General features: G+C 41.8%; 4 protein-coding genes and 2 long non-coding RNA genes across 9 annotated transcripts; 3 read left to right on the forward strand and 3 right to left on the reverse strand.

Annotated features, from left to right (window-relative positions):
• Nucleotides 1-8,988: 8,988 nt before the first annotated feature.
• On the reverse strand, nucleotides 8,989-32,059 carry pdhb (pyruvate dehydrogenase E1 subunit beta). The gene is made up of 10 exons (XM_072280473.1): nucleotides 31,952-32,059; nucleotides 31,809-31,868; nucleotides 22,814-22,921; nucleotides 22,666-22,728; nucleotides 22,545-22,580; nucleotides 17,070-17,355; nucleotides 16,423-16,533; nucleotides 13,982-14,073; nucleotides 11,197-11,338; nucleotides 8,989-11,054 (listed from the first exon to the last, which is right to left on the reverse strand). Exons 1-10 carry the CDS (start codon nucleotides 31,985-31,987, stop codon nucleotides 10,909-10,911), a joined length of 1,080 nt encoding a protein of 359 aa, XP_072136574.1. The 5' UTR covers nucleotides 31,988-32,059; the 3' UTR covers nucleotides 8,989-10,908.
• Nucleotides 32,060-39,687: 7,628 nt separating this feature from the next.
• Nucleotides 39,688-43,128, forward strand: kctd6a (potassium channel tetramerization domain containing 6a). Its single transcript, XM_072280475.1, has 2 exons — nucleotides 39,688-39,822; nucleotides 41,001-43,128. Exons 1-2 carry the CDS (start codon nucleotides 39,796-39,798, stop codon nucleotides 41,685-41,687), a joined length of 714 nt encoding a protein of 237 aa, XP_072136576.1. The 5' UTR covers nucleotides 39,688-39,795; the 3' UTR covers nucleotides 41,688-43,128.
• LOC140211064 (peroxisomal acyl-coenzyme A oxidase 2-like) lies at nucleotides 43,102-81,924 on the reverse strand. The gene is made up of 14 exons (XM_072280474.1): nucleotides 81,702-81,924; nucleotides 78,228-78,390; nucleotides 67,413-67,567; nucleotides 65,297-65,404; nucleotides 64,471-64,590; nucleotides 63,080-63,195; nucleotides 60,520-60,692; nucleotides 58,830-58,995; nucleotides 57,481-57,671; nucleotides 53,415-53,576; nucleotides 52,085-52,190; nucleotides 48,619-48,836; nucleotides 44,617-44,749; nucleotides 43,102-43,417 (listed from the first exon to the last, which is right to left on the reverse strand). The coding sequence occupies exons 1-14, from the start codon at nucleotides 81,835-81,837 to the stop codon at nucleotides 43,355-43,357; spliced, it is 2,010 nt and encodes a 669-aa protein (XP_072136575.1). The 5' UTR covers nucleotides 81,838-81,924; the 3' UTR covers nucleotides 43,102-43,354.
• Nucleotides 81,925-84,111: 2,187 nt separating this feature from the next.
• On the reverse strand, nucleotides 84,112-239,085 carry LOC140211067 (protein FAM107B-like). 4 transcript variants are annotated; one of them, XM_072280476.1, is made up of 5 exons: nucleotides 238,986-239,085; nucleotides 161,341-161,404; nucleotides 110,545-110,719; nucleotides 90,872-91,028; nucleotides 84,112-86,186 (listed from the first exon to the last, which is right to left on the reverse strand). In XM_072280476.1, the coding sequence occupies exons 1-5, from the start codon at nucleotides 239,007-239,009 to the stop codon at nucleotides 86,070-86,072; spliced, it is 537 nt and encodes a 178-aa protein (XP_072136577.1). In that variant the 5' UTR covers nucleotides 239,010-239,085; the 3' UTR covers nucleotides 84,112-86,069. The 4 variants fall into 4 exon arrangements, with proteins under 4 accessions (XP_072136577.1, XP_072136580.1, XP_072136578.1 ...); XM_072280479.1 differs by lacking the exon at nucleotides 161,341-161,404 and having other exon boundaries at nucleotides 238,986-239,056; XM_072280477.1 differs by lacking the exons at nucleotides 161,341-161,404; nucleotides 238,986-239,085 and adding an exon at nucleotides 134,592-134,816.
• Nucleotides 134,913-148,824, forward strand: LOC140211068 (uncharacterized). The gene is made up of 3 exons (XR_011889377.1): nucleotides 134,913-135,066; nucleotides 142,165-142,249; nucleotides 148,119-148,824. It is a non-coding gene; the product is annotated as an uncharacterized lncRNA (long non-coding RNA).
• A 35,605-nt stretch (nucleotides 239,086-274,690) lies between the features above and the next one.
• On the forward strand, nucleotides 274,691-279,649 carry LOC140210854 (uncharacterized). Its single transcript, XR_011889310.1, has 3 exons — nucleotides 274,691-274,730; nucleotides 275,711-275,805; nucleotides 279,531-279,649. It is a non-coding gene; the product is annotated as an uncharacterized lncRNA (long non-coding RNA).
• The last annotated feature ends 8,709 nt before the right edge of the window (nucleotides 279,650-288,358 follow it).

Here is a 288,358-nt window from a genome sequence, read left to right on the forward strand (position 1 = left end):
CGCCAGAAAATAAGTCCAGGACCAGCCTATTGGCTCGGGGCATCTGACCCTCCAAGGGAGGAGTTGTAAAGTTTGATGGCCACAGGCAGGAATGACTTCCTATGACGCTCTGTGTTGCATCTCGGTGGAATGAGTCTCTGGCTGAATGTACTCCTGTGCCCAACCAGTCCATTATGTAGTGGATGGGAGACATTGTCCAAGATGGCATGCAACTTCGACAGCATCCTCTTTTCAGACACCACCGTGAGAGAGTCCAGTTCCATCCCCACAACATCACTGGCCTTACGAATGAGCTTGTTGATTCTGTTGGCATCTGCTACCCTCAGCCTGCTACCCCAGCACACAACGGCAAACATGATCACACTGGCCACCACAGACTCATAGAACATACTCAGCATCGTCCGACAGATGTTAAAGGACCTCAGTCTCCTCAGGAAATAGAGACGGCTCTGACCCTTCTTGTAGACAGCCACAGTGTTCTTTGACCAGTCCAGTTTATTGTCAATTCGTATCCCCAGGTATTTGTAATCCTCCACCATGTCCACACTGACCCCCTGGATGGAAACAGGGGTCACCGGTGCCTTAGCCCTTCTCAGGTCTACCACCAGCTCCTTAGTCTTTTTCACATTAAGCTGCAGATAATCCTGCTCACACCATGTGACAAAGTTTCCTACCGTAGCCCTGTACTCAGCCTCATCTCCCTTGCTGATGCATCCAACTATGGCAGAGTCATCAGAAAACTTCTGAAGATGACAAGACTCTGTGCAGTAGTTGAAGTCCGAGGTGTAAATGGTGAAGAGAAAGGGAGACAAGACAGTCCCCTGTGGAGCCCCAGTGCTGCTGATCACTCTGTCGGACACACAGTGTTGCAAGCACACGTACTGTGGCCTGCCAGTTAGGTAATCAAGAATCCATGACACCAGGAAAGCATCCACCTGCATCGCTGTCAGCTTCTCCCCCAGCAGAACAGGGCAGATGGTGTTGAATGCACTGGAGAAATCCTGGCTTTCAGGTCCCTCTGTATTGCCCTCAGCTCCTCCCTATTTCCATCTCTAAACACCCTCTTTTTAGCGTTCAGGATGTCCTTAATGTCCTTTGTCACCCATGGCTTGTAATTTGAATAACAAAGGACAGTTCTTGTCGGAACTTTGCAGTCCACACAGAAGTTGATGTAATCAGTGATGCATTCTGTGAGTCCATCAATATCCTCTCCATGTGGCTCACAGAGTGCCTGCCAGTTTGTCACCTCAAAACAACCCTGGAGCGCCTCATAAGCCTCCTCCGACCATTTCCTCACTGTCCTCAAGGTTGCAGGTTTACTCTTCACCAGAGGCACGTAGCAGGGTTTTAGATGCACCAGGTTGTGAAATGACCTTCCCAATGGGGGGAGGGGAGAGGAGCTGTATGCATCCTTAATGTTAGCATACATCAAATCCAGAGTCCTCTCCCCTCTGGTTGTACAGCTCACATACTGCGTGAAGTTGGGCAGTGTTCTAGCCATGGTAACCTGGTTGAAGTCACCCGAGATGGTAATGAGGGCACTCGGGTGCTGGGTTCGTAATCTGGCTATGACAGTGTAAATGATGTTACACACCGACGTCGGGTTGGCAGAGGGAGGTATGTACACAACAACCTCAATTGCGTGTGAGATTTCTCTTGGCAAATAATATGGCTGGAGTCCAACAGCAAAAAGTTCACTATCCGGGCTACAAACACGTTCCTTGATTGTAATATGCCCAGGATTGCACCATCTGTTATTTACCAGAACAGCAAGCCCCCCTCCTTTACGCTTACCGCTCTCAGCGCAATTACGGTCAGCTCGCACGGTCTGGAAGCCCTCTATGGAACCGCTTTGATCGGGTATGTCCTCGTGCAGCCACATCTCAGTGAAGCACATGACACTGCTCTCCCGGAATGTTCTCTGACTCCTGACAAGCGCCGTCAGTTCATCTATTTTATTACCCAGCGATCTCACATTGCCCATAATGAGAGAGGGGAGACACGGCTTATAACTTCTCTTCTCCATAAGCCTCTGATTTAGGGAGCTTATTGCCACTTGACCTTGACCTTAGCTCAGTTGTTTTAACTGGCACAAGATCCTGGATTTAATCCTATTCTTAGTATTGAAACCATCATCTAGGTATTTTTGTCCATGAAAAATGAAAACTGGAGCAAAAAGAGTTTCTGGCTGATGAAAACAGTAAATTTTATTGGGGGAGAAAAAAAGATGAGACTGAAATTAAATGCGTCCATCTCCATGAAAGATGCAAGAAAAACTTTCAGAATTAATGCAGAACAGATCCACGATAAAAGGCCTCAAAAAAAAATTGGCAATAGTAAGCTGAAAGCATCAGGGTCCAAAGACCGCCCTCCCAAAATTTTGAGGAAGCTGGCTGGAGGGGCAAGTGCCTCAACGATGATCGTCCAGTTGCACTTACAACATTCTCTGTGATGAAGTGTTTTGCAAGGTTAGTGATGAAACATTACAAACTACTGCCTGAGAAATGACTTTAATCCGCTCCAATTTGCCTACTGTTACAACAGGGCAACAGCAGAAGCCACTTCATTGGCTCTTCACTCAAGCCAGGAACATCTGGCCATTGAAGATGCATACATCAGGATGCTCTTCATTGACTACATCTTGGCATTCAATACCATCATCCCCTCAAATTCTTCAAGACTTTGGCCTCAAAACCTCCTTGTGGAATTGGATCCTCAATTTCCTCACTTGCAGACACCAGGCAGTTTGGATTGGCAGATTCTTCCCCACAATCTCCATTCGCACAAGAATATCACAAGACTGTGTGCTTAGCCCCCTGCTCTACTTGCTTTATATTTATGACTGTGAGGCTAAGCACAGCTCCAATGCCATTAAGTTTGCTGACAACACTACTGTTGTTGGCTGAATTAAAGGTGGTGAGGAATCAGCATATAGGATGAAGATTGAAAATCTAGCTCAGTGGTGCCTCAAAAACAATTTCTCATTCAATGTCAGCAAGACCAAGGAGCTGATTATTGGCTTCAGGAGGAATAAACCAGAAACTTGGATGGCTCAGGGGCAGAAATGGTTACTTCAAGTGCCAGGCTTTAGATGTTTCAGAAAGGACAAGAAGGGAGGCAAAGGAGGTGGGGGCGTGGCACTATTGATCAGAGATGGTGTCACGGCTGCAGAAAAGGAGGAAGACATGGAGGGATTGTCTACGGGGTCTCTGTGGGTGGAAGTTAGGAACAGGAAGGGGTCAATAACTCTACTGGGTGTTTTTTATAGGCCACCCAATGGTAACCGGGACATCAAGGAGCAGATAGGGAGACAGTTTCTGGAAAGGTGTAATAATAAGCAGGGTTGTTGTGGGTGATTTTAATTTCCCAAATATCGATTGGCATCTCCCTAGAGTGAGGGGTTTAGGTGGGGTGGAGTTTGTTAGGAAAGTTTCTTGACACAATATGTAGATAAGCCTACAAGAGGAGAGGCTGTACTTGATCTGGTATTGGGAAATGAACCTGGTTAGGTGTCAGGTCTCTCAGTGGGAGAGCATTCTGGAGATAGTGATTAAAATTCTATCTCCTTTACCATAGCATTGGACAGGGATAGGACAGACAAGTTAGGGAAGTGTTTAATTAGAGTAAGAGGAAATATGAAGTTATCAGGCAGGAACTTGGAAGCATAAATTGGGAACAGATGTTTTCAGGGAAATGTACGGAAGAAATGTGGCAAATGTTCAGGGGATATTTGAGTGGCGTCCTGCATAGGTACATTCCAATGAGACGGAAAGGATGGTAGGGTACAGGAACTGTGGTGTACAAAGGCTGTTGTAAATCTAGTCAAGAAGAAAAGAAGAGCTTACGAAAGGTTCAAAAAAACTAGGTAATGATAGAGATCTATTAGTTATAAGGCTAGCAGGAAGGAGCTAAGAAAGAAATTAGGAGAGCCAGAAGGGGCCTTGAGAAGGCCTTGGCGGATAGGATTAAGGAAAACCCCAAGGCATTCCACAAGTATGTGAAGAACAAGAGCATAAGACCTGAGAGAATAGAACCAATTAAGTGTGACAGTGGAAGTGTGTACGGAACCGGACGAGATAGCAGAGGTACTTAATGAGTACTTTGCTTCAGTATTCACTATGGAAAAGGATCTTGGTGATTGTAGGGATGACTTACAGTGGACTGAAAAGCTTGAGCATGTAGATGTTAAGAAAGAGGATGTGCTGGAGCTTTTGGAAAGCATTAAGTTGGATAAGTCACCGGGACTGGACAAGATGTACCCCAGGCTATTATGGGAGGAGAGGGAGGAGATTGCTGAGCCTCTGGCAATGTTCTTTGCATCATCAATGGGGATGGAAGAGGTTCTGAAGGATTGGAGGGTTGCATTTGTTGTTCCCTTATTCAAGAAAGGGAGTATAGACCAGTGAGTCTTACTTCAGTGGTTGCTAAGTTGATGGAGAAGATCCTGACAGGCAGGAATTATGAACATTTGGAGAGGCATAATATGATTAGCAATAGTCAGCATGGCTTTGTCAAAGGCAGGTCTTGCCTTACGAGCCTGATTGAATTTTTTGAGGATGTGTCTAAACACATTGATGAAGGTAGAGCAGTAGATGTAGTGTATATGGATTTCAGCAAGGCATTTGACAAGGTACCCCATGTAAGGCTTATTGAGAAAGTAAGGAGGCATGGAATCCAAGGGGACATTGCTTTGTGGATCCAGAACTGGCTTGCCCACAGAAGGTGAAGAGTGTTGTAGATGGGTCATATTCTGCATGGAAGTCGATCACCAGTGGTGTGCCTCAGGGATCTGTTCTGGGACCCCTACTCTTCATGATTTTTATAAATGACCTGGATGAGGAAGTGGAGGGATGGGTTAGTAATGACACAAAGGTGGGAGGTGTTGTGGATAGTGTGGAGGGCTGTCAGAGGTTACAGCGGGACATTGATAGAATGCAAAACTGGGCTGAGAAGTGGCAGATGGAGTTCAATTCAGGTAAGTGTGAGGTAGTTCATTTTGATAGATCAAATATGATGACAGAATATAATATTCATGGTAAGGCTCTTGGCAGTGTGGAGGAGCAAGGGGGATCTTGGTGTCCATAGGACTCTCAAAGCTGTTGCGCAGGTTGACTCTGGTTACGAAATCATACGGTGCATTGACCTTCATCATTTGTGGGACTGAGTTTAAGGGCTGAGAGGTAATGTTGCAGCTATATAGGACCCTGGTCAGACCCCACTTTGAGTACTGTGCTCAGTTCTGGTCGCCTCACTATAGGAAGGATGTGGAAACCATAGAAAGGGTACAGAGGAGATTTACAAGGATGTTACCTGGATTGGGGAACGTGCCTTATGATAAAAGGTTGCATGAACTCAGCCTTTTTTCCTTGGAGTGACGGAGGATGAGAGGTGACCTGATAGAGGTGTATAAGATGATGAGAGGCATTGATCATGTGGATAGTCAGAGGCTTTTTCCCAGGGCTGAAATGGCTAGCATGAGAGGGCAGTTTTAACATGATTGGAAGTAGGTACAGAGGAGATGTCAGGGGTAAGCTTTTTATGCAGAGAGTGGTGAGTGCGTAGAATGGCCTGCCGGCGACAGTGGAGGTGGATACGATAGGGTCTTTTAAGAGACTCCTGGACAGGTACATGGAGCTCAGAAAAACAGAGGGCTATGGGTAACCCTAGGTAATTTCTAAGGTAAGGACTTGTTCGGCACAGCTTTGTGGGCCAAAGGGTCTGTATTGTGCTGTAGGTTTTCTACGTTTCTAAACCAGAGGTCCATGAGCCAGTCCTCATTAGGGTATTAGTAGAGGCTAGAATCAAGAACTTCACAACTTCCTTGGTGTTATCATTTCAGAGGATCTGCCCTGGGTACAGTATGAACTGCCATTACAAAGAAGGCATGGCAGCACCTCTACTTTCTTGGAAATTAGCGAAGATTCAGCACGTCATCTAAAACCTTGAACAGCTTCTAGAAATGTGTGGTGGAGAGTATATTGACTGGTTTTACCACTGCCTAATATGGAAACACCAATGCTCTTGAACAGAAAAACCTTCAAAAATTTATTGGATTCTAGACAATGGGGTGATCCGTTGGGGCACCCTTTGAGAGAAGGGTAGTGCAGTCTGATGTGACCAGAATGAACATTAAATTTTCCTGAATACTATTGGTATTACTTTGCTTTGGAAATTGAAGAAGAAAACCTGTTTATTAAAGAAGAACAACGCGTAGCAAGGCAAATATAGCTCCTCCTCATTTAATGAAGGACACTTTTGATGGCATCATTTCTGGTTGATCTGCCACCCTTGTGCCTTTCGTTATCATTCTGGAGACATGCAGTCCTTTCATCCATCGTCTCTTCATCTCTTCTGCTGTTTATTCTGTGTTTCTGATCTTGGAGACGTGCATTTCTCTGCTCCTTTGTCTCTTCCTCTCCTTCTGTGTCTGTTTTTGTCATTCTGGAGACGTGTAGCCCTTTCATCCCCCCCCCCCCCCCCGTCTCTTCATCTCTTCTGCTGATTGTTCTTTGTCTCTGATCCTGGAGATGTACATGCCTCTCCTCCTCTGTCTCTTCTTCTCTCATCTTTTTTGTCCTGACTGTTTGATCCTGGAGTCGTACGGCCCTGTCCCCATCTGATTCTTGTTCTCTCCCTCTCCTTGCCGCTTCCCGACGACGTTTGGCATCATCTCTTGACCATAATGTCCCCCTTCTCTTTCCACGCAGCATAATTAGACTGACCATATCTTTTTTTACCCTAATGCTGGATAGAAGATACGAAGCACTAACACCAAAGCCACCAGGATGCTGATTATTCTTGGTGATGTGGTTGGCGCTCTCCTAAATGGACGTGATATAGTAACTGCTGTCCTTTGACTACAGCAAAGGGTTTGATGGATGTCTCGAAGTATGTCATTACAATAAGATTTAATTATCTCTTAATGTGCAGGTCCCAATCCTGCACATGCTGATGGTGATTAGCAGAAAGTGACCGCTCGAAACAGAGCTGCCCTGCCCTTTTGCTCCAGTTGGTGTCGCAGCTGTGAGCATCATGTGTCGCTTCTGGGGCTGGCCGTGCGCATGTGTTGTGGTGTCGTGTTGCAGTTTCCATCATGGCTGACATCAGCTCTCAGGTGAAAGTGGGGCTGTTGATTTTGGCGAGTGAGTAATTTTATACGAACATATAACCCTGAACTTTGCCTGCATTCTGTAAGTTAGCGCATTGTAATTCAATTTAGCCAAAAATTGTGCTGCTGTAATGCACCGTTTGCACTAATTGGAGGTCACAAACAAACAGAGCATGAGAGTTTTAGTAGTATATAGATAGGTGGCCCAGTCCACCATGGGTAAAGTCCTGTCTCTACGTGCCCCCCACCCCCCCCCCCAACCATAGAGCACATCTACGTGGAGCACTGTTGCAGGAAAGCAGCATCCATCACCAAGCACCCACTCACCCACTCCAACCAGGACATACTATCAGCAAGGTGATAGACCCACACCACCAGGCTCAGGAGCATTTTATACCCCTCAGCAATCAGACTTTTGAATCTGAGGGAATAACTTCATTTATTCCATCACTGACCTGTTCCCACCTTCAAGGATTCTTCATCTCAAGTTCTCAATATTTATTGCTTATTTATTTATTATTTTTCTTTATTATATATAATACACACTTTGATAATTTACTTTGAACTTTTGATGCAGTATTATCTTTCAAAATTGCTGAGGTTTTAGAATGATTCTGACAAATTACAAATCTAATCGTAGCAGGTTTGAAGGAGTCACTTTACAGTGTGGAACTTACAGGGAAATATTGTGGTGTTGACCAAGGATTGGTTAACAGAATAAAGGTGATTTTTTTGAGACTCAGTGATACTAATTGGTGGGGTATCACATCAGCTATATCAATGTTTTGAGCTTGGGATCAAGCAATATATCAAGGTTTGCTGGGTATACCCTGGCTCCTTTAAACATGTACATTTCACTCACCCATTTTTTTTAGAAAAAATCTTTATTAAATTGGGTTTCATTTGTTTCTACATAACAGAATAGGTGAAGACACACCAACTAGATTATGTAGAAACAAATGATATCATCCAATTTAATTAAGATTTTTTCTAAAAAAAAATGATGGGCGAGTGAAATGTACATGTTTAAAGGATCCAGGGTGTTCTTGTACACAAATCATTGGAAGTTATATGCAGGGGCAGCAAGCAATTAGGAAGGCAAATTGCACACTTTTTTAAAAAAAAAAATGTGGTTACAAGGGCAAAGATGACATTATAATTATATAGGTTCCAGTATGGACCACATAAGGAATATCATGCACCGGTTCAGATTTCAACCTTTTGGCAAAGGAAGGAAGGCACCAAAAGAAAAAACAGTAAATTGGTTCCTGGGATTGGCAGGGGAAACAGGAGTTACAAACAGACTTGTAACTCTGGGGTTTAATGGAATGAGGGTAACCTCATTGAAACATACAAAATTCTTACAGAGCTTGACAAGCTCAGTGCAGAGATGATGCTCATCTTGGCTGGATCATGTAGAAACAGAAGACACAATCAAAATAGGTCTATTGTACAGGATTGAAATTTCTTCACACAGAAGAATGGTCTTTGGAATTCTCTTCAAAAGAGTTGTTGAGGCCCAATTGCAGCATATGAAACAAAGATTAATGTTTAGCTACTGAGAGAATTAATGGATGTGGGGTTAGTATTGAAAATAGCCTATGCTAAACTTTGTCATGACTTTATGAAGAATGGAAGGAGTTAAGTGTCCTACTCTTGACTTATGTTCTTTTGATATACCCATGGCAATATTGATTTCCATTTAGTGAAAGTGATCTAGTGCTGCTTTAATTATCAAATTTAGTAACACAACACAATCTACAGAAATCACACTATCAAGTAATTCCTCTCTGTTAACCCTGAACAAGCTCAAATTCAAAGTAATTTAAGGTTTTATCTTATACTAAATTAGTAACTAGATAAAGAAATAATCCAACTACTTAAAAAAAATTACAGCAAATTTAATTTACATAAGTATAATAGAGACAGTTCATCCTGCTTCTAGGCAAAAGTCAAAATTCCAGACTGAATTTTTAAATCTAGTTCCTCCAAACACAAGGAACTGTGATCAAAAAAGTCTTCACGGTAACATTCATACTTGTAGTTGCTAAACAGGTTTTTTGAGGGATATCTACTTATTCTTGTTAAAGAAACAGTATTTGTTTAGATCTTTTAATTTTAATGTAGTTATATACATTGCAAAAAAAGTTACAAAATGATATAATTGTAATTGATGAATGTGCAATTCAAACAACATGGCTATTTTGGAAGAGGTCAATTTTTAAAACCAGAAGTGTTTTTCAATACATATTCATCTTCTTCATGTGCCTTGTGCGTTGCACGCTTGGGCGATCATGGCTCTCCACATCGAACGAATCCTCGCAGCGTCAACGATATCTCGTACACTTAGATCTGTTAGTTCTTTCACAGTGTCCATATATTTTCTTCTTTGCCTTCCTCTACCGCATTTCCCAGGCATACGGCCTTGTAATGTAAGGCATTCTATTTCTCCCTTTCTGATGACATGGCCCAGGAATTTAAGTTTCCTTTCATCTCATGTTCTCATTAAAGATCTTTTTGTATGGGCAAGTTGGAGTACTGTCTCATTAGTTATCCATCTCTATATGATATTTTCAATATTCTTATAAGAAACCACATTTCTGTTGCTTCTAAGTTCCCTTGGAGTTCTGGTGTTATAGTCCATGTTTCAGAAGCATACAGCAAGATTGACCAGATGTAACATTTTAGAAGCCTAAGTCTTGTTGTCATAGAAATATGTCTGTTGGTAAAAATGGGTTTCATTTTTTGGAAGTTGGTTTTGGCAATGGCAATTCTTCTTTTTATCTCTACTTTACTTCTAGCATCTTGTGATATAAAACTACCAAGATAATTAAAGCTGGTCTTTTGTTCAATCTTTTGGTTACCAATGTACAATTGGCAGTTGGGAGTATCCTGCTGTTTTGCTATTACCATACATTTAGTGTTTTTCTTTTACAGTTGATGGTTAGACCAAAATCTGCACTTGTACTACTTTGTCCAGGAGGATTTGTAGGTCTTTTGCAGCACTTGCTATTAGGGTGGTATCGTCTGCATATCTTATATTGTTGATGTTAACACCTCCAATTTTTATCCCATCCAGGTCTATTTCTCTGAGAATCATTTTACTAACTCCTCTTTGAATTTTAGAATTCAAAAATAGTCCAAAAGGAACATGCTGTAACAGTTTTATAAACTATGTGCTGAATTACAGAAAAATTATTTTTTTTAAAGGAGTGGAACCTGCCAATATATCAGGATGTATGAAGACAATGTTACAGTTAAATGAAGCTAGTGATTTGTTTTCATCAATATACTATTACATACGAACTTCAAGGCTTATGTGTCAATCTGGTTACTAACAGACAGATGCAAAATATGGCTTAAAACAGATTTGTAACTTTATAGTGTTTAACAACCAGTAAACAGTGTTGGGAATACACAAAAATGTAACCGAGGCAAAAATATATTACCATTATAATAGTTTTCTCTCTCCTTCATAATTTGATTATAATTCAACTTTTGAGGTCACTTAACATCTGGAGGGTGGTATGCATTGCTTCAAAATAGACAGTTCTCTCCCCCCATAATATTTCAAATATACATCAACTGAGAAAGAAATTACCACTCAATAAAAGCCCTCACATTAATATGTACCTTTTAACTTGCGGATGAACCTGAAGATTTTTCTAAAATTTCAACTGTTTTGTTGGCACCAAACATTTTGTACATTCCTTCCTAGCTGCAGGATGACATACACACTATTAAACTTGTTCAATGATGAAATAGAGATGGCAGACTTGGAAAAAGAAACACAGATGCAATTACACATGGAGTATCTTCTTGACTGTAAAAATTATATCCTTAACCTGAGGTACACTGTTATCTTCCAAGATCTTCGCATAAGGCATAGGGAGGTCTGCACCAGTAACTCGTACAACTGGGGCATCCAGGTAATTAAATGCTGGGCCTAAAATGAAATAATTGTTTAGTAATTCAAAAGGACTGCAAAAAAAAATCTATAAATTTAAGTAACTAGTTAAAGTGTCCTTATAATAAATTTATTATTCCATATTCAGTAAATGAAAACTACTAAATCCTGTTTACTTTACCTTCCATAATTCTGGCACAGATTTCAGCACCTACTCCAAATTGTGGCCAGCCAGCCTCAACTGTTACCAAATAATTGGTTTTCATCACGCTAGCTTCAATAGTTTCAATATCCATGGGTCTGATGGTACGCATATTAATTACCTGAAATGGTGCAAATTCCTTCATTAGTACTTTTTAGGAAAAACTGTCAGTATGCAAATACCTTTGGACCACATTACAATTTTACATTACTATTCATGGGTGAAAGGATTACACTGACAAGCATTTTGTGCTTTACACAAGATCCCACAAGCTTAAGGAAACAGAATTTTCTAACGCAGCTGGCTAAAAATTACTGTCAATATAAATGATTTGAATGTATAATATAGACGAATCTTAAAACTATTTAAAGTAAATTTGTGTCTGTATCAGTGAGCAAGATCCAAAACAACAATTTCTAGTGTTTAATGAATTAGCTAAATAATTTCTTGTGAAATGCCTCAATTACATGGCTGAATTTACAACAACGAGGCTTTCAAATAATTGACATCTCTTACCATCCATGTAAAATACAGCAACTTAAAAGCTAACAAGTATTAATAGCAACAGGTTGAACAGTTTGAATGAGGTGTTCATTAATAAGATGCTCCAGCACTGAACTATAAACTGTTGACATTACAGTGCACATCACCTGTATTTGCCTGAAACAATGTTGGCATTATACCACAAACTTCATAATCTGGGGGATTTTCCACACACAAATGCATGAAGGTGAAGTTGTAGTCAGTTGCTTGCAATGGAGGTGAATGGCAACAATCTAAAATTCTTGAATAAATCAAGTATTAGGTTTTGGTTTATTTTTAAAATGTTAAGACTTGCAATTTCATTAGATATACAACTCCAGCTTAATTGTGGGTTGAGGGAGGGGGTTTCATGACTTAGCTAGTTACCAGAACTTTCTCCCCACTTCTATGTAGGTCAGCAAGCAGAAAAGTTAGAAGCGAACAAAAGGCTTGGTGCAGTTAGGATACGGTGAGCAGAGTTTTAGATAAGTGAGTTTACAGAGCAATGAAGCAGCCCAACAATTAGTTCACTCCCGGAATAATCTTGCAGACAGACATGAACAAGGGCATCAGCAGCAGAGCAGTGGAGGTAAGGGTGAAATGCTATAAAGCAGCGGTCCCCAACCACCGGGCCGCGAGGAAACGATACGAGTCAGCTGCCTCATTCCGTCACGCACTGTTGAACTTGAACATAGGGTTCCCAACTGTCCCGTATTTGCCGGGACATGCCGTATATTGGGCTAAATCGGTTTGTCCCATATTTCCCCAGCTAAGGTAGAGCGTTCCTATGAAACCTTTTGTGCCGAAATGGCGTGAAGCGAAGAAGCAATTACCATTAATTTATATGGGAAAAATTTTTTTGAGTGTTCCCAGACCCAAAGAATAACCTACCAAATAACACAAACATATAGTAAAAGCAGGAATGATATGATAAATACACAGCCTATATAAAGTAGAAATAATGTATGTACAGTGTAGTCAGGAAGATTAAGCCAAAACTGATTTGTGGGAAAAAAAATCGTCACGCATGCGCACACAGGTGCCTGCGCAAGGCTTCATTGTCATAATAGTCTTTCCTGGGGTAAACACAAGTGTCCCGGGATTTGACTGCTACTTTTGTCCCTTCTTTGGGAGTGAGAAAGTTGGCAACACTAACTGTGAAAGACATGCTGAGGTGAGTTTAACCCTACTTGAACACCACCACCATCTCCCCCCCACTGGTCAGCCGGTCTGCAAGAATATTGTCAATATTAAACTGGTCCGCGGTGCAAAAAAGGTTGGAGACCCCTGCTATAAAGAACTGAAACATTGTGGCCAAAGGCTAAACTCGGGGATCAAGCAGTGAACAGTCACCCTGGAGAGGAATGGAATCAGCAGCTATGGAAAGAAATGGATAATAGGGATCAAAGACTAAGGACCTGGCCTTCCCATTATTTAACTGCAGAAGGGTTCTGTTGATCTAGTACTGAATGCCAGTCAAACCATCATCTGGTCATTAAGACACAATGGAGGAGCAAAGAAGAGTGATCAGATACAAAGCTGTATTCCATCAGTACTCATCTAGAAAGTGACAGCATATTTTCAGATGGAGCTGAGGGGAAGGATACAGATAAAAAGCGTGCTTAGCATATTAGAAGAATTCAACAGGTCAAGCGACATTTATGGAAATGAACAAACAGTCCATGTTTCGGGTTGAGACCCTTCTTCAGGATTGGAAAGGAAGGTGGAAGACGCCGGAATAAAAAGAATGGGCGGAGGGGAAGAAGGACTAGCTGGAAGGTGATAGGTGAAGCCAGGTAGGTAGGAAAGATAAAGGGCTGGAGAGGAGAGTGGACCATGGGAAAAAGGGAAGGAGGGGCACCAGAGGGAGGTGATAGGCAGGTAAGAGGGGGTAAGAGGCCAGAATGGGGAATAGAAGAGAGAAGGAGGAGGGAAAAAATGTTTTGCTGAAAGAAGAAATCGACATTCATGCCATCAGTTTGCCGGCCACATAAATGGAATATGAGGTGTTGCTCTTCCACCCTGAGAGTGGCCTCATCATGGCAAAAAAGGCTATGAACCAACATGTCGGAACGGGAATGGGGATAGGAATTAAATTGGTTGGTCACCAGGAAAATCCACTTTTGGTGAATGCAGTGGAAGTGCTTGTCAGAGTGGTCTGCAGAATCTCATGAGCTTATGCTTAAAATGCTTATTTTTTTCATTTCACCTTTCATATACTAGTCACTTTTCAGTCACCTACCTCACAATCAATACCTTCCTTTGCAAGAGCAACAGCTGCATCCATGCAATTGCCTACACTTTTGGAGTGTGAAACCAAGGTGATATTGGTTCCTGCAAGAAAAAGTATATTTTAATTACACACAGAACTGTACAAAATTAACCCAGGTTTCAAAAAAAAAAACAACGGATGTTTCTCAAAACACTGAAGATGCTGGAAATCCAGAGCAACACACACAAAATGCTGGAGGCATTCAGCAGGTCAAGCGGCATCTACGGAAATGAACAGTCAATGTTTTGGGCGGAGAGCCTGCATTGGGATGCCTTTCATGTAAGGGTAGAGTCAGTGATTTAAGGGTCAAGGGAAAATAAACAAGAGAAGTGGTATTTGTCACAGGACAAGCAATTTAGTCAGTCATTTCAGAATTCTGTTCAGAAAATGTGCTGAGTTTTATGTTCCTGGTTGCTACTTGTAATTAATATTTACAATTAATATTCTGAAAAGCACAACTTTATAATCCATTGCACTATTCTCCCTCCCAATGTGCCACATAGTGGTTAAATGAATACCACAGAACTCTCAAATTAAAGCACCTATCTTCAAAGATTTACTTTTCCTCTCCCTGTGCTTCCATAAGTAAGGAGAACAGGGAAATCTTATGCAGTTTAGAAAATTCCACAGACCTCAAAATATTTCCATGACAAGGTCTGGCTAATCTGGCCTAGATGTAGAGGGTTACCTTGCTGGCCTGAAGCAACCCAAACTACTGTTCTGGACAAAAGCAGGATCTTTGGTTCCTCCCCAAACTTTGCCAACAATAAAAGCCACAATTAAATTTTTAATATTTAAATGTCTCTTACAACCAGAGACATTGCAACTGAAGTGTTTAATTTTTAATATTTAAATCAACTAAAAAAAAAACTTCTCTTTTGCCTCCTATTGCTCTCCATCAGGTCCAGCAGCAAGGTAAATAGAGTGCGGGAATAAGACAAATCTCTCAATATGGGACATCCATCAGCATTAGATAATATCATCTAACCCAATGAGTTAGTTGATCTGTAACCTTAGTTTATTTCCTCTTCTATTTAGTATCTGATTGCGATGAAGACACAGCATTTCCCCCAGTACTTCATCTTAAATCAACTTCAATTTTCCACAAGTGTGCTTATGTCTTCCTACATCAAGTTACATTCTTGACCAGCCTGAAGAAGGGTCTCAGTCTGAAATGTCGACTGTTTACTCTCTTCCTGAGATGTTGCCAGGCCTGCTGAGTTCCTTTAGCATTTTGTGTGTTGCTTCAGATTTCCAGCATCTGCAGATTTTCTCATGTTAGTTATTATTTGCCAGTTTAGTAACTGCAACTTGTGTTCATTTGTTACTAGCACCTAATTCTGAATCATTTGTCTTGAACAGTATGCCTTTACAAAATTAAACCAATACTCATTACTAACAGGTCTCGTGCATGATCTTTTATAAAGTGCATAGCCACCTCAACTGTGATGATTCAATTTTTAAAGCCATAATAATCCTGAATCTTTTGAATTAGTTTTCATACCTAACATCATTTGATTGAACTGACATGGTTATAGATATTAAATAATAGTGAATGCTGCGTTCCCGGTACATGGTTTAACAATACATAAGAATGCTAAAAGAAGATTAGGATCTATGTCAAAGGCCTCAGGTCATAAGAGTAGGCGTCCTGTGCATTCAGATCTGATTTGAGCAGGTGTTCCCCACCTTTTTTTTTATGCCATGACCAATACCATTAAGGAAGGGCGTCCAGAGTCTCCAGGTTGGGAAGCCTTAGATTAGAGGCTTCTTTGATTGTAGAGCAAATATCAATTAACCCCAGTTGTAGGTTATTTGATAGATCCCTGTCAAACCTTAGCATAATTCACACTATCATATGCTGTTATCTCATACTTCCAATATGTAGCATGTGTGAACCAGGCAAGCCAATAAAAAATGTTGCCATTTCCAAATCACAAATTTTTCCATAACCTTGCTCCTAGTGATACTACTGACATTTTTTAGGCATGTCTATACCGAATAGCAGTGTTGTTCACTGTAAGCACATATGTAGAGGATTGATCACCAATCAACCAGATTGAATTAAAACCTCCATAAAATGCACGTTTGAAGCATATGTTTGCAATATTGCTCACTGAGTACGTCTCACTGCAGGTGCAACAAAGTGCAGAATTGGATTCACCAGTTCCATACAAGTGAACTACCTTGTACTTCACAAGAAAGCAACTTCAAACAATCATACAAGCTTATACAAGCTGAAACTGGAAAAACTAATTTTAAAAAATTACTTAAGTCAAGAATTACACCAGAAACATTTAGAAATCAGACAAAAATCTAACAACATGATTACAAAACTTGACAATTGAAATGTTTTCCAAAATACAGAACTACATTTAATAAAGCAAACATAAACTGCATCTTTGTTTTACCTGCTTTCTCAACTTTTGCCTTTCCTATTGGGATAAGAAAGTCTTTCGACTGAGCTTCCTCGGAAACTTCAAAGGGCACACCATACATCAATTCATTTTCCAGAAACACAACTGCAAGATAACAAATGGTCAATGGACTTTACAAGTCGAAAGTTTTACATATACATTATTGGTAAAGAAATGGGCGAAGTCTATTAAATAAAAGTTTGAAAAGATCCAGTTTATAAAGTTGATATCCTTGTAGCCGAAAGACAAAAGTTGACGCTCTTGGACTACAAGAACAAAGTAATTCCTTCTCCAGTAAACTGTTCTGTATTTCTAATAATCTCCATCAACAATCACAATTAAAGACCAATGAGTCACTATTCAATCACAACTGGTATTTTACTGGGCAAAAGTTTATGCAATTTCCTTAAGATAATCCCATGAAAAAGCTGCCCCAAAACCCTTCTGCTTTAATACTTATAATGTCTGTACCTGAAGTTTCCCAAAAAAAAAAGCAACAAAATCATTTGTGGCTTTAAACGCACCCTTTGTTCATAAAGGGTAGAATAACATTGGGTAGTTCATCCATGTGAACAGCTGTCAGAGGATTAATGCAATGAACTATCTACCACCTTCTCAAAGAAATATTTTAAAGCACTAACCAGGATTATCATCTCGAACAGCAGATTTCAACAGGCCTTTTGCATCTTCAGCACTCCAAGGACTAATGACTTTCAGCCCAGGACAGTGGCTGTACCATGCTGCAAAGCACTGTGAATGCTGAGCAGCCACTCCTGCAGAAGGACCATTCGGACCCCTGAAGACGACAGGAACAGGTATAGCCCCTCCAGACATGTAGTATGTTTTGGCAGCAGAATTTACAACTTGGTCGATTGCTTGCATCGAGAAGTTGAAGGTCATGAATTCACAGATGGGCCTCAAGCCAGCCTGGGGAATTAATAAGCATTAAATAACTTTGTTTTTTCAAGGTCATGGACATAATAAAACACAGTCACATGTGCAGTACTTTGATATGAAATTTTCATCCTGCATTCTAATAATCATTATCATTTCATACACCGAGTTCTTCGCGCCACTGTTTATGAAGTACATCAATCTACTCTTTGGAATAAAGCTTTAACTTTATTGTTACAGGGGTAAAGAGTTGAGGCATGGCAATAATAGAACTTTCTTAACAAGGGTATTTGTAGTTTTAAACAAAGAGTCAGATTCTACTGGGAACTGTTAGCAGCTACATGGACAGCAAGATTTCTTCCAGTAAAAAGGCGTCACTTCTGATGAAGGGTCTCAGCCCAAAGTGTTGATGACTGCTGCGTGCCTCCAGCATTTTGAGTGTGTTGAAACTCAAAACCCAAATATCCAGAAGGTCATTCACAGTAGTTTTCTGACTAGGTTCTACCATTGGACATTTGGAGTTGAACAGCAAAGCCAGATGTTCTATGCTACCTTAGCTCAAACAGATTGAACCTACCATAGAGAACTGTCCTCCACTGATATTAGGAGAACCATTAAAGGATTCAGACAGATAGCTGTATTCTCATTAATTTTTGAATTCAGTATCCAGGTTCTCGCAACTAAATTTTAATAGTATGAACATTTAAAACGTTTGGGCAGCAAGGTAGCACAAGGCTTTACAGTACAGGAAAACCCCAAGGTGTTCTACAAGTATGTGAAGAGCAAGAGGATAAGACATCAGAGAATCAAGTGTGACAGTGGAAATGTGTGTATGGAGCCAGATGAGATAGCAGAGGTGCTGAATGAATACTTTGCTTCAATATTCACTATGGAAAAGGATCTTGGCAATTGCAGGGATGACTTACAGCGGACTGAAAAGCTTGAGCATGTAGATATTAAGAAAGAGGATGTGCCGGAGCTTTTGGAAAGCATCAAGTTGGATAAGTCACCGGGACCAGACAAGATGTACCCCAGGCTACTGTGGGAGGCGAGGGAGGAGATTGCTGAGCCTCTGGTGATGATCTTTACATCAACAATGGAGATGGGAGACATTCCAGAGGATTGGAGGGTTGCAGATGTTGTTCCCTTATTCAAGAAAGGGAGCAGGGATAGCCCAGGAAATTATAGGCCAGTGAGTCTTACTTCAGTGGTTGGTAAGTTGATGGAGAAGATCAAGAGAAGCAGGATTTATGAACATTAGGAGAGGCATAATGTGATTAGGAATAGTCAGCATGGTTTGTCAAAGGCAGGTCGTGCCTTACCAGCCTGATTGAATTTTTTGAGGATGTGACTAAACACATTGATGAAGGTAGAGCAGTAGATGTAGGGTATATGGATTTCAGCAAGGCATTTGATAAGGTACCCCATGCAAGGCTTATTGAGAAAGTAAGGAGGCATGGGATCCAAGGGGACATTGCTTTGTGGATCCAGAACTGCTTGCCCACAGAAGGCAAAGAGTGGTTGTAGACGGGTCATATTCTGCATGGAGGCTGATCACCAGTGGTGTGCCTCAGGGATCTGTTCTGGGACCCTTACTCTTCGTGATCTTTATAAATGACCTGGATGAGGAAGTGGAGGGTTGGGTTAGTAAATTTGCTGATGACACAAAGGTTGGGGGTGTTGTGGATAGTAAGAAGGGCTATCAGAGGTTACAGTGGGACATTGATAGGATGCAAAACTGGGTTGAAAAGTGGCAGATGGAGTTCAACCCAAATAAGTGTGAGGTGGTTCATTTTGGTAGGTCAAATATGATTGCAGGATATAGTATTAATGGTAAGACTCTCGGCAGTGTGGAGGATCAGAGGGATCTTGGGGTCCAAGTCCATAGGACACTCAAAGCTGCTACACAGGTTGACTCTGTGGTTAAGAGGGCATACGGTGCATTAGCCTTCATCAATTGTGGGATTGAGTTTCAGAGCCTGGTCAGACCCCACTTGGAGTACTGTGCTCAATTCTGGTCGCCTCACTACAGGAAGGAAGTGGAACCATAGAAAGGGTACAGGGGAGATTTACAAGGATGTAGGTACAGAGGAGATGTCAGGGGTAAGTTTTTTTTTTTATAAACGCAGAGAGTGGTGAGTGTGTGGAATGGGCTGCCAGCGGCAGCAGTGGAGGCAGAAACGAAAGGGTCTTTTAAGAGACTCCTGGATGGATACATACAACTTAGAAAAATAGAGGGCTATGGGTAACCCTAGGTAATTTCTAAGGTAAGGATATGCTCGGCACAGCTTTGTGGGTCGAAGGGCCTGTATTGAACTGTATGTTTTTCAGTGTTCCTGTTTTAAACCCAGGTTCAATTCCTGCTGCTGCCTGTAAGGAGTTTGTATGTTCTCCCTGTGACCACATGATTTGCTCTGGGTGTTCCGGCTTCCACCCACAGTCTAAAGACATACCGGTCGGTAACAATAGCTCACTGTAAATTGTCCCGATTAGGCTAGGATTAAATCAGGGGATTGCTGGGCAGTGTGGCTCAAAGGGCCAGAAGGGCCTATTTGCACAGTATCTCAATAAACAAACAAACAAATAGAGTCCTGATGAAAAGCTTCGACCTGAAAGGTCGACTATACTCTTTTCCATGGGTGCTGCCTGGCCTGTTGAGTTCCTCCAGCATTTTGTGTGTGTTTGTTGGTTGAATAAATAAAAAGATTCAAGGTTCTGACAACCATCCATGTTCAGATCTCATTTAAGCTGGCGGTCAAGGTATATTTCAGCAACTTTTAGATTGGAGATCACTCTGCACACCACCCCCACTCCCCAAACCATGAGTACAGAATGCCTATGTAGAGTCGCGTCACCAAGGCTATGACTATTTTCCGCAAGCATCTATTGGATTGTGCAAATTAGTCAAATTCCAACTTAGTCTAGAGATGAGAGTTGAGCATGGGTAGCTCAACACTAACTGCAAAAATCTGAGCCAGGACTATGACAACTTCAATGAACGTGTGAACATTGAGATTCTAAACTGAGGAAAGGCCAATTTTGATGGTATTATAAAGGATCTGGCAAGTATGGATTGGTACAGACTGCTTTCTGGCAAAAGTTTACTTGGTAGGCGGGAAGCCTTCAAAAGTGAAATTTTGAGAGTACAAAACTTGTATGTGCCTGTCAGAATAAAGGTAAAAATAACAGCTTTAGGGAACTCTGGTTTTCAAGGGATACTGAGACTCTGGTTAAAGAAAAAAAGTGTATAGCAGGTATAGACAGGTAGGAACAAACGAGGTACTTATGGAGTATAAGAAATGCAAGACAATATTTAAGAAAGAAATCAGGAAGGTTAAAAGAAGCCATGAGGTTGCCCTAGCAGAAAAAGTGAAGAAGAATCCTAAGGGATTCTACAGGTATGAAAAGGTTTGCAAGGAACAAAACTGGACCTCTGGAAGATCAGAATGGTAGTCTATGTGTGGAGCCAAAAGAGACGGGAGTGAGATATAAAATGGATTTTTTGCATCTGTATTTACTCGGGAGACAAACAAGAGTGTCTATAGTAGTGAAGCAAAGCGGCATCAACTTCATGGATCCTACACAGATTGCAGAGGAGGAGGTGTTTGCTGTCTTGAAGCAAATTAGGTTGGATAAATCCCCAGGACCCAATAATGTGTTCCCTCGGACCCTGTGGGAGGCAAGTGCTTCGGTCCCTGGCAGAGATACTTAAATCATCCTCAGCGACAAGTGAGGTACATGGGGACTGGAGGATAGCTAATGTTGTTCCGCTGCTAACAAAGGCTCTAAAAATAAACCAGGAAATTATAGGCCAGTGAGCCTGACATCAGTAGTGGGAAAGTTATTGGAATGGACTAGACATTTTGGAGTATTTGGATAGACATGGACTGATTAGGGACAGTCATCATGGTTTTGTGCGTGGTAGGTTGTGCCTAAACAACCTTGTTGAGTTTTTCAAGGAAGTTACTAGGAAAGTTGATGAAGACAAGGCAGTGGATGTTATCTACTCGGACTGCAGAAAAGCATTTGACAAAGTTCCGCATGGGAGGTTGGTTAAGAACGTTCAGTCATTCTGCATTCAAGTTGAGGTAGTAAACTGGATTAGATATTGGTTTTGTGGGAGAAGCCAGAGAGTGGTAGTGGATAGATGTCTCCCTGAATGGAGGCCTGAGACTAATGTTGCAAGAATCAGTGCTGGATCCGTTGTTTTTTGTCATCTAGATTACTGATCTGGATGATAATGTGGTTAACTGGATCAGCAAATTTGCGGATGACAAGAAGACTGGGAGTGTAGTGGAAGCAAGGAAGGCTATCAGAGCTTGCAGAGGGATCTGGACCAGCTGGAAAAGTGAGCTGAAAAATGGCAGATGGAATTTAATGCAGACGAGTGCGAGCAGGGTAGGTCTTACACAGTGAAAGGTAAGGCACTGAGGAATGTGCTAGAACAAAGGGATCTGGGAATATAGGTACGTAGTTCATTGAAAGTGGCATCACGGACAGATAGAGTCCAAAATAAAAATTTTGGCATACTGGCATTCATAAATCAATGGATTAAGTACAGGATGTTATGTTACAGTTGTATAAGATGATGGTGAAGCTTAATTTTGAGTATGTGTGCACTTTTGGTTACCTGCCTACAGAAAAGATGTAAACAAGGTTGAAAGTGTGCAGAGAAAATTTGCAAGGATGTTGCTGGGTCTGGAGGACCTGAGTTATAAGGAAAGATTGAATAGGTTAGGACTGCGTTCCTTAGACCATAGAAGATTGAGAGATTTGATAGAGGTATACAAAATTGAGGGGTATAGATAGGGTAAATGCAAACAGGCTTTTTCCACTTAGGTTGGGTGGAACTACAAGTAGAGGTCATGAGTTAAAGGTGAAAGATGAAAAGTTTAAAGGGAACATGAGGGGAAACTTCTTCACTCAGAGGGTGGTGAGTGTGTGGAATAAGCTGCCAGCACAAGTCATCCATGTGAGCTCGATTTCAAAGTTTAAGAGAGGTTTGGATAGATACATGGACGATAGGGTTGGGAAAGGCTGTGGTCCTTGTGCGGGTTGATGGGAGTAGGCAGTCTAAATAGTTTGTCATGGACTAGGTGGGCCGAAGAGCCTGCTTCTGAGCTGTATATTTCTATGACTGCCAATTTCTATTAAGTGATTTGTGGTCGTGTAATTATAAGAATCTGATGCAAGTTATATACAAAAATTCTGAAGTTACGTACCATGGCAGCACCAACTGCAATTCCTGCAAAGCCCATCTGAAAGAAAGGTTTAACAATTTTAGGCATCACAAGTTATTAAATGAAAATTTGACATTGACTACAGCTTCATAGTGAAACATACCTCTGAGATTGGAGTGTCTATGATTCTCTTATCTCCCCATTTCTTCCAAAGTCCACGACTCACCTGTAGCAATGTAATCACCAAATATTTACAGCTAGTTTCTGGGATTACCATACACACAAACTTTTAGACGTGAAGTGCAGCTCACCTTGTAAGCACCATCATACTGCGCTACCTCTTCTCCCATGAGAAATACTGATTCATCTCTCTCGATTTCTTCATCCAAGGCCTGGCTCAGAGCATCTCGAATAGTCAACTGGAGACGATAAGTTTTCAGAGCAATCAATATATACTGTTAGATAACAGGATTATTTCAAATTAAAATTTAATATTTAAAATATTTGTCATGAACAGGCAGAACAGCAACCTAAAGATGTAGCCTTATTATAGTCACATGTACTGAGATACTGAAAAAACATTGTTTGCATACCTTACCGACAGATCATTCTATAAATAAGCACACTGAGGATGCACAAAAGGGAGGAACAGACGTAGAATATAATGTTGCTGTTACACAGAAAGTAGTTACATAAAGAGTAACCGCCATCATAGATACAGAAAAAACATTGTTTGCATACCTTACCGACAGATCATTCTATAAGTAAGCACACTGAGGATGCACGAAAGGGAAATACAGACGTAAAATATAATGTTGCTGTTACAAAGTAGTTACATAAAGAGTAACTGCCATCATAGTGTACAATGGGAGATTAAAACTTCATCTTTATCATAGTTGGTTCAAGAGTCTTGTAACAGCAGGATAGAAGCAGTCCCTAATCTTTCTGCTATATATTCTTAAGTTTTTCTATCTACTGCCTGATGGAAGGAAGGAGACGAGAGAATGGCTGCGATGGGTGGAAGTTTTTTTTTTTACTATGCTTGTCGCTTTAAGAAGTCAGAGAGATGATCAAAGTTTCTGTGATATACTAGGCTGAATTCTCAACTCCCTGCAGTTTCTAGCGGTCTTGAGCATAGCAGTTATCATGCCAAACTGTTATGCGTCTGGGAGTGCACTTCCTATGGTTCATATGTTAAAATAGGTGAGGGTCATCAGGGACAAGCTGGATTTCCTTAGTCATCTGAAGTAGAGGCACTAGTGTCCTTCCTCTCCGGTCATTGCATTTTTTATGGCTGGTATAGAACAATTTGTAGGCAATACTCACACCAGTAACTTGACACACTCAACCATTTACGTGCACACAATGTAGCTCTTGACAGATTCCTACACTGTTTCAGGTGCGATCTTTCAGCCAGTATGATAAACAGAAGTCCTCTCAGGTATGCACATAAGTTCCCATGGGAGAGCAGGAAGTTACCCTGCGTGTCATGGTCAATACTTATACTTAATCAAAAGTACTAGGTCATTACCATATTGTCATTTGTGGAGGTTGTGTTGCACATATTGCTACCCTGCTTCCCATGGTACAACAGAACTTTATCAATTATAATCTGCTTTGGGAATATCACAAGCTAATACAATGTGCTTTTATACAGCAAACATATAAGACAGGGAAAACAGCACAACTTTGTCATACTGGCTGCCAGTAATAAGGAAATATACACAGCGCCATTGAGTATGTTCATGGTCTTCTGCTGCTGTAGTGCATCCACTTTAAGATTTGACGTGTGGTGCATTCAGGGATGCTCTGCTGTACACCACTATTGCAACACACGGTTATTCGAGTTAATATCACCTTCCTGTCAGCTTGAACCATTGTACTCTGACCTCTCTCATTGAAAAGGTATTTTCATACACAGAACTGCCATTAACAGATTTTCTTTTTATTTCTCACTCCATTCTCTGTATACTCTAGAGATTCTTGCGTGAAAAAATCCCAGATGATCTGCATTTTCTGAGATACTCAAACCACCCCATCTGGCACCAACAATCATTCCACAGTCAGTCACTCAGATCACATTTCTTCCCTATTCTGATGTTTGGTCTGAACAACAACTGAATCTCTTGACTATGCCTGCATGCTTTTATGCATTGAGTTGCTGCCACATGATTGGATGATTAGATATCTGCATGAATCAGCAGGTGCACAGGTGCACCTAATAAAGTGGCCACTGTGTGTACATTTGTTGCCCCAAAACTGCTGAAAATTTTCAATTGGAAATTCAATTGAAAATATTCACATTATTTTCCACTCATTCACTCTCCATCCCTTATAGGCAGTGTGTCGTAACAAGATATTTACAAACTCCAAGAAGAATTTTGTTCAGGGAGCATATAGAAAATCAGGGTTTCCCACAGGAGATGTAAACATAGGCAACAGAAAACTCCAGACAATCCTTTTTTTTCCAGACTTTACAGCAATGCATGCCAGAAAGTAGAGAAAATAATGATGACAAATTAGTTATTATACAACTTCTTCAGACATATCACTCATATAGAAAGAAACAAAACAAGAATTATGACGAGAAATTCTGCTGGAAATCCAAAGCAACACACACAAGATGCTGGAATAACTCAGTATGTCAGGCATTGTCTACGGAAATTAATAAACGGTCGACATTCTGGGCTTTGACCCTTCGTTAGGACTGAAAAGGAATGGGGAAGACACCAAAATAAAAAGGTGGGGTGGAGGGGGGGAGGAAGGAGGATAGCTAGAAGGTGTAGGTGAAGCTAGGTGGGTGGGAAAAGTAAAAGGCTGGAGAGGGGAGAGTGGACCATAGGAGGAGCTCCAAGGGAAGAAGAGGTAAAAGGCCAGAAAGGGAAAAGGGAATAGAAGAGGGGAGGGAATTTTTTTTTACTGGGAGGAGAAATCCATATTCATGCCATCAGGTTGGAGGCCACCCAGATGGAATATAAGGTGTTGCTCCTCTCCCCTGAAGATGGCATCATCAGGATGGATATGTTGGAACAGGAATGGGAATAGGAATTCAAATGTTTGACCACTGAAAAGTTCTGCTTTTGGCAGATGGAGCTTGATGAAGTGGTCCCCAAATTTGCAACTGGTCTCACCAATATAGAGCAGGCCACTTTGGGAGCACCAGATACAATAGATGACCCAGCAGGTCGCAGATGAAGTGTTGCCTCATCTTTAATGACTCTCTGGGGCCTTAAATGGAAGTGAGAGGAGGTGAAAAGGGTCGGTGTAGCACTTTGACTACTTGCAGTGATAACACCACAAAACTATAAGATATAGGAGCAGAATTAGGCCATTTGGCCCATCGAGTCTGCTCTGTCATTTCATCATGGCTGGTCCAATTTTGCTTTCAGTCCCAGTCTTCCCTGTATCTTTCATGTCCTGACCAATCAAGAATCTACCAACTTCTCCTTTATATATAAAGACTTGGCTTCCACAGCTGCCTGTGGCAAAAAATTCTACAGATGCACCACTCTCTATGACAACCTCCACTCTAAAAGGACAGCCCTCTATTCTGAGGCTGTGTCCTCTAGTCTTAAGACTCTCCCATCACAGGTAACATCCTCTTCACATCCACTCTATCAAGGCCTTTCACCATCCAATAGGTTTTACTGAGAACTCCCTTGATTCTCCTGAATTCCAGTGAATACAGGCCTGGAGCCATCAAACACTCTTCATATGACAAGCCATTCAATCCTGGAATAATTTTTGTGAACCTCCTTGGTCCCCTCTCTAGTTTCAGTACATCCTTTCTAAGATAAGGGATGCAAACTTGCTCACAATACTCCAAGTGAAGCCTCACCAGCGCTTTATAAAAACTCAACATTACATCCTTGCTTTTATATTCTAGTCCTCTTGAAATGAATGCTAACATTGCATTTGCCTTCCTCACCACAGACTCAACCTGTAAATTAACTTCTAGGGAATCCTGCACAAGGACTCCCAAGTCCCTCTGCGCCGCAGTTTTTTTTTGTACTGTCTCTCCATTTAGAAAATAGTCAACTCTTTCACTTCTTGTACCAAAGTACATGACCATGCACATCCCAACACTGTATTCCATCTGCCACTTCTTTGTCCATTCTCCTCATCTGTCAAGTCCTCTGTAGCCCCTCTACTTCCTCAAAACCACCTGCCACCCACCTTCATCTTGTCTACAAATTTTTCAACAAAACCATCAATTCCATCATCCAAATCATTCACACATAACGTAAAAAAGTGGTCCCAACACAGACCCCGCACCCCCCGTGGAACAGCACTGATCAGCGGCAGCCAACCAGAAAAGGCTCCCTTAATTTCCACTTTTGCCTCTTGCCAATCAGCCACTGCCTTATCCATGCAAAGATCTTTCCAGTAATACCATGGGGTCATAGCTTGTTAAGCAGCCTCATGTGTGGCACCTTAAAGCCTTCTGAAAATCCAAGTACACAACATCCACCGATTATCGTCTATCCTGCTTGTTATTTCTTCAATTCCGCCATCTGATTCCTAAATGGACATTGGATCTTTGGACACTACCTCATTTTTATTTAATGTACAGTATTTCCGTTTTTGCATCTTTTTTGATCTATTCAATATAGGTAATTGATTTACTTATTTATTTTTTTTCTCTCTGCTAGATTATGTATTGCATTGAACTGCTGCTGCTAAATTAACAAATTTCATGTCACATGCCGGTGATAATAAACCCGATTCTGAATTCCAACAGATTCATCAAGCAAGATTTTCCCATGTGGAAACACTGCTGACTATGCCTATTTTACCAAGTGCCTCCAAGTACCCGAGTCCTCATCCTTAATAATCGACTCCAACATCTTTCCAACCACTGAGGTCAGACTAACTGGCCTATAATTTCCTTTCCTGAAGTGTGGAGTGATGTTTGCAATTTTATAGTCTTCTGGAACCATTAGTGGAACCATTCTGGAATCTAGTGATTCTTGAACGATTATTACTAATGGCTCTACAATTTCTTCAACCACTTCCTTCAGAACTGTGGGTGTACACCATCTGGTCCAGGTGACTCATCCACCTTCAGACCTTTCAGTTTACCAAGAACTTTCTCCCTAGTAGAGCAGTTCGTGGTTGAGCCCACTAGGGGATCATCTATTCTGGACTGGGTGTTGTGTGATGATCTGGAATTGATTAGAGAGCTTAAGGTAAAAGAACCCCTTGGGGCAAGTGATTATAATATGATCCAATTCACCCTGAAATTTGAGATGGAGAAGCTAAAATCAGATGTATCAATATTACAGTGGAGTACAGGGAACTACGGAGGCCTCTGACATCTGGAACTTCCACCGTACTGATAGTGTCTTCCACAGTGAAGACTGAAGCAAAATACTCATTCAATCCGTCTGCCATTTCCCTGTCCCCCATTACTACCTCTCCAGCATCGTTTTCCAGCACTCCCCTATCCACCCTCGCTTCTCTTTTACACTTTAAGTATCTGAAGAAACTTTTGGTATCCTCTTTAATATTATTGGGTAGCTTTGGTATTCCATCTTTACCTTAATTACTTTTTTAGTTGTCTTCTGTTAGTTTTTTTTAAAAAACTTCCCAAATCTCTAACTTCCCAGTAATTTTTGCTCTATTCATATGCCCTTTCTTTGGCTTTTATTTCTCTGTAAAGTGGTTAAGGCGTCAGTCTAGTGATCTGAAGGTCACTAGCTCGAGCCTCAGCCGAGGCAACGTGTTGTGTCCTTGAGCAAGGCACTTAACCACACATTGCTCTGCAACGACACCGGTGCCAAGCTATATTGGCCCTAGTGCCCTTCTCTTGAACAACATCGGTGGCGTGGAGAGGGGAGACTTGCAGCATGGCAACTGCTGCTGGTCTTCCATACAACCTTGCCCAGGCCTGCACCCTGGAAACCTTCCAAGGCACAAATCCATGGTCTCACGAGACTAATGGACGCCTATAATATTACTTCCCTTGCCTTGAAAATACTTCTTTCTCTCTGGGGTGTATATATCCTGTGCCTTCCAAATGGCTTCAAGAAATTCCAGCCATTGCTACTCTGTCTTCATCCCTGCCAGTGTTCTTTTCCAATCAATTCTGGACAACTCCTCTCTCATGCCTCTGTAATTCCCTTTACTCCACTGTAATACTGATACATCTGACTTTAGCTTCTTCTTCTCAAATTTCAGGGTGAATTCATTCACATTATGATCACTGGTCCCCAAGTGTTCTTTTCCCTTAAGCTCTCTAATCAATTCTGGATCAATGAACAACACCCAATCCAGAATAGCTGATCCTCCAGTGGGTTCAGCCACAATCTGCTCTAAAAAGTCATCTCATGGAATTCTGTAACATTGCCCTTTTGACATGCGTTTTCTATCTCCTGTTGTAATTAGTAGGCCACATCTTACTACTGTTTGAGCATCTGTATACAACTCCCACCATGGTCTTTTTACCCTTGCAGTTCCAAGATCGATCCACAATGATTCAAGACAGTGCCGGGACGGAGATTAGTGGAGAGGGACAAATGAACAATGGAATCACAGAGAGATCATAAATAAATAAAGGCATCCGTTAGTCTTGCGAGACCATGGATCTGCACATGGAAAGCTTCACTCTCCAGGGCACAGGCCTGGGCAAGGTTGTATGGAAGACCAGCAGTTGCCCGTGCTGCAAGTCTCCCCTCTCCACGACACCGATGTTGTCCAAGGGAAGGGCATTAGGACCCATACAGCTTGGCACCAGTGTCATCGCAGAGCAATGTGTGATTAAGTGCCTTGCTCAAGGACACAACACGTTCCCTTGGCTGCGGCTCGAACTCACGACTTTCAGGTCGCCAGTCCAATGCCTTAACCACTTGGCCAAGATCAATCCCTGTGAAAAGCATAGAGTGGCGCGTGAGGTAAACATGCATTTGGTGGCAGGATCCCTTTGGACACAGCAGAAGTTGCAAAGGATAATGTGTTGAATACGGAGGCTCATGGTATGGTAGGCAAAGACAAGAGAAACTATCACTGTTAAGGCAGAAGGAAGATGGGGTGAGTGCAGATGTCCAAGAAATGGAGGAAATGCAGGGAAGAGCAGCAGCAATGGTGGAGGAAGGGAAATCCCGTACTTTGGAGAAGGACCTCTCCGTCATCTGGAAAGGAAAGCCGCACCCTGGGAACAGATGCACTGGAGACGTAGGAACCGAGAAAAGGGAATAGCACTTTTACCAGAGGCAGGTCTTCAGAAAGGCGCCAAAAAAAGGCCAGCAATATTGTGAAGGATTCCACTCACCCTGCTCATGGACTGTTTGTCCCATTCCCATCAGGGAAGTGGCTGCACAGCATCCACACCACCACTTCTCCAAGCTGTTAGGCTGATCAACACCTCATCAGGACTCCTCTCCACATCCCCTCAGAAGCCTTCACACACACCCTCCCCCACACACTACCATTTCAAGCTTACACTCCACACCTCATATCTATACCGACACAGTCACTGCCCTGTGTTTTCATATGCCCTGCTGATGCATAGAAGTGTTCCTCTTGCAAAGTCACCTTATGTAGATACTTCTGCAGCTAGCGTCACTTTATGTACAGTCAGTGTACAATCAGTCATGTATATAATCTATGATTATACAGACACACTCAAACGGCTACTTGTACATAGTGTTTTACAGGACTGTTTTTATACTTATACAGATTGTGCTTTTTCCAGTTTAATTTTATTGTGTTCTTTATACTTATTGTTTTTTTTATGCTACATCGAATCGGGGGTAAAAATCATTTTATTTTCCTTTCCACTCCTGTACTTAAGAATGACAATAAATAATCTTCAATTCGGAAGACAAGATCACATTTAACATTCCGTGCAAAGCTACGAGATATCACTGCGCCCTGAGGTACTTATCTTATCTGAAGATGTTTCCAAAACATGACTAGTCCACCAAGCAGAGACTTCCCTATCGCAAGCCCTATTGCTACTTTTGGTTTTAAATCAGCCACAACCTTTCGCAGACTGATCATGCTGACTCGCTAGTTTGGAGAGCGGGAATACAGCGAATTTACGGCTACCCCTGTGAGCCCGAGCTTGCAGAACAGAACAGAACAGAACAGAACCCAGGCAACACACAACTAAGTTGCTGGTGAACGCAGCAGGCCAGGCAGCATCTGTAGGAAGAGGTGCAGTCGACGTTTCAGGCCGAGACCCTTCGTCCGGACTAACTGAAAGAAGAGTGAGTAAGAGATTTGGAAGTGGGAGGGGGAGGGGGAGATCAAAAATGATAGGAGAAGACAAGAGGGGGAGGGATGGAGCCAAGAGCTGGACAGGTGATTGGCAAAAAGGATACGAGAGGATCATGGGACAGGAGGTCTGGGAAGAAAGACGGGGGGGGGGGGGGGGGGGGGACCCAGAGGATGGGCAAGGGGTATATTCAGAGGGACAGAGGGAGAAAAAGGAGAGTGAGAGAAAGAATGTGTGTATAAAAATAAGTTACAGATGGGGTACGAGGGGGAAGGGGGGCATTAGTGGAAGTTAGAGAAGTCGATGTTCATGCCATCAGGTTGGAGGCTACCCAGACGGAATAGAAGGTGTTGTTCCTCCAACCTGAGTGTGGCTTCATCTTTACAGTAGAGGAGGCCGTGGATAGGCATGTCAGAATGGGAATGGGATGTGGAATTAAAATGTGTGGCCACTGGGAGATCCTGCTTTCTCTGGCGGACAGAGCGTAGATGCTCAGCAAAGCGATCTCCCAGTCTGCGTTGGCTCTCGCCGATATATAAAAGGCCACATCGGGAGCACCGGACGCAGTATATCACCCCAGTCGACTCACAGGTGAAGTGTTGCCTCACCTGGAAGGACTGTTTGGGGCCCTGAATGGTGGTAAGGGAGGAAGTGTAAGGGCATGTGTAGCACTTGTTCCGCTTACAAGGATAAGTGCCAGGAGGGAGATCAGTGGGGAGGGATGGGGGAGACGAATGGACAAGGGAGTTGCGTAGGGAGCGATCCCTGCGGAAAGCGGGGAGGGGAGGGAAAGATGTGCTTAGTGGTGGGATCCCGTTGGAGGTGGCGGAAGTTATGGAGAATAATATGTTAGACCCGGAGGCTGGTGGGATGGTAGGTGAGGACCAGGGGAACCCTATTCCTAGTGGGGTGGCGGGAGGATGGAGTGAGAGCAAATGTGCGTGAAATGGGGGAGATGCGTTTAAGAGCAGAGTTGATAGTGGAGGAAGGGAAGCCCCTTTCTTTAAAAAAGGAAGACATCTCCCTCGTCCTAGAATGAAAAGCCTCATCCCATGAACAGAACCCAGCCGAAGGTGACCCCACTGTACCTGAGCGGCCGCGGGCGCCGTCCGATGAAACTCCCTCCGTGTCCGCAGACCAAGGTTGCTCTGTGTGAACAATGACAACTCTGCGTTACTGCACAAGCCACAACCACTTTTCGTTCGCAACGTCAAAAGAATTTCGATCGCACCTTCCCACCGCGTAACAGAAACCTCAACGCCGCCATTTCTCGATGCGCCCTCAGAAGGCTGTCTGATGCCGAAACCCAGCCAATCAGCTGGTACGACACTATCTATGACTCATCATGCTTCTGTTTCGACTAATGCGAGCTGCGCGTACACTGTAGTTACATACTCAGCTTTCATTGGTGGGTGAGGCAAGCTCTCCCCGCCCATCGCTTGCGACGTCACCCACCAAAGGAGGAGGTGCAAAGTTTGTTTAAAGACGCTTATCCCAAGAGTTTCCTTTCCCTCCCCCACTCTCTCTGCATTCCGCAGGGATCGCTCCCTACACAACTCCCTTGTCCATTCGTCCCCCCCCATCCCTCCCCACTGATCTCCCTCCTGGCACCTATCTGTGTAAGCGGAACAAGTGCTACACATACCCTTACACTTCCTCCCTTACCACCATTCAGGGCCCCAAACAGTCCTTCCAGGTGAGGCAACACTTCACCTGTGAGTCGACTGGGGTGATATACTGCGTCCGGTGCTCCCGACATGGCCTTTTATATATTGGCGAGACCCGACGCAGACTGGGAGACCGCTTTGCTGAACATCTACGCTCTGTTCGCCAGAGAAAGCAGGATCTCCCAGTGGCCACACATTTTAATTCCACATCCCATTCCCATTCTGACATGTCTATCCACGGCCTCCTCTACTGTAAAGATGAAGCCACACTCAGGTTGGAGGAACAACACCTTATATTCCGTCTGGGTAGCCTCCAACCTGATGGCATGAACATCGACTTCTCTAACTTCCGCTAGGCCCCACCTCCCCCTCGTATCCCATCTGTTACTCATTTTTATGCACACATTCTTTCTCTCACTCTCCTTTTTCTCCCTCTGTCCCTCTGAATATACCTCTTGCCCATCCTCTGGGTCCCCCCCCCTTGTCTTTCTTCCCGGACCTCCTGTCCCATGATCCTCTCGTATCCCCTTTTGCCTATCACCTGTCCAGCTCTTGGCTCCATCCCTCCCCCTCCTGTCTTCTCCTATCATTTTGGATCTCCCCCTCCCCCTCCAACTTTCAAATCCCTTACTCACTTTTCCTTCAGTTAGTCCTGACGAAGGGTCTCGGCCTGAAACGTTGACTGTACTTCTTCCTACAGATGCTGCTTGGCCTGCTGCGTTCACCAGCAACTTTGATGTGTGTTGCTTGAATTTCCAGCATCTGCAGAATTCCTGTTGTTTGCGTATCCCAAGAGTTTGTTGGTTCATCAATATGTTGATCAATAAGGAAAATTATTATGATATGTTAACTATTTTTACAGATGGATCAGAAGATAATTTAACTGGGAATGTTGGTATGGCACTTTTTGAGGCTGAATTACGGGTAACAATAAAGAAACGTCTTTCTAATCATTTTTCAATGTATTCTGCAGAATTGGTTCTCATCATTTTGGGATTACAGTGCGTGGAGGAAATTTGTCCTTGCAAAGTTGTTAGTTGTTCTGATTCATTTTTGGTTTTGATGAGCCTTAAAACAGACCCTTCCAGCAGTAGGTCGGATTTACTATGGGCATCCTTCAAACTTTATATCATATTCAAAGTATTGATTTACATGTGGTCTTCTTATGAATCCCTGCACATAGAGGTGTTGAGGGGAATGAGGGGGTTGATTGTATAGCCGAAAAATCTTTAAAATTCAACTGTGGATCGAGTCCTTCCACTTAGCAAATCAGAAGCTAAGGGGTTGGTAGGGTTAAGAATTAAGGGATTACGGCAATACTTGTGGGATAACGGGCATTAGGGGAGACAGTTTAAAGAATAGAGTTTATGGGAGAAGGGAGTCAAACAAGAAGGGAAGGATTATATTGACTCGATTTAGAATTGGGCATAGTATGCTTAATTTTTCCTTATATCTTGTTAGAAAACCGTCATTCTGGGTTGTATAGGTTTTGTCATCATTATGAAACAGTTGAACATATACTATTACAGTGTGAAAGAAATCAAATTCAGGCTTCGTTACAATCTTTCGGGTTGATAGTTTTCACTTAAAAACTTTAAGTTGCAGGAGTGACTTTAATTCACAGTATTGTCTTTCACAACTTACAATTTATAGGGCTTTTTTGGGGTAATTTGGTTTTCATTTGATTAGGAACTAGTAAGGGTATTTTTATTTCCCAACTCTCTACACCACACTCCAGTCCAGTTGGAGGCCGTAATACACCTTTAAGTTCGACTGCCAACTGCCATTAAAATTCAGAAAACGAAGAAGGTCCGTTAGCTTAACATGTGTCACAAGGGAAACATTAGAAGTTATTCTCACAGATCTGATGGGAACGGTAGCGCGCGCACACACACACACACACACACACACACACAATGCTGCAGTCATTCAGCAGGTCACACAGCTTCTATGGAATAGAACAAACAGTTGACATTTCAGGTCGAGGACCTTCTACAGGACTGGAACGGAACGGGCCACAAGTGAGGGATCTCTAGCAGTTATGTAAAAGTAGTTCACAGACCACAGTAAATTGACCCTACTTGAATGGCTGAATGGGGGAATCTGGGCAGAATAAGGCAGGGGTGTAAGGTGAGAGGTAAAAGATTTAAAGGGAATCTGGGGACAAGTGTGGTGGAATTTGGGGAGAATAAAGTAGGATGTGTAGAAGATTAAGGTGGATCTGAGGGGTAATTTTTTTCACGGGGGTTATGGGTTTGTGAAATGAGCTGTCAGATAATAGTATACAATGGATATCGTAAAAAAACGTTTGGACAGGTACATAGATAGAAAAAGTTTAGAGCAGTGGTTGACAAATGTCTTTGGGTTACTGCCCCCTTGACTACCAGAACACATCTCTTTTTCCGGCCTTTACATAAAAACTATAATGATTTTGATTTACGAAGCACAGTGAAAGAAAATAGGAACTACAAATTCAAGGCAGTGGCAAGTAATTGCGAAAAAAAAATTCAAATCTATTTAAAGCTATGGATAAAAATGTTTCTTTAATTACACTAAGAACAATTTTCATCAACAATTTTAGAGTGTGCATTAGTAATCCACCCGTTCAATACTTTATTGCTTTCTCGCCTTTCAATGAGATGGATGTGCTTGGTGCAGTGAGATCAGCTTCTCAACGTCATGATGAACGTCACTCAGAAGGAGTCTCCGATCCCCACATCAGTCTGTTTCGATGCTTTGAGAGAAACTGAGGACAGCACTGAAACTGCACTCCACTAAATATGATTTTGGAAAGGCAGTAAGAACATCTTGACCTAATTTCACAGTGTGGGATAGCATCAGAGATTTCTTTCAGTAACCAAGTCTTGACACAAATTTTTGAACCTTGTCTTCAGCTCAAAGTCATTTTGTAGCAAGATCAGTTTTTCCTCCAGCCTTCCTGTTAATTCTTCATTACAAGCATTCAGGAATTGAGTTAATCCCCAATCTGGAATTTGAATCGAGAGAAGATCCGGAAATCTCTCTGACACGATATACTTGAAGGTCAATATCTGGTATTCTTTCTTTCTCTTCCAACTCAGAGAGGCTCAGAAACTGGAAAAGTTAGAGACGGCCAGTGTTGCACTAAGTAGGGTTAACTTGGACAGAAATGTGGAGAGAACTGATTTGACTTTGATATGATTCATATAATTTCCTTGCAATTGAAGATTGATTTTCATAAGACTATAAGATATAGGAGCAGAATTAGGCCATTTGGCCCATCAAGACTGTTCTGCCATTTGATCATTGCTGATCCATTTCCCTCTCTGCCCCAGTCTCCAGCCTTCTCCCCAGGGCCCTTCATGGCCTGACTAATCAAGAACCTATCAACCACTGCCTTAAATATACTCAATAACTTGGCCTCCACATCCACCTATGGTGACAAATTCCACAGACTCACCATTCTCTGGCTAAAGAAATTCCTTCTTAAAGAGTGGTAAATCTGTGGATTTCATTAAACTTTGTGAATAATTCTGACAAATAAGTAAGTCATGAATAATATTCTTGAGTTGCTTACTGAATGAAGTATTCGAGTTTTCAAATAATTTTATCACAATTTCAGGAAGTGCACGTTTCAGGCAGTTTCTTTTTGAGAGCTACCTGACATATAGGTCCAATAGCAATCATTCAAACTGTTCATCATTCTCAATACAAAGCTCTCTAAATCGTAGAGAACTGAGAGCATTGACTTGATTTTATTTACACTGCAATAACAGTATTTAATGATTTGTGTGGCCTTCCACCTAAGTTTTTTTTTTGCAACAAGATGTTGTCTGTGAATTACACAGTGAGTGGTAAATATGTTAGGTATAGCTTTTTTCAACAAAATGGTAACTCCACAGTGATGTCCTGTCATTGATGGTATCCCATCTGGTGACCAAGCATGAATGTCCTTCTCTTTGATAAATTGCTCAATTGGTTCTGCCTTTGTATTTGTTTCTAGACCCCTTGCAAATAACAGCTCTTGAACCATGCTTTCATCTTCCGTGAAACAAACGTAAACAAGAAGCAAAGTTTCATTGTCTGGCAAAGTTGACTTATCCAACCGCAGAGCAAATTCTGTTGTCCTAAGTATGTTGCACAATGTGTCTTCCACATTCTTAGATAATTCATCTATTCATCTTTGAACAGAGTTGTCATTGAGCAGAATCACTTTAATTATTTGGTCTGGAGACTTACGCAAAACTGTACTCTAAGCCTCCCTTAGTGCTGGCAAAATAAGATCTTTTCCAGTTGTGTGGGGCTTTCCAGATTTAGCAATGAGCCATGAAATGTTGTATGAAGCATGCAAACCATCACTTTTGTTGTGAAGTGCTGCATGTATTTTGAAGTGTTTTCTTCTTAGAAAATTCTCACAAAGTGACTGAAAATAAGCCAAGCTCTTGTTTACTTTATCAGAGTGTACTCTCTTCAAATGTTCAAGGTGCCTGGATGGTCTCATTGCCACAATTGAAAGAAAAACTTTTTCAAACAACAGACATATTGGCTGCTTGGTGCAAGTATAAAGCCATATTTCAGATACTCCACACTATACCATTTACACTTTTTTTGTTTTTCTGCTTCTGCTAATTTTGTTATGGATTAACGACCATGGTCGATCACCTATTGTTTAAGTCCAAACTCAAGCCCTGCAATCAATAAAAAGGAAAGCGAGGGCATCATCGTAGCTCAGGCAAAACCTGACTCTCTGACTGAAGGTACATAAAGTGGGTCAGTGATGAGCTAAAGGAGTATGGCCAACACCCATTCAAAAGGCAGATTCTGAACTTTACTTCATGGAAGGCCATAACCTAATTCACAGGAAATGTACCACTGCGTAACTAGAGTATGGGAATCGTAGGAGCTAACATTGTACCACAGTAGTAAATGGCGATAATGTGCAGACCAAGCCCGGAAATAACACCATTTCTTCAGTCCAGATTTCAGAAGTGTCACACAGCTTTTCAACAACTATAATGCACTTTGAGTAAAAGCTAAGAAAACAGGGGGTTAGCAAGAGATGAGGCGATTATGTGATCATTATCAATTTTGAGGCACTGAGGATCAAGTGCTTGTAAAGAAGTAATTGACTTCTAAAATTAAGCCTATATTTCCTCAGCTGCCCCCTTTCTACTAAGCACCCCCACCACCCTCTTTTTGTCCCCTTAGAAACTCTCACCACCCCCAGGGAGACAATATCACCCACTTAGGGATGCACTGGTTTAGAGAGTTATGGCCAATCACAAGCAAATTGGATTAGCTTAGTCACAGGGACAATTGAATTGAATTTATTTCTTATATCCTTCACATACATAAGGAGTAAAAATCTTTACGTTATGTCTCCATCTAAATATGCAATGTGCAATCATAGTAATTTCTAATAATTTATAATAAATAGAACAGTCAATGTAAATAATATAGAGTACACTCAAATCAGCGTGAGTTCATCAGTCTGATAGCCTGGTGGAAGAAGCTGTCCTGGAGCCTGTTGGTCCCAGCTTTTATGCTGCGGTACCGCTTCCCAGATGGTAGCAGCTGGAATAGATTGTGGTTGGGATGGCTTGGGTTCCCAATGATCCTTTGGGCCCTTTTTACACACCTGTCCTTGTAAATGTCCTGAATCATGCGAAGTTCACAACTACAGATTCGCTGGACTGTCCGCACCACCCTCTGCAGAATCCTGCGATTAAGGGAGGTACAGTTCCCATACCAGGCAGTGATGCAGCCAGTCAGGATGCTCTCAATTGTGCCCCTCTAGAAAGTTCTTAGGATCTGGGGGCCCATACTAAACTTTCTCAACCATCTGAGGTGAAAGAGGCGCTGTTGTGCCTTTTTCACCACACAGCTGGTGTGTACAGACCACGTGAGGTCCTCGGTGATGTGGATGCCGAGGAACTTAAAGCTGTTCACCCTCTCAACCCCAGATCCATTGATGCCAATAGGGGTTAGCCCGTCTCCATTCCTCCTGTAATCCACAACCAGCTCCTTCGTTTTTGAGGGAGAGGTTGTTTCCTTGACACCTCTGTGTCAGAGAGATGACTTCTTCCTTGCAGGCCACCTCATTATTGTTTGAGATTAGGCCAATCAATGTAGTGTCGTCGGCAAATTTAATTAGCAGATTGGAGCTGCGGGTGGCAACACAGTCATGGGTATACAGGGAGTAAAGGGGTATATATAAAGGAGTGTATAACTGTATAACTTTGTGAATCAGTGAAAATGGGGGGTACAAGTTTAGTGCATATGTCAAATGTCCTGACGAAGGGTTCCGGCCCAAAATGTCGACCGATCTTTTCCACAGATGCTGCCTGACCTGCTGAGTTCCTCCAGCATATTGTGAGTGTTCCTCTGTAAGTTGTGCCTGTTTTCTTGTATAGTCCCAGGTTGCCTGACTTGAATGCCACAGATCTAGCCCTCAGCAGACTATGAACCTCCTGGTTCATCCATGGCTATTGGTTCGGGTACGTTTAAGTATATTTTCGTAATGATATGCTAAGGGCTGAAAGGTTGCTATGGATGGTTTCGAGTATAGAACTGAGGTTTCAGTCAGATCAGCCATGATCTTATTAAATGGCTGAGGAGGCCAGAGGAGAACAGTTGTCTATATCTGCTCCAAATTTGAATTCCTGTGTGTGTGCTGAATTCCGATTACTCTCTCTAAACACTGCTCCCTATCTCCCATCTCCACCTCCTTCTCACTTGCCATGGGTTCTCTTGTGCAGTGACGTCTTGAAACTAACCTGTTTAACCTGATAAGAGATCCTCCTTTGTCTTGGGTATGATTCCACTCATCAGAGAATTTCCCCTACCGATTCATCATTTTACCAAGGCTCCTTAATACCCTTCTTGATCAGATGCTGTCTTGGTGTCAAGGGCAGTCACTCTCACCATCTCTGATTTCAGCTTTTAAATACATTTGTACCAGACGAGATGCTGCTTGACTTGCTGAGTTCCTCAAGCATTTTGTGTGTGTTGTTCAATACAGTTTTTCTACTATCTGTAGAATCTCTTGTGTTTAAACTTATATTTGTCTATTTTGTTGGTTGCTGAAATTTCATGCGAGACGTACACAGCAGACCAGCAGGGTCTGCGCAGAGAGAAACATGGTTAAGGTTTCTCGTCAATGACTTTTCATTAAATCATACTCTGCGGAACACTTCCCACCCGAGGATAATTTATTTTTGCCTTTATGAATGATGGTGGTACTCTGTTCAAATGGTCACAGCTGTTGTTAATGATTGGGCCGGTGCTGCCTAGAGCGCATGCTCCACTGCCTGCCGTTCCAGGCAGACTCAAAACGCGACGACGGTATCGCGGAGCGGCTGTCGGTACCGCTTCTGCCGAGGGACGGACCAGCTTCTCCGGGGGCTGCGATTGAAAGTTTCGCGTCCAGATGGATAATGGAGACTGGGGCCAGATGGTGAGTAGGGTTGTGGAGGGATTGGAGCTACGCCCCGGGCCGCAGTGAGCCCGCAGGCGGCGCTGGGGCTTCAGGCGGAGCTGCTGCGTGGCGGCCGGCTGGCCGGACGTGGGGGACACAGTGCGATTTGCCCCTGGCACTGATCGCTGACCCGTGTGGTTGCGGGCGCTGATAACTGCTGAGCGGGCAGTCATGCCGCGGATACCACAGTCTTTTTGCTAACGTTAAGATATTTGGAGAGAGTCGAGATTGTAAACCATTTGTTGCTTTTATTTGTCTCAGCTACATGTAATTAGCAACCCGTCTATGTAACGCTGCGAAGTTTCTGTTTTGGTTAATGCAAGATTAATTTTGTTCTACATCTTGTTTATCTCGGCAACACACAAGTATCAATTCTACCATGAAACGTAAGGAGGGAAGCTTCTATTTTTGTTCGCCGTAAAATGAATTTTGTTTGACTTTGTATGCTAGTATTAATGTAGCTTTTGGGTCTATTTGGCATTTTTCCCGTCCCTTTAAGGCACTTTGATCAAATCAATGAAAGAAATGGGCCACATGATTTAGTTACCAGAATATGTTTTCTTTTCGTACTCTTTATTGCATTTTTTTAATTCAATCTATGCTGGTTAAGCAAAAATACAGCACATTGCATTGTAGGCGTTAATGTGCACTAAGTCTGATGTCAGATGAGCCTGTCAATGTGAAATACTGCTAAAGTGGTATTTAATCACGTCAAGGGGGAAAAACAAACTTTTCCCCCAAATTCTCTAGTACTGTTAGAGCTGGAGTAAATGTTTCAATGTTATGCGCTCTATGGTTAGGTCTTTAATACTAGTTGTTTTTGTGTGAAGGGAGTTGTATAATAGCACAATGAATTGTGAATGAAATATTTGCACGTTAAGTGAAATATATTTTGCATAATTCGGTAAAAATATGGAATCACTAACTGGGTAATTATTTTTACAGTGGATCATTATGGCCTGTAATGTACTACCATGGCTTTTGTAGTGTTCAAAAGGGAACTGGATATGTACCTGTAGGGAAAGAAGCTCTATGGAGAACTGAAACCAGCTGTATTGCTATTATATGTATTCATTTGTCTGAGATTTTCCCTTCCAAGTTCAAACAATTCTCTGACTCTATCATGTTCTAGTTTTGTTTTTTTTTTCTTTTTTCAGATGGGTGACCCAGTCACTCTTAATGTTGGAGGACATCTGTATTCAACATCAATTTCTACTCTCACGAGGTACCCAGACTCCATGTTGGGTGTAATGTTCAGGGGAGATTTCCCCACTGCCAAAGACTCCCAAGGAAATTATTTCATTGATAGAGATGGACCTCTCTTCAGATACATCTTGAACTTTCTAAGGACAGCAGATCTGACACTACCTCATGGCTTTAAAGAAATTGATCTCCTTAGAAAAGAGGCTGATTTTTATCAGATAGAACCTTTAATTCATTGTCTAAATGACCCTAAGCCCCTTTATTCATTAGATACCTTTGAGGAGGTGGTGGAACTGTCTAGCACACGCAAACTTTCCAAATATTCCAATCCAGTAGCTGTTATAATAACACAATTGACAATCACAACGAAAGTGCATGCTCTCCTTGAGGGTATCTCAAACTATTTCACAAAATGGAACAAACACATGATGGATACCAGAGATTTTCAGGTGTCCTTCACATTTGGACCCTGTGATTATCACCAGGAGGTGTCTCTTCGTGTTCATCTGATGGAATACATTGCAAAGCAGGGCTTTACTATTAGAATGACGAGGGTACATCATATGAGTGAGAGAGCAAATGAGAACACTGTAGAACACAACTGGACTTTCTGCAGACTAGCCCGGAAAACTGATGAATGAGCATCTTCACAGTACCAAATGCTAGCTACCCCATGACAGCATTGGATGGCTGTATACATAAACATTTATTTGAATATCCAGGTAACCATGTTCTGCAGCTCAGTAATATTTTGTACATATCCATATTCCTGTGCATACTGTAATCAAATTCTGTTCAAATGGAGTGTAAGATGCATATTCCTTTAGTATTGAAATTTTGATTAACATTTTAAACCACTTGTTGGTTTTGTTTTCTAATACTGATGTACTTTTCTGTTGGTTCTCCTTATGAAATAAATAGTTTAATAAAGTATGGTTCTTTGCTGTTCTATAAATAATATCTGCAAGTCCAAAATATTTTGAGGTAGTCTGTGAAAGTATGGGTGCAGATGAATATGATGATAACGTTCTTGTGGCTCTTTCAGTGCATGTGAACCCATTTCAGTGGTTTAGATTTTGAATGAGTCATTGCACTGATGCTTCATTGTTTATAATGTTCTTTGCAAAATTCTTCAATTTACAGATGTGCATTCATCTCTACAGGTATTTGCAAATTAGTTTTAAGCAAAAAGTTGAGCCTTTAAATGTTCCAGCAGGTTCGTGTATCATATAGTAATTTCAATGGGAAGAGCTAGGATTTTGGATGAACATAGTAGTTCTAATCAGTATTGCTTATACACTACATGAATCTTGAACCTTTGCATGAATCACTTGATAATTTGTAGTTAAATTTCAATATAAACATGTCTTTAGGCCACAGGAAATATGTCATCTTTGTTTTACATCCATATTCAGTGCCATTTTAAATATTATCTACTTCTAAACGTCCATGATAGTTGTGTACATGAAGTAGTGTTACTAATAATATACATAATCAGATCCATCCCAGACTACAAACCAATTTCATTATTTAGAACTGAATGAAATCCCATTCATAGCATAATCCAGGGGTTCCCAACCTGGGGTCTGTGGACTCCCTCAGTTGATGGTAGGGCTCCACAGCATAGAGGTTGGGAACCTTTGGCATAATCTCATCAAACCTGTGTTGAACTTTGTGCAGCTGGCAAACAGAATTTTCACTTAACTTTTGCTTTAATGTCTGAAATTTAAGAATAACATTGCTAACTGCAATTGGCTGTGTAGGATTTCAAATTATTAATGTTTGATCTTGCTGGTCTTAGTCTTATGGTGGTTTCATGCAACAGCAACCAGCTTTCCAGGAAAGTCAGCAGTATATTTTGATCTATTTGAATATTCAATGTGAAATTTTGAATATTAATATTCTAAATTTAACACTTGTGGACCTTTCAAATCCGTAACTACAGGGGAAGGGGATCAATGTAAACATTTGATATCTAATGACTTTTTTTTGAAATAAACTGTTTAAACCATTATTTTATTGATTCATTTGATTCATTTAATGAAAAGACTAGAACGTCTGAAACATTTGAATATTTTAAACAAAGGCATCATTTTAAGAAAATATACTTAGTTTTAAGCAATTTATTGAAAATAATACAATTCTCATTTTATTTTACTTAAGCATATTGGAAATTGTCAATTCAATTAAACTTCAGTCAATACCCTCATAAAGCTGTTAACATTTAAAGTGAATAACTTGTATCTGATATCTATGCTGTTAAGTTTTAATAGGCAAATGTACATAAGTACAAATTCAAATAAATGCATTACAACTTGGACTGTGCTGCCTGAAAGTGAGGCTTCATGTATTTCTCATATGCAAGATTCACCTGTTGAAACAAAAATAACAGTAAAATTATGTAATTAATGATAATGAATAAATCACTCATTCAGATTTTGATTGCTTTAATCAATCAGTTAATTATTATGGCTGACCTCCTGCCAGATTACCTTCCCAGCCCTTATGAATTTGAATAACAAACATTTCAAGCATTTATAAAAGCATACCATGGCCTGTACAGCTCAATACACTGACCTTTCACAGGAATTAACAAGAATGTTATCCCCAAGAAAACGTCATAACAACCTGAGATCGCGGAGGAATTGATGGCCATATTGCACTGTTCCACCAAGATCTAATCCCTGATCTTGTACTACCTTCCCTCATTTGACATTCTCCCACTAGTGGAAACATTTTGCAAAATCTAGGTATGTCTCTTGCCTGTGAAATTCATATCTCAGTACATGGATTACACTACTGATATCCCATTTAAGTATAGGAACTGACCAGCATGCTTTGCTGTCAAGCTTCATTTCAGACTTAGTTATATCGATATCATTAACCATGGGAAACAATTACATTTATTTGCAGCTCCAGCAAAGGTTAGAAACTCATGAAGGATAATACAAATTGATACTTCAAAAATGGGAAAGATATCCAAGTACAAACTAGGTTTAGCAAAGCAATGAATTGCTTGACTGCAAGTTACTGCACCTCAGTTGTACAAAGTGCAATAACACAAAAGTCAAAAATTTGGAATAGGAAATTTAGTATAAGTCCACCTTGTGAAAGGTTGGACTCCCAAGCTTCAATCACTGTTTGACCCCAGTATTTAATTCTTGAAAAGGATTAATATAATTAATACATTTGATTTAATATGCATTATTTCAGTAAGGGCATATAGTACATCTCTTGATCTTTTTCGTAATATATAAACAAAGTAAAACAGGTGAAATTTACTGCTTTTATCTCAAAGAAATAAATACTTCTGAAATTTGAAACTATTCTTGTATATGTTAATGAAATGTTCACAAACAAAGAGGTGATTATTAACATCAATGCAGAGTTCCATTTTAGAAAGCTTAAAGATCCAGAAGGAATGAGAGGAAGGGATGCAGATTCCTCTTTTTGCAGTAATTCTTATCAGACAATGATTTTGCCACAATTGATGCAGAAAAAATAAACTCCCAAGTGGGACCATCCAATGAACAATGGGTCACAAAACAACAAATCTGATACAGGTAATACCTTTGCATTTGATGGGGCTCTCTGAGCCCATTCAAAGAGGCGTTGATAAGCATGACCATCGTAACTACCAATGGCAGAATTCAGTTGTTGGTCAGGGTAATCAAATGCATCCACTATTGAGACAGCATCTTTCCTAAAACCATAACATTAACATATTATTAACAGCTTTTACTAAGACTCAGAAAATGTAGCAACATAGATGGCAATTCAAAGTAACGAAACATACCACAAGAGATTCACTGGAGCATTGCCAAACAAAAGTCAATATTGAGGAACAAGACAATTTTTGGACTTTGTCCAAAACTTGATCAACATGTAGCTTTTAAGGTACAGAAAAGGGGCAGAGAGTTTTGTGGGAGCATTGAAATTTGGGGTTTGGACCACTGGCAGCTTATATGGCATATCGAAAGGCTAGATTCTGCAATGCCTCAATCAATCACACACAATTGACTAAAACATTGGTGGTCATATTCAAATTCTTCAATGAATACTAATTCAGAATGATGACAAGTCAAATGATATTTCTCACAACAGTGAGAGTTATCAACAGAGTTTACACACCACTGAAATATGGAACATCTGCTAAACTTGTTAAAAATCAGCAGAGCAGCCTCAGGGAGATACGTTATCTTCCACATAAGACCATAAGATATAGGAGCAGAAGTAGACCATTTGGCCCATGAGTCTGCTCTGCCATTCAATTGTAGGCTGATCCAATTCTTCCAGTCATCCCCACTCCCCTGCCTTCTCCTCATACCCTTTGATGCCCTGGCTAATCAAGAACCTATTTATCTCTGCCTTAATTGCACCCAATGACTTGGCCTCCACAGCCGCTTGTGGCAACAAATTCCACAGATTTACCACCCTCTGACTAAAGTAATTTCTCTGCATCTCTGTTCTAAATAGGTGTCCTTCAATCTTGAAGTCGTGTCCTCGTGTCCTAGACTCCCCTACCATGGGAAATAACTTTGCCATATCTAATCTGTTCAGGCTTTTTAACATTCAGAATGTTTCTATGAGATCCCCCCCTCATTCTCCTGAACTCCAGAGCTGCCAGATGTTTCTCATACAGTAACCCTTTCATTCCTGGAATCATTCTTGTGAATCTTCTCTGAACCTTCTGCAATGTCAGTATATCCTTTCTAACATAAGAAGCCCAAAACTGCACACAAAACTCCAAGTGTGGTCTCACGAGTGCCTTATAAAGCCTCAACATCACATCCCTGCTCTTATATTCTATACCTCTAGAAATGAATGCCAACATTGCATTCACCTTCTTCACAACCAACTCAATCTGGAGGTTAACCTTTAGGGTATCCTGCACAAGGACTCCCAAGTCCTTTTGCATCTCTGCATTTTGAATTCTCTTCCCATCTAAATAATAGTCTGCCCATTTATTTCTTCCACCAAAGTGCATGGCCATACACTTTTCAACATTGTATTTCATTTGCCACTTCTTTGCCCATTCCCCTAAACTATCTAAATCTCTGTACAGGCTCTGTTTCCTCAACACTACGTGCTCCTCCACCTATCTTTGTATCATCAGCAAATTTATCCACAAATCCATTAATCCCGTTGTCCATATCATTGACATACATCGTAAAAAGCAGCTGTCTCAACACCTACCCCCTTTGGAACTCACTGGTAACTGGCAGCCAGTCAGAATAGGATCCTTTTATTCCCACTCTTTGTTTTCTGCCGATTAGCCAATGCTCCACCCATGCTAGTAACTTCCCTGTAATTTCATGGGCTCTTATCTCGCTAAGCAGCCTCATATGCAGCACCTTGTCAAAGGCCTTCGGAAAATCCAAGTACACAACATCTACTGCATCTCTTTTGTCTACCCTGCTTGTAATTTCCTCAAAAAATTGCAGTAGGTTGTCAGGCAGGGTTTTGCTTTCAGGAAACCATGCTGGCTTTGGCCTATCTTGTCATGTGCCTCTAGGTACTCTGTAATCTCATCCCCAACAATTGATTCCAACAACTTCCCAACCACTGATGTCAGGCTAACAGGTCTATAGTTTACTTTCTTCTGCCTCCCACCCTTCTTAAATAGCGGAGTAACACTTGCAATTTTCCAGTCATCTGGTACAATGCCAGAGTCTACCGATTCTTGAAAGATCACCGTTAATGCCTCTGCAATCTCTCCAGCTACTTCCTTCAGAACCCAAGGGTGCATTCCATCAGGTCCAGATTTATCTACCCTCAGACCATTAAGCTTCCTGAGCACCTTCTCAGTCGTAATTTTCACTGCATATACTTCACTTCCCTGACACTCTTGAATGCTGGTATACTGCAGATGTCTTCCACTGTGAAGACTGACGCAAAATATGCATTCAGTTCCTCTGCCATCTCTGTGTCTCTCATTATAATACAGGTTTCCCCCACTATCCGAAAGTAGAGCGTTCCTATGAAACCTTTCGAAAGCCAAAATGGCGTAAAGCGAAGAAGCAATTACCATTAATTTATATGGGAAAAATTTTTGAGCGTTTCCAGACCCAAAAAATAACCTACCAAATCATACCAAATAACACATAAAACCTGAAATAACACTAACGCATAGTAAAAGCAGGAATGATATGATAAATACACAGCCTATATAAAGTAGAAATAATGTATGTACAGTGTAGTTTCATTTACCAGAATTGGGAAGACAGCGAGCACACTGGAAGGTTCACGCATTTTTCTATCATACAGTTCTTTGTAAGTACTCAAAACATCCTGCAAACCTGCCCTAAACCTACGTGCCCTTTCAAAATTAAATTCATACTTTTCTGCAATCATAGCAGCACTGTCAATCGTAGCGAAAATCTCACGCAGTTCAAAGCTATGGCGGCTTGATGCTGAGTGTAGTTCCTAGGGACGGAGCTTGGCGGTGCCACTCTCACTGCTCGGGGTGCGCGCTGCCTCTAATGGCTCGCTGCAAAACAAACGCTGAACATTATTTTCGCTTTTTGCCACTCTCGCTGCTCGGGGTGCGCGCTGCCTCTATAATGGCTTGCTGTAAAAGAAATGCTGAACGCTATTTTCATTTTTTTCGTAAAAGCGAAAATCCTTTTCAGATTTCTTTCGGTTAGTGAAAACAGGTCTTTCATAAAAGCGAAGTGGCGTAAAGCAAACTTTCGTAAAGTGGGGGACACCTGTATCTCCATCGTCATTTCTACTGGTCCTATATCTACCCTCAACTCTCTTTTACCCTTTAAATACTTAAAAAAGTGTTTAGTATCTTCTCTGATATTAGTAGCCAGCTTACTTTCATATTTCATCTTTTCCTTCCTAATGACACCTCAACAAGAAAGTCAGAAGTTGCATTTGGCAATACACATGAAAAGTCATCTGTAGCTGAAATCATTAGCTTTTACATAAATTTTATTGGAATGGACTTTTCAAATGAATAGGATAGTTACTTTAGCACCACAGCTTAGTACATTTTGGAACTGCTGTTGGATAATTGGCAAGTTCAGCGATACATTGGGAGATTACATTTGCTGTCACCTTACTCACATTTTGCTTCTGCATTTGTACACTGTTGTAAAATCAAAAGATAAGCTGAATTTCAGAATGCAATTGGGCCTATTAATCTGTGGGTAAGATTCCAAATAATGTTGGATTTGACCAAGTGGCTTTAATGGGCTGTCTCAAAATTTCAGGAAATGAACTGTTTCTGCATATTACATCAACCTTAATAAGTTGTTATTTTTCTTATCTTCTGTCCTATTATCTTTGTGGAGCTAAACATGACCAAAAGCACAAACAGAAACATGAATTTGCTCAGCATGATAATACTCAATGCAAAGATGGACCTTATTATGTCCTGAAAAATAAATTCCGCTGCTGCTGCTTATTCAAAAATAGCTTGTAGTTTCTGATTGGAAACCCAGTGCTGTGGTTAGTGATTTTCACTTCCACAGTTACAAAAACAAAAAAATGACAACATAAACTAATTGACATATTCAAATAATTTTTTCTTATTCTGCATTTATGTATGTACAAATAAATTACCGGAGGAGAGCTAGAAGATCCAATTGAGAAGAACTCAATAAATCTAGTTGCTTTCCAGTCATATAACCATCGTATAGGAAATCCCCAGCATTGGCCAGAATGCCAGTCAATGCATAAAGATCACATAACCTCTTGATCACTTGCTGGATTTCAGGCTCCAGCTTCAGCTTCTCCACTGCGTCGACAAAGTTCTTCACAACTACAAACTGACAGTGAGCCTGTAAAATTAAAGGGGGCTTCATAATGAAACAGAAACATTGAACCCAAGAAACAAAATCAGAACATTCACGTATCTGACTAGAGTATTTTCCCCAAATGTCATCCATTTTCATAGAGGGTGGAGCAGGCTTGAGAGGTTTCTGCTGCTCCTGTTCACATTCTAACATTCACTCAACAACACAGCTCTGCTAAGACTTTCCAGTCTGGGATTCTGGGTGGGTTGCATGTGGTGGTAGTGAGTGAATTTTGAAAACACGGTGTTTTAATTATTTGTCAAAAATATCAATAAGAGATATTTTGGGCCTAGTCTTAAATAAAGATGGGAACTGGTCCTAATTTTAAAAAAATCATTGTTTACTCTCAGTGACTGACATGGAAACCTGGGCAATATTTCTCATGTGTGTTCTTTATTGGTATGTGGTATTATGAATCCAACGGAGATGCAGCTGAGGGACGTCACCAAGGGTTTCCATAGCAATCAGCTTCATAACAAGGAAATTAATCCTTTGCACAATGACGAGTCACTTGACTTCCACACAACATTCGAGATCACTGTTGAGATCAGCTGTCGTGTTCAGCTGAAAGTTCAGCAGGATCATCAGCATTCCGAGTGGTGCACATTGCAGTCACAGCTGCAGGTGTGTAGGTGGTAAATGTTAGGCCAGATGATCCAGCCTATTTTCCTGCTCCAGTCTATGAATTTCTTCTCAGTTCCCTCTTAACACTCATAGCACAATCCTGTAGCCATCAGAACTGCTGCTTTAAAGTTCCATTTACCCAATTAGAATGGCTCCAGCAGCTGTGCTATGTCTTTTTTTGTGTGAAATGTGGGAATTCTAGGAGATTTTTGTTTCATTCAGGAAAATGAAAAAATGATGGATCGGAGCTACAGGGAGGTAGTCACCCCTAACTTGCAGGAGGCAGGTATCTGGGCGACTGTCAGGAGAGGGAAAAGAAATGGGCAGCCTGTGCAGAGCACCCCTGTGGCCATTCTTCTCAATAATAAGATAAGAAAGATGGAGGGGCAGGTAGTGTTGAGAAAACAGGAAGGCCGCATAGGACTTAGAAGTCATGGGACTTAGATTGCCGATTGCGTTGCCTCTGATCTAGGCCGGCATTTACGTGCTGGGCGGCACGTAATCAATTAGCTTGTTTATTTCGGCTTTTTTCTTAAAAACGTGCTGGATGCATTCTGGCTACCGCTGTACCACTGCATCCTTCACGGCCCGGTGGTTTGGGACCACTGTTATAATTGACTTATCACTATATTCATGCGAAGAAAATATGTGCTGTGTGTTTAATATTAAATTCGTTAGATAAACCCCTTTAGAAATGAAATTGAGTGCATTAGCCACTTACAAGTGACTTATCACCTATATTCCAGTCGTGATTAATTCTCCCCCCCCCCCCCCCCCCCCGTCCACTGGTCCACAAGAATATTGTCAATATTAAACCGGTCCGCGGTACAAAAAAGGTTGGGGACCCCCTGGCCCAGACTAGCAAGGATACAATGCTGATGCTTTATAAGGCACTGGTGAGGGCTCACTTGGAGTATTGTGAGCAGTTTTAGGTCCTTTATCTAAGAAGAGGGTTCAGAGGAGGTTCACGAGAATGATTCCGGGAATGAAAGGCTTCTTGTATGAGGAGTGTTTGATGGTTCTGAGTCTATACTCACCGGAATTTAGAAAAATGAGGGAGAACCTCATAGAAACTTATCAAATGTTGAAAGGCCTAGATAGCATGGATGTGGAGTTGATATTTCCTATACTGGGGGTGTCTAGGACTACAGGACACAGCCTGGAAATAGAGAAGCAAGCATTTAGTAGGGAAATGAGAAGGAATTTCTTTTGCCAGAGAATGGTGAACCTGGGGAATTCATTGTCACAGGCGGCTGTGGAAGCCAGGTCATTTGGTGTATTTAAGGCAGAGATTGAAAAGTTCTTGATTAGTCAGGGTGCATGGAGAAGTCAGGAAAATGTTGTTGAAAGGAAAAATAGATCAGCCATAATAAAATGATGGTGCAGACACAATGGGCTGAGTGGCCTAATTCTGTTCCTATATCTTATGGTCTTATTCAATCCTGTACTCTAGTATTAGATTTATCACATTTGCCTTGTGATCATGTTTCCCCCTCCATATTCTCCAGTCTCCTTTCTAATCCTAAAATTGTGCAGATTGATAGATGAAGTGGCCTCTATTATAGCACCTTGTGTTTAGTTAGTGACAGAATCAGGAGAGCATTCATGGGATGTGGGGAAAATAAAATGGATAAATATTTTTTGGAAAAAAGATGCTTGATAGTTGGTATGGACTTGGGGTGTTGTATTTCTTTGACTCCACGACTAACAACATAATCAAAAATGAAATAAAAAAGAAACACTGATGTTATGAGTGGTATTGATAGTAGGCTTTTTCCAGTGAGATTGGGTGAGCCTAGAACTAAAGGTCATGGTTTAAGGTTGAAAGGTGAAATGTTTAAGGGGACCATGAGGGGGAACTTCTTCACTTAGAGGGTGGTGAGAGTATGGAACGAGCTACCAGCTGAAGTGGTAGATTTGGGTTTAATTTCAACATCAAGAGAAATTTAGATAGGTACACGGATGGGAGTGATATGGAGCACTGTGGTCTTGGTGCAGGTCAATGGGACTAGGTAGATCAATAGCCTGGCACAGACTAGATGGGCTGAATGGCATGATTCTGTGCTGTAGTGTTCAATGACTCCAATATAATGTCTGAAAAACATGATAGACTCTGACGCCATATCAGGCAAAATGTTACTGACTGCACTTGTACTTCAACTGAACCTGTTAGCTGCAACTGAACTATTCCATATAGGATCTGCTTGTATTAACACGCAGTATCACCTGGAACCTCAAATGCTGCATGAACCTAACTGTCTGTTTCACTATTACTAGCTGAACAAATCATTGTAGCAGACTTTTAGTTGCAAAAACTACGATTTTGATATATTTGTTGTTATTTTTTCCCTTTTTCAGTGAAATCAATGGTAAATAATGATCATCAATTACCTGGATGTAGTCGTCCATCATAAATGCAAGTACATTTGATAATATAGAACAGGGGCTCCCCACCTGGGATCCACAGTCCCCTTGGTTAATGGTAGGGGACCCTGACATAAAAAAGGTTGGGAACTCCTGATATACAGGAAATAAAATATTTGATAGCTAAGGATAGATCAATGCTTTTGACAAGAACAAAGGAATGAGAATGAGATCCAGTAACTTACAACTGCAGTCCTTGCAAGCTGCACAGAAGTGGTATTCCAGGCAACATACTGCTCATTTCCAGACTGAAGAAGAGACTGCAATTTGTCCCCAGAACCCTTAATCAGTCTGTAGAAATACAATGACACATACAAAGCAGCTTACTTTTGATAAAAAAAAGCTTACTTTTGATAAAAAATGGCTCTGCAATGTGATAATTGTGTTATTAAAGCAAAATGATTATTGTGCATTACTAGCTAATCTATCCACAGCTGCAGACAATCCTATTTCCAGTATTTTCTGTTTTTATTTACTATTTCCTATCACCTATAAACTTTACCAGTATATATAAATTTTATAACTTTGTGATAATAGTAGACCATTAACTAAATGGACATGGAGCTTTCAGGACATGATAGAGAGTAAGGTGGCATAGTAGTGTAACACTTAGAAGATCAGGGTTCAATTCCTGTCAATGTCTGTAAGGATTTGTACACTCTCCCTGTGACCCTGTGGTTCCCTCCAGGTGCTCCAGTTTCCTCCCACATTCCAAAGATATACGGGTTAGGATTAGTACATTGTGGGCGTGCTATGTTGGTAGCGGAAGCATGGTGATATTTGCAGGCTGCCCCCAGCATATCTTTGGACTGTGTTGGTCTTTGACACAAATGACATATTTCACTCAATGCTTTGATGTACATGTGACAAATAAAGCTAATCTTTAATTTGATGGCTAGATTTGATCATGAACAACATACGTTTGGGTAATGGCTTTTACATTTAATTGGGAATATAGTCCACAGGTCATTAAGTTTTTTCAGCAAACAGTAAAGAAATTTATTAAGTCATCTCAAATGATCTATTGAGTGTTATATTAAGTGTACACTATCATTGCTCATTACTGCTTTCAACATCCACAGGTACAAAATGATGCCCAATACCATTGTGTACAAAAAATATTTTCTGTTAAACACTATACCATCATTTTCTTCTTGCATATTGACTCGGATTGAGGACTTAGTGGACTCATGTTCTTGGGTTGCTTATCTCTGCAAACAACCAAATCGCTCTTCCATTTAAGTTCTATACATTCATACTTTGTCCACTTAAACGTCACCATTATGTCCCATCATGTGCTGTAGTGTTTTGTTCAACATTATTTATCAACCTCCAGTTATTTTCAACTTCTCCAATGTTAACAATGGTCATAGGTCAGTTTCCAGAGTCCAAATTCATTCATAAAGTGCTAAAACTACCATTATTCTTTGCAACCATTTTCTTACCTACTCACTCTTGGTGTATTTCACTAATGGGCCATCTGAATTTTAAATTTAGAAATGTGTTTTTACTGACCTTTGTGCTCTGTGCTTGTAGGCTTCTGTGTATACCAATGGCTTAAAGAAATCAGTTTTCTCCTTTGCAGTACAATGGAGAGAGACATGTTCAGACAGGTAAGAGACAGAATGGGGTAAAGGTTGACCATGATCCACTCTAGCAAGGCACTTTATTAGAAACCTAAAATGCAGATAATAAAAATCACATTAGTTCTAATGAATCAAAATAGAACTTGCATTCAAAGGTAACTTTTGAAGTCATATTTGACAAATTTGACTATATTTGGAACATACACTTTTTCCACAGAACTGACATGGGATCAATTTGACCCTGCTACAGTACATACTAGATTTCAGTTTGAAAACAAGCCAGCTTTTGAAATAAGGATCTTGTTATTTCTGCACCAACTTCTGCATGCTGCTTTATGGCTGAGAGTTTGGATACTCCTACTTGCAGTATAATAGATGCTTTTGTTTATCTGAAATCATCAAAATTCTAAGACCCAAGTCTATCATAGGGCTGCTATGGAGGTTCATCATAATCCAGTCTACATGTGAAAAGAGATATTGTGAGTGTGCATAGTTTGTTGACCATGATGAGATATGAAAACCAGGTTAGATATGAAAAGGTGACATGTATTTCCATTATTAAGCCTGTTTATTAAAACCACTGAGCTAGTTTGAAAATCATAAATACTACTCTTCCACTCTTCTCATGCAACAATGCTTTATGGCTGTAACTTAGAAACTAATGTCCATGTAAAGGTTTAAATTAGTGATAATTACATATAACTACTAAATAACTTTGTTCTTCCATACTCTCATCTAAATTTGTGCCTCAGATTTAAAAGTCTGATCTCCAAAATGGCAGGGAAGCAAGCTTCAGTAAAAGCCTTGACTTAAAAGCTTATCAGCAGAAAAATTAGGCTGAGCTTGCAAAATCAGATCTTGGGAAGGACAACATGGTGCCATTTCAAGGCAAAAACTAGCAATTTGATGAAATGGGTGTCATATGGGTGACTTTAACTTCCCTAATATTGATTGGCACCTGATTAGTTCCAAGGGTTTAGATGGGGCAGAGTTTGTTAAGTGTGTCCAGGACAGATTCCTGTCACAGTATGTGGACAGGCCGACCAGAGGGAATGCCATATTAGATCTAGTACTAGGTAATGAACTGGGTCAGGTCACAGATCTCTCAGTGGGTGAGCATCTAGGGGACAGTGACCACTGCTCCCTGGCCTTTAGCATTATCATGGAAAAGGACAGAATCAGAGAGCACAGGAACATTTTTAACTGGGGAAAGGCAAATTATGAGGCTATAAGGCTAGAACTTGCGGGTGTGAATTGGGATGATGTTTTTGCAGGGAAATATACTATGGACATGTGGTCGATGTTTAGAGATCTCTTGCGGGATGTTGGGGATAAATTTGTCCCGGTGAGGAAGATAAAGAATGGTAGGGTGAAGGAACCATGGGTGACAAGTGAGGTGGAAAATCTAGTCTGGTGGAAGAAGGCAGCATACATGAGGTTTAGGAAGCAAGGATCAGATGGGTCTATTGAGGAATATAGGGAAGCAAGAAAGGAGCTTAAGAAGGGGCTGAGAAGAGCAAGAAGGGGGCATGAGAAGGCCTTGGCAAGTAGGGTAAAGGAAAACCCCAAGGCATTCTTCAATTATGTGAAGAAAAAAAGGGTGACAGGAGTGAAGGTAGGACCGATTAGAGATAAAGGTGGGAAGATGTGCCTGGAGGCTGTGGAAGTGCGCGAGGTCCTCAATAAATACTTCTCTTCGGTATTCACCAATGAGAGGGAACTTGATGACAGTGAGGACAATATGAGTGAGGTTGATGTTCTGGAGCATGTTGATATTAAGGAAGAGGAAGTGCTGGAGTTGTTAAAATACATTAGGACAGATAAGTCCCCGGGGCCTGACAGAATATTCCCCAGGCCGCTCCACGAGGCAAGAGAAGAGATTGCTGAGCCTCTGGCTAGGATCTTTATGTCCTCGTTGTCCACGGGAATGGTACCGGAGGATTGGAGGGAGGCGAATGTTGTCCCCTTGTTCAAAAAAGGTAGTAGGGATAGTCCAGGTAATTATAGACCAGTGAGCCTTATGTCTGTGGTGGGAAAGCTGTTGGAAAAGATTCTTAGAGATAGGATCTATAGGCATTTAGAGAATCATGGTCTGATCAGGGACAGTCAGCATGGCTTTGTGAAGGGCAGATCGTGTCTAACAAGCCTGATAGAGTTCTTTGAGGAGGTGACCAGGCATATAGATAAGGGTAGTGCAGTGGATGTGATCTATATGGATTTTAGTAAGGCATTTGACAAGGTTCCACACGGTAGGCTTATTCAGAAAGTTAGAAGGCATGGGATCCAGGGAAGTTTGGCCAGGTGGATTCAGAATTGGCTTGCCTGCAGAAGGCAGAGGGTGGTGGTGGAGGGAGTACATTCAGATTGGAGGATTGTGACTAGTGGTGTCCCACAAGGATCTGTTCTGGGACCTCTACTTTTCGTGATTTTTATTAACGACCTGGATGTGGGGGTAGAAGGGTGGGTTGGCAAGTCTGCAGACGACACAAAGGTTGGTGGTGTTGTAGATAGTGTAGAGGACTGTCAAAGATTGTAGAGAGACATTGATAGGATGCAGAAGTGGGCTGAGAAGTGGCAGATGGAGTTCAACCCAGAGAAGTGTGAGGTGATACACTTTGGAAGGACAAACTCCAAGGCAGAGTACAAAGTAAATGGCAGGATACCTAGTAGTGTGGAGGAGCAGAGGGATCTCGGGGTACATGTCCACAGATCCGTGAAAGTTGCCTCACAGGTGGATAGGGTAGTTGAGAAAGCTTATGGGGTGTTAGCTTTCATAAGTCGAGGGATAGAGTTTAAGTCGCAATGTAATGATGCAGCTCTATAAAACTCTGGTTAGGCCACACTTGGAGTACTGTGTCCAGTTCTGGTCACCTCACTATAGCTAGGATCTGGAAGCATTGGAAAGGGTACAGAGGAGATTTACCAGGATGCTGCCTGGTTTAGAAAGTATGCATTATGATCAGAGATTAAGGGAGCTAGGGCTTTACTCTTTGGAGAGAAGGAGGATGAGAGGAGACATGATAGAGGTGTACAAGATAATAAGAGGAAAAGATAGAGTGGATAGCCAGTGCCTCTTCCCCAGGGCACCACTGCTCAATACAAGAGGACATGTAAGGTAAGGGGTGGGAAGTTCAAGGGGGATATTAGAGGAAGGTTTTTTACTCAGAGAGTGGTTGGTGCGTGGAATGCACTGCCTGAGTCAGTGATGGAGGCAGATACACTAGTGAAGTTTAAGAGACTACTAGACAGGTATATGGAGGAATTTAAGGTGGGGGCTTATATGGGAGGCAGGGTTTGAGGGTTGGCACAATATTGTGGGCCGAAGGGCCTGTACTGTGCTGTACTATTCTATATATTATATGTGCAGGATCACCTGGCCTACATCTCAGGAAATGAGGTAGGTTTATTCCTACAAGTGGAGGTATGTGATCTAAGTCACTTCATGTATAAAAATAACTAACTTTAACAGCTGTGATTGTACAAATATTTAACATACTTTATTAAATATTAAACTCCTCCCTTAATCACAGGACTCTGCAGAGAATGGTGTGGACAGCCCAGCGCATTTGTAGTTGTGAACTTCCCGTGATTCAGGACATTTACAATGACAGGTGTGTAAAAAGGGTCCGTAGGATCACTGGGGACCCGAGTCACCCCAATCACAATCTATTCCAGCTGCTACCATCCGAGAAATGATACCACCAGCATAAAAGCCAGGACCAACAGGCTCTGGGACAGCTTCTTCCACCAGGCCATCAGACAGGTTAACTCACACTGATTTGAGTGTACTCTATGTTACATTGACTGCTTTATTTATTATAATTTTTTTTATAATTTACTATGATTGCACATTTAGACGGAGACGTAACGTGAAGATTTTTACTCCTCGTGTATGTGAAGGATGTAAGAAGTAAAGTCAATTCATCAGTCATAGACACAGCTTGAAAGTAAATTTGAAACAGACTTTATGCTACAATAGTTAGATCCCAGCTTACCGTGCAGTCTGTAGAAGCATCACAGTGTTTTCTCCTTCATATGTACAGGAGGCCACCACCCAAGTGTACAGCAAGGGTAAACCACTGAGCATGGAATACCCATGGCCACCACAAGCTCGGCGACATGTTTCAACTCCAGTACTACAGGCCTCTGACATCAGAGCCTTCAGGCCTGCAGACAAGGCATGTAACTGTAAAATATGAGAAACATCTGTGCTCATGAATTCAACATTTTAAAATATCCAACAGTAATTCATTTTCTTTAGGGGGTTTTTCATTGGTCAATGTTTACTGTCAGGAAATCAACTACTCCAGTGCAGGGATACTAGCTAATTTGTGAAATGCAAGGTCCTAGACACAACAAGATTAATGATTATATAATTCATTTTAAAACGCAAATGATAAAGGGATAGATGTTGGTCAATCTCCAATTCTGTAATAACATTTACTTCGTTCCCTATTTTAGTCTATCTACATACTGATGTAGCTTGTTATTCCTTTAACCCAGCCAGAAGGAAATAAAGACAATTCAAATTCACAAATACTTCAGTATTCTCATAGGTAGTCTCGTACTCTCCACGTTACATAAACTGTTCATATAAAATTCTGCTTCCCATCTCCTTTCCCTGTTTCAACCCCAGAAAGTATTACCAAATTCTAAACAGAAGCCTTGTCTATCCCATGCATCTTCTAATCATAGTATACCATATTCCAATTAACCCCCTTGGATCTTGCTGACCAGTTGTTCAAACTTTCAACATTACTTCTACAGTAGATTATCACTAACTTTTTATTCCACATCTTAATATTTCTCGTTTAGGTGCTTCATTCCAGTGATACACGGTTGCTATATTTCGTTATCCATGACAGCAGTAGATGGTCTCAATAAATCCCACACCCAATGTTCAATCTCTTGGCATGTTATTTCCTGACCTCAAACACTTTTCCCAGTGCCTATGCACCCTGACGAAGGGTCTCGGCCTGAAACGTCGACTGCACCTCTTCCTAGAGATGCTGCCTGGCCTGCTGCGTTCACCAGCAATTTTTATGTGTGTTGCTTAACAAATATGGAATGTCTTACCTCCTCTTAATATATAGGATAATTATTATTTGTTTGTAGTTATAATACACTGTACTGGTATTGTACATCACACAGCAGACAGCATTCACTCAAATGCATGATAAGTAGCAGCATTGGAAATTTAGAAAGATATAGGTAATCCCAGGCATTATTTGTACTTTTCTTTCAATTCCATGATTTTGCACATATAACTGGAAGCTATCTTAAGTGTTCACTAATGGTTGGTTAACAGTGTTAGATCATCATCTCATACTAAAGTTTACCTTACCTCAGGTACAGATGAGGTATTTCTCTTGGTTTTGATCTGTAACTTCACTTGGTTGCAAAAGGCTTCAATAGACAAACACATGAAATGAAAGGCAAAAGTTGTGGCAAGCTGGGGAAGTAGTTTCTGTTGTTGGGTCTGGTGGTCTAGAATTTTAGCCTCTTTTTCACTAAAGGAGACAGAATTTCAAAAATAGTTAAAGCTGATTGTTAAAACACATCAAATCTATTCATGCATCTTTTTTTGACCGTCTTATATTTGGTACAACTTTTCATTTAAAAAATTGTTTTGTGAGAAGTGGAAGGATTACTTTGCAACAAATGAGTTAATAAATAAATAAGAGATAGCAGGTGCAGGTCATTTAACCTATTGTGCTTGCTTTGCCATTCAACAATTTTTTTGCTGATCTTTCACCCATGTTTCTGATCTATAAAACTTCTATTGACTCTATCTTGAATATACTGAGTGACTGTTCCTTTACAGCCCCGTTCAGTAGGGATTTCCGAAGATTTGTTACCCTCTGAATGAAGAAATTTCCTCTCATCTATGTCCTAAATGGCCAGCCTGTTATTTTGAAATTATGACCTGTGGTTTTAGACATCCCAGCCAGGAGAAAATTAATTCTGCATCTACTAAGTGAATAACCTCATATTTTCCATATTATATTCCATCTGACATGTCCTTGTGCATTAATTTAATCTGGTTATATTCCACTGAAGCCTGCCGGCAGCTTCTTCGCAGATCACACAGCCACCTAGTTTGTAGTACAAGTAAACTTGGATACCCATTTGATCCGCTCATTCAATCACAGTATGAAGCTTGTGAACAGTTGGGATCCATCACCAGATGACGTGATATTCTTCTAGTCACAGTCTCACCACATACAGTATAACCAAAAGGAAATGAAAATACTTTACAATGAAAATAAGGCTTGACTGCAACGTACAACAAAAATATGTTAGTGGAGGCATCGAATATAATCAAAACAGTCTGTACTATTATTGGGTAAGAATTTGCCTAGAATTATGTTTATCCTATTTAACACTTGATTATGGATTGTATTGGCTTTTAAACAGTACAAAGAAAGGGAAACTAACACAAATTCTGGGTATGAGGAATTTATGGGAGGAAAAGTTACCGAAATTGCATTTTTTAAAAAGAGTATTTATTTTATGTCATGATTGAAGTTATGCATGTATTTCCATTGAAACTGGTAAGACCAAAATAGAGAGATTCACAATAGGTGTGTAATTGAGTAACAATTCACATCCATTTAATGGGCAATAGATTGGAAGGATTAGGCTAGCAAAATAACTTATAAACAAAGTTTAACTGTGACATCAGAGTAATTGAATACATCTCAGGAAGGGAAAGGGATCAAAATAAATTACGAGATAGCATGCCCCATTAGCCAAAGGTAGAACTTGTTCGAGTTTCTGATTCATTCTTCTATTCTTAAAACTGCTCATTTTATAATGAGATTATCACAATGAACTAATTTAGCTTTCTCATGCATTTCAATCAAAAAAGATTTTATATCAAAAATTAGCTTTCTACATTTATACCACATTTTAGCTTGGAAAATAAAACCTGCCGTAAATATGAAAACAAATTAAAGAACAATTACTAACAACAAATTCATTCAGTTATCACTACTTTAGTAAGTGGCACTGAACTCATTCTTCAGACGTACCCAGGCTTTAATTCTGACTGACGTCTCACCACAGAATATCGAATAGCGATAACACAGGCTTTAGTAAGAGCAGGTACCACTTCTCTAGATAGCATTTGCACTCGAGTAAACACCATACTGATGTAATTGATTCTGTCAGATCCTTGATTAACGTAACTGCCATCTGAAGTTACCTGGAAACAGCAATGAAAAACCTGCATTTGCAATTCAGTGAAGTGTAAAAGGAGCTGCTAGGAACATTAACTAGGGAATATCCCACTGATAGATAAAACATTTGTGTTACTTACATTCTACAATTCAGGACTGACACAGAGTCCTATAATAGAAGTGAAACTTGTTGTATTTGCATATTCAGCAGAAAATGCAATGTTACCATCTATACAAATCCAAAATAATATCCAAAACCTTATCCTATCTTTCACTTTTCAAAAGAAACTAAATGACACCAATTCTTTTAAGATATTCAACAACATTACAATGGCAGAGTCTCATTCCATCAAACTGTTGAGATGCACCACTAGATAGACACTCAAAATAGGTCAGCCCTGTTGCAAGAGGAAGATTAAATGTTACAAAGACACATGAACAGAGACTTTAACTTTAGCAAGTTCTAGAGATTTCTGCAGGTCTTTTGCTGTTACCCTTAGGTTCTATTTCACCCTCTTCAGCATTGCATGTTGTGCTTATGATCTTTGCAAGACGACCAATCATTGGGAGAGTAGGAACAATACCGAATTTCCTCCATTTGTAGACAATTTCTCTTCCTGTGGACTGATGAACACTCAGGTCTTTAGAAACGCTTTTGTAACCTTTCCAGATTCATGTATTTCTACAATTATTCTAAGGTCCTCTGAAAGTTGTTCTGATCAAGGCATGGTGCACATAAAGTTCTTTCTCGAGAAGAGCAGGCTCTGTCAGTAACCTGACTTTGTGTCTTTTTTAATAGGGCAGGGCAGCTCTACAACCCACACCTTCAATCTCAACTCACTGACTGGAACACCTGACTTCAAATAGCTTTTGTAGACGGCATTGCCCCAGAGTTTCACATACTTGTTTGAACCTAGACACTGATTGTTTAAATGGTGTACTCAGTAATGATGAGTACAATTATTTGTGTGTTACCAGTTTAGGCAAATTGCGTTTTTACTATCATTGTGATTTAGATGAAGATCAGACTACATTTTATGGGTAATTAATACAGAAAACCAGCTAACTGCAAGTGTCCACAATCTTGTTCTTGCAACTGTATCGATGCAGCTATAAAGAAGGCAAGACTGTGGCTATATTTTATTTGGAGTTTGAGGAGATTTTGTATGCTTCCTAAAACACTTGTGAATTTCTACAGATGTACCGTGGAGAGCATCCTAACTGGTCTGGTATATGGGGGTGGGGGGGGGGGGGGGGGAGGTGGAGTTACTGCACAGGATCGGAGTAACCTGCAGAGAGTTGTAAGATTAGTCGGCTCCATCATGGGCACTAGCCTCCATTGCATCCAAGACATCTTCAAGGAGAGATGCCTCAAAAGGCAGTGTCCATTCATTAAGGACCCCCACCACCCAGGACATGTCCTCTTTTCACTGTTACCATCAGGAAGGAGGTACAGAAGGCTGAAACACACACTCAATGATTCAGGAACAGCTTCTTCCCCTCTACCATCTGATTTCTGAATGGACATTGAACTCACGAACACTACCCCACTACTACTTTATTTCTGTTTTAGTACTATTTAACTATTTTTAATATATTTACACTTCATTTTTTTTTCTGTATTATCATGTACTGCATTGTACTGCCGCTGCAAAGTTAACAAATTTCACAACATATGCCAGTGATATTAAACCTGAGATTGAATCTGTACAAAGAAGGCATGGACCCTAAAAGTTAAACAGTATCCTAATTTGGGTATGTTTTGCCTGTCATTAAATTCTCTCATTCAAGATCCTTGAAATCCCTCCCTGTGGGAGTACCTTCACCATATACACTGTAGTACTTCAAGATGTTAGCCCACCACCACCACTGGGATGTGCATTACCTGCTGGCCTTACTAGTGACATCCAAATCCAAACCGGATTTCTTGAAAACCCAAGGACTGGCTATGCAGTTCAATTAAATCTGGAAGTTTTCTGCTGTCAGTTTCTCTTTCTACTAGTCTGTGTTCCTTTTCGCGCCTTGTGACGCATCGGGCAGCATTTTACCTGTTTCTGTAGCGTTTAACTGGTTCCTGTTTCTGTAGTGTTTGACTGTTTTTTTTACGAGGTCAAGTTGCTCGCTTGACACACAACCCAGCACAATGAGCCAGCCGGATTTGAACCTGGGACCATTTGCCTTGAAGTCCGGTGCTGATGCCACTACACCACCGGCTGGCTTATGTTTACTTTTATGAAACTTTAAATTGTAGATTATACTTTCAGCTTTCTCGGAAACACTGATCTGCAGAGTGGTCTAGGTGTTTGCAGGCATACATTACACAGTGTTATCGGTTAGAATGATAACCAATAGTGTATTTTATATACAGAGATTTGTGAATGATTACAGTTAAGAATTATAAATAATGATTTACCCAACTATATCTGCTTAGCATATTTTCCTTGGGAACATGAACATTTTGGATCATCAAATATCCATTGTCAATCTGTTCAAAGGCCATTTTTGGACCAATATCTCCAACTTTGATACCTGAAACCACATAAGAAACATTAGCAATACATTATGTTCATAAACAGAAGCTACGTTAACCACAGAATGTCAAAAAATACCCAAATAACTGCCTTGACAATTTGATAATTAGCGAAAGTTATAATCGTTTAGGAAACATGGTCATTAGGAACACAAACGGCTCAAAGCAAAGTAATTTCACAGAAGGTTTTGCTAGAGTGCAGAGAGATATGGGAGATGACCTGTGTGTCAGTGAGCATCATTTGAGGGAGTCAGTGAACACTCTCTGATGAACAAGCATAATTTTATTTAAATAAAACAGCAAGTACAGATGTATTAATTTACTTTTTGCCATGTAGGTTAATAAGCAATAATCAGAAGTTTGTACAAAAATTATTTAATTAATATCAGATTGGAGGCCTGTGACTAGTGGTGTGCCTCAAGGATCTGTGCTGGGACTATTGCTGTTTGTTGTCTATATCAATGATCTAGATAATAATGTGGTAAATTAGGTCAGCAAGTTTGTTGATGACACTAAGATTGGAGGCATTGTGGACAGCGAGGAAGGCTTTCAAAGCTTGCAGAGGGACCTGGACCAACTGTAAAAATGGGCCAGAAAATGGCAGATGGAATTTAATGCAGGCAAGTGTGAGGTGTTGCAATTTGGAAGGACAAAGCAAGGTCGGACATGCACAGTAACGGTAGGGCACTGAGGAGTGTGGAGGAACAAAAAGATCAGGGAATTCAGATACATAACTTTGTTTGCACCTTGGGATTTGTTACTGTGTGCACAGTAGTGGGTCTGCAATTGGATCCCTGCTCCAGCGGCTTGACATTGATATATTGTGAACTTGCAGAATGGCCATATTATTGAAATTTTCCTGACTTTTAGATACTAACTTTGTAAGGAAATTAAGGTCATCACAGGTCAATTATCCCCTAATCCTCGGACAGGATTGATGAATATACAAAGAATGGAGTATGGCTGAGGACGTAAGCTCACAAGAGTTCCAGGAAGAGCTCAGTACTAGAGAACAGCATTCTAATATTTAGCAGATCACATGCTCTGGCTTAGGGCATACCTATGTTGTGTAATGAATGTCTAAGTAGCCAGCAGTTATGTGTAACTGCCACCTTGGCTTCAGAAGATGTGTCTTACTGCGTCTACCTCTTCCTGCATGTATCAGCACAACAATGACAACAGTACTTTATTATCGTGCACTTCTCCAGAATCAAGAAAACTTTACTGTGCTAAAAAAAATCTTCACATCATCAGGAAAATGCTTTATACATTACCTGGCAAAGCGGAATGATCTACCAGGCTGCGGATCTGTACAATAAAGGCATGCATTCCATGGCACACTCCCTTAGTATACAACTGAGCCAGGACGACAGCATGAGTCGCTGACCTACCCACTGGAAGTAAGAAACAAATTATATGAAGGTTTTCCTAATAATTTTAAAAGAGTATCTAATATTTATCCTTGAACAAGATGACTAATTTATGCCTTCCACTATTAGCGTCCCATTATGTTCACAAATATGATGGATTTGCACATTAATTGCCCAATAACTTCACCACAGAATGTTAGTTAATTGTGGGTATAGGTATCCTGTTATCAATGTGGTAATGTTGGGCAACCTCTCTGGCCCAGAAGAAAACAGGTTAAATGGTTTAATTTCATTCCTTCACTAAGTCAATTATTACTAACGGGTTTGAAAAAATGTTATTACTTTCTCTCTTTCTGTCTAATCTTAATTTTCCCTCAGATCTGCACTGAACTAGAATCTGATTTAGCCTCTTGTTCTGCTGTTTCCTTCTTTGCTTAATCATTCATTATTACTTGAAGAGATGCTTTGTTGGCCCTGGCCACATGTGCCTCAATCTCCTTCAATGGCACAGTAATAGGCCAGTATCTTCAGCTGAAGCCCACAGTAAAAAAAAACCCAAATGACAGCAGGTTCATCGAGAAACCCCTCTCCAAGCTTGAAAGCTGTAAGTTTGCCTGAAATTTATAAATTAAATTACTGTACATTAAAAATTATATTAATTTTGAGTTACTTTAGCAGAAGGCAGAAGCAAATAACATAATACTAGTGTATGAATATTTTAGAGGCTTACAGTCACCAGGCCACCACTTTATTGAGGATATTTTGGGTGTGTTCAGCAGAAAATCCTGGCAGGAAGTGTCAAAGGTCGCTGTTGTTTCTAGACCTCGAAGATTTGAGCCTGAAGTAAACAGGAACATTCAAATAGTGAATATAAATGTTGAGTGAATACAGATGGAAGCAAAAGATTGATTAGCCCTTTTCAGCTGTTGTTATGTATTTGCACAGACTGCACATCTTATTACAACATTAGCTACTTTGCACTGTCGAATTCTATTAATAACACACTATATTATGTTCTGCAAGAGGCTCTGATTAATCCAAACATCCTAAACCAAAAAGCTATGCTGACACAACTGAAACAGAATGAGTATCCAACTTCCTCAATGAATATGTTAACCAGCCAAATATCAATGACTGATACACAATGCCTTTAACTGAACTTGTAAATGGTTTTAAACATAGAAACATAGAAAATAGGTGCAGGAGTAGGCCCTTCGGCCCTTCGAGCCTGCACCACCATTCAGTATGATCATGGCTGATCATCCAACTCAGAACCCTGTACCAGCCTTCCCCCCTCATACCCCTTGATCCCTTTAGCCACAAGGGCCATATCTAACTCTCTCTTAAATATAGCCAATGAACTGGCCTCAATTGTTTCCTGTGGCAGAGAATTCCACAGATTCACCACTCTCTGTGTGAAGAAGTTTTTCCTAATCTTGGTCCTAAAAGGCTTCCCCTTTATCCTCAAACTGTGACCCCCTCGTTCTGGACTTCCCCAACATCGGGAACAATCTTCCTGCATCTAGCCTGTCCAATCCCTTTAGGATTTTATATGTTTCAATAAGATCCCCCCTCAATCTTCTAAATTCCAACGAGTATAAGCCTAGTCGATCCAGTCTTTCATCATATGAAAGTCCTGCCATCCCAGGAATCAATCTGGTGAACCTTCTTTGTACTCCCTCTATGGCAAGGATGTCTTTTCTCAGATTAGGGGGCCAAAACTGCACACAATACTCCAGGTGTGGTCTCACCAAGGCCTTGTACAACTGCAGTAGTACCTCCCTGCTCCTGTACTTGAATTCTCTTGCTATGAATGCCAGCATACCATTCGCCTTTTTCACCGCCTGCTGTATCTGCATGCCCACTTTCAACGACTGGTGTATAATGACACCCAGGTCTCGTTGCACCTCCCCTTTTCCTAATCGGCCACCAGATAATAATCTGTTTTCCTCTTTTTGCCACCAAAGTGGATAACCTCACATTTATCCACATTAATTTGCATCTGCCATGAATTTGTCCACTCACCTAACCTATCCAAGTCACCCTGCATCCTCTTAGCATCCTCCTCACAGCTAACACTGCTGCCCAGCTTTGTGTCATCTGCAAACTTGGAGATGCTGCAATTAATTCCCTCGTCTAAATCATTAATATATATTGTAAACAACTGGGGTCCCAGCACTGAGCCTTGCGGTACCCCACTAGTCACTGCCTGCCATTCTGAAAAGGTCCCGTTTATTCCCACTCTTTGCTTCCTGTCTGCCAACCAATTCTTTATCCACATCAATACCTTACCCCCAATACCGTGTGCTTTAAGTTTGCACACTAATCTCCTGTGTGGGACCTTGTCAAAAGCCTTTTGAAATTCCAAATATACCACATCCACTGGTTCTCCCCTATCCACTCTACTAGTTGCATCCTCAAAAAATTCTATGAGATTCGTCAGACATGATTTTCCTTTCACAAATCCATGCTGACTTTGTCCGATGATTTCACCGCTTTCCAAATGCGCTGTTATCACATCTTTGATAACTGATTCTAGCATTTTCCCCACCACCGATGCCAGGCTAACTCTAGCATTTTCCCCACCACTGATGTCAGTTTTCAAAGCATAATAGTCACTTTTCAAAAACCCTTCTAAAAAGATGAATTGATTTGGATGCAAAAACTATGGAGATTTCAATACAATATGATCTGCTTGCATTAGAAAATTATAATACTTCACATAACAGCTTTTTAAAATGGTATATTTAATACTGACATGTCTTGAAGCTGGATTTCATCATGGAAAATATAAAACAATTGAAACAATGCTAGAAAATTACTAGAAAAACAAAATGTTGATTTACCATGTCCTAACTCTGTTTGAGCATAAGCTCCAATAATCTGGTAATTCTTAGCAAGCGGAATCCACTTAGCGATCTGTGCATCAGTCCCCAGTCTAATAATGGTTGGTATAAACACACCACTGTGGATTCCAAAAGCCAGATTGCTTCCTAATGTCCTAAAGCCAGGTAGAAGCACAAATATATTCACTGATAAGAATGCTGAATTTTAATGTTTCTTTTTAGTGAAAAACCAAATTCATCACACATTATATACTGACATTACTATTTGCCATTATAGGCATCCGTTAGTTTCATCAGACCATGGATTTGCCCCTTGGAAGATTTCCAGGGCACAGGCCTGGGCAAGGTTGTATGCAGGGCCGGACTTTAGGCAGGACTAGGCTGGGCTGCAGCCCAGGGGCCAGAGCTGCAGAGGGGCCCAAAATAGGTAGCTATCATCATGGTGGACAAAAAAAAAATACGAGAGTGGAGCACAGAAAAGAAAAAGAAACGAGAAAAAGAGGACCGTGAGAAAGAAGCATTAAAAAAGACATTGAAATTGACAGAATTTTTAAAACCTGTTCTTGATGACGCAGCAGTACATCGCTCTTGTCACAGTCTGAGACCAGTGGACAAATGGAGACTTGTTCAACAGCTAGCGCTAGCACCAGCGTTAGCACAGGACCACCGTCCTTGCCACAATCAGCAGCTAACGTTGAAGAGGCAGAGAGCATGACTTTGGGATTCCCAACTACAGAGGCCTCCAAACAACCAAGTCCGGCCACCATTAATGTTAATGTTACCGCTACTGAGGATCCTTACAGCCCTGATCCTGCTCGCTGGGGAAAGGAAATGTTAGATGATTCAGTTCGAGCATACTGGGCTAAGAAAGGGCCGGAGACCTGCCAGAATAAGGATGTGGATATCAAAGCTTCGGAACGAGTATACTAACAGCAGAGAAGTTTTTTTCCCTCCAAATTTCACTTCAAACACAAGCTCGTAAATGGGCAATGTCTCTTATATTCCCCTTCCACTGGCTGTGTGTTTTGTTCTGCATGCCACATCTTCAATGATGGTAACTGTCAGTCCATCTTTGAAACTGGCTTTAACGACTGGAAACATGCCGCTGAGCACATAGGATTGCATGAAAATAGAAGACACTGCAGGAAAACGATACTAACCTACGTTACACTAGCGTCTGATAGCGGAAGAATAGATACAGAACTGCAAAAACAGTTCGAGTCAGAGTGTGTCTACTGGACCGACGTATTAAGAAGAGTGGTGGCGGTTGTGAAGTTTTTGGTCAAGAGGGGATTGGCTATCCGAGACTCCAGTGACATACTTGGCAGGCCTGATAATGGCAACTACATGGGCATTCTACAGGTAATAAGTGAGTTTGACCCATTTTTGAAGGCGCACATACAGAAATTTGGAAATGCAGGATCAGGCACCCCTTCATATCTTTCACCTAAAACATGTGAGGAGTTTATTGAGCTCATGAGCCATCGAGTTCTGTCAGAGATCGTCAGTGAAGTCAAAATGGCCAAATACTTTTCGATTAGCATCGATTCAAGCACAAATGTTGCACACGTAGATCAGCTCACATTCATTTTACGTTATGTGTCAACTGATGAAAACATTCAGGAACGATTCTTACGATTTCTACTCATTGAGAGCCACACAGGGGAGGCTTTATGTGAGTCTGTGCTCAAAGTTTCAGGAGCGATGAATATTGACATAAGCAACTGCAGGGGGCAGTGCTATGACAATGCTGCAAATATGTCCGGTGCATACAAAGGCTTACAATCCCACATCAAGGAAATCAATTCACTTGCTGAGTGGGTTCCATGTTCAACACACACATTGAATCTCGTTGGAATCAACAATGTCAACTGTTGTGTTGAAACAGCTGATTTTTCCAGCTTCGTACAGAATGTGTTCAACTTCTGCTCCAAGTCAACTTCTAGGTGGAAGGTGGTGACTGCAGGACTTCAACCTAATGCGAACAAGCGCATTGAAACTCTGAAGTTTCTCTCTAATACTACAGGGGCTGCACATGCAGAAGCCACACAGGCATTGTGCGGAAATTATGCCAATATTCAAGATTTGTGAAGGAGCATTGCAGATGACATTAATCAGAATGTGGCAACTAGAAATGAAGTGCGGTCACTATACAAAAAAATGGACAAGCTTGAGATAGCTTTTCTGAGCAAATTGTGGCATTGTATTCTTCAGCGCTTTGAAACTGCAAGTGTTGCATTGCAAGCTGTAAGTCTAGTCCTGTGTATGTGGATTTGGTGAGATCACTACAGGGATACATAGCAAGCTTGCATGATCGATTTGATATTTTTGAGACCCAAGCTAAAACAATGTCTCCAACAGTCTCACAAGTGTACAAAGAAGACACCCAACGACAAAGAAAACGTAAAGCCTGTCTGGGTGAATCCACAACAGCTGATGTTGGCTTGTCAGCCAGAGAAAAATTCTCAGCTACTGTTTTTTTGGTCGTGGTGGATGGATTACTTGCAGAAATTGATTGCAGATTTGCATCATATAATGACCTTAACAACACATTTGGTATCCTAAACAATATCCCTTCTCTCTCTGTACAAGATCTGTGCGAGAGAGCATCTGAACTCTAAAGCAGATATTCAGCTGACCTGGAGTTAGACTTTGTGGAGGAGATTGTCCATTTCAGGGAATTTGTAAGTGACAAAGATATTTCATCCACAACAGAGCTTTTATGCTTCCTCAGAGAAAAAACTTGCAGGTCATCTTCCCAAATGTAAGCATTGCTTTGAGACTTTACCTGACTCTCCCTGTCACAAATGCAAGTGAGCGATCCTTCTCCAAGCTCAAGCAAGTGAAAAATAGGCTCAGATCCACAATGGGACAGGACAAACTGAATCATCTTACTCTGATGTCACTTGAAAGTGATCTTGTTCAGAAACTGGATTTTAGTGATCTGATCAAGGACTTTGCTGCAAAGTAATCCAGAAGAACTAGGCTTTAATTTTGAAAAACTTCGTAACTATCTAGGCTTGTGTGTCAGTGCTGTTCCTGTTTTTGTGGCAATAGGCTAATAGTTGACTGTTTACAAACCTAGCAAGTAATAAGTGGTCTTTACTCTGCAAGCCACACAGCACAGCAATAGGTTATTATGTGCTAGATCTCATTTTTCAAAAAGATTGTTGGAGTATTGTCAAGTTTCCTAGTTTGCCATAGTGCCATCTCTCTTGGCCTTTTGGTCTCTCATTTCCATTTTACTTTCTCAGAACACACAGTTGAGAAAAATACTTAGGTAAAAATGCTTTGGCATTGTTTGAGAAATAAGGCCTATGGTATGTGCAGCAATAGCTAAATAATGATTTAAGATTGGATTCATCATACTTCGTCTCTCTCATAACTTTACTAAGCCAACTAAGCCTAGATCAATTTTTGAGTGCTTTAAATGCTGTCCTTCAAACTAAGAATCTGCATTACTTTCTGTCCTCCCTCTTAAGGCCTGTAAGTTTATAGCCTACGTATTGTACTAAACCAATGTCTTGGTCCACAGCTTTGATATTTAGACCAGTACGACCTTTGCTCTTGTTCTTGCCTTTTTTTTGCTTGGTACAGCAGGTATCGGCAGGGGCCCATCAGGGCCTTCAGCCCAGGGGCCCCGGCCCACTAAATCTGGCCCTGGTTGTATGGAAGACCAGCAGTTGCCCATGCTGCAAGTCTTCCCTCTCCACGCCACCGATGTTGTCCAAGGGAAGGGCATTAGGACCCATACAGCTTGGCAACAGTGTCATTGCAGAGCAATGTGTGGTCAAGTGCCTTGCTCAAGGACACACATGCCGCCTCAGCCAAGGCTCAAACTAGCAACCTTCAAATCACTAGACGAACGCCTTAACCACTTGGCCACGCCATTTGCCATTAGCTTGTGCTTTATTATATACACATACAGTAGCTTATTGATATTTACATATTGGCAGTTCCCTCTGATGTCTGGATATACAGTACAGTAGCTGTTTTTACCATTGGTTGTTACCTCAAATTATAGGCTTGCCTTGAAATTTCTGCATAAAAGTGTATCCTTCTGCTTCTAAAACTCAACATTAGCAGAAAATAAAACATTTCAAATGCAGAATTAAGAAGTAATCAATGATGAGAACAGACCAGATTCATATTAAAAATAACTTGGAAGGTTAATGCCAAAAGCAATTAAGACAGCCATTATAGAATTAAGATACTTGGTTTGATATAGTATACTGGCAGATCACTTAGTAGGATTCTTCCCAAGTCAGATCATTACAGAATTAAGCTCTACCCTTGGCATTTTAGTCCGATAGATTGATTCCTTAGTGCAATTCTGGCTCCTGCACCATAAGGTATGTCATTTTTCAAATGAGACAATCATAGTCCCACCAGATCTCTTGGATGAATGTAAACATCTGTATAGATCACTGTCCCTGCTTCAGATTTGTTTTACTGTGAATAACAGATTTCACATTTAGTTTTGTATCTGTTTGTTTTCTGATTACTCACTGGTCCTTCAGCTCACTCACTTTGCATCTCAAAACTGAATAGAATGCTGGATTCTGATCTTCCCTTCTCTTGATTGTATCATTACATGAGTGTTAATTTGATTACTTTCCATGGATTCTTAAAGGTAGCAGAACAATTCAATAAAGTAATTTAAAATGCAGGCATTATACATTTCTATATTTGCCAAGGAGGTTATGTTAGAACTAATTTAGCTTCAGGTTCAACACCATGTACAATTCTGATCAAATTATGTGGATGCACTGGAGAAGGATTGGAGAGTAGGTAGTTGACATTTACAAGGCCAAATGCAGTGCATAAAATTGAGGGTAAATAGGACTAACATTTCCCTTGTGTCAAAAACTGATGGATGTTCTGGGAGATATATTAGAGGAGAGATGAGGAATAAAGAGGTAGAAAGGAGGAAAAGCTGAGGGTGGAGCCCTGACCTTCACTTTTAGCTGGGAGACACAAATTAAGTTTCCAATTTTTTTTATACCAAAGACATTTCTTTATATATGAAATACGTAGAATATTACATTTTAATTCTTGTGAGTAAAAACTTAAAATATAAATTAAAACAATATATTAATAAATAAAAACAATTAATTAAAAGTTCAAAAAAAGTATTTCTTTTCTGCAGACACATCCTGTATCTCATGCATTGCCTAAAAAACAGGTTGAGAATAGAGTTGGTGGGCATTTTGCCTAAAAAACAGGGTGAGGATAAGAGTTGGTGGGCATTTTGCAGCAAAGACTGGGTGATCATTTTGCCAAGCACCTTCTCTCAGACTCAAAGGTGACTCACAACTCCATATTGCCTGCAAATTTAATTCTCCATCTAACACTCACTTTGACATATCTGTCTGAGACCTCGTTGGTCTCTGAGGCCCAATACAACGCTCAGGATCAACATGTTACCTACCATCTTCTGGAATCAAGATGGAATTCTCCAATGTGCTTTTCCTTTCTGTCTCTATTAGAACTGAATATTTCTGGCAGACATTCATCTGTGACTTTCACTCAATATTTTCTTTCCAATATGGAAAACTGGCCTCTGGGCACATTCCACAGCTCTGCTATTATGAACACACCAGACTGAGAGGCATAATGCACTTCAAGCTGCCACATTTACCCATCTAGTCTCACTGTTTCTGATATATTCCCTTTATTCTATGCATTCCCCTTCCTACCCTTTATTCTGTGCATTCCCCTTCCTATTTCTTTCTACTGGAAATTATTTTCTCTTTCTCAATTTTGACAAGCATTTCAGGCCCGCAATGTTCACTGTTTCTCTTTCCTCACATGCTACTTGACATGCTGCGAGCTTCCAGCATTTTTGGCTCTTATTTCAGACTTTTGGTATCTGCAGTTTTTGAAATTTGAATTATTGCAGAAATGGTAGTTTATTTGCCTTGGTAGGAAGAAAGAATAAAAACAGGATTTTGTTTAAATGGAGAACCTAAAGAAATCTGTTATGCAGATAGAATTGCGTGCCGCTGTGTATGAATCAAAGTTAGATGAAAGTCCCGGAAGACCACATCTGCACCAGGTGTGTCGAGTTGCAGCTCCTGAGAAACTGCATTAGGGAACCGGAACTGCAACTCAATGACCTTCGTCTGGTCAGGGAGAGTGAGGAGGTGACAGAGGGGAGCTATAGGCAGGTAGTCACCCCGGGACCACAGGAGACAGAGAAGTGGGTAACAGTCAGGAGAGGGAAGGGCAAGAAGCAGGTGCTAGAGAGTACCCCAGTGGCTGTCCCTCCCTTAATAATAAGTACTCCTGTTTGAGTACTGTTGGGGGGGATGGCCTACCTGGGGGAAGCAACAGTGGTCACGCCTCTGGCACAGAGTCTCACCCTGTGGCTCAGAAGGGTAGGAAAAGGAAGAGGATGGCAGCAGTGATAGGGGACTCTATAGTTTGGGGGTCAGATAGGCGATTCTGTGGACGCAGGAAAGAAACGCAGATGGTAGTCTGCCTCCCAGGTGCCAGGGTCCAGGATGTTTCTGATCGCGTCCATGATATCTTGAAGTGGGAAGGAGAACAGCCAGAGGTCATGGTACATATTGGTACCAATGACATAGATAGAAAAAGGGAGGAGGTCCTGAAAACAGATCACAGGGAGTTAGGAAAGAAGTTGAGAAGCAGGACCTCAAAAGGTAGTAATCTCGGGATTACTGCCTGTGCCACGTGACAGTGAGTATAGGAATAGAATGAGGTGGAGGATGAATGCATGGCTGAGGGTTTGGAGTAGGGGGCAGGGATTCAGATTTCTGGATCATTGGGACCTCTTCTGGGGCAGGTGTGACCTGTACAAAAAGGACAGTTACACTTGAATCCGAAGGGGACCAATATCCTGGCAGGGAGGTTTGCTAAGGCTATTGGGGAGAGTTTAAACTAGAATTGCTGGGGGGTGGGAACTGAACTGAAGAGATAGAGGAAGAGGCCGTTGGCTCACAAATAGAGAAAGCTTGGAGACAGTGTGAAAGGGAGGATAGGCGGGTGATAGAGAAGGAACGCGCTCAGACTGATGGTTTGAGATGTGTCTATTTTAATGCGAAGAGTATTATGAATAAAGTGGATGAGCTTAGAGTGTGGATCAGCACTTGGAGCTATGATGTTGTGGCCATTACAGAGACTAGGTTGGTACAGGAGCAGGAATGGCTACTTCAAGTGCTAGGCTTTAGATGTTTCAGAAAGGATAGGGAGGGAGGCAAAAGAGGTGGGGGCATGGCACTGTTGATCAGAGATAGTGTCACGGTTTAGAAAAGGAGGAAGTCATGGAGAGGTTGTCTACAAAGTCTCCGAGGGTGGAAGTTAGGAATAGTAAGGGGTCAATAACTCCGGATATTTTTTTTATAGACCATCCAATAGTTACAGGGACATCAAGGAGCAGATGGGAGACAGATTCTGGAAAGGAGTAATAATAACAGGGTTGTTGTGGTGGGAGGTTTTAATTTTCCAAATATTGATAGGCATCTCCCTAGAGTGAGGGGTTTAGATGGGGTAGAGTTTGTTAGGTGTGTTCAGGAAGGTTTCTTGACACAATATGTAGATAAGCCTACAAGAGGAGAGGCTGTATTTGATCTGGTATTGGGAAATGAACCTGGTCAGGTGTCAGGTCTCTCAGTGGGAGAGCATTTTGGAAATAGTGATCACAATTCTACATCCTTTACCACAGCATTGGAGAGGGATAGGAACAGACAAGATAGGGGAAACGTTTAATTGGAGTAAGGGGAAATATAAGGCTATCAGGCAGGAACTTGGGAGCATAAATTGGAAACAGAGGTTCACAGGGAAATGTACGGAAGAAATATGGCAAATGTTCAGGGAATATTTGTGTGGGGTTCTGAGTATGTATGTTCCAATAAGACATGGAAAGGATGGTAGGGTATAAGATCCATGGTGTACAAAGGCTGTTGTAAATCTAGTCAGGAAGAAAAGAAGTTACGAAAGGTTCAAAAAACTAGGTAATGATAGGAATCTAGAAAATTAAGGCTAGCAGGAAGGAGCTTAAGAATGAAATTAGGAGAGCCAGAAAGGGCCATGAGAAGGCCTTGGCGGACAGGAATAAGGAAAACCCCAAGGCATTCTACAAGTATGCAAGAGGATAAGACGTGAGAGAATAGGACCAATCAAGTGCGACAGTGGAAAAGTATGTACGGAACCGGAGGAAATAGTGGAGGTACTAATGAATACTTTGCTTCAGTACTCACTATGGAAAAGGATCTTGGCGATTGTAGGGATGACTTGCCGTGGACTGAAAAGTTTGAGCATGTAGATATTAAGGAAGAGGATGTGCTGGAGTTTTTGGAAAGCATCAAGATGGCTAAGTCACCAGGACCGGATGGGATGTACCCCAGGCTACTATGGGAAGTGAAGGAGGAGATTGCTGAGCCTCTGGCAATGATCTTTGCATCATCAATGAGAACAGGAGAGGTTCCGGATGATTGGAGGGTTGCAGATGTTGTTCCCTTATTTAAGAAAGGGAGTAGGGATAGCCCAGGAAATTATAGGCTAGTGAGTCTTACTTCAGTGGTTGGTAAGCTGATGAAGAAGATCCTGAGAGGCAGGATTTATGAACATTTGGAGAGGCATAATATGATTAGGAATAGTCAGCATAGTTTTGTCAAAAGCAGGTTGTGCCTTTCGAGCCTGATTGAATTTTTTGAGGATGTGACAAAACATATTGATGAAGGTAGAGCCCTAGATGTAGTGTACATGGATTTTAGCAAGGCATTTGATAAGGTACACCATGCAAGGTTTATTAAGAAAGTAAGGAGGCATGGGATCCAAGGGGACATTTCTTTGTGGATCCAGAACTGGCTTGCCCACAGAAGGCAAACAGTGGTTGTAGATGGGTTATATTCTGCATGGAGGCCGGTGACCAGTGTGTGTCTCAGGGTTCTATTCTGGGACCCCTAATCCTTGTGATTTTTAAAAATGACCTGGATGAGGAAATGGAAGGATGGGTTAGTAAATTTGCTGATGACACAAAGGTTGGGGGTGTTGTGGACAGTGTGGAGGGCTGTCAAAGGTTACAATGGGACATTGATAGGATGCAAAACTGGGCTGAGAAGTGGCAGATGGAGTTCAACTCAGATAAGTGTGAGGTGGTTCATTCTGGTAGGTCAAATATGATGGCAGAATATAGCATTGATTAGATTAGATTAGATTCAACTTTATTGTCATTTTGCCGAGTACAGATACAAAGCCAATGAAATGCATTTAGCACCTGACCAGAAATGCAAAGAATAGTGTTATTTACAAAATAACTGTGAATAAAAAATGTGCTACAGCACACAAATATAAAAGTACAGAGACAGTACAATACGGATGCAATACTGCTTAGCACTGTGATCAGAGGTTCAGCAGTATCACAGCCTCAGGGAAGAAGCTCTTCCTGTGCCTGCTGGTGCGGGAGCTGGTGCTGGTAGCACCTACCGGATGGGAGGAGAGTAAAAAGTCCATGGTTAGGGTGAGATGCATCCCTGATAATGCTTTTCGCCCTGCCCAGGCAGCATTTATGGTAGATGTTCTCAATGGAGAGCAATTGGGTGCCAATAATCCACTGGGCAGTTTTCACCACACGCTGGAGTGCTTTGCGGTCTGATACGGGACAATTGCCATATCACACTGAGATGTAGTTGGTGAGTATGCTCTCAATGGTACAGCGGTAAAAGTAAATGGTAAGACTCTTGGCAGTGTGGAGGATCAGAGGGATCTTGGGGTCTGAGCCCATCAGACACTCAAAGCTGCTACATTGGTTGACTCTGTGGTTAAGAAGGCATATGGTGCATTGGCCTTCATCAATCGTGGGATTGAGTTTAAGAGCCAAGAGGTAATGTTGCTGCTCTATAGGACCCTGGTCAGATCCCACTTGGAGTACTGTGCGCAATTCTGATCGCCTCACTACAGGAAGGACGTGAAAACCATAGAAAGGGTGCAGAGAAGATTTACAAGGACGTTGCCTGGATTGGGGAGCATGCCTTATGAGAACAGGTTGAGTGAACTTGGCCTTTTCTCCTTTGAGTGACGGAGGATGAGAGGCGACCTAGTAGAGGTATACAAGATAATGAGAGGCATTGATCGTGTGGATAGTCAGAGGCTTTTCCCTAGGGCTGAAATGGCTAGCACGAGAGGTCACAGTTTTAAGGTGCTTGGAAGTAGGTACAGAGGAGATGTCGGGGTAAGTTTTTTTCTGCAGAGAGTGGTGAGTGCGTGGAATGGGTTGCTGGTGGTGGTGGTGGAGGCGGAAACAATAGGTTATTTTAAGAGACTCCTGGATGGCTACATGGAGCTTAGAAAAATAGAGGGCTATGGGTAAAGCCTAGGTAGTTCTAAGGTAGGGACATGTTCGGCACAGCTTTGTGGGCCGTAGGGCCTGCATTGTGCTGTAGGTTTTCTATGTTTCTAATTAGGAAAACAAATTGAATGCTGCGTTTTGGTGGAAGTAGATTGGAATGCAACACTGGAAAAGTCTTGCTTTTACTATACAGGTGAGAACACACCTGGAGCACCAGGTACAATTCCTTTGAATAATTTGATGAACCATATGTAGAGAAAGTTTGGAGAAGAATGAATCTCTTTCCACAGTTACTACCTGAACTGTTGCACGTGTTCAGCATTTGTTTTTTTATGTCAGACTTCCAGCACTTGCCATTTTTTTACCTAAACGTCTCTTACTCCAGAGTTGGAGTCAGCCGAGTATGAGAGGATGTAGTGGTGGAGGAAGAAAAAAACAACTTCTTCAAAAGATCTCCTGAAGAAAACAAAAGAGTAGAACCAAAATGCATTAAAAAAAATTACCTGACAGCAAACTGGATTTCTGGCCCATCATCTGTCCAGTCTAATTCTTTAATCTTCCGATGCAGGTGTATAGATGCTTTTACAGCAGCCTCATATCGCTCAGTAGGTGTCAAGAAATACTGATTTTCTTGACTGAAAATAGGATCATTATTAATGATTCTCTCTAATAAAACAAAGAAAAAATTCTGGATTTAAAATGCAATATTTTATTTCATTTGAAGTTTCTTTTTGAATTTAGATTAAATTTTGTACAAGTAGCTTTTGTAGTGCAAGTAGAACTCACTTTATAGAAAACAGACATCAGAGTTTCAGCTTTACAATAAAGACATCTGCATAGTAAGTGATCATGATTGTAGATTACAGGAAGTGAAGTGGAAATGTAAACTACAATGGATGAATGTTATGATCTTCATGGTTGTGAAAGTCAGAAGTTTGAGGGGTGCTTTCAGAGTAGCTTAGTTAGTAACTGATACGTGTTCTGAATTGTACGGGTGGGCTGGAGGCACTGTAAGTCCCAAAGCTCTGGTCTTCAGCATTATAGAGTGGATGTTGCCTGCCCCCGGAACCTATGCAGTATCCAATATTCCCAAGCGTTTGTTCGCTTCACATGCCATGAGATGAATTGTCTGAAAACTGACTTCACTGATGGCACAGAATCAAGAGAAACTAAGGATTATCAATTTGGCAATTCTGGCTAAGTGTTTCAGCCTAGACTTTGTACTTGCATGCCGGGCTCCGCCATTATTGAGGATGGGTTTGTTCTGAGATTTTTCATCTCCCATAACCTGCTCAATTGTCCACCACTATCTCCATCTAAATGTAGCAGGATTGCGGGAATTTGACCTGATCTGCAAAGTCCAATAGACAAAGCTGAATAATCTCCGTTGAGCAATATATGTGACCCATAACCAGAGGTATACATTTTTCTTAACTGGTCTGTGAAATAGTCTAGTGAGCTAGTCAGTTCAGGGCCAATAAATGCTGGTATAGTTTGCATTGCCCAAATACGTACAAAAGTTGAGGTGTTTACTTATGATGTAATGTTCGATTTTATTTGCAATTTCTCAGAAAAAGAAGCAACCCGTGTCTGGAAGCAGCAAGATCTGGAGAACATTCAGACACAACAAAGTGTTTTCCAGGTGAATTTTAACTCATTTTCTTTTTCCACAGATGCTGCCTGACCTGCTGAGTATTTCCAGCCTTTCTAATGACCGAAATAGATTCTTTTCAAATCCATCTCCAATGGGTGAAAGCTTATTCTGAAAAAATGAACCCTACTTCAACATGCAAATACCAGGGGAAAAAATCCTCTCAATATCTACTCTGTCAATTCCCACTTTTCAATTTTCTAAACACAAAATAGCATAGGCCCCGTTTTGATCAATGTTTCCGATGCTAACTCCTTCTTCTGATGCATTGATCTAATGAACCCACTTTGCACTGTCTTCACTCAGGTATGTTATTCTTTAAACATGGATCTGAAAGTTAAACATAGTAGTCCAGATGACATTTCACCAACGCTCTGTAAAACTGCATCAACATTCCCTACTTTTACACTCATGCCTTTTGTAGTAAATGCAGACATTCCATTAGCCTTCCGAATTACTTGCTGAATCAGCATACTGACTTTGTACTTCATTCATTGAGCTCACTTTTTCAAACTAAAAATATTTCTTCATTCTTACTTCCAAATGTTCCCACTTTATACTAGGTATTAACATTTTGTTCACTTATTTTACTTATACATTCAAGAATCTCAACACCGTACAGGATGGGGCAGCTCACTTAGTGTGCACCATATCAACTCCTTCACTCACCCCACCACTGAGGCATTGTAGAAGTGTTTTGTACCCTCTCTATGGTTCCTTAAGGTTGTTATAGCTGGGGGTGGTATTGGGAACAAGCTCCCACTACCCATTACATGCTTCCAATTGCGTGTGCCTCAAAAAACCTCTGACAACCAAGTCCAGATCCTGGGTATCACGTGTGGCTTATCTACTAAGCCCGGTAGAACTGTGTCTACTGACAGGAAAAGGGGCAAAGGCAGGCTACTGGTGCCTTAAAACCCATCGCTTCGGGCAGGTGGGACTCACCAGCCATAGTTGGCTGCTCATCTAGGGGAAGGAAAACACTGATTTCAAACCTATACCCACTCATGGGGAAGGCTTCAGGAGTAAACCATGAGGGAAAAATCCAGAGCTGGAGTCCCTAAGGCAGTCGTACATTGAGTTCAATGTTGACCGGCAACTCCTGCGACACTGCTAGTGCCAAACTGTATCAGTCTCTGCAGTTCCTTTGAGTTCTTCAGACGTGTGGAGAGGGGAGCTTGTTGCGTGGGCAACAGCTTGCTCTCTATATCGTACTGTCTGGGTTTGCGTATCTGGACAGCTAGGATGCAATATCCATTGTCAACTCTGACCGACAGAGGCCCTCACTCACTCAGTAATTCACCAAAATTCCTTCGACAACACATTCCAAACTCAAACTATTACCAGCTGGACAAGGGAGCAAAGGCATGGGAACGCCACAGCCTGGAGTTGTCCTCCAAGCCACGCACCATCCTAACTTGGAAATGCAAGTGACTTCCTTCACCATTAAGGATTGGCAATTAAATGTTGGCTCAGCCTCCACTGATAAACAAATTTAAAAAATCCTCTGGGATCTCTAGTTTCCAGAAAATTTTGGTAGATTATTATCTACGCACCTATGATCTTTGTGGCCTCCTCTGCTCAAAGGAAAAATATTACAAACTTCATGTTACTGCTATCAGGCAGGAGGTACATGAGCCTTAGGATCCACACTCAATGTTTTAGGAAGTTTTCTCCCCGTCAGATTTCTGAAGAATCTATGAACACTGCCTCATTATTCATCTTTTGCACTATTTTTTCCTGTAATTAAAGTAATTTTTTTGATGTCTTATTCAGTACTGTTGCTACAAATTTCACATTACGTTAATAATAAGCCTGATTCTGATTTTGCTCAGAAGGAATTTTTGGAATTTACTACACTAGAGGGCGTAAGTTTCTCATTTGCTCATTAAATGGCGCATATGTCACCATCTACTATCCCGAGCTTCGTTTTTTGCATGCATTCACAGTAGAACAAAGAAATACCATAGAATCAATGAAAGCTATCAATGACAAACCACCAACACACGAGGAAATCTGCAAATGCTGGAATTTCAAGCAACACACATAAGAGTTGCTGGTGAACACAGCAGGCCAGGCAGCATCTCTAGGAAGAGGTACAGTCGACGTTTCAGGCCGAGACCCTTCAATGACAAACCACCAATGCACAAAAGATATTTCGGGCATCACGTTACGAAGAGAGGCCTGGAAAATGGATGTTGTCATTGAATGACCGAACAGCCTGGTTTGCTGAGGTGTGTTTTCTTTACAGGATTTATGTTTGGCTGTCAACCTCCAACCCGGGAAGTAATTGACGACGGGCGAGTGCTGGTCGGGCGGCACTCACCCACAGATCTCCGAATGCGCGTACGGTCTGCGCCCCCATCCAGAACATTCACCAGCTTCTCCACGTCGAGTGAGGAGGCTTTCCGCTCGCTATCAATGTCCGGATTGACAGCTCCGAACACCGACTCGTTCCACATGCCGACTGCACCCTGAACACTCTCCAGGCCCTAGGAGACTTTGCGGAGTCCGTCTCCCATCAGACGCAGCCCTCCGACCAACTAACCAACCAGTGGCCGAGCGCTCCGTCTTATTACCATGCCTATTGGCTGGTTCCACTGTCAATCAATTGTCAATTCTCTTCCAGTAAGGAAGTTTTCTAGGATTTTTGAGCAGGCTGTAAACTATTTTGTTATTCGCTGTGCACGAAGTATTACTTTCGAGGGAAGTCACGTTCCCATAACAAATTTAGATATTTTTATTTTAAAATTATATGGATTTCACAAAATAACTATTCCTGAAAGTGGTTAGAGTGAATGTTTGCGCACAGCATACTGTTGTCCTGTCCAGTGAAAGTTTGCTAGCTCTCATCGAAGGTGAATAGTCCAGTAGGTTTATCGGGAAGATTGGTGGCAGTTTGTAAATATTTACTTTTACAACACACTGCCTAATTTTGCCGGTTATTGCTAGTTTTGTCTTATTATTTCAGATTTCCACAAACTATCCACGTTCAGGCGAGGTATGAAGCGGCAGCGCCAGATGTGAGCAACACACATCAAAGTTGGTGAGACTCTTCCTTCAGGTAGTCCTGACGAAGGGTCTCGGCCTGAAACGTCGACTGTACCTCTTCCTAGAGATGCTGCCTGGCCTGCTGCGTTCACCAGCAACTTTGATGTGTGTTGCTTGAATTTCCAGCATCTGCAGAATTCCTCTTGTTAGCGCCAAATGTGAACTATTTTCACACTATTATGTTTATTTTATCATACTTTCTTACTATACAGCATACTTCTTTATCTGTGGAATGTGTGTTTCCCATCAGCGGATACAACCTGTTCCATTCCCTGTCTGTACATTGCGATGGAGTCATAACGTAGAGATTTTTAATCCCTCACATTGTGAGACGGATGTAAGATCTAAATAAATAAATTAAAATTAAAATTCGCTTATTTCACTCGCTTGCATACCCGGCAACTATTGAAAAGTTCAAAGAACTTATTAGAAAAACAAGACTTTCATCGGTATTTACAGATGCAACAGTATGTTAATAGGACGGTTAAAAATGTAACCAGGGCAAGTACATGTCTGATAGAGCTATTTAGAAAAGCATATAATTTAGACAACGGTAGTAGAATCGTTTCAAGCGTGTATAAGGGTTTGTCAAATCTTAAAACATTCGACTTCATACATTAAAACAAAATGGGAGAAGGAAGGAGGGATAATAATATCTGAGGAAGACTGGACAATAATATGGAGGTATCAATGGAAGTGTACCAGTTCACAGAAATAGAGGGAGTTCGGGTGGAAAAACTTGATAAGATATTTTATTACACCCTCTCAGAAATCCCATTATGATAGTAACCTCCCTGTTTGCTGGAAAAATTGTGGAAGTCAAAATGCAAACCATTATCACATTTTCTGGGAATGTCCCGTTATCAAAGACTGTTGGAATGGGATTCATAATGCCCTACTAGACATCTTTAAATGTGAAATGCCCTTAGAGAGTAAGACCATATATTTTAGGTATATACCTCAAGAATGGTTGAAAAGAGATAAATATTTAATGAATATACTACTGGTGGCCCTTACCAGGAAATGGTTATCACAGGAGAGCCCAACGTTAAATGTATGGATGGAAATTACGATGGACATTTACAAAATAGAAAAGATTGTTAATCATAAGTTGGAACAATTTGATTCATACTGGGAAAAATAGTTTAACTACATAACACCTCATAGGCCTGATTTTATTCTCACAAGTCAATGAATATGTTGTAAAAAAAAGATCACCCCCTACTTTGTACATATATACCTCAGATAAATATTATGTGGAGATTTGTGACAAATATGATTACATGATATATATGTACAGTATCTGAAATACATCTTATGGAAATGTTTGTTTGATGATGAAATTCAATTTTAAAAAATTACAAAAAAAGTTCAAAGAACAACAATTCAGCCTGCGTCTTGCTTTTAGACAAGAGCTAATTTTCTACGTTAACAGTGCTTACAACAATGAATTCCGCAGTATTAGGTTACCCAAGTTGGGCCATTGGCAGAATTGTCGTTAATTATAGGTCTTCCTTGGCTACTTTGAATTTTGCAATGTAATTTACATTAACACCACTAATGTTAATAAAAGATGACTGGTATGTAAATAATGTATGCAAACAGTGTACTTGAGCTGCAAAATGCAAAACCAAAGCATTCAATTTTTGAAGCACGAGAAATTTCCACATGGTAAAATAAGCAGTTTTTAATTTCAAAGCTGTTACAATTACACAAACCTATAGATGGCAACAATCCAACTGAATACAAAATCTCCTCCTGTTATCAATGATGAAACAGTGATTACCTCTTATCACAGATTCACAGACTGGAGCTTGAATTTTATGTACATGTAGAAAAGCAACAATTTCCCAAATGATGAGTAGAAGTGAAAGAAAATAAACTTTCAGAATGTGCATTCCAACACTAAATCTAATCAGAGGTGTAAATTGATTTTACTGTGGTGATAGGTGTAACTTATGTAACCGTAAACATTTTCTCAGTAACATTTCAAAAGCATCATTTACAAAACATACAGACAGCTGTTGTCACTACAAACAATATGATTTGTCATTCTAGCAGCTGCATTGCAATTTTTCTTTGCAATTCTGGTCACAAAATATCAGAGACTCTTTCTTTCCAGTACTAGGTGAATTGAATACATGGCAAACAAAATTAAGAGAGTGACAATCTTTTCAAATGAAGTTAAAAGCTTTCAGAATTACATTCATAATCAAGCAGTCTCCAACACCTGGACATTACTAAGTATAAAATAAATCAGCATTTTGAAGTGTAAGTGACAGAATGAACATTAAAGATATTGATTGTGAATTGATTTTGTTTACACAGCATTTATCTTTAAAGTAGTAGTCATTGCATTTCTTGTACTACACAAAATTCTTCTCTATGCTGCCCACACATTCTGTAAGGCTAATTATTGTGATTTTCTAAGGCTCTGGTACAGATAACTTTTCAAAATATATCTGCTTTTAGTAGTAGGTTCATAAGCGCTTAATAGAATTATTCTAGAATGAAATGTGCTGTCAGCAAGACAGAACAAAGTTTTAAAGGTTTTGGTCAGTTGTTCCTTGGTTTACTGTAGAAGTTTTAATTGTGTTTACCCTATTAATTTCTTTATCCCATAGTATTATATCAGAAAAAAAACACACCAAGATTCTCAATACAGGAGTTATCTACACATCTATTACTATAGGTAGATAATAAATGTATTGAAAATTGTGATATATTTTCTGGATTGTTAGGTATTGTGCAATCTAAATTTAATTCCTAAAAAAATATCAACAGTCAACAATTCCAAATCTTCCCAGCAGATTCTGGCTATTTCAGCTGTTGACTGTATACATACATAATCAGACAATCCATAAAATACCAACAGCCACCACTTATCTTACTGTTAAGATTTGTAGATTAAAATTAACAATATCCATGTAGCATTTACAACAATCTTCAATTAGCAACATTTTAATTCAAATACAGCTGTAACAAAAAAAAATGCATAGCAGTTAAACGTTTGACCAAATATCAACACAAGCAAAAGGAAGGCTCTTCCTCTGAGATAAAAGGCAAATATCACATGACAATAATTGTCACCATCAAATCTCACCCATCAAAGGGAACATTCGACTCTAAGTTCATTTCATTAAAAAGAGTCACTGCTGCTGCACGTCAGTTGATGTTACAAGCAGAGAACCTTTTTACGCAAAATACCATGAAACACCTTCTTTATGCTTTGAATCATTACATGGAATGCATGAAAGAATAGCGAGCTTGATGTTCCATCTTAGAGGTAAGAAATTTAAGGTATGTTGATAGGTCACTTTGTCATTACAATTCATTGTCCAGATTCACTGGATTCTTGTTATGTTTCTTTTTATTCAAACTGGCATATTCACATTAAGTAGCACTTTCACGTTCTCACCTACTGATCAGGTTTGGTGAGCCCTACAAAACAAACATTCTTAATGTCTGGAAAAGATTGGCCATCCATTCCGAGCAGAATAAAACAGTTTTCATTTTCCTCATAAGAAAGACAAGAACATTAAATGAACTCTATAATGATGGCATAGCAAATCAGTCAAGTATAACTGGTGCCGAGCATTATCAACCAGTAAAAGGCCATTCATTGAGAAAGGAACTCTCTATACTAGCCAGCCTTCTTCTCAGTACTGAAAGTGGATGTTCTCCGCAAGTTTTCTTTGACTTTGATGAATTCAGGAGCATTTTCTTGTTCTTCTCCACTCCTCTCCTGTTCCCTTTCCAACTGAAAGATACAATTTCACCATTTAGTAAATGCAAAAGTTTTCTACAATAGTTTCCACACTTGAACGTGTTAGCTTAACCATAACATGTTGCCTAAGTTGCATAGGGAAGAACAAAGGTTGCCTATTGATTAATGATGATGTCAATATTAAAATCAAGTAGCAATTGGAATATGGCAAAGATAAGATTGTTACAGCCTTAGTGACATATTGTCCTGTTGCTTTGGGGAATATTGAAAATTTGGGACCACAATCCACTTCTACCTCCCCCAGAATCTGAATTCTTAGTGATGTTTACTCTTTACCTGGTGGTAGAAGTGGAAAACGTTGGATTAATTTTTAGATTATTTTAGAATAAAGTTTCCTAATGTTTAATCACACTTCTAAATTCATGTTTTTTAGGCAATGCCCAACATTTCAGGAAGTTTCTCAGTGACTTCATTTTTCCAAAATGTTTTATCAGTTCTTCTTGTTTCTGCAGGTATGCTTATGACAAGTTTGAAACACAAGATGGAAGAGCACCATAGGAAACTGTACAAATAACTTCATTATATCTAGCTCTGATTTACAGTTTTCTCAAGAAATGGAAGTGTTACTTTAACTTCGTATGATACTAGACTCACAGTATGCTGCTATCTTACAATGCTCTCTAGAAGACTCACCAAGATACTTTACTGTAGGAAAAAATAAACAAATTCATATACTAAACACAAGAGATTCTGCAGATGCTGGAAATCCAGAGCAACACACACAAGGCTGGAGGAACTCAGGATGGTCAGGCATCATCTATGGAAGTGAATAAACAGTCGACGTTTTAGGCCGAAAATGGAAAGGAAGGGGAAGAGTACGAAGGTGGGGGGTGGGGAAGAGGGGAAATAGTGCACGCTAGGAGGTGATTGGTGAAGCCAGGTGGGTGGGAGAGGGGGAATGAAGTAAGAAGCTGGGAGATGATAGATGGAAAAGGTAAACGTCTAGAAGGAATCTGATAGGAGAGGGTGGAATATGGGAGAAATTCATAAAGTATCTTTTTCATCTTTGAGATATAAAACATATGTATTAAAGGACCTTAACAGAAAACTTACAAGACACTTCCACCACAATCCTTGGACATGACTTGTCCTGTTAATAGGCTTGACTTAGAGTGAGGACCACAGTGACACACAGCTGGGTAAGAGTAACCCTGGAACCAACATGGGTTCCTTTTTAGTAATGTCAAAGAATTAGCATTCCTTCTCATGTTGAGAAGTGAATAAAATTGCAGAGGTTCAAAATCCAAATTAAGAACAGAATGAATTTCTAAGAGATTAGATGTGACAGAATTCGTTGAATTTGTCCAGGAACATTTTCTGAAGCAATGGCTCAACTAGAGAAAGGATTATACTCAATCTCTTCTTGAGGAAATGAAGCCATGCAAGTGGCTGATCCATCAGTGGGAGAGTGTTTTGGGACCATAGACCATTGTACTTTTAATTTCAATAGCGTTTTGGCCCATAAGTTAAAGGCCTGAATTGAGGAAAGGCTACTTCGGATGGCATTAGACAGAAACCTGCAAAGATTGATTGGGACAGGCTTTTCAGGTAAAAGGACATGTGGCAAGAGGACATGTACCTTTGCAGGTAAAAGGAGGCATTTAAAGGTGAGATATAAAGAATTCAGGACCAGCATCTTCCTGTTAGATCGAAGAGCAAGGCTAGCAGAATTGGAAAACCATAGTTGATTAGGTATATTAAAGTCCTTCAGGAGAAAGGAAGCACATGTCAGAAATAGGCAGTCAAGATCTATCAAATCCCATAAAGAGTATAAGGGATGTAAGACTACACTTAAGAAGGAAATTAGGGGGACTAAAAGAGACCATGAGATATCCCTGGTAGTTCAAATACAGTAGGAGAATGCTACTAGATTCTATAATTATATTAAGAATAAAATGGTACTAGAAAGACGGTGTGGAGCAATGAAAAATTGGTGAAGTAGGCCTTAAATGAACACCATGTATGTATTTATTGTGGGGAGGGGACATGGAAACTAAAGAGTTCGAGGGAGGTGAATGCTGAAGCATATTAACATTAAGGAGGGGGCGTTAATGGTCATAAAGCAGGAAAGATTGATGGGGACAGTGGATAGTGTCTTCATGGACTACAACAAGGCCTTTGACAAGGTTTCCAGATGATAAGATGGTCCAGAAGGGCTGAATACATCGGGACCAGGGTAAGATAGCAAAACTGATATAAAATTGGCTTAAGGTGGTAGTGGTGGTGAGGGTGGGGTTACTTTTCCAATGAGGGACCTGCAATCATGGCATACCACAGAGATTAGTGCTGTATCCTTTATAATTCATTGTAAATTAATAATTTGAACAGAATGTCAGACACATGATTACTAAATTTGTGGATAACACCAATTTTTTGGGTATAGTGGACATTGAAGAAGATTGTTCTAGGTAACTTCAGGACCTAGATAAGCTAGGAAAGCAGACAAGGGAATGGTTGATGGAATTTCATTCAGATAAGTGCAAAATTATGTAGTTTGGAAACTTAACTCAGAGCAGGGCATACACAGTGATGGCAGGGTGTTGGGGAAATTCTATTGAATAGTGGGACCTTGGGGTTCAAGTACATGGTTCCCTGAAAGTGACAACACAAGTTGACAAGGTGTTAGAGGCTACATATGGTATGCTTGTCTTCATTGGCTGATTATAGAATTTGGGGCATCAAGTTACAGCTGTAGAAGTCTTTGGTTAGGCCACTCTTAGAATAGTGTGCACAGTTTTGGGCACCATACTATAGGAAAGATGTGATTAGGCTAGAAAAAAGATTTTGGATTGGTAACAACATCTCCTCCATAATCTCCATCAGTACAGGTGCACCACAAGTCCATGTGCTTAGCAGCCTGCTGTAGTTGATATATACTTATGACTGTGAGGCCAAGGACAGCTCCAATGCTGTACTTAAATTTGCTGATGACACCACTGTCGTTGGCCAATTCAGAGATGGTGATGAATCAGCAGAAAGGAGGGAGATTGTAAAACTGGCTGAATGGTGTCAAAACAACAACCCTCTACTCAATGTCAGCTGGACCAAGGAGATGATTACTGACTACAGGAGGAGGAAACTGGATATCCATGAGCCAGTCCTCATCAGGGGATCAGAGGTGGAGAGGGTCAGCAACTTTAAATCCCGCAGCGTTATCTTTCAGAGGATCTGTCCTGAATCCAGCATGCAAGTGCCTTTACAAAGAAAGCATAGCAATGTCTCTGCGTTTTATTTTGGAAATCTGCAAACATTTGGCATGTCTTTGAAGCTTCAAAAAACTCCTATAGATGTGCAGTAGAGAGTATACTGACCAGTTGTATCACAGCCTGGAATGGAAACATCAATGCCCATGAATGGAAAAGCTGAAAAATGTAGTGGATATGGCCCAGTCCATCACAGGTAAAGACACCCCCTCCCCCCACCATTAAGCACATCTACGAGCAGCATCCATCATCTTGGCCACGCTCTCCTCACACTGCCGCAATTTGGAAGGAGCTACTGAAGCCTCAAGTTTCACGCCATCAGTTTCAGGAACAGTTAATACTCTACAACTGTCAGGCTCTTGAGCCAGAATGGATAACTTTACTCCCTCAACTGATTCCACAATCTATGGACGCATTTTTAAAGACTGTACAACTCTTGCTCTCAATATTTTGCCCCTCAGCATTTGCAGCCAGTCAGAGGTGGGTTGCTGAGTCTTCACTGCATGCCCCTCTGTTGGGCAAATCTTTCAACCTCCTTATCACAGGGAGGAATAAAGCCTTTTTAAATCACCCTTACTTGAGTGTAGGTGCTTGGCAAAGTGGTACTGTATCCGGTGCTCCCAGTGTAGCCTCCTGTACATCAGTGAGACCCGACGTTGATTGAGAGACCGCTTCGCCGAGCACCTATGCTCTGTCCACTAAGAAAAAGCGGAATCTCCCGGTGTCCACCCATTTTTATTCCACTTCCTATTTTGACATGCCAGTTCATGGCCACCTCTACTGCTGCAATGAGGCCACACCCAGGTTGCAGGAGAAACACCTTATATTTCATCTGGGTAGCCTCCAACCTGATGGCAAGATCATTGATTTCTTGAACTTCTGGTAATGACCCTCTCCCCTCAGCGTTCCCCAACCCTATTTTCTTCTCTTTCCTCATCTCATTCCCTGCCCATCACTTCCCTCTGGTGCTCTGCTTCCTGCGCTTCCTTTCATGGCCTTCTGTCATCTCCTTCTCCATCTCTTTCACCAATCGACTTCCCAGCTCTTTATTTCACCACTCCAGGTCTCACCTATCACTGACTACAGTACCTTGTATTTCTTCCTCCCCTTCCCCCACCTTCTTACTCTGACTTCTTGTCTTCTTTTCTCCAGTTCTGATGAATGGTCTCGGCCTGAAATGTCGACTGTTTACTCTTTTCCGTAGATGCTGCCTGGTCCGCCGTGTTCTTCCAGCATTTTGTCTGTTAACTGCCATATTAGATGCTTTGGGATAAGTTCAAGGTAAAACTTACTTTACCCACAGTGTATGCAAGCAGGAAAGATTAATTGGTCCCTTGCTCCCATTATGTCCTCCAATAAAATTATGATGCACCTCAGCATCACTTTCCTTCAATGTCCTTATTACTCTTGATTCCCTTAACATCTAAAAAGTAATTTTTTTTTGGCATTTCAAACCTGTTCCAGCCTTTGATGTCTCTTCTGGAGTTGAAGTTCAAATGGAGATTTAATTTTCTGTGCCTCTTCTTCCTCCTTCCGTTGCCGAATGAGCTGATCTCGCCGCCTGTATTCCAGCACTCGTTGTAGCTCTGGTTTGTTTTCAGAACCCAAACCTCTACAAGAGAAGTAAAATGTTTTAACTCAATGATCTTCTGTGACTTGCACGTGGAAAACTAAAGCCAATTTTCCCCACTGTAGGAGGGACAAGTATGGGGATTTGGAGTTGATAACTCTTCAGTAAATTTCAGAGTACACAACTGCATACATGAATTGTGAGTCACTGAATAATGATTCCCAAACAAAGAGATACCCTTGTATGAAATGCGTAACAGAGAGAGCAAAGTTAACGGCTTAAAAATTCCAGTTGTTAATTGTCATTGTTTGGCATTATTACTATGCAAAGTTGAAAAAACTTCTACCACATACACATTCTTACAAGGAAACCTGGGTGTGGCCAGCAGTGATATCCTTTCACTGCAGAGTAAAATGCCATCATATTTCTGAAAGGTCTATGATTATTGATTATTCATTTTTTTGCACTTTATCTATTTTGTAATACAGTGGATTCTGGTTAACTGGGCTGTTGGTTAATTGGGGCCGCCACTACGTGGGCCAACTCTGAAAGAACAAAAACGAATCAAGAAAATAGCTGGGATTCCCTTTATTTATTTGGGATACTATGCCGCTTAATTGGGGCAGGAGATTATTGCTGAACAGTTTCTAACTAACGTCAGTCACATGTACTTGCATGGCCGTTCGACAACACCGCGCTTTGAGCAAACAGTTTTTAAGTAGGGTTAGTTGCTTGTGTTTGTGTTCAAAAGAAGTGATTTTTGTAACTGAAAATTAGCAAGAAATAAACAGCAAGACAATTCAGAACTGTTTTGCTCACTGCAGTTTCAAGCATTCAGGCATGGAGATGCCAGAAATGGCTGGGAGCGAAAATGAAATATTTCATGACTTCAACAAGTTAGAAACTATAAAGATTTTGACAGCATCAACAATCATCTTGAATGTTACAATGATGAGGAAGATTTGGAGGATACAATTGGTGACAACATTGTATGAAGGCTGTCCACTAGGTGTGGGCACTGATTTTATTCATTCACAGTCAAAAGAACGTGACACCATCGATAAGTAGTCGGAACAAATACAAAGTTTCATAGTACTGCAATAATATTGGTAGTATTCTAATTAGTTCTGTATTTCATTTAAATACATAATTTGTTCCTCAGTTTGTCTTTTTTTAAAAAACCTTTTTAACTATTTCCATGAAACCTCAGGTGTTCCAATGAACAAGAATCTATTGTATAGAGTAATTTTATGTCTTTGGCCCCGTACTGCTGCTACAAGCAACAATTTTCTAATGACAAGACCAAGATAACAAACCAGATTCTAATTCTGTTACTGTCTTCTCAGATGCATTCAACATACAGCCAATGATTTCACCATTCCTAGTGTAAAAACTGAAAATAATTATACCTTATGCAACAAACTTTATGAATTTTTAAGCGTATAATACTTACATAATCAACACCAAACCATCTCCTTGGCCCTGAAAATTGAAGCTTTCTGAGTATGATGTGACATTTCCTCAGGATAATATTTGAAGTTTTTGTTCTTTAGGCTGCAGGCCTGTCGCCAGCTGCCCTGTTCTGTGGTTGAGGGGGTAGTGTAACAAACATCACGTAATGTGTTTTCACTATATTACGGACATTCCGTGTCCAAGATGTACTGTGGGTATGACAAGTACGGCAGTGGGTGCTTGCTGGTTATACTAGTGTGAACCTCAATTGAAATAATTAGAAGGAACATACTCACTTTACTGTGACTTTGTCAATGCCCAAACCTGCTGGTGCAGTTGTTAGGACATGGCATTTGAAGAGGAGTTTACTATCCTTGACAAGTGCATGGTCATAGAGTATCACTGCATCAGAGGAGCTTGACTCCCGGCAGAATCTGTTCTCTTTGCATTCTTCCATTTTCCAGACTTGTTAGATTCACTTGCAGTCTACCTGCTGGTCACAGCACTTCACCTTTTATGACCTGCAGGCTTTTAATGGAGAAGCTGGATTTAAAAGGTGGCAGCTATTCACAACACTGGTCTTTTTCCAACAGATGAACAGAGCTGTTAGCTCAGACTACATCCATTACGATTAACCAGCTGAACGAAGCTCATAAGCTCCTTCCATTGTACATAATAAATCCTGGTTAATCATGGACATTGCACACTTGTTGGTGGCGAGGTTCATTAGTTCTTAACGTGTATGATCTTTCTTTGGTCTAGTCTACCCATAGTACTACAGCTCCCATATCAGCATTTTGCCTTGAATTGTGGCAAAGAAACTGAAGCAAATGGAAATGTACAAATTCACATACCATACAAACTTTGCTTCTTTGGCACTGCTTCAAGAAACTAGAACTTCTGAAGCTTTTATTACTTCTGGTGGAGATACTGTAAGTATGTTTTACCTCAACTATTTCTCTTTTTATTTCTTGATAAATGTGATACACAGTTTGGAGACTATTGCTTGGTTTGTCACTATGGTGAGCTGTAGTCATAGTCATAGTCATAGTCATACTTTATTGATCCCGGGGGAAATTGGTTTTCGTTACAGTTCAACATAAATAATAAATAGTAATAGAACCATAAATAGTTAAATAGTAATATGTAAATTATGCCAGTAAATTATGAAATAAGTCCAGGACCAGCCTATTGGCTCAGGGTGTCTGACCCTCCAAGGGAAGAGTTGTAAAGTTTGATGGCCACAGGCTGGAATGACTTCCTATGACGCTCTGTGTTGCATCTCGGTGGAATGAGTCTCTGGCTGAATGTACTCCTGTGCCCACCCAGTACATTATGTAGTGGATGGGAGACATTGACCAAGATGGCATGCAACTTAGACAGCCCCCTCTTTTCAGATACCACCGTGACAGAGTCCAGTTCCATACCCACAACATCACTGGCCTTACAGATGAGTTTGTTGATTCTGTTGGTGTCTGCTGCCCTCAGCCTGCTGCCCCAGCACACAACAGTATAACCTTCAGCAGAGTTGTTAACATACTTGAAATGACTATTTCATTGAGCTTGACGATGCACGAGTTGTATGAAACACCCCATTTTAATGATCAGCCTCTCTATTATTCAGCATTTATTAACCACCCAATTGATTGACTGAAAAAGAGAAACATACTCTGCTATAAAATCACAGTGCCAACATGCTCAACCATCTCTTTGCTCAATAAACTGAAAAGAAAGCTGGATCTGTTACCATGATCTTGAATATTAACTGTTATCTGGTGTTTTATTACTGACCAGTCACAGTGGCTGGCAGTGATTGGGGCTGAGCTCGACTTTGTATTCAGTGAGTGGCGACATGCCTTTGGAGCAGTACCACGCTGGATCTGGGTCAAAGGCGACATTCCAGGCCACTGAACCAAAGCAGATCAAAACATTTTAATGTATTTTTAAAAAAATCCTACTATTATAAAAATAAGTCATCCCACATCAGGCACAAAATAGATTGTGAAATGCATCATTTTTTTTGTGTGTGACAAGCCTTGCTGGATTTGCCTTGTTCAGCAGATGGCAGCAACATTCAGTTTGTTGCCAAACCACAGCCTCAGTCCCAGGTTCTCAACACCAGCTCACTCTGCGTCTGTGCCTTGAGAAACAATAATAATGCCTCCATTGCCCTTCCCATTTGTGTCAGGATAATTGCATTTTTAAAAAACTGCACCTCACAAAAGGTCCATTTCTATATCAGTATCTGTGGTCTGGGTAGCTTTCGACCTGATGGCATAAATATTGATTTATCTAATTTCCAGTAATTTCTCCCCCTTCTCTTTTCTGGCCCATTCTGGCTCCCTTCATACTCTTCCTTTCACCTGCCCATAACCTCCCTCTGTTGCCTCTCCTTCTTCCCTGTCTCTCACAGTCCACTGTCCTCTACTATCAGATTCCTTCTTCAGCCTTTTATCTCTACTACCTGTTACCTTTCAGCTTCTTACTTCATTCCCCCTCCCCCACTCACCTTCCCCCCCCCCCACTTGGTTCATTACTTGCCACCTTGTATTCCCTCCTCTCCCCCCAAACTTCTTATTCTAGCTTCTTTCCCCTCTTCAGTCCTGATGAAGGGTCTTGGGCTAAAATTACTTACTGCCCATTACACCGCTGGTACTTAGGGCAGCAAGGACAGTCTTCCATCCCTGTCCGTTCATACAGTCGCTCAAAGGTATGGAAGGATTCTTCATTGCTCTTTCAGTAACAATTTTGTTTTGACCAGTCAGGGTTTGACTAGCCTCTAGCCTTTGACCTCTCCAGGTCATCGAGGCATGCAAGCCTCAAAACCTCAAGACAAGGTTGATACAAAATGTGATTGTTTATTACTCTCCACAGATGCACGCCGAGTTGCTCCAGTGTTTTGTGTGCATTTCTCAAGACTTCCCGCATCTGCAGAATCTCTTGCATTTATTGTGTGTGCTCAATATCAGAAGAAGGCAGTTTTCCTTGAGATAAGGGCCATTTTCTCATCTCGGGAGCCACTCCTCAGTGAACACAGGCATTGATGATGATATTTAACATTGCCTTTCGTGTGCCAGCACAACTTTTGACCAACTGAGGAGAGGCGAAACATGCTGTCCTCTTTAAAAGTTAAAGACAATAACCGAATAAACCAGTAAAGGAACATATGAGAAAGAAACTCCCATTGACAGACATTAAGCATAGGAGAAGCAGAAAAGAGGAAGATTAAAACAATTTGATGTACAGAGAGGAATAAAAGTTTAAAATGGAGAAATGGAAAGCAGTTTGATATCTAGAACTGTCCATGAGCGGTGTGACAAGTGAAAACGTACAGTACAATCTAAACCGGCTCAGCAAAAATTACACCATGCGCTTGAACAACAGGAATTGCTATTACAAAAACAGCTTGAACATTGTGAAGAATTATACATATGCCATTTGTACCAAAATGCTCCACAGAGGTATAATCAGAATAATGAATAGGAAAGCAAAACAGGGGTTAAGAGCTTGATCAGACTGTGGGTTGGAAATGGGGTGGAGACGCCATTGCTGGAGGTGCTCTGATAATGGTCAACTCAGTGGTCGCACCAAATGAGGGTAGTCCCACAACACAAGTAGCAAAAGAGAGGCCTTGGTGTGGCAGGGAGTGCTGGATGCAGTTGTAAATCACGGTGAAGGTTAGGATTAGGAAATCCTATAAAGTAAATTGGGAAAATCTGTGGTTTACAACAGGGGTCTCCAACCTTTTTTGCACTGCGGACCAGCTTAATATTGACGATATTCTTGCGGACCGGCCGACAGCGGGGGTGGGTGGGGGGGTGGGTTCAAGTTCAACAGTAGGTGTGACGGAATGAGGAAAAGTGCAGCTGACTCATACCGTTTCATATAGCCAAATCATATCGTTTCTTCACGGCCCGGTAGCACATGCTTTGCGGCCCGGTGGTTGGGGACCACTGGTTTACAAAACAGTGATTAACAGGAGATATTGGAGATGTGGTCTGATTTCCAGGATTTCCTGCTTTTGTTATTTCTACTTATACTTAGTTCCATGGGAAGGACACATCTCTAGCTCATAACCGCTCAACAAGGGGAAAGTAGTTTCCGGGCTATCTTCAAGGAGCAATGCCTCAAAGAGGCAGCGTACACCATTAAGGGCGTCCATACCCAGGTCATGTCTTGTTCTCATTACTAGTATCAGGAAGGAGGTACAGAAGCCTGAAGGCGCACACTCAATGGTTCAAGAACAGCTTCTTCCCCTCTGCCATCTGATTTCTGAATGGACTTTGAACCCATGAACACTACCTCACCACTTTTTTTAATATCTATTTTTGTACTACTTATTTAGCTATTTAATATATGCCAGTGATATTAAACCTGATTCTGATCATTAAGTCCTGACGAAGGGTCTCGGCCCGAAATGTCAACTGTACCTCTTCCTAGAGATGCCGCCTGGCCTGCTGCGTTCACCAGCAACTTTTATGTGTGTTGCCCTGATCATTAAGGATAGCACCGAGACTACAACAGGAGTTTAAGGAGATTTGGTATGTCACCAAAGACACAAATTTCTATAGATGTACAGTGGATTAGATTTTGACTGGTTATATCACTGCCGGGTATGGAGCCTCCAATACACGGAGTCACAAAAAGTTGAGGTAGGTTACAGACTCAGCCAGCTTCATCGCAGGCACAAGCCTCCCCACCAGAGGGCATCAAGAAGTGGAGACTCAAGAAGGTGGCATCCATCACTAGTGACTCTCAGCATCCAGAGCCTGCTCTCTCTCTTCATCAATAACATTAGGCAGGAGGTACAGGAGCCTGAAGACCCACACTTGTTGATTTAAGGAATAGCTTCTTCCCTTCCGGCATCAGATTTTGAATGGTCTATATCAGCTTGTTCTTAAAAAAAAAGCAGTATTTACTTATTTTTGTAATTCATCAATTTTTATATCTTTGCACTGTACTGCTGCCAGAAACAACAAATTTCATGTCCTATGTTGGTAATAATATATCTGATTCTGACTGGAATCACATTATAATTGGCAGGAGTGCATCACCTCCCCAAGTACCTACTTCTTTCCCTTGCCTGCACCTCTTACCCCACAGACACTCTCCAGGTCCCATGTCACCCTCAGCCATCTCTGAACTGCAGGTCATCCTCGATCCTTTGGACAGCCTCAGACTAGAGAAGATTTGCAGCCACAATTATTGAGAAAGTGAAGGATATGATGAAATAAAGGCACCAATGATTTTACGACTCTTTAGAAACTTTAAAAAACATTTTTCAGTTCATTATTTGAAAGTAAACAAGAAGAACAATATAGTATATCATTGTATTTTGATGTAAGAATTCAAAGAATTGGAAGATGTAGCTTTGACCATGGAATACAAGGGGTGATTGATAAGTTTGTGGCTTAAGGTAGAAGGAGTCAATTTTAGAAAACCTAGCACATTTATGTTTCAACACAGCCCCTCTTTAAGTGAGTTATACAGCTCTCGTCACATACACTTGCAGTTCAACTCTTTGAGTGATTGTACAGAAAGTTTGAAGTTAATAACTCATCTCTTTCTACCTTAGGCCACAAACTTATCAATCACCCTTGGAATGTTATTCTCTGAGCATCCATGGCCATTTCCGTTTTGTGATCCTAATTGGATAGGAATGCCCAAAGAATCTCTTTGCTTCCTAATGTAACAATGACACAAACTTTCAGTCGGTGGCAAGGATTAAAGCCTCAACATATAAACAGTTGTAATCATACAAGCACTATCTCATTAATGCATTGAATATGAAGACAACATAGCATAGATATCAATGTTGATTGGGATAGTGGAATAGGATTGAAGTGAGAGTTTCTTACCCAGACCATTGCGATTAGAACTAGACAAAAGCAATGATACAATAGGATTGACTTCTGTTTAAAGTAATTACCAATAGCAACAAAATGCACAAACAATGAGGAATAAAAATATTGATAAAAGATGCAAAATGTTAATTGCACATTTATACACCCAGCAGCCACTTACTAAGGTACACTTGCTCATTATTATACAGTAAATAACTAATCATCCAATCATGTTGCAGCAACTCAATGCATAAAAGCATCCAGATATGGTCAAGAGGTTCATTTATTGTACAGACCAAACATCAGAATGGGGAGGTAATCTGATCTCAACTACTGTGATCATGGTGCCAGACGGGGTGGGTTAGTATCTCAGAAACTGCTGAGATCCTGGGATTTTCATGCACAACAACCTTTAGAGTTTATAGAAAATGGTGTGAAAAAATAAAAACATCCAACGAGTGGAAGTTCTGTGGACAAAAATGCCTTGTTAATGAGAGGTCAGAGGAGAATGGCCAGGGAGCTCAAGCTGAGAGGAAGGGGACAGTAACTCAGATAACCACTTGTTACAACAGCGGTATGCAGGAGAGCATCTCTGTATGCACAACACATTGAAACTTGAAGTAACACACATCAAAGTTGCTGGTGAACGCAGCAGGCCAGGCAGCATCTCTAGGAAGAGGTACAGTCGACGTTTCGGGCCGAGACCCTTCATCAGTAGATGGGCTGTAATAGCGAAAGACCACAAACAGATACTCAGTGGTCACTTTATTAGGTATATGAGGTTCCTGATAATATTGTCACTGAGTGTATAACTGAGGGGTGCAGTATTGCTTTGCACTGTCAATGGAAAAACTAATTTAAATTGTTCCTTATTGTGTTAGGAAAGGCAGATTCCCATAACTGCAGCAAGAGTGCCCTGAAAACTGAGGACTTCCATCAATAATTTGAGTTTAATCATCAAAGTAGACGTAAATTATTACAATGCAGATAGTTAGCTGTCAACATTAACTATGATTATCATTGCTTATCAGTTTAATCTTTGCTTAGCTCCCATACTTTCGGTCAGTTTTCATCCAATGTACATAAAACATTGAATGGAGAAGAAACTAGTTCAATTTCCTCCTCTGGTCAAAGCATGGAAATTAAATGCAAGAGCCTTTTGTAACTGTATCCGAGGCTAACAAACTCAGAACGAACCAAGCAAAATGTGCGGAAAGTTTCTGGTCACCGTGCAAACCATTTCATAGCTGATGTCTGAGTAATTCAAAAGTTTTTCTTAATCTGAAAATTTATTTTATTTGGCAGGATTTTTCTTCTGCTTTCTTACCATTGCAGCCAATGATTGTTCTTGATGTGATTTGTGACTCATTAAGCTATTGAATGGGGAAACCAAACAGCAGCTATGCCAGCCACAGTCATGTGGTGTTCACTAATTATCGGCCCAATTTTTAAATTGCAGTTGAGCACTTAACTCCTCATAATCAATGCAGTGTTAACGACACCTCCTGAGAAGCTACAGGTAGTTGTGACAGAGGTGGAAGGGGGCAGAAACAAAGACACCATACAGATCTGCCTTTTAGAGACAGGAGTAGATGAAAACAAAATCAGAGCTTTGCAGAAAGTATGAAAATAAAATATATTAACATGCTCAGGAAAAACAGGGCTGTGAGGGCATCTCCCTCCCTTTACACTATCTGTGCAGTGAGGGGGTTCTGAATCTTTTTCATTTGGCAATCCTTGTTAATGCACTGTCCATATCAAGAAAAAAACACTTTTGACAGGTTTCCATAGCAGCATCTGATACTAACATTTAACTGGTGATACCAGCATACCAGACATTCCACTATGTTTCCAAAGCACAGTGACCTGTACGTTCTCCAAGGCTAGTTTTTCCTGATGGCTTGTGCTTTGTTACAGAACCTGTCTGTTCCCCCCACCTACAGAAAGTTCTAATGCATCCTGCTGGTTTGAAATTCAGCAACAGTTTACAAACCCCGGTGTAGCACGCAGTTGATTTGAAGCCCAAAATCTCATTAACACCCCCATGAACAAAATATCGGGCCTGGTCCTTACCTGAGCTGCTCCAGTCAAGCACATCACAATAGCCAGTCACCAAGCATCTCTGTAATCAAGGAAAGACCCTTTATTTTAGTTCCCCCTGGTGTCAATCTCCACTAATGAGATACCCAGTTGGAGATGGAGCTTCCCTTTTCCCCATCTCTGTTCACCTTTTCTTATGTCTGCTGATTCAGTCCCACCACTGAATTGACTGTTTGTGCTAAAAGCACAACTGTAGTGGGAGATTGTCCATGTAATGCTTGTAATGACCCCAATAGCCTGGAATATGTGACACCCGTATGCTCAGTCCTCAGCATGTGCGTTTGTAATAAAACTGCACCCCAGCACGAATTTGGTATAAGCTCCACCTGAACCACATTCCTTTTAATTTTGTCCCAAATGATATTATGGAAATACAAAGATTTTCCTTCTTAGACCATAAGGCAAAGGAGCGGAAGTCGGTCATTTGGCCCATCGAGTCTGCTCCGCTATTTTATCATGAGCTGATCCATTCTCCCATTTAGTCCCACTCCCCCGCCTTCTCACTATAACCTTTGATGCCCTGGCTACTCAGATACCTATCAATCTCTGCCTTAAATACACCCAATGACTTGACCTCCACTGCTGCCCGTGGCAGCAAATTCTATAGATTCACCACCCTCTGACTAAAAAAATTTCTTCGCATCTCTGTTCTGAATGGGCACCCTTCAATCCTTAAGTCATGCCCTCTCGTACTAGACTCCCCCACCATGGGAAACAATTTTGCCACATCCACTCTGTCCATGCCTTTCCATATTCGAAATGTTTCTATGAGGTCCCCCTCATTCTTCTAAACTCCAAGGAATACAGTCCAAGAGTGGACAAATGTTCCTCATATGTTAACCCTCTCATTCCCGGAATCATTCTAGTGCATCTTCTCTGAACCCTCTCCAACGTCAGCACATCCTTTCTTAAATAAGGAGCCCCAAACTGCCCACAGGTCTCCAAGTGAGGTCTCACCAGCACCTTATAGAGCCTCAACATCACATCCCTGCTCCTATACTCTATTCCTCTAGAAATGAATGCCAACATTGCATTCGTCTTCTTCACCACCGACTCAACCTGGAGGTTAACCTTAAGGGTATCCTGCACGAGGATTCCCAACTCCTGTTGCATCTCAGAACTTTGAATTCTCTCCCCACTTAAATAATAGTCTGCCCATTTATTTTTGCTGCCAAAGTGCATAACCATACACTTTCCAACATTGTATTTCATTTGCCACTTCTTTGCCCATTCTACCAATCTATCCATGTCTCTCTGCAGACTCCCTGTTTCCTCAGCACTACCGGCCCCTCCACCTATCTTTGTATCATCAGCAAACTTAGCCACAAAGCCATCTATTCCATAATCCAAATTGTTGATGTACAGTGTAAAAAGAAGCGGCCCCAACACAGACCCCTGTGGAACACCACTGGTAACTGGCAGCCAACCAGAATAGGATCCCTTTATTCCCACTCTCTGTTTCCTGCCAATCAGCCAATGCTCTATCCATGTATGTAACTTTCCCGTAATTCCATGGGCTCTTATCTTGTTAAGCAGCCTCACGTGTGGCACTTTGTTAAAGGCCTTCTGAAAATCCAAATATACAACATCCACTGCATCTCCCTTGTCTAGCTGACTTGTAATTTCCTCAAAAAATTGCAATAGGTTTGTCAGGTAGGATTTTCCTTTAAGGAAACCATGCTGAGTTCTGCCTATCTTGTCATATGCCTCCAGGTACTCCGTAACCTCATCCTTGACAATCGACTCCAACAACTTCTCAACCACCGATGTCAAGCTAACAGGTCTATAATTTCTTTTTTGCTTCCTTGTCCCCTTCTTAAATAGCGGAGTGACATTTGCAATCTTCTAGTCCTCCAGAACCATGCCAGAATCTATTAACTTTTGAAAGGTCATTGCTAATGCCTCCGCAATCTCCACAGCTAATTCCTTCAGAACACAACGGTGCATTCCATCTGTTCCGGGAGATTTATCTACCCTTAGACTATTCAGCTTCCTGAGTACTTTCTTCGTCGTAATTGTGACTGCACACACTTCTCTTCCCTGCCACCCTTGAGCTTCCGGTATACTGCTGATGTCTTCCTCAGTGAACACTGATGCAAAATACCCGTTCAGTTCCTCTGCCATCTCCTTATCTCCCATTACAATTTCTCCTGTATCATTTTCTATCGGTCCTATATCTACTCTCACTTGTCTTTTACTCTTTATATACTTGAAAAAGCTTTTAGTATCCTCTTTGATATTATTTGCTAGCTATAATTCACTTTTTCCCTCTTAATAACCTTCTTGGTTTCCTTTTGTAAGCTTTTAAAAACTTCCCAATCCTCTGTCTTCCCACTAATTTAACTTCGGCTTTGACTTTTCTTGTCAGCCATGGTTGTATCCTTTTTCCATTCGAAAGTTCCTTCTTTTTTGGAATATATCTGTCTTGCACCTTCCTCACTTCTCACATAAACTCCAGCTGCTCTGTCGTCCTTCCCGCTAGTGTCCCTTTCCAGTCAACTTTGGCCAGTTCCTCTCTCATGCCACTGTAATTTCTTTTACTCCACTGAAATACCGACACATCGGATTTTGGCTCCTCTTTCTCAAATTTCACAGTGGACTCAATCATGTTATGATCACTGTCTCCTAAGGGTTCCTTCACCTCAATCTCTCTAATCACCTCTAGTTCATTACACAATACCCAATCCAGTACTGTCAATCCCCTAGTGGGCTCAACAACAAGCTGTTCTAAAAAGCCATCTCACAGACATTCTACAAATTCCCTCTCTTGAGATCCAGTGCCAACCTGATTCTTGACACGGGTAGTGCATCAGCAAGCCTTTCCAACTACTGTACATTTTGTGTCCCATAGACTTCACTAACGGGGGCTGCTGCAATTCTGCCCTGTCTCGGTTAATCAGAGGAACAAACACCAAAAGATAAAAGGAATAGGGTCATCTGCATTTAAGAAACACACTGCCAGCAAAAGAAACATCCAAACTTATTTCAAAAATAGGAGGAAACAACCCTTGGGAACTCAACTTAAAAAAAACTTAGCGTGTTCAATCTATAGATTACTTTATAATCTATAAATTACTTAGCCCCTGCATTCCTCTGATACCTCATGCTCCCCTAACCCCGCCCTCCCTGAACATCCCAACCCCCCTCTCCCTCCTGAGACCTCCCACTCTTCACCCTCCTCTGACCCCAGCCCCAACCCTTGCTGTGTCTTCACCATCCCCTCTAACCTTCCCCTCTCTGAGGCAGAATGTTCTGTCCTTAGCAAGGGCCTCAATTTTGTCCCCCTCCGTCCACACCTCAGTGAGTTCCGTGCCCGCCATGACGCTGAACTCTTCTTCCGTCGCCTACATCTCCGAGCCTGCTTCTTTGGCAAGGATTCCCCTCCCCCTACTGATGACCCCTTCTCCTGTCTTCAACCCTCCTCCTCCTCCTGGACACCCCGCCCGGGCTTTCTACCTGCACTCGATCTCTTCATCTCCAACTGTCGCCAAGATATCAACCGTCTCAGCTTCACCACTCCCCTCTCCTGTTCCAGCCTCGCTCCCTCTAAACGCACTGCCCTCCACTCTCTCCGCACTAATCTCAACCTCACTATCAAACCACTGAGGCCAAAAGGCAGCTCTCTGACACCTCCTCTTACTTACCCCTGGAACAGGACCCCACCAAAAAACATCAAACCACTCTCTCCCGCACCATCACCGCCCTTATCAACCGGAGACCTTCCATCCTCAGCCACTAAACTCATTATTCCCACACCCCGCACTGCTTGGTTTTACCTCCTCCCCAAGATACACAAGCCTGGCTGTCCCAGTAGACCCATAGTTTCTGCCTGCTCCTGTCCCACCGAACTTGTATCCGCCTACCTGGACTCCATTTTGTCACCCATAGTTCAGTCCCTCCCTACCTACATCCGGGACACATCCCATGCCCTCCACCTCTTCAATAACTTCCAGTTCCCCGGTCCCGACGGCTTCATTTTCACTATGGATGTCCAATCCTTATACACCTCTATTCTCCATCAAGAAGGCCTCAAAGCCCTCTGCCACTTTCTGGATAATACACCTCACCAGTTCCCCACCACCACTACCCTCCTCCGGTTGGCGGAACTGGTTCTCACACTTAATAACTTCTCTTTTGGCTGTTCCCACTTTCTTCAGACTAAGGGTGTAGCTATGGGAACTCGCATGGGTCCCAGCTATGCCTGCCTCTTCGTTGGTTATGTGGAACAGTCTGTGCTCCATACCTATTCTGGTACTGCTCCCCAACTTTTCCTTCGGTACATTGACGACTACATTGGTGCTGCTTCCTGCACCCATGCTGAGCTCGTCAATTTCACCGACTTTACTTCAAACTTCCACCCAGCCCTCAACTTCCCTTGGTCTATCTCTGACACTTCTCTCCCCTTTCTCGATCTCTCGGTCTCCATCTCTGGAGACAGACTGCCCACGGACATCTTCTACAAGCCCACTGACTCTCATAACTACCTCGACTATATCTCTTCCCACCCCGCCACATGCAAAAATGCCATTCCCTATTCCCAGTTCCTCCGTCTCTGCCGCATCTGCTTCCAGGATGAGGCTTTCCGTTCCAGGACATCTCAAATGTCCTCTTTCTTTAAGGATCGTGGTTTCCCTTCTGCTGTCATCAATGATGCCCTCACCCGCATCTCCTCCATTTCCCGCACTTCAGCCCTCACCCCATCCTCCCACCACCACAACAGGGACAGAGTTCCCCTTGTCCTCACCTACCACCCCACCAGCCTCCGGATCCAGCACATTATCCTCCGCAACTTCTGCCACCTTCAACAGGACCCTGCCGCTAAGCACATCTTTCCCTCTCCACCCCTCTCCGCTTTCCACAGGGATCGGTCCCTCTGTGACTCCCTTATCCACATGTCCCTCCCCATGGATCTCCCACCCGGCACTTATCCCTGTAAGCGTAAGTGCTACACCTGTCCCTACACCTCCTCTCTTGCCGCCATTCAGGGCCCCAAAGAGTCCTTCCAGGTGAGGCAACACTTCACTTGTGAGTCTGTTGAGGTCATCTATTGCATCCGGTACTCCCGGTGCGGCCTCCTGTACATCGGTGAAACCCGACACAGATTGGGGGACTGCTTCGTCGAGCACCTCCGCTCCGTCCGCCACAACAGACAGGATCTCCCAGTAGCCACCCACTTTAACTCTGCTTCACATTCCCATTCAGATATGTCCATACATGGTCTCCTCCTCTGCCATGATGAGGCTAAACTCAGGTTGGAGGAGCAACACCTCATATACCCTCTAGATAGTCTCCAGCCCCTTGGTATGAACATAGAATTCTCCAACTTCCAGTAATTCCCTCCCCCTCCCTTCCCCTATCCCTATTTCACTCTGCCCCCTCCCCCAGCTGCCTATCTCCTCCCTCATGGTTCCGCCTCCTTCTACTACCCATTGTGTTTTCCCGTATTCTTTCTTCACCTTTCCTGCCTATCACCTCCCTGCCTCCCCTCCCCTTTATCTTTCCCCTTACTGGTTTTTCACCTGGAACCTACTAGCCTTCTCCTTCCCACCCTCCCCCCACCTTCTTTATAGGGCCGCTGTCCCTTCCCTCTTCAGTCCTGACGAAGGGTTCCAGCCCGAAACGTCGACTCATCATTTCCACGGATGCTGCCCGACCTGCTGAGTTCCTCCAGCGTGTTGTGAGTGTTGCTTTGACCCCAGCATCTGCAGATTATTTTATGTTTATAAATTACTTTGACTCTGGTTTCTCATTAATGTTTAAGAAATGGACATTCTTATCTTCACTTGCCTTTGAAGTGAACGACCACTTGTGGTTTGTAAGAGGATATGTAGTCTCTATGCAACCAGCCCATAGATTACAATCCTGAGCACTAAGTACTAAAATGGAAGTTATTTATTTTGGATCTTAATGGGTTTGGCTCACGATGAACTAGTGCCTTAAGTCAGACGAGATTTGATAGCAACTCAGACATACAGTATAAGCATACTGCTATTACACTTGTCTCATAAAAATGTACATCTCTGGAGATGGATGGCAGGTTTTTTTCTTATCTCCCAGGATTTTAACAACAACATAGTCTAGACATTACTGCAGTGATGAACTCCACATGGATCACCTCATTTTATAAACACCAACATCTCTAGCTTTTGTTTCAATACACAAATCAGGCTTTGTGTTATTATCCAGCAAGTTCAGTGGTCTGAACAAAATGGAAACAAATTTGAATATCCAGCGAATTGAAAATAAATACAAAGAAATATCCTGATTTATACTGCATGATTTAAAAAAAAGAGACTAATGATTTGAGAACTGTAGAAACTTGCATGGGATATTGAGTCGATTCAGCAGGTTCCCTCATTCAATGTAGTTATGGCTGATCTTCTATTTTGATACCACATTCCTACTCTCCACCCACATTTCCTGGGGCATTTTGTATCAAGAAATCTACCATTTAAAAATACATCTTCCAAAAGATCTTTACTCAAGGTACTCAGCCTTCACTACTTTCCATCAGAATCAGGTTTAATATCTCCGGCGTATATCGTGAAATGTGTTGTTTTTGTGGCAGCAGTACAAGGTAGTGAGATAGTGTTCATGGGTTCAATGTCCATTCAGAAATTGGATACAGAGGGGAAGAAGCTGTTCCAGAGTCATTGAGTGCGTCTCTTCAGGCTTCTGTACCTCCTTCCTGATGGTCGCAATGATAACAGGGCAAGTCCTGGGTGGTGGGGGTCCTTAACGATGGATGCGGTATCGCTCCTTGAAGATGTCCTGGATACTTCGGAGGCTATTGCCCATGATGGAGCTGTTTTTAGTGAACCTCTGCCATTACAAAGCCAGTCACGTGGATGGAAGGCAGCTGTGATGTGGTGGTGTGGAGAAAAGGGAAACTAGCAAAGGGCAAATGTTTATCCTAATATAATCTGTCACAATCAGTTCCCAGCTCCAGATTCCAGGGTCTGGGATCTGATCAAGCAGGCCTTGTCATTATCTCTTGTTCTCGGAATGAGGGTTCACATCGCATCTTTACAGGCTGCATCCAACTGAGAAGTTGGTGTACTGACCATCATACATGTTCAGACACTTCTATGCGTTAGACACCACTTCCACACAAAGCTCAGAAGCACGTCAGCAGGCTTCAATATCAATACATCAAGAATGATTTCCTAATGAAGTTGTATTGCAGACTACATACAAGCACTATCCACATGAAATTTGCAGGCAGTAATGCCCTGGCTATACACTAATCATGACCATTGTAGATGCCAGATAAGGTGTGTGGGTTAACTTGAAGTTTACTCTCTTTGGTATTTGCCATTTCTCCTGAAGAAGTGTTTTGAAATCATCCACTGAAGCATGAGATTTAGAGGCTTAGTGAAAATTGGACCCAGCATTGGAATGAACTATTGCTTTTGGAGAATCCTACTACCAAGGATCTGAAATTTTGGAGCTTAGAGTAGCGCACAAGTTAATTTAACTTTCTCAGAATTACTGTGCCTTTGCAGTGGGTAAAGCACGGCTGTAGAATTGGCAATAGTCCTTTTCTGTACATGATCTCCCATATCTGATTGCATAGTGTCCCTTATAACATTGCTAAGGGAAAGCAAATTTCATGTAAAATTAATAATGGCCATTTGTTGTCCAAGAGAATGCAATGCCTTAAAAGGAGCAGACAGTGACATCACTCCCAATTGGCTCTGAACCCTGCACCCTATGACATTCAGGAGGAGCAGTGTGGAGACTGCAGCTGAGGATAAAGTAGGAACTTGACTCCCCCTTGTCAGTACCAGTCTCCTCCCAATGCTAGACCCTGGGACCAAGGTCCACACTGTGTAGTCTCTCACTGGCATTGGCTGTTACAGGTAGGACGGACTGAAAGGTCCTTTGAATTACCAACCCTTGCTCTGCTCATCCTCCCAAGTTTTATTTTTCCTGCATTCAGGCATACATCTCAGGATGTCAGGGAAGTCAGATGCTGAACAGTAGATTGGTTTTGAGGGCGTCGGGACAGGAATAGTGTTCAATTTCCTTTTTTCAATGTAAGGAAATGCTTGTCCTCAGAGATGAACACAGGAACAAAAAATTTAGCTTTTATTATTCTTCCTGACTGGCCTTGAGTGTTAAAATTTAATAGCTGACGGTCATAAATGGATAACCATTGGGGCCTATATAAGGTTTGTTTTTTTTCCCTCACCCAACTAATACGATTCCATACAATGACAAGCAAGAGATTGTTCAGCCATTGGAACGTTGCTGCTCTGAGATCTCCTTTAATACAGAGGGGCTTGCAGTGACCCTGACCATAAATACTGGGACACGTTATCAACTCTCCTCTTGCCGTGATGTCTCCATTACTAATACCCGCTTTGGTTTGTAAAAAAAAAACAGAACGAAAATGAATCAGTTTATACATCTTGAGGGATTTAGAAATTACAGGAACAGGAGTGGTTGATTCAACCGTTTGAACCTGTTCCAACTGATCAGGGATTTAACTGATTTTTATCCTAGTTCCACCTACCCGCCTTGGCTCCATGTTCTTTTGTGTCCTTATCCAGCAAAAAAAAGTGAGGACAGATTTAAACATCTCAAGAATGGAACTTTTTTCTGTGCAGTCAGAAATTCTGCACAGATCTGCTGGCATCTTAGTTTAAATATAAGGATATTTTGGACTCTCAGTTGGAGGTAGATACCCTAAGCAATTTGGACATGCTTTGCTGACCGTTGTCTGGCTCCCCTCAACCTTTTGTGGAGTTGGATCGTGTGGAGATTCCTTTGTAGGGATGTTCGCCAAGTCTGGAGGTTAGGTGGCAAACATTTCGTCACCATTCGAGGTAACATCGTCAGTACGCAGTTCCCTAGTGTTCATGTTGGTGAATCTCTGCTCAGATCCTCTTTCAGCCTGGACTTGATACGGGATACACAAGCCCATTGATCTCCATCAGTATTGGAGGAAAAGAATTAAAATGGTCATTTATTACTGTTTATAGTTTAATTTTTTGTGTTTTACTTATGTTAAAATTTATTAACAAATATTTTAAGTGTTCCTAAATTTTACAGGGACTTGGGTGGGGCTTTGCCAGCTGGTAAAGCGTCCAGATGTTTTGTAGGGTGAGCCCTGCTGGCCCATCAATTCATTCATTCATTGTATCACTTGAAGCCCTGTCACTGCCCAAGACCCTATCCTATGATTTCACCACCTTCAGGAGGAAAATAATTGGCTTCCCAGATTCAGTCAATGGTGAAAACGCGGAAGCAGGTTCTATAGTTGGTGAGGTATGCCAGTAAAGTCTGGTTCAATAGTGCAGTTGCCATCTGTGAAAGGGAGTAAATATTTCCACCATTTCTTGTGTAAAAAAAAAACATATCTTAAGTTCTGTAGAGTAGCAGACCTACTGTACATGAATGTTTTCACTGGGAATATTTTAAGTAAAGTTTGTTAGCTGATGCGGTAGATCAGGCTCCAACAGATCAAAAATGTCTAAAAGGAAATTGAACTCAGACAAGGAAGACAGCATCAATGATTTAGGATGCTCCACTGATTCACACACTTAAAAAGTAGCAGGTGGGTATAAAAAGATACTAATGTTATACAAAGCCATAGTTCAACCACATCGGCACTAGAACTGCAGCTAGTGTCATGTCTCTTATCCTAAATTCCCAGACTGAATTTAGCTTTTCTTCTTTATAACGTCTGTGCTGAGAATCCCAATTCATATGAATGCGTCTTCTGGCCCAGTGCCAGGTGTGGCTGGTTGCAGAGGTCTGTTCAGGCTCCACACGACTCCACTGATGGATTGAATGAGAGTTGTACCAGAATCTGTAGCTCAACTAATCTTGGACTTGCAGCAAGACTGTAAATCCACAAAGAACTCACTTTGCATGTGGCTGAATGCCAGCTCAATTGAGCCTAATATATCTTTTCTAGGCTGCAGTTCCAATATCTCACTTCGGTATTTTTAATCTTTGCTATTATTTGCATTGTACAGAATGGAAATACATATCATAATGCAGGAATAAGAGAGCAAATCTAAGAAAAATTTAAAATTCAACCAATAAATTCTTTGTCCCATACGTGCATATGATAACGTTGGACTGACCACTTAAGTATGTATGATTTAAAACAGAGTGCAGTTACAAGATAATGTGAAGCTTAGTGTCCTCACCGCTTCTGGTTCATAAGCAGCTCTCTGTGCAGCTCTTGGTGACTTCTGGAGGCTTTGACTGGATTCAAGAGCTTCTTGGGCCTGATGAGGTCAGGGTTGTTATCAAAATAATCAGGCTCTGCCATGAGACATCTGATCTCGGAGGGATCACTGTGCCTTTCAGAGTACATGGAGGCTGGAGAGGAGAAGGTTATTGTCATATTGTCAGTTCAAACTTCCAAACATCATGCATAAAATTAATATTTACCAGACATGGTTTGCTGTGCAAACAAATGATAATTCCAGTCCTCCTTTCCAGCACAATAGTTTGCAGAAAAATTAAGCCACGTTTACTTACAATCGGAAGGCGCTGGTGAAATAATGCCAATTAGAAACATAAGGTGCAAAGGCTCTGTGCTTCTATAGAAGTGGTAGTTTGCGCCAATACATCCTCCCATTGTGGATAGACAGATTGCATTCTGTCATTTATCTCAAGGCAAAGATGAAGTCTGGTGGCTAGTTTTTCTAGCCACCAGACTAACGTAGCCTATTGAGGAATAACGTTCTACATCGGGGTTCCCAGCTGGGAATCCACGGACCCCCGGTTAATGGTAGCGGTCTATGGCTTTAAAAAGGTTAGGAGCCCCTGCTCTGCACATTCTCAGAAAGGTACCTTGGCGATACATTTATGCTAATAATCAGAAAGACCAAAAGGCTATATGAAATCTGGAGACGATGCAAAAAAATTTTTAAAAAACATATATATAGTTCTGCATTGGTGCAACATCTGGACTTGTATGACCTTTACTGTTTTTTGTTGCCTAGAAACGTCTGTACATTCCAAATGAATTCCTTTGCACTTTGTTTCATTGTGTGTACACTTGTATCAAATATTTTAATGCCCAGTAGACAACTAAGGAGTGATTCAACAGCAGATGTTAGGAAACGTCTAATGAAAAATCTATCAATTCTGACAGCTCACATTTTTGCTCAATTGTGCAGGGATTTTCTTTAATTACAAATCAACATCATATAGATTTCATTTTTTTTTTAACTTGAGGTTTTGTGACTGAGCTGTTGTAGTCAGATCCACAGATTTTTTTAATCCCGGGCTTTTTTTAATCCCAGTGATCTCTTTGAGTCCTGACTGCCATTCACTCTGGCCCTACTCTTCCAAGACAGTCCGCCTCAGGGACAGGAATTAAAAGCTGTCATATACAGTACTGTATACAGCATGAGTCTACTTTCACTCTTTCATAGCTTGATTCTGCTGGGTCAAGTGGGTGATTAAAAAAATCAGGACTATATTTTTCACTGGGATATCAAAATACATTTCTTGTACATAATTACTGTAAACTGTTGAATAATTATTCAAGTTCCAACTTTGTCAATCACTCCATTGGATCGAGAGTGAGCTTGTCTCTTCAGTAAACCGTGCACTAAATCCAGATTTATGGTGGATTTAGTATTGTGGTTGTGTAATACTAAAAGCACTTGATTTGGGTGTCAGAAGTGAAAAAAAAGAATGACAACTTCTTTTTTGATTAATATGCAATTAGAGTCACACAACACAGAAACAGGCCATTTGCTCAACTCATCCATGCCGCAAAATTTCTTTCTGAGCTAGTGCCATTTGTCTGCATTTGGCCCTCATCCTTCCAAACCTTTCCAATCTCACTCAAAGCCAAATGTCTTTTATGTACAGTAATTGTACCCACCTCAACCACTTCCTCTGGCAGCTCAATGCACACATCCACCAATTCTGTGTGAAAAACTTGCCCAACAAGACCCTTTAAATCAGAGTTCTCCAACTTTTTTAAAGCCATGGACCCCTACCATTAACCAAGCAGTTCATGGACCCCAGTTTGGGAACCCCTGCTTTAAAGCTTTCTCCTCTCATATTAAACCTATGCCTTCTAGTTTTAAATTCTCCTTACCCTGGGAAAAATACTGCAACAATCATCTATGTCAGGATGCTGTACATCGACTATAGCTCAGCAATCAACACCATCATTCCCATAATCCTGATTGCACAGTTACAGAACCTGGGCCTCTGTACCTCCCTCTGTAATTGGATCCTCATCTTCCTAACCGGAAGACCACAATCTGTGTGGATTGGTGAATCTCCTCACTGACAATCAACACTGGCACACCTCAGGGGTGTATGCTTAGTCCACTGCCCTACTCTCTAAATACTCATGACTGTGTGGCTAGGCATAGCTCAAAAACCATCTATAAATTTGCCAATGATACAACCATTGTTGGTAGAATCTCAGGTGGTGACAAGAGAGCGTACAGGAGTGAGATATTCCAGTTAGTGGAGTGGTGTCACAGCAACAACCTGGCACTCAACGTCAGTAAGATGAAAGAGCTAATTGTGGACTTCAGGAAGGGTAAGATGAAGGAACACATACCAATCCTCATGGAGGGATCAGAAGTGGAGAGAGTGAGCAGTCTCAAGTTCCTGCGTGTGCGCAGCCCTCTGGTGAGAAATGATATTGTATCTGTTAAATAGGGGCCGTGGACAATTCTGATGTGATGGAGAATGGACGTGAAAGCACAGAGGAACATCTGGAGAAATTTCTGAAACGCCCGTTCGCTGCTGTCGTTACTGTGTGGTCGGGAATCTTTCGGCGGGTAGGCCTCAAAATCCCTGGCCTTGTCTGCTTTTGGTGACTGAGAAGGAGGTTGAATCATTCAGACAGAGATGGCGCTCAGTACTTGGTGTTGGAGAGCTGATCAGAGCTCGAGGTTTTCGGATGACTCAGAGTCGGATTGTGGTCAGCGTGGCAGGGAGAGTTTTTCTTCCTTCTCCCATCTGCGTGAGATGTGGGACATTTGAGAAACTTTGAACTTTACTGTGCTCATGGACTTCTTCATCAAGTTATGGTATTGTTACACTGTTTGTAACTATATGTTATAATTATGTGGTTTTGTCAGTTTTTTCAGTCTTGGTTTGCCCTGTGTTTTGTGATATCACACCAGAGGATAAAGGATATATTGTATCATTTCTAAATGCATGTATTTCTAAATGACAATAAAAGAGGACTACGTGTCTTCATAATCATCATTATCTCTGGGCATCTAACCTGGTCCCAACATATCGATGCAGTTATAAAGAAGTCAAGACAGTAGCTATACTTTATTAGTAGTTTGAAGAGATTTGGTACGTCAACAAATACACTCAAAAACTTTTATAGATGGAGTGGAGAGCATTCTGACAGGCTGCATCACTGTCTGGTATTGGGGGTGGTGGCTACTGCACAGGACCGAAAGAAGCTGCAGAGGGTTGTAAATTTAGTCTGCTCCATCCTGGGTACTAGCCTACAAACTACCCAGAACATCTTCAGGGAGTGGTGTCTCAGAAAGCCAGAATCCATTATTAAGGACCTCCAGCACCCAGGGATGCCCTTTTCTCACTGTTACAATCAGGTAGGAGGTACAGAAGCCTGAAGGCACACACTCAGTGATTCAGGAACAGCCTCTTCCCCTCTGCCATCCGATTCCTAAATGGACATTGAACCCTTAGACACTACCTCACTTTTCAAAAAAAAATATAGTATTTCTGTTTTTTGCATGATTTTTAACCTATTCAATATAAGTATACTGAATAAGATTTACTTATTTGTTATCATTTTTTACTCTTCTATATTATGTATGGCATTGAACTGCTGCTGCTTAGTCAAAAAATTTCACATCACATGCCGGTGATAATAAACCTGATTCTGACAAGCTACTTTATCTCTGCCCTTCATTATTGTTAAAACTTCTATAAAGGACACTCCTCAGCTTCCTCTGCTCCAGGGGAGAGTTTCTACCTGTCCAGTATTTCCTTCCAGTCCTACCAACATTCGTCTTGTAAATCTTTTCAGTATCCTTTTCCAGTTTAATTACATCTTTGCTATACAATGGCAATGTACACAATTCCAAGTACATTCTCACCAACACCTGTAACATAACATCTCATCTCTTGTATTCATTGTCCTGTCCGACAAAGACAAGTTTGCTATAAGTCTTCTTTATCACCTTAACTACCTGTCAGGACCCATGTATTTCTCTCCCACCCCACAACGTCCACAAATACACTTAGTCAGGCCCTGGGTATGGATCTTTATGTACGTCAACACTGCTGGTACCTGCTCTTTTGTAATAGTGACCTGTTTCAGGAAATCAAAGTTCCCTTTCTTCAAATTCCCTAGGTCCATGGCAAATGCAGACAAGATATATTCATTTAATACCTCTCCTGTTTTCTGTGATTCCACACATTGACAGCAATGCGGTAGGGAAATTCTAGGCAGTTTCTAGAGTAGGTTACATGGTCGGCACAACATTGTGGGCCGAAGGGCCTGTAATGTGCTGTAGATATCTATGCTCTAAATTTGTCATTCATTCGTTACGTGCCAAGTTATATGATGTGGGTGATCATGGTCTTTCCAGTACCATGATTGTTCTTGGCAAACTTTTCTACAAAAGTGATCAAAAATGATCATTGAAAATTGATCATTAAGAGGACCAATACTCCCTGGTTTTTCAATATCAAATTCTTAAGATAAAGAGGAAAAACACTCTGTATTATCTGCCAATGATATCTCATGTTCCCTTTTTGCCCTCTGGATTTCCTTTTTAAGTGAACTGTTACATCTCCTAAACCTCTCAAGGGATTTGCCTGATCCCAACTGCCTATACCTGAAGTGCCTCCCTTTTTCCTGACAACATCAATATCCCTCCTCGTCAACCAGGGATTAGTTTGGTCATCCATCTGCAGCCATAGTAAATCAATGAATCAGTGAATTACATTGAATACATTTGCCTGGTTTCTATTAGATGGAATAAACTTCCTTGCTATTGAATATTTACATGTTAAACTCATTGAGAGAAGCATCTTTAATTAAATTACACCTTGCCTGCTGAAGTGTCCCTTGGAGGTTTGAAAATCTGGCTCTTGAATTATTATTTTAAAGTAAGTTCTTCCAGTGGACATAATAAACAGAAACTATATCATCAATATTTAGTCAGCTATTAAACGTTTAAAACTTGTGTTATCCCAAAACGGCCCAGAGCTTGCAATGTATGTTGCTTGGAATTTCATAACATATTATTGCTGATCAGTCTCCTAAATGTGTGCCCTAAAGCTCACTTTGTGCTTTAACTCTTTTGTGAGTTGAATATGATCATCAATGGATGACATGATGTGCCAGGGCAAGTAGACAAAAAAGTAATTTGCTATTGTAAACAAGGGAAACTATATAACCACGGAAGAGAAAATTTAAAACCAAATGTTAATCTACTGCACAATTGCGATTCCAGGCTTGTACAAATGAACAATATTCTGACAAAGAGGACCCACAATTTCACTGGAGTATGGTGGAAGATGGTGATTGTCATCCTGTCTTCCATGTTTATCGTTTTGTTCAAAGAACACTGCAGAAATCAGTTCACAAAGGAAGTACTTAGAGTTTTAAGAGAAAAATCACATTTCTTCACAGGGTAGGGGGCAGGGAGAATGATAATTTTAACTCATACTTTTCTAACTGTCTTTAAAAAAACTCATAAAAGTCACACACTTGTATGTGCAGATAGAAAAAAATGGTTTGTTCCACTGTACAGAGCACCTCCTTTAATTAACTTCAATTTATCTGATTTTATTAAACATTTACTTCAAAATAGGTTCTAATTCTTCAATTAGAATATAAGGAGTTCTTCTTGAAGCTTGTTTGAATATTAGCAAGAGTTTATTTAAGGTACTCACTCAAAGACTGCAGTATTAAAGAGGCAACAACAAGAAATGTGAAACAAAAACAGAAAATGCTGCAGAAACACAGCATGTCAGAGAACATCTACGAAAAGAGAAAGATTTAAACTACCTCAATCACTACTGGGAATGAAAGGGAACAGGTTAGCTTTAAATCACAGAGATGTGGGAGTGATAGGCAGGACAAAGGAAATGTCTATAATTGCCCAGATTTGCCATTGTGATAAACCGTACAGGTTAAGTCAGTGGGGTCCTGGGGACAGTGAGAATGAGGCAATATCACAACTGGATGATCTATAGCAAAAATTTTAGCTCTGATATGAACAGGGAAAATGTACTAACTGGAGAACCTGAAGTTATAGGATCTGGAAAGCTCTCTCAGTCCCAGGAAAACCAGGTTATGACTTGGAAAAGTTAGTGAATTGCCTCCCCAAGGAGCCATTGACAGGAAGACCTCTACGTTTTGTCTCCTTGGAACCATGGTCTTGTCCTTTCACATACATTTCCTTAGTACTATCTCCCCTTGCCCCTCCTTCTCTGAAAATTAAAACTTACCCACTTCCTTTCCCTATTCTGACCTGAAATGTTAACTTTGATTCTCAGTCCACAGATACTGTTGAGATTTTCCGGAATTATCACCGAGACGTGCTCAATTATTTATTTTGTATGTTATGGAGAGGGCAAGTCGCACAAGCTCCTGGCAGGAAAAGGAAGCAGGTTTGTTTCGTGCTTGAATCTGGTCAGTGTGTTACCATGGTAATGTTAACTCATGCACCCTGACAGAGGAACGCTTGAACAAGGATGAGAAGTGAGGGCGACCCACTGAGGTTGGGTGGGAGTACAACCAGAGGTCATGGGTTAAGGGTGAAAGGTGAAATGTTTGAGAGGAACATGAAGGAAAACTCCTTCACTGAGAGTGTGGAATGAGCTGCCAGTGTAAGCAGTGCATGTGAATTTGATTTCAATATTTAAGAGAAGTTTAGTTAGGTACATGGATGGTAGGGGTATGGAAGGCACTGGTCCCGGTGTAGGTCAATGGGAGCAGGCAGTTTAAATGGCCTGGCATGGACTAGATGGGCCAAAGGACCCATTTTGGTGCCGTACTTTTCTGTGACTCTAGTGGATGAGAACTAAATCCTATTGTCTGAAAGAAACAGTTTCTCACCAGCACAGTGTGAACGAAGGGTGGGGGGTGGGGGCGTGGAAATGTTCTGGTAAGGGTCAATCTGAAAACTCTTGGTGAGGCCAGAAGTACTCCTATTGATTTTGCCACACAAAGCGACCTGAAAATTGAAGTTAGAGGGGCTGAACAGCTTCCAAGTTTCTGTACACTAAACTACATCTGGTGTGTAGTCATAGTGCTCCAATGCCCAGACCAACTCTTCGCCGCAGACCGGATTTAAATCAGAGTTTGGTTTGCATTTGTCAGTTAGGACTCCACCAGCTTTCCAAGGAATCAGTAACTGCACCAGAATTTTTAACAGCACACCTGATTAGTTTCTACTGGTATCTCCCTAGCTCCCTCTCACAATTAGCCTTTGGAGTCTGGTGATAAACACACGAGCTCTAACTTTTAAAAATTAAATGCGTGCTGCTTGCAGTCAAAGGTTATTTACTTTATGGTCAGGGGGCAACCAGTACTACCAATGTAAAGCCTAATTAATACTTTATTAACATTGACTTCTCTAACTTCCGCTAATGCCCCACCTCCCCCCCATACCCCATCCGTTATTTATTTATATACACACATTCTTTCTCTCTCTCTCCTTTTTCTCCCTCTGTCCCTCTCACTATACCCCTTGCCCATCCTCTGGGTTTTCCCCCCCTCCCCCTTTTCCTTCTCCCTGGGCCTCCTGTCCCATGATCCTCTCATATCCCTTTTGCCAATCACCTGCCCAGCTCTTGGCTCCATCCCTCCCCCTCCTGTCTTCTCCTATCATTTTGGATCTCCCCCTCCCCGTCCAACTTTCAAATCTCTTACTAGCTCTTCCTTCAGTTAGTCCTGACGAAGGGTCTCGGCCTGAAACGTCGACTGTACCTCCTCCTAGAGATGCTGCCTGGCCTGCTGCGTTCACCAGCAACTTTGATGTGTGTTGCTTAATAATTTATTACCTCGGCAGTTTCTGTAGATTTTTATAATTCAGAATTGCTAATATCTGCAGATGTTTTTGATTGGCAATTTACATGCCAGACACACACAGTCTAAATGCTGTATCTGAACAGAAGGTTTGTGTGGGTTTCAAGGCAAATTATATTAAACAATAGATAGTGAAAACAGCACAAAATGAGTAACTTGCACAGTTCTTAATAAACTGAAATTGCAACAGCTACCATTCACAACACAGAACAATATTTTACTCAATGAATTTCTTTTGTAATTTGAGTTTCTGGTTTTAGACTAATTGTTAATTCTGGCAAGCAGACATCCAGATGGAAATCTGCATTTACAGCCGAGCATTGGTTTTGATCTAATGACAAACAGTGGAATCAATAAATGTGTTATTTAATCAGATTTGGGAACCCAGTCAAATGGAGAAAAAACAAGCAGTTTTTATATAGTTATTGTATTCATCCACCTCAAAAACTAAAGTGTTAGATTTTTCATTTCTTGTAGTTTCAGTGCTTTGACATGATCTTCAGTACGGCCGCAGAAATCTATGGTACTTTGTATCTCTTGGAAGTCAACAGTTCAAAGTCCAAATTAATTCTCCATTTCATAATCGCTACAACTAAGTTTACTCTGTTAATTGCCTTCCCTGCCCACTTCATGCTCGATGCTCTGCCTTACTGTTCTCAATGAATGTGCTGCTCACTGTACCGGAATTGCTGTCCTTTGGATTAATGAATGTAGTCCTGTCATACAATGCAACAGTGAATCATGTCATGATATTGTAATAAATATTCACTCAAAACAAAATATGACTAGAGGCGAGACAGGATCTGTTGCTTTCCCTGCCTTTATGATAAATAAACTCTTCCTGGGCTTCCAGCCAGATTCTGGTATTGATTTTAACCAACGTTTCCATGACAAACTCTGCCATCTTCATCAGGGATGACGCCTTGGCATGTCTAGTCCGGTGGTACATACACCCCCATCATCCATCCCTCCTAATTGCTTAGTGGTCATCCAATCAGGTTTCTGCTGACCCACCTTGTTTACAGCAAATTCCAGTTCCTACTTAGAGTGAGAGCTTAGTAACACTCACAACACACCGGCGGAACTCAGCAGGTCGGGAAGCATCCGTGGAAACGATGAGTCAACGTTTCGGGCCGGAACCCTTCGTCAGGACTGTAGAGGGAAGGGGCAGAGGCCCTGTAAAGAAGGTGGGGGAAGGGTGGGAAGGAGAAGGCTGGTAGATTCCAGGTGAAAAACCAGTAAGGGGAAAGATAAAGGGGTGGGGGAGGGGAGGCAGGGAGGTGATAGGCAGGAAAGGTGAAGAAAGAATAGGGGAAAACACAATAGGTAGTAGAAGGAGGCGGAACCATGAGGGAGGTGATAGGCAGCTGGGGGAGGGGGCAAAGTGACATAGGGATAGAGGAAGGGAGGGGGAGGGAATTACTGGAAGTTGGAGAATTCTATGTTCATACCAAGGGGCTGGAGACTACCTAGATGGTATATGAGGTGTTGCTCCTCCAACCTGAGTTTAGCCTCATCATGGCAGAGGAGGAGACCATGTATGGACATATCAGAATGGGAATGGGAAGCAGAGTTGAAGTGGGTGGCCACTGAGAGATCCTGTCTGTTGTGGCGGACGGAGCAGGGGTGCTTAGAGGATCCTGGTGCTCCTTACAGAAACTGTGGAAATACAGGGAAGACAGGCGGTAGTGACAGGTTCCTCTGCGTTGTTAGGTTTTTCCGGCAGCCCTTGATTTCCTTCACCTTGTAACTATTCTGTAGCACCATCGTAAGGAAGCTCAAATCACAGCTTATGCAGCTCAAAGATGACCTGGGACTCAGGACAGCTGGTATTTACAGGATTCCCTGTGAATGTGGAGCAGAGTATATTGGCCAGATGGGATGCACAATGGAAACCCGCATCAAGGAGCACAGAAGGTCTATCCATTTGGGTTACCCAGAGAAATCGGCAGTAGCAGAGCGTTGCAGTGGCAATGCCCGAAGGATTGACTTTAATGAAACAAAACTACTGTGCCGCACCAATGGCTTCTGGGGCACCCGGTGAAGGGAGCAATTGAAATAAAAGTAGAGAAAAGGAATTGCAACAAAGATAAAGGTCTCGCTCTAAGTAAGAACAGGAATTTGATTGTAAACAAGGTGGGGCAGCAGGAACCTGACTGGTTGAGGACTAACCAAACAGGAGTGATGGACTATGGGCGGGGGGGGGGTGGAGTTTAAATACCACCAGACTACACATGCCCAGGCATCATCCCTGATGAAGATGGCAGATTTTCTCATCGAAGCATAGGTTAAAAATTGATACCTGTACCTGGCTGGAAGCCCGAGTTCATGACTGGAGGCCTTTGATACATTAATAATGAGCACAATTCACTTAATTTCACAGCTATGCATTTCATTCTTAAAATTATTTCTAGTATTAAGATAGTAAATTTAGTATTAAAGCACGAATATAATTAAACAAATAAAACATAGGTAAATCTACAATCAACGGATGTCATGTGCAGTGTTTGGGTAGTTACCAATAGATGAGGATGTCTATGCAGTCTGCACCCACTTGCGATAAGAGCTGCTTTGTCATGAGCAGCCCGTTCTCAATCATGGCAGAGCATGGACCCTGAATTAGATAGGCAAGGCTGGAGTATCCATGCATTATCTTCAACCCACCTCAGTTCTTCCTGAGATTTATCAACTCAGATGCCAACCACTACATATATCAAAGGCAATAAGGATGCTCAAGAATGTGTCGCAGAACAAGCTGTACTTCTAACCAAGTTGTTCTAATACAGCAATGGAAATTTTCATAGACATGTATTGATCACATTTAGCAAAGAAAAAATAATTTCTGACTGATCTTCCCACTCTCAATCATCAAACATGTGATGGAAGGCATCCTCAAAATCTCTTATCAAGTGACACTTCCTCTCTAAGCACTGTAACTAATGCTCTGTTCAGTTTCCAGCAAGATTATTTCATTATAGATCTTGTTGCAGTCTTGGTCTAAATGAGGATAAAAGTGGCGAATGCAGAGGTTTGATGAGGGATTGTTCTGAAAAATCAGATTAGCCTTTAATTTAGATTCAAATCAAGGAGATTTGGGGCCGAAGACAAACTTAAAAGATGGTTGTACTTCTTTTGAAGGGCAAACATTTTAACCCCAGGACGTCAAAGAATGACTTCCTCAGAACAACTCCTCAGTTACTTTAATAGTGAATGCGGCAAGATGGCACCAGAGGCCAACGGCAACATCTTGCAGGGAGCTTACAAAACTACTGGATACTCTTCTTCTGAACTGCAATCAATTGCAGCTTATCATTTCTCTTTTAAGGATATATTTATGGGCTGACTGAATGGTCTGACACTTTTGCTATCTCCTGGGGGATTCCGCTTGGATGAGATTCTGTGTCAGTGCCTGATGGTGGAACATGAACCCCTGGATGGCTCCATTACTCCGCGCTGATTAAAGCCCCAAGCAAGATTAAAATCTTCGAGGATGAGAGCGGAAAATCAGCAGGAGCTTAGCACCGTCCGCCTGCGTTTAACTTTCTTGCTGCTGAAGGAAAGTGCAGGAGCCTTGGGACCCATGCCGCTGGGTTCAGGAGCAACAAACACCAAGCTTCTGGACACGCTCCGCTCCAGCGCTGAACGTGTTCCGCAGCTGTGGACTCTCCAGTTCATGCTCCTTGTGTTTTCTTGCTTACTTTTTGTTTTAAAAACTATTTGCGTGATTTGATCAGGGTGCTTCAGGGCTGAGCCAACTCTGTAGCTGTGGCCATGGTACAACACTGAGGACCCACCTTTGAGGACTCCATAGTTAATATTATTTGTTAACTTTTTATTATTTGCATGATTTGTCCCCCCTCCCCCGCATATTTGGTGCTTGATGATCTTGTTGTATGGGATTTTTCTTTCATGGCTTCTATTGTGTTTCTTTGTTTTGTGGCTGCCTACAAGAAGACAAACCTCAAGGTTGTATCAGTACTCTGATAATAAAGGTACTTTGAACTTTGAAGGACAGTCCTTCACAAACTTAGAAGTGAGTACAATTGCTCCTGATTGAATGGCATTCTGTTTCATTCACAGTGTCTCGGATGAAACAATCTGTGCCCACTTGCAGTAAGATCTGTTTTACATCCAAGTTTGGTTTACAAGTCACAAGTAATTTGAATAATGACTACTTAATAAGAGAAGCCAACCATTCTCCTTGATGTGTTATGGAATTACCATTATCAGATACCACAAAATTAACACCTCTGGATTGCAAATTAATTTCTATTAGGGAGCAGTTAAAAGGGAGGAGATGGAATCCATGTTGCCATTCTGAGCTTGTTTCACTCTTCATTTATCCAAGATTAGCCTCCAATTTCCTGCCCATAATCCTTGATTCTCCTATTAATCAAAATCCCATCTGATTTAGCTTTGAACATACTCATTGATTCAGTTTCCAGTGCTCTCCAAAGATTTACAGCAATTAGATTTTTTAAAAATCCTCATCTTTATCCTAAATAAATAATCCCAAACTCGGAAACATTGCTCCCTAGTACTTTATTTCCCCACCAACGGGGAAGATCCTCTCAGAAGAACCTTTGAAATTCTTAAACACGAGGAATTCTGCAGATGCTGGAAATGCAAGCAACACACATCAAAGTTGCTGGTGAATGCAGCAGGCCAGGCAGCATCTCTAGGAAGAGGTAACGTTTCGGGCCGAGACCCTTCGTCAGGACTAACTGAAGGAAGATCTAGTAAGAGATTTGAAAGTGGGAGGGGGAGGGGGAGATCCAAAATGATAGGAGAAGACAGGAGGGGGAGGGATGGAGCCAAGAGCTGGACAGTTGATTGGCAAAAGGGATATGAGCAGATCATGGGACAGGAGGCCCAGGGAGAAGGAAAAGGGGGAGGGGGGGAAACCCAGAGGATGGGCAAGGGGTATAGTGAGAGAGACAGAGGGAGAAAAAGGAGAGAGAGAGAGAAAGAATGTGTGTATATAAATAAATCAAACTTCCGCTAATGCCCCACCTCCCCCTTGTACCGCATCCGTTATTTATCCCCAACACTCATTCATTCCTCACAAGGCAGTTTTTTTGAATCGAGGATCAACCCAATGAACTCCTCTGAACCTACTCCAGTGCAAGTACAGTCTCTCCACAAATAAATCTATACTCAGGTGTGGTCTCACTTATAAAGTTATAACTCATCTAGTTTTATACTCTAACCCACTGGCCATGAAGTTTAACATTCTATTTGCATTCAAAATTAATTGTATTAGCAGGCTAACACAGAATAACACCCATCTCTTTTTCGACAGTAGCTTTATGTAGTCACTCACCTCTTAAACAGTATCCTTTTTCTCTCTGTTCTTCCATATAAAACAATAAACTTACATTTTCCCAATAACTAGAGTGAAAATAACCTGCAGATGCCGCAAAAGACTAAGACAATGGTGCTGCTCCATAGAGCGCAATATGATGTCACTCTTACCCTCGGCCATTAGGCTCTATAATAAGTCAACCTATAGCTGGGGACGTGATGACACCCTCCTGTTAGACTGTTTGTGGTAACTTGTTTTTTTAATTCTTTCTTACTTCTCTTCTAATATTTGTATATCTGTGCACTTCTAATGCTACTGTGACACTAATTTCCTTTGGGATCAATAAAGTATCTATCTATCTAAATAAAAGAGAAAAAATTATTGAAAATCCCCAGCAGGCTAATCAGCAACTATGAAGGAAGAAACAAAACTAATGACAGCTCATTCATCTGAAGTCTAATCCTATTAGTCAAACACTCCCATCCCGCCCCCCATGGAAGTTGCCTTATCTACTGAGTATTTCTATCATTTGCTGTTTTTGTATTTACATTTACCTTGCTAAATCTTGGCCCACTCCGGTAACCCACATAAATATCTTCCCTTTCATCTTGCTTTCACTCCTAACTTTTGTACATTCAGCAAATTTAAGGACAAGACAATAGAACCCAATATCCAGATCATGTGTAATTGAGGGCCTGTGGTATTCTTATATTTATAGTTCACTAAATAATGATCTCAACTACATTTTCTGTTAGTTAATATGTATTACACTCTTATGCAGTAACCTCTTTTGTGGCATTTTATTGAATGACATTTAGAATTTATAAACACACTCATCTGATGTTTCTCTTTGCTTTGTACTGCCCCTTATATCTTCAAAGAACTCTAATACTTTGGGGAAATGAAATCGTTCCCTTTCATGAAACTAAGACTAATTGTATATGACTTTCAAAAATGTCCTATTGATATCAGGAGGGAAGATTCACCACATGAAAATGTTGTGATTCTTGGTTCAAGATGGACACTTTGACAGGCAAACCAGTGAGCTGTTCCTACAAAACTGATAATTGAGTTGGGCCAGAAGAAAGTTAAAAGACAATTTGCAGAAATTTGGAGTGAAAGGCTAAAAACAGGAAGAATGAAATCTTTCTGAATAAGGGCTGATCTTTTTATATCCGTCCCAGCTAATAGGCTTTTAGATAAGCACACAAATATGTGCTAATATAAAAGCCCTCCCAGCCATTGAGACCTACATGAAACACTATCAAAGGAAAGCAAGCATCCAGAGATCCCCACCACACACGTCATGCACTCTTCTTGCTCCTGCTGCCATCAGGTAGAAGGTACAAGAGCCTCAGGACTCGCACCACCAGTTGCTACCCCTCAACTATCAGGCTCTTGAACAAAAGGGGATAACTACACTCACTTGCCCCATCATCGAAATGTGCCTGCAACCAATGATTTCACTAAGGAGTCCATCTCATTCTCATGTTCCTGTTGTTTATTGCTATTTATATTTGCATTTGCACAACTTATTGTCTTCTGCATTCTGGCTGATCTTTCACTGATCCTGCTATAGTTACTATGCTGTAGATTTGCTGAGTATTCCCACAAGACAACGTATCTCAGGGCTGTATATGGTAATATAAATTTACTTCAAACATGCTGAGAATGAAGGTATATAGACATTGTGGAGGCAGAAGGCCTTTGCTTAATTAGGTGTTGAATTACTAGTTTAATTAGTTCAGCACAATATTGTGGGGCTGGAGGGTCTTTTCCTGTGCGGTACTCTTCTATGTTCTATATTCCACCAAAGAAGTCACCTGATAGAGGTCTCAGCTTTCCAGTTCTTTCTAACTGGAACACCTTCAAAAGTGTAGCCCTTCCTCAGCAATATACTGTACCTTAGCTGGAGCTGTCATGGGACTAATTACAGTATGAAAATTAACAAGTAATTTCCCTGTCTGCTGCCACAACACTAATTTACTATTTCCTTGCTCTTAACTCCCAGGTTTCAGGTTGTATCTTTGGAGCCACAGCTTCGAAACCGAATACTAAAATTTTCACTACTTACAAAAGGAATGGCATGATGAGTCACCAACACATGAATATCTCCTAAAACTGGTTGGCCAGCTGATAACATCCATTAAAACTACAATTTCACAAGCCTTTGTACTTCTATTATTTAGTTCATTGTTAGTTGTGTGACAGCCTTTGAGAGAGCTCTGTTTATTTGATAGAGATCAAGAAGTTTCATCTCATGCTGGAATGGGTTCCATCAAATCATCGTAGGAACCGGGCCATCATCAGGGAAGTATGTGGATAACAACAGAATTAAAGTGAGTTATTCCTAGATGTTTTTCTTTTTTGTAATTTATTTTTTATTGAAGTTCATCATCAAACTAACATTTCCATAAGATGTATTTCAGATACTGTACATAGATATCATATAATCATATTTGTCACAAATCTCCACATAATATTTATCGGAAGTATACACTTATAGAAAGGAGAGGAAAGAAAGAACAATCGAAAGAAGAAAACTACGTGCAAATCAGGGAGAGATCTTTTTTTAACCAACATATTCATTGACTTGTGAGAATAAAATCAGGCCTATGCTGTTTTTCAAGAAATAAACCTATTTTTAAAAAATTAAGGCATATGATTAATTTGTTTAAAAACCTAAATAATAGAAGTCTTAATTCAACTAAATATAGTTAACCATTGTCTGCAAAATCTGAGATCATTTCCTGCCTATGATAATATCAAAATAATACACTACAAAATGAAGAGCTGATATCAATATCACCTTGATTAATTCATGCAGTCGTCAAAAGTCAGTAGCTCTAAAAAAAAATAGACCGTAATATTATGGACAAGCTAATTTTGTTTAGTACTAGCTGTATTAATGTTGTGGTTTCAGAACCAGGTTTAATACCACTAGCAACACTCACAATTTCGTCAGGGTTCCAGCCCGAAACGTTGACTGATCGTTTCCACGGATGCTGCCTGACCTGCTGAGATTCTCCAGCGTGTTGTGAGTGTTGCTTTGACCCCAGCATCTGCAGAGTATTTTGTGTTTAATACCACTAGCATATGTTGTGAAATTTGTTGTTTTGTGACAGTATAGTGCAATACATCATAATAAAACTATAAATTACAATATTATGATGTATTGCACTATACTGTCACAAAATATTGCACTATTTAATTACAATTTAAATTAAATTAGTGTAAAAAGGGAGCAAAGAAAATAGTAAGATAGTGCACATGGGTTCATTGTCCATTCAGAAATCTGATTGCAGAGTGGAAGAAGCTGTTCATAAGATGTTGAGTATGTGACTTCAGCAGGCTTCTGTACTTCTCCTTGATGGTAGCAATGAGGAGAGGGCATGTCCTGGGTGTAACATATTTAATTGAAACCACACCATGTATCACATTATATTTCAGCACACAAAATAACTGTGGAGGCTGAGTATTATTCTTTAGGTAGTTTACTTCTTCAAACTTCTTCAACACACATTCACTCATAATCCTTACAAAGGTCAACCAAAATGGTGTTCAGCAAAGATCTAAAGATGAGTCACCAAAAGAACCAATATACAGCTAAATCAATTATATCACTATACAACACAGTACACCTCCAAAAAAAATCTAAAATCTTTCCAAATACATCTTTGCTAAATACAAGAGATTCTGCAGATGCTGGAAATTCAGAGCAAACCAGACAAATGCCAGAGGAATTCAGCAGGTCAGTCAGGCAGCACCTATGGAGAGGAATAAATAGTTGGCCTTTTAGGCCGAGACCCTTCCTCAGGGCTGGAAAGGAAGGTGGAAGAAGCCAGAATAAGAAGGTGGATGAGGGGAAGGGAATACGAACTGGTAATGACGGGTGAAACCAGGTGAGGAGGAAAGTGAGATGTGACAGGTGGAAGAGATAAAGGGTTGATTCTGATAGGAGAGGACTGGACAATGGGAGAAAGGAGCAGCACCACCAGAGAGAGGTAATGGGCAGGTGAGGAGATGAGAAGGGGTAAGAGGAGATCCAGAATGGGGAATGAAAGAGAGAAGGGGGAGGGGAAGGAATTATCAGAAGTTAGAGAAATCAACTCTCATGGCATCAGGCTGGATGCTCCTCCAGCCAGAGTTTTGCCTCATTGTGGCAGTAGAGGAAGGCATGGACTGACATGTAGAAATAGGAATGAGAAGTTGTGGCAATCAGGAAATCCCGCCTTTTGTAGGAAATGGAATGTCGGTGCTTGACGAAGCGGTCCCCCAATCTATGTCAGGTCTCATCATTGTAGAAGAGGTCACACCATGAATACCAAATACAGCAGATGATGCTGACATACTCACAGGTGAAGTGTTGCCTCACTTGCAAGGACTGTTCGGAGCCCGAAGGTGGTGGTGTAGGGGCAGGTGTAGCACTTGTCCTGTTTGCTGGGATGGGTGCCAGGAGGGAGATCAGTGCGGAGGGAAAAGTGAGTCATGTAGAGAGTGGGGGAAGGGAAAGATGTGCTTAGTGGTAGCATCCTGTTGTAGAGGGCTGAATTTACAGAGAATGATTTGCAGGATACAGGGTATGGTGGAGTGGTAGTTAGACAAGGGGAACCCTATCCCTGTTATGGTGGTGGGAAGATATGGTGAGGACCAAAGTGTGGGAAAAGGAGGAGATACAACTGAGGGCAGCATTGATGGGGGCAGAAGGGAAACTCTATTCTTTGAAAAAAGGAGATTCCTCCCTTTTTCTCTTACATATGTTAGATTGTGAACTGAGTTTTGCTCATATTTAAATAAATAAATTCTCTTGCTCTTCTTTCTCTACCCAGAAATTGTCAGGGAGTTGAATTGTCTGTGGTTATTTTTGACTAGATAAAAATCCACGAAGTACGTTTTTAAATGGTGGAAAGCTGGGTACACAGAAATATAGTGAAGAGTGTCTAAAATAATCAAAATGTATATTGTAATATTGGCCCTTACATCCAATGTAAAAGTCTTTCAGAGCTGTTTTGGTTTTTGCTTAGTTATGGAATGATTATTTTAACATTCCTAATGGTGTATAGCTACTTAGTGGTAGCATTTGGCGTTATACTCCATGGTAGCACTTCTTAGAAATGCCTCTTTCAGCAATTATGATGAGCTGGAGATGTGCAGAGGACCATCAATATCTCCAGGAACCCCTCCATATTACATACTACCTCAACTAATTTATACATTGCCATTCTCTCCCCAGTGAAACCTCCTTGACTTCCTCCATCCAGTAATGAGTGCCACCTGCAGCCAGCGCTGCCATGATAAAAAGAGTGAACATTTAAGTAGTGGATCAAGTGGCCTCTACTGGATGATGTCAATCATCTTTCTCTAGTTCTTTAATGGTCTAAGAAACCAGATAATCTATATAGATTAAAAGGACGTGATCAGTCCAAAACGTCACTATTGTATATACTGTGAATCGCGATCAGTGAAGCAGGCAAAGAAAACCACCTAGCAGACAATTACTACAGGACAAATAGCTGATTGATTACAAAGTTAACTAATGGGCATTTGACAAATCTCTTATTCCATCTGCTTCCGCACATGTACACAATGTGTAATTAGATTGAGATATTGATTCCTTTCAAACATCTATTGTCCCCCTAATAGAGGAAAGAACAACAAGAACCATATTCACTTTCATTTTCTGAAGGTTTTCCCTGTGCAAGTGAATCTAAAGAGTTTCAATGCAGTTTTTAGTATTTTAATCTTTAAAATGTTTCAGGTTGATGCCATTAGATCAATAGTAAAAAAAGAACAGAAAATACTGGAAACACTAAGCAAGTCAGAAAGATTCTTCATTCTGCAAAGCCAGAATGGAGGAAGGACTTTCAGGCTGAAACGTTAGCTCTATATATTATAGCTGACAGAAACAAGGGCATTGTCCTCTCCACAATTATCATAGGGTATGTTAACAATGAACACATGTATAATGTGCATATCCTTTATGTTTCTTAGCAAGTGAAGTCAAATTTATATTTTTGACAATATCCCTCCTCCTAGGAGGCTGTAGACATTTTGAACAAGGTCTGCCATGAGTACAAACCCATCACAGGGCATGACAATGTCAGGACTTGGATTCTCAGCTGATAGTGTTCGTACAATCACTCGAGTTGAGTGTGAGGTTCTCCTCAGGGGTTGTCGATTGGTGGGTTGTAGAGGATGATCCAGGATCCAGCTCGTGACGAGGTGCTTCCAGACCTCGCAATCCTGCCCTCATCATTGCCATGGGACCTAGTCTAGGGTGGTAGGGTGGATTCGCTTAATTAAGAACACCTGTGCATGATTTTGTTTAACGTGGGGAGGCTGATACATGGGTGCCCACCACACCATCCTTGACAGATTGGAATCAGGGTCTAGGGGCATGGAATGCAAGACCACTGGGGACCCTTCTCTGCCATTATGATGTGACATCATCTTCTACCAGCTCCACCGTTGAGGTCTTGGTTGGATTGTTCTATGTCTGGACACCCCCCCCCCCTTAACCTTTCCACGATGGGTGACCCTACCAGGAGCTGAGCACCAGATGGCATTGCTCTTGGGTTCTCAGGAACTCTCAAGCCTCCCCACCATGACCTTTGACATAAGTCTCGTGCTGAGAGTTCATAAACCTCACTAGAACTGACAAGGAAATAACATTGTTCTTCCTGTCTGTTCACACCTCCACCAAATGCAGTCTCACAAATCATCAAAATTCTTTTTACTGATTCCAGTCACTCCCCCAAGTTCCCTGAACCACTTTTGTTTATATAAGAGACCCCCTTCTCAGACTCAGACTCACAGATATCCCAACCACTTCATTCTGGATGCTTGACCGTGACTGGGGCACTCACTCAACTGCTCACAGGCTCATCGCCAACACATTTCCGTCTTTATTTGGGCTGGAGAAGGTTGCCCATGGTATCAGACAGCAGATTGTCAGTCGAGAGTTGTTCCTCTTTAGGAGAACACCAAGCCTTCCTTGTCACGGTGACTGGGGACACCCACCTCACCCCCACAAACACATGCACATACACACGTTATGACCAGTTACAAAGGATCCCACTATCAGCTCCTGATACTAAAAACAGCTTCAATTCTAGGACAGAGGCTGACGTGCTTCTCCTTGAGGAAAAGCAGACTTCGGTTCAGCTATACTTTTGATACCATTGCAATTTTTAAAATCATGTTGTCACTGAAGAGAACCTGGCAATGACATTATCTTGGTTTGCAATGTTCTTTCCTCTTGCCGACACTTCATATTTCTTTAAGCCTCCAAAAAAAAAATCACTTGAGTGGATCCCGTGGAAATGTTTTCCCCAGCACACTATCAAAACCATTTGGTAGAAAGTCTCCTCGCAGAACTCACCAACAAGCACCAGTGAGAGATCCCTCTCACATCACTCCCGCACAGTCAGAGTGTCAAACCCAACACATCTCTTGGAACAGATGTGATGAGGAGGAGACATTTGTTCACCGTACATCGTGCCTTTACAAAGAAGGTCTGGAAAAGAGTGCTAGGGTTCTTGGCTGAGGCTTATTCCAGACAGGTGCATAGCAGACGACTCTCTGATCGACCAGCTGTCCATACAGAGACTAACAGCAAGTACTACTGAAGATCAGCTTGCTGAAGGAAGCACTTCAGTCTACACTGGCCTTTCAGTATGATGAGATGTCCAATAGGGAATGATACTGCCTGGTACATACCAGGCTGCAGGAGAACATGCTCTGGGAAGATGTGAAGCTTGGTGCAACCAATACAATTAAGACTTTGTGGGAGGACTGCAGGCTGAGTCCCATTGTCACTGGTCACTGAGGGACTGAGTACGGTGTTATAGCCCTCAAGCACTTATAAGAAGGCACATGAGTGGCAATGGTGCCTTTATACACAGAACGCATCAACTTGATAACACTGTATGCACATAGACTTAACAATATGAATGCGTATACATGAGAAAACCACGAATGTAAAGAAAGCTATGTACTAAGTTTTCTATTTCTTGCATACATTTTTATGAATGGATTTTATTTTTGAAATTCAAAAAAAACATACTTGCACCGTATTGGCCTCAAATGACCAACTCTGAATTGATGAAGCCCCTTACAAAAGCAAACGGAAGGCAGGATTAAGTGAAAATCATGGTATTGTCGTAGCATGGAAAGATGCCAATTGCCTGACAAGTACAAACAGGCTCTATAGAAGGGAAACACAGTCAATCCAACTCCCCTGGCACTCCTTATAGCCCTGCAAATGTTCTTTCATTGCTAATAAGTTTTCACTACCCCTTTAGTAATATGCCTAGCTTCTCTGGATAAGTGGGCGTACGTAGGTGTTCACATGGCCCAAGTACCTGGTTAAGGGTGTATGGGGCATCAGGGAGGAGTAGCATCTCTGGTGGGGGAACATGTCATGTTCTTATCAGGGTGGTTTGTCCACCTTTGGTCCCCACCTGGAACTCAGCTCTCACCTGTGGCTCCCCGTAGCTGTTTGCAGGTGACAGCGGTCACACCTCGGGCAAGCCGGCTAAACCAGGTGAGGGTAGCCGACAGGTCTTAAACCCTCGATGAGATAAGGAGTTGCCTATCCCAGCATGTGAAGACAGACTCCGGCAGATTTAGCGGACGAGACCAATGGAAGGTCCAACGGTCAAGAAGGCGGTCTCTGCAAGCGTCGTGGAATGTGTAGAGTAGGACAAGACACAGAAGACGTCCTGGTCATCCACTGCACCTAGTCCCATCTCCAGCCATCTCGACTCTTGTCTTGCCACCAGATCCAGATGGAAATTGGAAGAGAGAGTGAGGCTGACGCTGCGCAACTCTCCTTCGCTTAAATCCAAATCAAGTGCTAGTCTTGACACCATCAAAAGCCGGCTGGTGGCGCAGTGACATCAGTGCTGGACTCTGGGAGTGAAGGTTCCCGAGTTTGAATCTAGTCGAGCCACTCCTGGGCACACTTTCCATCCTTGCCGGGTTGAGTGTTGAGCTAGCAACTTGACCTCGTAAAAAAAAGTACTAATGGTGTCGAGGCCTTCATCAATGACGATGGACGAACCTTGGTGGTACAGATCATTTATGGGATATGGGCAAGAAAAAGAGGACAATCATTTACTACCTTTCATTAACCAAGTGCTTTCCTAAAGACTCTTTGATAACCTGCCCCAGAGAACCCCTTTCTGTCAGGATTAGCAAAGGGTAGTTTATTCTAGGATTCAGTCCTCATATTTTCTGTTTTTGAAGCAACTGGGAATTGAATGGAGAATGGAAAACAGAAGACTGACCAAGAGTGCTTTGGAGTAGTCAAGATTATGGAGTCTGCAAACAACGGACGTTGATTTCAGAAGAGACAAGAAACGGTTGAAATTGAATGCTGCTATGAGAGGGAAAAGGACTGTCCTGGTGTTGACACGTGGTTGGAAATTCATGCATTCATACCAACTTACTTCTCTTCCTAAGTTTGGTGCACAATAATAGCATGCAGGAAACTAGGATAGAAATTGCCTTTGGCACATAGTCATGAGAATGAATGCAAATTTCGGGAACAACCTCCATGTTGCACCCCTGCTGGATATTCCAGGCCAGTCTTAAACAAAATCCGAACTAAAATCAGTCCTTGCCTGAATTGACATAACAAATATATAACAGCTGGAAGGGATTTTAGTCTGCAAGAACTCAAAGTATATCAAAGATTACCATAGCAACCAGTAGGCTTTTGCCATAGATTCCCATCATTGCCAAGGATCCCTCGAGCAATGTCATGAATATCTGAGAAAAATCTTTCTCCTCTCAAAAGTAACTCTATTTTTATCAAAACTTGGAACGACTAGAGAATGGTTGCTAACCAAACTGATGTAGCTCAATACAAAGTGGGGAAAATAAATGTGGCTTCATCCGGTTCAATTTGCCTTTTCATTCAAGACTCCTCCCTGATGAACCACAGTCAAGATTTGCCTTTTGAAAGACTAAAAGGGAATAATCAGGTCACTTTGTGAACTTCACTACTACAATAAAATAAAAAGCACTTCTCTGCTCATGAATATGCATTCATTCAGTTTTTTTCAGTTGTCTGGTAACATAAAATTAAACTTTCTAAAGTTGCTTTTTCTCCCAATGCTACATAGGCACTGAGTTTACAATGTGTTCATAGCAGCTGTACAATGCTTTCAACATGCGTAAAATTAATGGCTCACTGGTATTTTGTACACAACAGAAAGCTGTGTTCCCATAAATGAGAAAGACCCGAATTTCTTTTCCTTATTCGTAGAACTTTCAATAAAACTACTCACTGTGTAACCAAAAGTTGCCTTGGTTACTGAAAGGGCAGCTTTACGCATACAGTCTCTCCCACAAATGCAGCAGAAGATGCCCCTCGCACAAGCATGAATCAGCGATAGGGCTTGTTTGCCTTGCTGTTCAGTCTTGGAGGACCCTAAGGTGTTGCCTTGACACACATTGCTGCCTGCAGAAACTTCTCCTACTGTTCTAGGGGGAGCAGGACAAAATAAGTAATATTTATCTGAAGTTGAATAAGATAACAGAAAGAACGTTTCCCCTTTCACATATAGAGATAAAACTCATAAATCTTTGAATTTTTATTTCACGATCAGAAATGGTTTGGATGTTTGCACAGCTACCTGAACTATAAAATGACATTCCACAGTACAGTAAAACCTGTTAATTTCTTAAGAAATGTATATGTTCAATTCTTGCTTGAAAATTCAAACACTGCATTAAAAAAACATTTACTTGGCTGTAAGACTGAATCTGGAAGAAAATTAAAGTAGTATTGAGTAAACCCAGACACAACTGTATGTAAGGCAGATAGATATATTCCTATCTAATCATGCATACTTTTACGCACTTACCTGAATTAATCAACATTCCCCGGGGCAAGCCTGCTGAAGATCTTGCCTGGTTCCACATTTTCCTGGTTGATTTCAGCAGAATTTTCTTGCTGAATAATTTGCTCTCTTACTTTACTGAAACCAATTAACCTGAGAAGCTACATGCTTTGTGCCTCCCTCTTCGCATGGATTCACTCAGCTCTCTTTGCAAGGCTGAAGTCTTTTCAAGTGTTCAGGCAGAACTGGAATAATCACTCACGTGACTCATATTACTACATCGTTCCAGCCTCCCTTGTTGTCAACACCGGGCAGCCCAAAGGAAACTGCCCCTTCGGAATTTCGTAACACCAGCAGTAACGTGTGCGAGAACTTGCTCCACTTAAGAAAAAATACGTATTGTGAAAATAAACACTCATCTTTAAGAGAAAAAGCAGTACTATCTATAAGCTCTTGGTTTGCCTTCAACAGACATGTTTTTCTGCAAATTTCTCTCAAGGTAGGGAATTGAAAGAGAGAGAAAAAAATTTAAACTTTAAACTGACAATTTTAAAATCTCCTTTGATTTGCTGTATTTGTAGACAGTTGAATATTACTGAATATGTTATCTTGCACTATTTTAGAACTTGGCCTCCAGACTTGGTCTTTTCTGGAGCACTGCCAGCATCTTGGAAGAAATAGTTTTCTTCTTTTACTCTGGAGATCCGGGAGACGAATCAGACCCCTCTCCATCGAGCAATGGAGAAAGTGCATAAGAGTAAAGGGAAGTTCAAAACTTGTTCTAGGTAGTGGTGGGGGAGGCACTATGCAACTATTATTTGCTCCTCTGGGACACTCATTTTTCAAACAACAGAAGTTGTTGGATAAAAGCAGAAGAGAATATAAAAGGACAAGGAGGCAGAGTACAGACAGACAAAGTAGAAGTTAAAATGCACCGTAGAGAGGCTATTTTTAAACAAAAGGGCCAAGGTACAAAAGGAGGAAACACAGGTCTGTAAAAATACAGGAAAGTAGTAGAGAGAAATCGTATGACAAGTACAGGACTGACAGGACATGTTTGAATCTTGCCGACCGCTTGTGCCTCACCAGGTTAACAGTATATTTTATTTCACAACTGTTTGATTGACTTATATTCTCAAACACTTTATCTGAATTGCAACATTCAATTATTTGGCTGTAGCAAGCACAAGAAAAAAAATCTATATTGACCTGTTGAATAGATTAAAACTCAGGCACCCTGACAGTTAAAATAGAATCCTCTGTTTCTGGTAAAAACCAAGATTCAGTTTCAGTCTTAGAGCTTTCACCTGGTGTTTCACAGTTCAAGCCGAATGCGATCAAGGACAAGTGGCAGGAATGTGAACTTTCTCAGATTTTCGTGTGCTGGTAATTGAATACTAACTGTCTTATCTGCTTGTTATCACATTGCTAGTTGAGAGACCTTGCTGCCCAGAGAGTGGCAGTCATAGTTCCTGCATTACAGCAGTTAGAACACTTCAGGTTAGAACGCTACCTGGACTATTCCTCTTCCCACACTGTCTCTTGCAAAAATGTCATCCCCTTCTCGCAATTCCTCTGTCTCCGCCACATCTGTTCTCAGGATGAGGCTTTTCATTCCAGGATGAAGGAGATGTCTTCCTTTTTTAAAGAAAGGGGCTTCCCTTCCTCCACCATCAACTCTGCTCTCAAACGCATCTCCCCCATTTCACGCACATCTGCTCCACTCCATCCTCCCACCACCTCACCAGGAATAGGGTTCCCCTGGTCCTCACCTACCACCCCACCAGCCTTCGGGTCCAACATACAATTCTCCATAACTTCCGCCACGTCCAACAGGATCCCACACCAAGCACATCTTTCCCTCACCCCCTCTTTCTGCTTTCCACAGGGGTCGCTCCCTACGCGACTCCCTTGTCCATTTGTCCCCCCCATCCCTTCCCACCGATCTCCCTCCCGGCACTTATCCTTGTAAGCGGAACAAGTGCTACACATGCCCTTACACTTCCTCCCTTACCACCATTCAGGTCCCCAAACAGTCCTTCCAGGTGAGGCGACACTTCACCTGTGAGTCGGCTGGGGTGATATACTGCGTCCGGTGCTCCCGATGTGGCCTTCTATATATTGGTGAGACCCGACGCAGGCTGGGAGACCATTTCGCTGAACACTTACACTCTGCCCGCCAGAGAAAGCAGGATCTCTCAGTGGCCACACATTTTAATTCCACGTCCCATTCCCATTCTGATATGTCTATCTACGGCCTCCTCTACTGGCAAGATGAAGCCACACTCAGGTTGGAAGAACAATGCCTTATATTCCGTCTGGTTAGCCTCCAACCTGATGGCATGAACATTGACTTCTCTAACTCCCGTTAATGCCCCTCCTCCCCTTCTTACCCCACCCCTTATTTATTTATCTATCATTTTTTCCCCTTTTTCTTTCTCTCTCTTTTTTCTCCCTCTGTCATATAGTCATAGTCATAGTCATACTTTATTGATCCCGGGGGAAATTGGCTTTCGTTACAGTTGCACCATAAATAATAAATAGTAATAGAACCATAAATAGTTAAATAGTAGTATGTAAATTATGCCAGTAAATTATGAAGTAAGTCCAGGACCAGCCTATTGGCTCAGGGTGTCTGTCCCTCTAAGGGAGGAGTTGTAAAGTTTGATGGCCACAGGCAGGAATGACTTCCTATGACGCTCTGTGCTGCATCTCGGTGGAATGAGTCTCTGGCTGAATGTACTCCTGTGCCCACCCAGTACATTATGTAGTGGATGGGAGACATTGACCAAGATGGCATGCAACTTAGACAGCATCCTCTTTTCAGACACCACCGTCAGAGAGTCCAGTTCCATCCCCACAACATCACTGGCCTTATGGATGAGTTTGTTGATTCTGTTGGTGTTTGCTACCCTCAGCCTGCTACCCCAGCACACAACAGCAAACATGATAGCACTGGCCACCACAGACTCATAGAACATCCTCAGTATCGTCCAGCAGATGTTAAAGGACCTCAGTCTCCTCAGAAAATAGAGATGGCTCTGACCCTTCTTGTAGAGAGCCTCAGTCCCTCTCACTATAACTCCTTGCCTGCTCTCCATCTTCCTCTGGCACTCCGCTCCCCCTCTCTTTCTCCCTAGGCCTCCCATCCCATGATCCTCTCCCTTCTCCAGCCTTGTATCCCTTTTACCAATCAACTTTCCAGCTCTTAGCTCCATCCCTCCCCTCCCTGTCTTCTCCTATCATTTCGGATCTCCCCCTCCCCCTCCTGCTTTCAAATCTCTTACTATCTCTTCTTTCAGTTAGTCCTGACAAAGGGTCTCGGCCCGAAATGGCGACTGTACCTCTTCCTATAGATGTTGGCTGGCCTGCTGCGTTCCACCAGCATTTTGTGTGTGTTGCTTGAATTTCCAGCATCTGCAGATTTCCTCATGTTTGCATTTTTAAAAACACTTCAGAAGCGAAGTGGTCCTTCTGCAGTTGTACAGGGCCCTGGTTAGACCACACCTGGAGTATTGTGTACAGTTTTGATCTCCAAATTTGAGGAAGGACATTCTAGCTATTGAGGGAGTGCAGCGTAGGTTCACGAGGTTAATTCTCAGGATGGCGGGACTGTCATATCTTGAAAGATTGAAGTGACTGGGGTTGTATACACTGGAATTTAGAAGGATGAGAGGGGATCTAATTGAAACATATAAGATTATTAAGGGATTGGACACGCTATAGGCAGGAAACATGTTCCCGCTGATGAGTGAGTCCAGAACCAGAGGCCACAGTTTAAGAATAAGGGGTAGACCATTTAGAACGGAGTTGAGGAAAAACTTCTTCACACAGAGGGTTGTGGTTCTGTGGAATGCTCTGCCTCAGAAGGCAGTGGGGGCCAATTCTCTGGATTCTTTCAAAAAAAGAGTTAGATAGCGGAGTCAAGGGATATGGGGAGAAGGCAGGAAAAGGGTACTGATTGTGGATGATCAGCCACGATCACAGTGAATGGTGGTGCTGGCTCGAAGGGATGAATGGCCTACTCCTGCACCTATTGTCTATCTTAGGCTACGTCCACACTAGACCGGATAAATCCGTAATCGAAGCTTTTTCTCTTCATTTTGACCCTCTGTCCACACTGAAAAGATGTTTTCTTCCCCCAAAAATGGAGCTTTTCAAAAACGCTCTCCAGAGTGAATAAATCTGAAAACGTCTAATGGCCGGTGTAGTGTCTAAGGGGTAACCGGCTGTTTTTAAAAACACTGTCATGATGTGCCGGAACAGATGGTGGTGGCAGTGCGGCATTTCATTGTTTTCTTGAACGCAACCTCCAACACCACAACGACAATGGCGGATGGCTTCATGCGTCTGTTGTTTACTTTGTCTATGTTAATTTCAACCCCCCACACAACCTAACAAGCCAGAAGAGTTAGAAATGTACTCTCCAAATACTTTGACCCATAACTTACTGAATACTGAATAAATAAGTATACTGACTTTGCCCTGTTTTCTGTCCTTGCTTGTATGGAGGTGGTTTACCTATTTATGCAAGTACTTCTCTGACAATAGATGTGTAACAGCCTAATGTCACATTGTGTGGAAATACAAGACAACATTGATGCAGACATGTTTTATACATTTAACAAGGTGCTTTTTTAATGTATTGCTTGTGCAAACATTCAATAGGTGCAATTGTCACTACTTCCAAAATGTCATTTTTAAGTAGTAGCTTATGTTTGGCATAGACGTGAAAATGTTAAGGCCAAAAAAGGAAAATTGTAAATTTCACTTTTACTCAGGTAAAAATAAAATCACTTTTGCCCAGTAACTCGTTTTATTGCACATGTTAAATACAGCAAAATAATACAGAAAGACATGGCAAAAGTAAAGGCAAACAAATGAGGTAACTGCAAATTTCACTTTTGCCCAGTAACAAGCCTTATTGCATTTAGTTGTAGCTGTCGTCCCTTTCACTGGTGAAGAGACTATGGCTGTAGGAAATGTTTCCAGGGTGACCCCTCTGTGGGAGTGGGGAAGATGTTGGTGGGGCCAACCAGGGGTCTGTGTGTCCATTAGTGTAGCTATTGTAGTGGCTATGAGGCTGGTATTGTGGCAGTGGAAAATACTGGGCAGGGGGGAGCCATCATATTCCTCATCATTGCAAATCCCTCTGCAACAGAGTTAGTCAGTTTTTCAATGTTCGTCGTCAGCCAGGTCATACTGTTTGTGAACTCCCTGTTGGTTGCCTCCATACGCTCCAGTATTTGTCTTTGTAGTTTTAAGTCCTCCTGCGTGAGAGCCAACAGCTGTCCATCGTTTGGCAATTTCCTTTTAAGTTTTTCTAGTCTGTAACTGGACAAACTCACACCAAGTCTTTCACGGTGAGATTCCACATCAAACATGTCGCAGCCATCAGCTATTGCTTGGTCCAAACTGTCGGAGTCGGGCGTACTCGTCGAAGCAGGGGAATTCTGTAGATGTGTCCTGCGCATGCCCAGTAGGAGGAGATTTGCCCAAATACCCGTTTTAATGTAGACGGAGGTATTTTCAAAAACGTCTGATGTGGACGTCTGTTGTTTTTACGCGAAACCAGCGTTTTCAAAATTATCTTGTCCAGTGTGGACGTAGCCTTAGTAATTATTAAAGTGCTTGGAGAACCCCTGGGGTCATAAATTCATTCATATAAATCCAAAGCAACACACACAAAATGCTGGGGGAACACAGCAGGTCAGACAGCATCTATGGGAAAAAGCACAGTCGATGTTTCAGGCTGAAACCCTTCTTGTTGGGGGTTAGATTCCAGTTTTCTGAGCCTTCCTTGCATCCCATGGCTCAGCATTTAGGGCTACTGATTTTAAAATAAGTTTAGCGAAGTTTTTAATACATTTGCTATTTACTTATTTTTGCAATTAATTAAAACATTTACAAATGAATAAATTTCTGGAAGTATCTGTATTATTTAAATTAGTTTGAACTACTTTTAAATGTTCCCTCTTATCAGAGACATTTGAAAAACCGCACAAACTTTGACAGAATGAGTTGACCAAGGCCGCCAGCATGGTACTGGGACTAGGGCCTCAGAAAAAGACAGCTAACTTGCAGGGTGTTTGCAGAATTGAAGCCTGGGGTTTGATGGCAGCCATGTAGACACAAAATGTTGCTGAAGCTATTGGGCCAACACTGGAGGTGAGTGGGATAAGGTCAAATATGTTCAACCATGTATGGTTAGTGTTCACTTTTTTAGGTACACCTGTTCGTTAGTGCAAATCAGCCAATCATGTGGCAGCAATGCAATGCATAAAAGCATGCAGACATAGTCAAGAGGTCCAGTTGTTCAGACCAAACATCAGAATGGGGAAGAGATGTGCTCTAAGTGACTTTGACTGTAGAATGATAGTTGGTGCCAGACAGGGTGGTTTGAGTATGTCAGAAACTGCTGATTTCCTGGGGTTTTCACACACGAGTCTTGAGAGTTTACAGAAAAAGGTGTGAAATATATAAAAAGCCAGTGAACAGCAGTTCTGTGGTGGGGGGGGGGTGGCGCAGGGAAATGTCTTGTTAATGAGAGAGGTCAGAGGAGAATGGCCAGACTGTTTCAAGCTGACAGGAAGGCGACAGTAACTCAAATAACCAAGCATTACAACAGTGACGCGCAGATGAGCTTCTCTGAACGTTCATCATATTGAACCTTGAAGTGGGAGGGTGACAGCAGCAGAAGACTGCGAACCTACTGTACACCCAGTGGCCATTTTATGAGGTACAAGAGGTATGTAATAGAGTGGCCTCTGAGTGTATCTCTGCCTATTTTTCTCCCTCTATGGGGTGTTTTTGGAGGCTGACTTTATTCTGAAAGTTTACACAACATTCCCTGATCAGCATGTTTCAAGTTGACGTTTCAGGCCAAGACCCTTCATCAGTATGAAGATCCTGATGTAAGGTCTCTGCCCGAAACATTGAGTGTTTATTCATTTCCATAGATGCTGCCTGATCTGCTGAGTTCCTCCAGCATTTTGTGTGTGCTGCTCTGGATTTTCAGCACCTTTTAGGGCAAGCTTTGCTAATACAAGTTCATTGAATTGATTATAATCTAATTACATCACTATCTAGTTCACCTTTTATGGGCACAGGGCTGGTCACTCACGTCCTTCAGCTGGCTGGGTAGTGTTTGTTCTCTGCCCCCTTTCTCAGGTAGACCCAGCCACCATCTGGAATTGATGCCTATGGTCCCCGTACATCTGCACTCACTTCATCTGGGTGCAAAGAGCCAAGCAGACTGATCTTCCACATCTGGTCCTGGGTGGTGAGGCTGCAAAACTTCAGATGATGTAATGCTGGCGCCCCACTTCCAGAACGTTCCTGACAGGCTTTGATGAACTTTGAAGCAGGGGGCCAGAATTTTGTCTCCGTCAAAACTTGTGAGCGATTTATAAAGTAGTCAAACATTCCTGATCTTCAAAAACAATTTGAACTATTAAAATTGCTGTCATTTATTACAAAAATAGTAATCAAGGGTTTCTAAAACTGAAAAAAAAAATTACAGTATTTGAATAATCTGAAATAATTAAAAGCATTTAACTAATTCAGTTTAAAAAATGTGCTTCACTTTGCCCCTTAGATCTGACCCTACAGGCTGACAGCACAATCGAAATGATTGGGATTGACCATCCTTCAACTCATCTGACCTGGTTCCTGCGGTAACGGTAAGCAAACTTAGAAGACTCTCTGCTGATGGAGTACACACACCCTCCATTTTCAAAATTAACATTTAAGAGGAATACTGTATATGTGAACGGGAACTAGTTGTAGGATTGAAAGGAATGACCTGAAGAAGGGAACTATTGGCCAGTGCTTCAAAGAACCAGCATAGAACAGTGATCACACTACGTACTGCATGAATCAACATAAAAAGCCTTAATTTTCCAGCAGGGAATGCAAATTAATTTTTCTTTAGAAGATATATTAGTTGAAGATCGAGAAGTTCTGCAGATGCTGGAGATCCAAAGCAACACACACAAAATGCTGGAGGAACTCAGCAGGTCAGGCAGCATCTATGGAAAAGAGTAAATATTCGATGTTTTGAGTCGAGACCCTGGAAAGGAATGGAAGAAGCCAAGAAGGTTGGGGGGGGTGGGGGGGGGTGAAGTACAAGGAGGCAGGTGATGGGTGTGGGGGAGGGGCTGGAGAAGGGGGAATCTGATAAGAGAGGATAGAAGGCCATGGAAGAAAGGGAAAGGGGAGGAGTACCAGAGGGAGGTGAGGAGACAAGGGGAGAGAGGGAAATGGGAATGAGAATGGTGAAGGGGGAGGGGCAATTACTGGAAGTAGGAGAAACTGATGTTCATGCCATCATGTTGGAGGCTACCCAGATGGAATATAAGGTGTTGCAACTCCAACCTGAGTGTGGCCTTATCATGGCAGTAGAGGAATTCATGGACTTACCTGTCGGAAGGGGAATGGGAAGTGGAATTGAAATGGGTGGCTGCAAGAGATCCCGCTTTTTCTGGTGGACAGAGCGTAGGTGCTCAGCAAAACGGTCTCCCGATCCACATCGGGTCTCACTGATAGACAGGAGGCTACATGGGAGCACCAGATAGAGTAGATGACCCCAGCAGGCTCACAGGTGAAGTGTTTGGAAGGACTGTATGGGGCCCTGAATGGTAGTGAAGGAGGAGGTGTGGCACTTGCACTGCTCACAAGGATAGGTACCAGGAGGGAGATCAGTGGGGAGGGACGAGTGGACAAGGGAGTCACGTAGGGAGCGATGCCTGCGGAAAGCAGAAAGGGGGGGGGGGGTGAAAAGATGTGTTTTGTAGGGGATCGTTGTTGTTCTTTGGGGAACAACAGAAACTCTGTTGTGATTACTGTGACAAACACAGTGCAATTTATGTGTATAAGGCAGGAGACCACGTGGTCTGTCCATCCGATTCAACGCATTGTATTCAGACGCTCATTGAACAATCAGGCAATGGAACAGCATAGCACAAGAAAAACCCCTTTGGTCATTTACGTCTGTGCCGACAAGGGTGGCAAGATAAGCTAATCCCACCTGTCTGCACAAGCTCTGTATGCCTCTATTCCCACTGCTCCCCTCTCTATATACACATGACTGTGTGGCTAGGCATTGTTCAAATACCGTCTACAAATCTGCTGACGATACAACCATTGTTGGTAGAATCTCAGGTGGTGAGGAGAGGGCATACAGGAGTGAGATATGCCAACCAGTGGAGCGGTGCCGCAGCAACAACCTGGCACTCAACGTCAGTAAGACGAAAGAGCTGATTGTGGACTTCAGGAAGGGTAAGACAAAGGAACACATACCAATCCTCATAGGGGGATCAGAAGTGGAGAGAGTGAGCAGCTTCAATCTCCTCGGTGTCAAGATCTCTGAGGATCTAACATGGTCCTAACATATCGATGTAGTCGTAAAGAAGGCAAGACAGCGGCTAGACTTTATTAGGAGTTTGAAGAGATTTGGCATGTCAACAAATACACTCAAAAACTTCTATATTTGTGCCGTGGAGAGCATTCTGACAGGCTGCATCACTGTCTGGTATGGAGGGGCTACTGCACAGGACCAAAAGAAGCTGCAGAAGGTTGTAAATCTAGTCAGCTCCATCTTGGGCACTAGCCTACAAAGTACCCAGGACATCTTCAGGGAGTGATGTCTCAGAAAGGCAGCGTCCATTACTAAGGACTTTCAGCATCCAGGGTATATCCTCTTCTCATTGTTACCATCAGGTAGGAGATAAAGAAGCCAGAAGGCACGCACTCAGAGATTCAGGAACAGCTTCTTCCCCTCTGGAATTTGATTCCTAAATAGACATTGAAGCTTTGGACACTACCTCACCTTTTTTTAATAGACAGTATTTCTGTTTTTGCACATTAAAAAAAATCTATTCAATATGCATAATTGATTTACTTGTTTATTTATTATTATGTTTTATTTTATTTATTATTTTTTTTTCTCTCTCTCTCTCTGCTAGATTATGTATTACATTGAACTACTGCTGCTAAGTTAGCAAATTTCATGTCACATGCCGGTGATAATAAATCTGATTCTGATCTGAGAGCCTCCTACTCATTGTTATCATATCTGCTCCTACCACTGCCTCATTCAGCATTACCTAGGCAGTACTATTCTCTGTGTCATAAAACAAAACTTAGCTCGCACATCTCCTTTAAACTTTTTTCCTCACACATTATACCCATGCCCTCCGGTATTTGACATTTCCACCCAGGGATAAAGACTGAATGTCTACTCTATCTAATGCCTCTCATCATTTCATTGTTGGAAATAACAGACTGGGAGAGGCTATTGATATTAATTCACTTATCTTGCTAAGTAAGTTTGAATGATTTTGATGAGACATCATTCATGGTACCTACATTACTGTGGGATTCCTGTATTAGGTAGGTCACAGCTTGGAAACATACAGAAAGGAAAGGAGCACTCCTGCCCAACAGATCATGAATTTGGTCCTGGGGTTTTGAGGTCTTGATCATCACAATACAGTCAAAGACTGAAGAGGCACATGGAAAGTAATTGTGAGTTTCACCATTGATGGTGCACACCTGGTGATGTGGCTCCCAAGTTATGGGTAAAGGTCCACGTTGTCTGGAGTCTCATTGTGGATCTTCATTGTCAGAGGGTAGAATTGTAAGGGCAGGGGGCAAGTTAGCAACATATTTCAGTGAGCAAGTCGGCAGTGACTTGGATCTTGGTCCCTGAGAATATACTATGCAAGTGTTGTCTGCATATTGTAGCTAAATAACTGCAGATGGAGTGACCTTGGTTCTAGAGTGGTGACATAGGTTGAAGAGGTTCTCTGAAGATACTGTGGACTAGCTTGATACTAGCCAAAAACTTGAAGGTGAGACACAGTACTGCTATGGGAAAGATTAAGAAGAGATGAGTGATGATGCACCCTTGCCTGACCCTGATCTGTCCTGGCACAGGGTCGTGATGAACCTATTAGTTAAGATCATAACTGACATGTCATCATGTAACAGACATAAGATGGAGATAATTGTCTACAGGTTGATATTTTAGTCTAAGCTCCATCACAATAAGAGATGGACAGAGGAAATGATTCAAGACTATAGTCAAAATCATCTTTGGAAAAAATGTGTTATCTGTACTGACATGCTCGGAATCCCTGTCCCAAGACTTACCAAAGTGGAGAAGATGTGCTTGACATTGTCAATCCCCGAGTCCATTCATCCAGAGCATACAGAAGTCCAGAGTGGTCAGTGGAAAGGCTGCATCACCTGCTATGTTAAATAGTCACCCAGATCTTCAAAGACCTCTTAGGCCCAGTCTATCTGTGTTTGTGGGCCCCACATTGGCTCCTTCAATCATCTTCGAACTCTCAGGTATGATATGGAATGGAAACAATCATCCTCAAGACTGATTAAGAAGAACGAAAAAATTGCTCAAGCTTTGATTTATTAGCTGCCATTTCAAAACATTATCAATCTGTTCAGGGAGTTCAATCTAACTTAGAACCTTGCACCAGGTCCAAAACAATATATATCGATGTTAAAATATTACAGTGATTAGATTTTTTTACCCAAGTTAGACAAGCTAGATAGAAAGTGGCACAGAAGCCCAAAGACTCACATGCAATAATTCAGAAACAGCTTCTTCCTCTCTGCCATCAGATTTCATGGACCCCATGAAAATTACCTTTTATTTCTTTCTTTGCACTATTTATTTACTTCTGTAATTGATAGTAATTGTACATCTTTCCACTGTACTGCCATCACAAAACAACAAATTTTGCAACATTTATGATGGTGATATTAAATTTGGGTCTGAATACTGTGGCACAATAAGCTCAGAGGTAGTGATATTTATGGATAACTCTACAACAACTCTTCCAAAGGCCTGAGGCACAGAATACAGGCTACGGCTGGAATTTGTACAAGGGTATCAGAAGAACAAAGTGGCTTCATCTTTACAGTAGAGGAGGCTGTGCTACACATGCCCTTACGCTTCCTCCCTTACCACCACTCAGGGCCCCAAACAGTCCTTCCAGGTGAGGCGACACTTCACCTGTGAGTCGGCTGGGGTGATATACTGCGTCTGATGCTCCCGATGTGGCCTTTTATATATTGGCGAGACCCAACGCAGACTGGGAGACCGCTTTGCTGAACATCTACGCTCTGTCCGCCAGAGAAAGCAGGATCTCCCAGTGGCCACACATTTTAATTCCACATCCCATTCCCATTCTGACATGTCAATCCACGCCTCCTCTACTGTAAAGATGAAGCCACACTCAGGTTGGAGGAACAACACCTTATATTCCGTCTGGGTAGCCTCCAACCTGATGGCATGAACATCGACTTCTCTAACTTCCGCTAATGCCCCACCTCCCCCTCGTACCCCATCTGTTATTTATTTTTATACACACATTCTTTCTCTCACTCTCCTTTTTCTCCCTCTGTCCCTCTGAATATACCCCTTGCCCATCCTCTGGGTCTGCCCCCCCCCCTCATCTTTCTTCCCAGACCTCCTGTCCCATGATCTTCTCATATCCCTTTTGCCTATCACCTGTCCAGCTCTTGGCTCCATCCCTCCCCCTCCTGTCTTCTATCATTTTGGATCTCCCCCTCCCCCTCCAACTTTCAAATCCCTTACTCACTCTTCATTCAGTTAGTCCTGATGAAGGTTCTCAGCCTGAAACGTCGACTGCACCTCTTCCTAGAGATGCTGCCTGGCCTGCTGCGCTCACCAGCAACTTTTATGTGCGTTGCTTGTTCTTAAGACCATTGCTTTACCATTGTCTGCATATAGCCAACACATTCAGCCTATAATATAAATAATAATATAGCCGGCACATACAGCCTATAATATAAATAATAATATAGCCGGCACATTCAGCCTATAATATAAATAACAACTATGAAGCTTGAGGGTGATGCAAAATTTGACTAAGTAGTAAATACAAAAACTCATACTCTCTGGAAAGATTGAGGTGAGCAAACCTAGAGGAAGACCTCGGCTTATGTACGTCAAAAGCATAGCCAGGTGGCTACACATCGAGGAAATGGAAATCATCCAAAAAACGAAGGATAGATCTATGTGGAAAACCATGGTCACCAAAGTCCGCATCGGATATGGTACCTAGACAGACAGACAGTAAATACAAATCTCTGGTTGGGCTTCAGTTGGAGTGACGCAAACATTTATGGGCACCATGCTCTGGGGAAAATATTGAGGCTCTGTAGACTGAACAGATGAGGTTTACCAGGATAATACCTAGGGGCGAGGAACTGTGGAACGACTAGAGAAGCTGGAATTGCTTTCCTGAAAGTGGAGAATTCTAAAGTGAGCTCCAATTAAAGATGCACCAAATGGTGAAAGGTTTTCCTAGATTAATTATGGTGGTCAGTAGCAGCAGTGTGTATCATTTGCAATGTGCACTGTAGTCACTCCCCTAAACATCTCTGATTTTGTTTCCCAAATGTGCAACCTCTACCACCAAGATGGGAAAACATTCTGACTTAAAAGTATACGCTGATCCTTCCTCGTCACTTGGTCTAATGCTGGAACTTTCTACCCAACAGCACAGCAGGGGTGACTTCGCCAGAAGAACTGCAGCCATTCCAGAGGCAGCTCCAGCCCCAGCTCGAGGTCAAGTGGAGATGGTCAATAAATGTTGGTCTTACCAGCAGATCCCAGAGATGAATGAAATAACAAATTGATTCCTCTGGTACTTGGTACAATAACAAAGTATCACAGAATTCAAATAATTGCCAAAGAACAAATGTGAAGGGAAAAAAAATCTTCACATGGAGGATTATTAAGGTCTGAGATGCATTAACTGAAAGGATATTTGAATAAAATTCAATTGGTACATTTAAAAGCAGATGCTGGAAATCCGAGCAACACACACAAAATGCTGGAGGAGTTCAGCAGGCCGGTCCTGCCAAAGGGTTTCGGCCCGAAACATCAACTGTACTCTTTTCCTAGATGCTGCCTGGCCTGCTGAGTTCCTCCAGCAGTTTGCGTGTGTTGCTGGTACACTTAAAAGGTCACTTGGCAGGTACTTGAAGAGTTATGGAGAATAGGATGGAGTATGGAATTAAGTAGCATTCCCAAAGGGCTGACAAAGACAGCATGGGCTGAATGGCTTCCTTCAGTGTTTAAAATTCCATGACTGCACTCTTTTGAATGGCTCACCTCTAACAACACTGTAGCCAAATTAAATGCTTTGTGTGACAGTTGAATGATTAGATATTTGCTGCAAGCTATTTACAATTTAATAAAGAGCACAAATTTAATGAAATTTGCATCACCATTTAACGTGCTGAAATTCATGGTAAAGTAATCCTGCATTGTTTCCATGTTTCATTATTTTGTGCAGGCCTCTCATTCTTTGTTTATTTGAAGCAATATCAATCAATCCCATCTGACAGGTCACTACACTTTCTGTAGACTATGAATAATACAAGAGGTTACTTATTCATGCATGTGACTGAAAATCAAAACAACCAATAAATCTTCACACTGGTTTCAACAACATTCCAGTGAGAACAGGGTTTAAATATCTTTGTCCATTTAGATTGCTCTGAGATTAGGGGTTTGGCATGAAGTTGATTTGGGCCATGTGCTGTGTCGATCAAAAGCAAAAACTGATGGAGGAGAGTAGCCAAGGTCACACATGGGCATGTATTGACTTGCTGTTTCTTGACATTGATCTCAGTCACTTCATCATCCACTAATGAACAAGTTTGCTCAGAACACTGTACTTGTGAAACAGAGGCTGCAGTATAATTGCACGGTGATAAAATTAAAGAAATTCCTTTCTAACTATGCAAGGTCAGATATCCAAAATACTATATGAATGGCTATGCTTTTCTAGATTGTAAACCATATGATATTATTTTTACATTATTTGCTCGTTTTTCAGTGTTAAATTCTACACCACAACTTTCACCACAGTCTCAGGAGTACTATAAATGATTTAATTCAGTGTTCAACCTCAAACCCTCAACTCCTCCAATTCTGGCACTGGGCAGCATCTTCTCTACTTCCTTCTCCATGCTCAAGGTTTTATCCTTAAAAATGCAACCATACTCCTAAACCTCTCTCTTCGACTGCAAAAACATCAAGATTTAGACATCGCCTTTAATCCTGTCAACGTGACCTTGTATTCTGCTTCCTCTTTATTTTATCTTTATTTTGCAATTCTTCTGTAAAGTATCTGTAAGGAATTTTCTATATTTGAAGCACAGTAAAAATCCAAGTTTATTATCATTGGACAATTCACTGAGCAGGATGTGAGGAGATGTGTTCTGTGTGCATAATATCCTACTTATGTATGATTGGGTATGACTCAGGAATGTAGCTGATATCACTGTCCTCTCATAGGGAGGTTTAAATTAATCTGTGAAAGGAGAAGCTCTTCTAATAGAAAGTGCTAACCTTTTAGCACTGGTTCTGATGCAAAGACAGATTCAAAGAATGGAATCTTCCCACAAAATAAGTTTAAATTCAAGTTTATTGCCATGGGCATACAAATCCGGAGGTAAAACCTACAGGACAAAATAAACACAGAAATAGACGTAACAACATTAGTGCGGTTTGAGGGAAATACAGCCCAAGGAAGAATGAGGGGTTTTCAGGTCAGTTCAAGAACCCAATTGAAGTGGGGAGGAAGCTGTGCTAAACGTTGAAGTGTGGGTCTTCAGGCTTCTGTACCTCCTGCCTCAAGGCAGCAATGAGAAGAGGGCATGTCCCAGATTGTGGGCATCCTGAGTGATAGATGGTGCCTTCCTGGGACTTTTCCCCTTGTACATGTCCTCAATGGTGTGGAGAGCTGTACTGGCTAAGTCCACCACTCTCTATAGCGTTTTGTGATCCTGCACATTGGAGTTTACATACCATGGAACTGGTCAGAATGCTTTCCATTGTACATCTGCAGAAGTTTCTCAGTCTTTGATAACATGCCAAAGCTGGTTAAGTGACTACCAACATAGAGACGCTGGAGCCCCTGCTTCGTGGGTGTATCTGTGCACTGCGCCCAGGATAGATCCTCTGACATGTTGAACTTAAAGCTGTTCACCTTTTCCACTGCAGGCCTGTCAGTGTGGACTGGTGAGAGTTTGCCTGGCTTTCCCCCTCCTGAAGTCCAAAATCAGTTCCTTAGTTTTGAATAAGGCATGCTGTGGAGATATTTGATGGTTTTTGCGAGGATTTAGATTTCTTCCCCCATGAGGTATGCTTTTATGAACATAAAGATGAGTCATCTGATTGTTCCGCATGCTTTGTTTAAGCAGCGTAATAATACCTTTGTCATTTTCATGAATTCAAGGGAGTTGCTGAAATACCCTTCTCATGTTAATGTTGAATCACAAGTTCTGCCAACTTTCAGAAACATCTTTAGCACTCTGCGGGTCAGTGCTAGGCTTTCCCAGGCATGATGTTTTTAAGGATCTTTAAGGTTTCTATTTACAATGCAAAATATGATTATTTGACTTCCAGATATGGCAACTAAACATAAAATTAACAGCATAAACTGAAGAAATAATGAGCAAATTCAGGTTCATTTTCGCTTTAGACATTATTAAGGTGGAAGTAAGAAACTAAAAAAAACTAGTTAAGCGAAGTAACTCTCACAGTTCATGATGCAATTCTTAGGGGACTTTCTGACAATTCTGGCAGGTCTGTGCTTGCCAAAGTTCCATTTAACAATATCTGGCACAGCTGGTTCTTGGAGGAACTTTGGATGTTGCCAATTCAAAATTATATTGTTTTGTGGAAGCATTTAGCAGAAAGCACAAAATCATCAGAATGCTTGAAAATGTATAATGTTCATCAGTGTTCCGAGGTTTTAACCAAAGTAGGAAGTAAAGCATCTGAGAACTGACTTAGACAAGTATGATTCACTAATCTCAAAATCTGCTCTAATTACAGAATTCTCTTCCCATAATTCATACTAATCACGTTTGTGATACTATCCTGTTTATTCCATGATCATGTGGTGTGCAGCAAATGCATTCTTGCAATGGGCGCAATAACATCTTTGCACACACTCCATGATCTCCAAAAAGTAGATTGTTTTGGAACATTTCAGGTCAGATCCAAGAGGAAATTGAATTTCAAACTTATTAAACTAAAGAAAAATGGAGTTACTTATTTTAATTATTTTCTTTTATTTAGAGATACAGCATGGTAATAAGCCCCTCCTGCCAAATGAACCTGCGCCTCCCAATTATACCCACGTGATCAATTAACCTACTAACCCTCATGTCTTTGGACTGTGGGAGGAAACCAGAGCACCCAGAGGAAACCTATGCGGTCACACGGAGAACGTACAAGCTCCTTATAGACAGCGGCAGGAACTGATCCTGGGTCACTGGTGATGTAATACCACTCAGCCAACTGCTTGATACCCTGCCGTCAGTGGCCATTAACAGAAAAAGTTACTTAACTATCTCAGTATCAATACCAGTGGTGTAGAAGGTCATGAGTGGATGGGGATCTTCCTCCCTGGGGAGCAGGAGAAGCTGAAAACAAGCTGCCCAGGGCTACCATAAGACCAGAATATGACATAGGAGCAGAATTACAACTTTTGACACATCTGCTCTGCTATTCCACCATGGCTGATATATTATCCCTTTTAATCCCATTCTCCTGCCTTCTCCATGTAACCTTCGATGCCCTGACGAATCAAGAAACTATCAACCCCCACTTCAAATATAATCAATGACTTGGTCTCCAAAGCCATCTGCGGCAATGAATTCCACAGACTTATCACCCTTTGTCCAAAGAAATTCCTCCTCATCTCTGTTGTAAAGGGACATCCTTCATTTCTTAATCTATGCCCTTTGGTCTTAGACTCCCCCACCACGGGAAATATCTTCTCCACATCTGCTCTATCTAGGTGTTTCAATATTTGATAGGTTTTAATGAAATCCCCCTCATTCTTCCAAACTCCAGTGAGTACAGGCCCAGAGCCATCAAATACTCCTCATAAGTTAACCCTATTATTCTCGAAAATCATTCTCGTGTACGTCCTCTGGACTCTCTCCAACACCTGCAGGTCCTTTCTTAGATAAGGTGCCCAAAGCTGCTCACAATACTCAGAGTGCATTCTGACCACTGCCTTATAGAGCCTCAGCATTACATCTTTGTTTTTATATTCTAGTCTTCTTGAAATGACAGCTAAAATTGCACTTACTTCCTTACCACCAACTCAGCCTGCAAGTTAACGTTTAGGGATTCCTGATGAGCACTCCCAAGTCTCTTTGCACCTCAGATTTCCGAATTTTCTTCCATTTTAGAAAACAGTGTATGCCTCTATTCCTTCTACCAACTTGAATAACCTGAATCTTCCCAACACTCTATTCCATGTGCCACTTCTTTGTCCATTCTCCAAATCTGTCCAAGTCCTTCTGCAGACTCCCTGCTTCCTCAGCCCACCTGCCCCTCCATCTATCTTTGTATTACCTATAAACTTGGCCACGAATTCCATCGTCCAAGACATTGACATATAACTTGAAAAGAAGTAATCCAACACCGAGACTTGCGGAACAACACTAGTCACTGGCAGCCAACCAGAAACGGTTCCCTTTATTCCTACTCTTTGTCTTCTGCCAGTCAGCCAATCTTCTATCCATGCTAGTATCTTTCCTGTAACACCATGGGTTCTTCTTTCATTAAACAGCCAGTAATCTTGGTTAGCACCTTGTCAGAGTCCTTCTGAAAATACAAGTAAACAACAGCCACTGACTCTCCTTTGCTCACATGCCTGTTATTTCCTCAAAGAGTTGCAACAGATTGTCAGATGAGATTTCCCCTTTAGGAAACCGTGCTGATTTTGGCTGAATTTATTATGTGCCTCCAAGTACTCCAAAACCCCATCCTTAATAATAGGCTCCAACATCTTGCCAACCACTGAAGTCAGCCTAATTGGCCTATAATTTCCTGTCTTTGCCTCCCTCCCTTCTTAAAGAATTGAATGACATTTGTAAATTTCCAGTCCTCTGGAACCATTCCAAGATCTAGTGATTCTTAAAAGATGACTACAAATGCCTTCACAATCTCTTCATCTACTTCTCTTAGAATATTGAGGTGTAGTCCATCTGGTCCAGGTGACTTATGTAACTTGACACCTTCAGCTTCCCAAGCATCTTCTCTTCCATAATAGCAACTACACTCACATCTGCCCCCTGACACTCACAAATTTTTGGTTACCTTTGTGGATCACCTAGTTGTTAGCTGAGAATAATTTTCCTGCTCACCCTTATGCTATGGCAAAAACCAGAGAGAGCAGGCAATGTGAAAATTTGATTTTGCCCCACAGGGGTTAGCAATGATGCTTCATAGCTCTAGAGATATAAATTTCCCCTCCACAAGCTCCAATTTCTTCCCACATGCCTAAGACGAACTTGGGTGGGTTAACTGGTGGCTGTAAAATGGCCATGGACGTTGATAGGTGGCAGGGGAATCAGCAGGGAGATGATGAGGATGTGAGAGGAAATATGGGAATAGTGTAGATGTGTTCATGGTGCAGGTGTAAATGCAATGGGCCGAAGGGCTTGTGCCTGTACAGTGGTAATCCATAACAGTGGGTCCTTTAGTTCCTGTATAGTCAAAATGCCTCTTACTGGGACTGACTGAATGCAGGATGAAGAACCACCTGCACTTGTTCAACTGCTCTTAGACCGTAAAACACAGGAGCAGAATTAGGCCAATTGGCTCATTGAGTCTACCCTGCCGTTCAATCATGGCTGATCTATTTTCCCTCTCAACACCATTCTCACGCCTTCTCCCCATAACCTTTGACACCATTACTAACACAGCATAAATATGCTTGCATCCCTCTCTGCTCCAAATGAGCAGTCTGTACACAGTCATGAACACAGCCTCAAACCCTTATCTTTCCAGATTCCTCTGAAGTGCAAGTTATTGGAAGATTAAGTACAGTTTTTCTACAAGATCAGTGTCATTGGTTGTGTATTGGGAATATTGGGTGGTGGGGTGAGGGTATGTCTCTACCAAAAGAGGTGTAGGGTGCTCCTTCCCTTACTAACCTGCAGGTTACACTTAGGCAAGGCTTAGCACCTGCTTAGCCCCTCTTCCCCTGATCAGGGTCATATGAACCCATGGGAGCAGGTTGTGTGAGCAGCTGGTGCTGGTTATGTGACCACTGGTGCCAGGCAGACAAACCCTGAAGAGCATTGATAATGGTTGGGATTACCCTTCTTGTAAAGACACTGCCCAGGAGAAGACAACTGCAAACCGCTTCTGTAGAAAAGTTTGCCAAGAACAATTACGGTCATAGACCATGGTTGCCCGCGTCATACGACACTGCACATAATGATGGTGATGATGATTTGAAACAATTTTTGGAGTGAATATTCACAAGATAAATCCCTCCAGTGCCCCTCATTTATTGAAAGTTGATTGGTTGTCAATGTCCTGTTGCAGTGGTCCTGGGTGTACAGACTAATGCCTTACACGTTGCACTCAGTGATCATTGAGCTTAAAGCTGAGTATGGCATTCGACAAGGTCCCTCAGGGCAGGCTGATCCAGAAGATGAAGATGCATGGGATCCACCTTAGCAAGACTATTTTTTATAATTAGACAATTTAAATAACATAGCTCCATGTAAATATTTGGATGTCATGCCTTCAATTGTTCCTTCTAGAAGGATTTTACCTGTTTACTTAAGCCAACTACACCCAACAAGTTGCATGAAGAGCAAATAAAACACACTGCTTTTGCTAGTCTTGATACTGCTTTGAAACATCTCAGTACTACGTTAACGTTTTGAAAAAATGATGGTAGGCTCAAGTGTCATTTGATTTTTTTTTCATATGTACATGTTTTATTAATAAAGTTTCCACAGTAACTCAAAATGTCTCACTTTCTTAACTTTGGAAAGTGTGCTCTTTCTGCCATGAATTACAAGAAATGCATAAGTATAAAGAAATTCAATTTCTTTCTACTTAAGCATACTAGTGAAGTGAAGTAAAAACATTCTTTAAAGCCCAATTCTATCATAATTGATATTAAAAATGTTGGAAACTATACACAATTTATGAAAAGCAAAATGAAAACAAACATTCAAGTTTCATAAATCTTACTTTGGAAATATTCTATCTATATCATACAACAACTGGAGCAGAATACATAACTTAGAGCGTTAGAAAGTTTTTGACAAGAAAGGCCATTTGGCCTGACCAAGTTTGCCAAATTCCTATTCACATAGTGTGTTGAAACAACTATCGAGTTTAGATCTGAAAGTCTATAAGGCACTATGCTCACTACACAACTAGATAGTTTGTTCCGTGTGTCCACAGCTCACTTTGTAAATGATAGTCTGAAATCTCCACTTAACCAATCTGCACCTATGGCCCCATGTCCTTGATGATGGATTACTTTTAAAGTAGCAGCTAGCATCTACTTTACTTATACCCGTAATGATCTTGAATACCTCTATCGTGTCTCTTCTCATTCAATGTCTACTTAGGCTAAAAAGATTCAATTCTTTCAATCTTTTTTCATAGCCCATACCCTGCAGACCTGGAATGAACCTAGTTGTCCTTCTCTGGGTTCTCTCCAGTGCCTTCACATCCCTCACACAATATGCAGACCAAAATTGTACACAGTACTCAAGGTGTGGCCTCGTAAGTGCATTATACAGTTTAAGGAGAATGCCTCGACTTGAACTCCACTGAACGCATTATAAAGCCCAATATTCTATTAGTCTTCTTAATCGCTTCTGTGCATTGGCTAGATGTTGATAGTAATGAGTCTACCAGGTCACCCAACTCTTTCTCACACAGTGCATTTTCTAATTCCAGACCCCCCCGCCATTGTATACTTACATCCAATATTTCTAATTCCTATATGTAATACTTTACACTTACTTACACTAAATTTCATCTGCCATTTATCTGCCCACATCTGGATTTTGTTTAGATCTAGCTGCATTGATTCTGCTGCCTGAATGTTATTAGCCCATCCCTCTAATTTTGTACTGTCGGCAAACTTTACTGGTTTATTTGTTACGTGCTTATCCAAATTATTAATGTAAATCAAAAACAGCAGTGGCTCCAAACCCGATCCCTATGTTTCTATGTTTCTATGATCCCTGCGGAACCCCACTTTTAACATGCTCCAGGTGTGAAAATAATCCTCTCACCATAATTCATTGTTTTTTGTTTTTCAGCCAATTCTGCACCCATTCACTCTCGTTACCCTGAATCCCTACCTCCTGTAATTTGATTATTAACTTCTTGTGGGGTACCCTGTCAAAAGCCTTCCAAAAGTCCAAGACAATTATATCAACTGATCTATTGTTATCATAATTTTATTTGCCTCTTCATAGAACAGCATATTAGTAAAGCATGATTTCCCCTTTCTGAACCCATGCTGTCTTTCTGCTAACATGCTTGTTCTTATCAGCTGCTTTTCCACCTCATTCTTTATTATTGTTTCCATTATCTTGTGTGTGATACACATTAAGCTCACTGGTCTGTTGTTATCAGGGTCAGTGCGATCACCCTTCCTATATTTTGGGACAACGTCAGCCCATTACCAGTCCTTAGGGATTTCACTAGACTTCAATAACTTTTGAAAAATGCATGTTATGGGTTTGTATATATAATCACAGACCTCTTTAAGTATCCCTGGATTTATATTGTCTGGCCCTGGAGATGAATAAACTTTCAGCCTTTTCAGCTTTCTAAGTCACTTCAAACGACCTTATTTCTCTCCACACTTACTGATATACTGCTAGCACCTTTGCAGGTGAATACTTCACCAAAATATGAGTTAAGAGTATCCGTTACGTCCTTCTCTGCATAATTTAAAACACCACTATTATTAACACACTTAACTTCCTCCTTGTCTTTTCTTTTAGTACTAAAGTTAAAATCGCTTAGGGTCAATCTTAGCATTATCAGCAATCTCCTTCTCAACCTGCTGTTTGGCAATCTGAATTTCCCTCTTGGCTACAGCTCTCTTATTTTCATATGCCTTATGGTTAACATCATTACTATTTTTTTCTGTATTCCTTATATAGCTGTCTTTTCTTCAATAATTTTTGTGTATCTCTTTATTCATCCATGTAGTTGATCTTTTGTTTTTATTGCTTCTCCTGACCTTGGGTATGAACATTTCCTGCACTGCATGTATTACCTCTTTAAATCAACCCTTTGTTTCTCAACTGACCCTACGTCAAGTAAACACGAGGAGATCTGCAGATGCAGGAATTTCAAGCAACACACATAAAAGTTGCTGGTAAACGCAGCAACTGACGAAGGGTCTCGGCCCGAAACATCGACTGTACCTCTTCCTACGTCAAGCAGTTCTTTTCAGTTTACCTTCTGAAGTCTTTGCCACATCTGCACGAACTTTGCCTTTCTGAAATTCAATTTAATGGCTTTGGTTTTTACTGATATACTCTCCCAAAAAACCTTTGAGACAAACAATGTCATGATCACTTTTTCCTAAAGGCTCAACAGCTCCCGTACTGAAAATTCTACTCTGATTGTTACAGAACATCAAATCTAGATAGGCCTCCCCTCTTGTTGATGCATTTACATACTGGGTCAAAAAAACAATCATTCACTAACTCAGTGACTTCACTTTCCTGTAATCCATTAGTTACTGGGTTCTCCCACTTAATATTTGGGAAATTAAAGTCACCCGTAGCTATAACATCACCCTCTGAACTTGACCTTTTTTAATATTCTGTTCATTAAAATCACTGTCATCATTAGGGGGTTTATAACATACACCCAATGTTATTCTTTTATCCTGATAGCTTTCAATTCTCATCCAGATATCTTCACTAAGTCTCGATTCATCTCCTATCATAAGTCTCACATTTAAATTCTCTCTTACGTATATGGCTACTCCTCCACCTTTACAGTCTTGCCTATCTTTCCCAAGTATATCCTTTAATATAATATTCATAGCCATCCTTTGAGGTCTTGCCAGATTTTAGTTATTGCTATTATATTGTCTTTATATGAACTTGTGTATAATTCCAGCTTGTTTATTTTATTCTTAATACTTCTTGTACTTATACAGGCCATCCATAGTCTATTGCTGATGTTCTTCATCATCTTCCGACCTACTTTTATATTTTTGAAGCCTATAATCAGTTATATGTCTGAATATGTTCTTCTCCACTGAGGTGCTTAAACAGTTGAGCCTGGCCTTTTCCAAGTTTCCTGCCCCCCATCCCCAAGTTGAAACAGTCCTCAAGTAACTGAAGCATACGCCTGCCCAGTACATTAGTGTCCCTCCGGTTCAAATGCAACCTGTCCTGGCAGTACAGGCTCCACCAGCCCCAAAAGGTGTCCCAATGTCTCATGAACCTATGTCCCTCTAAACTACACCATGATGTGAGCCACGCGTTAAATCTTCTAATCTCCCCAGTTTTACCTGGATTGGCACGTGGCACATGGCAAAACTTCTGAGAAGACCACCTTGTCAGTTCTGTCCCGAAGCTTCCCACCTTTAAATTTGTCTTGCAGAACTGACAGCCTACCCTTGCCTATGTCATTTGTTCCAATACGGACAGTGACTACTGGATCTACCCCAGGTCTGGCCAGGAGCTTATCCACTCATCCAAGGAGGTCTCCTATTTGTCCTCCTGGTAAGCTACACACCAAAAAAAAGAAATAGATACTTTCACATCTTTGGATGAGCATAACTCAGTTTGGAGAATGCCTCTCCAAAAAGTTGGCATAATTTTGTGTCATATCTAATATTATTTGATACCACATTATGAATTGTAGCATGTGTGATGATGAGCACAAAGCAATGAAATGCCACTTTGCACTATGTAAGTTCTTTCATGAGAAAATTAACTCTGTTAATTCAAATAACTGGCTATCCCCTGGTATCTTAGTGAATGAAACAAGAAGAAACTGCCATACAACATTCAATACTTCCTAAAGAGAAGCTGCTTGCACTTTAAATGCTGCTGCCATTGGTGATGCGAGATGTTTGGAAAAGGAAAGGACAGGAGCAGAATTGTTTCTTCTTAAGAGGCGCATCTCCAAGACATACAGCAAAACATTGACTATGAATCTGTGACATTCTCCTGATCTGCAACACACTGAATCCTGCCATTTTAATGCGCATAGGTCAAGTAAGTTTCCCACACTCTTACATCATGTTATACAAAAGAACAAATGGAAGTGGCACTTTACGACAACAATAAAATGAACAAGACCGGGCAATAGAGTAGGACACAGAACATAGAATATAGAAATCTACAGCACATTACAGGCCCTTCGGCCCACAATGTTGTGCCGACCATGTAACCTACTCTAGAAACTGCCTAGAATTTCCCTACCGCATAGCCCTCTGTTTTCCTAAACTCCATGCACCTAAATAAGAGACTTTTAAAGGACCCTATTTTATCCACCTCCACCACTGCTGTTGGCAGTGCATTCCATGTACCCACCACTCTCTGTGTGAAAAACTTTCCACTGACATCCCCTTGGTACCTATTTCCAAGCACCTTAAAACTGCGCCCCTCATGTTAGCCATTTCAGTCTTGGGAAAAAGCTTCTGGCTGTCCACACAATCAATGCCTCTCATCATCTTATACACCTCTATCAGGTCACCTCTCATCCTCTGTCACTCCAGAAGAAAAGGCCAAGTTCACTCAACCTATTCTCGTAATATATGCCCTCCAATCCAGGCAACATCCTTGTAAATCTCTGAGAAGAATGGCTGAGTTTTCTCAGAAACTTCTTTGGACCAGCCATGTAAATGAAATGGTCATGTGAGGGAATATTCTCCATTTGACTGCAGGAGTACACCTACAATATTACTTAAGCTACTCATCACCATTCAATTCAAAGTACTCTCTGTGACTAGATCTTCATGCATCAGCTCTCAATGACAATTTTCTCATTACTAGTACATCCTGGTACAGACTGCAATACTGAAAAAGTACACGGCAGAAACTTGTCAAGGCTGTTTTACTTCCACTTCCCAAACCCGAGATCCCCATCATCAATTGCTGAAAGGCAGAAGATCCAATAGAATGGATGATTCCTCAAGCATTCCTTCAAATCACAGAGCTTCCTCACTTTGATATGTGCTGCTCTTCCTCTATTGCGTCAGTTCAAAACACCAGGGGCTTGCGACATGTTAAAACAATTGGACTATCTTCACCAGAGGTACTGCAGCAGTCTATAACTTCCACAGGTGAAGACAACCCACTGTGTTTTAGATACTTCCACTTCTTTGGGTGAGCATAACTTAATTTGGAGAACAAATTACAAAGGCCTCCCTAAAGTTTTGCATACATCTTTATGGTCTTGCTCTGTGTGGAAACAATGTCCATGGCAGTCGTTAAGATGTTATAGGTAAAGGTTTAGAGGGAATCTGTGGAGAAAAGTTTTAGCCAGTAGGTGGCTGGAATCTGGAACATACTGTCGGAATGGGCGTGGATGCAGATACGATATTTAAGAAGTAGCTAGATGTTGAATTGAATTGTCGTGGCACACAGGCCATGGACCAAGTGCTAATAAAGGAGAATTATAAAGCTGGGGCTTCAAAGTTGGCCTGGGTATGATGAGAGAAAGGCCTTGTTTCTCTGCTGTATGACTCTTAGATCCTCAGTAGCTTTGAGTATGTACAACCTTCATCCCATCAGATTTGCCCTAGTATATTTTAACTAAGAAGTTTCATTATAATTTAGTTAAATTTTCTAATATACACCCAAAGTTAATTTGAAAGTTATATGTACAGATATAGATTTTTGTTCTGAATTAAGACATATAACTTAAATGAGAGCTTACCCGAGCCATTCAGTATATGTTTTCTATTTTCATTGTTTGACTTGGATTGCAAAGAATATCCTTTCTGTAAAAAAAGTAAAAAAAAATGATGGAATTTAAATTTTTTCCTCTGACTGCTGATTTTAGGAAACAAATTAATTTATTGTTTCACAAGAAAGGTTTTGCACCTGAACCACTGTTTCATCTGTGGCATCTTCAGCACTTTTTCTTTTGTGAAAAGAATCTGTCAACATGCGTGAAAACCACCCCAAAGTTTAGTAGTGATGAAATGTGCTTACGATTTTCCAATGCACAATGGCTGTGGGCCAGATCACTTGCTGGAAATGTGAACTTGGGAGATGACTCTATGCATGTATGACTATAACAAGAAACATCTTTGGGGCTGTTTTCATCGCAGTTAACATTGTGACGGAGTCGGTAATATTTCCACTTTATCAGTGCTTTGTGATCATCAGTAAGAGGAGAAGTAGGAGTGAACAGCTGCAGCGTTTCCTCATGATCCGTCCTAATTATTAGAGTAGGTTTTGATGTGATGAAGAGCACTTATGTAAATCAGCACTAATGGTTTGCCTTGAAAGAAGGATTTCAGCCAAATATGCTGTATTTAAAAAAAAGCAAAAAATGCTATTTGGCAGATGTAAAGAATTCAAAGTTCAAAGCAAACTTAATATATGTACTTTGATAATAAATTTACTTGAAACTTTGAACTTTAAGATCAAGGTCCTCTGCCACTGATTAATGGTCTTAAATAAGATTTACTAAGAAGGCACCTGAGAATTACCAAAGAAAAATTCAGCTTTCATTCAGGAGCTTCTGTTAAGATCAAAACTCACGCTGTGAATTATCAAATGAAAAGAAAAAGCTATAATAAAAATTTAAAAAGATCATTAGTAATTAATTTGCTTACTGTTAATCACAACTTGAATGCATGAAAAGCAATTTCACATGTTCTGAAGAAAAAAGGTTTAATATCAGTACTTCCATATTATAAGGACTTCCCTGATGTGAAGTCTGCCTCTTGCCCTGGTAGGCCTGGGAACCTAATTTCATGTTCAGATTACTACGTTAAAAGACAAAAGTCAGTTTCAGAAACTGAAACACAGGTAGGAACTAACAACCAGGACCAATGATGGCTGGGTGCCATAGACCGCAGGGGAGAAGAGTCATTTGAAGAAGACTGCAAGACTATGAGACATAGGACTGGTTCTGTAATGGAAGCTTCAGGCAAAACAAACCCAGGCGTGGTGTAAACTTAAGACTTGAAGGTAGAAAGTAATGATGAGGATTTATTCGAAGAACATAACTGAGGAATAACAAATGACTCACAGCGTACTTACCCGAGCGTTAGTTCAGTCAGAACCCAAATTCAGAACTCAGCAAGGAATGCTAGTCATGACAAACTTTAAATAGAATATAGCATGGGAATGTCGTGCATATCAAGATCAAAACCCAGTAAACTAAAAACAGGATGCATGAGGAACCTGCATTCAAACAGAGAAGTGGCACGAAAAAGACCAGGAATACTTACTGACTTAACCAGTCACTTAACAACTAGTTAAATCAGATCAATGATGTTCAGGTGCTTCGGAGCTCTGAGGACCCATGCTCTCTGGTGCCCCATGTTGTTCTGAAGAGTTCATGACAGGCCGCCCCCCCACCCCCACTTCCTATGAGCGGCTCCTGTCAGCTCAGGGTGATCTGGGTATTTGCTATGATAGCCCATAATTAACTGAAGATTCAAAATGTTATGGGAGGGAACCCAGCATCTCTCCTCTGCGCCATAATTCTCCCATTCCCTGAGGTACTGTACATTACCATGAACAAAACGAGAGTCTAGCAGTCACTGAACTGTGTATACTTGTTGATCATCAACGAAACAAAGAGGAATAAGAGACTGGGAAATATGGCCCAGGAGACTAGAGAGTACAGGTTTAAGAAGAGAAACATGAAGGGCAGGATGAATACGCAGAGTTCGTGGTAATTGTAGATGGTGTGACATCAAAGTGATTCTCTGTAGAAGTTTAAAAGGACCGATGTATTTTGGAGCCAATTTCTGAGATTCCACCCGCATAGGTAGGTCTTGAGTGGAAAGCCAAACCCGCTGGCCCAGACAGAACAAAGGACCTGGTCGCCTTCAATGATTAGCCAGATGCTGCTGCTATTGGGAGTTGGCCATTAATATCGATCTGGCCATCGACTATGTTTGCCTGCACCTCTTACCCAACTTATTGGCTGCAGGTTCACCCACCTCGAGCTCTTGCTCCAGGAATAGAGGAAGACTGTAGCCGAACTGACATTCAAAGGGTGACATCACAAAAGAAGAATGTAAAAAAAATTATTATGTGTGAACTCTGCCTAAATAAAATGGTCATTCCATGTAGTTGAGCTCCCTGAAATAAAAAAAAACACCTTAGGGATCTTTCCCAATCCTGGATTACTTCCCTCTGTCATCCCATTGATTTGCAGATGGAACCCAGAGGATAAGCTAACAGTAGGTAGCCCCAATGAGCTGAGAAAAGGCCTTCCAATTTAGATGTGAATTGTGGACCACAGTTCAAGGCGATATCCCGGGGAAAGCCACTCCTCCAGAAGATAATTCGCAAACATAAGATTGGCCACCTCTGACACCGTGGGGAGTTTGAGAAGAGGGACAAAGTGGCATGCCTTTGAGAATCACACAATAGAAATATTCTCCCATCTAATAGGAGCTACCAGCCTTCAACGGGGGAGAATGGTCTCTAGTAGTTCTTGGGTGTATCAGCCTGTCTAGAGAGAGTGTCTGGTTTCTGATTCTTGGAATCTGGTCTGTAAGTTATAAAAATTATGTTGAAAAACAGGGAGTTCAGCCTCTTTGCATCCTGGATACAAGCCCAAGTTTTTACAATCAGTCCAAAACACAAAAGGATGTTTTATTGCCTCCAATCAATATCTCCATTCTTCAAATGACATCTGGACAACAAGCTAATGTCATGCCTGATGTGGCCGATGTCATAGTTCAGCTCGGCAGGAGATGAAGACACATGGGTGTAACTTCTGGTCAGGGATGGTTCATTGAGAGAGCATGGCTCCTACTCTGATGTCTGAGGGATCAGCCTCCACTACAAAAGGTAAGTTTGGATCGGGGGATCAAGTACAGGTGCTGTGTTAAATCTGTTCTTAAAGTTGCAGAAATCGGCTTCTGCCTCTGGAGTCCAACGGAAAGGCTCTGCAGACCTTTTAGTGAGGTTGGTAAGTGGAGCTGCAATAGAACTAAAGTTGCAAATGCAGCGATGATAGGAATTTGCAGACACAAAAAGGCATTGGAGCTGACTTGACATCATTCACAGCAAACTCGAGCTGGCATCTCGGAAACACAGGCTCGGCAACTCAGAACCTTTGGCTGCTCCCTCGAAACTTTTAGAAAGATAATTATTCCGGCAAAAGTTTGACTAACCTGAACAATGCTAGAAGACCAAATAATACACATATTAGGGAAAAGTAAACGCATGAAATCAAGGATTAGTGGGAATATCTGGTGAATGAATAAGGTGGAACTGAATTGTCTCCCCATACATACCAAACAGTAACTTGAGGGGAACAGAGTATAAGAAATTTGTCCAGGTCCCAATGACCTCTTATCTAATGCTGGAGCAGTAAGTGCTGGTCAAGACATAACTTAGGAATTTGAATCTTCTTGGCCAGTTCAAGATCTAAAAAATTCCCCGTTGAACCAGAGTCTACCAATGCCCCAAGGGATTGTTGATGTTCCCTCCCCACCCCCCAACAAGGCAATAGGGAAGGTAATACCACCCTGGAATTTTTCGAACCAGGTTACAGACTAGGGACCATCACAGTTCTCCTCTCTGGATGGTCCTGGAAGTTTCCCAACAACTTGGGACAAGTGACTCGAAAATGGCCAGCTTTACTGCAAAAAAGCAGCTCTTCTTCACACGTCTCTCTTGCTCGGCTGGTGAAAGCCAGGTTCTTCCCAGTTGCACGGGCTCTTCCAGGGAAGACTGGAAGGAGTCTCTGACTGTGGAACCGGAGAAGCCATAGCAGAATTTCGAGAGCCAGCTCTCTGGGAGAACTTAACACACCTCTCCCTCCTTCTCTCGGACATGTGATTATCAATTCTACTAGCCATATGCATAAACTCCACCAAATCCTCTATCAGGTCATTGGCCGCTAGAACATCCTTGAGTTGGTCATTTAATCCCCATTTAAACAGGGCAACCAAAGCCTCAATGTTCCACCCACTCTCTGCCACCAAGGTCCAGAACTCAGCTGAATAGTTAGCGACAGATCGAGTCCCCTGACGCAAATGAAGGAGTCTACTGGCTGTCTCTGGACCCCTGGCGGGTGGAAGAATACCTCCCTCATAGCTCTTAAAATTATACTGACATTAAAGCACACGGCAGAGTTCTTCTCCCATAGGACTGTAGCCCATGAAAGGGCTATGCCCGAAAGGAGAGGAACTAAAGCAAGCCAACTTACTCCTGCCCAAGGGGAACACCAGAGAACACTCAATTTAAGAAACCACGGCAAGACTTAAGGTCTCCATTGTACTGCTCCAGGGCTGGCAGGTTACTTGAACCCTTGTGATAAGCTCTGAGCAAACATAGCAGGATGCACAGGCAGACGCTCAGAGCCAGAGTCTACCCCTGAAGAATGCAAAAGTTCATGCTGTCCAATGCAGGTCAACACTATACATAATTGTTCCAACTCCACTGGGGCCAAGATGGCTGGGTCCTGCTGTAATGAGATCTTCAGGCAAACGGACCCAGGCTCAAAGGTAGAAAGTATCAAAGAGGATTTATTTGAAGAACATAACAGGAACAACAAATAACTCAGAGCATACTTATTCGAGAAGGCGAGAATACCCAGAAGGTTAGTTCACTTGGAAACCAACTTGAGGACTGAGTGATGAATGCTGGTCGTGACGAACTTATAGTGCTTATAGAAGGGAGCCCATGCATATCAAAATCAGAACTCAATAAACTAATAACAGAATGCATGAGGAACCAGCATTCAATTACTAGGTAGCACAGAAAACACAAGGAAAACTTCACGACTAAACCAGTCACTTAACTTTCTTGTTAAAGCAAATCAATGGTGCTCAGGTCTGTCAGAGTGCCGAGGCCTAGCACTCTCTGGCGCCCCACGCTGGTCTGAAGAGTTCATGACAGGTTCTGGTAACAGCTGGACAGTGCTGGATAAGTGGTCTGTGCCTTTGCCGGGGGTACTAAATTTACAACTGTTGGGTCATGGGCTCTTTACAGTGTAGGATGCTGCAGTGGAAGCTCTCAACCATCAGCGGACATAAGATGAGTCCTGATGAAGGGTCTCGGCCTGAAACGCCGACTGTTTATTCCCGTCCATAGATGCTGCCTGACCTGCTGAGCACCTCTGGCACATTGTGTGTATTGTTCTAGATCTCCAGCACCTGCAGTACCTCTTGTCTATGAGTCATTTGTGTCTTTCAATGCCAACATAATATCTGCAGTGTGAGATTTATTGCTTAGGCAAGGATGAAATTACATTTAGAAACTAATGCTTAACTGATGAAAAACTTATGTACTTTACATCAAATGAAATGTTCCACTGAATTTTTACCTACATTTCACAAAATAATAAAGAACAAAATCATATTTCCTTAAATTCTCAGCACCATCTACCAGCCTCTAGCTCATTGCTCCTGAGAGTTGTCTGTGTGTGATGGTTTCTCACTTGCTGCTCCCAAGGGAAAGCCCTGTGTTCGAATGGTCTCTCTCTCTCCCTCTCTCTCCATCAATACTGTTGGAGGATGATACCAAAGTTTTAGGTCTGTGATTTATGGATTGGACTGTAGACTCTTTTAGCTTTATGTCTTACGAAGGGTGATTGATAAATTCGTGGCCTAAGGTAGAAGGAGTCAATTTTAGAAAACCTAGCACATTTATTTTTCCAACATAGCCCCCTCCTACATTTACACACCTAGTCCAGTGGTTGTGGAGCATACGGATCCCTTCTTTGTAGAAATCGGTGTCTTGGACCTGGTCCACAGCAGGGGTGATTGATAAGTTCGTGGTCTAAGGTAGAAGGCAATCAGTTATTAACTTCAAACTTTCTGCATAATCACTCAGAGTTGAACTGCATGTGCATAACTCCTCCCCGCCTACCTTAGGCCACGAATTTATCAATCAGCCCTGCTGTGGACCACTTTCTGGAGGTCCAAGATGCTAACTTCTACAAAGAAGGGATCTATATGCTCCACGACCGCTGGACTAAGTGTGTAAATGTAGGAGGGGTGATGTTGATAAATAAATGTGCTAGGTTTTCTAAAATTGACTCCTTCTACCGTAGGCCACGAATGTATCAATCACCCCTTGTATATTCTCTGTTTTCGCTTGTTCTTTTTTGTTGCCAATTGTGCGTTTCATGTTTTTTTTGAGTGGGGGGAATTTGGGGTTTTGGGTTTGGTGCTCTTGTTGCTGTTTGAGTGATTTGTTTTTTGTGAGTGAGGGGGTTGATGTTCTTGTTGCCACTTGTGCGATTTTTTGCATGCAGGGAGGGGTTGATGTTCTTGTTGCTGTTTGCGTGATTTGTTTTTTTTGCATGGGGGGGGTTGATGTTTTTCTTTGAATGGCTCCATGGTTTTCTTTGTTTCGTGGCTGTCTGGAGAAGGTGAATCTCAGAGTTGCATACTGCATACATACTTTGATAATAAATGTACTTTGGAACCTTGAACCAATATTCCCTTTAATAATAGGTATACGGCTTCTGGAGACAACCAAGCAGAAGAAAGCCACAGCAGTCAGGTCTCTCACACTGCGACTGGTTCTGTGGATCATCTTACATTGATGACTCAGACTTGGACATTAAAGCAGTGGAAATTTTTCGTTCAAAGGTCAAAGTACATTTATTATCGAAGTACGAGGGGTGATTGATATGTTCGTGGCCTAAGGTAGAAGGAGTCAATTTTAGAAAACCTAGCACATTTAAAAAAAATATTTTGAAGTGAATAACTCACCTCCTTCTACCCTAGGCCACAAACTTATCAACCACCCCTGCTGTGGACACTTTCCGGAGGTCCAAGATCCGTATGCTCCATGACCACTGGACTAAGTGTGTAAATGTAGGAGGGGACTATGTTGAAAAATAAATGTGCTAGGTTTTCTAAGATTGACGCCTTCTACCTTAGGCCACAAACTTATCAATCACCCCTTGTATGTACATATTATTCAGCATTGAAATTCGTCTCCTTACAGGGAGCCACAAAACAAAGAAACTCACAAGAACCCATATACAGAAGAAGACTGACAAGCACCCAATGTTCAGAGAGAAAACAAACCTTGCAGATGATAGAAATAAACAAATAGCATTTAGAATGAAAGTGAGTTCTCAGACACGAAGCCTGGAGCAGCCAGAGCAGACTACAGCCTCACCCTCAGTTCAGCGCATAACAGAGCAGAGTAAACGTTGTGGAGAAGCAAGCAGAACTGGCCTGACCATTGCCTCTGGTCCCAACACCCAGCCCTTTTAAATCATCCATTCTTAATTGGAAACGCATTCATCACTATCTTTGAGATAGCACTGTGATTGCATCCATTTGATTTAACCTTAGAGTCCAGAGGATTTCACTGGAGGTGACTACTGCAGCATCAAGTACAATGGAACTGGATCAGTATGGTGGAAATATAAAATTGTAAAGGCGTGGGATTAGTAGAGGTGAGTCCTGCTTGAGAAGAACATTAGTAACTGAATATTACCTTGCTATTTGTATCTGTAATTTTTATAATTTATCCAGTTTTCATACAGCTTGCACTTCTTTGAGCTTGTCATATACCTTTAATTAATATGTATTTCTAGATTTCAAACTGAGGAGCATAAAAGAGGCAGGAGTTTCAGGGAGGAGGTTACGCTGCAGAGTTAGTCAAAAAGTTGGCTGTCTACTTGGGTTGTCATTTTAAGATTATCATAAGACCATAAGATATAGGAGCAGAATTAGGCTATTTGGCCCATTGTATCTGTTCTGCTATTTCAACATGGCTGATCCAATTTTCCTCTCAACCCCGACCTTCCCCAAACACCCCCCCCCACCCCCCGGTATCCCTTCATGCCCTGGCCAATCAAAAAGCTATCAAACTCTGCCTTAAATATACATAAACACTTGGCCTCCACAGCTGCCTGTGGCAAAGAATTCCACAGATTCACTATCCTCTGGCTAACATGCTCCCTGTGCCACATGCTCATGATGGCAGGAATAGGAGGGCAAGGCAAATGAATGCATGGCTGAACAATTGGTGAATGCTGGATGATTTCAGCTACTTGGATCACCATTGGGATCTCTTCTTTGAAAGAGGTTAGCTGAAGCTACTCAGGAAAGTTTAGACTATTCTGGTGGTGGTTGTGGTGGAGGGGTAGGTGGGGCTGTTGAGACCCAAATTGGTAATGTATTGCATTCAAATATGAAGCAAATATAGAGGTTAAAACAAGTGGAACAGCCCGGGTAAGGACAGGAACTTGGAATATCAGTTAAGCTAGGTGGCATTTACTCTAATGTAAGAAGACTCACAGGTAAGACAGATAAACAGAGCATGGATCAGCACATGTTTGAAGGATGGGGAAGAATGGCAGCTCAGTGTCTTGGGATACTATTGCTACTGGTGCGACAGAGGTAAAAGTTAAGGATTTGCACTATTGATTAGGGAGATTATTGTTCTAATATTTAGAGAAGATATCCTTGAGGGAGCATCCAGCAAGGTCACATGTGTAATAAAACAATGGGATTATAGCCTCCCTCATAGTCAGTGGGAATTAGTGAGGAATATCTATATAGAGATCACATGCAGGTGTAGGAATAATAGGGCTGTATGAGTAAGCCATTTTAGTTTCTCTAATATGCTAAATATTAATGATTTAGATGGGGACTGTCACATACTAATGGATAGATGGGGAAGAAGTTGTTATGTATGTTCAGAAAAGTTTTCTGAAGCAATATTTAGATGGCCCTGCCAGAAAGGGGGCTACACTTGAACTCCTCTCAGGAAATGAGGCTGTGACATCGGGGGGCGGGGGGGAGGGTGGTCTTTGAGGGCATTGGCCATAACTCTAACGGTTTCAAGATAGCTTTGAAAAAGACCGGAATGGTCCTCACTAAAGTGATAAATTGGGAGAAAGCTGATTTTGATGGCATCAACCAGAAGCTCTCAGAAGTAGTTTTGGAGAGGTTGTTTGCAGGTAAGGAAATGCTGGTAACCTCAAGCATTGAGGAGGGTTGTTCTTTCATACTGAAGACCTGAGACTTGTGGTGTGCTACAGGATCAGAGCTGGGTCTACTGTTGTTTGTCTATTATATTAATGATTTGAATGAGAATGTAAGTGTTATAGAGGCCGGCGTTGGTGGCGAATCCAAGAGCAAGACACAGACACTGAAGTACTAGGAACAGGACTAGGTGTGAAAGGAAAGCAAGGGAAGTGTGGAAGAAACGACGCTGGACAAGACACCGGCCCTGGACGAGACTAGGATACAGGGCCTGGACTAGGAAAGCGGGACCTGGACGAGGAACAAGGAACTTGGAACCTGGACAAGGACTCCGAGCCAGAGACTGGACAGGCACCCAGAACCTGGGTTTTGACTCGGGCTCGGACTCCGGATCTAGGCAAGGACAGACATGGTTGCAGGACTGGACATGTGTACAGGACTGGACGTGGAACTCCTGCACAGGAAGAGAACACAAAGCCTTGGCTTGGACTAGACAAGGTCCTTGGACGTGGCTTGGACTAGATGAGGTACTGCTGGGCTGGGCGAGGCACAAGGACAGGATAAGACCCCAAAGCCTTGACTTGGTCTTGGGAGACAGGAACGCAGAACACAGAGCCGGGACCCCTCCTTGGGAACAGGACGTAGGGCCAGGACTCATACACAGAATGCTGAACATGATGAGACACTTCTCAACACAAGGTAGCGGCAAACGGCTGGACCTACCTAGCAAAGGCGTGGACACAGGGACAGTTCCAAACAACAAAAGACAGTTCCTTATCTAGACACAGCAAGGCTCCGGTCTTGCTCCGGCAGTAGAACTTGACGGCAATACAGGCGAGGACACAAGTGAGGTTGCAGGCAAGTCTTCAGGCCAAGGCTTCAAGCAGAGGTTGCAGGAGGAAGGTGAAAGGAACAGTCCAGCAAATGAAGCTGAACCCAGGAGCTATTTATGTAGCCAGCCCAAAATGAGAATCGTGTGCCTCAATTAAGGCACCAACAGAACAAGGGTAAACCGGAAAACCTGGAATACAGATCGATGGACCGAACCGTGAACCGGAATGCGGATTTCACGGACTGGACCATGACAGTAAGTGGCACGAGGAATGTTTGCAGTTGGCATTAAAATTTGTGGTGTTGGATTAAAGTGTAAAGTTTTTATTTTTCTCGTAGTTTAACTTCATGGTTATATATATTTTCATATAATCACCCATATGTGTGTAATTGTGGTATATTTTTAAAGTGAAATTTCAGTAAATGCAGAATAGCTGATTCAACATTTTTCTATTAGTTTCTCAGCAGTCTGTGTCATGTCACTGAACTTGATTATTTTATAGGTTATTATTTTTATGGAATGTCTTGTTACCTGACAAGTTTGTAGAAAACAAACATGCAAACACGAGGAAATCTGCAGATGCTGGAATTTCAAGCAACACACATAAAAGTTACTGGTGAACGCAGCAGGCCAGGCAGCATCTCTAGGAAGAGGTACAGTCGACATTTCAGGCCGAGACCCTTTGTCAGGACCTCTTTGTTCTTGGTTTTACTTTCTTTGTTTTTTGTTTGTTCTTCATCGTCTCCCTTCCTTACAGTTGGTTACTGTTATTTTCTTTATTATGAACACCTAATAAAAAGGCCACAACCACCGAGTTTTATGCCTAATTCTTGACATCCAAAGAACCTCTGTATCAAAACATCTTCAGATCCATCAGTGGTGTCATGAAACACACGCAAGATACTGAAGGACAACAGTAGGTCTGGTGAAAATTGAAGAAGGCTGTCCAAGGATGTTGATCGACTGTGAAAATGGGCAAGATATTTAATGGGTGGAATTTAACTCAGAAACATGTGGTGTGATGCATTTTTGGAAGCTTAAACAAGGCAGAATGTTCACAATGTGTACTGGGGAATATTGTGAACAGAAAGAGCAAAAGAAACAAATACATAGCTCCCAAAAAATAACAATAGCAACACAGATGGAGAGGGTGCTAGAGGGGGCTATGACATCCTTGCATTCATTGGCTGTGGCTTTGAGTACAAGAGTAAGGATGTCCTCTTACATTGGTTAGGCCACATTTTGTATTATTCTATACAACCTGGCTGCGATACTATAGGAAAGTTACTGAATAGATTGATAAAGGTATTGCCTAGATGAGCTACTAGGGGATATTGGATAGGCTGGGTCTGTTTTCCCTGGAGCAAAGGTGGCTGAGAAGTAACACAATGGAAGTACAAGTAGAATAGGAGTAGGTAGCTGCAGTCTATGTTATGTTTCTATGATTCTGGCCAAATTCTTGGTTTATACCATGGACATCAATATTAAAAACTCAAGATGACTTGTGGAGGATGGATCTTCAACAGGCTTCTCTATCATAATTTCTCTAACTCATTGACAGAGCAGACCCACAAGAGATAATGGTATATTGGAATACATTTAGGAAGGAGTAGCCAGAGGAATCCATTGTCACTGGCTCCTAGGAAACCCTAGTGTACCAGATAGGAAACTACTAAATATTACCTGATATCCTTCTCTAGCAAGTGAATGAATACTTTTCCATGTTGAACAAAGCTTAGGAGAAGTACTAGGAGAACCAGGACCATCAAATAAATATTATCTTCAACATTCATCATCAAGAATCCAAACTATAATTCCTAAAAATATGGAAAATGTAGATGAAGTTTTTGTGTAAGGTACTGTAGAAAATTCCAGCAGATATGAAAATAGTTGTTGTCAAGTTTTGCTCAAATTAAGACCATAAGATATAGGAGCAGAATTAGACCATCTGGCCCATCATGTCATGGCTGATCCAATTCCCTCTCAACACCATTCTCCTGCCTTCTCCCTGTAACTTTACATGCACTGACTTATCAAGAATTGATCAACCTCCACCTTAAGTACACCCAATGACCAGGCCTTCGGAGCTGCCTGTGACAGTGACTCAACAGATTCACTACCCTCTGGCTGAAGAAATCCCTCCTTGTCTCTTTTTTAAATAGACACCCCTCTATTCTAAGTTTGTGCCTTTTGGTCCTAGAGTCCCCCACTATAGGAAACATCCTCTCCACATCCACTCTATCTAGGCCTTTCAACATTTTATAAGTTTCAATGAGATCACCCCTCATTTTTCTAAATTCCAGTGAATACAGGCCCAAAGCCATCAAACGCTCCTCATATGATAAGCCTTTCATTCCTGGAATCATTTTCACAAACTTCCTTGAAACCTCTCCAATGTCAGCACATCCTTTCTTAGATAAGAGGCCAAAAACTGCTCACAATACTCCAAGTTAGGCCTCACCAATGCCTTACAAAACCTCATCATTACATCCTTCCTTTTATATTCCAGGACTGTTGAAATGAATGTGAAAGTTGCATTTGCCTTCCCCACCACTGGCTCAACCTGCAAGTTAACCTTTAGGGAATCTTGCATGAGATTCCCAAGTCCGTTTGCACCTCAGACATATTAATTTTCTCCCATTTAGAAAACAGTTTACACCTTTTTTTCCTTCTACTAAAGTGCACGACCATACACTTCCTGACACTGTATTCTATCTGCCATTTCTCTGCCCATTCTCCTCACCTGTTTGCAGCCTCCCTGTTTCCTCAACACTACCTGTCCCTCCATCTATCTTCATATCGTCCACAAACTTGACCAAAAAGTCATCAATTCCATCATCCAAATAATTGACATACAATGTAAGACGTAGTGGTCTGAACACCAACCCCTGTGGAACACCATTAGTTACTGGCAGCTGATCAGAAAAAGTTCCCTTTCTTCCCACTCTTTGCCTCCTGCCAATCAGACAATGCTCTATCCATGCTACTATCTTTCCTGTAATACCATGGGTTCTTATCATGCTAATCAGCCTCATATATGGTGCCTCGTCAAAGGCCTTCTGAAAATCCAAGTACACAACACCCACCTGTCAATCCTGTTTGTTATTTCCTCAAAGAATTCTTACAGATTTTTTCAGGCTAAATTTTCCCTGAAAGAAACCATACTGACTTTGGCCTATTTTATCATCTGCCTCCAAGTATCCCGAAACAACATCCTTAACAATCAACTCCAGCATCTTCCGAACCAATAATGTCAGGCTAATTGGCCTATAACTTCGTTTCTTCTGCCCCTTCCCTTCTCAAAGTGTGGAGTCACATTTGCAATTTTCTAGTCTTCTGGAAACATTCCAGAACCCTGTGATCCTTGAAAGATCATTATTACATCATTTACAATCTCTTCAACAACTAGCACTTTTAGAAACCGGGGATATAGTCCATCAGGTCCAGATGACTTATCTACCTTCAGAACTTTCAGTTTCCCAAGCAACATATCCCCAGTAATAGCAATATCACTCACTTCTGCCTCTTGACATTCTTGAACTTCCAGCATACCACTAGTGAAGACTGATGTAAAATACTTATTCTGTTCGTCTGTCATTTCCTTGTCCCCCATTGCTACCTCTCCAATGTCATTTTCCAGCAATCCAATATCTATTCTCACCTTTCTTTTCCTCTTTATATATCTGAATAAAATTTTGATATAATTTTTGATATTATTGCCTAGCTTACCATCATATTTCATCTTTTCCCCCCCTATGGTTTTTTAGTTTCTTCTGTTAGTTTTTAAAAGCTTCCCAATCCTCTAACTTCCTACTAATTTTTAATTTATTATATGCCCTCTCTTTTGCTTTTATTTCACTTGTCAGCCATGTTTGTGTTGTCCTGCCTTTACAGTAGAATACTACTTCTTTTTTGTGATGTATCTATCCTGCACCTTCCCAATTGGTCCCAAGAGCATTGCTGCTCTGTCATCATCCCTGCTAGTGTTCCCTTCCAATCAACTTTGGCCAGCTTCACTCTGATGCCTCTGTAATTCCCCTTACTCCACTGTAAAACTGGCACATTTAACTTTCAAATTGCAGAGTTAATTCTATTGTATTATGATCTCTGCCTCCTAAAGGTTCCTTTACCTTAAGTTCCCTAATCAAATCCAGTTTGTTACATAACACCCAATCCAGAATAGCTGATCCTCCAGTGGGCTCAACCGTAAGCTGTCCTAAAATGTCATCTCATAGGCATTCTACAAATTCCCTCCCTTGGAATCCAAAATCAGCATCAATCTGATTTTCCCAATCTACCTACATATTGAAATCACTTATGACTATCATAGCATTGCCCTTTTGAACTGCATTTTCTATCTCCCGTTGTAATTTGCAGCCCCTTGGTTATTCTTTGGAGGCCAGTATATAACTCTCATCAGGGTCTTGCAGTTCTTTAACTCTACCCATAACGATTTTATATCTTCCAATCCAATGTCTAAGGACTTGATTTCATTTATTTACCGGCAGAGCCATGCCACCCCTCCTGCCTACCTGCCTGACCTTTTGATACAATATGCATCCTTGGATGTTAAGCTCCCAACTATAATCGTCTTTCTGTCACAACTCTGTGATGCCTACAAAGTCATACCTGCCAATCGGTAACTGTGGTACAAGATCATCTACCTTATTCGGTACACTGCATGCATTCAAATATAACACCTTTGGTCCTGTACTGTATCTGTCATCCTTTTTTCGGTTTTGTCACCCGTTACACTGCAACTCATCCCACTGACTACAATTTTGCCTGTCCTTCCTGATAGTTTCAATATACACTGCCTCTGCTTGTAAAGCTACTGCTCCATTCTCTGCTCTAATACTCAGTTTTACACCCCCTTGCCAGGTTAGTTTAAACTCTCCTCGACAGTTCTAGCAAATCTGCTCACAAGGATATTGGCCCCCCTTGGGTTCAAGTCTAATCCATCCCTTTTGTACAGGTCATATCTTCCCCAAAGAGATCCCAATGATCAAGAAATCTGAAAGCCTGCCCCTTGCTCAAGTTCCTCAGTCACGCATTCATCTGTCAAATCATCTTGTTTCTACCCTCACTGGTGCATGGCGCAGGCAGCAATCTGGAGATTACTACCCGGGAGGTCCTGCTTTTCAGCTTTGTACCCAGCTTTCTAAATTCTCTCTTCAGGACCTCCTCACTTCCCCTACTTATGTCATTAGAGCCAATATATACAAAGACTGCTTGCTGCTTGCCCTTCCCCTATTAATTTGGATATCACTTAAAGTACACCCTTTCACACACCAGTGCAAGCATGACAATTATCTTTTGTACAATTAACAATGTTTCTTGTTATATTTTTGTGGTAATCATCTGCAATTCTATTACCATAGCTGAAAATGGATGCAATTAACCAAAAGACCATAAGACATAGGAGCAGTATTAGGCCATTTGGTCCATCAAGTCTGCTCCACCAAATCAATCATGGCTGATCCTTTTTAACTACCTGCAAGCCACCTGATTATGAATTACAAATAATAAATGCTGGAAATGTTCACCAGAGCAAGCAGCATGTATGAGAGAGAAACAGAGAAAGCATTTCAGGTTGATAATATTTCAGATATTCACTAATTAATTTGGCTTTAAAAGTACTATATGGGAAAGATTGACGTAGTCAGTAATAAGTATTTATTTATTAATCTTATGAGAAGATTTTCATTCTGCTAAATAAAAAAATAGTAATTTTTCCAGGTTCCATTAAGGGTCGAGAACAGAAGAAGTTAGCAGAAGCAAACCTTGCTGATTTAGGATGTAGTCAGTTTTATGGGTAAAGCTGCTTTCCAACCAAAAAAATTAAAATCACTACATACAGCTTTTATTAGAAGCAATCTGTACTTGGTTTCTCAATCAAGTGCATAGTTTGGCTGACGGTAAGTGAATTATGCTGGAAAATTCAGAAGAAGCTTTATTTTCTGGCTCAGATTCAGAAGCTCGTGTCCCATTAGTAAATGCACTGTAAAAGAAAATACAGAGGTAACGACTGCAGAGAGGGGATATGATAGTGACTTATTGTGACCCCTGTGCTTTGCAACTGATGAAACAAAATACTTTAGTTACCTGTAATTTCAAGTGCTAAATTTACTGAATAAAATTATCTGATTAAGTTGTCCCACGAGTCCATGTTTACCATTTCAAACTGTCACAAATATTTTTGTGCTACTTATGTTAGTCTCAGGAAAATTTATCTATTTCTGGGAACATGAAAACAATAAGTTAGCCAATGCAAGTGCAGAGTTGAGAAAGATGTTCCCTCAGCTTTAAATAATTGCCGTGTAATTCATAGTGACTGTACAAAACAAAATAAATGAACAAAAGGGTTTTTGATTCATTTCATTTTTGCTATAGGAGGTTATTGTGTCAACTCCAAGGTTGCTAGGCAATACTTACTCAGACATGGTTTCCTTTCAGATGGCATTTCCCTGTCTCTTGCTCTCTTAAAATTATTGGCCGCAATGCCTGTTTTTCATCTAACAGATACTATGATAAGTCTGAAATTACTCTTCCAACATATTCAGCAATCGAATTAGATTTACAAGCTGCACTGCAGTGGAAAATGCCACAACAAAGGACAGAGAGAAACCAGCAAATAAGGAGTATTTTTCAAGATCATGCCGCTGATTCTCCATTGGTGGAGTGTACTAGGAATCTGAACCTAACAAAGAAAATACACCAGTTTATTTATGAAGCTTCAAAGTGAAAGGATAGGTTAGCACTTCAAATGTAATCTTCAAAATTGAGTGATCTCTTACACATGAGATTAATATAGTAATGGGCCTATTATTGCTTGCACTTAACCCAGCAAGTATACAATTATGTTTTTCCTCCAATTAAAAGCAAACCTGTGAGCTCACAGGATGGTAACTCTGCACTATGGTTTCCCTCTCTTTTGTGGTGCAGGATCCATCGATTAAACTTGTCTCGAGCATCAGTGAGTTATGAAATTTGTCTCAGAAGTCAAAGTCTGCCCAAAACATTCTACACCAATGACTGTAGATTTTGGGCTTTCAAATTAATCCAGTCCTTCCTGTAAACAGACCTATAGTGAGGAGTTTCCCAGCAATACAATGAACTATGCAAATGTGTCATTCTTCCAGGTACATAATCAACATAGCACAAGGTCGCCACCTAGAAATTTCCAGAGAACAAGAAAGAAACACCACCTTTTGAGATGCAAAATCCAAGATCCAAGAATCAACCATGTGAGATCTATGTTGGATCATTACATGAATCATTCTGAGATATAAATAAGTCACTCAAAATCATGTGGAGAAATGCTCCACAGTCTTATCTTGTCCTTAGATCTATGCTGCTGTGATTCAACTTGACTGTAATTTCTTCCCTCTTGCACTGGATGTTCTGCTTGGAGGGAATTTAGAAGAGGTGAGGGTAAGGGCTAAGAGGATTTCCTCATGTAGTTCACCATCTGAGCCAGGGTATCCAAAATGGCATAGATGGAGCTAGGTGCCCAACTTGCAGGCCTATCAACTTCCAGTCTATCTCCTTACAAACACTCACTCTTTGCAGCAGCCAGGGCACATCTGCTGTTCTAAGAGGTGCCTATGGACTGTAAACTATGATATTCTGCTGATTATCAGCCTCCCTAAACAGGCCTGCAGCCAAAGACTTCGTTTAATGGGCCCCAACACAAGTCAAATGGTATCTGAGACCATGCAAAGAGATGAGTGCTGCAAGTGGCCCGCCTCTTGTCTGCCCATTTTGGGCCGATTGAATTACCAGTCCATTAATGTCCCTCAATAGATTCTCAGATGATCTACATGTACTAATTATATTAAGCCCAGGATAAGTGTATCAAAATACAAATTTCACTTCTGGCATAAATCACCAGATTGAAAGCTTCAAAAGAATGATCACAGAAGACAGCATAGCTACTGTAGATTAGCTGCAAAGGTTATGTTTTCATCCAAATAATGTCATGTCAGAATTTTAAAGGCTATAATTGCTCTGAATTGATCTCAGATAATAAAGGAAATACAAAAGGATATCTAATACTACAGACTTAATATCCTAGCTACAAAATACATTACTTATTATAGGAAAAAAGTGATTAATTATTAACACACATGAAATGAAACAGTGCACAGAAGTACCTGCCTGTTTTGACCCATTGTACACATGACACAGACAAAATTAAACTCATTCATATTAGGAGCAGGGCATGGTTTACAATGAGCTATCAAATGCAATTTACAATCATGGAAAGTCCAATGATAATGGTTCACTTTCTTATGTATGTGACAATTCTGAAAGTAAATTAATTTCCATTGAATCCCTTCAAAATAAAGTGCTCATTTACTTTAAATAAAATAAAGTGCGTCTTCCTCCCCAGTGTATGTGTGAGCAACTGCTAGTGCCACTTGTTGTTGACTTGATTCAGTTTGTCAGTAAGTTTGTCCATGTGAGTTGTTAATTCCAATAAATTCATCCCAAACTGTGCATTTTCCTGTATTTCTTTTTTTATACCTATGTCCTCAAGTTACTGACCCTCTTGCAAGTGAAGCCAAGTTTCCTGTTAAAATCTTTCCATCATTTGCTCTCCCGAGATGTATCTGATAAAATGTAGGAAAGCTACATTCCTGAGCTTGATCCTACATCATATATGAGCTGTGGTATTATGTCACAGCAAGAATTCTGAATGTCACTTTTTTTTTGGAGTAATTGGAATTGAAATGTATGACTGCAAGGTTTATGTGATTCTTTATCCAGAACCCTCAATGATTTCTGTTCATTGTTCTTTCTACATGAGTAATCCCACCTGTTGGATATAACCTTCACTTACTTATCTTTGCAATGAACCCTATTCTTCTTCCTCCCTCACTTTTGAACACCAGACTAAATGGGACCTTGTCCATTTAGATGCATTCCTTTCCCATTTCTTCACATTATTGAGTTTTGGCTGTTGTTACCTTAGGCCACTGGAATCGCGCTGACTAAGCCTGATACTATCAATGGCAGTGTGAATACATAGCTGTGGGGCTATAATACTATAGTCATTTCAGGATTAGTGTAATGTGCATATATGCTTACAGGGCTTAGAGTCAATGATACCGACTCCTAGTAATGCCAAAAGGAGACTCTGGGCTCTACTAAAGATTTGGTTAATGCTTCCAATTTAAGGAGCCCATTTTCAGCACTAATCATGGCAACTAGTAATTTGTCCAGTGCACTGGGTCTTGAGTTGTTGCAGAAGACTACAAGTGCCTAAAGCAATTGATTGGTTACTTAAATCCTCATTCATTTCTTAATTGTCATCAAATGGATCATGGAAATTGCCACAAAGTTAAGCATGCAAATAAAACTCACTGTGTGGCAGCAGGAGTGTTAACAAAATCAATTGCTGCAATCTAAAACAACCCTGAGGCTTCAAAGTTGAGAAACTGCCCTTCCATTTCTTAAAGATATATGCCTAAAATTTCTGCAAAAAAGAGTCCTAATCTGCATTTGGAGACGCTGAAGAGTGATAAAATGGATGCTTATTGTCCTAATTGTATTCTTTATTGTAAAAATTGCTTTGGTTTATGTTAAATTTAATTTTTTGTTGGGAATGCTACTTTTTGAATTGAATTGACTTTATTACTTACATCCTTCACATAAGGAGTAAAAATCTTTACGTTACATTTCCATCTAAATGTGTAATGTGCAATTTATAGTAATTTGTAATAAATAGTACATACAATAGGGCAGTTGATGCAAAGTGCCTGTGATGCAGCTGTAAGCGAGCTTTTAATTGTACCAATGCATAAATATGCATGACAATAAACTCAACTTTGACCTTGAGTAGAAGGGTTCAAGTAATTTTCAATTATTGTAATGACTGAAATACTTTTTAAATTACACTAGAAATTGTGTTTTATCTTTTGATTGTTGTGAATCGTTTTAACTCTGCTTGTGAAAGTTAAATAAAGAGGAAAAATGTCATTTGTGCGATTTACAAATAGGGCTGTTGGGTTTCACCCTGTAATGCTGTGCTGACACAGCAGTGAATTCTGATGAATTCTTTATCGCTATCTCTTACAAGCAACACCCTTCTAGCTGCGCGGGACTGCTACTACCAAATGAATGGATGCTCCTTTGAGGGTAGGAACCTAGACCAGTGAAGGATAGGATCTGCAGGAGAAAGGTTCTTTATCGTGGGTTACAGAGATCTCTGAGGGCTAAAGCCAGGTATTCCTAGAGGGAGGCAGGCAAGGATGCGAGTGAAATCAGAGAACGATTGCATTTTGGTGAGGCCAAATCCCCGTGTCTGCTCTGCTTATTCCCTTATTCCCATGGACTGAAGGAAAAGTAGACAGGCTCCCCTCCTTAATGGATGGAGCTTGGGCGACTTCCCTAATGTCGCAGTGGCCACAACCTGCTGCTAAAATGAGCAGCGACCTTCTGGATTAATCCTGAGTCTAGGAAGCTGAGAATGATGGTGAGCTTGACCTCAACATATGTGAGGTAGTCGCATCTGAGGTTGCAAAAGGCCATCTACATCTCAATGAGAACAAATAACACAGTTTCATTTTGATCCTTTAAATAATACTGCTTCATGGAAAACAAAATTAGTAAAACAAGCCTGCTCCCTGAGTTAATTAGAGCACTTGAATTTCCCAGACAGTCAGATATGTTGAAACATTCTGGTTGTAATTTGGAGCAGTTTTACACCGCTGAAATGTATTAGAGTGAACAAAAGTACTGGGGCCAGTTGCAAGCAAACCTGTATTTCTAGTGTTTCTAAGTTTCAATTTTATGGTTTTAATCGCATGTGTAACTTTTTTTAGTTTTGAATATTCGAGGATGACAAAAGATGTGGCTTTAACCTTTCATCAAAACTGTGAAATTGTTGATGGGGAAGTTCTGCTCTATCTTCCAATCAGTTCAGAGCTTGCTGCAGAGCCATATTGCTGTTGGAAGATGCTCACAGGTTTTGGTTGTATGAATTAGGATATTGTTAACAGGTCTTGCACAGGATCAGTTAACAGTTGACGTCAGAGCACTGTGGCTTATTCTTAATGTTTCAGTGTGGTTTCAATTGATTTAACAGATTATTTTAGGTGTCAGTTACAACTCATACTCTCCTTGATGTTAATTCTCAGCTGGAGTGCAACTCACACCTCTACAGTACTACTTGCCATTCCAACATCTGAAACCCAATCATACGTGCAAAATTATTGGGACTGAATGTGCTTGGAACAAACAATGCAAGCCTTATATTGTGGATAACTTCCCTGGATATTGTTCAAGACACCTCATACTCTCAGATTCCCTTTGAAGTCAAACTATTCTCCATCTCGGACACTGAATACATATAAGGTTTAATAAGCAAAGTCACCCGTCAGTCCAGCATGTACAACAGAATATTTGTCATGTATTAAGCATGAGTTGCTAGACGAGTACATTGATGCAAAGAAAAAAGCTGCAAAAGTTTTGGCCCTCATAGCCTTGCAAAATGTGTGTGGAGTTGCTTTACATTAGGAGATAGAACTATGCAGCAGAGGAACAAGCCCTTTAGCAAATGATGTTGTGCTGAACTAACTTAAACTGGTAACTAAATGCGTAACTAATTGCTTCTACCTACACACTGTCCACATCCCTCCGTTCTCTGCATGTTCTTGATGCACATTAATGCTACACAAACAAGAAGGTGGCAATGAGGAGATGTACAGGAGTGAGATAGATTGGCTGGTTGACTGGTGTCACAGTACCAACTTTACCCTCAACGTCAGCAAGACCAAAGAATTGATTGTGGAATTCAGGAAAGGGAAGTCGGGAGAATACTTACCAGTCCTGATTGAGGGATCGGCAGTGGAAATATTAAACAGCTTCCAGTTCTTAAGCGCCAACATCTCAGAGGACCTACCCCAAGCCCGACATATTTATGCAATTACAAAGAAGGGATTGTAACTGAAATTTGAATTGGTTCTTTATTTGGTGTTTGATCATCATTTGTTTGTGCATCACTAAAGGAATACTGTTTTGTCAAAGCCTTTTTATTGATTTTCATTGAAATTTCAACATCAGTGATAAGGTCAACATTTACTGGGCACCCATTATTACCCTTGGCAAGGTATACTCTTCAAACGCTTCAGTCCCTCTGGTGAAGATACACTGGTCATACCATTGGGGAGAGAGCTACAAAATTTATACCCAATATATTTCCAAGTCAGGATTATGTGTGACTGGGAGTGAAAAACTGCATGTCATGATGTTCCAATCCACCTGTGGCATTTGTTCTGCCTGGTGATTGAGTCTGAGGGTTTGAGCATGAACGTTTAGGGTATCTGACAAGGCATCAGTCAAACAGTTTGCTGCCTTGGATTGTGTAGTATTCATTAGTATTGTTGAGGCTGCTCTCATCAAGGTGAGTGGAGGGTATTTAATTTTGAACATAATTTATCATAGAAGAGTAGATAGGAGAGTCTGTGGACGTGATAGAGACACCCAGGTGGTATGTTGCCTCCCAGGTGCCAGGGTCAGGGACCTCTCGGATGGTGTCCACAACGTTCTAAAGGGGAGGGTGAGGAGGCAGACATCTTGGTACACGTTGGTACCAATGACATAGGAAGGAAAAGAGAGGAGGTTCTAAAGAAATAATTTAGAGAGCTAGGTAGAAAGGTGAAAAGCAGGACCTCCAGGGTAGTAATCTCAGGATTGCTGCCTGTGTCATGTGCCAGTGAGGGTAAGAAGAGGATGATTTGGCAGATGAATATGTGGCTGAGGAAATGGTGCAGGGGGCAGGGTTTCAGATTTCAGGATCATTGGGATCTCATCCGGGGAAGATATGACCTATACAAAAGGGATGGGTTGCACCTGAACCCAAGGGGGACCAATATCCTAGTGGGCAGGTTTGCTCGAGCTGTTGGGGAGGGTTTAAACTAATTTGGCAGGGGGGTGGGAACTGGAGTGATGATGATGAGGCCTCTGTTACTCAGAGCTGATGATGGATATGGCATCCTAGCTGTCTAGATATGCAAGCCAGGGCTGTATAATATAGAGAGCGAGCTTTTCCCAGGTAGCAAGCTCCCCCTCTCCATCCGTCTGATGAACCCAAAGGAATGGCAGAGATCTGTGTCAAAGTTTGGCCCCAGCAGTGCTGCAGGAGTTACCAGTCAGCATGGACTCAACATGCCTTGGGACTTCAGCTCCGGAATTTTCCCTCGGGGTTTACTCACAAAACCTTCCCCATAAGTGGGTATGGCTGCAAGGCAGTGGAAGTTTGAGATCAGAGTTTTCCTTCTCCTCGATGAGCTGTCAACCACGGCTGACGAGCCCTGTGTATCGAAAGGAAAGGCAGGTAGGCAGAGAAGGAGGAGAGGCTCTGCTGGTAAAAGATGAAATCAAATCTTAGAAAGATGTGACATAGGATCGGAAGACGCAGAATCCTTACAGGTAGAGTTAGGAAACTGGTAGGGCAGGAAGCCCTGAAGGGAGTTATTTAAAGGCCTTCAAAAAGTAGCCAGGATGTGGTCTACAAATTACAGCAGGAGATAGAAAAAACACTTCAGAAAGGCAATGGTACCTTAGTCATGGGTGATTTCAATATGCAGATAGGTTGGGAAAATCAAGTCGATGCTGAATCTCAAGAAAGAAAATTTGGGGAATCGCTCCAAGATTACATTTTCCAGCGGCTTGTGTTTGAGCTCACTTGAAAATCGCATTTGATTAGGGAGCTTAAAGTAAAGGAACCCTAAAGTAACAGTGATCATAATATGATATAATTCACCCTGCAATTTAAGAGGGAATAGATATCAGATCAATGGAAAATAACACTGGAGAGGTAGTGATGGGGGACAAGGAAATGATGGACAAACAGAGTAAGTATTTTACATCAGTCTTCACTGTGGAAGACAATAGCAGTATGCCGGAAGTTCAAGGGTGTCAAGGGGCAATGATCCGATATCTATTATCACCTTTCTTTTCCTCTTTATATATCTGAATAAACTTTTGATATAATTTTTAACATTATTGCCTAGCTTACCATCATATTTCATCTTTTCCGCCCTTATGGTTTTTTTAGTTGCCTTCTGTTGGTTTTTAAAAACTTCCCAATCCTCTAACCCATTATTTTTTGCTCCATTATATGCCCTTTCTTTTGCTTTTATGTTGGCTTTGACTTCCTTGTCAGCCATGGTTGTATCATCCTGCCTTCAGAATCCTTCTTCTTTGGCAGGTATCCATCCTGCATCTTTTTAATTGCTCCCAGAAACTCTGTTGACTTCTTCTGGGCAGTGTCTTTACAAGATGGATGATCCTAGTCATTGCCAATACTCTTCAGAGGTTGTCTGCCTGGCATCACTGGTTGCATAACCAGGACATGTGACATGTACCAGCTGCTCACACAACCATCCACCACTAGATCTTGCTGTATTGCAGGCTTGGACATTTTCCCTTTGCAGAGCAGTTAAATGGTGAGCAATCTTTAGCAAATACTTCTGACTGTATGATGAGAGGTGCTATAGTCCCTCTTAGACTGCCACATTAACCTTGTCTCACTCTATCACAGGTATTCCTTTTATCATAACCATTCCTCCTGCCACTTTCTCTGCATCCCAACAGTCTAACACAAGGTCACAGACCTGAAAAGAGAAATCTTTCCATGGATGTTGCCTGACCAGAGGAAAATTTCCAGCATTTTCTGCTTTTCTGATTTCCAAACCATCCAAAGGTGTTAAAGGTTAGCTTTATTTGTCACTTGCACTCAAAACCAGCAGTGAAATGCACCATTTGTGTCAAATCAAATCAGAGAGGATTGTATAGGGCAGCCCTCAAGTATTGCCATGCATCTAGTCCACAACTCACTAACCCTAAGCATACGTCTTTGGACAGGGGTAGGAGACGGCAGCACCTTGCAGAAACCAATGCAGTCATTGGGAGTATGTACAAATTCCTGACAGACCTTGGTGGGAATCGAACCACGACCTTACAGCTGGGGCTGTAAAGCAGGGCGCAACCGGTTAAGCTAATGTGCTGCCCCTCAGGCACTGCTCTGAGGAAATTCTGCTGCCTTAGTAATGTAAATTACTAAGCAAATTTGAAACCTTTTACCAGAGTAGCGTTCAGCTTTTAGCCTAGTGTACCATTCCCCCTGCTGGTAAAGCAGGAGATCTATGAACAATTGCAGCGAGGAGAATTCAATTGAAACCAATTACAATTGGCAATAACTTATATATAACCAGATTTATAAAGAATGTAACTAAATAAACAATTACTGATTATGCATGAACATTTATTTTTATTTGGTAATTCAAATATTGGAAGCTAAGTCTGACTCTTGTTGTGGCCAAGTTGTCTTATTGCCTCAGAGTTGAAAGAATATCTGAATGCAAGCTTGTCTGTTTATGTTGGATTCGGACAAAGTGCAATACTCTTAACACTCCTTCATGGGATTTTTTTTATTGTATTTCATATGGACTTTGAGGACAGAAAAATCACATTCACCATTTTTTAAGCTGTTCTTCTGTGTTAGGTACTTGGCATCTTTTCCAGATGGCAGGGTGGGGTTACATCTCTACCAACAGAGGGTTAAGTCACTCCTTCCCCCTGCTAGCCTGCGAGATGTAGCTCCTGCTAAGCTCCCCAGTCAGGGTCATGTGAAGCCATGGAAACAGGTGGTGGATGGTTGTGTGAGCAGCTGGTACATATCACATGTCCTGGTTATGTGACCAGTGATGCCAGGCAGACAACCTCTGAAGAGTATTGGCAATGACTAGGGTCATCCATCTTGTAAAGACACTGCCCAGAAGAAATCAATGGCAAACTACTTTGGTAGAAAAATTTACCAAGAACTATCATTGTCATAGGACCATAATAACCCACGTCATATGTCCTGGCACATAATGATGATGATGGCATCTTTTCCTAAGACTGAGACATAGTTTATCCTCCATCCTTGTGTGCAGGTAACTTCAAATCTAGTTCTCTGTGGAAGCCAAGAGATAATGGAGGTGCTCAACAAGTTAGAGGACATCAGACACCATTCCTCAGTCAAAAATCAAACTAAAAATTCTATGCATGTAACAATACAGACAGTTAATTATATCCTTTACTATTTCATACACTTTTGATATCCTTAAATTTTAAATCAAGAAAATTTCACACCTAGTACATTTTAGCAGAGAAGCTTTGCTTTAACTTTAACCGATAATTGTCGATGAACAGCTTTTAATTGTTCAAAGCTGTTCACATTCTCTCTTAACATAAGGCAGCCTGTTGATATAAATGGATGTTCTTTATATTGTTTCCAGTATTTCCAGCTACAGACAGAATAAACAAATATAAAACTTTTTATCAAATTGCATAACTTTGGGGAAGTTTTATCCAGCAAAATAGTTGAGGGTGGGATGTCAAAAACTTTCAACTTGAATGCAACCCACCTCAAATTCATTCATTTCAATTTTTATCAGTGAATCTGAAATGATATAGCTTCCGGAGTTCTGAGAAAAGGCACCAACCTGAAACATTAAGTTTGTATTTTTCTCCAGCGATTCTGCCTGACACTTTCTAGCATTTTTGTCTTTTTAATTCCAAACGTTGTCAGTGTGTGGCAATCATTCTCCTTGCAGGAGGTGAGTTACTGATTTGTAACAAGCCTGCATTTTATTGTTTCCAGTTTTTCAGTCTGAATGCCGACTGACCGGTTTTCTGCACCTTGGAAAAGCTGGCAGCTGCAGTAAGGTAAGGATGGATGCTTGGAAAAGGGAAGAGGTTTTCTAGCACCACTTCTGAGCCAGAACGAACATGAATGTTTCTACCTTAAGGACTGACAGAAGCTACTTCATGATCAGAACCCCACCCCAGCTGCATCTGCTCCACAAATAGCCCCCTCCCACAGATATTGGTTCACACTCACCTGTGATTGATTTGGATTGTGTTATGATTGGATATTCCCATTTCTTATCAAATCATTTTCTCCTCCAGTAATTTCCAAGCCTCCATCCCCAACACTACCTTTCCCTCCTCCCACCCGGCTCCATATCCCCTTCAGCTGTCTTTGCTTGTGAGCTCCTGCCTTGCCCCTCCCTCTCACATCTTCCTACTGACTCTCTCCCCTCTATATACTCAGTCCTATTGCGGGATCTTGACCCAAAAGACCGGCCCTCCCTTTTCCTCCACAGATGCTATCTGAATGAGTAGCTTGTTTTTTTTTTGACTTCCTTATGTGCTGTTGTCATTCTATGACTTGATAATTATACTGATAATCAGCTCAGTGGTCAGGTCTTTTATCTATTTTAAAAGCTCTCTCTGACAGTAAGATCACAATAAACTAATGTTAACTTCTGTTTTTCTGAAAACAGTGCATCCAGATGTTGTTCTGCTGATGATTTTGCATTGTTAGGTGTATGAGCCATGCATCTGTTTTCTATCTGCATTGTATTCTGTGTTGTCTGCTTATTATGGTTACTATGGTAACTGTTCACATGAGTGGGGTGTGGTAAAAGTGAAGGGAATAAGTTAAGTATCCTTGCTTATTTCGTGCAAGTTTGTAGCTTGGGACCAGCGAAGGTCATATCTTTGCTAGCCACTTAACAGTGCTGAGATAACACTTAGTATCACTTCAAGATTGTATATTTGCTGATTGCATATAAAGGATTGAATAAAGGATTCGACTCTTTGGAGCAATCATCTCATTGGGGCTAAGGGTGCATCATGCAGACCTAACAACACCATGGCGGCTGCAAGCTGGCAGCAATTGTCTTGTTTTGATTTTGGGTTAGTTTTGCTGCTACAGTCGGCGATTCAGTGGAAAAACGGGGTTATGTGGACAGCCACAGCACTCTGCAGAATGATGTTTATTTTAAAAGATCCAAGTCATGTTAAGAAACTTGTGTATTAAATTGCAGAACAGACTCATTGCCCGAAATGTCTTTTTGTGAAGATGAAATTTTGAATTTGTATATCTTTGTAGGCATGGACTATTATTGCAGAGTGTTGTGCCAATGAGCTTCAATCTTAATTCACATACGCAAACTTCCAGTTTATGTCTCTTGGTTATTGTGCTGTTGTTACAAATATTGCTATCACAGAAACTGGGAAGTATTTATTCTGTAGATTCAACCTATTCAAAAATCAATGAGAAAGCAGACATTAACTACAGTCGTCTGGATCGAGGTGAAGTCCAGGACCCAGAAATAAGATGCTTGTGAGATAATCCACTGCACCAGCTACCTACATCTTCTCCCAAAATTCCAAACCATCTGACAAATCAAAATTAAATGATTAAAACATGTAAAATATTCATAGATGGACAATTATTTAAAATGGAGAAAAATTTGCAGATGATAGATGACCAATCACTGATTTTTCAAAACTTAATGTGGGCTAACTCAGTTTCCATCTTCCATGGCTCATCTCACCCATTCCTTTCTGAATGATTCATCAGGCATGCACTTTTGTTCGGGAATTCTGGAAATCAGGGTCCTCACAGATAGCTTGTCAAGAAAATAATTAGAAAGTGGATATTCATTATTTTGAGACAAGAGTGAAAGAAAGTGGTATTCATTCGCACGATCCTACTGTTCAATCTCACTAACAATGTTCCACACTTCGAGAAAGCTGATCAATTTAGATGTACTTTTAATTAGTTTCTTTGTTCAAGAACATTCATTAAGATGAAAATAGTACAGCCTGTTCTGTTTTTCTGGCAATTTAAATAGTGCAGCATTTGTTAATTCCTGTGTGCAAAACATGCAACTGGCAATATGCATCTGACCAGCAAGACAGTGGTTAAAAAAACCCAAGTCACCTAACTATTCCTCAGGCCGATGGGGCAAATGAACAGCAGGATACGCACTCTGAAAACTCTCTCATGCTTGATTTAGGGAGCTATTTTAATCTGATTAGTAAAAATTTGTTGAGGTTTTGATGGATTTCAATTTCTATTTTTGTAACTCCTGTTACCATTTCATTCTAGGACAAATTAAAATCATTGACTGCAGGCAAAAAGTTTACATTTCCCAAATATTAACTCGTTCCCAAACTTTGAATGCACAGTGCAATCATAATACTTGAAATCTGCGAATACATGACTCCTCCGTAGACAGAGTTAAGTGCACCAAGTTCCTGGGAATTCACATCATGGATGACCTCACCTGGTCCTTTAATATCACCTCCCAGAACAAGAAGGCAGCACCTCCATTTCCTAAGAAGATCGAGGCAAGTAAGGCACCACCCCATTCCCCCATCTTAACTGCATTTTACAGGAGCACCATTGAGAGCATCCTGACAAGTTGCATCTCCATCTGGTATGGGAGCAGTTGAACATTGAACCAGAAGTCATACGAAGGACCGTGAGAACACCTTTGAGGATCATAGGGGTCTCCCTACCATCCATCAGAGACATTTATCAGGAGTGTTGCCTACACAGGGCCCTCGCTATTATTAAAGATCCCACCCATCCACCCTGAGTCCTCTTTGACTCTCTACCATCAGGCAGGAGACTACGATGCATAAAAACAACAACGGTCAGGATGAGAAACAGTTTCTTTCCCCAGGCCGTCGGCTTCTGAACTCCCAGCTGCATCGTATTCGAAGTGTCACTGGTTAATCTTTTCCGTACTTTCCAATATTTAATATTAAAGTACTTTAGTCTGATATTTATGTGTGATTCATCTGTAGATTTTATCCTTACCTTTATAAGTTATTGTGTGTTATGTGTACTACTGTGCTTTACCCCCTGGTTCAAAGAAACATTGTCTTGTTTCTATATACATTATATAGTTATATATGCTATATACATGTATATAGTTAAATAACAATAAAATTGACTTGAATATCCATAAATCTTTAAATGCACTAATCTTATTAAAATATCAAACTCCTATCAAGTAGATAAATTCACAACAGGAACTCTTTTATTTCTGAACTACTCATTAAAAATACAACATGTATTAGCCATTAATACCTTGCATTACCCAGGACCTTCCACACCTTCATCAAAAAGAGCAAGAGTATGCATCTCATTCACCCTGATAGTGACATGTCAGTCAATAAACTACAAATGTTGGAAATCGAAAATAAAAACCGAAGGCGTAAACACTCAGCAAGTCAGGCAGTATCTGAGAAACGTGGAACAGCCAACATTTTGAGTCTGGGATCTTTGGTCTATTTTTCATTTCCATGATAATCTGCACTTTGTTACGTTCAGGATAATCTGTGCTGATGTTATTTCATTGATGCATTTTAAATAATCTTGGGGTTAGATTTTGCATTGGAATATGTACACAGATTCCAGCAGTCGTGTACCAGATTCTTGCAATCCCTCAGCACGTGAAACATGAAATCTGCCCTTTGAACTTATATTAAATTAGTCTTGGAACAGAATTGTGCCTCTGTTCATTTCATTGAAGATGGATAGCTGCAAGGGAGAAAGGCAATATTTTTGAGCTAATTCACTTTACTTTAAAGTTTTGAATTATTTTATGTATTTGTTAGCATTTTAAACACTTCAATTTTTAGCTTTTTATAGCTTTAATATTTTTATTCATTAAGCTAAGGTTTTGACTTGGTGTGAACATCAGAAATATTCATACTCACAGAGTTGTTGGCAGCTTTAGCAGCTGCCTAAACTGGGATTAGGGCTTTGGCTGTGGTCAAAGTTCTCTTTTTTTTCCAGCATTTCTATTGACAGGGTATGTTCTGGTCATGCCATGTGATGCCACTTATATAGTCCCAAGCTAGATTCTTAGAGGACTTTATTACTTGATGATCTGCCAAAGGTAATTACTGATTTAGTAATTGAATGAGCAGTGTGTGGAGGGTGTACGTAGAATAGGATTGGGGGATTGGGGGAAATGTGGTCTTTATTAATATCAAGAGATTCCGAGTGACTACATACGTGAAAATCTTGAAGCTTATGCACAGGTTATTACTGATCTATTGAAGCTATGTTTGATACTTTATTTATGTCCACAGAGGTTATGTTCTCATTATTATATATTTTTCAGCGTCTCTATAGCAATTGCACAAACTGAAGCCATTGCATATTATTTTGAAATTTGATAAGCCTTTTTCCATTATTACATTAAACTAATCTTATAACATTTTCTACTTCCCTTGCTTGTGACATTCAAGAGTTTTGAGCAAACTAGGAGAAGAAATAGTGTTAAATTGCACTGTAGTCTTTGAGTTCTTCATGGTTGAAGAACTTAAAGCTTCAAGATTTCAGAAGACAAAAATGTTGGTACTTGCTTGTACAGCTTAAGATTTGTAGCTTCTCAACTTTCACCTTTTTTTTGTAATTTATTTTTTATTGAAGTTTATCATCAAACAAAACTTTCCATAAGATGTATTTCAGCTACTGTACATATATATCATGTCGTTATATTTGTTACAAATCTCCACATATATTTATCTGAGGTATACACCTATAGAAAGGATAAGAAAGAAAGAACAATCAAAAGAAGAAAACTGCATACAAAGTAGGGAGTGATCTTTTTTTTACAACATATTCATTGACTTGTGAGAATAAAATCAGGCCTATGAGGTGTTATGTAGTTAAACCATTTTTCCCAGTATGAATCAAATTGTTCCAACTTATGATTAACAAATGCTGATATCTTCTCCATTTTGTAAATGTCCATTGTAATTTCCATCCATACAATTAAAGTTGGGCTCTCCTGTGATAACCATTTCCTGGTAAGGGTCTTTTTACCAGCCACCAGCAGTACATTCATTAAATATTTATCTCTTTTCAACCATTCTTGAGGTATATACCCAAAATATATGGTCTTACTTTCTAAGGGTATTTTACATTTAAAGATGTCTTGTAGGGCATTGTGTATCCCACACCAATAGTGTTTGATAACGGGGCATTCCTAGAAAATACGATAAGGGTTTGCATTTTAACCCACTCCAATAGTCTTTGATAACGGGGCATTCCCAGAAAATATGATAATGGTTTGCATTTTAACTTTCACCTGTCTATTCTACTGAATAGACAATCACTATTTGAAAACATTTATCTTGTTTTCTTTTGGTTCCAACATAGACCTTTCTGGAAAATTACTACTGAAAATTCAACACTGGGGAGCATTGACATACTTTCTAACTTCTGAGTATTACAGGAAGTTAAAAAAGCAAGCCATGAAATCTATTATTCAAGACATTTAAAAGAGAACAGTGCTTGTGAAATGCAAAGCTGCTAAGAAGATTGCTTATCATAAATAATTTAGCACAGTTTTGTTCACTGTGTAGATACAGTGACTTCAAAGGAAATGGAAGTTTAGCAAGGAATATCTGTATATGACCAAAATGTGTTTACTATGATTGAACTAGCTGATATTTGCATGTAACTTGGTTCTGGGGCATCAATCGCAGGTTGGCCACCTTCAAGTCATTTAGCTTGCTATGCAGTCTGTTGACGTCAGTGGATCGACTATTAGGTAGGGCATATAATGGGTAACTAGTTAATACCTAATTACTCAGGATGAATTGCTACAACATCAGCTGCTGTTGTGCATGAAACAAAGTGTTGCTTTCTTAATAGTTAGGAGCTAGGAAATACTTTGGAATTGAATAATGTCTGGTTACGTAGATATTACATGGTGGACCCATGAGTGTGTTTTCTCACAGCTGTAAAATTCTCTTTCTTACAATATTCTAGGCCTTGTATGCAACAGAACTTGCTTACGTCATTCGGGTGTATACAGGCAGGTGGTATGGCTAACTTGTGGAATGAAGAATGGATTTTGGTTAGTGTTGGGTGACCAAAGCCACACAGGTCAGTTGCTACATCAAATAGGGAGGTGAAACAGGTTGAAAACAGGTTGAGAGAGGTGGCTGAAATGGTGAGTGGGAATTGGGATCGAATGGGGTTGTACTGCAACCAATCACTGAGCGGGAGCAGGAGAAGAGTGCTACTGTTTCCCTTAAGTTCGCACTCAAGATTAAAAAGGCAGCGCTTCGTGACGGCTTTTTGGAGTTGGACTGTGACCAATCACTGATCAGGATTCATTAGAAAGGGCAAATAAGAATAAGGCAGGTGCAAGTGGAACGGTCATTGACGTGAGTGGTCCAGTGTTGGAGTGACTTTGGCTCATCATGTTTAGGCCAGATCAGGAATGGGTGAGTTAAATATCTGGTAAATCTCATTTTCTTCTTCTTTATTCTTCATTCTTCATCTGCTAGGGCACAGTGCAATGGCTTCAGTGTTTTGCTATGGGTGTGAGATGTGAGAATTCTGGGAGACCTCCAGCCTTCCGGTTAACCACACTTGCACGAGGTACATCGAGCTGCAGCCCCTCAGAGAACATGTTAAAGAACCAGAGCTGCAGCTCATTGACCTTTGGCTCCTATGGGAGAATGAGGAGGTGATAGACAGGAGCTACAGGGAGGTAGTCACCCCTAGATAGCAGGAGGCAGACACCTGGGTGACTGTCAGGAGACGGGATAGGAAATGAGCAGCAGCTGCAGAGTGGCCGTGTGGCCAATCCCCTCAGTAACAAACATACCAATATAGATACTATTGAGGGGACGGCCTGCTGGGGGGAGCCACAGCGATCGGGTCTCTGGTGCTGTGGCTTAGAAGAGCAGAGGGGTGAAGAGGACTGCAGTGTTGATAGGAGATTCCATTGTCAGAGGAACAGAGGTGAGATTCTACGGGGGCGACAGAAACACCCAGTTGGTATGTTGCCCCCCAGATGCCAGGGTCAGTGACGTCTCGGATCAGATCCACGGCATTCTAAAGGGGGAGGGTGAGCAGACAGAAGTCTTGGAACACATTGGCACCAATGACATAGGTAGGAAAGGTGAGGAGATCTTGAAGAGAGATTTTAGGAAAAACAGGATCTCCAAGGTAGCAATCTTTGGATTGCTGTCCATGCCACGTGCCAGCGAGGGCAAGAATAGGATGATTTGGCGGATGAATGCATGGCTGAGGAACTGGTGCAGGGGCAGAGGTTCAGATTTATGGATCATTGGGATCTCTTCAGGGGAAGACACAACCTGTATAAAAGGGATAGGTTACAAGTGAACCTGAGGGGGAACCAATATCCTTGTGGGCAGGTTTGCTAGAGCTGTTGGGGAGTGTTTAAACTCAATTGGCAGGGGATTGGGAACTGGAGTGATAGTGCTGAGGATGAGCACAAACAGAGGTGGCGTGTACTGAGTCTGCTAGCAAGGAGAGGCTGATGACGGGGCAAAATTGCAGTCAACAGAATGAGTTGCATTGTGAAAGGTAGACACAATCGAAAAGGGTGAATACAGTATACAGAATAAGATGAACTTGTACAGTTACAATCTGGCATGTATGACATTGTGGGCATCACTGAATTGTGGCTGAAAGAAGATTATAGCAGGGAGCTTAATATCAAAAGGACAACAGGTAGACAGAGGGGTGGTGCAGCTCTTAGTGAAAACTGAAATCAAATCATTAGAATGAGGTGATATAAAATTAGAAGGTGTTGAGTTATTGTGAATAGAGCTAAGAAATTGTAAGGATAAAAAGACCCAAATGGGAGTTGTATACAGACCCCAAACAGTAGTAAAGATGTAGTCTACAAATCACAATGGAAGTTAGAATATGCATGTCAGAAGGGCATGTTACAATAGTCATTGGAGATTTCAATGTGCAGATTCAATAAATCAGATTGCTATTGGATCCCAAGAGGAGGAATTTCTAGAATGTCTACAAGATGGCTTTTAAGAGCAGCTCATGATCGAACCTACTAGGGATCAGTTATTCTGGATTGGGTATTGTGCAATGAACCGGGATTGATTAGAGAGCTTAAGGTAAAGGAACCCTTAGGGGCTCCAGCCTGACTAAGCTACTGCAATTCTTTGAGGAAATTACAAGCAGGGTAGACAAGGAAGATGCAGTGGATGAGGTGTACTTGGATTTTCAGAAGGCCTTTGACAATGTGCTGCACATGAGGCTGTTTAGCAAGATAAGAGCCCATAGAATTACAGGGGAGTTACTAGCATGGGTGGAGCATTGGCTGATTGGCACAAAACAGAGAATGGGAATAAAGGGATCCTATTCTGGCTGGCTGCCGGTTACCAGTGGAGTTCCACAGGGGTTGGTGTTGGGACTGATGCTTTTTGTCCATGGTTTGGACTATGGGATTAATGGATTTGTGGCTAAATTTGCCAATGATTCAAAGCTAGGTGGAGGAGCAGGTAATGTTGAGGAAACAGAAAGTCTGCAGAGAGACTTAGTTTAGGGGAATGGACAAAGAAGTGGCAAATGAAATACAATGTTGGAAAGTGTATGGTCATGCACTTTGGTGGAAGAAATAAATGGCCAGACTATCATTTAGATGGAGAAAGAATTCAAAATGCAGAGATGCAGATAGACTTGGGAGTCTTTGCGGAGTATACCCTAAAGGTTAACCTCCAGGTTGAGTTGGTGGTGAAGAAGGTGAATGCAATGTTGACATTAATTTCCAGAGGTATAGAATATAAGAGCAGGGATGTGATGTTAAAGCTCTATAAGGCACTTATAAGACCACACCTGAAGTATGGTGTGCAGTTTTGGGCTCCTTATTTTAGAAAGGACGTGCTGACATTGGAGAGGGATCAGAGAAGATTCACGAAAATGATTCCAAGAATGAAAGGGTTACCGTATGTGGAACATCTGGCAGCTCTTGGGCTGTATTCCCTGAAGTTCAAGAGAATGAGGGGGGATCTCATAGAAATATTCTGAATGTTAAAAGGCCTGAACAGATTAGATATGGCAAAGTTATTTCCAATGGTAGGGGAGTCTAGGAGAAGAGGGCACAACTTCAGGATTGAAGGACTCCATTTAGAAAAAAGATGCAGAGAAATTACTTTAGTCAGAGGGTGGTAAATCTGTGGAATTTGTTGCCACGAGTGGCTGTGGAGGCCAAGTCATTGGGTGTATTTAAGGCAGAGATAGATAGGCTCTTGATTAGCCAGGGCATCAAAGGGTATGGGGTGAAAGTAGAGGAGTGGGGATGACTGGAAGAATTGGATCAGCCCATGGTTGAATGGCAGAGCAGACTTGACGGGCCAAATGGCCTGCTTCTGCTCCTATATCTTATAGTCTGAAGGTAGATAAGTCACCTGGACCAGATGGACTACACCCCAGGATTCTGAAAGAGGTAGCTGAAGAGATTGTGGCGGCATTAGTAATGATCTTTCAAGAATCAAATGATTTTGGAGGACTGGAAAATTGCAAGTATCAATCTGCTGTTAAGTGATTGGGAAGATGTTGGAGTTGATTGTTAAGGATGTGGTTTTGGGGTACTTGGAGGCATGTCATAAAATAGGATGTAGTCAGCATGGTTTTCTTAAGGGAAAATCTTGCTTGACAAATCTATTGGAATTCTCAGAAGAAATAACAAGCAGGACAGACAAAGGAGAATCAGTGGATATTGTATAATTAGATTTTCAGAAGGCATTGACAACATACCACATATGAGGCTGCTTAACAAGTTAAGAGTTCATGGTATTACAGGACAGATGATAGCATGGATGTACTGTTGGCTGATTGGCAGAAGGCTAAATGTGGAAATAAAGAGAGCCTTTTGTGGGTGGCTGCCGGTGACTAGTGGTGTTCCACAGGGGTCTGTGTTGGGACCGCTTCTTTTCATGTTATATGTCAATGATTTGGTGATGGAATTGATGGCTTTGTGCCTAGATTTGTGCATGATATGAAGATAGGAGGAGAGGCAGGTAGTTTTGAGGAAGAGATGCTACAGAAGGACTTAGACAGAATAGGAGCAGAGAAGTGCAGATGGAATATGGTGTCGGGAAGTGTATGGTCATACACTTTGGTAGAAAAAAATAGAAGAGTAGACTATTTTCTAAATGGAGAGAAATCAAAAAACCTGCGATGCAGAGGGATTTGAGAGTCATTGTGCAGGATTCCCTAAAGACTAAGTTGCAGCTTGGGTCAGTGGTGAGGAAGGGAAATGTGTTGTTATCATTCATTTTGAGGGGACTAGAATATAAAAGCAAGGATGTAATGTTCAGGCTTTATATATCACTGGTGAGGCCTCACTTGGAGTACTGTGAGCAGTTTTGGGCCCCTTATCTTAGAAAGGATGTGCTGACATTGGAGAGGGTTCAAATGAGGTTCATGAACATGATTGAAAGGCTTGTCATATGAGGAGCGTTTGACGGCTCTGGGCCCCTACTCACTGGAATTCAGAAGAATGAGGGGTGACCTCATTGAAACCTATTGAATGTTGAAAGGCCTCGATAGTGTGGATGTGGGGGAGTCTAAGACCAGAGGACACAGCCTCAGAATAGAGGGGTATCCCTTTAGAATGGAGATGAGGAGGAATATCTTTAGCCTGAGAGTGGTGAATCAGTGGAATTTGTTGCCTCAGGCAGCCGTGGAAGCCAAGTCATTGGGTATATTTGAGGCAGAAGTTGATAGATTCTTGATTGGTCAGCTTGTGAAAGGATACGGGTAAAAGGCAGGAGATTGGGGCTGAGAGGGAAAATGCATCAGCCATAATGAAATGGCAGAGCAGACTCAATGGGCCAAATAGCCTAATTCTGCTGCTATATTTTATGGTCTTATTGTTTGTTATTTGTGGGGGTGTTTGGGTTGAAGGAGAGTTCCTGTTCTGTACACACTTTTTCCAAAACCTTATGGAAAATAATTGAAAAATTGTTGAAGTTTGACAGATAGTGGTCAGTGGCCCAGAGACAGACTCAGTGAACGATATGTTTGCTTCAAAGAACAAGAATTGAATCATTTAATTGCATTTGGACTAGCCTGAGGTACTACATGATATTGTTGGAAACATTCAGCTGACAATTATTCATCTAATTCTATTTGTACTACTTTGATTCAATTGTAATCCTGTTCTTCATTCTTACAGTTCACTAAGAATACTAATGCCATGTACTAACAGCTTTTTCTACCATTTTTATTTTTCATCTATTCTCTTTGAGAGCTCTCTAGCCAAGCTTTGACCTCACTACATGGCCTCTACAAATCACAGAGGATCACAAAGCGACGTAATGCAATCACCTTGTTCTCTGTGTACAATGCTAAAACAAAGACCAGTCAGTAAAATGAGAAACCATTCCAGGAAAGATTCCTCTCAGCTGCACCACTTTTGGTGACCACCCCCCTCTTTTTTGCCTGCTCCCCCCATTTTCCCAGATCGCTGTGGTGCTGTTAACTCCTTCTCTTTCCCCTTCCCTGTCCTCAATTAAAATGCATGATGTAAGCTGAAAAGTTTCTTTCTTGTCCAGGCATGCTTAGGCAGGACAGATGCTGCACGGCAGGACAGATTTTAGAAAGGCTATAAAAACATCTCACACACGCACACGCACACACACACACCGTTCTTTGCATTGCGTATACATGTATATTGGTTTGCAATCAAGTAGAGCGCATAGCATATTGTGTGTACTTATTAGAATAAGTAATCATATTTTTAGAAGAATTTCTGATAGCAAAATATTTTGCCAGTGCTTCAACAGCTGTGATACTTTCTATTACATTTGTGGCAAGTATGCGCTTAAACCTCATAGACAGAGGATGACTCCTCTTATTGAGAAAGCCTATGAGCTCTACCTTGGGTCTAAAATTGGCGACCAAGACAAAGCCTCGGGCTCCTCACATTTGTTGGGCAACATGCGCTGTTGATCTTAAAGCTTGGCTCAGAGGTACTTGGAAGGCTATGCCTTTCGTTGTCCTGATGATATGGCGAGAGCAGAAGGATCATGGTGACAAACTGATATTTCTGACTGACCAGTGTGTTTGATTCCTCTGTTAAAAACAAGAAATTCATTGAATACCTCAATCTTCTGTCAGCCATGAGACCTGTGCCACATGACGATCGTCTTCCAGTACTGAAACCAGCAAAGACATGGAGTCTAGATGAGGCAGGCGAAGATGCCATGATACACGAGCAAGGAATGGAAAACACACTGATACTGACACAGACTTAGAACCCTGTATGTCGACTGAGCCTCATCTGACAACTCAATCTGAATTAAATGACCTGATCAGAGACTTGGGTTTGTCAAAGGCAAAAGCAGAATTACTGGGTTCAAGACTGCAAGGATGGAATCTGCTGTCACCAGGCACAAACATTTCCGTAAAGGATTTTGATATTTGAGACAGATGTTTTCCCGAATAACATGCCAAGATTAAGCAAAGCATTTTTTTTGGTCCAAAAATCAAACAGGTCATCAATGACAGGCAAATTGAAAAACTTCTAGGGAGACCGGTGAAAATCATATGGAAGGCATTCAAAGATCTTGTTGAAAATGTTCTTGGCAACTATAGAGCTCCAAACTATGCCCAGCTGGTTGGCAACATGCTTCAAGCATACAAAGCCAGGAAGTGCAACATGTCACTAAAGATTCATTTTCTGCATTCTCATTTAGACATTGTCCCTGCAAATCTTGGCGCTATCAGTGATGAGCATAGTGAAGTTTCACCAGGTGACTGGAGTCCATCAGTGCTGGCTGATTATTGTTGGACACTTAAGTGAGAAACTTCAGAAACTTGAGTACAAATGAAAATCATCAACAAAATGTTTATTTATAGTTTGGTTGAACTATTACAAAGCATCAGCACTGTTATGCAATTAAATGGATTGTATTCAATAAAGGCTAATTTCTTGTTTCTCCAAATTTCTAGGAGATGCAAGTAGTCTGAAATTATATTTGTGTTCAGCTATCATAACCAAAAATAAATTTCCGAGGAAGCAACACTAATGAAAAAAATTGCTGTCCAGTGTAATTTTAACATTACAAATATAATTATACATTAATCAAGACAGCAGAAATTGGGATCACACAACCCCACAGCAAGATTCGTAAAAGATCCCTTGACTTTTAGTGAATGTCTGACATTTGCACTCCTACGTTGTGCCCGTCCTATTCACTTCAGTGCCAAACCTCTTAAAAGGTTCTTCTGTCCAGTTGCCTAGATCTTTCTTCAGATTTCAGTTCATTGAAGAATGCAAATAGAGCAATAGAACATTAATTGGAAACAACACAAAACTTTGGGAATTGTTATTCTGTTTCTCTAAGCAGTCTGAAAACTTGCCTTTCATTTGAAGGCTGTAGACTATTGTGCTATATGTTGTATCATTTCACTCATTAAAGAAGGCAGCTTTCTTTAGTAAATGTTACCTTTTTAAGCCTTAGAGCAAAGTGCTCTAGATGGTGGGAAATCTGAAATAAAAGAAGACATGCTGGAATTCCTCTGTAGGTTTAGCCAGAATCTATGGACAGACAGACTTGCTTTTAAATGTATTTCACATCAAATCACAGTCTTCTGAAGTAATTCATAGCAATTAAATGGCTTTGAAATAGGATTTTATACAATATGAAATCCAGCAGTCAATTTGCAGCCGTATAATCTGCTTTTAGCAATGTTAAGTAAAGAATCAATATAGGCCAGGATATGGACGGAGGATAACCCCATGCCCTAGTGGCTACTGATCCTTTAGTTCTTCAAAATGAAATCTTGGGAAATGTTGCAATTATGAGATAACAAACTCAGCTACTCTGCCGAAGGATAGAACCTACGAAAAACAAAGAATTTGTTACAGGGGGATTCCTAAAAAGGAAATGAGAAATTATCACAAAGAAACCAAGTAGCGATTTTCCCTGACCTGCAGAATGTTTCCAGAATTTTCTGTTTGTAGTGTTTTGCTTCCCTTTAGTTGTGGAGCCCATGTTCTCCCTTACTCAGATTAAAAAAAAAATCAGATTTTGCAGTAGTGAGTCACACTGCGGAGAGACAATGGCTATCTTCTGCTGAGAGAGCTTGGAGCATCTCTCTTTAATTTATTTTCTCAGGCAGATTTTGTCTTTGGATGTGAATCCATCAAACAGCATTATTCTTTTAATTTCCTGTGCAAAACATTACCAGTATCCTAGATAAGTTATCCATACCTCTGCTGTTTCCCGAGGGCTCTGTGATGTTTATCTGCTTCAAGTAATTATCTAATTTCCTTTCTCAGGTTGCGTATGAAAAGGTTTAGAAAGCTGAAATGTCAGGTTTTAGGGAAGAGGCCACAGATTATCTTCTTCATTCCGTCTTATGATATTTTCTTTATCATTTGCTGGTTATCATTCACCACATTGATATTTGAAAATTTCTATATCTGTCATCATTTTCCATAGATATTATTACTACCTCATGATGATCTATAAAGTAGATGATTATTATTTTTCATGAAGTATATTTTATATTTAAATTTATATTTTATAATTATAAACATCATCTTTATATTTCATTCATTAAATTTATCAGTGGAAGGAATTTTCAACATCAGCACACACCTTCAGTTTCTTAACACGGCTAAAGGCTTTATTTTTAACTTTACATACATTTGTAAAATTATAGAGTAAATATTGAGGAAGTTACCTGGGAGATTATTTTTTGAGGAGGTTACCAGGGGAGTTGATGAAGGCAAGGCAGTGAATGCTGTCCAGATGGACTTCAGCGAGGACTCTAACCAAGTCCCACGTGGGAGATTGGTCCAGAAGGTTCAGTTGCTTGGCATTCAGGATAAAAGAGTAAATTGGATTCAACATGGGTTTAGCGGGAGAAGACAGAGCAGTAGTAGATGATTGCATCTCTGAGTGGAGCACTGCACGGTTCGGTGCTGGGTCCAGTGTTGTTTGTTGTCTATATTTAATGATTTGGATAAGAATGTGGGAAACTGGATCAGCAAACTTATGACAACAAGGTTGGGGCCGTAGTGGACAGCGAGGAAGACTACCAAAGCTTGCAGTGGAATCTGGACCAGCTGGAAAATGGGCTGAAAATGGCAAATGGAATTTAATACATTCAACTTGAGGTGTTGCACTTTGGGAGGACAAACCAGGTAGGACCTAGACAGTAAATCTTAGGGCATTGAGGAGCATGGTAGAACAATGGCATCTTGGAATACAGATCCAAAATTCCTTCAAAGTAGTGTCACAGGTAGATAGGGTGGTAAGAGAGCTTTTGGCACATAGGCCTTCATAAATGAAAGTATTCAGTACAGCAGCTGGGTGCTATGTTGAAGTTGTATAAGCCGTTAATGCGGCCAATATGGAGTATTGTGCGTAGTTTTGATCACCTCCCTACAGGACAGATATGAATGAAATTGAAAAAGTACAGAAAAACATTATACAGTATTGCCAGGACTTGAAGACCTGAGTTATATGGAAAGGCTGAGTAGGTAAGCACTTTATACCCTGGAGTGTCAGAGAATGAGGGAGATTTGATAGAGATGTACAAAACTAAGAGGGTCAATGCAAGCAAGCTTTTTCCACTGAGGTTGGGTGAGACTGGAGGGTCATAGGATAAGGGTAAAAGATAAAATATTTAAGGGGGGGGATGTGAGGGGGTACTTCTTCACAGGGGGAGAGTGGAATGAGCTGCCAGTGGAAATTGTGGATGTGGTTTTGATTACAACAATTAAAAGAAGTTTGGTTAAGTACATGGATGGGAGAGGTATGAAAGGCAATGGTTCAGGTGTAGATTGATGGTTAAGTACATGGATGGGAGAGGTATGGGAGGCAATAGTTCAGGTGTAGATGGATGGTTATGTACATGGATGGTTAAGTACATGGATGGGAGAGGTATGGAAGGCAATGGTTCAGGTGTAGATTGATGGTTAAGTACATGGTTAAGTACATGGATGGGAGAGGTATGGAAGGCAATGGTTCAGGTGTAGATTGATGGGACTAGGCAGAACAACAGTTTGACACAGAATATATGGGCTGAAGGGCTCATTTCTGTTCTGTAGTGCTCTTTGACTCTTTCTCAGAAAATTTAATTCTGTTACATATGTTGAACAAGCATTTCCTAGAGTGTGCTATTTTTAGATCTGCATCTGTGGTTCTTAAAAAGGGATAACTGCAGCATGTTATGACACCAGGATTTTGTTGGTGCTTAATTATCCCCGTGGGGAATGATACACACTAAATATACAGACATAATTAGCTTCTATATTCCCAAATCAAACGAACAAAATGGCAATTTTTTTCTGTTACTTCTTTCCACTCGCTGAATTCATTGTAAGGCTGTCAGAGTGAGTGGATATGAAATGATCATTTATCCTTCAAAAGTTTCAGGTTCAAAGTTTTGGGTAGAGGAGGAGAGGAGTATGAAGAGAAAAGATATTGGTCATTTTTTTTTCTGTATCAGTGCCTACTTTCAATGTTTGGCAGAAGCAACTTAGTGGGATAAATGGCCTATCTTACTCCATCTTCCTAAACCAAATTTCCTCAACAGCATTGTTGGCAGTGGAAGGCAGGCAGAGCACCACCAAACACGGTGAGTTCTTTTTCCTTGAGTGCTTTTTTTCTTATTTTTTAAAATCATAAAAGAGAGATAGGGTCTGGTGGAGCAGCCATCATTGGAGTGGGAGTGGGAACTTAGAGGCTTTGACTCAAGAGGCTTCGATGAGAAGAGGCTGAGACCAAAGAAACAGGTAAAGAGGGCAGACTTTTCCTTTTGTTATTGCTGATTTGGTCTTGGTTGCCCATTGTAAGGTGCAGGCATGATGGCAGATATGGCAGTGGCGTGCTCCTCCTGTAGGATGTGGGAATTCATGGAAGCCGATAGTCTCCCTGATGACTACACCTGTGGGAAGTGCAGCCAACTCCAGCTCCTGAAAAACCACATTAAGGAGCTGGAGCTGGATGAACTAAGGATCATCTGGGAGGCAGAGCAATTGATAGATAAGACCTTTGAGCAGGTGCTTACACCCAGGGTGCAGAACTCAGGGAGTAGTTGGGTGAACACAGAGAGGTAAAAGGAGAAAGAAGTCAGTGTAAGGTCCCCCTGTGGCCATTCCCCTCTGCAACAGGTGTACCCCTTTGGATACTGCTGAGGGGGATGACCTATCTGGGCAAGGCAGCAGCAGCCAGTCCAATAGCACCATTGTTGGCCCTGAGCCTCGGAAGGGTAGGGTGAAGTCAGGCGGAGCAGTAGTCAGTAGAGACTCAATAGTTAGGGGGTCAGGTAGGAGATTCTGTGGCAGCAAAAAAAGATGCCAGGATAGTGTGCTGTGTCCTGGCTGCTAGAGTCTGGGATGTCTCTGAGCAGTTGCAGAATATCCTTAGAGGGGAGGGTGAGTAGCCAGAGGTCGTTGTACATATTGGTACCAATGACATTGGCAGGAGAGGGGTAGAGGTCCTGCGCAGTAAGTTTAGGGAGTTAGGAAGGAAGCTGTAGAGCAGGACCTCCAAGGTCGTAATCTCCAGATTACTCCTGGTGCCCTGAGCTAGGGAAGGTTAGAACAGGAAGATAGCACAGACAAATGAGTGGCAGAGTTTCAAGTTCTTGGATCACTGGAACATTTCCTGGGAAAGGGATGATTTGTACATGTAGGACAGTTTGTACCTGAACTGGAGGGGAGCCAATATCTGGGGAGGGAAGTTTGCTGATGCTATTGGGTAGGGTTTAAACTAGATTTGCAGGAGAGTGGGAACCTAAGTGAAGAGGTACAGGATGGGGAGGTTGGTGCACAAGTAGAGACAGGTTGTAGGGAGTTGTGAGGAAGGATAGGCAGACGTTAGAGCAAAGATGCACTCAGCCAGATCGTTTGAGATGTGTCTATTTTAATACGAGGAGCATCATAAATAAAGCAGATAACTTCCGAGCATGGATAAATATATGGAACTGTGACGTTGCGGCCGTTGCAGAGACTTGGATGTCCCAGGGGCAGGAATGGCTGCTGAGTTTGCTGGGTTTTAGATGTTTCAAAAGGGACAGGGATAGAGACAAAAGAGGTGGGGACAGGGCAATGCTGATGGTGTCATGGCTAGAGAAAAGGAGAAGTCTTGGAGGGATTGTCTGCTCAGTCAGTGTGGGTGGAAGTCAGAAACAGAAAGGGGGCAATAACTCTACTGGGGTTTTTTTTTTTGTTTTTTTTAAAAATATAGACCTCCCCAGTACTAACAGAGACATCGAGGAGCAGATAGGGAGGCAGATTCTGGAACGGTGCAATAATAATAAAGTTGTTGTGAAGGGTGATTTTAACTTTCCTAATATTGACTGGCATCCCCTTAGAGCAAGGGGTTTCGATGGGGTGGAGTTTGTTAGATGTGTTCAGGAAGGTTTCCTGATGCAATATGTAGCTAAGCCAACTAGAGGAGAGGCTGTACTTGATCTGGTATTGGGAAATGGACCTGGTCAGGTGTCAGATCTCCCCATGGGAGTGCATTTTGGAGGTAGTGATCATAACTCTACCTCCTTCACCATAGCGCTGGAGAGGGCTAGGAGCAGACAATTTGGGAAAACATTTAATTGGGGTAGGGGGAAATATGATGCTATTAGGTAGAAACTTGGGAACAGATATTCTCAGGGAAATGCATGGCAGAAATGCGGCAAATGTTCAGGGAACATTTGCATGGCATTCTGCATAGGTATGTTCCATTGAGACAGGGAAAGGATAGTAGGGTAAAAGAACCGTGGTGTATAAAGAATGTAGAAAATTTAGTTAAGAAGAAAAGAAAAGTTTATGGAAGGTCCAACAAACTAGGTACTGTTAGAGCTCTAGAAAATTACAAGGTTGCCAAGAAGAAGCTCAAGAATAAAATGAGGAGAGCTAGAAGGGGCCATGAGAAGGCCTTGGCAAGCAGGATTAAGGAAAACCCTAAGGCATTCTGCAAGTACGTGAAGAGGAAAAGGATGAGCCAAGTGAGAATAGGACCAATCAGGTGCAATAGTGGAAATGTGTGCATGAAGTCGGAGGAGGTAGTAGCGGAAATTAATGAATACTTTGCTTGAGTATTCACCAAGGAAAAGGACCTTGGAAATTGTGGGGATGACTTACAGCAGAGTGAAACACTTGGGCGTGTAGACATTAAGAAAGAGGATGTGCTGGAGCTTTTGAAAAGCATGATGTTTGATAAGTCACTGGGTCTGGACGAGATATACCCCAGCTACTGTGGGAAGCGAGGGAGGAGATTGCTGATCCTCTGGCAATGAATTTTGCATCATCAATAGGGATGGGAGAAGTACCAGAGGATTGGAGGGTTGCAGATGTTGTTCCCTTGTTCAAGAAAGAGAGTAGAGAAAACCCAGGAAATTATAGACCAGTGAGTCTTACTTCAGTGGTGGGCAAGTTGTTGGAGAAGATCCTGAGAGGCAGGATTTATGAGCATTTGGAGAGACATCATCTGATTAGGGATAGTCAGCATTTCTTTGTCAAGAGCAGGCCGTGCCTTACAAGCCTGATTGAATTCTTTGAGGATGTAACAAAACACATTGATGAAGGTAGAGCAGTGGAGGTAGTGTATATGGATTTCAGTAAGGTATTTGATAAAGTTCCCCATGCAAGGCTCATTCAGAAAGTAAGGAGGCATGAGATGTAAAGAGACTTTGCTTTGTGAATCCAGGATAGCTTGCCTACAGAAGGCAAAAGGTGGTTGTAGGTGGTTCGTATTTTGCATGGAGGTTGGTGACCAGTGGTGTTCTGCAGGGATCTGTTCTGGGACCCCTCCTTTTTGCAATTTTTATAAATGACCTGGATGAGGAGGTAGAAGGGTGGGTTAGTAAGTGTGCTGATGACACAAAAGTTGGGGGTGTTGTGGATAGTCTGGAGGGTTGTCGGAGATTACAACGGGACATCGATAGGATGCAGAACTGGGCTGAGAAGTGGCAGATGGAGTTCAACCCAGATAATTGTGAAGTGCTTCATTTTTGTAGGTCAAATGTGAAGACAGAATATAATATTAATGGTAAGACTCTCGGCAGTGTGGAGGATCAGAGGGATCTTGGGGTCAGAGTCCATAGGACACTCAAAGCTGCTGTGCAGGTTGACAGTTTTGTTAAGAAGGCATATGGTGTGTTGGCCTTCATCAGCTGTGGGATTGACTTCAAGAGCCATGAGGTAATGTTACAACTATATAAGACCTTAGTTAGACCTCACTTGGAGTACTCCGTTCAGTTCTGGTCACCCCACTACAGGAAGGATGTGGATACTATAGAGAGAGTGCAGAGGAGATTTACAAGGATGTTGCCTAGATTGGGGGGCAAGCCTTATGAGAAAAGGTTGAGTGAACTCAGCCTTTTCTTCTTGGAGCGGTGGAGGTTGAGAGGTGACCTGACAGAGGTATATAAGATGATGAGAGGCATTGGTCATGTGGATAGCCAGGGGCTTTATCCCAGGGCTGAAAAGACTAACACGAGGAGACATAGTTTTGAGGTGCTTGGAAGCAGGTATAGGCCGGACGTCAGAGGTAATTTTTTTTTTAAAAACACACTGGTGGGTGCATGGAATATACTGCCAGTGATGGTGGTAGAGGTGGGTACAATGGTGTAATTTAAAACACTCTTAAATAGGTAGATGGAGCTTAGAAAAATAGAGGGCTATGTGGTGGGGTAATTCTAGGCAGTTTCTAGAGTAGGTTACATGGTCAGCACAACATTGTGGGCCAAAGGGCCTGTAATGTGCTGTAGATTTCTATGTTTTATGTTCTGCGTTCTACAGCGCCTTATTGATATTCCTCCCTCTAGTGAACATTTGGCATTTTATTTAAGAGGCACAGCAGCACAAAGGAGATACCTCAAACCAGACTTTCCCCCACTGGTCTCTGAGGTACCACTTACTTATAACAATGTAAAACTGATCATAAGGGAAGGCTTTGATCTATGATTGCAACAGGAGAAGGATAATTTCTTGCATGAAAAAATTTAAAATGATGTCTTTGAGCAATATAAACTCAAAGGCAAAAACTGTTAAACTCTTCCTCTTATGTTCTTTATTTATTGCATATCTATTTACTATTTTTTTTTCTCTTTTCTTTTTGCATTTTCACAGTTCGTTCTCTTTTTCCCCACATTGTTTGTGGTCTGTCCTGTTGGGTGCTACTTTTCATTGATTCTATTGTGTTTCTTGTATTTGCCTACAAGAAAATGAATCTTAGATTTGTATATAGTGACATATATGTACTTTGATAATACATTTACTTTCTAACTTTATTTCTTTATTATTGTACAACTTTGAAAGGGTATTGTTGCCATAAGCCCGAGGCTAGGTAGTCACTGACAAGGCAGAGCACCAGGACTCTCAAAGCAGCAGAACATTACAGATAGAAAAAGAATGGGTCACACTAGTTGCTGAGCCTGGGCACGTAAGTGATGCAAAACAGGCATTTTACCTGTTACATCATTGTGACAAAGATATTTTGGGTTAGTTTCAAATATATATTGTGTCATAGGGAGAGGAAGAGGAGGACAAAGGAAACGAGAAGAAGCCTGTGAAGATGTAACAAGTGCCAACAGCTGTTTGACACAGGGACCACGGTTCATCTTCCGACCTCATGATGGTGGTGGTGGTGGTGATAACGATGATGACAATGATAATGGGTGGTGACACATTTCCATCTTGGTTTTGGATGTGCACCAACTCCTTCAAAGTTGTTCTGAATTCATACAGATTGACCAACAACTCAATGTATAGAAGCAGCATAAAGCTGAGGAACAGAGTCTCAGCATGCACCGTATTTGCATGTGCCCCAGGCTCTGGTGTTGGAGCTGATAGATTCCTCTCTGAATGCTGGCATTAGAGTTGCAGCTTGTACAGATTCATTTCCAGAGCTTTATACAATGGCTCCGTCAATAAATCAAGAGTCTACGAGTCAGACAGAGTTGCGGCAACACTGATGGTGCTTGGTCTTACTAACCTGCCACCAGGCAATGGCAGGACCTGCACATGAATGGTGACTTTAGAAGAGATGACAGAAGATTTACTAGGTCATAGGTCAGAAGGTTATTGACGATAGCATGAAAAGGGAGAAAACTAAAACTGAAAAAAAACTCATCCAGTTCTACAAGGCTGAAGAAAGGCAGCAGTGGTTGTGCTTATATTGAGAGTGCACTTTTTATGCCCCGTTGAAGAAAACTTCCTAATGATAGCTAAAGCCATGATGGTGCTTGTTTGCTAGCACTTAAAATGAAATATCATTCAAATACATACTGGAATCTTCTTTCACATAATCCAAACTAATGTTATGTGGCAGAATAGAACTGGATTACTCTGTGCACATTATTAATCAATTAAAGCATTCAGTAAACAGTGGGAAATTCAGATGCTGTATTAAAATTGCTGGCAGGAAACCAATGCTGGCTGTTTTTGGCAGCCACCAAAGGAATTTTTTGGAGCTCACATTGTGCTCAAATAATAAACAAGTTTTCTTTTAAAATTGTTTATCTCAATTGTGGCAAAACCTTCAATTAAGACAAAATCATATGGCAGAGTTTGCATTTGAAAAGGCCATTGGAACTGTGATCACATCATCACAGAACTGCCAATAAATTCATTGTGAAGTTAGCATAGTGATAAACAAGGGGTTGACACAATCATGCCTGCACTAAATCAAATGGAATTAAAAAATCAGATTCCAAAAAGGAAAATGAAGCTCCCGCTTTTGACTACCAATCTCTTAATTAGAATATTGCAAACAGTAATGCTATTATAATTTTTAAAGAAGATTATAAATAACAAATTAAGCCAATGTATCTGAAATTTTAATAAATCCTGATTAGTACCAAAGTTTTTGCTGAAGAAATATTGGTTGTGTTGGACCATATGACTTCTCTCTCTAAAGATGGTTGGGCTGTGTTATGCTTAGAAATTAGATCAGAGCATGCAGATTTTGAAATCAATGCTAATGCAATAAGAATTAAGTTAACATCCGTATATTGCTTTTGTGACTAGTTTTAAGTCAATCAGACAGCCATGTGGTTTGACCAGACACTTCCTGTTGTGAATCACCATTGTGAACCTGACATAATTCATATTTATAAAAAACTGAATTATGAAATTGTCCTAAAATTTTATGGATTACAGGCTCAATGTTAAAATGGAATAGGGACACCAAGATTAACGGAGGATGCTGCATTGTGATACAGTAATTACATATGCCTGAAGCATGTTCTCTATATGGCCTGCTAACCTGCAAGAAGTGCATCCACCTGCAGCTTCTCACACTCCGCATTAAGGAGCTGGGGCTGGAACTGGATGAACTCCAGATCATTCAGGAGGTTGAAGGGGTGATAGATAGGACATATAGAAAGGTAGTTACACCCAAGGTGCAGGACGCAGGAAACTGGGTGACAGTCAGGAAGGAGAAAGGGGTTAAGGAACCAGTGCAGAGTACCCCTGTGGCCACCCCCCTCAACAACAAGTCCACTTTGGATGCTGTTTGGGTTTGACCTGGCTGAGGAAAGTCACAGCAATCTGGACTCTGACTCAGAAGGGAAAGGTGGAGAAGGGATGAACTGTGGTGATAGGGGATTTGTAAGTTAGGAGAATGGATGGGAGGTTCTCTGGGTGAGAACAAGATTCCTGGATGATACGTCACCTCCAGGGTCCAGGACATCCCAGATCAAGTCCTCAGAATTCTTAACTGGGAGGGTGAACAACCAGAGGTCATGCTCCATGTAGGTACCAATGACATAGGTAGGAAGAGTGATGAGGTTCTGCAAAGTTAGGTGTTAAGATAAAGGAGGGGACCTCCAGGGTTGTGATTTCAGGATTGTTACCCATGCCACATACTAGTGAGGCCAAAAAATAGGAAGATTATACAGTTTAACATGTGGCCAAGGAGTTGGTGTAGGAAGGAGGCCATAAGATTTTTGGATCATTGAGCTCTCTTCCAGGGAAGGTGGGACAGTTTGCACCTGAACGGGAAGGAGACTCATATCCTAGAGGGAAGGTTTGCTAATGCTGCATTGGGGAGGGAGGGGGTTTAAACTCAAGTTGCAGGGGAACAGGAACCAGGTGCCAGAACAGATAGTGGAGAGGTTGTGGAGACATGCGTTGTTAAGACCTCAGACAAAGTCGGGAATAAAAAGGTTGAGTGTGGTGCAACCAATGTCCTGAGCTGCGTATATTCCAATTCAAGAATTATGATAATGTAGCAATCAATGTATCATGGCAGAACAGACTGCAGAACTCCTCTAGTGAGATGTTATGGTGGAACTAAGGAATAAGAATGGTATGACCATGTTGATAGGGCTACACTACAGATCACCCTACAGTCTGAGGAATTCAGAGGAACAAATTTGTAGAGAGATTGCAGATTGTTGCAAGAAACATAAGGTTGTTATTGTAGGTGATTTTAAACTTTCCGCATATTGGCTGGCACTCCCAAACTGTAAAAGGACTAGATGGGGTAGAGCTTGTTAAACGTGTTCAGGAGAGTTTCCTTAATCAGTAGATAGAAGCCCCAATGAGAGTGTGTGTGATACTGGATCTGCTATTAGGGAATGAGACAGGGCAGGTGACAGAAGTTTGTGGAGGGGAACACTTTCATCTTGTGATCACAATGCCATTAGTTTCAAAGTAATTATGTAAAAAGATAGTCTAGTCTGTGGGTTGAGATTCTAAATTGGAGAAAGGCCAATTTTGATGGTACTAGAAGGATCTGGCAAGTGTGGATTGAACAGGATGTTTTCTGGCAAAGGTGTACTTGGTAAGTGGGAGGCCTTCAAAAATGATATTCTGAAAGTACATAGCTTATATATGCCTGTTAGAATAAAATGTAATGATAACAGATGTAGGGAACCTTGGTTTTCAACAGATATTGAGGCAGGTTGGAACAAATGAGGCACTTATGGAGTACAAGAAATCAGGAGGGCGAAAGGAAGGCAAGAGGTTGCCTTAGCAGACAAGGTAAAGGAGAATCCTGAAGGATTCTGCAGTTAAGTTAAGAGCAAAAGGATTACAAGGGACAAAATTGGTCCTCTGGAAGATTAGTATGTTATTCCATGCGTGGAGCCACTGGAGGCCTGTGACTAGTAGAGTCCCACAAGGATTGGTGCTGGGTCCATTGTTGCTTGTCATCTATAGCAACAATCTGGATGATAATGTGGTTAACTGGCTCAGCAAATTTGTGGATGACACCAAGATTGGGGGTGCAGTGGACAGCGAGGAAAATTATCATGGTTGCAGTGGGAACCTGGACCATATGGAAAAATGGGCTGAAAAATGGCGGATGGAATTTAATGCAGACACATGTGAGATGTTGCACTTTGGTGGGACCAACCAGGGCAGGTCTTACACAGCAAATGGTAGGTCACTGAGGAGTACGATAGAACAAAGGGATCTGGGAAGGACCATAATTCATTGAAGGTGGCATCACAGCTAGATAGGGACATAAAGAAAGCTTTTAGCACATTCGCCTTCACAAATGAAAGTATTGAGTGCAGGAGATGGGACGATATGTTGTAGTTGTATAAGATGTTGGTAAGGCCTAATTTGGAGTGTTGTGTGCAGTTTTTGTCACCAAACTATGGGAGAGATATGAACAAAGTTGTACAAGTACAGAGAAAGTTTACAGGGATGTTGCTTGGTCTGGAGCACCTGAGATATGTGGAAAGATGGAATAGGTTAGAAACTCATTCCTTGGATCATAGGAAATTGAGAGGAGATTTGATAGAGGTATATAAAATTATGAGGGATATAGATAGGGTAAAAGCAAGCAGACTTTTTCCAGTGAGGTTGAGTGGGACTACAATTCATGGTCATGGGTTAAGGGTGAAAAGTGAAAAGTTTAAGGGGAACATGAGGGAAGCTTCTTCACTCAGCGAGTCGTGAGAGCGTGGAATGAGCTGCCAGCACAAGTGGTGCATGCAAGCTCGAGTTCAATGTTTAAGAGAAGTTTGGATAGGTGCCTGGATGGTGGGGGTATGGAGGGCAATGGGAGTAGGAAGTGTAAATGGCTTGGCATGGACTAGATGGGCCAAAGGGCCTGTTTCTGTGCTGTACTTCTCTATAATTCTATGACTCTAAATGATGAACATCATGATATTGAAAGGGTAGACATTTCCTATTGCTTCAGCAACATTACAGTAAAAATCACTGAGAAAAATCAATGTTCCATGAAGAGTTACTGTTTTATAGAGATTCAAACTACCCTACACATAAACAGTTTATATTTATTCACAAATTGTGATGATAGCAGAATAATTTTTGCATTAGAAATCAGATGACTATCTTTAGACGACGCCTGTAATTGTACATTTCATCTTGCAAGTTGATTACTATTTTTTCTTTACACAACATATTTCAAAAAATAACTCATTCTTTGCAAAGTTCTGTAATACCATGGAAGATACAAGGTAAATGCAAGTTCTTTGTTCACTCTCTGTATGGGTTCTACTCAAACTGTAAATACTTTATTCAAAGCTTTCTGAAGATTCAAACTGAGATTTTTAGTCCATAAACCATAAGGTACAGGAGCAGAATTAGGCCATTTGGCCCATGGGGTCTGTTCCATCATTTCATCATTGCTGATCCATTTTCCCACTCAAACCCAATCTCCTGCCATTTCCCTGTATCCCTTCATGCTTTGACTAATCAAGAATCGATCAAACTCTGCTTAAATATACGGGAAGCCAGCTGTTGCTGTGGCATCAGTTAATGACCTCCGCAGATTCTCCACTCACTGGATAAAAAAATTACTCCTAAAGAACCTCCTATTCTGAGCCTGTGCCCTCTGGTCTTAGGCTCCCAACCACAGGAAACAATCTCTTCACATCCACTCTATCAAGACCATTCAACATTTGATAGGCTTCAATGAGATCACCCCTCATTCATCTAAATTCCAGTGAGCAGAGGCCCAGAGCTATCAAATGCTCCTCATAGTCATATTCATACTTTATTGATCCCGAGGGAAATTGGGTTTCGTTACAGTTGCACCAATCAAGAATAGAATATAAATATAGCAATATAAAACCATAAAAATTTAAATAACAGTATGTAAATTATGCCAGGAAATAAGTCCAGGACCAGCCTATTGGCTCAGGGTGTCTGACCCTCCAAAGGAGGAGTTGTAAAGTTTGATGGCCACAGGCAGGAATGATGTCCTATGACGCTCAGTGTTGCATCTTGGTGGAATGAGTCTCTGGCTGAATGTACTCCTGTGCCCACCCAGTACATTATGTAGTGGATGGGAGACATTGTCCAAGATGGCATGCAACTTGGACAGCATCCTCTTTTCAGACACCACCGTCAGAGAGTCCAGTTCCATCCCAGCAACATCACTGGCCTTACGAATGAGTTTGTTGATTCTGTTGGTGTCTGCCACCCTCAACCTACTGCCCCAGCACACAACAGCAAACGTGATCGCACTGGCCACCACAGACTTGTAGAACATCCTCAGCATCGTCCAACAGATGTTAAAGGACCTCAGTCTCCTCAGGAAATAACAAACCGTGAATCATTTTTGTGGATTCCTTTGAATCCTCTCCGACGTCAGCACATACTTTCTTAGATCAGGAGTGACTTGACAAAAAACAGTTAGACATGTGAAGAGAAAGACTCCTGCTTTATGAAACAACAATGCATCCATGACTCTTGCTTCAGTGTGACTCCAAGGGGACGTTGCTGAAGAATATCCAGGCTGGCAAGTATCTGGGAACCCAATACAGGTAGATTGCCTTTAAGTAAATAATTACCTGTCTTTCATTTAGGCCCATCCCTTCTACAGCATCAACTCCCAACACTCAAGGCCACCTGATATTCCCTTTGAGCTAATTTACTGATTCAAATTCTGAACCCTACCTCACCTGGAATCTCAAACTATGATATACTCCCTCCCTCGAGCTACCACCTCCTCTAAACCATTGGCCCCACTCCTGACTGATGAACGTGGTTCCCTGCACAACCTTTTACCAGTACCTGACAGTTGACTCCCAACCTGATTTGTCACCCATACAAACAACATTGACCCAAATGTGGACTTGCTTGTTTCCCTCAGGTAATCTGTATCGGCAAAGTGCTTAAAGGAAAGGCCCTAGCACATTTAAGGCTTGTTCAGTACAATTAAGTTCCACAGCAGCCTGCCCATGAATACAATGTTGGTTTTAACTGTGAATATCCAATGTACATTTGCAGGCACAGACAGAACTAGATTGGTAATGCAATACTATATCTTCCAAATACTGCCACCGGTTTCATAAGCTTACTTGAAGTGTTTGGAATTGAATCAACCATACTTTCCTTGAAATATAATTGACGGCATAGAGATCATGACAGGGTGGCAAATAAAAATATTTGGCTTGCCTTTCCTTCATTGAAATACCAACTTCAGGAAAGGCAATCCAGATTGCAAGCAAATTTCTTATCATTCTCAAACAACTTAAACCTCTAAATATAGCACATCATCAAACTTCAATGCCAACATAAAATTCTGAGTAAACCTTGTTGAACAGTATAACCTGGATTCTAACTTTATCAACTGATCCAAGATCAAAACCAAAGTAAATTTTCCTTTTCAAAATGCGTACAGAAAGCTTCCGAATCGGAATTAGGTTAATTATCACTGACGTATGTCATGGAGCATGCAGTTTGTTGCAAGACATAAAAAATTACTAAATCATGGAAAAGAGGAATAATGAGTCAGTGTTCAAGGACTCATGGACCATTTGCAAATCTGATGGCAGAGCTTTTCCTAAGACATTGGGTGTGTGTCGTCAGGTTCCTGATGGGAGAAATGAGAAGGGGCCATGTCGCGAGTAGTGAGGTCCTTAATAATGGATACCACCTTCTTGAGGGACTACATTTTGAAGATGTCCTTGATTGTGGAGAGGCTTGTGCCCATTGTTCTGGTAGCAATAGTGAATTGAAGGCTCTATAATAATGTGGAAGATGGCCATGTTCAATTTTATGTTGTATATCAGTGGGTGATCCTCAATTTCCTATCTGTGGTAAGATATTATAAGGCAAATTATAAAGCTGAATTCTTATGGTGAGGTTAATGGTCTTTAGTTAAATCTTATGGTTATATTTGTACTGAACTTAAACAAACATCATTTTTAAATGTTCTATATATTCCTCCTTTTCTGGCTTTCTTCATCTTTTGCTTTCTCCAATAATCCGGCATCACATTTGGCAAGAGTTAAATGATGGTTACTGTGGTTTTGTTCCTTCTAATTCTTCTGTCTTGGTGGCATCTGTTAGTGTGAATAGTGTCAGCAGTGATGCGGAATGCTTAAAGCAGATATTAAGGAGATACTGTTCTAGAAATAAATAGGAAACATGCCGTCATCAAAACATCCCTGTTTTACATGAGATTCTTATTAGCAATGTAGATAGTTGGTGTTACTGCATGAGGTCACATGGTATCATGTGGAACAGAAGCATAGAAATCTGTTGCTCACTACTGAGTATCTCCCTCTGCTGATCAGCAACACCTTGAAGAAACACTAAAAGATGCAAGGACACAGAATGTGGACGACTTCAGTAGCAAGCACCACCTTTGGGGAATTGTCTTAATGTGTTTACACTGATGGCAGTCAACAGAAGTGTCCCTAGGTCCAGCTCTACATTGCAGACACGACCTTCCAGTCCTCTACGGATACACACCGTTCACACCCCTCCCTCTGCTGCCTGTTGTTGTGTCTGTCTAATTGCATCTCAGGTGTTTCTATCTTATCTGTTTCAAACACCTCCCCTGCTATTGTGTTCTAGCCACTTATCATTCTGTGTAAAAATACTTGCCTCACAAATCTCCTTTAAACGTTTTTCCCCTCTCACCTTAAATCTGTGCCACACAAACATTTGACATTCCACCTAGGGATACAAGATTCCATTTGCCCTATGCCTTTCATGATTTTATAAGCTTCCATCAGGTCATGACTCAATGCTCCAGAGAAAATATCTCGGGTTTGCCCAGCCTCTCCTTATACCTAACACTCTTATCCTGGCAACACTGGTAAACACCTTATGCACCCTCTCCAAAGTCTTCGCATCCTTCTTGTAATGTAGCATTCACATAATACTCCAAGTGTGGCCTAACCAAATTTTGATACAACTGCAAGATGACTTCCCAACTTAAGTATAGATTATGCCTTCTTTACCATCCTATCTACTTGTGTTGCCACTTTCGGTGAGCTATGGACTTGGACCTGAAGATCTCTCTGTACATCAATGCTCCTAATGGTTCTGTCATTTACTGTATACTTGCCTCTTACATTTGACCTTCCAAACTGCAACACCTCACACTTGTCTGGATTACATTCCACCTGTCTTTTCTCTGCCATTTTTACAACTGATGTCTATCCTGTTGAATCCTATGACAATCTTCCTCACTGTCTTCTCCTCCACCAAATTTCATGCCATCTGCAAGTTTACTAATCAGCCCGTCTGTATTTTCATCCAAATCATATCACAAACAACAGAACTTGCAGTCTGTGGAATGCTACTGATCACGGACCTCTACTCAGAATGATACCCTTCACCAGTGCAACCTGTCTTTTATGGCCAGGAACACTTTGAGTTCAAACTACTAAGTCTCCATGGATTCAATGTGCCCTAACCTTCTGGATCAGTCTGCCATGAGGGACTTAGTTGAAAGCTTTAATGAAATCCACTGCTGCATCCATATCAATCATCTTCAAAAAAAAACTCAATTTCCTCCTCAAAACATTCAGTCCAGTTTGTAGGACATGGCCTCCCTGGCATTAAGCCACACTGATAATCCCTAATAAGTCCAAACTATTCCATAAGTAGGTCCTATCCTGGAGGATCTTCTCAAGTAATTTCCCTAATATTCCTTAATTTTCCTTACTGGCCCTTTTTAAACAAGAGAGCAACTCTATTTACAGAGCTCTTTAGTTCAGAGTGCTGCTGGAGCAGTACTTGCCCAGCTCAGGATGCCTTTCATCTGATTCCTAGTGAGGCTAACTGTGAGAAACAAAATCTCAATGCGATTATCAATTGAACAGAGTTTGCATCCTGTGGTCAACAGGTGGCGCTGTAGAGATACATTTCTACCAAAGGAGGTGTAAGGTGCTCCTTCCCTCCGTTAGCCTGCAGGTCACCCTTGGCCAAGGTGTAGCACCTGCTTAGCCCTCCGATCAAGGTCACATGAAGCCATGGAACAGGTGGTGAATGGTGGTCTGAGCAGCTGGTGCACATGACAAGTCCTGGTTATGTGACCACTAACGCCAGGCAATCTCTGAAGAGTACTGACAATGGCTGGAGGCATCTGTCTTGTAAAGACACTTCCCAGAGGAGGCAATGGCAAACCACTTCTGGAGAAAAATTTATCATGAACAATCAAGGTCAAAAAACCATGATCGCCCACATCATATGACACAGCACATAATGATAATGATGGTCAACAAACACAACTGGTTGCTCATTGTATTTACCCACAGACTTGATTTGGACATTTCCAATCAATTCAGGTGTGAAAGTATATGAAATCTAGTATTATCTAGTTACTAAGCTGTCTGAGCATAGAGGCACATCAGTTAACATATTGTTAAAATTTAAAAATCACATCCTTTCATCACGGTATCTCTATTCTGTCCTTTATGCATGAAATGAATTGAAAAGTTCTGAACATTTCATGGAAAATCCTTTTTTTCACATATATCCAAACTAATTAGTCAGATGGGGATAATGATCTCAATTCCATTGCAGTACTTGAAACAGAAGGAAAACAACATTGAAGCCAATGTGAAATTGACTGCAAATTCTGTTTGGGAAACTGTTCAATGCCTTCAGGGAAGGCTGAACATGTAAAGCGTAAGGCACTCTCTGTTTAGCATGTTATATTTAATAATACCTTCAAGTAATGAAGTAATATTCTCTAGGAATACTCTTAGTAATGGTCTAGCTACTCTCTCCATTTTGTTTCAAATTTAACTATTAGTTATGCCAAGACAAATGCCTATACGCTGTTGATTATAGAACAAGTGCTATATCCACATGAAGGGAAATTTGCAGATAATATATAATCGCTTCTTATATAAGCATACTGACAATTGGGCCTTGACAATTTTAAATTCAAGTACATTTGATAAAGGATCTAGTGCTTTCCAGGTGTATATAATGAATAAACTCTCTTGAGCTTCCAGCCAGGTACAGGTATTGATTTTAAATGATGTTTCGATGACAGACTGCCATCTTCATCAGGGATTATGCCGAGGCACGTCTAGTCTGGTGGTATTTATACCCTGTCGTCCGTCCCTCCCGATTGGTTTGTCCTCATCCAATCAGGTTTCTGCTGCCCCACCTTGTTTACAATCAAATTCCAGTTCTTACTGAGAGCAAGAGCTTCATCTTTGTTAAAATTCTTTTCCTCTAGCAGCAAAGAAGTTTTGTGCAATGGCCATAGGATTGACTTTGATAGCACAGAACTACTGTGCCACACCAGTGGTTTTTGGGTCCAGCTGGTGAAGGAAGCCAGAGATTGTCATTGAAATGTCAATTAAAATCAATGCCTGTACCTGGCTGGAAGCCCGAGAAGAGCTTATTCTTCATATATGCCGCGAAAGCCACTAGATCCTTTTTCAAATATATTTAAGTTTAAAATTGTTAAGGCCCAATTGGAAGCCAGAGAATAGTTTATTCATCAAGTACATTTCTTTAACTCTTGATTAAATTTCTTTCAAATGATTTTATTTTATACCATAACACTGTTAATCCCTGTGAAATAATAAACATGACAGAGGCTGTGTGTCCCTAAAGGGGAAATGGAGATGAGACAAAAATAATGTTTTCTTCCTATTCATTTGTAAAACCTTATCTTCTATTCAGCATTGAGTAATATCTGATTTACTTCAGGATATGAAAGTGGGCGTTGCTTTGTTAGTTATTAATGTTGATGTTTTTGGCTTAATTATAAATTCAGATTTAGAATAAAAACAGAGGTGATAAATTGGCACATGATACATCCTAAAATTAGCTTACTATTACAGCAGCCAGTAAACACCATCTGCAACATATGATCAAGATACTGAAAATAAATGTCAGCAAAGCTTGTGAATCTTAAAATGTTCCAAAAGATCTATGCACTGTATAGAACTGAGAGAGAGGGATGCCGAAGTGGGAAGGACCAAGGTAATCTGCAGGTGAGCTGAAGAGACAGGGTCGATCTGCTAGATCTGTTGGTGAGGCAGAGGGAACAGGAGTGACAGATGTAGGTGTTGCAAGAGGGCGGGGTGGAAGTGGGAGAGATGACCTGCTGGTGAGGTGGAAACATTTGGGATAACCTGCCGATGAAGTGGGGAGAGTAAGGCGGAAGGGCTGGTGAGGTGTAGATGGTAGGTTTGATCTGGGGGAAATTTGGAAGAGGTTACAGGTGGCCTAGTGGTGGGGTAGAGGGGCATGGGTGATTGGATAGGCAGATGGTGGGTGTTGAAGTGACCTTGCGGTGAAGTGGCAACAAGTGCATGTGTAACAATCAAAGATTAATGGGTGTGCCCTCATTTTCACCCCATTATGCTGAAGAAGTGTATGAACGCCCACACCAAAAGTCGGAAAATGTAAATTACTTCACTAAAGAGTGGAGTAAGTGTGGGTGATCTGGTGGGATAGGCAATAGGGGTAACACGTTATGAAGATGGAGGGGTTAAGATGATGTGTGGGTGGAAGGTAATCAGCTGAAGCTGAGGGACTGTGGATGACCTGCTGATGAAGAGCACAGGAAGGGGTGGGTGAGGTTGAGTCTGCAGGTGTAAACTAGTGCATTGGAAGGAACAGCCATCACCTGGTGAGACAGTGGTAAAGGAAATGATCTGGGTGAAGGGAGCATGATAATCTATGGTGAGGTGGAGGAGAGGAGTGAACTGGTGAAGGGAGTATGGGAGCTACACTCTGGTAAAGACAGGGGCTGAAGTGGTGAGGAGAGAGGTTAGGAGATTTGGTGAGGGGTTCTCTGTTGAGCTTCTATGCTTGTGATCCTCTACCATGTTACAAGGAAACTGCCTCCTCTTTTTCTTCATAAAGGAATCTGAAGTTGTATCATTAATGAAAACATTTACAAGATTAATCTGCGGCACTGATTTAGTTAGGAAAAAGTGAGTCAGTAATATTACTGTATTGGTGGCTGGGGGATAAGTGGGCCCATGTACTTCCCAAATGATTCATTCTGCATGACAGAAAATAAAACAAAATGAACTAGAGAGGAAAAAAAACATGTTCAAAAGACACGCTAACTTCTGGGACACGGACCAGAAATGTGTAATATTTCTTGAAGTTCCTTGATGTCTTATTTCAAGTTGCAATGCTTTCATTTCTTTTATTTACATTTTGCCCTTCTCTACTGTGCAGCTCCCAGCCTTGCTGGGTTTGTAGCTTTCAATAAAAGCATGGTTAAGCAATGGGCAGCTAAAACCTGCAGCCACATCATGGAGCCTGGATTAACTCAAACCATGGAACAAAGCTTGACTAATGTACTAGCATCACCTGACCTTTGAATCCAGTTCTTCCTTTAAATTCTTTCTGAGCTATCCAATTAATTTTAATTCCACTAAAAAAAAACAAATCCCACTATACTCCCTAGTTTAAAGGTTCTGATGGTTGTTCCTACATTTAGTTCATGCCTGTGTGTCCAACTTTTTTTCCCCCTGATCTAGGCAGGAGTCCGAGTAACGTCAATGACCAAAAACCACCAGTCTGTGACCAGTCAACTTTACTAAGGCAGCTAAGGGAAAATCTGGCATTTCTTGACCATAGGTGATATGTGACTCAGCAAACATTATGCAGTAGTGGAGGAAACATCTTGAATTTTATTAGTGAATGTGCTTTACAAATAATTGTGTATTGAACACGGATCATCTTTTGAACACAAATGATGCAATAAAACAGAGAGTCATACAGGACACCCATTTTGGCCAAACCAGTTTTCTAATTGAGTACACTCCCCTGCTCTTTGTCCATGGTCCTACAATTTTCCTCCCTATATTTATACATAACACAATAAAGATTCTAAAAACAATTACCTTGCAGCAGATAACTACCGTTTGAATTTTGGCTCCTAATTTTCACTTCTTCCCGAAACCCTCATGGTTTCATGATCTATTTTTGAAGCAACTCAACTTGCGCCAGGTAACATCAAGAAATAACTGAGTACTTGATATAGCAAAGAGTTGGGGTTTAGGTCATATCCCAATTGTAATACTGAGTTCCTCAGCTCCAGAACTAGCTGCGTCTCTAACTGAGCCGCTCCAGTGTAGTTTACAACATTGGTGTTTACTCATAAATGTGGAGAATTGTCCAGTTATTCCCTGTTCACAGAAACATAGGGGAAATCCAATTCAGCTAATTACTGCCCAGTCATTCTGTTCTTGATCATCTGATAGTGATGGAAATCATTGTCAGCAAGACTTCCAAGTATCATTTATTTACCGATAACCTGATCACTGATGGTCAGATTGGGTTTCCTAGGACCACTCATTTCCAGGCTCCAAGCCATCTATTGAGCTGCTCTATTGAGTTGTTGGATGGATGACAATACACTGGCATCCATCCAACAACTGGAAAGTCAACAATTATTCCCTGGCCAGATAAAAGCTGGGCAAATCCAATCCAGCTAATTACAACCCAGTCGATTCTTGATGATGATGATGGAAACTGGGGTTGAAAATGCCATCAAATGGCACCAGCTCAGCAAAAATGCACTCAATTCACATCCAGTATGTGTTTCACCAGGACCTGGGGTATTGCACACTGTTCTGGCGCCACACTACAGGAAGGATATGGCAGCAATGAGGGCTGATTGAATAAGGAGAGAATAATTGGCTGGAATGTAGAAGGTTGGAGGGCAACCTTATGGATGTTTATAAAATGATGAGGTCACAAGTGGAGTAGATGGTCAGAGTCCTTTTCCCAGGATAGGGGAGTCTAGAACAAACTTGGACCATGGAGTTGAATTTCAGAGAGAGTTAAGACAGCATTTGATTGGATGCGTCATCATACCAACCTGACAAAAGCAAAATCAATGAATAGCTGAGTTACACCTCACACAGCGGATCATGATTGTAATTGTTGGAGGTTAATCATCCTAGTCCCAGAACACCTCTCTGGGAGCTTTTCTGGGCAGAGAGCTTCAGCAATATCCTTTCTTCCATTCTATGGTCAGAACTGGGATGCTTGCTGATGACAGCACTATGTTCAATTCTGTTTGCAATTTCTCAGCAAACGAAGCAGTCCAGACAGCATGTGAAAAACTCAGGCAGTATCACCGAGCCCCTCTGTCAGCCCTGCACAGACAGGCGCCTCCCAGTCTCCACCCAGCTAACAGGAGTCACCTGCCACTCATTCCCAACTCATCATGTGCAGCCTATTTTAACCCAGCTTGCATCCATAGTCCCTTGTTCACTCAGCAACCTACCAGCCTCAACCAGATGCTCCAGCCTTCAGTTATCTTGTTCCTTTGTTGTATTAAGTATCTTTTCTCTCTTGTTTGACAGCCCTGCCTGGCTTGTTATTTTGCAGTTTATTATTAAATTGATTGCTCTCAGCTAAATTGGCTTCTGTGTAAGCCTCCTCTACATTTCCTGACAAGAGCTGCTCTGAATACTCTAAATGTGGTCTGACCAGTGATTATAAAGCCTCTCTTGCTTTTATATTCTAGACTTCTGGGAATAAATGTTAACATTACATTTGCCTTCCTTACTACTGACTCTGGTGGCAGGGTGGAGATACATCTTCACCAAAGGAGGTGCAAGGCATTCATTCCCTCTGCTAGCCTGCAGGTCATGTTGGGCAAAGTGTAGCACCTGCTTAGCCCCCCGATCAGCGTCATGTAAAGCCATGGGAGCAGCTGGTGCATAGCACAAGTCCTGGTTACATGACCACTGATGCCAGGCAGACAATCTCTGAAGAGTATTGACGAAGGCTGTGGCCACTCATCTTGTAAAAACACTGCCCAGAAGAAGGCAATGGCCAACCACTTCTGTAGAAAAATTTGCCACGAATAATTATGGTCATGGAAAGACCATGATCACCCACATCATACGACATGGTGAATATTGACGACTGACTCAAACTGCAGTTAACCTTTAGGAATTCTGTTCTAGAACTCTGAGACCCTTTGCAAACTCTAGTTTCTGAAGTCACTTCCCATTTAGAAAATTGTCAAGGCACTGGTTTGTGATTCATAACAAATAATTACTTCCTCTATTAGGAAATTACCTGCCTATTTCTCACTATACTCTATTGCAGCTGAAACAGTCACACTTCAGCTTCCCATGGTCACTTTGGTATCCTGAGTTCTATGGCTAATTATTTTCAACTCAGAGCCTGGGTTTTGTGTAAGAAATTATGACAGGTCACTTCTGCTGTTTTTGAGGACTTCCTCTGCAATCTTAACCATGTTAAATTTATTATTAAAACTGAACATTATCCGATTGATACAACTTTAATTTCTGTCCTAGACTTCTGTAACTTCAAGTGCCACATGAAAAAAGGAATTTTGCCATTGTTATGGAGTTCCTCACTTCAGTCTAAAGAAATATTTAACTTCAATATGTCATTAAAGAAACTTCTCACCTTAAAGCTGGAATGTTAAAGGAGCGTCTCAAATTAGAGTTATGCTAATGAAGTTCCTCCCCTCAGCAAAATGTGAAAACCTTATACTGTTAGGAAGTACATGTATTTTGACAGAGCTTCTCAAACAATACCATCTGTTTGAGAAATGATGACTTTTTCGTAAGTTATATTTCCAATAGCACACAACCTGTAGAAAGTTCATGATGGAAAGTAAATATGGGTTTATTTAGGGTCTGTTCTGAGGTGAAATCTGAGTTAACCTTTGTTATAAAACAACTAGGTGAAACATTCTGAATCAAATGCAGGTCATGCCAAGGACATGATGGAAACTAGTTAAAATATTAAACAATTTTATTTGCAACCAGTTGTGCCATAAATTCTTCATGATTGTGTTTTAGAATTTTCACAGAGATTTTCACACATCAGGCCTGTTCCTAAATTTTCTACAGTCAAAAAAGGGAAAAGGGTTACTGAGCCAGTGCAGAGTACCCTTGTGGTCATCTCCCTCAGTAACACTTTGGATACTGTTGTGGTGGTTGACATAACAGAGGAAAGTCACAGTGGTCAGGTCTCTGGCACTGAGTCTGTCTCTGTGAATCAGAAGGGAAGGGGGAGAAAAGGCACGTTGTTATGATAGGGGATTCGTGAGTTAGAGGAATAGACAGGAGGTTCTGTGGGTGAGAACAAGATTCCCGGATGGTATGTTGCCTCCTGGGTGCCAGGACCTGGGACATCAAGGATCAAGTCCTCAGCATTCTTAAGTGGAAGAGTGAACAGTCCGAGGTGGTGGTCCATGTAGGTACCAATGTCATGGGTAGGATGAATGACAAGGTTCTGCATAGGGAGTTAGGTGCTAAGTTAAAAGGCAGGACCCCCTGGATTGTGATCTCAGGATTGTTATCTGTGCCACATGCTAGTGCGGCCAGAGCTAGGAAGGTTATATAATTTAATACGTGGCTAAGGAATTGATGAAGGAGAAAGGGCATAAGATTTTTGGATCAATGGGCTCCTTTCCAGGGAAGGTGGGACCTGTACAGATTTGTACCTGAACTGGAGGAGGACTATTATCCTAGTGGGAAGGTTTGTTAATGCTTGCAAGTTGTATGGGGATGGGAACCAGATTGCCAGAACAGTTAGTGGAGATGTTGTGGAAGCAGATATTGGTAAGTCCTCAGACGAAGTTAGGAATCGAAAGGTTGAGCATGGTGCGACTAGTGTCCTGAGCTGCCTATATTTCAATGCAAGAAGTATTGTAGGAAAGGCAGATAAGAGTGCTGAAGATGAGGTTGCTGTTTAAAAACAGAGGCAACGTGCAGTGAGGAGAGGCAGTTGATAGGGCAAAATTGCAGTCAACAAGATGTTGCAACGTAAAAGGTGGACAAAATCGAGAAGGGTGAATACAGGACTAAAGGTGTTATCTTTGAATGCGCTCAGAGTACGGAATAAGGTAAGATGAATTTGTAGCACAGATGTGATTGGCCTGTATCATGTTGTAGTCATCACTGAATCATGGTTGAAAGAAGATGATAGCTGAGAGCTTAATGTCCAAGGATACACATTGTATCGAAAGGGCAGACAGGAAGGCAGAGGAGGTGGTGTTGCTCTGTTAGTAAAAAATGAAATCAAATCAATAGAAAGGGGTGACATAGGATTGGAAGGTGCTGAATCATTGTGGATAGAGCTAAGGAACTGCAAGGGTAAAAAGACCCTGATGGGAGTTGTATACAGACCCCCAAACATTATTAATTTGTGGTCCACAAATTACAACTGGAGATAAAAAATGAATGCTAAAAGGGCAATGTTATGGGGGTTTCAATATGCAGGTAGTTTGATAAAATCAGGTTGGTGCTGGATTCCAAGAGGGGGAATTTCTAGAATGCCCACAAGATGGCTTTTTAGAGCAGCTTGTGGTTGAGCCCACTGGGCTTTGGATTGGGTGTTGTGCAATGGAGCAGAATTGATTTGAGAGCTTAAGGTAAAAGAATACTCAGGGGCACCTGAAATTTGAGAAGGAAAAGCTAAAGTCAGAATTATCATTCTTACGGTGGACTAAAGGGAATTAGAGGCATGAGAGAGGAGTTGACCAGAATTGATTGGAAAATAACACTGGCAAGGATGATGGCAGTGCAGCAATTGTCAGAATTTCTGTAAGCAATTGCAAAGGACAGTGTGTGTGTGTATATATATATATATATATATATATATATATATATATATATATATATATATATATATATATATAAAATATTCCAAAGAGGAAGAAGTATTCTAAAGGAACGATGACACAACTGTGGCTAACAAGAGAAGTCAAAGCCAATGTAAAAGCCAAAGAGAGGGCATATAATAGAGCAAATATTATTGGGAAGTTAGAGGATTGGGAAGTATTTAAAAACCACCAGAAAGCAACTAAAAAAGTCAAGTAAAGATTGAATACAAAAGTAAGCTAGCCAATAATATTAAAGAGGATACCAAGAGTTTCTTCAGATACATAAAGTGTAAAAGAGAGGCGAGAGTAGATATCGGACCACTGGAAAATGATGCTGCAGAGCTAGTAATGGGGGACAAGGAAATAGCGGATGAACTGAGCAAGTATTTTGCATCAGTCTTCACTATGAAATACACTAGCAGTATGGTTGAAGTTCCATGTGTCAAGGGTCATGAAATGTGTGAAACTATCATTATCAGAATGAAAGTTCATGGGAAACTGAAAGGTAGATAGGTCATGTGGACCAGATGGAGTACACCCCAGGGTTCTGAAAGAGATGGCTGAAGTGATTGTGGAGGCATTAGTAATGATCTTTCAAGAATCACTAGATTCTGGAATAGTCCTGGAAAACTGGAAAATTGCAAATGTCATGCCACTCTTCAAGAAGGGAGAGAGGCAGAAGAAAGAAACCTGTAGGCCAGTTAGTCTGACCTCAGAGTACTTTGAGGCACGTGATAAAATAGGCTGTAGTCAGCATGATTTCCTCAAGGAAAAATCTTGCCCGACAAATCTGTTGGAATTCTTTGGAGAAATAACAAGCAGGATAGACAAAGGAGAATTGGCGGATGTTGTGTACTTGGATTTTCAGAAGGCCTTTGACAGGGTATCACACACGAGGCTGCTTAGCAAGCTATGAGCCCATGGTATTACAGGGAAGATTCTAGCATTGATAAAACAGTGTGTAATTGGCAGGAGGATGACAGGAGGAATAAAGTGAGCCTTTTCTGGTTGACTGCCAGTAGTGGTGTTTCACAGGCGTCTGTGTTGGATCCAATTCTTTTTACATTATATGTTAATGATTTTGATAATGGATTAATGGCTTTTGCTGCAGAATTTGCAGATGATATGAAGACAGGTGGAGGGGCAGGTAGTTTTGAGAAAGTAGAGACGCTATAGAAGGACAGACAAATTATGAGAATGAACAAAGTGGCAGATGGAATATAGTGTTGGGATGTGTATAGTCATGCACTTTGGCAGAAAAAATGAAAGGGTTGACTATTTTCACAATGGAGACAAAGTACAAAAAAACTGAGGCACAAAGGGACTTGGGAGTCCCTGTGCAGGATTCCCTGAAGGTTAATTTGCAGGGATGTTTGTGGTGAGGAAGGCAAATGTGATGTTAGCATTCATTTTAGGAGGACTAGAATAGCAAGGATGTAATGTTGAGACTTATAATGCTCTGGTTGAGGACCCACTTGGAGTATTGTGAGCAATGTTAGACCCTTTATCATCGAAAGGATGTGCTGAAACTGGATAGGGTTTAAAGGAGTTTCATGAAAATGATTCCAGGATTGAGCAGTTTATCATCTGAAGGGCATTTGATGGCTCTGGGCATGTATTCGCCAGAATTCAGAAGAATGAGAGGTGACTTCATTGAAACCTATCGAATGGTGAGAGGCCTGGATGTTTCCTATGGTGGGAGAGTCTAAGACCAGAGTTCACAACCTCAGAATAGAGGGGCATCTTTCAAGAACAGAGATGAGGAGGAATTTCTTTAACCAGAGAGTGGTGAATCAGTGTAATTCTTTGTTACAGACAGCTATGGAGGCCAAGTCTTTATGCATATTTAAGGCAGAGGTTGATAAATTCTTGATTGGTCAGGGCATGAAGGGATATGGGGAGAAGGCAGGATATCGGGGTGAGAAGAAAATTGGATCAGCCATGATGAAATGGCAGAGCAGACTTGATGGGCCAAGTGGCCAAATTCTGCTCCTATATCTTATGGTCTTATGATATCATGTCATCAATTAAAGTTAACCTAAATCTGGAAGATTTTAAAATGTACTTCCTGAGGAATGATAAGTGCCATGCTACTGCTTTAAATCAGAAACTGCTGTGAGGTCAGAGAGTTAAGATCTGCCTGGTTTAATCATACAAAGTGGTGCAGGATCTTTTCATTTCGTTACAAGATTACAGCTAATTAGAAGTCAACCTCTTAAAGTAGTTGAATTTATGTAATGAAATATAACATAGCTGGATTATTTTGGACAGATTATAAGTTAACCAAGAAGGTGACGTCCAATCACGAATTTTTTGACCCAACTGAAACAAAGATCACCATTCCATCCTCACAGATCCTTGCCCTGATTGCCTGGAATCTTGAAAACCGGATCCCCAGGCCCTGCAAGACAAGCCTATTCTGGTGAACACACCTGACAACCTCATGCACGTGCTGGGGGACCGTGTGCTCTGGAGCACTCATGCAGACCCACTCCTCACCCGTTTCTGGCCATCCAGGCACACAGCAGACCCTAGATTTTCTGTGACGCCATTTCTGCTGGCTCTCTATGATCGCAGATGTACGTCAGTTCATTGTTGCCTGCCCTCAATGGGTCCAGTCCAGTTCCTCCAACCTGTGGCCCTCTGGGATCCTGCGGCCCCTACCAGTCCCTTGATGCCTGTGGTCCCACGTTGCCATGGATTTCATTACGGGTCTGCCACCTTCTGATAGGGCTATGGTGATCATAACAGTGGTGGACTAGTTCATTTCTCTCCTTACCTTCCGACACTGCTGAGGCAGTGAACCTCATTCTCCAACATGTAGTTCGCCTCCGTGGTTTTCCTCAGGACATTGTCGTTGGACCAAGGTTCACAATTCATCTCCCGCCTCTGGTGAGCCTTTGGCTCCCTCCTCCGCACCTCAGTGAGAATGTCCTCTGATTGTCATCCGCAAACCAGTGGTTAATCAGAAACATCCGATCAGCAAGTGAGAAGGTTTCTGTAATGCTTCATCACCTCTAACCGTTGCACATTGTAGAAGTACCTGCTCTGTTCGGAAGTATCTGCCACAGGTGTGTCACCCTTTGAAGTGCTTCATGGCCATCAACCTATGTTGCTCCCCATGGAGGAGCCGAAGGTGGAGGTCCTGTCCCACCAGGGCCTTCGTACCCAGAAGCCAGAATGCTTAGAAGAGGACACAAAGGGCCATTCTAAATGCCAGTAGTGCCTACTGCTGCCAGGCTCACCACAGGCAGCGCCCAGCCAGACTACTCTGGCCTGGGGACCGTATCTGGCTGTCCACATGAGATCTGAGCCCATGCACTAACTCCCCAAACGCTCTTGCCCTGGTTCGTCGGTTTCTCCAAGATCAGGCATTGCAACCCAGTCACTTACCACCTCGAGCTGCCGGCGTCCCTTAGGATCGCAGCTAACTTCCACGTGTCCTGTCTCAAGCCCATTGTCTACGGACTACTCAACTAGCCTGGAACCAAGGATGGTGGAAGGTGGTCCAATGTTCACAGGTCACTGGTTTATGGATTTGCATCATTGTGGACAAGGTGTGCAGTACCTGTTGTTTGGGAAGGGTACGGCCCAGAGGAAAGGTCTTGGGTGGCGTCCAGTTTCATTGTGGATCCACTGCTCATCGAGAAGTTCCACTGTACCCATCCAGAGTGCCAGCAATAGAGGGGGTTGGTCCTGTCAGGCCCAGACAGGCAGACATCTTCCAGTCTGCACCCAGCCAACAGGAGTCACCTGCAGCCTATTTAAACCCACCTCTCATCCACAGTACCACGTTCACCCGTCAAACCATCCAGCCTCAACTCAGTTGCTCCAACGTTCAGTTACCTTGTTGTCTTGTCGTGTTATGTATCTATTCTCTCGTCTTGTGGCCCCTCGTGGTTTGTTACTTTGCGGTTAATTGTTAAAGTGATCGCCCACTGCTAAATCAGCTCTGCTGCTCTGCGTTTGGGTCAAGTGTCCTCTACATCTCCTGACACCCTCACCATCAATATTCTGGTTCTTGTCATTGGCCAGAAAGTGAATCGCATCAGCAACATAGAGATAAGAACATAGAAGAGTACAGGCCAATATGGGTCCTTTGGTCCACAATGTTGTGCTGAACTTTTATTCTACTCCACAATCAATCTAACCCTTCTCTCTTTCACAGTGGATAACCCTCCATTTTTATTTCATCCATCTGTCTATCGAATCGTTTCAGAGCTGTTAATTAAAACTGAGGGTATGACAGTGTTGAACGCTGAGCTGTAGTCAATAAGCAGCAGCCTGGCGTAGGTATTACTATTGTCCAGATGATCCAAGGCCAAGTGGAGAGACAGTGAGATCGTATCCACTCTAGTCCTATCATGGCGATAGGCAGATTGCAGTGGGTCCAGGCCCTTACTTAGGCAGAAGTTAATCCTAGCTCTAACCAGCCTCTGAAACCACTTCATCACAGTAGATGTGAGTGCCTCTGGGCAATAATTGTCAAGGTAGCTCGTCCTGCTCTTCCTGGGCACTGGTATGATTGTCACCCTTTTGAAGCAGGTGGGGAAGTTTGGCTGCAACAGTGAGAGATTGAAGATATCCTTGAGCACTCCTGCCAGTTGGTTGGCCCAGATTCTCGGTGCAGTACCAGGTACACCATCAGGGTCTCACGCCTCGCAAGGGTTCCGAAAGATATTCTGACCTTGGTCTCGGAGGCAAAGAGATCACAGGGTCACCAGATGCCACAGGGATTTTCACAGCTGTAGTTTTATTCTCCCTTTCAAAGCATGCATAAGATACATTGAGCTCAAATGGGAGTGAAGCATCATAGCCATTAAGGATGTTAGGTATCATTTTGTGGAAGTAATGACCTCCAAACCCTGCCAGAGCTGACGTGCATCCAATTCCATCTCTAACCTCAGTTGGAATTGTTTTTTCTCTCTTAAAATAGCCTTCTGTAGGTCATCACTGGACTTCTTCTACAGTTCTGGATCACCAATCTTGAATGCCACAGACCTAGCCATTTCCTCCATATCCATGTTGACCTGGCAGCGGATATTTGGGCAGACCGTGGACCCTGAATTGGGTTGGCAGTGGGAGGCAGCGGGAATGGGACTCTGAATTTCAAGTCGGATAGACCTAAAGGGAAGGTCAAACCTTCATTCAGGAGAGATCAGGATGTCAAGAATCAGGTCGGGCAATGGGAGACGGGTGATTGAGATCATGATCCAGATGGGGTCTGGGGCTGGGCGGCTTGAAAGAAAGGTTGTGGTGCAGAGGGATTGGTAGATGGTAGCTGAAAGTGAGGATGAGTGAAACTGTCCAAGGGGATGTTCAGTAGAGAGAACCACACACTAGGTCCCCTTGGCCACATGCCGGTTCACGTCCAATAAGCTGATCAGAAGCAGCCTGACCTTGTGAAAAATCTGCTTCTGTGTGACTGGCCAACACTGACAGCAGACCTCTGAAACACAAACGAGTTTTGCGCAGGTAACGCCAAAACAGCTGTTGGACGTGATTTGATGCCCCTCTGCACAAATGGATGTTCCATGTAATGATGCCATGAATGTGAAGTACCTGAACAGATCTGGCACTCCACAAGAGCCCTGCAATAAAAAGGATTCTGTATTTTATTAAATCCCATGCAGTGGTTTGCAGAAAAGTTCCACAATGCAAATTCTTTTCTGGATCCTTGGTCATTGGGAAAGAAATAACAGTGCACAATCTAGTTTATTTTCAATGGTTGCAGGCATTTAAATGAGGTATTAGAACACCAGTGACAGTGTCAAACATTTATCAGGCGTGGAAGGTACAAGTGCGAAGCTAACCTTCAATACAGTAGTTTTAAAAAAAATTCTAGCTTCAGATAATGATGCCTGAATTGATCATATCCACCATCCCGGAGGCCTCTCTGAATTAGATGACCAATTTGGCAAACATTATTGGTTGTATTTTGTGAATTTATGTCCATTAGAAGATGGAATAATTTGACCCCAAACTGATGTTATTTAGGATGCACTGAAGCTGGCTGAGGGAGGAAAGTTTCACATCTAGCTTCAGGCTTGATGCAGACCAGAATCCTAAAGGCAAATACATTCTGCTCTAACTATAGTGACGGCAACTTGCTTTGGCCTCTTCCAGAAAGTCCTATCTAGATTCTAGATATGAGGTGATGCAGGAAATCAGCACAAAATTGACTACTAGCTGGTCACTTCTGGTCAGAGAATAAACTGAATTCATAACTGCCTGCAGGAGTGTTTAATCCTGCATATAGAAATTGTTACCAACAAGACTGACTTTGCTGCTGTGATTCTTTGACTCAGCGGTGGGAAGAAATGTAGCAGAAGGTGTGCACTGTTTACAGGAAATGTGTGCTTTTTGTCAGTCTTTGAAGAAAAATGGAGTTACTGGATCTGATGTGGAACACTCAGCAGCTGATGTTCATTGGAGGCACACTTATTGCCACCTGCGATTTCCAAATGTTGAGCCCGAGGGTCTCCAGAGGCAAACACTTCCAAAAAGTAATTACCATTGCTAGGTTAGTCTTAGAATTTTCATCTGCAACAAATATACTTTTGCTTTGCACAACAAGAATGAAATAACTATGTCTAAACCAATGCATAACAGAAAGTCAGGACAGTGCAGACTCATCTTTAATTCTTTCCTTAAGGCACTTCATGATCACTGATAGCCAGATCAGTGAAAATCATCTGCAATGCAGAACTGAACCATTCCAATGTTTTATATTTATTGTTCATTCAGTAACTACAATACCACAACAAAAACCCATGTACAATACTCACAACTGCACAAAACACTATTTACGCTTTCAGATTAACATTACTACCTACTACACACTTGAGCCCTGAAGGACAAACCAGTGCCCCATGTGAGGCTCGTCTCGTGACCTTCAGATTATGAGACAGACACACTGCCTCCTGCAGTAATAACAAGCAAATAGACATTGATTATAATTCCTTTCACAAAGCTAAATTATGTAAATTTTGGCCAAGCACTGAAAGGAGATCTTAGTATAGACAAATAGAAGCTTGATGATAGAACTAGATTTTAAGGAACATCTTTGAACAATGAGAGGTTGAAATGTTTATAGAAATTTCAGCACTTATTGTCAACGTATGTGAAAGCCCGGCCATCAGTGATGGATAATTACGATGACAGGTGTACACGAGTTTAGGATGAGCAGAAGTTTACGTGGTGTGGAAATCAGCCAGTAAAGCTTCAGCAAATGTCTTGGAGACACTAAAATATTGCTTGACAGATTCAGCCGCAGATGCATTGAAGCCAATGTCCAAATTCAAAGACAACGAAATGCATTGTTTAGAAGCAGGACTCTGACAAGCTTCCTGCCACTCCCCTTCCATGTTCAAAAGTTCAAAGTAAAATTTACTGTCAGAGTACATACATGTCACCACATACAACCCTGAGATTCTTTTTCTGTGGGCATATTTAGCAAATCTATAGAACAGTAACTGTAAACATCAGGAACCGTATACTCTAAACAAACTCTGCAAACGCAGATATAAATAAATAGCAATGCCTGACAATATAACATTCATCAATGTAACAATATAACAGAGTCCTTATATGAGTGTAGCTATCCCCTTTTTTTCCCCCAAGTGTTTGATGGTTGAGGGGTAGTAACTGTTCTTGAACCTGGTGGTGTGAGTCCTGGGGCACTTGTACTTTCTACCTGATGGTAGCAGTGAGAAAAGAGCATGGCCTGGGTGGTGAGGATCTTTGATGATGGATGCTGCTTTTTTTATGGCAATATTTCATGTAGATGTGCTCAATAATTGGGAGGGTTTTACCCGTGATGTACTGGGCTGAATCCACTACCTTTTGCAGGATTTTCCGCTCAAGGGCATTGGTGTTCCCATACCAGGCTGTAATGCACCCAGTCAACACACTTTCCACCACTCATCTATAGAAGTTTGCCAAGGTTTTCGATCACATGCTGGACCTCTGCAGACTCCTGTGGAAGCAGAGGCACTGTCGTGGTTTCTTCGCAATAATATTTATATGATAGATCTGGGACAGGCACTCTGAGATAGTGACACCCAGGAATTTAAAGTTACTGACCCTCTCCACCTCTGATCCTCCTATGACTACTGGCTCATGGACCTCTGGGTTCCTTCTCCTGAAGTCTACAATCAGTTCTTTGGTCATATTGACACTGACCAATGGACACCCATTCCTGTCAGCTTGATGTTAGGGTCCTTTCCTTTTCATGAATTCTTGATTGATCAGGGCATGAACGGGTACAGGAGTGGGGGGTTGGTGGTGGAGGGAGAAGGCAGGAGCATGTGGCTGAGATGAAAATCATATCACCCATAGTAAAATGGCAGAGCAGACTTGATGGGCCAAATGGCCTGTCTGCTCTTATATCTTATGGTCTAATTGATTAACTTTCCATTAAATGCGTGAATGTCTTCACGGTAGTATTTTCCCCATTCCATACAGTAGCTGGGCAATCAGTATTACCTGAGTTCTCAACTAGAATAATAAGTGACCACTCTGTAGTTATAGCCTCTAGTTTGTGTTTCCGATGCAAATGGAAACAACATCTTTGACTCTCCAAAAAATGTTTCTTAAGATTAAAGTCATCAGACACTTTTCTAGAAGCAGTTCAATTTTCCTAATAGGATCAAAGAGTTATAGAAAAATACAGTACAGAATCAAGACCAACTTGTCCATGCAGAAACCATTTAAACTGCCTACTCCCATTGACCTGCACTGGGACCACAGCTTGCCATACCCCTACCATCTATGTACCTATCTAAACTTCGCTTAAATGTGAAATCGATCTCACATGCACCACCTGTGCTGGTGGCTCATTCCACACTCTCACCACCCTCTGAGTGAAGAAGTTTCCCCTCATGTTCCCCTTAAACTTTTCATCTTTCACCCTTGACCCATGACCTCTGGTTGTAGATCCACCCAACCTCTGTGAAAAAAGCCTACTTGCATTTACCCTGGTTATACCACTCATAATTTTGTATACCCTATCAAATCTGCTCTTGATCTTCTACATTCCAAGGAGTAAAGTCTTAACCTATTCAATCTTTCCTTGTAACTCAGGTCCTCCAGACTCGGCAACATCCTTGTAAGCTTTCTCTGTACTCTTTCAACCTTATTTACATCTTTCCTGTAGGTTGGTGATCAAAATTGCATACAATACTCCAAACTAGACCTCACCAATATCATATACAACTTCAACATAACGTCCCATCTCCTGTGCTCAGTGCTTTGATTTATGAAGGCCAAAGTGCCAAAAGCTTTCTTTATGACCCCATCTACCTGTGACACCACTTTCAATGGATTATGGACTTGTATTTACAGAACCCTTTGTTCTACTGCACTCTTCAGTGCCCTACCATTCACTGTGTACAACCTACCCTGGTTGGTCCTACCAAAATGCAACACCTCACACTTGTCTGCATTAAATTCCATCTGCCATTTTTCAGCCCATTTTTCCAGCTGGTCCAGATCCCTCAGCAAGCTACACTGTCACTGTCCACTACACCCCAAATCTTGGCGTCATCTGCAAATTTGCTGATCCAGTTAACCACATTATCATCCAGATCATTGATACAGATGACAAATAACAATAGACCCAGCACCGATCCCTGCAGCACCCCACTAGTCACAGGCCTCCAGCTAGAGAGGCAACCATCTACTACCACTCACTGGCTTCTCCATCAAAGCCATTGTCTAATCCAATTTACTACCTCATCTTGAATGTCAAGCGACTGAACCTTCCTGACCAACCTCCCATGCGGGACTTGTCAAAGGGTTACCTTCTCCCCACATGGTCAAGTATTTTACTAAGTGAGTTTGCTTATCTCTGCAGGAATGTTGATTGTGTAATTAGCACAGGCCTCAGGGCCTTGAGCAAGGTGAAGCGAAAACAGTTTTTGCAGCATGGGCAGCTTCAAATGTGGCTGCATATTCCAAATACTTGAAAGGCTCACAGTCCACAATTACACGCAAACAACAGTTTAGAAAAAAAAACTCATCCCAAATCCTTTAAATTAAATGAAAACAGAAGAGATTCTTCAGATGCTGGAAATCTTGAGCCACACCAACAAAATGTTGGAGGAACTCAGTAAGTCAGGCAGTATCTATGGAAGGAAATGAACAGCCGATGTTTTGGGCTGAGATCCTTCATCGGGGCAGTAAAGGAAGAGGAAAGAAGCCAGAATAAAAAGGTAGGGGAGGGGGAGGAGAACAAGCTGACAGGTAATGGCTGAGTCTAGGTGAGAGGGGATGAAATGGAAAGATGTGAGGAATAAGAGGGAATAAGGACAGGCCACGAGGGTGCGAGGAATTAAATGCCATGTATGACAATACTGTAAAGAGAGAAACAAGATAAAAGGAGTTTTTTTTGACAGATTTCCACTCCCTTCCCACTGAAAGCATTAACCCTGGAGCGGAGTTTCTTAGCCTTAAGCTTTTCTCTAATAACCTGTCACATCTATTACTCTTGGGCTGGATTGCAATCAAAGCAGAAGTTTCAGTCAGGTTTTTGTACTCCATTGTGAATGATGACAGAGAGTCTTTATCACTGACCCACTGGGCCAGAGGTGAACATTTCCCTTGCAGAGACCTTCCCGACCTATTGCTCCATTTTTCCCTGCCTGAAACAGCCACACTGTTGAGGGAGCTCTACTATAATAAGACCAGTGAGATTAGACTTGCAAGTATGGACCTGACATTACATTATTAATATTCTAGCCAAAACGTTCCTTTACTCATGGCCTTGACCATTTCACATAACCACACAATGCATTATGCCAAGCCTGACTCATTGGACAAACCTAGACTGCCATTAGGGCAATGAAAGTTCAACAAAATAGGTCAGGAAGAAAGAAAGAACAGTTGGAATTGTAAACGTAATAACGTCTGTACTTCGTGCTCCCATTTAGCATTTAACAACATTCACTTGAAATGCTCTTTGAAGCAACTTACAGACATCAGTGTTGTATGTGCTAGTTCTTCTTAGCAGGTGACATTTAAACTTTAGAAGAGGTAATTATTCACACACAGCATATAAAACATGCAATTAAGTTATTAATGTTTTCTAAGCTGCCAGTAGTTCTGGCCCCTTCTTCTCATAATGCACAGCATATTACATTCAGAACAAAGCACTACCTTTTTGCCATGTGTTGCTCCCATGCTGTTGGTTTGCCTCACTCCTCTTCAGGATCTGCTGCTGTTCTTGCTGAACAATACTCCTTTCAGCTTGGGCACTCTGTGCTGTTCTCTTTCTGCAAGGGGAGCTGCCTGCACAGTCTGCAAAGAAGCAGACTGCAGCAGGCAAGCAGGGGATGTGAAAGCACGCAGCTCTGGCGCCTTGACAACTCTGGTTTCTTCCACACAATCGTGACTTCACTGAATCAGTAAAAATGGCAAGACCTGGGAAGGGGAATCCAAAAAGAAAGTATTTTGAAGAGTTCAAACAATTTACAAGGTCAAAAAAAAGAACAAAAAATAGAATCACTGCAACTGATCAGCAGAAGTATCTCTGTCTGAAGTGAACAGCTTGTAAGCAAGCTGTAAGTGTGTGCCCTGTGAAGCTTTAGTACGGAATGGAGATTATGTTAATTGCTCATGACATAGTGCGATGATGCACACAGCAAATGGTTAGCTTTACATAGAATATGTCAGCTTTGAACTGTTCGCCTTTTACCCCACTGAGGGGAAATCTGGCTGCGTATATGGGCTGGGGTCTGCCCACTTGACCTGGTAAGGCTAGCCAGTTTCGTCCTTCATAGGGATGCGTGTACCCTGGTAGATTCCATTGAACAACTGCTCGTGTGCCTGTACCCGGTCATGGTGTCAGAGCCAGACCGCCCTTGAACTTTAGCATAGAATCCTCTCAGTCTCCTTTGACGCTGCTCAACAATTGTCACTTGACAAAGCAGCCATGCTCTCAGTGCCTTCAAACAGGACTTTTGATAAGTATCGGAGGTGGCAAAATTTAAGGTAGTTAGCTGTCAGGTGACATAACCACATAACAACTGTATATATTGACCCATTGACTTAGATAATCAAGCACCTGATAATATTTTAGAATAACCTCAACCTTGAATTTCTTAAAGCTGAGAACTCATATCTTACCTCCAATTGTCTGTCTTTCTTCTTTTGTGATGATTGATGGAATTAACTCAACTGGTTTTTCCATCTGCATTTGTCATTGCTGTCTTTTAAGGAAATTGCTTTGTAATTGAACTAATTTAAATTTGCTGTGATTGCCATTTCTTCCCACATGCTTGTTTTAGTTTTTAGGCCAGAAGAAGAGCATTTCTGGCTGTTCAGAATCTTTGGAAGATCAGTATGATTTTGAGAAGCAGATCCATGTCTTACATTAAGTCTCCTTGGTTAGTCTGATAATCTCAGCAACCACTGAAGCAACTAACAATCATTTTAAAAATCTCCCCCGCTCATTCACATTGGCAACTGTTTCAAAGTCACGCTGCGTATTTAGTTGTTGCTGCAACATGAAAATAATTAATTTTTATATCAACATCCTGAACTCTATGATTTTGCTAAGATCGCACATATGGGGCTCATCTAATTGAGCCTGCTGGTGATGCATGGTTACTGAATTGGAGGCCGTTTGCAATCCATTGGAATCTACTTGTTGAAATTACTAGGATGGAATTCTTTGGGTTTTTACAGATTTCTCCAGCAGAACTGTTCACCTACCTACAGGAAACAGGCTGTTGCTGGGTCTTGAGAATCTGAGTTGCAGGGAAAGATTGAATAGGTTAGGATTTTATTCACTGGAGTGCAGGGAATGAGGGGAAATCTTATAAAGATATACAAAATTATGAGGGGTATGTAGATGGGGTAAATATATGCAGGTTTTCCCCTTCATGTTGGGTGAGACTAGAACTAGAGGTCATCGGTTAAGGATGAAAGGTGAAGTAATTAAGGGGAACCTGACAGGGGATTACTTCACTCAGAGAGCAGTGCGAATGTGGAATAAGATGCCAGTGGAAGTGGTAGATGCAGGTTCAATTGTAACATTTGAGTTTGGATAGGTACACAAATGAGGGAGTTATGGAGGGCTATTGTTCCAGTGCATGTAGATGGAACCAGGCTGGCACAGAATAAATGTGTCAAAGGGCCTCCTTCTGTGCTGTAGTGCTCTATGACATTATGGCTCCATAACAGCAGAATTAAACTATAACAAAGTAAGCCACTGGTCCTAGAGTATTCAAGTATATTAAGAGGAGCCATGCTTGACTGTAGCTGGTCTGTGGCTTGAATTGGACCGACCCTGCTGGAAGTTCTGCTCCAATCACTGTTTATTTCAATTACCACTTCACCAGGAACACAGGACCACTTAATGTACCAATTATTCTACAGAATTAAAAGACTTTTACTTTAAAAAATCAGTATTCTTTCCTGCATACAGAGTATGATGTCACAAGGTTTTTCTCCTCATGGATTTGAACATGACGATAACTATATGCACCTGATAAAACCAAGTAATGCAAGTGAAAATCCAAAATGGCTGCCCTCCCTTCTGTTCTGGATGCTAGTGCGGATTAGCAAAAGTACGAAAAGAAAAGCCTTTGGATGGTTTCTGTTCAATCCTTTGCTCGATGGAGGTCTAATCATGGACTTGGATGCATGCCAAGAACAATAATTACAATTAAGCCAGCTTTCTGAATTCTGTTTAATTTATTACCAAGATCAGTTACTTAGGGATACCATAGTGTAGGGAGAAAATAAAGGTAACAATAACATTCACAAAGATTATTTTGCACATGTACGTCTATTGACTATGGCAATAACAGATGTCTGAAAAATAATGGAATCATAGAAGTTCATGTCACTTGGGAGCAAAGAACTTGCATGCTCTGACTGTGCTTTGAAGAAGCAACAATACAAATTAATGTTGCTGAATTCAATCTGTAGCCCAGACGTTTGTCAGAGCAAAAGCTAATTGTGGTGTCTTTGGTCTGGCTGCCCTTTTACTGGTGAGTGGGCAGTAAGAGACACCTGTGTTTCTACTCCATTTAGTTTTTGAATGATGCTTTCTACAGTTGAATAGCCACTGTGTAAACTGTGAAAATGCTTGTTGTAACAAAACTGCAAATAACAGCCGTGGCACACATTTTTTTTGAAGAATTTGAAGGCAATAAATAAATTTGAATTTCACGTTAATGGGCACCCTCAAATTGGCACAAATCACAGTTCTTTAAAAAATTTGTGATGAACCTAATCGTTAATGGATTCCCCATGCCTTTTAGTGTATCAATATTTTCTATTATATGCATTCTTGTCTACTAGTTAAACAAGTTTAAATAAAGAAATAAGTTGCTCTTACACAACCATCCTTCAAAATGTGTTAGAGGCGTCATCAGAACACAAGTTTCTTGTACTTTAACCTGCAGAGGAGGATTCCAAATTATTATTCTGTACTAACAGTGTAGTGCTAGGTAACGAAGGTGTGGGAGTTAAAGGTACTGATGACTCAACAGAATGAGTCTGAACTGTAGAGTGACTGAACAGAGCTACACAGAATATTTATGGATGTAATATTATTCCCAGACAAAGGGAAATAGAAAAAAATGATAGAAATAGAAGCAAATAGCAAATGGCAAAAGCAAAAAGCAAATAGTATTGTCTAATTTATTAATAAAGCATGGTTGAGATTTAAGATGCAGTGGCCAGTAACTTTCATGATACAGGGGTTCAGCTAGGATCAGCTGTGAGAATTATAACTTTAGAAACTCTTTTTAGAAGGAGTAAAAGAGATTGCAGGAAGAATTCTTCAATATCTCAGGAGAAAGCAAATGTACTCTACTATCTTCCAAGGAGAAGTTGAGAACGTGATATTGGACAACTGAGACAAATGCAGAGAACTCAGGTAAAATAAATATGGCCCAAATCAACACAGAAGGATCTGTTGAGCGAAATAACTATAACAAATCCTGAGGAAAAACAGAAATTCCCTATACTGGATAGCATCCTGACTTGGAAATCTATTGCTATCCCTCACCACTGCTGATTCTAAATCCCAGTAGCATTGTGGCAGCACCTTCGATGCAAGAAGATGGCTCACCTCCATCTTTCAATGTCACGTAGAGGTGGGCAATATCATTGGCTTGGACAGTGACAGCCACATCCCACAAAATGAAGTATTGGCTGTTGCAGAAATACAACGAAGGATTGATCAGAGAGACAAAGAAATGAAGAATGGTCCTTCAGGCACAAAATGATAGCAAAATATTTGTTTTCATTCTTACTGTAGAAAAATGAGATGGAAGAGCCAAAACATGCACATGCACATGCACAGCACTTGTATCACTGACTTTTCTCCTTCTTGATCAGGTAGCTTTTTAGATTATCACAGGCAAGTTTACTTTCACTGAAAAGCCAACATCAGTGTCACACAGCTGGCTGATCACAACAAATTTGGTGACTTGAAAGCCTAATGGAACCATCAGAAAAAGAACACTGCACTTAAAAAAATTCTGCAATCACGGAAGAACAACGGAACAAAACATCCTAGGACACAAACGTAACAGTAAATGACAAATATTCATCTCTTGACCTTGCTGCACACTCAATATGCCCGGAAGTTAAACTGATGAGCATCAGTGTTGCTCCCTGCTTTCAGTCTGAACTGAAAAGTGTCACCAGGTTTTGCTGCCTGATTGATGTCCAGCTTCAGGTCTTCCCTTCCTCAACTTCTCCACCTCCACAATAACGTGCATTTAATACCCTGCTTTCACCTCATTTCTCAGTTCCTCTGCCACATTGGTTCTGATTACTAGCTTCCAAATTACTGTTACAATGTCTTCCCTTCCCCTCCTCAGTATAAGAGCTTGTGGTCGGGTGCATCCATTCTTCAGAGTTCTGCTCTCCCTCTTTCCCTTGGGAATACCAACAGAATTTCCCAAACTCTATCCTTGAGCACTCCAGTATTCCATGGATTCCTTCCCCATTATTGACATCTGCTGTATAATATGTCCTCAAAAGACATTATCCCTCCCCAACACAAGAAAATCTGCGGATGTTGGAAATCCAAAGCAATACACTCACAATGTTGGAGGAACTCAGCAGGTCAGGTAGCATCTATGGAAAAGAGTAAACGGTTGACGTTTCGGGCTCCCCTTCATCCTCCTCGCCTAGGTCAACAGATCGTGCCTCAACTCCGCAGTCGACTCACAATTATTATCAACATTCTTCTCCTTCCAAGGCAGCTTTATGTGCAAATACAGCAGATTTAACACATGATCCTATATCTTCTCACCACTCAGGAATGCATAGCTGTGGTTTGCTCCTATTTCTGTGTGCATTACTCATGATATATTTTCTTCCCACAGGGGAGATCTGAAGAGGTTGGGTAACTACTTGGTGAAATATCTCTTGCTTAAACCACAATTGCTACTGGACTCACTGTCACATGTGATTTTAATTCTGATCTCCTCTGATTCTGATGCTCTGACTTTAATCTCTGCACTCCCCTGCATGAAACTCAATATTAACTCGAGGAGCAATATCTGGCCCCGTGGCTCAGAAGGGTAGGGAAAGGAAGAGGATGGCGGCAGTGATAGGGGACTCTATGGTTTGGGGGTTAGACAGACAATTCTGTGGACGCAGGAAAGAAACGTGGATGGTAGTTTGCCTCCCAGGTGTCAGGGTCTGGGATGTTTCTGATCGTGTCCACAACATCCTGTAGTGGGAAGGTGAACATCCAGAGGTCGTGGTACATATTGATACCAATGACATAGGGTAGAAAAGGGAGGAGGTCCTTAAAACAGACTACAGGGAGTGAGGAAGGAAGTTGGGGAGCATGACCTCAAAGGTAGTAATCTCGGGATTACTGCCTGTGCCACGTGACACTGAGTATAGGAATAGAGTGAGGTGGAGGATAAATGTGTGGCTGAGGGATTGGAGCAGGGGCAGGGTTTCAGATTTCTGGATCATTGGGACCACTTTTGGGACAGACATGACCTGTACAAAAAGGACGGGCTGCACTTGAATCTGAGGGGGACCAATATCCTGGCAGGGAGGCTTGCCAAGGTTATTGAAGAGAGTTTAAACTAGAATCGCAGGGGGGTGGGAACTGAAATGAAGAGATGGAGGAAGAGCCGGTTGGCTCACAAATAGAGAAAGCTTGGAGACAGTGCGAGAGGGAAGATAGGCAGGTGATAGAGAAGGGATACATTCAGACCCATGGTTTGAGATGTGTCAATTTTAACTCAAGAAGCATCATGAACAAAGTAGATGAGCTTAGAGCGTGGATCAGCACTTGGAACTATGAGGTTGTAGCCATAACAGAGACTTGGATGGCTCAGGAGCAGGAATGGTTACTTTGAGTGCCAGGCTTTAGATGTTTCAGAAAGGACAGGGAGGGGGGTAAAAGAGGTGGGGGCGTGGCGCTGTTCAGAGATAGTGTCACAGCTGCAGAAAAGGAAGTTATGGAGAGATTGTCTAGTCTCTGTGGGTGGAAGTTAGAAACAGGAAGGGGTCAATAACTCTACTGGGTGTTTTTTTATAGACCACCCAATAGTAACAGGGACATTGAGGAGCAGATGGGGAGGCAGATTCTGGAAAGGTGTAATAATAACAGGGTTGTCGTGTTGGGAGATTTTAATTTCCCAAATATTGATTGGCATCTCCCTAGAGCAAGGGGTTTAGATGGGCGGAGTTTTTTAGGTGTGTTCAGGAAGGCTCCCTGACACAATATATAGATAAGCCTACAAGAGGAGAGGCTGTTTTTGATCTGGTATTGGGAAATGAACCTGGTCAGGTGTCAGGTCTCTCAGTAGGAGAGCATTTTGGAGATAGTGATCACAATTCTATCTCCTTTACCATAGCTTTGGAGAGGGATAGGAACAGACAAGTTAGGAAAGCGTTTAATTGGAGTAAGTGGAAATATAAAGCTATCAGGCAGGAACTTGGAAGGATAAATTGGAAACAGATGTTCTCGGGGAAATGTACAGAAGAAATGTGGCAAATGTTCAGGGGATATTTGCGTAGTGTTTTGCATAGGTATATTCCAATGAGATAGGGAAAGGATGGTAGGATACAGGAACTGTGGTGTACAAAGGGTGTTGAAAATCTAGTCAAGAAGAAAAGAAATGCTTACAAAAGGTTCAAAAAGCTAGGTAATGTTAGAGATCTAGAAGATTATAAGGTTAGCAGGAAGGAGCTTAAGAATTAAATTAGAAGAGCCAGAAGGGGCCATGAGAAGGCCTTGGCGAGCAGGATTAAGGAAAACCCCAAGGCATTTTACAAGTATGTGACAAGTATGTGAAGAGCAAGAGGATAAGACGTGAGAGAATAGGACCAATCAAATGTGACAGTGGAAAAGTGTGTATGGAACCGGAGGAGATAACAGAGGTACTTAATGAATACTTTGCTTCAGTATTCACTACTGAAAAGGATCTTGGCAGTTGTAGGGATGATTTACAGCAGATTGAAAAGCTTGAGCATATAGACATTAAGAAAGAAGTTGTGCTGGAGCTTTTGGAAAGCATCAAGCTGGATGTCTCTGGGACTGGACGAGCTGTACCCTGGACTACTGTGGGAGGCGAGGGAGGAGATTGCTGAGCCTCTGGCGATGATCTCTGCATCATCAATGGGGACAGGAGAGGTTCCGGAGGATTGGAGGGTTGCAGATGTTGTTCCCTTATTCAAGAAAGGGAGTAGAGATAGCACAGGAAATTATAGAGCAGTGAGTCTTATTTCAGTGGTTGGTAAGTTAATGGAGAAGATCCTGAGAGGCAGGATTTATGAAATTTGGAGAGGTATAATATGATTAGGAATAGTCAGCATGGCTTTGTGAAAGGCAGGTCATGCCTTACAAGCCTGATTGAATTTTTGAGGATGTGACTAAACACATTGATGAAGGTAGAGCAGTAGATATAGTGTATATGGATTTCAGCAAGGCACTTGATGAGGTACCCCATGCAAGGCTTATTGAAAAAGTAAGGAGGCATGGAACCCAAGGGGACATTGCTTTGTGGATCAAGAACTGGCTTGCCAACAGAAGGCAAAGAGTGGTTGTAGACGGGTTATATTCTGCATGGAGGTCAGTGACCAGTGGTGTGCCTCAGCGATCTGTTCTGGGACCCCGAGTCTTCGTGATTTTTATAAATGATGTGGATGAGGAGGTGGAGGGATGGGTTAAGTTTGCTGATGACACAAAGGTTGGAGATGTTGTGGATAGTGTGGAGGGCTGTCAGAGGTTACAGTGGGGACATCGATAGGATGCAAAACTGGGCTGAGAAGTGACAGCTGGAGTTCAACGCAGGTAAGTGTGAGATAGTTCATTTTGGTAGGTCAAATATGATGGCAGAATATAGTATTAATGGTAAGACACTTGGCGGTGTGGAGGATCAAAGGGATCTTGGGGTCCGAATCCATAGGACACTCAAAGCAGCTGTGCAGGTCGACTCTATGGTTAAGAAGGCATACGGTGCATTGGCCTTCATTAATCGTGGAATTGAGTTTAAGAGCTGAGAGGTAATGTTACAGCTATATAGGACCCTGCTCAGACCCCACTTGGAGTACTGTGCTCAGTTCTGGTTACCTCACTACAGGAAGGATATGGAAACTATCAAAAGGGTGCAGCGGAAATTTACAAGGATGTTGTCTTATGAGCATAGGTTGAGTGAACTTGGCCTTTTCTCGTTGGAGCAGCGGAGGATCAGAGGTGACATGATAGAGGCATAGATCGTGTGGATAGTCAGAGGCTTTTTCCCAGGGCTGAAATGGCTAACACGAGAGGGCACAGTTTTAAGGTACTTGGAAGAGGAGATGTCAGGGGTAAGTTGTTGATGCAGAGAGTGGTGAGTGCGTGGAATGGGCTGCCGGCGACGGTGGTGGAGGCTGATACGATAGGGTCTTTTAAGAGACTCCTGGAGTACATGGAGCTTAGAAAAATAGAGAGCTATGGGTAACCCTAGGTAATTTGTAAAGTAAGTACATGTTCGGCACAACATTGGGGGTTGAAGGGCCTGTATTTTGCTGTGGGTTTTCTATCTGTCTAGAAACAGCAACATGAGTTACTCTGATGCTGTCTGTGTATGATGCAAAGGAGCATAAATTCTGCTGTGAGATTCACAAGACAATGCCCAGTTTCCTTGTGTACGACCATAGTGAAAGGCATTGTTGCTTTCATTGGGGTAATCCATGTAGCCCAGCATGGTTCCAGCAGCTCTTAATGTGACATCCTTTAATACAGGCAATGTCCTTCCAGCAACAGGGAAGTGTTACAAGTGAATGAATGGATGCAGCAATAACAGGAGAGGAAAGAGGCTGAGCCTCCAGGGGTGTTGGACGGACTGGATTGGCTGGTAAACAAAAGAGTTATCTTCATTGAGCCTTACCAGGGTACAGCCAGGTGTACCTTGACAGGAAGTTGCCAGAGTGGTCACAATCACTGAATGCCTATGCTTTCAGTCTCTGAGGCTGATGGCCAGGAATTCTTCAAGTTCAAGTTCAATTTATTGTCATTCGACAGAATATATATTGCCGAGCGAAACAACGTTTCGGAGGCTTGAAGTTTTCGGATGGATGGACTCAGTGTCGGCTGTGGTCGGCTGCTTCCAAGGCATTGGCAGTTGTCAGTTCCTGGAGATTTATGGCAGGGAGTTTCTCCCTTTTGCCGTCTGCTATCGGGGACTATCGGGAGTCGATCAGGACTTGAGACTTTTTTTACCGTGCCCATGGTCTGTTCTTTATCAAATTACGGCATTGTTTTGCACTGCTGTAACTATACGTTATAATTATGTGGTTCTGTCAGTGTTAGTCTTTGGTCTGTCCCGTTTTCTGTGATATCACTCTGGAGGAACATTGTATCATTTCTTAATGCATGTATGCATTTCTTAATGACAATAAAAGAGGACTGAGTGTTCTCATAATCTAGTTTATGCTTAACATGTTTTTCTGGAGAATGTTGCCGATGTGATGCCATGAGTCTGTGATGCTACTGAAAGTTTTTCATTACACCTGTGCATACATGCACGTGGGCACATGACAGTACACTTGACTTCATTATGACTTTTATTGGGGAAGTCTGTGTGCAGGAAGATCCTTTGTCCACCCATTTGTCCTCGTGGGGTGAAGTTGATGACATTTCCTCTCCTTAAGGATGGAATTTGGGTGACTTCCTCAATGCAGTGGAGATGTCAAAGTGTGTCGGAGACCAGCGGATGCCTGGAATGAACGTGATTAGAAAGATGAGACCACAGGTGAACAGCACAGGCAAACACACCAAATTGCATTTGAGGTCAAGTGAGAATGAAGTGTCAGTTTTAAAAAAAATAGCATCATTTCAGGAAAGATGAGGTAAGGGACACTCAGCTGTTTAGTCAGTAAATAAGAAATATCATGTTTCAGACCAGTGAGACTGTAAGTTTCAGCGTTGACGAATCCTGTAGTACTGTTAGTGACACCTGGCAAAGTTTTACGCCAGGAAGAAAGGTGCTGGGTGACCACAATTCTGATAGTTTCAAAATAGTTATGTAAAAATGATAGAACAGATTCACAGGTTAAAGTCTTGAAATGAAACAGGGCCAACTTTGAGGACATCAGGGAGAATCCAGCCGGCATTGTCTGGGTGACTCCATTTAAAGGCAAAAACACAATTGACAAGTGAGAGTTTTCAAAAAGGGTCACATCAAGAGCCCAGAGGCAAGATGTCCCAACTAGGGCGAAGGATAGACATCCCAAGTTCACAGAACCATGAATCTGAGAGATAACAAAGTTCAAAATAAATTTATTATCGAAGTACGTTTATGTCACCATATACCACCCTGAGATTCATTTTCCTGTGGGTATACTCAGCAGATCTATAGAATAATAACTGTAACAGGATCACAGAAAGATCAACCAGAGTGCAGAAGACAACAAGCTGTGCAAATGCAAATATAAATAAATAGTAATTAGTAATGAGAACATGAGATAATGAGATAAAGAGTCCTTAAAGTGAGATCATTGGATGTGGGGATATCTCAACAAATGGCAAGTGAGTGTAGTTAGCCTTTTTTGATGGTTACCCTGATGATTGAAGAGTAGTAACTGTTCTTGAGCTTGGTGGTGTGAGTCCTGAGGCTCTTGTGTCTTTTACCAGATGGCAGCACTGGGAAGAGAACATGGCCTGGGTGGTGGTGGTGATAATTACTATGTTGTTAGAAATTGATGAAGCTCCAGGAGACTGGAGGGTGGCTAATGTTGGTTCTTTGTTCAAGAAAGGTGGCAATGATAGGCCACGTAACTACAAGCTGATAAGTCTGACTTCACTTGTAAGGAAGCTACTGGAGGGAACTTTGAGGGACAAAATCTACCATTGCTTGGATGGTCAATGCCTAATGAGGAATAGTCAGCAAGGTTTTGTGCATGGGAGGTCATGTCTGACAAGTATTTTGGAATTTGTGAAAGAGACAACCAAAGGATTAAAGAAGGTAGTTGTTTATATGGGTCTTCGACAAGATCCCACAAGGCAGACTGTCTAGGAAGATTAACTCTCCCTGATACCCATGTGACCTAGTGAGATGGATTCAGAATTGGCTCAATGATAGGAAGCAGAGAGTGATTATTGAAGAAGGTTGATATTTTGAGTGGAGGCCTGTGACTGGGGGCGGGGGGGGGATCCCCAAGTTTCAGCATTAGAATCTCTATTATTTATTATTTATATAAATAATCTAAGCATGAATATACATAAGACATTGAGCAAGCTGGCTGATGATACTAAATTGGGGGGTCTTGATGATAGTGAAGCAGGTTACAATAGATTACAAAGAGATTTTGATCAGTTAATGAGATGGGCTGAGGAATGGATATCAACTTAAATAAGCGTGGGCAGATGCATTTTGGACATTCAAACCAGGGTAGAACCTAGGTAGTGAGTGACAGGGCATTGGTGAGTGCTGTGGATCAGATGGACCTAGGAGTACAAGTGCAGAGGTTGCTGACAGCAGGTGGTGAAGAAGATGTTTAGCATGATGGTCTTCATCAGTCAGGACACTGAGTTTAGGAGTAGGGACATTACACTCAGTGGCCACTTTATTAGGTATCTCCTGTACCTAACTGAGTGTGTTTGTGGTCATGGGCTGCTGTAGCCCATCCACTTCAAGATTCAACGTGTAGTGCGTTCAGAGATGCTCATCTGCATACCACTGTCGTAAGGTCTGGTTATTTGAGTTATAGTACCTTCCTATTAGCTTGAACCACCCTGGCCATTCTCCTCTAACCTCCCTCATTAACTAGTCATTTTCACCCACAGTACTGACATTCACTATATGTTTTTTTTGTTTTTCACACTATTCTCTGTAAACTCTAGAGAAAATCCCAGGAAATCAGTTACTCAAGCCACCCCGTCTGACATGAACAATCATGCTATGATCAAAGTCACCAGATCACATTTCTTCCCCAGTCCAATGTTTGGCCTGAACAACAACTAAACCTCTTCACCATATCTGCATGCATTTATGCATTGAGTTGCTGCCACATAATTGGCTGATTATTTATTTGCATTAACGAGCAAGTGTACCTAATAAAATGGCTGCTGAGTATGTGATGCTATTATACAAGTCATTGGTGAGAACGCACTTGATGCATTGTGTGTAGTTTTGGTCAACCAGTTATAGGAAAGACATTGCCAAGATGGGGAAGGTACAGGAGAAATTTGCAAGGATGTTACCTTAACTAGAGAGCCGGAATTATATGAAGAGGTTGGCCATGCTGGATCTTCATTCCTTGAAGCATTACAGACCTTATAGGAGGTTATAAAATCTCATGGGGTATGGATCAGGTGGGCCATCATGGTCCTTTGACTAGGCTTGGAGAGTCCAAAATTAGAAGGCACTGATACAAGATTAAAGGAGAGATTTAAAAGAGCAGTGAATTCTTTCCACAGAGTACCTGGAACGAGCTGCAAGAGTAAGTGGTCGAGCTGGATCCAATTGCAACATTTAAGAGGCATTTGGATAGATACACGGAGGGAAAATCTTGGATGGTTATGTGCTGAATGTAGGTAAATGGGACCGGCTGAGAGGATGCTGTGGTCAGCATGGACTGGTTCAGCCAAAGGCCTGTTTCCCTTCTCCATGACTTTATGACTCTAATGAGGAATGAGGCTCCAAGAGATGTGAGAATTTCTTTCCTCTAGATTGATGCTATTTTCAAAAGCAAAACATCATTATTTGGGACAGTTTTGAATGACTTTCTTATCCCTCATTTGAGTCTTCTGGACTCAACAACGAGTTCATCATTTTCTGACAACGTCTTAGAAATTAGATTTGAAGGTGACTGATATGGTCTAAAAAAAGTATCAACCATTTTTTGATTCTTTTCTATTGATTCCATTCCATGAACATACACATTCGGAACAGGAGAGCCATTCAAGGCCCTTCTGCCTTTCAATAAGACCGTACCTAATCTAATTGTAACCTCAGCTCCATGTCCCTCTCACCCACCATAGCCTTACACCCTCGCTTATCAAGAATTTATTAAACTCTGTTTTAATCATCTTCTTAGTTAGTGGGGAATATGGTGCCCCTCCAGGGCACAGTCAGGTGCACCTAGCAGAACTGCAGTTCAAAGCCAAGGGGGGTGGGGGGAAGAAAGCCTCATCTCTGAGTTAATGGGAAATTGTTTCCTTTTATACTGTGGCCATTAGTTCTAGATTGTCCCTCTGAGAAAACATTCCTCTACATCAAGACCTACCCTTCCCAACAGTGCTAAAACCTTTCAACCTAGTTCACTCTCATTCTTCTAAACTCAAGCCAAGTCTGTCTAATCTTTTCTCACAGAACAATCGTGCCCCCAATTCAGGTGTAAATTTTCTGTCAGTGGTTCTAAAATTTAAGTCCTTCCTCAAACATTGAACATAGAACTGTGCAGCACAGAAACAGGCCCTCAGCCCACAGTGTCTGTGCCAGAGACAATTCCAGTCTAAACTAATCCCACCTCCCTCCCTTTTATGGATTCTGTCCATACTTCTCACTACCCCAGTAAAGCAGCTAGCATCATTTAAGACCCTGTCCACCCCGGACATTCTCCATTCTTCCCCTTCCCAGAAAGATACAACAGCCAGAAAGTATGTGCCACCAGGCTCAAGCACATCTTCTCTTGAAAAGACCTCTAGTATGATAAGATAGACTCTTGACCTCACAATCTACCTTGTTATGAACTTGCACTTTATTGTTTATCTGCACTGCACTTTTGGGTAGCTTTTACACTTTATTCTGTATTGTTATTGTTATTGTTTTACCTTGTTCGAACTCACTATACTGTGTAATGACTTGATCTGTGTGAACAGTATGCAAGACAAACTTTTCACTGTATCGTGGTACATACATGTGACAATAGCAAACCAAAACCAGAAGTTCCAGATCTCTCTATTGCCTGCCTGTTCAGGGTCTGTCTAAATGCTTCTTAAGTATTGCTGTTTTAGCTGTCACCATCCCCTTGCCCAGCAGTCTGGCATACCTTCTTTAACACTGTATCAGCGAGTTTTACCACTATCAGCAAGAACAATATTGCACTCAGTATGTCAGATGTGGCCTCATAATGCCGGATGCAAATGAAGCAATAAGTCCTCATTCTCATTTACCTTGCAATAAATGATAATGCTCTGTTAGCTTTCCGAATTATTTGCTGTCCTTGCAAGTTATACTATATGGCTGCATTTTATCAGTGAGATCATGAGTTAATGGGAACAATCAGCAAGTGAGGACATGCTCAAAAGCATGTCGACGAAAAGAATGGGGGAGTTCCAAAATGAAGAGCAGTCCTGCTCTTTGCAGCTCCCACTTTCTTTGAAGGATTCTTTGATCAGGTTGGGCACATCCTTCACTTTCAACAGAGCAAATAAACAAATTAAGCTAACTTCAGAGATGGGTGAACAATGCAGAATCCAGGTGCAACTTCCTGTTCTGCATTCTGCAATTTTCACTCTCTTTTTGTTGATGCTCTCACCTTGTAGCTGCTCCCATTCACTCATAGAACAGTACAGCACGGGAACAGGCTCTTCGACGCATTATTTAGTGCTGAACCAGTTGAATTAGTAATTAAATGCTGAACTAAACTACTCCCTCCAGTACGTACAACGTCCGCGTCTGTCCATTCACTGCACACTCGTGTGCGTATCTAAGAGCTTCTTGAGTATGATATTTGTCTCCACCAACCCACCGTGCAGTGCATTCCAGGCACCGTCAATCTGTGTAAACAAGATACCTGCATAAACAAAACTCATTCATCAACCAGATATCCAGTTTACAGCTCATCCCCATAGTCATCCCAGTTCCACCCCATCAAAGAAACTCTGGAGCCCTGACCCTCTCTGTAGTATGATGAACTTCTTTTACCTCTTTCTCAGTCCTGAAGTGTCTCTAACCTGGAACATGGACTCTATTTGATGCAGCCTGACCTGCCCAGTATTTCCAGCATCTTCTCTTTTTGTTTTAGATATCCATAATCTGCAGTTTAAAAAAATAGTTAAGTCCCTTTGCCCCTCCCTATGTCGCCTTTGAAATTTACTTATCTGCCCAGCTTTGTGGCATCGCCAAATTTGGCACAGCAACACCAGAAAGTGGCTGCAGGAGTACGGAACCTGCACTGCAAGTCTGTGTAACTACAGTATGATTGTGGCTGATTTGTGCTGTCCTTAACTGCTCTACTCTATTGCTTTCCCAAAGCCCGCAAATCCCCAGTCTTTCAAAGATTTACCTGCCTTCACTTGAACAGGCAAGACAGGCAAAGGAGAGTCGGTAGGTGTTGCTTACTTGGATTTTCAGAAGGCCTCTGACAAGATGCTGCACATGAGGCTGCGAAACAAAATAGGAACCCATGGCGTTCAGGAAAGATGCTAGCATTGAAAGAGGATTGGCTGAGGATACCTCTGCATCTGATTTTAGCTTCTCCCTCTCAAACTACAGAGTGAATTCAATCATAAGGTGATTACTGTCTCTTAAGGGTTCCTTTACCTTAAGCTCCCTAATCAAATATGGTTCATATACAACACATACCAGAATTGTCTTTTCCACAGCGGGCGTAACCACAAACTGCTGTAAATGGCTATCTTGTAGGCATTCCACACATTCCTTCTCTTGGGATCTAGCACCAACCTTATTCTCCCAATCTACCTGTATATTGAAATCCCCCATGATCATTGTAACATTGCCCATTTTACATGCTGTTTCTACCTCCCATTGCAATTTGTACCCATCTACCCGGCTATTGTTCAGAGGCATACAGTATATATAACTCCTGCAGTTTTTTTCACCTTTGCAGTTTCTAAATTTTACCCACAAGGATTTTGCATCTTCTGTCCTATGTCACTTATTTCTAAGGACTTGATTTCATTTCTTTTTTACCACAATTCTAACTCACCACCCCCTGCCCATCTGCCTGTCTTTTCAACACAATATTTAGCTCCCAGGAGTGATTTTCTTTAAACCACAACTCAAAGATGCTCATGTCATACCTGCCAATTTCTAGCTGTGATTTCAGCTCATCTACCTTATTTCATATTCTGCATGTTCTGCAACTATAATGCCTTCAGTCTTGTATTCACCACCCTTCTCTGTTTTGACTTCATGTTGCCTAAAGTTAAATTTTTATCTCTCTCTAGACTTTCTGTATTATTCTTTAGTCTGGAGACTTCACCAACCTCTCTTACACACTCTTTCTCATTTACCTAATCGATACCTTTCCAAGCTGTTGAGCCCACACTATTTAGATTTAACCTTATCCACAGCTCTTCTTGTTTAATTATCTATCAGAACGTTTTCTATCTGTTTTCACATTTGAAACTGGCTGAGATTCCTACTCTAATTTTCTGTTCCTTTTAACCTTTTGTTAATCATTCGTTCCTATTCATATACAGTATTCTGTCCAATTTTCTGATCTGTAAACTGTCTTTGCCCTGTTATATGTTTTTTCTTAAAGCGTAATTTCTTTTTGTTAACAATAATGATGTGAGGTCTCCTCTTTCCCTCCTGTTAGGGATTATATCAGATTAATCGAGTCCTTTATTATTTCTCATCTCCATTCAAACATTTCTCCATCCTGTTTTACATGAAGAATTGCTTTAGCCAGAGAGTTGAGCATCTGTGGAGTTCATTGCTGCAGCTGGCTGTGGAGTCCAAGTCATTGGGTATACTTATAGTGGAGGCTGATAGTTTGATTTATAAGGGCATCTAAAGGTTATGGAGAGAAGGCAAGAACAAATGGAACTAAAAAGGATAACAAATCTGCCTTGATTGAATAGCAGAGTATATTCAATAGACCGAATAGCCTAATTCTGCTCCTATGTCTACTGGTTTTCCCGAGCACTTGTCTATTGTAGTATGTATTAAAAGAGACACTCATACATCTTTTCCTAACTTCTTATCCTTCCAATATGTCCTGTACCCCTCACCGCTCAGGCCCCAGTCAATATCATCCTACTGCTATGGCCCTGTAATGGCTGTCAGATTATATTTATTTACATAATCACCTACATTTGGATATAAAACTTTTAGTTATGTCCTAATATTTTTGCAAGCTCCTCTCTTACCTGCTGATTTTGTCTTATATTTGAAATCAAATCAGGTTTTGTAATAGACTTCCAGCATCTGGATTATTTTGGCATTAAGTGATTCTGATGTCCTACCCTGCACCTTGCCCAGACCCACCTGCTCTTCCAGTGCCACTGCCATTTTCCTTAGAACAACATCCCTGTTGTCATTTATAACTTCTCCTGTCTTCACTCTATAACTGATATTTCATTTGTCCTTTTTTATCCTCTGCTCTTTTCACAGTTTCTTAAAGCCCATTTTGCCCCAATCCCTTCCAGTTCTGACGACGAGTTACTATTCTGAAAGGCTAACTCCGACTTCTTTCTACAGGTGTGGCCTGACTGCTGAGAACTGTTGAAATGGCTTTTTGTAGATAAACTTGGAACTGCTCAGTGTCATGATGAATGTTCCATCAGTTCCCTGTGCGGATTTGCCAAAAACTCATGTGTTGTGTACTCTTTAAAAGTACTTTGTGAAGATTTATACTTAATACTGTATATTGCCTCAGTCATATGAACTTTGCATTTCATACTGCCAATGACTTGTTTAAACATTTTATCTATCTTTGGGTATTAATGCTATACAAACAGATGCAAGTCTTTTTGTGCCATACTTAATCATCATACCATAATAGTGTAGAAGGAGGCCATTCAGCCCATCATGTCAACACCAGCCTGGAGTTGAACAATCCTGTTCTCCCACTCCTTATTTCCTCGTACCCCTATAACATATTTTCTCTTGCACCGCCCACTAATTGCCCCTTGATTCTTTTTGCTATCTGTTTAAGCTAACTGATAATTTACAGCAGCAAATTAACCTACCAACACTCTTTGGGAAGTTCGAGGAATCTAGAGTATTCAGAAGAAGTTGACGAGTAGAGAATATGCAAGCTCCATACTGAAGCATCAGTGACCCTGGAGCTGTGAGGCGTCACCATCCAGATCTTAATCCATTTGCTGGCTAATATATGTCCATCCTGTTCTTCAATACACAAAAGAGAATTTTTTTTGTGTGTTATTTTAGTAGCCAACATTGAACATCTCCTAAGATCAATAGTTCTTCTCCACATATCCCAGAATTAGTTGCTTCCTCAACTAACTCTGTGATACAGCAATGTCTCTGAAATGTCGTTGTCCATCTGATAACGCAGAGAGTGCAACTATGATTTTGGAGTGAAATAATTCACTCTACAAGTAAAACTGAAGATTGTATTGATAGCAGGAAGAATAGTTAAAGAATGGGTTAAAGAATTACATTGTGATATTAAAGAATGGAGGAATTTAGAAATCAGGTTTTGCTTTCACAGAATGCATTGGCAAGTCCTTCACATTTTAAAATCTTAGTAAGTGGAAAGTCTAGCCATGCAATTTACAGTGTATATTTGATTTAAAAAAAAACAAACATCATCACATTGTCAGTCTACCGGATGCAGATTTTTCACTTTTAAAGAAATGCTGCTTGAAGCCAAAAGCAAACAACTGACCCTTTACAAATCTGATTTTTGGAATACACGCCTACAGTCTGTAGCCCATCCTGCATATTTTCCCTTTTAATCTACAGCTTATGACACAACTGAAGATTGGACAAATTGGAACCTTTCCAGCAATCTCTCTTACTCTGCTTCCTCCTGTAGTACATTCTTTAATCAAACTCTAGCCAAGCATTGTCTTTATAGTTCCTATATGGAAGGGAGTCAAATTCACTTTGATAAAATTACGTGAAGCACATTATGATGTTTAACTATGCTGCAGGATGCTGCTGTTAGACCATAAGACCATAAGACAAAGGAGCAGAAGTCGGCCATTCAGCCCATCGAGTCTGCTTGGCCATTTTATCATGAGCTGATCCATTCTCCCATTTAGTCCCACTCCCCCGCCTTCTCACTATAACCTTTGATATCCTGGCTACTCAGATACCTATCAATCTCTGCCTTAAATACACCCAATGACTTGGCCTCCACTGCCGCCCGTGGCAACAAATTCCATAGATTCACCACCCTCTGACTAAAAAAATTTCTTCGCATCTTTGTTCTGAATGGGCACCCTTCAATCCTTAAGTCATGCCCTCTCATACTAGACTCCCCCATCATGGGAAACAACTTTGCCACATCCACTCTGTCCATGCCTTTCAACGTTCGAAATGTTTCTATGAGGTCCCCCCTCATTTTTCTAAACTCCAAGGAATACAGTCCAAGAGCGGACAAACATTCCACATTTGTTAACCCTCTCATTCCCGGAATCATTCTAGTGAATATCCTCTGTAACCTCTCCAACGTCAGCACATCCTTTCTTAAATAAGGAGCCCAAAACTGCCTACAGTACTCCAAGTGAGGTCTTCCCAGCGCCTAATAGAGCCTCAACATCACATCCCTGCTCCTATACTCTATTCCTCTAGAAATGAATGCCAACATTGCATTCGCATTCTTCACCATCAACTCAACCTGGAGGTTAACCTTAAGGGTATCCTGCACGAGGACTCCCAAGTCCCATTGCATCTCAGAACTTTGAATTCTCTCCCCATTTAAATAATAGTCTGCCCATTTATTTCTTCTGCCGAAGTGCATAACCATACATTTTCCAACACTGTATTTCATTTGCCACTTCTTTGCCCATTCTTCCAACCTATCCAAGTCTCTCTTCAGACTCTCTCCCCCATTTCACGTACATCTGCTCTCACTCCATCCTCCCGCCAACCCACTAGGAATAGGGTTCCCCTGGTCCTCACCTATCACCCCACCAGCCTCCGGGTCCAACATATTATTCTCTGGAACCTCCGCCACCTCCAACGGGATCCCACCACCAAGCACATCTTTCCCTCCCCGCCTCTCTCTGCATTCTGCAGGGATCGCTCCCTACACAACTCCCTTGTCCATTCGTCCCCCCATCCCTCCCCACTGATCTCCCTCCTGGCACTTATCCGTGCAAGCGGAACAAGTGCTACACATGCCCTTACACTTCCTCCCTTACCACCATTCAGGGCCCCAAACAGTCCTTCCAGGTGAGGCAAAACTTCACCCGTGAGTCGACTGGGGTGATATACTGCGTCTGGTGCTCCCGATGTGGCCTTTTATATATTGGCGAGACCCAACGCAGACTGGGAGACCGCTTTGCTGAACATCTACACTCTGTCCGCCAGAGAAAGCAGGATCTCCCAGTGGCCACACATTTTAATTCCACATCCCATTCCCATTCTGACATGTCTATCCACGGCCTCCTCTACTGTAAAGATGAAGCCACACTCAGGTTGGAGGAACAACACCTTATATTCTGTCTGGGTAGTCTCCAACCTGTTGGCATGAACATCGACTTCTCTAACTTCCGCTGATGCCCCACCTCCCCCTCGTACCCCATCTGTTACTTATTTTTATACACACATTCTTTCTCTCACTCTCCTTTTTCTCCCTCTGTCCCTCTGAATATACCTCTTGCCCATCCTCTGGGTTCCCCCCCCACCCTTTCTTCCCGGACCTCCTGTCCCATGATCCTCTCGTATCCCTTTTGCCTATCACCTGTCCAGCTCTTGGCTCCATCCCTCCCCCTCCTCCTATCATTTTGGATCTCCCCCTCCCCCTCCAACTTTCAAATTCCTTACTCACTCTTCCTTCAGTTAGTCCTGACGAAGGGTCTTGGCCTGAAACGTCGACTGCACCTCTTCCTAGAGATGCTGCCTGGCCTGCTGCGTTCACCAGCAACTTTTATGTGTGTTGCTTGTCTCTCTTCAGACTCTCTGTTTCCTCAGCACGACCGGCCCCTCCACCTATCTTTGTATCATCAGCAAACTTAGCCACAAAGCCATCTATTCCATAATCCAAATCGTTGATGTACAATGTAAAAAGAAGCAGCCCCAACACAGACCCCTGTGGAATACCGCTGGTAACTGGCAGCCAACCAGAATAGGATCCCTTAATTCCCACTCTCTGTTTCCTGCCAATCAGCCAATGCCCTATCCACGTATGTAACTTTCCCATAATTCCATGGGCTCTTATCTTGTTAAGCAGCCTCATGTGTGGCACCTTGTCAAAGGCCTTCTGAAAACCCAAAAACATCCACTGCATCTCCCTTGTCTAGCCTATTTGTAATTTCCTCAAAAAATTGTAATAGGCTTGTCAGGCAGGATTTTCCTTTAAGGAAACCATGCTGAGTTCTGCCTATCTTGTCATATGCCTTCAGGTACTCTGTAACCTCATTCTTGACAATCGACTCCAACAACTTCCTAACCACCGATGTCAAGCTAACAGGTCTATAATTTCCTTTTAGTTTCCTTACCCCCTTCTTAAATAGCGGAGTGACATTTGCAATTTTCCAGTCCTCCGGAACCATGCCAGAATCTATTGACTTTTGAAAGATCATCACTAACGCCTCCGCAATCTCCACAGCTACTTCCTTCAGAACATGAGGGTGCACTCCATCTGGTCTGGGAGATTTATCTACCCTTAGACTATTCAGCTTCCTGAGTACTTTCTCTGTTGTAATTGTGACTGCGCACACTTCTCTTCCCTGCCACCCTTGAGTGTCCGGTATACTGCTGATGTCTTCCTCAGTGAAGACTGATGCAAAATACTCGTTCAGTTCCTCCGCCATCTCCTTATCTCCCATTACAATTTCTCCAGCATCATTTTCTATCGGTGTTATATCTATTCTCACTTGTCTTTTACTCTTTATATGCTTGAAAAAGCTTTTAGTATCCTCTTTGATATTATTTGCTAACTTCATTTCATAGTTCATCTTTTCCCTCTTAATGACCTACTTAGTTTCCTTTTGTAATCTTTTCTTTCTTTCTTTTTAAATCTTTTTATTAAATTAGTACACAAAAAGTAAACCATGTAGACACTAATACACTGTTGCAATATAGATTTGCAAGAGATAATACACAAAAAAAGTTATTACAAACAGTGCAGTTAAGATATAAAATAACAAGGTAATATAATAATATACTAATTTTCCATACATATCAGTAAAGAGAAGAAAAAACCCCAAAAAAACTCCGTGCAACTAATCTAAAAAGCAAAGCAAAGCAATGGGCTAACTAGGTAACAAGTAGACTTAAACAACTTAAAACAATCACATCCTCAAACCCGACCTCCATTAAAAACAGTTAAAAAAGCAAGAAGGGAATGTAAATATGGGCAAAGAGAAAAAAAATTACATTAAATGAAAATGTTGAATAAAAGATCTCCAGGTCTGTTCAAACTTAACTGAAGTATCATAAAGATTACTTCTGATTTTCTCCAAATTTAAACTTAGTATTGTCTGAGAAACCCAAAAGAACGTAGTTGGGGCATTAATCTCCTTCCAATGTTGTAAAATGCATCTTTTCGCCATTAAAGTAAGAAATGCAATCATTCTACGGGCTGAAGGGGAAAGGTTACTGGAAATTTTAGGTAATCCAAAGATAGCAGTAATAGGATGGGGAGAAATATCTATATTCAATACCTTTGAAATAATATTAAAAATGTCTTTCCAAAAAGTTTCCAAAGTAGGACAGGACCAAAACATATGAGTTAAGGAGGCTATCTCCCCATGACATCTGTCACAAAGAGGGTTAATATGAGAATAAAAACGAGCTAATTTATCTTTAGACATACGTGCTCTATGAACAACTTTAAATTGAATTAGGGAATGTTTGGAACAGATAGACGAAGTATTGACTAGTTGTAAAATATGTGCCCAGTCATCCGCCGAAATAATAAAGCCCAATTCCTTTTCCCAATCTGACCTAATCTTATCAAATGGAGCTTTCCTAAATTTCATGATAGTATTATAAATAATAGCCCTTACACTTTTCTGACATGGGTTAAGGTTAATTATAGTATCTAAAATATATGTAGGAGGTAATGTCGGAAAGGAAGAGAGTATAGTAGGAAATTTCTAACTTGGAGATATCTAAAAAAAATGTATTCTTGGTAAGTTATATTTGTTAGATAATTGTTTAAAAGACATAAAGGAGCCACCTAAAAATAAATCCAAAAACCATGATATACCATTAGTCTTCCAAATTTGAAAGGCACGGTCCGTGGAAGAGGGGGGAAAGAATATGTTGCCTAAAATAGGAATCGCAAGCCCAAATTGATTAAGATCGAAAAATTTTCGGAATTGAAACCAAATACGTAAGGTATATTTAACTATCAGGTTACAAACCTGCTTGTGGCGTTTCAAATCGAAAGGAAGAGAAGAACCTAAAATGGAGCCAAGTGCATAACCTTGAGCAGATTGTAATTCCAATACTACCCATTTAGGAATGGATAGTGTATCTTGGTCAAGTAACCAAAATTTCATGTGTCGAATATTAATTGCCCAATAATAAAATCTAAAGTTAGGTAATGCCAAACCTCTCTCTCTTAGCTCTCTTAGCTTTCTGTAGATGTATTCTACCCAATCTCGGGTTTTTATAGTAACAGTAACAATAGTAACAGGGATATCGAGGAGCAGATAGGGAAACAGATCCTGGAAAGGTATAATAATAACAGAGTTGTCATGATGGGAGATTTTAATTTCTCAAATATCGATTGGCATCTCCCTAGAACAAGGGGTTTAGATGGGGTGGAGTTTGTTAGGTGTGTTCAGGAAGGTTTCTTGACACAATATGTAGGTAAGCCTACAAGAGGAGAGGCTGTACTTGATTTGGTATTGGTAAATGAACCTGGTCAGGTGTCAGATCGCTCAGTGGGAGAGCATTTTGGAGACAGTGATCATAACTCTATCTCCTTTACAAAAGCATTGGAGAGAGATAGGAACAGACAAGTTAGAAAAGCGTTTAATTGGAGTAAGGGGAATTAAGAGGCTATCAGGCAGGAAATTGGAAGCTTAAATTGGGAACAGATGTTCTCAGGGAAAAATACGGAAGAAATGTGGCAAATGTTCAGGGGATATTTGTGTGGAGTTCTGCATGGGTACTTTCCAGTGAGACAGGGAAGTTATGGTAGGGTACAGGAACCATGGTGTACAAAGGCTGTAATAAATCTTGTCAAGAAGAAAAGAAAAGCTTACAAAAGGTTCAGAGAGCTAGGTAATGTTAGAGATTCAGAAGATTATAAGGCTAACAGGAAGGAGCTTAAGAAGGAAATTAGGAGAGCCAGAAGGGGCCATGAGAAGGCCTTGGTGGGCAGGATTAAGGAAAACCCCAAGGCATTCTGCAAGTATGTGAAGAGCAAGAGGATAAGACGTGAGAGAATAGGACCAATCAAGTGTGACAGTGGGAAAGTGTGTAAGGAACTGGAGGAAATAGCAGAGGTACTTAATGAATACTTCAGTATTCACTATGGGAAAGGATCTTGGTGATTGTAGTGATGACTTGCAGCAGACTGAAAAGCTTGAGAATGTAGAAAGAGGATGTGCTGGAGCTTTTGGGAAGCATCAAGTTGGATAAATCGCCGGGACAGGACGAGATGTACCCTAGGCTACTGTGGGAGGCGAGGGAGGAGATTGCTGAGCCTCTGACGATGATCTTTGCATCATCAGTGGGGATGACAGAGATTCCAGAGGATTGGAGGGTTGCAGATGTTGTTCCTTTATTCAAGAAAGGGAGTAGAGATAGCCCAGGAAATTATAGGCTAGTTAGTCTTACTTCAGTGGTTGGTAAGCTGATGGAGAAGATCCTGAGAGGCAGGATTTATGAACATTTGGAGAGGTGTAATATGATTAGGAATAGTCAGCATGGCTTTGTCAAGGGCAGGTTATGCCTTAGGAGCCTGATTGAATTTTTTGAGGATGTGACTAAACACATTGATGAAGGAAGAGCAGTAGATGTAGTGTATATGGATTTCAGTAAGGCATTTGATAAGGTACCCCATACCAGGCTTATTGAGAAAGGAAGGAGTCATGGGATCCAAGGGAACATTGCTTTGTGGATCTAGAACTGGCTTGCCCACAGAAGGCAAAGAGTGATTGTAGCTGGGTCATATTCTGCATGGAGGCCAGTGACCAGTGGTGTGCCTCAGATATCTGTTCTGGAATCCCTACTCTTCGTGATTTTTATAAATGACCTGGATGAGGAAGTGGAGGGATGGGTAAGTAAGTTTGCTGATGACACAAAGGTTGGGGGTTTTGTGGATAGTGTGGAGGGCTGTTTACAGCGGGACATTGATAGGATGCAAAACTGGGCTGAGAAGTGGCAGATGGAGTTCAACCCAGATAAGTGTGAAGTGGTTCATTTTGGTAGGTCAAATATGATGGCAGAATATAGTATTAATGGCAAGACTCTTGGCGGTGTGGAGGATCAGAGGGATCTTGGGGTCCGAGTCCATAGGACACTCAAAGCAGGTTGACTCTGTGGTTAAGAAGGCATACGGTGTATTGGCCTTCATCAATCATGAAATTGAACTTAGGAGCCGAGAGGTAATGTTGCAGCTATATAGGACCCTGGTCAGACCCCACTTGGAGTACTGTGCTCAGTTCTGGTGGTCTCACTACAGGAAGGATGTGGAAACCATAGAAAGGGCGCAGAGGAGATTTACAAGGATGTTGCCTGGATTGGGGAGCATGCCTTATGAGAATAGGCTGAGTGAATTCGGCCTTTTCTCCTTGGAGCAACGGGGGATGAGAGGTGACTTGACAGAGTTGTATAAGATGATGAGAGGCATTGATCATGTGGATAGTCAGAGGCTTTTTCCCAAGGCTGAAATTGTTGCCACAAGAGGGCACAGGTTTAAGGTGCTGGGGAGCAGGTACAGAGGAGATGTCAGGGGTAATTTTTTTATGCAGAGAGTGGTGAGTGCGTGGAATGGGTTGTCGGCAATGGTGGTGGAGGCAGATACGATAGGGTCTTTTAAGAGACTTTTGGACAGGTACATGGAGCTTAAAAAAATAGAGGGCTATGGGTAACCCTAGGTAATTTCTAAGGTAAGGACTTGTTCGGCACAGCTTTGTGGGCCAAAGGGTCTGTATTGTGCTGTAGGTTTTCTATGTTTCTTTTATGTTTCTATATACCACTGTAGCAGACCATATCTCAAATAATGATGAATCAGACTACAGGAGGAATATAGAGAGCTTAGTGACATGGTGTCATGACTGTAACCTCGCCCTCAATGCCTACAAAATCAATAAGCTGGTCATTGACTTCAGGGAGGGGAGCACCTGCACATGCATAGGCACCAGTCTACATCTACAGTTTTGTTGAGAGAGTTAAGAGCTTCAAGTTCCTAGTTGTAAACATCACCAATAGCCTGCCCTGTTTGATCTCTTGGATAAGGCGGTTCATCAGTGCCTCTACTTCCTCAGGAGTCTAAAAGTATTTGCAATGTCCTGTTGACCTTTACCAATTTTTATCGATGCTTCCTATCTGGATGCATAACAGCTTGATATAGCAACTACTCTGCATGTGACAGCAAGAAACTGCAAAGAGTTGTGGTCACAGCTCAGCACGTCACAGGAAACAGACCCTCGCCCTCCCCATACACTCTGCCTAGACTTCAGTACAGTGGTCAGCATAATCAAAAGTCCCACCCACTCTCTTCTCCTCTCCTGTTGGACAGAAGATCAAAGGTCTGAAAACTTCTATCCTGCTGTTATCTGACTCATGAATGGACCTTGTATGATAAGATGGGGTCTTGACCTCACAATCTCCCTCATAGAGATCTTGTGCTTTGTTGCCCTTTCTCTGCTGCCTTCATTCTTTATTCTACATTGTTATTATTTTCCTTTGTTCTACCACAATGCATTGTGCAATGATTTGATCTGTATGAGCAGTATGCAAGATGAGTTTTTCACCCTATCTTGGCACAAGAGAGAATAATAAATCAGCCTGGTACACACTTCACTATATCAGCGGATGAATCAAAAATTGATAGTCATACTCACTTACACGAGTGTCACAGTAGTGTAGGGGCAGCGATGGTAGCGTAGTGGTTCACACAACGCTTTACAGTACAGGCGACTCGGGTTCAATTCCCGCCACTGCCTGTAAGGAGTTTGTACTTTCTCCCTGTGACTGCGAGGGTTTCCTCCGGGTGCTCTGGTTTCCTCCGGGTGCTCTGGTTTCCTCCCACATTCCAAAGACATACTGGTCGTTAGGTAAATTGTCCTGTGACTAGGCTAGGATTAAATCAGGCGACTGCTGGGTGGTGTGACTCAAAGGGCTGGAAAGGATTTTTACGCACTGTATGTCAATAAATAAATAAATTTTAATGCATTCCCACACAAGCATGGCATGTTTGACATAGATATCCTTTCTTCCAGAGAACTCTAATCACTTTTGTGTTACATCTATTGCTAGGTGATAGTGTATACAAAAGATAATAGGCTGGAAGTTTCTCCTCCCAGCACTGGAAAACAATGCTGTGCATTTTAAAACAGGCCTAATCCCGAATAAAGCAACACTATTTCTGTTTCTAGGCCTGGTAATGCATGAAATTGTGACCATAATCTTTCTGGTGATATTTATGTTTAGCTCTGGAAATAATTCCCAGGTTCCAGAGACACTGATCATGGTGCAACAGCTAGTATTCATCTCCAACGTGAACCGCAGCCTTACAAAAATCAAATCAAAAATGAATTGTAATCAAATTTAATTGTTGTTCAACCATACATGGATACAGTCGAATGAGACAGTGTTTCTCTAGGGCCAAGGTGCAAAAGCATACTCGTGCATTCAAAATAGTGAGAAAGGTTAAAAAAAAGAGCACAAGAAGACACATTTGTAGTCCAAGATCCCGAGTGACAAGTCCTGCAAATTGATGGTTGCTGGCAGTCCAGCCTGTAATTCCACTGAACTAACACCGGAGGGCCGCACAAACAGGAGAGGCAACTCGCCGTCCCCCACCCACCCCAACTGAGCATGGACTCCATCCTATAACGCAAGCCCACAGCTTGCAGCCTAATCCTTGCTACAACTGAGGAAACACCGCTGCCTCTCTCTCCACCAAACGGGAAGCAGGCCTGCAGCAATCAATGTCCAACAGAGTCTTCACGATCACAAAAGTTTACATTGCCTTCAAACCAACCTGAAGGCACGAACTCCGGTGCCTTCAAGTAGCAGGCAGCAGCATGGTCGGCACCCTGGTCAACCCTTTCAAACCCAATCCTGCTCCTCCTGTGGCTCGACTGGTGCCACTCGCCTCCCTTGGCCTGAGTGTCCAACTCACCTCCCTAGTTCTGACGGACCAACTCACCTCCCTCGGCCTAAGTGTCCGACTCGCCTCCCTCAGCCCGACTGACCAACTCACCTCCCTCAGCCCGAGGGACCAACTCACCTCCCTCAGCCTGAGTGTCCAACTCGCCTCCCTCGGCCCGACTGACCAACTCACCTCCCTCGGTCTGACGGACCAACTTACCTCCCTCAGCCTGACGGACCAACTCGCCTCCCTCGGCCTGAGTGTCCAACTCGCCTCCCTCGGCCTGACAGACTAACCTCACCTCCCTTGGTCTGAGTGTCCAACTCACCCCCCTCGGCCTGACGTTTAAACTCACCTCCCTCGGTCTGATGGACCAACTCACCTCCCTCGGCCTGAGTGTCCAACTCACCTCCCTCGGCCTGAGTGTCCAACTCACCTCCCTCGGCCTGTGTGTCCAACCCGCCTCTCTCGGTCTGACGGACCAACTCACCTCCCTCAGCCTGACGGACCAACTCGCCTCCCTCAGCCTGACTGTCCAACTCACCTCCCTCGGCCCGACAGACCAACTGGCCTCCCTCGGCCTTACTGTCCAACTCACCCCCTTCGGCCTGACGTTTAAATTCACCTCCCTCGGCCTGATGGACCAACTCACCTCCCTCAGCCTGACGGACCAACTCGCCTCCCTCAGCCTGACTGTCCAACTCACCTCCCTTGGCCTGACATTTAAACTCACCTCCCTTGGTCTGATGGACTAACTCGCCTCCCTCGGCCTGAGTGTCCAACTCACCTCCCTCGGCCTGACTGTCCAACTCACCTCCCTCAGCCTGAGGACCAACTCACCTCCCTCGTCCCGACGGACCAACTCACCTCCCTCGGCCCGACGGACCAACTCGCCTCCCTCGGCCTGAGTGTCTAACTCACCTCCCTCGGTCTGACGGACCAACTCGCCTCCCTCGGCCTGAGTGTCCAACTCGCCTCCCTCGGCCTGTGTGTCCAACTCGCCTCCCTCGGTCTGAGGACCAATGCCTCCCTCAGCCTGAGTATCCAACTCACCTCCCTCGGTCTGACGGACCAACTCATCCCCCTTGGCCCGACTGACCAACTCGCCTCCCTCGGCCTGAGTGTCCAACTCACCTCCCTCAGCCCGACGGACCAACTCGCCTCCCTCGGTCTGACGGACCAACTCACCTCCCTCGGCCTGAGTGTCCAACTCACCTCCCTCGGCCCGACGGACCAACTCACCTTCCTCGGCCTGAGTGTTCAACTCACCTCCCTCGGCCTGACTGTCCAACTCACCTCCCTCGGTCTGACGGACCAACTCACCTCCCTCGGTCTGACGGACCAACTCGCTTCCCTTGGCCAAACGGACTTTCTCTGAACCTCTGGCCGGCTCTTATGTCAGCCTGGCCGGCTACCCTGAACAATGAGCAGTTCACTGATGCAGTGGATCTGCTGTACGTGTAGTTACATGAGGCAAGATTAATCTCACTATGTATAAAAACACATTTAACAAAGGAAGAAGTACCTTTGGTAGGCCCCTGAGAGGCCACTGTATGTACACACGTCGCCATCTGTTTACTTACAGAACATTTGCCTCTCACTAGCCCTGCTTTCCTGAAACTGTAGGTTAAGATTCTGCAGATGCTGCAATCCAAAGTAACAAATAATCTGCTGGAGGAACTCAGCCGTTCAAGTAGCATCTGTGGAGAGAATGGATTGTCATTATTTTGGGTCAAACCATGCAGTGTTTTGATCTGAAGCATCACAATCATTCCTCTTTTTTTCCCTCCTGGGCACTGCTCAACCTGCTGAGTTCCTCCAGCAGGAGAAATATTGGTTGTTCCCTAAAACTGCGTTAGTTAAAGGGTCAACATTCAGAACACCATTTCTTTTTGTCAAGCTCTCTGCAGCCTCCCAATCAAAATTGACTTTCAATTATGAGTTGCCTCTTCTTGACTCAACACCTCTCTTAGTGGTTTGGAGCTGAGCCATGGGAGCTAGAAACAGCACAGACGGCCTTGTGAAAGAGGCATAGAGATGCTCTTCATCATCATACCCAGCCAGACTCTTCACCACTCTCTGCTCAGAGATGGATTTCACAAAGGAACAAAGTCTATATGGGCTTGGCTCTACTTTCTGAGATCTTCTGTGGCCGCACATTACACATGTGCCTGAACAGGATCACAATTAGCCTTAACCCCAGTCTCAGAGTCCTCCAAGGCTGCCACTGCTGATTTCTACAGCTTCTCGCAATCTTCTGCTCACTGTCTCATTAAGAAGGTCACCCCAAGCTCCATAAGTAAGGAAGGAAAGCCTTGTCTGTGTCTCCACCAACCAGCAGGGGCGGGCAGACCCATTGAAATGCAGGCCTTTACAGATGGCGCTCATACAATGAACTTTGAACTCTGAACTCCATTGGGACATCACCCTTTGACTGTCAGTTCAGCTACAGTCTTCCTGCATTCCCAGAGCAAGAGTTCGAGGTGGGTGAACCTCCAGCTGATAATTTGGTTAAGAGGTGCAGGCAGACATGGTCAATGGCCAGATCAGTATGAATGGCCAACTCCCAACAGCAGCAGCAATAGAATAATTGTTGGAGGTGACCAGGTCCTTTGATCTGTTTGAGCCAGCGGGTTTGGCTTTCCACTCAAGTCCTTCCTATGTGGGTGGGATCTCAGGAATTGGCTCCTAAATACATCGATCCTTTTAAACTTCTACAGAGAACAACTTGGTGTTATACAGTCTACAATTACAAGGAACTCTGTGTATTTATCCTACCTTTCATAATTCCTGCCTTAAATCTGTACCTTCCAGTCCCCCTAGGCCTTATTTTCAAGCCTCCTCCACTTCCTTGTTGGTTGATAGCTAACAAGTCGGGTACAGGCCGAATTGTGGTAATGGGCTCCAGGCTCCAGGGCCTATCAGAGTGACTAAAGCCGATTTGTGGACAAAGATTTAGGTAGCGGGCCAAATTGAACAGGTCAGGGTGTCCGAGCCTGAGGTGAGGAATGAGTTGTTTCAGCACACTGCTCCGCGACGTTTACTCAGCTCTGCACTGAACCCAAGGGTCTGGGGACTTCAGTACAAAACATTATTTACTTGCATGACTTGTTTTTTTTTCCTGCACATCGTGTGTCCGATGGTCTTATTGGGTTCTTCTTTGTTTTGTGGCTGCCTGTTAGGAGACAAATCTCAAAGTTGTATAACTTATACATATTTTGATAATGTACTTTGAACTTTTGAAGTGATAGTTATCTCTGACGTACATAAGAATTGAAATTACCTGGGAGCACCAGCCTTGGAAGGGGTCTGTGGAACCCATAGTCCTGTGGATACAGCTCTCCACTTACCTGAGCTTTCTGGAGTACTCTCCTTTTTTTCACCTACTTGTGAGTCAGCAGTCCTCACCAGCTGCTGGAAGATCGCTGAGTCCATTGTATAGTCCTCTGAGCCTGATGCCCTGGGTCATAGCTGCGAGGCTGGGTTCTGGTACCTGCAAGACACCAAAACCATCACAATGCAGCTTTAGACAGGGAAACCTGACAACACAATTCAAAGCTTTCTCTAGAAGATTTGATCTTCACAAGACTTACAAAAATAGCTTTTGGCTGTCACACAGCATAATTTTAAAGCCATTAAAACGTAGGAGAATGTCGTAGTTGATACGCTGCAGTTGAATGTGTATAACAATTCATGTTACTTTATCTTGTAAACTCCCACTTATTGCTCTTTGTTTACATCAAGTTGTCACAATCCGTATCCCCAAGATGCGTCATTTTCTCGTCTGCCAGGGACCCTGTTTCCTGTTACCTGAGCTGTAATGTCCAATTATAACATGTTCAATCCATTCAGTGGTGACTTGCTATGTTTAATGGATTAGAAAGCTCCAGCAGATGTTTGGTAATTATAATAACGGATAGGTTCCTGTTTGAAGGCTGCGAATTTAAAACTTTAACTTCAATTAATATTTGAATATTGATCTAATCGTTTCTTGTTGGTAATGCAAGCATCATTTTTAATCCAATGTCACAGTTTTAGTAACTCTTTTGGAACACACAAGCCAAATTGTTGAAATCCCAGGACAAAGTATAAGGTTGGCAATCTGTGGTACGTCAAAATAATAAGAGTTCCCTGTTACCTTGTTCTAATCAATTAACGAAGCTGGGATATCATTATGAATGAGCTTAGGCTTAAATTTAAGTGGGTTGGGCTCCTTAAAACATGAACTGCAGCTTTATTAGAGTAACTTCAATAGCTATAATGAGCAGAACAAATCACCATGACAACCATCCCACTGCAGTTCTAGATACTGACATCACCACAAGCCTCTACCCACCAATGGAACACGAGGCAGCAGATTTTCTCTCACACACACACAGACACAGACACAGACACAGACACAGAAACAGACACACACATTGATGTGACATAAATTCTTGCCATATCTCTTTCAGCAAGGTGTCTTCTGTTTTCAATAACCTAATACTAACTGGATGGTAGAAGGTTTGGTTCCCTTATTCCTCATTAATCCCAACAATGGACCTGTTTTGATATTAACCCACGGTTGCTTGCCTGTCTCAGGCATTTGGCCAATTTTGGTAAATAAATAGGAACTATAAACTTTAGCTACCATTTTGACCCTGAAGCTTTTAGGACAGGTACTATGCTGGTATCTCAGAAAACCATCCCTGTAACTCACTTCTGCCAGTTTAGACAGTCTGGTGTAATGCATCAGGAGAGCTGATTGGTGATCCACAGCCTACCTAGACTATATTACTAAAGTTTCAGCACAAAACCACTCTCATTCCATTGTTTCAAATGTGGCAACTGGCCAATGTTCAAAATCAACGCCATTACTTCGGTGTCCAGGTTTGGTCTGGAGTCTTAGCAATTTACAATAGTTACCGAGTCTCTGGGGGTGATTTTCCGGCAAACTTCAAGTTGTAGAAAAGAAACCAGGTTGCAAGATAACCATGCTGAAGACAGTTGGTTACGATGGGTACTGATCAACTGGGAGGGTGGTGATGGTGAACAGGGTGGGGGAGAGGGCGAGGAAATATTTTATGAAGGTTCGTACCTTAGTTTTTATTTATTTTATTCACTTGTTTTCTTAATTTATGCTTTCTTGTTTACAGCATGGGAACATTGTTGCCAAAGACATCATATATTATTCCATTCTCAAAGACTCCTTGATTGAAGATGCAATTGAGAGTCACCTGTATTGGTCCTTTGGGAGTCAAACCAGGTCAGGAATGCACATTCCCTTCCTTGGTGGGTGCTAGATGTTACAACAACTCGATTTTTATTCTCGGTCTATGATCTTAAATTGAATTCTTCAGCTGCTGCGCTTGGATTCCTGATTGTGTCAGGGACATATAACAGTGACTTAAACATTAGTTGTGCAAAAACACTAAAGTCTAATTTAAAAGAAACTGCAGATCTGAAACTGGGAAGAAAATTCCGGAAGTCTGTGGAAACAGGATGGAAGTAATGTTGCATGCCAAAGAACTCTTGTCAAATGAGTAGCCATCCAGTATTTGAGAGTGTGATACAGATGTTTCATTTTAAACCATATCTCAAACTAGCTGATCAACATTTTGGGTGTGCCGTGTTCTATGAAAGAAAAGGCTGGAAAAACTCAGCACATCGGTTTTACATTTCACAGATGCTGCCTCACCTGCTGACTGTTTCCAGTATTTTCTATTTTTGTTTCAGATTTCCAGCATACACAGTTTTTAAAAAAAAAAGTATTCTTCAGAGGTACTTCTTCCATGGTGGGTTACAATTGTGGAAAATTTACCCATCTTCCCCTCCCCCCTATTACCTCACAACCCTTGTTCACAAACAGTGCCCACGTGGTAGGCCTTACAAGCCGACTGCATACACAAATAGAGCACTTGGAAAGGAGGAGGATGGATTAATGAATGGGTGAACAGAGGCAACAGGAAAATAGAAACGCATTCCTTCGCACATTATTGGGGCTGCAAGGCAGAAAGGATTAGTGTTTTCCCTGTTCGTTTTCACCTTTTAGTCACCCAGTGGTCAGAATGTAAGGCTAGGCAAAAGGAAATAAACTGCTGGCCAAACTCAGATAGAGAAGAATGGAAAGTCAACATTTTGTGTCGAGACCCTTCATTTGGTGTGAAAGATGGTGGGGAGATAAAGGGGTGAGGGGAATGGGTGGGGCAAGAGCTGGTGGGCAGCAGGTGGGTGGAGGTGAGAAGAGGTGACAGGCCGTTGGAAAAAGGTAGAGTGAAAACAGGGATGGAGGGTGATAGCTGGAGGTAACAACAGTTATTAGATTGAACCTGATATGAAAGGAAGGTGGAGCATGAAACCAAATAAGGGCAGTGTGAGGCGGGTGGGAACAGCAGAGGAAGGGAGGAGTGTGCGGGTGATGGGCAGGTAGAGTGAGTGAAGGAGGGGAACGAAACAGGGGCTCTGAGGGTGGGGAATGGGGTGGGTGTAAGAGCAATAGGGTGGATTGGGGGAGAAGAGACTGAGAGGGGGAGCTGCTGGAGAAAGTGTCTGTGGAAGGGAAGGGACAAGTGAACCAGAGAGCCACATAGAGAGGGGTCCCTGCAGAAAGCATGAACGGGCAAAATATGGCTGCTGCTGAAATGTCATTTTAGCTGACAGAATTGTCAGAGAAAAGCTAGATGTTGTACATTTAATACATCAATAATATCTGAGTAATATTGTAAATATATTGTTTGATTAAGCATTCTTTGCTGTTTAAATAATTCAATATGGTTGTATGTATGAAGTACGTGAATGGCACACGTTATCATGCCACTGTGTCATACATGTGTGCCTCGCTAAAAGTAAAATTAAGAACGTACATCAGTTACCCCCTGACTCCGCATTTTCCTTTCTTTGAGTTTTTATGTGTTTGCGTTACAAGACATAACACTAGAGGACGCAGAGTGTCCAAAAATTATTCCCAGCGCTCCACTGCTAATGGAGAGGCAGTACAAAGAAACAGGTTGCAAGCTATGGCCCCATGCATCTTGGCTGGATGTGGAAAGTTAAATGCTCATTTGTACTGTTTGCTGAAAGTGGAAGTAACATTTTGAACTTCTTGATTAGCGGGCCTCAGAGACCTTGTTTACTAAAACCTTTACATCTGTTAGATACTCCTTTCATTAAACACCGACGAGGCTGTGTTGACTTTGGCACTCAGAAAGAATGTTTGGAATTATATTTGGGATTTTTCTCTTTCTCTTAGACAGTCACTAGGGATTGAAGATTTCTGGCATTTGCTTCAGTGTCATGGATTATGAGGTGGCTGATGTGGGACCTGCAGACTTTACTGTAAGTGGGCCAAGAAATGTTTGACGGGGCGGTTGGGTGGGTGGTCTGGAAAGCAGTGTGCTACTTCTGCCCATTCAGCTGCACCTCTGTGTGCTCACCGTGAATGGATCTATCTATTCACTTGCAAATGAGAAACTGGCTTGAAGTACCAAATCCTCACTCGTGGCTCCCTTGTTAAGGAAGAGGAAGTGCTTCATTTCCATTGATTGAGCAATTGTCTCTGGCGCAGTGACCTCCTCCTTCCTTTCTGTGAGCCTCTGGCTTTGGTTCACGTCAGAAACAGACATCTGTTCATTTTGTGCCTTCATGTCATCAGGGCAAGTAATCATTATCATAAAGCAGGAAACAATGCAGTGAACCTGTGGACAACAAATGCCAATGTGATAATGTGACCTGATATTTTAATAATATCGACCTTTTGGACAGATTCTTTGAATAATACCATTGGATTTTATTATCTCCTGCAGCAGTTTTAAAATCACCTCCAAAGATCAACTGTATTTCCTTGCTATGGCATTAAATTATTAGCATGAGTTTATGCTCAATTCTCTGGAGTAGGAAAAGAACCCACAAACTCCTCAGAACTTTGCCAAATTAGCGGTGGCTGATTAAAATCCTGTCAGCCGAGTTTGAAAGTCTGAAATTTAGTATGTGTTTACTGTTACCACTAATTTATACCCATGTACCGCACCGGATGGTCTCACCTACACAGTTACTCCACTAGTTAAGCACCTACTGTTTAAAAACTTCAGGGTGGAGCTTGTGTGGACTCTAGCTATTGATGAAAGGGAAGATTTAGCAAAATCCTTTGTTTTATTTGCTTTTGCTTCCCTCTTGCACATGGCTTTTACATTTGGTTTTGATTCATTAAAGCTAGAAATGAGGGTTGGCCATGTAACCTTTGGAAGCTGCTCAGCTACTCAACAAGATCAAGTCTTGTCCTCAGAACACCACTTTACTCTGAGACTCTAAATCCACAGATGTGTGAGTGGCTCAGGGTAGGAGTGGAGCTTTGAGGCTTTGGCTCAAGAGGCTTCGGCGAGCAGAGGCTGAGGACAAGCCTGCTCCCAATGAGGTAAGGCCGGGTACGTTCCTTTAATTAATTTAATTAACTTAGGGATAGATAATGGAGGCAGCAGTTAGGGCAGTTGAGTGCTCCGTTCGCAGTATGTGGGAAGACAGGGACAGCACAATTGTCCCTGATGACTACACCTGTAAAAGGTGCATCCAGCTGCAGCTCCTGACAAACCGAGTTAGGGAACTAGAGCTGGAGCTGGATGAACTTCGGATCATTCGTGAGGCAGAGGCAGAAATAGACAGGCGTCTCAGGGAGACAGTCACCCCTAAAAGTCAGGAGGCAGGTAGCTGGGTGACCGTCAGGAGAGGGAAGGGGAATAGACAGAATGAGCAGAGCACCCAATGTGGCCGTTCCCATCAACAGTAAGTATACCGTTTTGGATACTGCTGGTGGGGACGACCTACCAGGGGCAAGTTGTAGTGATCACATCTCTGGCACCAAGACTGGACCCTCAGCTCAGAGAGGAAGGAGGGAAGAGAGGAGAGCAGTAGTGATTGGGGATTCTATAGTTAGGGGAACAGATAAGAGATTCTGTGGGAGAGATCGAGAATCCTGGTTGGTCCGTTGCCTCCCTGGTGCCAGAGTCCACCGTATCTCGGATCGAGTTCTCCGTATTCTCAGGAGGGAGGATGAGCAGCCAGATGTCATGGTCCAATGATGTGGATAGGAAGGAGGAAGAGGTCCTGCAAAGAGAGTATAGGGAGTTAGGTGCAAAGTTGAAGGACAGGACCTCCAGGGTTGCAATCTCAGGATTGCTACCCGTGCCACGTGCTAGTGAGGCTAGAAATAGGAAGATAATGCAGCTAAATACGTGACTAAGGAGATGGTGCAGGAGGGAGGGCAACCAGAGTGTTAGAGCAGGTAGTGAGATGGAGGAGGATAAAGGTCATATGAGGACTGCATGTATAGACTGTAATCAAAGGTTTGTACGTGATAGAAATGTTCTCAGGTACATCTATTTCAATGCAAGGAGTATGGTAGGTAAGGCAGATGAGTTTAGGGTGTGGATTGACACGTGGGATTACACATTATTGCTATTAGTGAGACTTGGTTGCAGGAGGGGCAGGACTGGCAGCTTAATGTTCCAGGGTTCTGTTGTTTCAGACGTGATCGAAGGGGAGGGATGAAAGGGGGAGGAGTGGCATTACTAGTCAGGGAGAATATCACAGCTGTACTTAGACAGGACAGCCTGGAGGGCTTGTCTACAGAGGCCATATAGGTGGAGCTGAGGAACGGAAAAGGTGTGACCACACTAATAGGGTTGTATTATAGACCGCCCAATAGTCAGAGAGAATTGGAGGAGCATATCTGTAGAGAGATAACAGGCCGATGTAAGAAACAGAAAGTTGTAATAGTAAGGGATTTTAACTTTCCACATATTGACTGGGACTCCCACACTGTGAAAGGGCTAGATGGCTTGGAGTTTGTCAAATGTGTTCAGGAAAGTTTTTAAAATCAATATATAGAGGTACCAATGAGAGAGGATGCAATACTTGATCTCCTATTAGGGAACCAGACAGGTCAGGTGACAGAAGTATGTGTAGGCGAACATTTTGGGTCTGGTGACCATAATTTCATTAGTTTCAAGTTAATTATGGATAAAGATAGGTCTGGTCCTCGAGTTAAGGTTCTAAATTGGAGAAGGGCCAATTTTGTGGAAATGAGAAAGGATCTAGGGAGAGTGGATTGGGATAAGCTGTTTTCTGGCAAGGATGTGTTCAGTAAGTGGAAGGCCTTCAAAGGCGAAATTTTGAGACTGCAGAGTTTGCATGTTCCTGCCAGGATTAAAGGCAAAATTAACAGGCATAGGGAACCTTGGTTTTCAAGGAGTATTGGTGATCCGGTTGAAAAAAAGAGTGAGGTGTATAGCAGGTATAGGCAACAAGGAACAAATGAGGTACTTCAAGAGTATAGAAAATGTAAGAAAATACTAAAGAAGGAAATCAGGAAGGCAAAAAGAAGACATGAGGTTGCTTTGGCAGATAATGTGAAGGTAAACCTGAAGGGTTTCTACAAGTATGTTAAGAGTAAAAGCATAGTAAGGGACAAAATTGGTCCCTAGAAGATCAGAGTGGTCGTCTATGTGTGGAGCCTCACGAGATGGGGGAGATCTTAAAAGTTTTTTTGATCAGCATTTACTCAGGAAACTGGCATAGCATATATGGAAGGAAGGGAAACAAGTAGTAGTGTCATGGAACATATAGAGATTAAAGAGGAGGAGGCGCTCACTGCCTTACAGCGAATAAAGGTAGATAAATCCTTTGGGCCTGACATGATATTTCCTTGGACCTTGAGAGACACTAGCCTAGAAATTGCAGGGACCCTGGCAGAAATATTTAAAATGTCCTTAGCCACGGGTGCGGTGCCTGAGGATTGGAGGGTAGCTTATGTTGTTCTGTTGTTTAAAAAAGGCTCCAAAAGTAAACCAGGTAATTACAGGCCAGTGAGCCTGATGTCAGTAGTAAGAAAATTATTGGAAGGTGTTCTGAGAGATTGGATATACAAGTATTTGGACAGCCAAGGGCTGATTAAGGACAGTCAGCATGGCTTTGTGCGTGGTAGATCATGTTTAACGAATCCTGTAGAGTTTTTAGAGGAGGTTACCAAGAAAGTAGATGAAGGAGAGGCTATGGATGTTGTCTACAATGACTTTAGTAAGGCCTTTGACAAGGTCCCACGTGGGAGGTTATTTCAGAAAGTTCAGACACTAGGTATCCATGGAGAGGTTGTAAACTGGATTTGAATTTGGCTGTGTGGGAGAAGACAGAGAGTGGTGGTGGATGATTGCGTCTCAGACTGGAGGCCTGTGACTAGCAGTGTGCCTCAGGGATCTGTGCTGGGACCATTGTTGTTTGTTGTCTATATCAGTGATCTAGATGATAATGTGGTAAATTGGATCAGCAAGTTTGCTGATGACACTAAGATTGGAGGCGTTGTGGACAGGGAGGAAGGCTTTCAAAGCTTGCAGAGGTATCTGGACCAACTGTAAAAATGGGCCAGAAAATGGCAGATGGAATTTAATGCAGACAAGTGTGAGGTGTTGCATTTTGGAAGGACAAATCAAGGTAGGACATACACAGTAAATAGTAGGGCACTGAGGAGTGTGGAGGAACAAAGAGATCTGGGAGTTCAGGTACATAATTCCCTGAAAGTGGTGTCACAGGTAGACAGGGTTGTAAAGAAGGCTTTTAGCATCCTGGCATTCATAAATCAAAGTGTTGAGTATAGAAGTTGGGATGTTGTGGTGAGGTTGTATAAGACATTGGTGATGCCAAATTTGGAGTACTGTGTTGTGGTCACCTAGCTATAGGAATGTATTGAGTTGTGGTCACCTAGCTATAGGAATGTACTAAGTTGTGGTCACCTAGCTATAGGAAGGTGTCACGGTCCAGTCCACGGATTCCTCATTCCAGTTATTTCCTTTTCCCCGTGTTCTGTTCGGTGCCTTGATGAAGGCACCTGATCTTCATTTCGAACCGGCAGCATAAAAGGCTCTGGGTTACAGCTCCTCAGTGCTGGACAGTCATCAGAAGTTTGTTACCGGTAACCAGTCATCTCAGCAAGGTGGCTCTGCTCGTCTCGGGGCCGCCGAGAAGCGTGGATTCTAGTTGCTTCAGGCCATGGCCGCTTAGTGAATTCAGTGGTTTTCATGTCTAGTTGAATTGCCGGTCGTTTTGCTACTACTCCAAGTAAGATATGAATTCTGTCGTTTTCATGGCCAGCTGAGACTGGGTTGAGTTGGGAGCCTGCCGTCCGCTGATCCTGAGTCAAATCGAGAGCCTGTCGTGTGCAGATCCTGGGTTGAGTCGAGAGCCTGTCGTCCGCAGTTCCTGGGTTGAGTCAAGAGCCTGTCGTCCGCAGTTCCTGGGTTGAGTCGAGAGCCTGTCGTCCGCAGTTCCTGGGTTGAGTCGAGAGCCTGTCGTCCGCAGTTCCTGGGTTGAGTCGAGAGCCTGTCGTGTACTGATCCTGGGTCGAGTCGAGAGCCTGCTGTCCTAGTCCTTCCAGCTGACTAGGCCTGGCTATTTGCCGCTACTCCGAGTTGGGTATTCTATCTCTTCGTTGTCCAAGTCCTTCCAGCTGAGTAGATCTGGCCGTATGCCGCTACTACGAGTTGGGTAGAATGTCTCCTCGTTGTCCAAGTCCTTCAAGTCCAGGCTCGTGGTCCGTGTCCAAGTGCAGGCTCCAAGTCGTATCCAGTTCTAGGCTCCAAGCCGTGTTCCAGTTCCAGGCTCCGAGCCAAGTTCCAAGTATAGGCTGAATCCCAGTTAAGTTCCGAGTCCACGTCAAGATCCAAGTTCCGAGTCCATGTCAAGATCCAAGTTCCAAGTCCGAGTCAAGATTTGAGTTCTGCCCGAGTTCCAAGTCCAAGTCCAGGTCAAGTCCGAGTCCAAGTCAAGTCCAGGTTTCACCGGTTGGTTATCCAACGTTTACGTCCATGTTGACATTTTGTCCTCGCTCTCTGGCCTTCCTAGTAACTATCAATAAACACTGTTCTGTTTATACTACCTCTGTGTCTGTGTCTTGTGCTTGGGTCTGCTCCCATCCCAACACCTCCTTGTAACAGAAGGATATCAGTAAGATTGAAAGAGTGCAGAGAAGATTTACTAGGATGTTGCCGGGTCTTCAGGAGTTGAGTTACAGGGAAAGGTTGAACAGGTTAGGACTTTATTCCTTGGAGCATAGAAGAATGAGGGAAGATTTTATAGAGGTTTACAAAATTATGAGGGATACAGACAGAGTAAATGTGAGTAGGCTCTTTCCACTTAGATTAGGAGAGATAAATATGAGAGGACATGGCTTTAGGGTGAAAGAAGGATTTAGGGGGAACATTAGGGGGAACTTCTTCACTCAGAGAGTGGTGGGAATGTGGAATGAGCTGCCATCTGACGTGGTAAATGCTGGCTCACTCTTAAGTTTTAAGAATAAATTGGATAGATACATGGATGGGAAATGTCTGGAGGGTTATGGACTGGGTGCAGGTCAATGGGACTAACGGAATAAAGTTTCAGCACAGACTAGAAGGGCTGAATGGCCTGTTTTCTGTGCTGTAGTGTTCTATGGTTCTAACTCATTCCCATCCAGCTTTTTTAAAGTATGGGGATCCCAGTCAATATGAGAAAAGTTATAATTATCTACTCTCACAACCTTAGGTTTTTTGCATCAGTCTGCGACTTGTACAAATTTCTCCTCTAAATCCCGCAGACTATTGAGTGGTCTATAATATAATCCCATTAACTTGGTTTTATCTATCTTATTCTTCTGTTCTACCCTTAAACCGCCACTAGATAAGTTCTCCAGTCTGTCCTGTCTGAGTACTGCCAGGATATTTTCCCTAACTTGTGATGCCACTCCTCTCTCTTTAATCCCTTCCACTTCATCACGTTTAAATCAACACTGAGCTGCCAGTCCTGCTGCTCCTGCAATCAAGTCTCACTAATGGCATAATTCCACGTGCTGCTCACCCACCTTTCCTACAATACTCCCTGCATTGAAACATATATATAGTTCAGAACATTAGTCCTACCCAGCTCAGCCTTTTGATTCCTGACTTTGTCTGTAGGCTGAACAGCACCTTTCTCCACAGTCACTCCTCTATTTGTTCTGGAACTCTGGTTTTCATCCTCCTGAAATCCCAGATAAAATCCACCCTACCCCATGCAGCACTAGCAAACCTTCCCACTAGGATGTTAATTCCCCTCCATTTCCTGCTGTTTCTGGAGTCGTTACCACATGGCATAGGGAGCAGTCCTGAGATTGCAACCCAAGAGCTTTTGCCTTTTAATTTAGCACCTAAATCCCTGAACTCACTTTGCAGGACATCATCAGCGCTTTTACACGTGCGTTCAGTACCAGTGCACACCACAACCCCTAGTTGCTCACCCCCCCACTAATGGAAGCTGTGTCACAGAGTTATAGAGAAGTACAGCACAGAAACAGGCCCTTCGGCCCATCTAGTCCATGTCGAAAACATTTAAGCTGGCTACTTTCTTCGACCTGCACTAGGACCACAGCTCTCCATATCCCTACTATCTATGTACCCTATCTAAACTGCCCTTAAACATTGAAATCGAGCTCACATGTACCACTTGTGCTGGCAGCCCATTCCACACTCTCACAACCCTCTGAGTGAAGAAGTTTCCCTCATGTTCCCCATAGACCTCTGACCTTTCACCCTTAACCCATGACTTCTGGTTGTTGTATCACCCAACCTCAGTGAAAAAAGCTTGCTTGCATTTACCCTATCTATACCCATCATAATTTGTATACCTCTATCAAATCTCTTCTCAATCTTCTACATTCTAAAGAATACAGTCCTAACCTATTCAATCTTTCCTTATAACTCAGGACCTCCAGACGTAGCAACAGCCTTGTAAATTTTCTCTGCACTCTTTCAACCTTGTTTACATCTTTCCCGTAGGTATGTGACCAAAACTGCAGCTCCTGAGGGGGGATATTAGTCCCCCTCCAGTTCAGGTGCAAACCATCCCTACTGTACAGGTCTCTCCTTCCTTGGAAGAGAGCCCAATGATGCAAAAATCTTATGCCCTCCCTCCTACACCAACTCCTTAGCCACATGTTAAACTGTATAATCTCCCTAATTCTAACCTTACTAGCACATGGCTTGGGTAGCAACCCTGGACATCCTGCCCTTTAACTTAGCATCTATCTCCCTGAACTCCCTAGGCAGAACCTCATCACTCGTCCTACCCATGTCATTGGTACCGACATGAACCATGACCTCTGGCTATTCACCCTCCCACTTAAGAATGCTGAGGACTCGATCCAAGATGTCTTGGATCCTGACACCCGGGAGGCAATATACCATTTGGGAATCTCGTTCTTGCCCCAGAACCTTCTGTCCGTTCCCCTTACTAATGAATCCCTTATCATTACATCTTCCCTTATCAGCCTTTAACTTGCTCTTGCTAATCAATCCCAAATGCCGACTGGTTGCTGGTCAAAGCTTCATTATGTTGCCACGATCTGCCGCTGCTTTCTCCTACTCACTCAGTGGACCTGAGTGAAATCCCCTCCTCTCAAACTTCTGATGTCCGGATTAGTCGCTGGTCAGAACTTCCAGACGCCGATTGGTCACTGGTCAAAGCTTCATTATGTTGCCATGATCCGCCACTGCCTTTTTCTACATGCTCAGTGGACCTGAGTGAAATCCCCTCCTCTCAAACTTCTGATGTCCGGATTAGTCGCTGGTTAGAACTTCCAAACGCCTTTTGGTCACTGGTCAGAGCTCAAAATAAACTGCTACGACCCACCAATGCCTTCTTCTACTAGGGCAGTGGGCCTGAGTGAAGTGGCCTCCTCTCAGCCTTTTGCTGACTGGATTGGTCAGCGGTCAAAGCCCAAAGCTGTGGTTTCGGTCTGAGATGTCCTTGACCCTGGCACCCAGGAGGCAACGTGCCATCCAGCAGTCTTGTTCTCATCCACAGAACCTCCTTCTGTTCCCCCAACAAAGGAATTTCAACGGCTCACCTCTTCCACCCCTTACCTTCTGAGCCACAGAGCCAGACTCAGTACTGGAGAGCTGAATACTGTGGCTTTCCTCTGCTAGGTCATTCCCCCCATCAGTATCCGAAGCGGTATCCCTGTTGTTGAGGGAAATGGCCACAGGGGTACTTTGCACTAGTTGCCTGTCCCCTTTCCCCCTCCTGACACACCCAGTTACCTGTGTCCTGCACCTTCGGTGTAACTACACCCCTGTATCTCCCGTCTATCAACCCATCATCCTCCCAAATGATCTGGAGTTCATCCAGCTCCAGCTCCTTAACATGGTTTATTAGAAGCTGCAGCTGGATGCACTTCTTGTCAGGGACAATGGAGGCCCTCTTTGCCTTCCCACATCCCACAAGACGTGCATTCCACTATCCTGTCTGGCATCCCCACTGCTCTAAATATGCGATAAGAAAGAAATAAAGAATAAATAGTGAAAAAAAATCTACCTACAGCCTGCAAAATATGTCGACTGCCCCCACTCGCTTCTTTTAAACTCACTCTCCCTCTACTCAATCCAATGTCTCCTCAGGAGTTGTGGCATGCAAAATGTTTGTTTTAAGTCATAGAAACATAGAAAATAGGTGCAGGAGTAGGCCATTCAGCTCTTGGCTGATCATCCAACTCAGAACCCTGTACCAGCCTTCCCCCCATACCCCCTGATCCCTTTAGCCACAAGGGCCATATCTAACTCCCTCTTAAATATAGCCAATGAACTGGCCTCAACTATTTCCTGTGGCAGAGAATTCCACAGATTCATCACTCTCTGTGTGAAGAAGTTTTTCCTCATCTCGGTCCTAAAAGGCTTCCCCTTTATCCTCAAACTGTGACCCCTCGTTTTGGACTTCTCCAACATCAGGAACAATTTTCCTGCATTTAGCCTGTCTAATCCCTTTAGGATTTTATATGTTTCAATAAGATTCCCCCCTCAATCTTCTAAATTCCAATGAGTATAAGCCTAGTCGATCCAGTCTTTCATCATATGAAAGTCCTGCCATCCCAGGAATCAATCTGGTGAACCTCCTTTGTACTCCCTCTACGGCAAGGATGTCTTTCCTCAGATTAGGGGACCAAAACTGCACACAATACTCCAGGTGTGGTCTCACCAAGGCCTAATACAACTGCAGTAGTACCTCCCTGCTCCTGTACTCGAATCCTCTTGCTGTGAATGCCAGCATACCATTCACCTTTTTCACCACCTGCTGTACCTGCATGCTTACTTTCAATGACTGATGTATAATAACACCCAGGTCTCGTTGCACCTCCCCTTTTTCTAATCGACCACCATTCATATAATAATCTGTTTTCCTGTTTTTGCCACCAAAGTGGATAACCTCACATTTATCCATATTAAATTGCATCTGCCATGAATTTGCTCACTCACCTAACCTATCCAAGTCACCCTGCATCCTCTTAGCATCGTCCTCACAGCTAACACTGCCGCCCAGCTTCATGTCATCCGCAAACTTGGAGATGCTGCATTTAATTCCCTCATCTAAGTCATTAATATATATTGTAAACAACTGGGGTCCCAGCACTGAGCCTTGCGGTACCCCACTAGTCACTGTCTGCCATTCTGAAAAGGTCCCGTTTATTCCCACTCTTTGCTTCCTGTCTGCTAACCAATTCTCTATCCACATCAATACCTTACCCCCAATACCGTGTGCTTTAAGTTTGCACACTAATCTCCTGTGTGGGACCTTGTCAAAAGCCTTTTGAAAATCCAAATATACCACATCCACTCGTTCCCCCCATCCACTCTACTAGTCACATCCTCAAAAAATTCTATGAGATTCGTCAGACATGATTTTCCTTTCACAAGTCCATGCTGACTTTGTCCGATGATTTCACCACTTTCCAAATGCGCTGTTATCACATCTTTGATAACTGACTCTAGCATTTTCCCCACCACCGATGTCAGGCTAACCGGTCTATAATTCTCCGGTTTCTCTCTCCATCCTTTTTTAAAAAGTGGGGTTACATTAGCCACCCTCCAATCCTCAGGAACTAGTCCAGAATCTAAAGAGTTTTGAAAAATTATCACTAATGCATCCACTATTTCTTGGGCTACTTCCTTAAGCACTCTGGGATGCAGACCACCTGGCCCTGGGAATTTATCTGCCTTTAATCCCTTCAATTTACCTAACACCACTTCCCTACTAACATGTATTTCCTCCATCTCACTGGGCCCTCTGTCCCCTACTATTTCCGGAAGATTATTTATGTCCTCCTTAGTGAAGACAGAACCAAAGTAGTTATTCAATTGTCCTGCCATGTCCTCGCTCCCCATAATCAATTTGCCTGTTTCTGTCTGTAGGGGACCTACATTTGTCTTAACCAATCTTTTTCTTTTCACATATCTATAAAGGCTTTTACAGTCAGTTTTTATGTTCCCTGCCAGTTTTCTCTAATAATCTTTTTTCCCTTTCCTAATTAAGCCCTTTGTCCTCCTCTGCTGGACTCTGAATTTCTCCCAGTCCTCAGGTGAGTCACTTTTTCTGGCTAATTTGTATGCTTCTTCTTTGGAATTGATACTATCCCTGATTTCTCTTGTCAGCCATGGGTGCACTACCTTCCTTGATTTATTCTTTTGCCAAACTGGGATGAACAATTGTTGTAGTTCATCCATGCGATCTTTAAATGCTTGCCATTGCATATCCACCGTCAACCCTTTAAGTGTCATTTGCCAGTCTATCTTAGCTAATTCACGTCTCATACCTTCAAAGTTACCCTTCTTTAAGCTCAGAACCTTTGTTTCTGAATTAACTATGTCACTCTCCATCTTAATAAAGAATTCCACCATATTATGGTCACTTTTACCCAAGGGACCTCTCACGACAAGATTACTAATTAACCCTTCCTCATTGCTCAATACCCAGTCTAGAACAGTCTGCTCTCTTGTTGGTTCCTCGACATGTTGGTTCAAAAAACCATCCCGCATACATTCCAAGAAATCCTCTTCCTCAGCACCCTTACCAATTTGGTTCACCCAATCTATATGTTGATTGAAGTCACCCATTATAACTGCTGTTCCTTTATTGCATACTTTTCTAATTTCCTGTTTAATACCATCCCCAACCTCACTACTACTGTTAGGTGGCCTGTACACAACTCCCACCAGCGTTTTCTACCCCCTAGTGTTATGCACCCATATTGATTCCACATCCTCCCGGCTAATGTCCTTCCTTTCTATTGTGTTAATCTCCTCTCTAACCAGCAATGTTACCCCACCTCCTTTTCTTTCATATCTTTCCCTCCTGAAGATTGAATATCCCTGAATGTTGAGCTCCCATCCTTGGTTACCTGGAGCCATGCCTCTGTGACCCCAACTATATCATATTCATTAATAACAATCTGCACTTTTAAATCATCCACCTTGCTACGAATGCTCCTTGCATTGACACACAAAGCCTTCAGGCTCGCTTTTACAACACTCTTAGCCCTTATACAATTATGTTGAAAAATGGCCCTTTTTGATTTTTGCCCTGAATTTGCCGGCCTGCCACTTTTACTTTTCACCTTACTACTTTTTGCTTCTACCCTCATTTTATACCCCTCTGTCTCTCGGCACTGGTTCCCATCCCCCTGTTGTGAACTAACCTCTTCTCTCCTAGTCTCTTTAATTTGATTCCCACCCCCCAACCATTCTAGTTTAAAGTCACCTCAGTAGCCCTCGCAAATCTCCCCGCCAGGATATTGGTCCCCCTAGGATTCAAGTGTAACCCGTCTTTTTTGAACAGGTCATACCTGTGCCAAAAGAGGTCCCATTGATCCAAAAACTTGGATCCCTGCCCTCTGCTCCAATCCCTCAGCCACACATTTATCCTCCACCTCATTGCATTCCTACTCTCACTGTCGCGTGCCACAGGCAGTAATCCCGAGATTACTACCTTTGCGGTCCTTTTTCTCAACTCCCTTCCTAGCTTCCTATATTCTCCTTTTAGGACCTCTTCCCTTTTCCTACCTATGTCATTGGTACCTATATGTACCACGACCTTTGGCTCCTCACCCTCCCACTTCAGGATATCTTGGACGCGATCAGAAATATCCCGGACCCTGGCAGCAGGGAGGCAAACTACCATCCGGGTCTCTGGACTGCGTCCACAGAATCACCTATCTGACCCCCTTACTATCGAGTCCCCTATTATAACTGCCCTCCTCTTCCTTTCCCTACCCTTCTGAGCTACAGGGACGGACTCTGTGCCGGAGGCACAGCCACTGTTGCTTCCCCCCCCCCCCCCAACAGTACTCAAACAGGAGTACCTATTGTCAAGGGGCACAGCCACCGGGGTACTCTCTATTACCTGACTCTTCCCTTTCCCCCTCCTATACGTGACCCACTTGTCTGCCTCCCGTAGCTCCGTGTGACAGGCGTCCACACTAAGCGTTTTTCAAAATATCTCTGTCCACATTAGATGGATTTTTGGGCAATCTCCTCGACTGGGCACACGCAGGACACACTGAAAACAAACGAAGAGGGAACGGTATACTTAGTGCGTGTTTGTCCAGTTACAGAGTAGAAAAACTTCAAAGGAATTGCTCTTGGCTCTCGCGCAGGAGGACTTAAAACTTAAAAAAAAACTGATCCTGGAGCGTATGGAGGCAACCAACAGGGAGTTCACGGGCAGTATGACCCGGCTGACGACGAACATTGAAAAACTGACTAACTCTGCTGCATTAATAAAGCACCTTGTTAAATGTATAAAACATATCTGCATCATTGTTATCTTGTATTTCCATACAATGTTACATTAGGCTGTTACACATCTATTGTCAGAGAAGTATTTGCATAAATAGGTCAACCACCTTCATACAAGCAAGGACAGAAAACAGGACAAAGTCAGTATGCTTATTTATTCAGTAAGCTATGGGTCAAAGTATTTGGTGAGTACATTTCTAACTCTTCTGGCTTCAGTCTCATTGCCGTCTGTTCTGAAATTGTTAGGTTCTGCGAAGCGCAGAATCAAATATCGCTGTGATGATTGTACGCTCTAGTGTCAATTGTTTGACGACAATAAAGTAGTAATAAGAATAATAATAAGAA

The sequence above is a fragment of the Mobula birostris genome, chromosome 16, assembly GCF_030028105.1.
Source record: "Mobula birostris isolate sMobBir1 chromosome 16, sMobBir1.hap1, whole genome shotgun sequence".
NCBI lineage: Eukaryota > Metazoa > Chordata > Chondrichthyes > Myliobatiformes > Myliobatidae > Mobula > Mobula birostris.

Bases quoted from the DNA above. Each gene is read 5' to 3' on its own strand.
- kctd6a (XM_072280475.1), top strand. From the start codon at position 39,796: ATGGATAATGGAGACTGGGGCCAGATG. The intron at 39,823-41,000 runs GTGAGTAGGGTT...TTCTTTTTTCAG, and splicing joins ATGGAGACTGGGGCCAGATG to ATGGGTGACCCAGTCACTCT.
- LOC140211067 (XM_072280476.1), bottom strand. From the start codon at position 239,009: ATGGGAGCAACACATGGCAAAAAG. The intron at 110,720-161,340 runs GTAAGCTCTCAT...TCTCCTCTCCAG, and splicing joins ACATATACTGAATGGCTCGG to CCTCCATGTACTCTGAAAGG. The intron at 86,187-90,871 runs GTTTGAAATGCC...TGTATCTTTCAG, and splicing joins GACATCAAAGGCTGGAACAG to TTGGAAAGGGAACAGGAGAG.
- LOC140211064 (XM_072280474.1), bottom strand. From the start codon at position 81,837: ATGTGGAACGAGTCGGTGTTCGGAGCTGTCAATCCGGACATTGATAGC. The intron at 78,391-81,701 runs GTGAGTGCCGCC...TTGTTTTATTAG, and splicing joins GCGCATTCGGAGATCTGTGG to AGAGAATCATTAATAATGAT. The intron at 64,591-65,296 runs GTAAGCCTCTAA...TCTTACTTCCAG, and splicing joins AAAGTGGTGGCCTGGTGACT to TGGGTAGGTCAGCGACTCAT.
- pdhb (XM_072280473.1), bottom strand. From the start codon at position 31,987: ATGGCGGCGTTGAGGTTTCTGTTACGCGGTGGGAAG. The intron at 16,534-17,069 runs GTTAGTGCTTTA...GTTATCTTGCAG, and splicing joins TGTTCGAGATGATAATCCTG to TTGTGTTTCTGGAAAATGAA. The intron at 11,339-13,981 runs GTAGGTGACTGA...GCACCATTTCAG, and splicing joins AGGAAGGTATTGATTGTGAG to GTAATTAATATGCGTACCAT.